General features: G+C 41.4%; 1 protein-coding gene across 1 annotated transcript; it reads right to left on the bottom strand.

Annotated features, from left to right (window-relative positions):
• Positions 1-163,000: 163,000 nt before the first annotated feature.
• LOC136874865 (15-hydroxyprostaglandin dehydrogenase [NAD(+)]) lies at positions 163,001-254,569 on the bottom strand. Its single transcript, XM_067148553.2, has 6 exons — positions 254,456-254,569; positions 244,782-244,908; positions 238,159-238,265; positions 216,749-216,940; positions 181,001-181,155; positions 163,001-163,150 (listed from the first exon to the last, which is right to left on the bottom strand). Exons 1-6 carry the CDS (start codon positions 254,546-254,548, stop codon positions 163,006-163,008), a joined length of 819 nt encoding a protein of 272 aa, XP_067004654.1. The 5' UTR covers positions 254,549-254,569; the 3' UTR covers positions 163,001-163,005.
• Positions 254,570-267,307: the final 12,738 nt, after the last annotated feature.

Here is a 267,307-nt window from a genome sequence, read left to right as displayed (position 1 = left end):
ATTTTTAGAGCACGGCTGTTCTCCATAAACATCAATTTCAGTATCAACATGTCCATACAGACTATCAAAATCTTCATCTCTCATAGACTGGATATTTAAAAAGAGCTCCTCAACCTTCTTGCCACAGTACTGAATATCCAGACTTCTTGTTTGTAAAATATTGAACACAGTATCGGAGAAGGAAAAAAATCTTGGAGAACACTGCCAGCAGAAATCTAGTATTGAACTTAAGTAAGAAGTACAAAAATCCTTGTACTTTCAATGTAGTGTCTTCATCCCAGTCGTCTGAAGTATCTTGTACATGTTGCACGAATTTCACCAGCGTATCATAATATACCTTCACAGTATTAATAAGACGTGAAGCAAAATTCCATCTCGTTGGTGCTACTGTTGGCAACTTCTTCTGAACAAAATCTCGAAGAGCAGCTGTTCTCTTTGTAGACTTTGAAAAAAAAGCAGCAAGTTCTGACATTGTTTGGAAGAAAATTGTACATTCTTTGATTTTTGAAGCAGACTGCTGTAGTGTTAAATTCAATAGGTGGCTATAACAATGCACAAATGTCGCATATGGATACTGGTCTTGAAGTATTTATTAAACCTATTCACATGGCCGGCTAAGACAGCAGCACCGTCATATGTTTGAGGCACAATCTTTTCCTCACAGCTGAACTCTTTTAAAATAGAACGAACATGATTTAAGAGGGCTCCAGCAGTGCGATCTTTACTAACGTCAGCAAAACCAAGAAACCTCTCTTGAATTTCACCACTTTCATCCACAAAACGGAGTAAAGTAGAGAGTTGTGACTTATTAATAATATCGGACGTTTCGTCCAACATTATTGCCACAAAAGTTGCTTGTTTAAGCTCCTACTTTATTCTTCTCACAATTACTGAACTTATTTCTGCTATTAAATCATTTTTGATTGCAGACGACGTCCCTCTAAAAATGGTGGTCTTTCAGATGAGCTGCCAGAAGAGGATCATATTCACTTATAATTTGTAGAAGTTCGATGTAATTCCCTCTGTTTACGGAAGTTGCAGACTCATCATATCCGCGAAATGGTAGTTCCTGTTTTGCTAAAAAAAAAAAAAAAAAAACACTGCATCGATCAGTCGTTTAAGTATGTCACGATTTTTCTTTACATTTTCGTTATGAAGTTGCTCACTGATGCATTTCTGTTCATCCAGCTGGTGGTCGATCCTTGTACGCCCAAAGCTATTTAATTGCAAGAAACACTTCATATGGTTTGCAGATTTCTCATGTCTTTTAATGGACAGTGTCAAGGTGTTCAAACTGTCAAAGCCTCTTTTACACCATACACCGTTATCAGCAGAAAATAGTAAACACGGCCAGCAAAACAGTCTATTCAGTTTCTTGGACCCTGTCAACCATGTCTGTTTTCTCTTGGATAGTCCTCCGAGAAAATGGATTTGATAATAAGCTGTCAATAATGCACGGTTCGGAACCCATTGCAGCACGTCAAATCGTTCAAAATAGATGATCAGGAACTTACAGTACACTACTCACTGACACAACACACTAGATCTGTAGCTCTCAGACCAGAGCTTCCAACTACACATTACAAACGTGACAGCTTGCAACCGGCCTTGGAGAGAAGAAACCTGCGCGCGCATACATTTCTCGCTGCGTCGACAGCTCCGCTGAAGCTCTTAAGACACGAGCAAGCCTCGCTGGACTCGCCAAGATATATGCAACATGCGATTTGTATAATGCAGATCTATTACAGATACGGTAGGCCTACATATTGTAATTTTTTTAACTCGTCGCCTGCTTTAGAAAAATATTGCGCTTGCGCAGCAAGCGTAGCATGCTCGGAGAAATCGCCCCTGGTGGGATCCCTCGCTGAGTCCGAGGGAAAAATCAACCCTGGAGGGTAAGATGATTAAGAAAGAAAGAAAGAAAGAAAGAAACAGAAAAACATAACTTGATTCATAAATAAATATTTTGAAGGAATGTTTTATGTACAAAGCTATAAAAAAGTAATCACAAGTAAAATAATTAGAACTTTCTTCATAAATACATTTTTGTTATTACTTGTCCTGTTACTGTATATTAAGCAATTGCATGATATGAAATGTGAAAAATTCTACCACCTGAACAGTCTCCATTGGGAAATGTTCTCTGAAGGAAAGCCCGCTTTCTAATCTCATTTCGGGATATAAAACCATCTACAACCTTTTCAATCAATCAATCAATCAATCAATCAATCAATCAATCAATCAATCAATCAATCAATCAATCAATCAATCAATCAATCAATCAATCAATCAATCAATCAATCAATCAATCAATCAATCACTACTGATCTGCATTTAGGGCAGTCGCACAGGTGGCAGATTCCCTATCTGTTGTTTTCCTAGCCTTTTCCTAAATGATTTCAAAGAAATTGGAAATTTATTGAACATCTCCCTCGGTAAGATATTCCAATCCTTAACTCCCCTTCCTATAAATGAATATTTGTCCCAGTTTGTCATCTTGAATTCCAAATTTATCTTCATATTGTGATCTTTCCTACTTTTATAAACGCCACTCAAACTTATTCGTCTACTAATGTCATTCCACGCCATCTCTCCGCCGATAGCTCGGAACATACCACTTAGTCGAGCAGCTCGTCTTCTTTCTCCTAATTCTTCCCAGCCCAAACTTTGCAACATTTTTGTAACGCTACTCTTTTGTCGGAAATCACCCAGAACAAATCCAGCTGCTTTTCTTTGGATTTTTTCCAGTTCTTGAATCAGGTAATCCTGGTGAGGGTCCCATACACTGGAACCATACTCTAGTTGGGGTCTTACCAGAGACTTATATACCCTCTCCTTTACATCCTTACTACAACCCCTAAACACCCTCATAACCATGTGCAGATATCTGTACCCTTTATTTACAATCCCATTTATGTGATTACCCCAATGAAGATCTTTCCTTATATTAACACCTAGATACTTACAATGATCCCCAAAAGGAACTTTCACTCCATCAACGCAGTAATTAACAGTGGCGGTGGGCTCTCAGGAGCACATGAGCACGTGAACACCCAGTTTTAATACATCTTTACGCATTCATGGATAATTTAAAACTTTCCTTTCTTTCGAGCTGATTTCAACAATCGATCGAAAGCATTCGACTTATATCAACGCTCGGTTACACCGACATTTGTTTGTTTTGACCGACAGTGCAGCGAACCATCGCCCTCTACTATGACTGCGCTAATACGCCTTCCCAATACAGCAAAATGAGCGATATGGCCCTAGTTCCCATTTCTACCACTGAGCGCTGCTTCGCTGGCATTGAAGAACGATTGTTCATAACAGCACACGTTAAGTATTTTGTATATTTCTGTTCAAATATAAAACCAATCCTCAATAAACATATTTGAATCGCACCTTACACCTTAATAAAGAAATTCAGTGTAGAACGTATCCCTCCGCAGCGGAAAAACCGTACAAAATAATGTTAACGGCAGGTAGCAAATACTGTAGAAAATAAATATATTCACACACTTTTCTGTTTAAGTGTTTCCCGTTCTCGCGTTCAAATCTTTCAAAGATCTCTGTTATTGATGTGGCTATGTTATTTAAGAATACAGGAATAGCACACTCGCAAATAACTTCACTCAACTATGAATGTCCGATTTCAGGAAAACTGAAGTGAGGAAAATCACGCAACACAGGCAACTAAAGTCACTCACAGACGCAACAGGATTTTTATGCACAAATGGTTCTGCTTTCAATACAAAATCATGAATAACTTTCAAAATCTACGGTGGCAAATCAGATGTGTACTGCAGCCTGCTGTTTTAATCTCTTTTATACGAGTAAATCAAGTCCATTAGCACTGTTGAATACCGTGGTCTTGTTATGACATGTTATGAGTCTCATTATGATAGCCGTACTGGAGCACAGAATGTAAAAGTTTCAAACACATTTATTAAAAAAACACCATCCAATACTTTACATTGCCTTGTAATCCTGTGTCCAATGATATGATACTATCGGTTCAAAAAATTCTGATCACGCTTGACTCAAGCCTAGTTTTATCTTGTTATTTAAAGATAACTTTGATCAACCTCCAGTGGCTTTAGAGACGATGAAAAGAGTATTACAACCACTGTATTGAAATGGTGGTTTTTTTAATAAATTTGTTTGAGTGTTACAACCACTGTATTGGAATGGTGGTTTTTTAATACATTTGTTTGAGTGTTACAACCACTGTATTGGAATGGTGGTTTTTTAATAAATTTGTTTGAGTGTTACAACCACTGTATTGGAATGGTGGTTTTTTAATAAATTTGTTTGAAACTTTTACCTTGGTCTTGTCAAAAGAATCAAGCATCTTGTCCGGCTGCAATGTTGTTACATTTGTGCTACTGACACGTACGTCGAATCAGTTTTTATCGATAACTTGTATTTGACAGTGGTTCCTGCATTAAAAAATTGTGTATGTCTGTATACGAATGGTCTTTCAAATATGATAGGGCTGTTATTACTTCAGTCACAAAAATATCTTTCGCGCGCAGCACATTCATTTTCTTAAACTTAGACGGCTCGATGTTTTTGCACGTAAATGAACCGATTTCACAGTTTCATTTGAATGCATCTGATGCAGTTTCTTGATAAAATCACCATTTAAATCCTGGGAACCATCAAACATAGATTTTTTGAGTAAAGAATTTTTTGTTTTTCAGAATGTGCCATTTGTCGAGAGCAAGGAGAGGCATTTCACTATCAACAGGATGACAAATCATAAGTTTAATGTGTTTTGAAGAAGAAATTCTTTTTATCCTGCTAACATTAGTCTTATGATTGTCACTCAAAATGCGCAACACGAAAAAACCGCAAGCTTCGACTTCCGTTATTGTTTTGAGTGTTAAAGTATGCAGTTCTTTGTATCTAAAAGCCTCTTAAAGAAGAAAAATGCGGCTGTAACCTTTATTTTATGGTTACAGCAGAAATTGTAAAACAGAAAAGGTTATTGAATAGGGTAATTCGATTTCTACTTTCGCTTGGATGACGGTCATCTTGAGTAGTTTTTATTCGCTCAACATGGAATGAAGCGTCTTTCTGTTGAAAGAAGGTGTCGAGTTTCTTGTCATACAACATCCGCTGTTCGATGGACTTCTAACAATCACAATGTTTCTGCTTCATTTAGGCACTGACTTTTGCTAAGAGATACTCCTTTACTTAGAGTGTTACCATTCCAGTCTCGCAGTTTATATCTCCTACGTAGCGTGAAAGTGTTGATTTATTCGGCGTGGCAAACATATCGTTTCGATGATCTTGAATTGAAATTCGGCTAGAAGTCCTTTCTTGAAATAACATTTAGCCATTTATGACGTTGTTGCTCGTTGATAAGAAATTTATGAAACGAAATCCCATTTTGCAATCTGCTGTTCATCTTACATTAAGGCACACAACAGTAAACAATATTATTACATAAACATTAAAACGGTTCACGACCAAAGAAATAACCAAATAAGGTAAACGCAGGCTCAAATTACACCAGCACTCTTAGCAATGGGAGGCCAAAGATTCACCGCCATCTAGCACCACGCGTGACGTCACGCAAAGCCGAACATAGCCGACTCCGCTCCGACAAGAAATACTATCTTACTCCAGCACCAGCACCCGATAGAGGCCAGAAGTTGCGCGCGCAATGGGACTTGTATTAATGTCATAATTTACGAAAATACTGACATGTGCACTTTCACTATAGTACGCATTTTACAAATGATGAAATGAGATCATCCCCAGTAGTAATAAATAATTATTGAAAATGGTTGAAAATGACTGGAAGTATATTTTAAAATTCGAAGTTTTTTCTTCAGAAATAAATATAAAGTACGCCTACGCAATATTTTGATATTACTGTAAATATCACTTTGTCAGAAACATAATGCTCAACTTCAGCGGGATAGGAATACGCCATAAAATAATTGTATTGAGAACTGTTCTGTTAGTTTTGTGTCTTCAGTCAGAATCCTTGAAAAAATCTCTGTAAATAAAGAATATGCAAACAATATGTTTAAAATTCTGTGTAACTTTATTGTTAAAATAAAACGAATATTCGGTTAGATATCAGTTCTCAGTAAATAATAAAATTGTACAAATAAAATTTACACAGTTTATATTCGTGAATAGCTAGTTATCTCCCTAGAAATTATGTCTTTAATTAATCTCGGTTTCAACCCAAACTTCGTAATTATCTCTATTTCTGTTTATATCTCCACGGCAGTGAGAAGGTGGTGGTGATCATTGCTTTAAGAGAAAATACAACTGGGCAACCATCAACGCCTAACAAACTGATCACAGGAAGAGGTCCGACACTTCAACAAATGAAGGAATCGGTCAAAGAAAGACAAGGGTCACAAAGGGCGTGAAAATGAAATACTCCGTAGCATTTGCAGATGTAATACCGCCGGGGTCGGAAATGAACCAGAGTTGATCAAGAGAGGTTGGACGGGACTGATGAAAGTGTGGAGTCTGGTAAACTAAGTGGAAGCAATGCCAGGACTCAGCTAAGGGCCTCGTGGTCGCCAACCCACTCTTCAAAGATGAAAGCCCCAGGGACCCCTTTTAGCCGCCTCTTACGACAAGCAGGGGATACCGTGGATATTATATTCTACAGACCCCAAAATCTCAGAGGACTCCATGAAAGCTGTTACATATTACCAACAATAAGCATATACAGTACTTCAGTGAAACTTTAATATTAATGATTTCTAGATTGGATACTAATTCTGAATTTGACCGATGACCTAGCTGTTAGGCCCCTTTAAACAACAAAGAAACAAACAAACATTTCTGAATTTTTTAAAATAATGTGCATAGCTATAACAGATGCAATAGAAAACTAATAGTGCCATGGAATTTTTCTATTCTTCTTCCGTTTTACCCACATCTTGTGAAGTCGGGTGCCAACTGTGCAACACATGTGGACTGGAGCTGCTTTACGACCGGATGCACTTCCTAACGCCAAATATATGTGGAGGGATGTATTCAATATTACGAGTACCGAGTTAGTTGGCCATGCGGTTAGGTTCGCGCAGCTGTTAGCTTGCATGCGGCGGATGGTGGGTTTGAAGCCCACTGTCGACAACCCTGAAAGTGCGTTAATAAGACGTTAAACCACTAGCAAAATAATCCACCCAGTCCCCGAATTAAATTAACTAGACGCAGTTAAAAAGCGACCCGGCCGGGAATCGAACCTATGACGTTCTGATATGGAGGTCTTGACGCTGACCATTAAGCTACGGAGCTAATAACAGCGTAGAATAATACGTGTTAAATAAACATTTTTATGTGTTATAGCTATGCACATTATTTTTCAAAATTGAAAATTATATATCCAATATAGAAATCTTTAATATTAAATTTTCACTGAAGTACTGTATAGGCTTATTGTTGGTAATATATAACGTTTTCACGAAGCCCTCTGCAAAAATAAATACACATGAAAATTCTCATGCACACAAAAACGCGAGTATTGAATTGTCTATAATTTCCAAGAGGAGAATAATTAACATGTGATACAGTAGAACCCTGATTAACCGAGATAATGTGGAGACTATTGGGGTCGTTTCGGAAACAATTATTTTAAAAAATCGACCGGTAAATGCGGTGTGCATTATTTCTATGATTTTCGCCATACCCAGGTGAACTTCGTGCTATTTAAAAACCAAGAAGAGTGCTCGCATCCTTCAATGTTCGCAGTGCAGTAAAGTTATTATGAATTTTACTTTTGTTCTACACTAACAGATTAGTCTAGTATAAAATTTATCCTCGGTTACAGGGGTTCTACCATATTATTTGTGAAAAAAGAACCATACAAGGAGCTTTTAGTGAAGTGATTCATGTACCTATGTTATTTTTTTTGATGATTTGAGACATGAACAAAAATGTTATGAACCCCCTAAAATTGTGTCACGAGCCGCCACTGGTAATTAAAACTGAGAGAAATTTTACTATTTGTGAAACTCACAACTTGACTTTTAACCCCGTTTATCAACATACCATTGCCTGCTGTTCTTCTCACAACATTATCGAGGTCACGTTGTAGTTGCTCACAATCTTGTAACTTATTTATCACTCTATAGAGAATAACATCATCCGCAAAAAGCCTTACCTCTGATTCCACTCCTTTACTCATATCATTTATATTTATAAGAAAGCATAAAGGTCCAATAATACTGCCTTGAGGAATTCCCCTCTTAATTATTACAGGGTCAGATAAAGCTTCGCCTACTCTAATTCTCTGAGATCTATTTTCTGGAAATATAGCAACCCATTCAGTCACTCTTTTGTCTAGTCTAATTGCACTCATTTTTGCCAGTAGTCTCTCATGATCCACCCTTTCAAATGCTTTAGACAGGTCAATCGCAATACAGTCCATTTGACCTCCTGAATCCAAGAGATCTGCTATATCTTGCTGGAATCCTACAAGTTGAGCTTCAGTGGAATAACCTTCCCTAAAACCGAACTGCCTTCTATCGAACCAGTTATTAATTTCGCAAACATATCGAATATAATCAGAAAGAATGCCTTCCCAAAGCTTATATACAGTGCACGTCAAACTGGCCTGTAATTTTCAGCTTTATGTCTATCACCCTTTCCTTTATACACATGGGCTACTATAGCAACTCTCCATTCATCTGGTATAGCTCCTTCGACCGAACAATAATCAAATAAGTACTTCAGATATGGTACTATATCCCAACCCATTGTCTTTAGTATATCCCCAGAAATCTTATCAATTCCAGCTGCTTTTATAGTTTTCAAACTTTTGTATCTTATCGTAAATGTCATTGTTATCATATGCAAATTTTAATACTTCTTTAGCATTAGTCTCCTTTTCTATCTGGACATTATCCTTGTAACCAACAATCTTTACATACTGCTGACTGAATACTTCTGCCTTTTGAAGATCCTTACATACACACTCCCCTTGTTCATTAATTATTCCTGGAATGTCCTTCTTGGAACCTGTTTCTGCCTTAAAATACCTATACATACCCTTTCATTTTCCACTAAAATTTGTATGACTGCCAATTATGCTAGCCATCAGGTTATCCTTAGCTGCCTTCTTTGCTGGATTGAATTTTCTAGTAAGTTCCTTCAATTTCTCCTTACTTCCACATCCATTTCTAACTCTATTTCTTTCCAGTCTGCACCTCCTTCTTAGTCTCTATTTCTCTATTATAACAAGGTGGGTCTTTACCATTCCTTACCTCCCTTAAAGGTACAAACCTGTTTTCGCATTCCTCACCAATTTCTTTAAACCCATCCCAGAGTCTATTTACATTTTTATTTACCGTTTTCCATAGTTACTTTTTGGAAACTGCCTCATGCCTGATTTATCAGCCATATGGTACTGCCTAATAGTCCTACTTTTAAGACCTTCCTTTCTATCACCTTTATTTTTAACTACGACAAAAACAGTTTCATGATGACTAAAACCATCTATTACTTCGGTTTCTCTATAGAGCTCATTTGGTTTTACTAGCACCACATCCAGGATATTTTTCCCCTCTCGTTGGTTCCATCAATTTCTGAATCAGCTGTCCTTCCCATATTAACTTATTTGCCATTTGTTGGTCATGCTTCCTGTCGTTCTCATTTCCTTCCCAATTTACATCTGGTAAATTCAGATCTCCCGCTACAATCACATTCCTTTTCATGTCGTTTCCCACAAGTCTGATTCCTTAGCAGCCTCCGAAGACTACCAAAGTCCACGTTTTAAGGGGACTTAACATCTAGGAGAATCATTTTTGAGATGGGGGGGGGGTTAAATGACATTCTGCTCCCCTAAGATAATTTTTGGGGGCAGAAAACGCCTTGCCCACTCAAAGTCTGCGCCACTGACACAGTCTCATTTGCTTCATTTTGTTGTACATGTCAAACAGAGCCAATAGTAAATATAGGATTGTCTTCAGGAAGGTCATCCGACCTTTAAAAGGACCAACCGAGCGAGTGACTACCCGGTTTGGTTCACGTATCTGTTAGCTTGGATTCGGGAGATAGTGGGCTCGAACCTCATTTTCGGCAGCTCTGAACATGGTTTTGAGGGGTTTGCTATTTTCGCACCCGGCAAATACTGAGGCTGAATTCTTCATTAAGTGCACAGTCACTTCCTTCCCACTCCTAGCCCTTTCCTGTCACATCGTCGCCATCAGACCTACGATGTCGGTGCGTCGTAAAACAAATTGTTGTGCTGCCTTTCCTATCCGACCTCATTTGATCAACTCCTGCTCTCTTCCGATCCCGATGGTGTTAAATTCACGAAATCTAAAGAGGTTTCTCATTTCCACGCCTTCGTGACCCTTCACCTTATTTTGGCGAATCCTCCATTCTTCGAAGAGTCAGAACTTGTTAGCGTTAATAGAGGATGACCGCGCGTGTTGAAGTGCTACGGCTATGGATCCTAGCTCTGAATTCGGGAGGTGGGTTGGTTCGACCCCCACCATTGTCGGTGGAAACACGGAGTTCTTTTCAGTGTCGCGCTTGTAACACCAGAGATGGATTCTTCATGCGTTATGTCTGTTAAAAATTTGAAAATAATTATAGCCTATACGAATGAAGGGGGTGGGCTGGGTTAATCACCCTCTACCTAGATCACTGTCTTGTCTTACTCTGTAATATACATTTGTCAAACACCCACTTAGCATTTTTTATTTTTTTTTATACCATTTGCTTTACGTCCCACCAACACAGATAGGTCTTATATCGACGACGGGATAGGAAAGGGCTAGGAGTGGGAAGAAAGTGGCAGTGGCCTTAATTTATGATACAGCCCCAGCATTTTCTGGTGTATAAATGGAAAACCACGGAAATCCATATTCAAGGCTGCCGACAGTGGGCTCGAACCCACCATCTCCCGAGTGCAAGTTGACAGCTACGTGACTCAAACCACGCAGCCACTCACTCGGTAAAATAACATTTGCTTAGTTCTCTTCGTTCGTTCGTTCGTTCGTTCGTAATCTGTTTACCCCCCTGGTTCGGCTTTTCCCTCGGACTCAGCGAGGGATCCCACCTCTACCGCCTCAAGGGTAGTGTCCTGGAGCTTCAGACTCTGGGTCTGGGGATACAACTGGGGAGGATGACCAGTACCTCGCCCAGGCGGCCTCACCTGCTATGCTGAACAGGGGCCTTGTGGAGGGATGGGAAGATTGGAAGGGATAGACAAGGAAGTGGGAAGGAAGCGGCCGTGACCTTAAGTTAGGTACCATCCCGGCATTTGCCTGGAGGAGAAGTGGGAAACCACGGGAAACCACGGAAAACCACTTTCAGGATGGCTGAGGTGGGAATCGAACCCACCTCTACTCATTTGACCTCCCGAGGCTGAGTGGACCCCGTTCAAGCCCTCGTACCACTTGTTAAATTTCGTGGCAGAGCCGGAAATCGAACCCGGACCTCCAGGGGTGGCAGCTAATCACACTAACCACTACACCACAGACTTAGTTCTCTTACGTTAGAAAAGTGCACGCAGTGCTTAGGGCAGTTCGTAGCGAAGACTGTCATTTAATCCCTTTTACTGGGCAAATGCAAATAAACTTCCATGTATTAACAAGCCCAGAGATCTATATTCCTTTCCGTCATGCTTGCACTCGGGGACGTATATTTTTCTTGAGTCTTCTGTCAGCATGGACTTAAATCTATGATGTGAAACTCAACAACACATTGTTCCTTCACTTCTTGGACGACTGCACTCTCTGGTCAGAGAATCCCACGAGAGAACAATATAGGAAATCCAGTATTGCACATCCATAGTAACATTGCTGATGTACAATCTAGCAGGCTTAACTCAAGCTTGGTTTAACACCATTGCGCACAGTTCAGAGACTAACAGATAAATTTCCTTTCATTAATCAGTGATGAGGAGCCTCCCTGGCTCAGGTGCCTGTGCGCCGGCCTCTCACCGCTGGGTTCCGTGGTTCAAATCCCGGTCACTCCATGTGAGATTTGTGCTGGACAAATTGAACGTGGGGCGGGTTTCTTCCGGGTACTCTGGTTTACCTTTTCATTCCAGCAGTACTCTCCAATATAATTTTATTTTATTTGTCAATCATTAATCATTGATACAATTCCTATCCTCGCCACAAAATGGGGGCTTCATTCTTTTCATTTCTGATTATGTCGAATGGCTGGAAACAGGCTGTGAACTTTCATTTTTGATCAGTGACCACTCGATTCGAACTCGATCGCTGCTCCAGAATTTCGCGTTATACTAGTATCTTCTATCGCGGCGAATCGATTCTGTATTCGATGTACTGAGAAGGCAGTGGGCTAAGGCTGAAGAGAATGTGGATCGGCCAGAGGTATGCGCTGATGTCTTCCACAAGTGGAGCAACTTGCCATCTCTCGAGTGTGTTTATGCTTCTGAGACACACACTATCAAACATAGTATACGAGCATTATCATGTTACCATGGTAAGCCTGGAGATTTTGTCAACACGACACCTGACTCAATGCATTATCAAAGGAACTTGGATATTAATGTATGAATATTATAGTCTTTAGCCTAGCAAGATATCCGTGATTTGCTACTGTTTTAACCTGAAGTTCTACTTAAAAGTTGTACATTCTGGAAATCCTTCTATCATTGGAGTCTGTAGAATACACCCTCAGTTCGTACGTCAAACTATTCTGGAGGAATGAATACTTCTCTCCGGATCTAACCCTCATTTGAACCCCGTGGAATCGGAACATTTTAAAACTCTTTCTCTTTTAACATCTAGGAGATAGAAACAACCATTGTATAAATGATTCTTTCGTCTTCAGAGGTAACCACCATTTCAACCCCTTACGGATGAAATATTTAAAAACTGTAACTAGGACATAAAAGAGCAACCATCATATGAAATATCGACTTCGTACGTCATACGATTTTGGAAGAATTCATAGTTTTGTTTTCGGTCTTAGCCCTCATTTAACCCACTCTCTTTATCTCTAAGGGTATTTTTTTTTCAAATCTTGCCTTATTTAACATCTAGGACACAGAAGTGATCGTGTGAAATTTTAGCTACTTACGTAAAACGACTTCATAGCAGTGAATATCCTTAGTTTGAGAGCTACCTTCCATTCAAGCCCCCTTAGTAGTAGAATGTTTTTAAATATGTTACGTATACGACAGAAAAGGGCAATCATCATGTGAAATTTCAACTTCGAATGTAAAATCTGTTTCTCAGGTATTAATATTTTTGTTTTCGGAGCTAAGCACTATTTAAACCCCTTAGAGGTGCAACGTTTTAAAGTATTTCATATTTCGCATCTGGATTTGGGATATGAAGGTAAGGGTTATACTGCCCGAAGGCAGGTCCGAACCTCCGCAGAGGTGTTCCTGAGCCGGAGTTTACGTGCAGTAGGGTGGCGAGTTCCTTTCCGCTCCTCCATTCCCTTACCCCCAACAACAGCGCGTGGCAACCCATCCAACTCCTGACCACGCCCAATGTTGCTTAACTTCGGAGATCTCACGGGATCCGATGTTTCAACACGGCTACGGCCGTTGGCTGGGATATAAAACAGCTACATTTTTGTGAAACTTGACTTCGTACTTCAAACAGTTTTGGAGGAATGAAGATTAAAAGGGGGTTAAACCCCTTTAATCCCCTGAGGTGTTAATTTTTCAAAGATTTTCCTATTTGACATCTAGCACATAGAAGCGACAATCATGAAATTTTAAATTCGTACGTTAATTGGTTTCGGTAAAATTAATATTTTTTTGTTATCGGTTCTAACCCCCAATCAAACCCCTTTGAAGTGGAATATTTCGGACCAATTTTTATTCAATGTCTAAGATAGACACCTCAACCTCGTATGTCAGATTCTTTCGAAGGAATTAATATTTAAAACTGTTAGGGCGGAATATTTTAAAATATTTTTAAATAACTTCAAAGACATACATGAGCAACCATCATGTGATATTTTAAGTTCGTGAGTCAAATGGTTTGCGAGGAATGAATATTTCTGTTTTCGAGTCTTAAGTCCATTTAATTTCCATTTAATACACGTAAGAACAACCATTGTGAAAAATTTAAACTTTGTTCATCAGGAGGTTTCTGAGATACAGAGGTGGTTGTCAGTGAGTCAGTGGGATTTCGCTTTTATACTGTACATACAGTACATATAAGTATATATCTTTGTATTTTTTTCTATGTGCATACTGATGTGTAATTCCATTCCATACGTTTAATAATAATCTCTGATGTTTGATAAGGAATAATATATCAAAAATATTACATAACTACTGATGTTATTTACAACATTATTCTTCTCTAACTACTTGTAAGGATATAATAGGCTTATAATGCGGTTTTATTCATGTTGCCTGTCATTACACTATTGTCGTCATAGGCATTATCAAATCAAAACACGTACTTGCTCAGATTACATTGACGTGATGAAAAATTCAGCTGAAATAACAGTGCGAAGTTCGATATTACTATCTGTTTTCTTTCATTTGAACTGACCCTAAATATTTCACTCTTTAAACATAATGTTGGTTCATGAAGTGCGAGTCTCTCTCTGAGAAAATATGAGAGTAGGTTGTCTACGAGATTTATGGATGTGCGTAGTAATCCATAGAATTGGTCGTGAAAGGAAACAATCAACACCCATTGTTAACAAAATGTCTAGTGACATATACGATATCCTTGCAACGATGGGAACATGCCAAATATATATCTAATTTAATATTATATTTCATAACATGAGGTGGTTGTGACTGTTATTTTAAGTATCAAATCGAGGAGGTTATCAGGTTCACGTGACTACCTATGAGGAATTAGCCCTCTATCAGGCTAGCGGCGATGACATAATAGGACATAATAGGACCTGTATTCCATGTAAGTAACGTTGGCTCTCGTTTTGGCGTCTTCTTGAGGTCTGTGGTGTAGTCCCCGGGTACTCTGCACAAAAATGGATTATTTACTGTTCATCCACGCTTAATTTGCACACTCGCGGTGCGGAAGGTTGCGAACTAAGTCTCGACCCTATTTTATTCTCAATTGGGAAATTTAGTCCGTTTCCCTACAGACTGTAATGGTTTAGAGCTAATATAGTCACTCCTGCCAATATCACAATTATTTTAATTTACTCGGGAAGAATAGTTCCTTTCCCTAGAATTACATAGGTAACTGCTATGTTTGCTGATTTCACTTCACTTCACTTCACTTCACTGTCTCGTATTCAGATGCATTCTCTAGCAATTCCTTTGTCAACTCTACTCTGCTCGCGGCGACTTTTAAGAATCAGCTGTGAAGCTTCAGCACTCCCTTACTTAAAGGCTTCCCCTTTCGGCTGGGCCTAGTGGACTCCTCTACAAACATTAAGATCCCTTTGTGAAGCGACTCACTTCTTTCCACCGGACATTCAAAAATGCGTCATTATTTGAATATCTGCACAACTATCATAGATTATGGGTGCTATGTACTGGATACATTCCATCTCAATTTATTCCTGTTTTGGATTCGCGATACTTGGTCCAGAAATGGAAACTGAAGCCTCCTCCCAGATGATTCCAGCTCTGCACTCACTCATATTTTCTCGGTCTCTATTGGTAGCTGGGAGTTCCGAAACAAAATCCACTCTTTCTGTCCTCTTCCCCGACTGGCGTTTTCTTTCGCACACACAGTGTCCTTCCAACTGTTCTTTGTGCGCTCCATTTACGGAATTGAGGCATCGCTTGCTCTTGCCTCGTGGTTCAGAACCCGGCGTGTATCTTTCGCACATACAATGCGCCAAGAAATCGTCCTATGACCGCCGTATGATACGATTCACTATGGGCACAGGTTCGAAATGAAACTGGAACGAAAGACACCAGTGACCATTTTTATAACACTTTTATAGATTGCACTGTCTTCAATTGAAAGTTGATTATTGCTGTAACAACAGAGGGTACGTTTAAGGAAACGGCAGAGCCTCAGGGCAGATCGAGGTGGTTGCGAGAAAACCCCAACTTCAGTTTTTGACCATGTGTTTCGCAAATTTGACTCTTTCGATTTTCTTTTAAATCACTAAACAGGGTATAAATATAGATACATAATAAAAAATTAAATAAAATAATTTAATAAAGTGAGATTAATAATAGATAGAACCAGTCTAAATAAAAATGGGAATCTTAACTAAAAACAAAAAAGTTAAGAGAGTTATGAATAATTCGTCCCAGAATGTGAATGTACGTGAGTGGACTTTTAAGCCCCATCTTACAAAATATTCCGATCTGGTACATTCACGTACAGCAAAGGAAGCTCGAGTATTAAACTTACAGTTATTCAAACACAAGGAACCACGGAAGAGTTCCAGAAATTAAATACTATAATTGAGATTTTCTCCCTAGAACTGAAGAGCTAATCTCGCTCTACATAATTTTCCAAACTTGAAGAAAGAATAGGATTAGAAAAGGTCGAAAAATTGCAAAAGGGTAGTGATTCAACAAGAACCCAAAAAAGTGATACAAAACAATTACCTAATGGGACCCGATTGCCGAATTTAATCAAGGGATAAGTCCAAAGTACGCTGCGACTAGGAGGACGGAGAGCTAAAATCCTAAACGGTTAATGAGAGTATACATTTCGAAAGTACCTAGTCGGTGTAAGATAACGAGTTGAGGATATCGAGGTTAAAACACCCGCACATCACTATAAAGTTTAAAATTAGATAAAATGCTTTAATTTGGCTCCGCATGGCGAAGTAGTATCGGGCGAACGTACTGTACCGTACCCAGGGGTAAATACCCTCTAGGACGATGCCTCCATTCCTGTATGAACATCCGACTAACTCAGGGTTGGGCAGAGTGTGGGTTGGTTGTCGATTGGGTCAGGATAAAAGTCGAAGTTCTACACTAAAATAGCAATCAATAACAGGAAATGGAGGTATAACACGAATGAGAAACAAACATAGGGGGTAAGATGGATTTATTAATAAATATCCCCGATCAAATCACACGAAAATAATTGAATCAAGAAAAATAAAAATTTGTAAAAAAATAAACTCAAAGTATAGAAATAAATTGAAATCAGAAACGTTAATTGAATGATTAAACAAATTTGACATTTAAAAGAAAAACAAGTTCAACAAAGAACATTAATATAAATCAAGACTGAATTTCTTCTTATAGTCCAATGTTTATGTTGTATGGCAACAAGTGTACGCAAACACTGCCATGTGGTATTTCCGTATGGAGTTTCACACTATCGCATCCCAACGATACGGTTTCAAATTTAAGTTACTCCCGAGAGTCGTCAACTATTTCCGTAAAATAAAAGTTACATAATAAGAAAAATTACGACGGAAAGAAAATTAATTAAGACGCACCGGACGCTATGTAAGTTACGCAAAATACTAGGGGCAAATCCTACACTATATTTACAGCAATTCAAATAATCAAACTAAACATATATATACATCGGATATCGAGTAAAGTCTTAAATGCTACACTGCTTCTAATGTGAATGCCGGTTCACAGCAAAAGATCTAGACAGAACTAGATAAACCAACGATACTTCAGCACTCGGGCTGTTCCCTTTAAAAACAACGAGACAAGGTATACAATCATAAATAATAATGTAAACACCATCCTGTAAGAGAAAAAGATATAAATAATCCTTGATATCATGAAGAAAGCAATGGGCAACATTGCCTCCTTTTGCTGCGATTGAGCGCTCAACAGCGCGGTCATCCGTCATGTACTTCCGGGTAGATTACGAGCTGTAAAGAAATATAGAACTCCACTATGCTAAAGATTGGATTTTGTCTCCCGAGGCCGCCACAAGGAAATACTGTATCTTCCACACATGCCGATAACACAGGCCAGGAATCAGCTTGCCATGAGATAACGCCCATCATCAGCTACACGGAAACTCCCGTATATTTATTCCTTCTTGGCATGCTTGGGCCATTTAACAACATCAGACTCAATAGTCTGGAATTAACACTGTCCATTCTGATCACAATATACACTCAGAAGACACTAGGCAGGCACACACATCTGCATAAAACTCTATCTTGTCAGGCTTACCATCAGCCTGCACCAATACATTATAATTCAGCATGCAATTATTATCTCATTATTCCTCATGAATCCCACTGGCCTTTCCACATAATGAGACGCAGTTCGAGTCCTTGGCAGACCATCAGGCAAACCGAATCCAACTTAACTTCAAAGATCTTAATTTAACAACGACGTTCTGCAGCTCCTTCTGGCAGCTTCTGTAAAACCATGCATCATGCAAAATAGCTATACCTGTCTCTCTGAATAACCGAAATAAAATGAATTGATACGTGTTTGACGTAATATAAAATGAACCTGTCGATCTAGCCCTTCTAGCCTGTATTTAAGGAAAACACGGAATATCCTACGCTAAGTACTATATTTACAACAATAACTGATCCTATCAATCCCTCATTTTCCCAAACATCTACTCATAAAGCAAAATGAAAATAAAAAAAACATGCATTAATCTCGTATCCGAATCTATCATAGTAACAAAGTTAAACAAACACATGCCGTCAGGCTTACTTTATATGAAAATTAAAATTCTATCTACACTGCCCTAGTACCTTAACATAACTTACATATCATGCCGTAAATAATACATGCGTCTTACTTTACATTCTACATGACTCTCGGGAAACCAGGATAGCAGCTTACATCCCCACTACTTATGGTCTACTCCATGTTAATCACAGCATTAACATGTGGGAATGCACTTCCTTCCTCTGCAGGTGTATCCATCATCTTGCTGGAAAATAATTCACTGGAACACAGAAGACTATTATTGATAACCTCTTCACTGCTTAATGCTGCGAGCCGAGATACCCTTTCTTTTACCAGATCAGCTAACACACTGATTCACATATATATATATAACACACTTCACTTAAAGGGTAAAAACACAGTTTTTAAAAGCAGCCCACGGTTCGGTACGGAAGTTCCACGCGAATACGCGCCCGTCGCGAAATAGTGAAACAATAGCACGTTTCCACTACACTAGTTACTCAGCGGTCACTAAGCACCGTCTTTATCAATAGAAAGTAAACTCTGCCAAAATTATACTATTTCATTTGCTCAAGCACAGTAAATATTGCGACTGTACAATTTGAAGTATCAATGAAACTCAGTTACTGTTACAGGAATGATACCACGTTAATCACGATAACCAGCCACAGAGTTAATACATCCGCACTGTTCAAACTTTTACCATGGAGATACAAAGTTGGTGCATCCGCACTGCTCAAATTTTAACTACGGAATGCAGAGTTAGTACAACCGTACTGCTCAAATCTTTGCTACTGAATGACGCTCTCCAGAGCTAAGGGTTACTGAGGAGGCTTCGGTGACGCCAATAATATTGGGGTTCCCGGGTGTCTGAACCAACCACCAATCAGAGAGTTCGTCATGTATGATGACATAATACTTATTGTAATATATTTACAAAACACAGCTCAAACACTAGCAAATCTCTTCCACCAATTTCTATAATACATTTCCAAATATATCTGACTTCAGAAACTGTGGAAAACCGATCTCTTACAGAAACTGACTTTATCCACAAAGCATGTTGGTCATCCTGGAATTAATATTTGGCGCGGTGTAGCCTCCAGGTTTGCCAAATCCCTAAGTACCCATTGGCTGAAATATCTTGCTTGGTCAGCATCTAATACACGTGTCGATCCTTGCCAGCGCTTGGGTACGCTATCTTTTCTCACGGTCATACGGAAATATGAAGCAATATCCAGCGAACCACTGTCTTGCTCAACATCCGGTATCAACTATCTTAGGATACGATGCTTTCACATATTAGACTGTAACTTTTCTGAATAAATTTCACATGTTTGGTCAAATAATATTCCAATTATTATTATGGGCCGGTAGGATACGGCTCAGTACACTATCATTTAAATGAGTCAGCAATTCTCTTACATGATTTCATTGGAAACCCGAAAGTCCTACTCTTACATTTTCATAATTACAATTTTTTAAGTCTAAAAAATCTACCTTAACCTGGAAGGGAGTTGTGATGTGAGAATTCTTGAGTCATATCTGCCTTCCTTCTTCAGGTCCTTAGCAATGGTGCGGTCTTTTACCGTGGTGATGTTGCTTTCACACTGCAACGTTTTTTTTTGCCGTGTGAAGCTCAGTGCATGTCTTGATGCTAGTCATACAAGAGAATCATTTTAATAATAATAGGACGATTTCCTACTATTAGTATCTTTTGGCTAAAATTAAATTGTGAAATTTTATCCTAAGAATATTTTTGTGAATCTGTATATGTAATAATATTGTATAACTGAAAATACACTTACCAAACGCATTTTTATTTGTCTTTAATTACATCAAAATCTGGTTTCACTTCTAAGTAAACTTCGCACCATGTATTTCTTGTCTCATTCCGATGTTTATAAATGCAGTAGCGCTTATAAAGATCCACTTGGTGGAGGAAACATAACATTATTACATTTTAGCCGGCTAAAACCAGGAATTATTAAAACTTGCAATTTGTACAAGCCCTCTTGTCTTATCAGGTAATACTTCCTTTTATTTTCTTTAGTTATCAACAAAACTTTAGCGGAAATACGCAAAAAAGTCGTTCTCCGCGGCAAACTGATTTGTATAGCGCCACAGCTAATAGTGGAGACTTTCCATGTGCTGTGAGGAAGGGTAGTGGGGGATATATATATATATATTTTTTACAATTTGCTTTACGTCGCACCGTCACAGATAGGTCTTATGGCGACGATGGGATACGAAAGGCGTAGGAATGGGAAGTAAGCGGCCGTGGCTTTAATTAAGGTACAACCCCAGCATTTGCCTGGTGTGGAAATGGGCAACCACGGAAAACCATCTTCAGGGCTACCGACAGTGGGCTTCGAACCCATTATCTCCCGGATGCGAGCTCACAGCTGCGCGCTCCTAACCTCACGGCCAACACGTCCGGTTATTTAAAAGTTTAGATGTACTGTATATACCTCGCCGGCGCCGCTATATCTCACAAATCCGGGCTGCTAATAGTGGGGTTCAAACCCTCTATCTCCTAAATTCAAGCTGTCAGCTACGTGACTTAAAGCCTGCAGCCACTCAATCGGTATCATGCACATGATTTTTGTGGATATTCGCTTTCAAAGGCATGGTCATTCAATGAAAGGAAAATGTCATCCCTTATATTCCGAAAAACATTAATTTCAATCTTCAAGGTAAGATCCAAAGAATCTCATTCACGCCGACAGGGGAATCAGTCACGAAGGGAGCCCAAGTACGCCAATTCACATGACAATAAGTGTCACGCAAGGTATTATTTTATACGCACGGACAGTAGCGGCGATTAGGGGGGAGCGAGGGGGTGGAGGGGTAACCCCCCCCCCCACAATTTTTGTAGGAAACATTACAGTTTTAATGTTGCTATTGATGCTTTCACGGCCCGTACTTATAGACATGATAAAGGCTTTTGGGCTTATGCCGTGTCAAGAAAATAAGGTGAAATTATTTACGTTTCGCCGAGAACTTTGCGTCTTCAGAAGAAAATATCGACTGTTCACAATGTTGTTTGAATTTAGGTGTTATATGTAAGTTTTATTGTATAGTATTAAATTAAAATGTCAAAAAAGATATTATTACCGCACTTAAGTTGGTAAGCTGTCAACATTTCTCTGTCAAAATTCGCTCAGAAATCATAAAAAATTACATTTTGTAGGGCTTTTACTTTTTTGATGTAGCCTATATATATTCCCACCCTCCACCCCCGTCCACTATATCCCACAAATCCGGGTGCTGTATGTTGTCTGCGGTTTTTTTTTTTTTTTTTTTTTTTTTTTTTTTTTTTTTTTTTTTTTTTGCGCTCGCACTTTTAATTCCCAATCGCTGCTACTGCGCACGGAGATGAACTTCAAGAAAAATACCTGTGAAATGATACGCCATTGCCCTTTATGAACCTTTCTATGCAGCCATAAGCTGCGCAGGAGACTGGCATTTTCCTTCAGAGAAATACAGTATATACGTCAATTTATCGGGAAGCTACAGTAGTGACAGTGCTAAACAATCCAGCTTTTGCCAAACAGCGCGATCGTTCAACTTCGCACGCGACTTCAGCGCCAATGCTACCTATAGTGTATTATTTACTAACTCTGCGGGTAGAGCAACCATTGTGGTACCATCATCAAGAGCTCAGAGAGAATATCCCATGTGGGGGTTCGGAATGTTTATTTATTAGGCGGTCAAGTCGTCGATTATTCAAAAAACATTCTAACTCCAGATTATAGCCCTTCCTTGACGTGTTATTCTTTTGGGATTCGGACCATTTTGTTGTGCGAATATAAGACACCACATTTTCTATCTTTAGGCAACCTAACCATTTCGTACGCCTTTTGATGCCGGAGTTAATAATCGCAAACTGAATCATATAACTCAAAATCCTCACTTTTTTTAAAGCCCCTCCCCCACGTCGCATATTTAAATGAGACTTATCGAGTGTCATAATTTCTCACATGTCCCACTCAAACGGCGCCTCATCCGGTCGGATCATATCTTTAGTTCCGGAACTATAAGTCCGAATGTAAGTAAATGGTTTCGTTACACTAAAGTTGGAACGTATGTAGCCTGATTTTGTAGATGTTGTCACGTCAAAAGAGTCAAACTACTAAACAGGCTATCTGTATAATTGACATTTTAATTCAGAGACTCTGTTATTATATTCATACAGTAAAGCCTTCTTAGACGGAGAAAGCGAAGGAAGTGCCAAGAATGAAATAATCTTGTAGAAGAAAGGCCAATGTCAACCAAGATCGTGAGTATGTACAACGTCAAGCTTGAGTAAATATAGCTCACCTTGGAATGCATCCAAAGTGCAATTCCCTTGCGCCGCGAGTTGCTGACAAACCTGTAATTTTGAAACCAAACCGCGTTGAATTGCGCGCAATACACATTTAGGGAGAAAATAACCGAACAGGTTAACTCAGTGCATTGTGGCACGTCAAGTACTTGGGAGATAGGTAGGTTCGAATCCCCCATCGGCGAACCTCGAAATGGTTTTCCGTGGTTTCCCATTTCACCTCCAGGAACATGCCGGGACTGTGCCTTTCTCAAGGCCATGTCCACTTCCTTCCCGTTCCTGTCCCTTATAATTACACCCATACCCAAGGATAACACCCAAAATCATAGCATACCCACATGAGGTGTACTGGAAGAAAAAGCAGCAGCAGAACTGGATCCTCTGACAATCCAGGTATTGAAATCCATTCGCTAAATTGAAATGTAATGGTTATCGCTATTGGCTATCGTCCTCAGAGACCTCGGCTGATATGTGGTTATAAAGGTACATGCAGTTCACATCCATCGGGGGTGATCCTGAAAAGAGCTGCACCATCTCGAAGATTACGAGAATAGAGTTCACAAAGCAGTTTATTAGCTGAGGACCTCCGATCCTCGGAACTTCGTGTTAGATACACTTTGGATTGTTGAAGTTGCACGTTGTGATCAGAATCTTTTAAGGTGACGAGTTTCGCGTAAACTGAGCGGAGTGGCCGCGCGCTTTAACGTCTTACAGTCACGGCATCAAATTCTGTACGAGGGAGACGAATGGGTTCGAACCCCACCGTCGGGTGTTCTGAGAATACTTTTCTCTGGTTTTTCAGTTTCAATTCCAGGTAAATGTCGGGACAGGTCTTATTCATAGGCCACAGCCGAGTCCTCCCACTTACCAGTTTCATTAACTATAATGCATTTCATCTTAATTAGCTCCTCGACTGAGGTTTGCGTCAGGATGGGCATCCACTCGTAAAAACATGTCATATAATTTAATCTCACCTCATCTCTGACCCCGTGTCAGGAAACGAGACAAGTTCAAACTGAGAATATTTAATACTAAAAGGGTGTGGGGTAATAAGCTTACTTGTGACAACATTCCATATAAGTTCTGGGAAAAGGAGATTGTCGTTCAGTTTCCCCATTAAATTTGAGGTTAAGACATTATACTGTTTAAATAAAACGATTAATTAATTTGATAGAACAAAATATATTCTTGAAATAATATCAATAAAAATAGTGAGATCTGCTGCGATTAAAACAGATGAGAATATTAAAATATGACATTGCAACTGAAAGGAACTAGGCATGAATTTCAATTCTTCTTGACCGGACATTAAACAATTATACACGAAATTTATCCCTCACTGGTTCACTTGACTGTACCTTCAACACTTTCAGTGTAATTAGGACGTATTCCTTTGAATTGGTATTTGCTGTAGATGTATCAAGCCTAATTTGGTGATGTATCTTTTTTGTTCCACTGACGACTAAGTATCCATGTGATGACTTCTTGGAAAGTCTATCCTTCTATGACTTCGTGGTAAGCCTTCCCGTCCGTATCTTCAACTAAGTGACCGATCAGCTGTGGCCTTACTCTCTCAATGACCAATGACTAATGACTCACTGAGTCCTCTCCTTCCCGTAGACTCCTGTTGACTTAATGACCGACTGAGGCCTCTCCATCTCGTTCACTCTCCAACCAACTGTAGCCTCTGCTTCCAATTGAATAATCACCGACGCTACAATATACAGCCATCTTATATAGACTTTGGTTGACACACCTACTCAATCTCCAGGAATAACTATGATCTACTCCCACCTCGCGACAAATGTTACACCCTATGGTGAAACCGCCGGCGGCACCCTGGGTATCTTCAAGAAAGTGAGCTCACCGCTAAATTCACACGATGACGTAGCGATGACTCTGCAGTTACTCCAGCAGCATTTCACAATATTACAATGTCAGAAGTTATTGCACACACTACATCCACATCTGATATACAGCAACTCTTACTGTACATGCTTTTAGTGTTAATCTACACACACATATATACGTAACAATTTGACAATTTGACTACAATCACGCAAGCGACTAGCATTGCATAATTGAATTGAACAACAACAACAACAATAATAATAATAATAATAATAATAATAATAATAATAATAATACAGATACCATCTTGTAACGAGATTTGAACCGTTACAAAACATCCATTACGAGTTGCGTGTTAACTGGATGAAACTACGGTCATGAACTGTGCGATGTGGTTACAAATACTGAAAATGAAAACTGAAGCAGTTTCTCCTTCACACTTACTCTAAAAAGTAAAGGTGTACTTAGAGCGTAAGAATAACAGTTTCATGTAATATAAATTTTCAAGCAACTTGTGGTTTAAGAGTTGCTATCATTTTTACATGAATAAATTTTAAAATAATCTTAAATTGAATGTATCCTTTTAAAAATGTTTGATATCATAGCAGCTCTTTATATGTATTGCATTCGGGTAACGACACATTATGCTTTAGACCTATCGATACACAGTATAAAACTCTCGGAAAACAAGACCAGAAACGAACTACGATGTAATGGCTTTAAATACGCGCAGCTCGTGCATACCCTTTGGAAATGTTTACAAGCAATTTATGTATAGAAAAACAATCAAAAGTGACCATTCGCGCAACTCGATTAGCCCGTTTGGGTTCAGTGACTTCATCCTAAACGTTTAATTTCCTTGCGTCGAGAACTGAGTGTTGTGCTGTTCCTGCAAATCATACACCACACATAATACTACCTTCCATTACGCTATATTATTATTATTATTATTATTATTATTATTATTATTATTATTATTATTATTATTATTATTATTATTATTTACTCTCCCAATGATATACTACTACAGTGGTTAAGTGAGAGAGAGGGCCAAGAGCTATAACTTTACCACCTACAAAGGCATAATAATATGGCTTCAGGTCGCACCGACACAGATAAGCCTTATGGCGACGATAGGGTAGGAAAGGGCTAGGAATGGGAAGCAAGTGGCCACGGCCTTAATGAAGGTACAGCCCCGGCATTTACCCGGTGTGAAAATGGGAAACCATGGAAAGCCATCTTCAAGGAAGCCGACAGTAGGGTTCGAGCCCATTGTCTCCCGAATGCAAGCTGAAAGTATTATTAGAGATGTCGATCGATTAAACATTTCGATCGATTAACCCTATGCCTTTAATCGGTTAATCGGCTGATTAATCAAAGTTTAATCGCGTTCTCACAGTTTAAGTTCAAGAAGAACAACTGGCATAAAATAATTTTATAATTCGATATGCAGTAAAGAAGAAGACATTTTTATAACTTATTTTTATTTGTATTGGTAGCATGCAAGTAATAATAAATTAAAAAGCAGATAATATTTTAAATATATTTCAATATTGATGATTTAATTATACAAACGTTTGATATTGTGAAGCTGATAGTTACTTACAGTCACATCTCTTTGCTCCAGGACTTCAGAGATTTCAGTACATTGACATGTTCTGAGCTAAGGGCTCCCATTCTCTTAGTAACAATATTTCCAGCATCACTGAACGCTCTCTCACAGGAAGCCCATATCGCTGGAATGCAAAGCACTTTTTTTTCTCTATGCGTGCGAAATATTGAGCTGCACTGTGATGCAAGTGTGTAATGGACTAGTATAACTTGGAAACAATTCTCAAAACCTATGGGTAAATAGTGAAAATATCGAGCTCGATTAGTAGGTGTTATTATTATTATTATTATTATTATTATTATTATTATTATTATTATTATTATTATTATTATTATTATTATTATTTACGTAGTTATGCACGGACTTTATTTGACATGTGAGGTTGTGTTACAATACGTCTGCTATATACATATTAACACGATTTTATTTAATATAAGAACACGTAATTAATACTGTAGTATATAATTTATTATTACCTGTAAATATGGTGTATAAATCCGATGTAACGTTGTGCAACACACGGTAATAGTCTAGAACAACGCATCCTTGTCACTCGAGCGTTAGAGAATGTTCTATTCATTTGTACGTATGTTATTGGAAACTCGAGAAGATACAAGAAAGCATGTTCTGTCATATTCTTCTAGAAGCCTGGCCAGGCAAGGTATGTAAAGAGACTGTCTTGGGTTGTTGAGTTGAGTTAGCGAGAGTTGTTGCTAGTGAAAGTTGATAGTAAGAGTGTAAACTCTTGTTGTGAGTTTGTTGTGTGAATAGTTAGTTAACATGGCAGTGTGGCAGTCTTATTCTTCTTCTTCTTGTGCGACTCAGTCAAGATGGAGGTTTATTAATGTGTGTGTATAATGTGCATATAATTTTTAAATAGAACAGTGTACATAATTAACAGCATCTTGTGTGTGCGTCTTTGTGAATGCGATAACTGAATGTACTGTATTTTCCACCATTGCAGAGAGTTTGCAAAGTCATATTCTAGTTCTGTCAGCAACGTTTCATCACAAGGCGGACCCGACCTCCAAACCGAAATGGCATGACCAAAATCCCGTTCGTCTTCGTCGGTTTCAAAATTCAGTTTCCTTCTTTTAGTCTCCTTGCTTCATGGTTTTATTGGAACTTGTACTCCGTCCATCTCCAAAACGATTTTCCACACATACTCCCTTTCTTCCAATACTTCCATATTTCTTCTTCGTCTTCTTCTTCTTTAGCGTTTGCCCCGCGTGGTGGCAGGATCCGCTGTCTGGATTCGTTGTCTGCATTGAATTCGGTCTCGGGCCAGGTCTGGATGTAGTCTTACAGCTTTCAGTTCGTTGTGCACTGTATCGGGGTCCATCGCTGTCTTGGTCGTCCCTTGCACTTCTTTCCAGCGACTTCCAATGTATATGCTGACTTTGCCAATGTATTGTCGTCTGCTCGCAACACATGCCCAAAGCAGCGCAGTCTGCTATCCTGCATTTTCTTTAGGATTGGTGCAACGCCAAAACGCTTCCTAACATCATAGTTTGTAATATGATTCAGTCTAATGAAGCATCTTCTTCTCCATGACGCTCAGTCGGTGTTCTACCTCCTTTGTAGCTGGCCAACACTCGTTGCCATAGAGAGCGACAGGACGGACAGTCCGGTATATCTTAGATTTAAGGTGATCCTTCATCCGACGGACGCAGGTGACTCCCGTTGTCATTCGCCACTTCAGCCAGGTTGCGTGTATCCTCACGTTGACCTCACCGGGCGAGTTGGCCGTGCGGTTAGGGGCGCGCAGCTGTGAACTTTCATCCGGGAGATAGCAGGATCGAACCCCACTGTCGACAGCCCTGAAAATGTTTTTCCGTGGTTTCCCATTTCCACACCAAGCAAATGCTGGGGCTGTGCCTTCATTAAGGCCACGGCCGCTTCCTTCCCACTCCTAGCCCTTTCCTATCCCATCGTCGCCATAAGACCTATCTGTGTCGGTGGACGTAAAGCAAGTAGTATATTGACCTCATCAGTAAGTCGGCCATCGTTTGAGATTGTTGAGCCAAGATACTTAAATTTCTCTACTCGTGGTAGATCTTCACCGTCAACGTGGATGGTTCCAACTTCTCGAGAATCTAATGTCTTCTTTTTGTCGAGGCGCAGGCCGTACTGTGCTAGTATATTGTTCCACTCTTCTGTTTGGCGTTGGAGATCAAACTTATTCTCCGCAGCCAACATGACATCATCAGCGTAGAGAAGTCTCCATGTTATTGGTTTGTGCAGGAACAGCAGTGGTGATAAGGCAGAGCCTTGGTGGACTCCTACAGTGATGCGGAAGTAATTGGACGCTCCTGCGCCAGTTTGAACATAACACCTTGGTTCTACGTACATCAGCTGTACCCACTTAACAAGGTGCTCATGAATGCCATGTTCTCGTAGCGCTAACCAGATGAGGTCATGTGGTACCCGAACAAAGGCCTTCTCAAGGTCCAGAAAAGCGAGAAGAAACGGCGTATTCTTTTCACGGTGTTTTCAACTAACAGCCGTGTGGCGTGGATTGCATCTGTTATGCCACAATTTTTTTATAAATCCAGTTTGGTTCGTTGAAAGTTTTGCTAGATCACGAATCTTTTTGTTGAGAATATGTTTGAAGAACTTCATCGCGTGGCTCTGAAGTCTGATCGGGCGGTAATTGGAACAATCGGCAGGACTTCCCTTGTTTTTGAAGATTGGTACGGTGATGGTCCGTCACTAACCGGTTGGTATTTGGCCTTGATGATCTGGTTGAAAAGCAGTGTTAGCCACACTGCCGCAACTCGCCGTTGAGAGTGTCAAACCTCTGCCGGTAGATCATCGAGGCCGGTGGATTTCCCAGGTTTCATCTCCTTCAGAACAGCCTGGACTTCGTTGACGTCAGTTTCCTTCATCGGATCATCAACAGCGAAGGTGGTTGGGACTGGTGGGTGGGGAAATTCTTCTGTTGAAAGTTTCTTAAAGTAGCTCCACCAGCGTTCCCACGTTTTCTTCCAGTCGACCAGCAGCTCACCTGTTTCGTCATTGATGTCGTCAATACGTTGGATTTCTTCCGTTTTGCGAAGCCTCAATTTGACTAGCTGGTAAATGTACCTCTCGCCTTCGCGCGTGTCAAGTTTCGCATAAAGGTCTGCATACCGGTTTGCTTTTGTTACGACAATGACATTCTTCGCTTCACTACGGGGGTGTTTTGTAGGCATTCCAATGAAATGGTGTTTTATATGAAACAAAACCTCATGGTACAGTTGTTTAATCTTACACACTGCTTCCTTAACATCGTCATTTTAATACCACGTGCCTTTGTCAATCCTTCGTTGTCCTGGTTTAGTTGTTCCAAGAATAGAGCGTGCGGCTTCATGAGCGGTGTTTTTTAGTTTAGTCCAGCAGTAACTTCCTGGTATGTCTTTTAATTACACCAATCATTTAACCTAGCCATTAAATATTCTAAAAGAGTCCTTTTATATCTAGTTATCTATCCAGGTTCGACATCGAAACAACGCCAATATAATTTCAACTGTGTTACTGCAGGCAATGCAACACTAATTGTCACATACTTGCTACCGCCAACGAGCTCTGATATTTATGAACATGGCTATGGGTCGATAGGACGATTATATACGTTCTATCCACGTTAAAAAGCTGTGTTATTCATACTGCCGCATGCCATCGTTGGGAGTAACAAAACTCTGCCGGATGATCATCGGGGCCGGTGGATTTCTCCGGTTTCATCTCCTTCAGAACACCCTGGAATTTGTGACGTCAATTTCCTTCATTAGACCTTCAACAGCGAAGATGGTTGGGATTGGTGGGTTGGGAAATCCTTCGGTTGAAAGTTTCTCAAAGTAGCTCCGCCAGCGATCCCGCGTTTTCTTCCAGTCGACCAGCAGCTCACCTGTTTTCCCCACCCATTTTAGCTTTCATAAGGCTCTCGAGTGCTATTTCATCAAGTATTTATGTCCTGTTTCAAATTACATGCAACAAGGCCGTGTTCCTTAAGATTTTTATCAAGCTGATTTTAAAGAAAAGGGTTGTTTCTTAAAGTGGCTCACTATTTTCCTTCACTTTGAAAGTAATATTACGATAGCAGCATCCTTGATAGCTTTAATTAAACTTAATTGTAGATTGTGGGTTGCACACCGAAACTTGTCGTACTTTGCTCTTTTCACTCATAGAATGGCATTGTGTTTTATTTCATATGTTTAACTTGCGATGATGAATAACGATATCAACTAATTTGTAAACCGAGCTCGATAGCTGTAGTCGCTTAAGTGCGGCCAGTATCCAGTAATCGGGAGATAGTGGATTCGAGCCCCACTGTCGGCAGCCCTGAAGATGATTTTCCGTGGTTTCCCATTTTCACACCAGGCAAATGCCGGGGCTGTACCTTAATTAAGGCCACGGCCGCTTACCTCCAATTCTTAGGCTTTTCCTATCCCAACGTCGCCATAAGATATGTCTGTGTCGGTGCGATGTAAAGCAAATAGCAAAAAAAAAAAAAAAAAAAAAAAAAACTAATTTGTAAGTAGTAGTAATTTCCAATTTGAATCAATCCAGAGAACTGTAACCCCCAAGTATATATGGTTAGATATGAAAGACCAAAAATCCCGTGAGACTAACAAATTCTGCTTAAGTTCATCTAATAATTTTGACCTTTTTAAATCATACGATTTATATTTTTGTTTTTCTTTTTGTTGTTACCGTGTCTCTGGTAGGAAGATGGTAAGTATGAGAATTGGGACCTTCCCGTCAGAGACAACGTTGATCAGCCTACTATTCCACATAATCCCCTTCACTAGTTTATTCGTAATTTCAGTTTTCTTACTAGAGGACACAGGCTTCTCTATTAGATGCTCCAGCGTTGACTCAGAAGGGAATTATCAGTAACATTAATAGACGCAAATACACTATGGAAAGGATGAAAATGTTTGGGATTATATAGAAGACTACTTGTACTTCCAATATAAGAGAAAAAATTCCGCATTTCTTCCATTTTCTGTCTGTCACCTTACCACAATCATTTATTTTAATTCCGAAACATTTACCAAGCTTTCCTCGCATCGATTCACTAGCCATATTTGTAACTGAAGTTCACAAACACTTAATGCGAATATATGCTATCTTGTGAATAACAATCACACATGAACTGAGGTTTAAAGTTGTCGCATTTTCTAATCTGTGTTTTTAGCAATTGGTATTCGCACATTACCTGGAAATTCCTTAATGATAGTCCTTTCAAGTACATTCCACACTCCCACCCACTATGACACCTGGCTGTGCTTCGTAAAGTAATGCAAATATACTACCATGGTCTGTCTGGTATTTTCTTTCCAATAGTTTGTAAAAGCAATGGTCATAACTCTCGCTTTAAAAGAAAGCAATTAAGGAGGTACCGGTATTATTGCCTTTACTTTTCTGAAAGGAAGACATGAACATCGGCTTATTTTAATGGCATGTCAATTATACTATAGGTAGAGCACTGTTCGGATATACAAAATAATATCCGCATCCGCTCTGCATCCGCACCCGCATCCACAAATCTTTATCCGGAGATATTGTAAATAATTTTAACTACAGTATATTACACCCAAGGTACTGAAACGGATAGATCTGTTAATACAATAGACCTGGCGCCAAACCCCTACAGTCACAGTTTTGTTAGGGTTCTCTTGCGACATCTACCGACGTATTGACCTTTGTTCCTTCCTTCCATTAATTGCGGACAGGAGCCAGTTAGGCTTAATTCAGATTTACGGCTTTATAGTCTCAAGGCTCTTCATATAACACTATTCTCCAATACCACTGCCAAGTGTCGCCGAACCATAAGCAAAAATAAGAGTATACTTGACTGAAAATCAATAACCGTCATTATTTAGAAATTATCACCCATACAGTTTATATCCGCCAAGACATAAACTTCATGGATATCCGCATCCGTGCAGGGCTCTAACTATAGGTGAGGCTAGAACACCAAATGGCAGATAATAATACTGTTACAAATAAAACAGCGTCTGTTTTATTACCCTAATTTATTAAAGGATGACCCAATGAATGTCCACACATACATATACACATACAAGTCTATTCAGCTATTAATGGCCACGCTTACTAACAGCTATCTATTTACAAGTCTCTCTTCCTTATGTCACAGCAGGCAGTCCGGCCTGTTTGTATTACCTGGAGACGGGTAATCCTTACTTGCACTTCCCCAAGTCTAGTCACTTCGTACAGCAGCTGTGTGTAGACCGCTGGATTTGAACACAGGGATACGGGCTATACAACACACCATGACTATTCCTTGGCTCATCTCCAGATACAGTCCAGAAATTCACACTGTCTCATGCAGTGAGCAGCTAAACATCAACAGCTCAACAGTACTCAGCAGCAGGACGATACTCACAACAGCGAATATTAACATAGGCCCGTATATCCCCCCAGACTCACGATAGCGGCTTCCCTCACTGACTCGCGGCATTCCTCAGTCCACAGAGATGCACAAACGAACAATACTCTCTGGTTGTAATACGTCTTCCGTTGCGCACGCCGTCTACAGTCCAGCCACTCGCCGGTCGCTCCGACACCTCAACAGCTCCTCGTTCAGGCCTCGCTGGGACACTAACGACAGCCAACACCTCTGTCGCCCTCAGCCCGACCACCAAACCCCAACACACTGAGTCTCACACTGACTCGACTACTTAGTCCAACAATGCTATTTGCTTTACGTCGCACCGACACCGATAGGTCTTATGGCGACAATGGGACAGGAAAGGCCTAGGAATGGGAAGAAAGCGGCCATGGCCTTAATTAAGGTACAGCCCCAGCAATTGCCTGGTGTGAAAATGGGAAACCACAAAAAACCATCTTCAGGGCTTCCGACAGTAGGGTCCGAATCCACTATCTCCCGGATGCGAGCTCACAGCTGCACGCTCCTAACCGCACGGCCAACTCGCCCGGTAGTCCAACAATTACCCCGAGTCCAACACTGACTCTGAATCCAGCAACAACTCTGACTCCACTAAGGAGTCGAGCACTGCCCAACACTAAGTGCTTGTCCGCGGCTATCCTCTCGTTTTACAACTTGGGTGATGTGAATCAGAATATTCGCGAGGTGGCTAGAGACGCAACATTCTTGTTGAATCTCCAAAAAACTCGCAAGTAAGGCAGCCGACGAGAACAATACACGGAAATGCCAGCCATGCCCTCTAGGCCGGCTGGAAGCTCCCCGATCGGCCGACACACTAGTTCCTTCCAAGAAGGACCGAAAGGGGCTATCGCAGGGCTGGCATGTCACAATACACAAATTTTGTGCCACATAAAAGAGTTATTTTGCCTTCACCACACTACAATTTCAATCGTTTCGATTAATCGGTTAGAACACATTGATTGGTTAATCGGACTTTTAGATTGATCGGTTAATGGGTTCGATTAATCGATTAACTCGACAATTATTATTATTATTATTATTATTATTATTATTATTATTATTATTATTATTATTATTATTATTATTAGGGAGTTAATGCCCATGTTTGAGCTCAGTAAACTGAATATACAGATTGGAGGGTGGCATAATATCGTCACTGACTTCTCAACAAAGTTGCCATCTCAAATCCCAACCAAATGTATGTGCAGTTATTTAAATTAAATGTCACGTCCTTGTCGTTGAGATTCCACGTGAAACTGGAGGTCTCTTGCTCACAATCACGATATTAATAGTCAAGTAATACTGCAATCTTGTAAGTTTTTGCTTTACCATCGGGTAGAACAAGTTCAGGCATTGTTTGACCTATCAGAAGCTAATTTAATCTTTTGTGTGTGAAGGAGAGCAAACACATTCCTCCCGACTCTTGCTAAGAATGTCAGAAACAAACATCGGAATTTAAAGTAAAAGTAATTTACTGTCCAGACATAAACAGATCCATTTTTTGGTGAAACCTAGTGTTTGCAATAAACTATGTCTTCTGGTATTGGCTATAATATTTCTGGTATATTCGTTGATCTGTCTCAGTCTCATCCTAGTCTTTGACACTGTGGAAGAGATTGAGGTATGAGCGATGTTAGTAACACCATCCCTTATACAGCCAGTCCCTATTGTCAGGGCCTCTCAGTGTGCATACACCGGTGCATTGCGCGGCGCAAGGTGCAAAAAACGACTTTGCTAGATTGGCCAGAGTACTGACCCCCCACTCCTGGAATTTAAGCAATAGCGCTCGCTTTCTTTCTCTCTCTTTCCATACGCCTGTCTCCCCGTTCCTCACTTGCTTTGTAGCGCTCCACCATCCGAGCAGAGTTGAACCGAGCTTAGCCGAGCTTAGCCGAGACAAAGCGCAGGTGCGAGCCAAGCCGAGTCAGGCCGATGCACGGTGCACAGAACCTCTGCGCCTCAGTTTGCACGCGTGAGAATGTGGGCGTTTGAGAGGTCCTGCTATTGTGAATGTCGTGAAAGTGTCACTTATAGGGTCGGTTGGTGCATACATTACAGGAGGCTTGTCAGACTTATGTGTACTAGCAACTTCCGACTCGGTGAGTAAAACAGCGAGTAACTACTTCACTTCTATTATACCTCTCCAGTGATGCCGAAGTTGTCTATGCCAGATGATGGTGGAGTTTTAGAGGATCCAACCAGCCTTCAGGCTGATGATTTAACACATAGAGAGAACTTGAACACTGAAGCCAAGTCCGTAAAATAATAATTTTCCTTCAGAGCCATGTAATAAATGATGCGTAAGTCTGTTTTCGACCATTGAAAAAACTATCTATAAAGTAATTGTTTAGTTCAATAACATCATCGCACACTATGGAGTCAATGGTGATGTATGTTATTTGATCATCTTTCCAGCTATTTAGAACCTATTGGTTGATTATGTTAACTTGTTTGTTTCTTGGTCAAAAAATTGTTACTTTGGAAAATATTGTACTCTCACTTGGACGAAAAGAAGAACCAAGTGAATCTCGTAGAATATATTTTGAAATCCGGTTTTATTGAATCTCGATAGTGCCACTTGGCCTATGTGCAAGAGCATGAACAACCTCACCTCGTTGAATGAGAGGCATTTTATCGAGAAAGAACCAAGCATACGAAATTCCATCTCAGCCGGAACATGTCTCTACCATAGAAACACCTACAACTAAGCTTCCAAGATCGACATTTGTTAAGTTGTCATTCCTCACCCTTGTATGTCCAACCCACACGGCATCGGATATGAAGTGAGATGAATCTTCGTAGCGAGTTTTTACGACCGGATGCCCTTCCTGGCGTCAACCTCATCAGATGAGTTAGTGAGATACGAGTAAAATGAATGACGTGAAATATGATAGTGGGAAGGAAGACGGTGAAACCCCTGCCGACACATAGCCTACTGCACTCCTGTCTAATAGCGCCAAGGTTCTGTTCAAGGCTTTACTTCTCTATCCAGCAGACGAATCACCATCAGCAGCAGCGGCATATGAGTGCTGCGAAAAGTTTTGGAACTGAATCCTGGATTTTGGCATGCAATCTAGAGATTCGGTAATGCATACCACCATCTCTCCTGCCCTTCCGGCCAACATTATCATGTTTCTTTGTTTCGATTAACGGGACTCGAACCGGTTAACCACGGTGTCTGATCATTTAGTTGCCGGGCTAAGTGGCTTAGACGGTTAAGGCGCTGGCCTTCTAACCCCAACTTGGCAGGTTCGATCCTGGCTCAGTCCGGTGGCATTTGAAGGTGCTCAAATACGACAGCCTCGTGTCGGTAGATTTACTGGTACGTAAAAGAACTCCTGCCGGACTAAATTCCGGCACCTCGGCGTCTCCGAAGACCGTAAAAGTAGTTAGTGGGACGTAAAGCAAATAACATTATTATGATCATTTAGTTTGCACGTCTAAATGATCGTCGCTGTGCTAACCGTAGAAACAGTGTGTTTCCATACCCCAGAATGGAAAAAAATAATTATTAATTGATTTCGCAGAAAGATATTATTTTCACTGAAGATTTCAAGATTAGTATGAGCGTCACCATTGCATTGTTCTTGTAACCCATATAACTTCGCTGATAGGAACGTAGTTTTCTTTTAAAGAAAGTACAAAAGTCGTGGTCGTGTGAGGTTCATTGTATTTTTCTTGTAAAGAAGACATAAGAACACTACAAAAAAGTTTGGAATTTAATCCAGGCTTTTGGCACGCTATTTAGTAATTAGAAATTGTATACCAGCACTTGTCCTACCCTGACGGCCAACATTCCAATGGTAAAAATATAAAAAAATTGACCAAGAGGACTCGCACCGGCTAACCACAGTGAACCCCTGTGAGTGGAGACGGAAGAATAACACCCACGGTATCTCCTGCCTGTCGTAAGAAGAGACTAGGGCCTTACGTACTCTTAACTTAGGAGCGTGGGCTGGCGACCACGGGGCCCTGAGCTGAGTCCTGGCATCGCTTCCACTTATGCCAGGTTCCTCACATTCATCTATCCTATCCAACCTTCCTTGGTCAACTCTTGTTCTTTTCCGACCCCGACGGTAGTAGAGCACTTTCACGCGCTTCGTGGCCCTTGTCTTTCTTTGGTCGATGCGTTCATTTCTCGAAGTGTTGGATCCTTTCCGTTTTTCCCTCGGATTCGTGTTATATAGAGGATGATTGCCTAGTTGTATACTTTCCCTTAAAACAATAATCACCACCACTAACCACAGTGTCACGCCGTAATGTACACTTCACGACTTTAACGACCATAACCACCAGACGCTGTGCTTGTTGATGGAAATAATGTGTTTTGATACCCCAGAATGAAGAAGATCATTCATTTCACTTAAAGATATCGTAGTATTTTCCGCCAAACAATTCAAGTATGATGGTCATCATTGTATTGTTCTTGTAACCCATATCTGGTACCAGTTAGAGTCCCGTTTCCTCCATATAGGCCCTACAGTATTTGTGGAAGGTAACAGAAGTCACGATGTACGTAGTTCGACCTCATGACGAGAGATAGCTGTGTACCTACATCATCATGCAGTGTAACGGTTCAAATCCCATTACAAGATGATATCTGTATTTTTATTATTGTATGATTTTATCTGTATTTTATTATTATTATTATTATTATTATTATTATTATTATTATTATTATTATTATTATTATTATTATTATTATTATTATTATTATTATTATTATTATTATTATTATTATTATTATTATTATTATTATTATTGTACCGGGCGGTACACCTCCACTCCGCTAATTTAAAATGTGCGCCAGTTGAAACTCCTCTGCTGGAGGAAGTCTGAACTTTATCTACGCTATTAATTCTCTACTTTCTCAGAAGATGTCACCACGTGGAAAATTTTGAGTTTTTGAACTGTGTCATTTTTGATGTGGTTTTGTTTCGCTTGAAGTAAGAAGTGTGAACTTTCTCTTCTAGAGGACACTACTGAAGATCAACAATAGTGCAACCTAGTGCGGAGTCAAAGAACTATTTTGTTGGAGAAATTTTTATTTCAAATGTTTGTTCTTTGCTAAATTTTTTTTCAGTCTTTGGTTAAGTTGGCAATATTAACCCCTTCTTGCCCCTTGTTTTAAATCTAGCCTATCCCGAATTTCTTGAATTAATTTTCCACCAATTATGTGTTTCTTCTTAGTATTGTGTAGGGGGTTTATTGATCTACCAATAAAATCATCGCGGGAGGGTGTTTTCATTCCCCTAACGCCTAGAACCTTCTGCGAGAGTATTTAAACTGCTGATTTTAGGGTCTCCGGGCCACTTCTGTTCCATCTTTCAGTGTATAAAGTACATAGCAGGAGGCGGGAAGCGCCTCTTTCCTCGGCAGCGGTCATCAATAAGGTAATGGCCGATTAATAAATTCTTTCTTTGCTAGCTCAGCAGTTTAACTCTCGGGGCGGGTGCGAAGCGTTCCTCCATGTAACCTTTTCCTAAAATGTAACGATCTTTTCTTCTATTCTCTTTTAAGCTGCATATTGGGATAGAGAGTGCTAACCCTCTCGAGCTCCCACTCACATTGTCTTGAGGTGAACTTATTTTCTCAACCTATTCTTCGTTAATGTAAAACAAATTGCTCTTTTCTAAAGTCACCTCGGTAGTATGGGATTAGCCCTTGCATTAGTGGCCTAGAGCCAGATTAGGTTTTTAAAAACAAGTGTATTGGGAGTGCAAGATCGCCTCCTCTCAAATTGTTATTTTAGAGGTCATGTAATTGCCCATTTTTATTTAATAGACCTCAGTAGGTTGGGTATTTTACCCCTGTGTCTATGTCCAGTGAGGACAACTTGAAGGTGGAGTTTGGTGTGGCCTGGGAGAGGCTTAAATTTTGAGAGCGAGTGGCTCTTTTGAAAATTGAGTGTTGTATGCCTCGTGGAGGCTTTTCTGTGTAATTTGGAGCAAGGGCTCCTAGGTATGAATGGGGTTTTCTGCCCCTCTGTTAAAACTCGTGTTTGGGGTAAAACTGAGCTGATTGCCCAAGCAGTGTAAAATTAGGGCGCGAAGCCCAATTCCTGTAAATATTGTAACTACCCTTTTTGATTTGCTACCTTGTACCTGCCATGCTTGTTATTTCTTTGTTTTTGAAAAGAAAATATAACCTTGTTAAATTTTAAATTAATTTTTCTTTCGTAGCTGGAGACCTATTCACACCCGCACCTTCTTTCACCTCTACCTACCACGGAAAACTCCGTAACAAGTGGTAGCAGAGCGTGGTTGAATGGGTCTCAATTTAGCCCCTTTTGACGGCTAAACATTGTTTGTTCCGAACTCTAACAATTTTCTCAGTTGCTGGAATTTTTTTTGACTTTTTCAAAATTGTTCTGTCATCATGCCCGGCCCTCGCGATGTTCTCCATCTTAACTATTTGCGCAAGGAGGAGTTGATCTACGAATTGACTATTAGAAATGTGCAATCTGGAGGCACGGTTGCAGTAGATACAAACAAACTTAGAGAGTCCCTAGATTTGCCCATTTCCATCCCCAATTTGGGAGAGAAAGAAATTGACGACTCTCTTTCCACGATCACGGAGAATATTACTGGGCTAGCTTCTGTAGTTAGTTTTTTTGATGAAAATGATCCTTCTCCTAATCAAATTAAGCGTGTGCAAGCTAGGCTATATCATTTTTCGAATAGGGTTAACGATCTGTTGTCTCTAAAGTTGAATGACGTTCAGAAGAAGGAAGCTAGTACGCTGCTTGAAAATATGTCTGAATTATCTAGCAAGGTCACTCAATTGTTAACAGGGGAGGTTCCTCCCAAAAGCGATCTACCCACCACAGTGAATGCAGGTAGTGAGGAAGCGCCTCCCAAGGGAGAAGTTAATAGGATAACCGTTGCTGCTCAAACTATCCCTGCCCCATTGGACAACGAATCTGAACGTCGGGCATCATTGAGTAACATCCGTTCTGAATTAACTTCCTTGCCATTGAAACCTTTACCTACTATGTCACCCGGGTTTAGCAGCTTGCCTCATCCATTGGCAATGTTGCTCAGAGGTATCTCTAAGTTTTCCGTTAATACCACCAGTGATGTAATTTCTTTTTTAAGATTTCTAGTTGAATTTCAGGATCATGCCCTTGTGTTTTCTCTTTCTCCATGTCAAATTTTGCAAATTATTTATCCGTATGCTATTGGTATTCTCTCAGATAAAATCGTAAGAGCCATTGCCGAGCAATCATCTATTGAGGATTTCCATGCCCATTTGCTAGCTAACTTCATCCCGGCTAGGGCCAGGTCCTCCCTTATTCAGAAGTACTATTACCGTGTACAACGCTTGGATGAAAACTTGGCTGATTTCATACAGGACATTAAGTTTTATACTAGGGTGTTTGCTCTTCATTTCCCTGAGGATCAGATTGTACAAGCTATTGTGGAAGGGATTTCACCACCCTACAGGTCATATTTGTGTTTCGCGGCGTGCCCGCAAACTTTCTCTGAACTTGAAGCATTGGCCGTCTCAGCGGAAGGAGTTAGATACGCCGATTCTTTGCGTGTCGCGAAAGAACCCCCGCCTTCCTTTAGTAATACTCGGCCTCCACCTCGCCGACCAGTCAATCCCCGTAAATGTTATGCTTGCGGGTCGCCTGACCATCTGCGCAACAAGTGTCCACTGATCAAGACAAGTGGGACAAGGAATGGAGCCGGGTCATCACAAGGCTGTTTTAAATGTGGGGCTTTCTCACATATCGCCAAGAATTGTCCCAATTCGAATAGCACCCCCTCCTGCTCAACTTCTGGTGCAAATTCCACCTATGCCAATAATAAAAAGTGACTAGTGGCTTCGGCTGAGTCGACTAATCCATCTTCCCGAGACTCAGCCCCGGGTAAACAGGTTGTAAATTCAGGGAACGAGCAATTTTCAAATTCATCTTTTGAAGGTCCCAAAGAGTGTCTTAGGATTGCGGCGGATACCCCTGCACCGGTCCCCTTTCTCAAAATTGAGTTAAATAACGAGCCTATAACAGCTCTCTTAGATTCAGGTAGTGTTTGTTCTATTATTTCGGCTGATTGGTATTCAAAATTGAAATCTGTTTGTAAGCTTCCTAACTATTGTTTGTCGGCGATCCAATACGTTTCGGCTAATTCCTCTCCATTAGAAATTCTCGGTTCCTTATATGTCAAAATTCGTATTTTTCTATTCACATGGAAAGTTAAATTGTTTGTGGCCAAGCATTTGTCTTGCCCCATTATATTGGGAGCGGACTTTATTTCTCACACTGGTCTTGTGCTCGATCTTCAGAGTAGGTCTTGCACTTTCAAATTTGCCTCTAATTGTAATATCCCTCTATTAAAGTGTAATTCTGCATCATGTTCTTCTATTTCGCCTACCCAGGATGAGATGTTGTTAGACCTTAGACATCTACCTGAGGAGCAGGCTGATAGTATTCGCAAATTGTGTCAGTCGTTTCCCGAGGTGTTCTCTGATACTCTTGGTGTTACTGACCTTATTGAATACAAAATTGAGGTCACGGATTCGATTCCTGTCCGTTTTCCACCTTATAGGCTATCTCCACCTAAAATGAAGGCTCTAAAAGAAATCATCGATCAGATGTTGAAGGACGGTATTATTAGGCCCTCTAAGTCAGCGTATTCTTCGCCTATTTTTTTAGTCCCGAAACCCCAAGGAGGCTTCAGGCCTGTCATTGATTACAGGGCTCTCAATCGGAAGGTGGTGTTACAATCTGTGCCCCTTCCCGACCTTCATTCTTGTTTTTCATGGTTTCGTAAGGCCAAGTTCTTTACTATCTTGGACTTGAATCAGGCCTATAATCAAATTCCCCTTGCCGAAGAGTCTAAACATCTTACAGCGTTTGCCACGGACTGGAATTTATACGAATACAACCGCGTGCCTTTCGGGCTCCCCACGGGAGCAGCTGTACTCACTAGGCTACTAGATAGGGTCTTCTCCGACATCAAATTTGAGTACTTATATCACTACTTGCACGATGTCGTCGTATTTTCAGAGACTTTTGAAGAACATCTAGATCATCTGCGAGAAGTTCTCGATCGCCTTCGTAAGGCTGGGTTAACTGTTAAGTTGTCCAAGGTTGCCTTTGCTAAGCCCTCTATGTCTTTCCTAGGGCATATTGTGTCACCGGATGGTGTAGCAGTCGATCATTCTAGAACACAGGCCATCCGTGATTTTAAACCTCCCAAGGACATTAGAGGTATCGCCAGGTTCATTGGTATGGTGAATTTCTTCAGGACGTTTATTCCTAACTTCGCTAATAGAGCGGCGCCCTTAAACCTTCTTCGTAGGAAAGGCATCAAATTCGAGTGGGGACCTTCTCAACAAGCCGCTTTTGAAGACCTTAAATTAGCTCTTTGTAATGCCCCTGTACTTGCTATGCCTGATTTCTCGAAGAAATTCATTGTCCAAACGGACGCGTCGTCGTCGGCGGTAGCTGCAGTCCTTCTTCAAGAGACTGAACTAGGGAGGCGACCCATCGCCTATGCATCTAGGACCTTGTCGGCTCAAGAAGCCAAGTACTCCATATATGAGCTCGAAGGTTTGGCAGTCTTATTCGCCTTAGAGAAGTTCCGTCTCTATCTGGAACATGTCAAATTCGACCTGGAGACAGATAATCAAGCCTTAAGCTGGGTCTTAGGTAGGCCACGTCGTACTGGTCGTATAGCCCGCTGGGCCATTCGTATTTCTGCCTTCCAGTTTGATGTTAGACATATCAGAGGTACCGAAAATGTTGTTGCTGATGGACTCAGCCGTATGTTTTCTAACGACGTCGAGACCCACGAACCGGTCGACAGTTCATCACCTTCCGAGTCCATACTATCTAAGGTTAATGCCATCCTAACAGATGCTCCCATGCTCTTTAGGGATATCGAAAAATACCAACGTGAAGATCCGACGCTGGCTCCGATAATGGAAACCCTTTCTTCTGGGGAACATGTTGTCCCTTATGTTCTGAGGAATGGTGTTCTATGTTGCCCTTCGAGGCATGATAAGATGATGAAAGTTGTTGTTCCAGCGGTTCTTGTACCTATGATCTTCAAGTATTATCATGAGACCCCATTAGGAGGGCATCTTGGTATCTTTAAAACTCGTGAAAAGATTCGTGAAATGTTCATCTGGAAAGGTATGGACGGTGAAATCCGTGAACTAGTAAAGGCTTGTAAATCCTGTTTGCTTAGTAAACCGACCATGTCCACCAAGGTAGGCCTCTTGTCTTCTCAGCAAGCGTCGCGCCCCATGGAACGCCTGTATATTGATTATGTAGGACCATTCCCCCAGTCAAAGGGTAATGCCAACAAGTTCATCCTTGTGTGTGTAGATGGTTTTACCAGATTTTCTTGGTTATTTCCGACTAAGCTGGCTACCGCTCAGTCTACCATTACTTGCTTAAATTCTATTTTTGCTTCTTTTGGTCCGTGCCAATATATTGTATCTGATAATGCTAAGGCTTTTACATCTAATTTATTTCGTAAATTCTGTTTTGACTTATCCATCTCTCATGTAACTACTTCTGCTTATTACCCTCAACCATCTCTGGCTGAACGGGTTAATCGTAATCTCAGGTCCGCACTTATTGCCTATCATCATGAAGATCATTCCAGGTGGGACACGTCCCTGCATTGGTTAGCTTTTGCTTTGAATTCGGCGGTTCATGAATCTCATAAGTTCACTCCAGCTTCCTTGATGTTCAAGTTTGTTCCCAACACGCCGCTCTCTAACCTTTGGTCTCTGAGTGACATTCTACCCGAGACAATAGATCCGGATAATATTAAAGATCTTTGGAAGAAGGCTAAAGCCAATCTTAAGGTATCTCATGAAAAGGTTAGGGAAAAGTATGATCGTGGACGGAGACCCACCACTTTGAAGGTAGGTGACCAGGTGATGGTCAAGAATTTTGTTCCCGCGGGCAAGCTTGCCCCCAGATTTCATGGGCCATGCATCATTCTCGATTTTCTTACGCCGGTTACCTTATTGTTAAGTAATCCAGCCACCGAGAGGATATTTAGGGTTCACCTGTCCCAGGTGAAACCGGTGTAAATTTTGTGTCAACTTGCTTCATATAATTCGATAGGAATATGAAGGTTATATTTTTTTTTTTGAGTTCCACTCTTAAGGCATTCTGCTCCTTCTATTTTATTTTATATGTAAGCATTTCTGTGAAACCTCCCCCGATTTGTTAAACTGCCATCCTGTCCTTGCCACGGCCATTACCACGCTCCCGTCTCCTGCTCCACTACACACAGTGGCTGGCTTAGATGAAATGCCATGGATATCTGCACGCCGCTGGCCCCTCAATCTCTCTACATGCCTGTGCCCTCAAAAGAAACATGATGGTCCAACACAATTCTGCCGCCTAGCTTTAATGTTTCAGTGCCCCCGCAGCCGCGCGGCGCCGTGCCGCAACTGGGTTTGAGGAAGGGCCCCCTCGGCCCCAGCGAGGACGACAATGTGCACGGCGAGCCGGTGCTCTCCTCCCGGCCTAGGCTGATGTGCGGCGCACGACTTGCTACTTGCCCGCAGCCTGTATATGTTCACCGCGGGCGCGGCGTGTTTCAACACCTCTGCTCCCCTCATAGTGCGGGCGAGCGGTATCTCAGGGTACTTGAGGGGTCCGAGCGGCCTCCTTTGGACGCAAGCTGCAACGGCCGGTCTGGCCATCCAACTTCATCAACCTCAACTACATGGACAGTTACGATAAGCAATGACTACATTCGGGAATTCAACAGCAATATTTGGTGAACATTGCAAAATTTTTCATCACTTTTAAGTATTAAAAGTTTACCCTCAGAATTCTACTTCTACAAACTTAAAAACTATTCTTCATCTGCAACAACAAAATTTTGAAACTAAATCAAACCAAATTAAGAAAATCTTATACATTTTTTTTGGCAATTAATCTCCATATCTACATCAAAACTTGGACCTTGTTTTCAAACAATTTCATGTGTCACCCCGGGAGGAACTTTTGGGGGGGGAGGTCTGTACCGGGCGGTACACCTCCACTCCGCTAATTTAAAATGTGCGCCAGTTGAAACTCCTCTGCTGGAGGAAGTCTGAACTTTATCTACGCTATTAATTCTCTACTTTCTCAGAAGATGTCACCACGTGGAAAATTTTGAGTTTTTGAACTGTGTCATTTTTGATGTGGTTTTGTTTCGCTTGAAGTAAGAAGTGTGAACTTTCTCTTCTAGAGGACACTACTGAAGATCAACAATAGTGCAACCTAGTGCGGAGTCAAAGAACTATTTTGTTGGAGAAATTTTTATTTCAAATGTTTGTTCTTTGCTAAATTTTTTTTCAGTCTTTGGTTAAGTTGGCAATATTAACCCCTTCTTGCCCCTTGTTTTAAATCTAGCCTATCCCGAATTTCTTGAATTAATTTTCCACCAATTATGTGTTTCTTCTTAGTATTGTGTAGGGGGTTTATTGATCTACCAATAAAATCATCGCGGGAGGGTGTTTTCATTCCCCTAACGCCTAGAACCTTCTGCGAGAGTATTTAAACTGCTGATTTTAGGGTCTCCGGGCCACTTCTGTTCCATCTTTCAGTGTATAAAGTACATAGCAGGAGGCGGGAAGCGCCTCTTTCCTCGGCAGCGGTCATCAATAAGGTAATGGCCGATTAATAAATTCTTTCTTTGCTAGCTCAGCAGTTTAACTCTCGGGGCGGGTGCGAAGCGTTCCTCCATGTAACCTTTTCCTAAAATGTAACGATCTTTTCTTCTATTCTCTTTTAAGCTGCATATTGGGATAGAGAGTGCTAACCCTCTCGAGCTCCCACTCACATTGTCTTGAGGTGAACTTATTTTCTCAACCTATTCTTCGTTAATGTAAAACAAATTGCTCTTTTCTAAAGTCACCTCGGTAGTATGGGATTAGCCCTTGCATTAGTGGCCTAGAGCCAGATTAGGTTTTTAAAAACAAGTGTATTGGGAGTGCAAGATCGCCTCCTCTCAAATTGTTATTTTAGAGGTCATGTAATTGCCCATTTTTATTTAATAGACCTCAGTAGGTTGGGTATTTTACCCCTGTGTCTATGTCCAGTGAGGACAACTTGAAGGTGGAGTTTGGTGTGGCCTGGGAGAGGCTTAAATTTTGAGAGCGAGTGGCTCTTTTGAAAATTGAGTGTTGTATGCCTCGTGGAGGCTTTTCTGTGTAATTTGGAGCAAGGGCTCCTAGGTATGAATGGGGTTTTCTGCCCCTCTGTTAAAACTCGTGTTTGGGGTAAAACTGAGCTGATTGCCCAAGCAGTGTAAAATTAGGGCGCGAAGCCCAATTCCTGTAAATATTGTAACTACCCTTTTTGATTTGCTACCTTGTACCTGCCATGCTTGTTATTTCTTTGTTTTTGAAAAGAAAATATAACCTTGTTAAATTTTAAATTAATTTTTCTTTCGTAGCTGGAGACCTATTCACACCCGCACCTTCTTTCACCTCTACCTACCACGGAAAACTCCGTAACAATTATTATTATTATTATTATTATTATTATTATTATTATTATTATTATTATTATTATTATTATTATTATTATTATTATTATTATGTCAGTATTATTATTATGTTATCTGCGATATTGTTACTATTATTGTAATTATCAGTTTTATTCAATTCAATTTTGCTATGCCTGTTGCTTGCAAGATTGTACTTAGATGTATGCATATATACGTATGTGTAGAATAACACTCAATACCTGTACAGTGAGAATTGTTGTATATATCAGAGATTGGATTTGACGTTGGTACATTGTGCAAGATTGGTGGCGATTCTGCCAAGTCATTGCCAAGTTATGGCTACGTCATTGTATTTATTTAGAATATGCGCTCAGAAAGTCGGCCGCCCCGGGCTATTTCACCACTGTGTGTAATATCCGTCGCGTAGGTGGGAGTATGTCATTGTTATTTCTGGAGATTACGTAGCTGTGTCAACCAACGTCTATAAAAGGTGGGTGCATATTGTAGCGTCAGTCATTAGTTATACGGATGCAGTACAGTGAAGAAGTCTACTAGATCAAGGGGCCTTAGTTGGTCAGTCAACGAGTGTGAACGAGAGATGGTGAAGACTCAGTGAGCCATTAATTATTGGTCATTGAGAGAGTGAGACCAAAAGGTTGGTCCGTCACTTAGTTGAAGACACGGACGCAAGGGCTTACCATGAAGTCAGAGAGGGCAACCCTGGACCTGCCAAGAGGTAATACCATATTGACTTACAAAGAAGTCAGATGATATGGGGAAGAAGCAGTCACAAGGATGTATCACCAAGTTAGGCGTGACACATCTACAGTAAACACCAGATCAATGGATTACGTCGTAATTACACTCAAAGTGTTGAAGGTACAGTCAAGTGAATCAGTGAGGGAAATATTTCGTATAAATTGTTAAATATCCGGTCAAGAAGAATTCAAATTCATGCCTAGTTTCTTTCAGTTGCAATGTCATAATTTCATATTTTCATCTGTTTTATCGCAACAAGACTCACTATTATTTAATATATTATTTAAAGAATATATATTGTTCTATCAAACGAATTCATAGTTTCATTTCATTGACAGTAAAATATCTTAACCTCAAAATTAATGGGGAAACCGAACGCCAATCTCCTTTTCCCAGAACTTATATGGTATGTTGTCAAAAGTAAGCTTATTACCCCACACCCTAGAGATAGTCAAGAGTCTCATTCTATAATTGCTGCACTGAGTGGCAGCTGGCGCCCTTCAAATAACGTATGTGTAAGTAAGCAGGTAACAAGTAAGCGTGAGTACAAGGTCCGACGAGTGTGTATTTTATTTAATGAATGTTAATTTTCATAATTTTCATATTAAATGCAGATTTATATAATATGTTTATAAATTTAGTCAGCGACTCAGGAACATGTTTACAGCAGAATGAGACAATAACTTCGCTGAAAAAAAAAAGCATTTTTCTTCTAAAACGTAGAAAGGTCGTGGTCGTGAGAGGTTCATTTCTTGTAGACAACAACACTCTATAACTGGTACCAATTTCAGCTGTTAAAACCTTCCCGTTTTCTCAATATCGCTGTGAATGACAGACATAATTAGGCATTTGAAATGAAATGGAATGGCGTATGGCTTTTAGTGCCGGGAGATCCCAGAACGGGCTCGGCTCGCCAGGTGCAGATCATTTGATTTGACGCCGGTAGGCGACCTGCGCGTCGTGATGAGGATGAAATGAGGATGAAGACAACACATACACCCAGCCCCCGTGCCAGGGAAATAAACCAATGATGGCTAAAATTCCCGACCCTGCCGGGAATCAAACCCGGGACCTCTGTGACCAAAGGACAGCACGCTAACCATTTAGCCATGGAGCCGGACATTAGGCATTATATATATATATATATATATATAGAGAGAGAGAGAGAGAGAGAGATATCATTTCTGAACTATCAGAACGGGGTATTGTAAATTAAAGTTTAATATGAAACTGCATATAATTATTTAAAACAATGCATACCTGAGTTTCCAGTAGTTAATAATGGAGTCTCGAAGTGGATGGTCAATAAGTCCGAGAGAATATGAAGCAGAAAATGTTATGCTTTCATATTTTCGCCTCTGATTATAGATGCTCCAGTTAAGAAAAGTGTTGTATATTCCTTACCTAAGTGTGGTTATTCTCGAACTGAATATCATATAACTTAATCGAAGGGGCCTACGACAAATGCATTGATAAGGATAGAACGTAAAAGAATGCGTATACATGTACGTGTAAATAAACAAATCGTTGATGCATCCTGACTACAAATGTACTTTAACCATGTTATTTGGCACTTTCTTCGACTTTTAAAATAAAGGTCTACGGCTTCATTTTAAATAGTGGTGTTCGCGTTCGTAATATACAGTATATCAAACACACCTAGTCAGGGAAGGTAGTGAGTTTCTCAAATAATATAAAAACACGAGTGGCAACATTTCATCTAAACAACCAACCGTATGGGATAAAATAAAAGAGATGAACAGATCTGTTTATGAAAAAGCTTAAAATCCAAACACAATCAGCTAGTTGGTCCTCTGAAAGAGTGGCGGAGATTAGCTTCTGGGGAACATTATACGTTACTGTGCATCCAACTAGTCCTTGCATTCTGATGTTTATTTTTGTATTAAACTGTGAATCTTCTTAAGCATCCATAGGTCATCGCTTATTTGCTGAATGGCTCCTTGAATTTTGTGCAGTGACATCCTAAGTACGTTAATAGCATAAGAGCACACTATGCATGTTTTTTTATTATTCCATTTCAAAATTCGCAAAAATTAAATAAAAATAAAAACAAAATAAAAATTTATTCAATTAAGTTAAAAATTAAATCTGGTGATTTTGGAGGCCACCTTACAGTCTAACGACATACCGAATCTCATCTGAAGATAAATAATAAGTTTTGCTCTATCATATAGCCAACACTAGGGAAAATAGATTCAATAAGGCCCTTGATCATCCTGAGGATATATGGCCCATGCTTGCTGCACCGCAAGGGTGAGTTCGTCTTAACCGGAGGCTCCGGATTCAATTCCCGGCCAGGTCAAGAATTTTTACCTGGATCTAAGGGTTGGATCGAAGTCCACTCAGCATACGTGATTACAATTGAGGAGCTATCTGACGGTGAGATGACAGCCCCGGTCTAAGAAGCCATGAATAACGGTCGAGGGGATTCATCGTGATGACCACATGACACTTTATAATCTGCAGGCCTTCAGGCTGAGCAGCGGTCGCTTGATATGTCATATACCGTCGGGGCTGTTGTGCCATGGAGTTTGGTTCGGTTTATGACTTATTTCACTGCTTGCTGTATTGTTAACTAGGGAACTCTTTGAATCGGACAGCACACTGTAGATTGCAATGAAACTTGGTAGATGATCAGTTACGATATCATAAAGTTAATACGTCTGTCGCCATTTGCCAGAGCAAACTGTAGACAGACAGACCACGCGTCTCAACGGATGTGTGGGCGGAGCCCAGATCCTTTGAGCGAATTTAGCCCATCGACCTTTCGGTCTTGAATGCTGCTTTCGACAATTAGAATACGGACAGGATGGTTGAATGGGGTGGTGGTACCTTGAGAGAAAATCGAACCGATCAGAATGTGACCTGCACCCCAGAGGGGTAGGAAAAGTGGCCCTGGGTCTCTGGTGGCAGAGTCCAAGAGGATCATTGTTGCCCAATGTTGGGGATGGGTTTGGTTGTTCATGACTGCACAAGGCTTGTGTGATGGAAATAAAGACGTTGGTCACCAATCCAATTGGTGACCAAGACCAATGTTGCTTAACTAGCGGTGGAGATATGGAGCTGTAAAGCTTTCAGAAGAGAAGGGAGGTGAAGAGAGTTGTCGAGGCAATGTATTAGGCCGGGAATGACAGGGCAAATGCCGGGATGGTGGATTTCTTGGCGGTTTCTTTCTTGGGGGGATTGGTGGATAATGAGCTGTTTATCTGGCATGGCAGGAGGTAAAAGAATGACTTGGGGGATAGTAGGGTTAGTATTAGTCTGAGAAGTGAGGAGGAGTCCAGACTGAGTTGTTGGGGAGGGGGAGTGGAAGGAAAACTGCTGTTGAGGGGTGGGATGCTGAGGTTTGAGAGTGGGAAAGGTTGGTAGTGGGAGTAGAGGTGCTTGGCTTGCTTGTATTGTGCTCTGATTGCCTGTTTAATGAATGGGCAGCCGGGAAACGAAGCGGCGTGGCTACCGTCGCAGTTGGCGCACTTTGCCTGGTCCGTAGGTACCGTTCAGTCGGAGTGGCGGTGAGCATCACCACACCTGTTGCAGCGGGTGACATCCTTGCAGGTGGCAGCGGTGTGGTTCAATTTTAGGCAATTGTAGCATTGGATTACAAGTGAGGGGTGTGGGTGGATGTGAGATCACAGAGTCTCTGTCTTATTTATGGCTGTGGCAGTGGAAAACTGCTTCACTCCTCGTCACGTCGTTAAAAGTGACGTCATAATATCGAATTCCTTCTCTTTCTTTAATAGTACTAATCTTAACATTTTTTGGAATATAGAGAACTCCGTCTACGAGCTTCCCCTTCCCAATTCATATGCCCACACATTTGTTGGCATTTATCTGTAAACCGATTTTCTGGAACAACGTGATAGCAATGCGTGTCAACTCAAGAGCTGCTTCCTTATCTTTGCCAACGATGACTGTCATCGGCGAAACCCATATTACTAAGAGGGAGAAATTCTTCAGAAAATTGTTTGCCATATGTTTGTAGTAGGTTTTCTTCTGTAATCTCATCAAAAATGAAATCTGTAACCACGTTATACAATAATGGCGATAATGGTGCTCCCTGTATAAGGTCTCTTAACAAGTGAATTAGTTTCGTTTTACCCTTAATAGTTTCGATCTTTGTTGTATTGTCCGTCTTTAGATTGATGCTTAGTTCCTTCAGTTTGGATTGAAGTGGCTCAACAGCTAGTGTTAGATATAGGTGCCGATGTCCGATGTTGTCGAAGGCTTTTGATATGTCTACAAAAATGTTACGGTATCATATTTCTTATCTGTCTTTGCTGTCTAGAGGCGTCTTATGAGAATGGAAGTATTTATAAGGCACCCTGCCTAGTCGGTTAAGGCCTCTTTGGTGTTCGCTTAAAGTTACAAAGGCGCGCAAATGCTGATCTAATACCCTTTCAATAACACGTCTAATTACCGAACAGATCGTTACCGGTCTCCAGTTTGACAGACGTTCAACATCGCCTTTCTTATGTATCAACATGTTTATTGGACTCTTTAGACACTGGAGTATTTTGCCTGTTGAAAGCATTCGAGCCGCAATGATTGCTATGATTTCGCAAACCCTGTCGTCCCTAATGACTCGAACTAAGACACGGTCAGGACCAGGAGCGGTATCTACTGCAATTCGACGTGTTGCTACGAAAATTTCTTCTTTCATGATTCTGGGACTGTACGTTTCATCTAGCTCCACACGGTCTACGTCACTGATTTTGGAGCAGTAAGCATGCCTTATATTGGAATTTCCAATGGAAAATAAATTAGAGTAAGTAGCAAATATTTTGGAAATATTGACATTGCAAGATTAAGATTTTGGATTCAGTACCCTATGCACGGCTTTTCTTCGTCGATTGTAGAACTGAAACTGAGTGAGCTGATATCATATTTACATTTTATTTCTTGGTGTTCTCAGTTGGTCGCATGTATTTGATTCGAGGACTTAATGTCCGAGACGTTGGTTTCTCCTAGCTTCGTAATATTGTGTAGCAGGGTGTTTTGGACCAGGTAAGACATGGATAGAGTTAGTCAGAAATTCTGACAACTCTCACACGAGTGTGTCGAACTGAGAATCGTTTTCACTGGAGAACTGAGTAAATTTGTTCTTCCATTCCTTTAAATCTGACTGGAAAGTAGTCTCCTGTTGAACAGGATATTGATGCTCAATGGGAATAATATCATTTTCTGACCGAGATACGCGTTGACTGAAGTTGGTTAACAAGGTAGTTCGGTCTATTTGTGGATGAGAGCGACTAATGTGTATGTTTACGCCTCTTGCTCCTTGAAAATATCCACCTCAGTAAGGGGATTGGGTTCTTCGTGATCTTCCGACCTGTTCACAGTCACCTCGTTCTGTTCATCCTGTACATCTTCACTTTCTGTCTCAGAGTCCAAATATTTATATTGTGGTTTAAAATTTCCGCCAAACGAAGACAATATTCCCGTGGAGCCTGTGGACGTAGTAGATCGTTCCGTGAGGGCGTAGTACTTATTCTCTTTTTGGCTCAACCTATCTTTATGCTTCTTCCCCACATGGACAAGCAAGCCTTCCTGAGAAAAGGTTATATCACAGTTAAGGCATTTATTTCTTGTCACTAAATCGGTCTCCATTCTGAATAAGGACGGTGGTTAAGAGGAGTGCCAAAGTTTAATGATATGACAATTCATGGCAGAGTACCATAGCGACCCAATAACAGCTAACATCTAGCGCCTAGCGATTACGGCGGAAGTATTACCAACTAACGGAGAGGTCAGACTGCACTCTTGCAAAGAGTGTGTTGACTAAGTACCATATTCTCGCGGCCCCTTTCATCAGCCTCTATTGGTAGTTACTTTAGTTAAACCATTGCCCTCTACTATCAATGCAGCAATATGAAGATGTGGGCCTAGTTCCCATTTTTATCACTGAGCGCTGTTTCGCTGGCATTATAACACGATTATTCATTACAACACGCGTTAAGTGTTTTGTATATTTCTGTTCAAATATATAGCCAATCACTCAAGCAACATATTCGAATCCCTCCATACACCTTAATAAAGAAATTCAGTGAAGAACCTTACCTCTCCGCGGCGGAAAAACCGTACAAAATAATGTTAACGGTAGGTAAGTAAATGCTGTAGAAAACAAATAATTTTACACACGTTTCTGTTTTAAGTGTTTCGCGTTCTCGCGTTCAAATTTTTCAAAGATCTCTGTTATTTATGTGGCTATGTTAATTGAAAATACCGGAATAGCATACTCGCAAATAACATCACTCAATAACTATGAATGTCCGATTTCAGGACAACTGATGTGAGGAAAATCACGCAACACAGGCATTAAATAGTCACTCATAGACGCAATAGGATTTCTATGAACAAATAGTTGTGCTTTCGATACAAAATCGTTAATAACTTTCAATATCCACAGTGGAAAATCAGATGGGTACTGCAGCTTGTTGTTTTAATCTCTTTTATAAATCAAGTCCGTTAGCACTGTTGAACACCTTGGTCTTGTCAAAAGAATCAAGCATCTTGTCCGGCTGCAATGTTGCTACATTTGTGCTACTGACACGTATGTCGAATCATTTTTTATCGATAACTTGTATTTGACAGTGGTACCTGCATTAAAAAATCGTGCATATCTATATACGAATGGTCTTTTAAATATTCTACGGCTGTTATTACTTCAGGCGCGAAATTATATGTCGCGGGCCGCACATTCATTTTCTTAAACTTAGACGGCTCGATGTTTTTGCATGTAAGAAAAATGAACCGGTTTCACAGTTTCATTTGATTGCATCTGATACAGTTTCTTGATAAAATCACCATTTATATCCTGGGAACCATCAGACATAGACTTTTTTGTAAAGAATTTCTGACTTTTCAGAATGTGCCATTTGTCGAAAGCAAGAAGAGGCACTTCACCGTCAACAGGACGACAGATATTCGGATTAATGTGTTTTGAAGGAGACATTCTTCTTATCCTGCTAACATTAGTCTTATGATTGTTACTCACAATGCGCAACACGAAAAAACCGCAAGCTTCGAGTTCCTTCAATGTTTTGAGTGTTAAAATAGGTAGCTCTGTACCTAAAAGCCTCTTAACACATTGCTGTCCGGCCCATCTGACGTATAACTGGCCCCTGTGGCCGGAAGGTTTTGGCAGAGACATGCAGTTATTGCAGGGTATCATAATTTAATAATATTGGGTTCATTCACAGTTATATCTGTCCACTTTAAAGTTTTTGGTGAGATTTTATATTTCGGTTCATTCTGGTATTGATATCTGTTTGATTCCTCCACCATATACGCCAACAAATCATTACAAATGAACAACTTGATATCACAACCTATATTTTCAGGTTCAGTCGGCGAAATTTTAACGCCAGACGTCCACGAGAAAGACTCCAAAAACAGTATAATATCCTGTTAGGCCACTCACTGCCAGAAATAGGGAGAATATTTTCAACCGTACTTACATCTAGACCATCTTTGCTATCTGAAGCATCAGGTCATTGCTCACATGGTGCAATAAACGTGTCATTCAACGCATCACTTCCACATAAATGCATGACACTAGCACTAGAATTATCATTAGACAATTCATCTTCACTCTCCTCACAATCACGGGAAACATACGGCAAATTATCAGCGTATAATTCATGTATAATATCACCAGGAGTCAGTCCCCTGTTTTTGTTTACCGGGGCTGCCATTTTTGTTTACTAGCATTGATGGATACACGGAAGATATTCGAAGGCAAAAACAAATGCAACTGACGCACTAAAACGGGAAAAACTAGTACTAAAAGAAGCGTAATTTTTCTACCATTTAGGCACATCAACGATAATCTCCAAATAGTTCCTCAATAACCGTTAGATGGCATCAGAAGACAGACATGCCCCGTGCTTGGAAACACGTATTGATACGTGAGCGGACAGCATTGTGTTAAAGAAGAAAAATGCTGCTGTAACCTTTATTTTGCAGTCACAGCAGAAATTGTAAAACAGAAAAGGTTATTGACTAGGATAATATTCCATTTCTACTTTCGCTTGCATGGCAGTCATCTTGAGTAGTTTTTATTCGCTTTCTGTTGAAAGAAGGTGTCGAGTTTCTTGTCATGTAACATCTGCTGTTCGATGGACTACCAACAATCACAATCTCTCTGCTTCATTTAGGCACTGACTTCCTGCTAAGAGGCGCTCCTTTACTAAGAGTGTTATTCCAGTCTCGCAGTTTACATCTCCTACGTAGCGTGAAAGTGTGGATTTATTCGGTGTGGCAAACATATCGTTTCGATGACCTTGAATTGAAATTCAGCTAGAAGTCCTTTCTTGAAATAATATTTAGCCATCTATGACGTTGTTGCTCGTTGAGAGGAAATTCATGAAACGAAATCTACTTCCCGATCTGTTTTTCATCTTACATTAAGGCACACAGCAGTAAACAATAGTATGCACATAAACATTAAACGGTTCACGACCAAAGAAACAAGCCAAATAAGGTAAACACAGGCTCAAACTACACCAGCACTCTTACCAATGATCGCTGAGCGTGTCTCGTCAAGCAGACTAATGCCAGCTTCTCAGTGCTCCAAGCGCCTGAACTGGTAACTACGCCGTGTTCGACATAATATGTGACCGGGCGAATGAGAAGGCGTATTAGCGTAGTCATAGTGGAGGGCGATGGTTAAACGTAGTATAATGCTTGCGCTATTTTCAGTGGATGGTTTGGTTCGTAATATTAAAGTCTTTGGTTTGCTTGGTGACACGCAATCTATGACTGACAAAACAAGATCGATTAAAATATCTACTACCAGGCGAGTTGGCCGTGCGCGTAGAGGCGCGCGGCTGTGAGCTTGCATCCGGGAGATAGTAGGTTCGAATCCCACTATCGGCAGCCCTGAAGATGGTTTTCCGTGGTTTCCCATTTTCACACCAGGAAAATGCTGGGGCTGTACCTTAATTAAGGCCACGGCCGCTTCCTTCCAACTCCTAGACCTTTCCTATCCCATCGTCGCCATAAGACCTATCTGTGTCGGTGCGACGTAAAGCCCCTAGCAAAAAAAAATTCTACCATCGTTGGTACCAAATCTATTACAACCAAGTACAATAACACAAAAAGAGCCACAATTCCGTCGGATAACATCAGTGCACTATTAAAACGCACGAATAAAAAGCACAAATTAACAACGACGCCTTAGAAACCGACCTGGCACTTATTTCTTACAGCGCAATATCAGAGCACATCATCCGCAGAGCCATCTCGCGCATTAAACACATTTAATACTATTATACAAAAAGTTTACGGCATTGGTTTGCCTTCTTTTGGGTCCTTATTTATTTCAATCTTTTGCTGTGGTCTTATTTTCTCTCTTTGGTGCAAGCTGCTTCTGTCGTTTTCCACGGTTTGCCCTCTTGGCCAATTTCCCCTTTGTAAATTTTGGATCTAAAGATCTTCTTGCGTGACTCCTACCACTTGAAGGTCTATTTTTGATTTCGGCGATTCATATTTAAAAGAAAAGAAAAGGCAGAAGCGAAGTCATATCCGCACAGGCCATGGCGGTCCTTGGAGAGGTATAGGGTAACCTTGGTACGAGGTGGGGTCGAGTGGTTAGCTCTACGCCCGGCCGCCTTTGCCCCAGGAATTAACCTAGTTCTCATTTTTAGTGTAAGCTGAATAAACCTAAGGATCATGTGCTACTCCAGAAGTGGAAATCTCGTTTCTTAATTTTTCGACTTCCTGACGGCGAATTGAACCCACGCCCTTTCGGGTGAATCTTTTGATATGTAGGCCTACATAAAATTTTAACCTGCGTGTTTTAATGTTACTGAGAATGTCTACTTATTGTTTAATATCCTGTTTGTTCCTGAGGCTGTATTGTAGACCTTGAGTTTTCCTTATGGTTTTTCGTTCCTTTCCCTCTAAGTTATTATTATTATTATTATTATTATTATTATTATTGTTGTTGTTGTTGTTGTATCGGGAGGTACACCTCTATGCCGCACATTTAAATCTTGCTCCTAAAAGAACTCCTCTTCTGGGGGAACCGTGAACTTGAAACTAGACCTACTTAAACCTTTACTCAGAAGATGTCACTACAGAAATCTGAAGAAATTTTGTTATCGTGAAGTTTCCTGTACTGTGTGAATTTCAATTTTTTTTCTTGCCCTTCATCAAGAAGTTTGGACTTTCTTCAATAGATGTCACTGCTAAAAGCTTTGATCATGCACCTTGGTGCGAAGTGAAAGAAGTTTTGTATTCATAATATTTTTTTACTAAATGATGTTCATTTATTTTTGGGTTGGCAATATTTATCTTTCCTTTCCGCCAGTTTTGAATCTAGCCAATCCCAAATTTCTGTAATTAATTTTCCTCCTATCACAGGCTTCTTCTCCGATTCTGTGTGTCAATTTTGAACTCAACCAATAAAATTCTGTGGGTGTGTCTTGATTATCCATGAAAGGTCTCGAACTTTCCCCGAGGGTTTATAAACTGCAGATTTTCTCGTCTCTTGGCCATTTTGATCGTCATCTAACTGTGTGCGTCAAGCAGGAGGCGGCAGGCGCCTCTTTCATCAGGCAGCAGTTCTTCAGCAAGGTAATGGCCATCTAACATCTTTCTTTTTTGCTAGCTCCCCAGTTTAACCCTAGGGAAAGGTCCGAATCATTAACTATGTAACCTTCTTTCCAAAAAATGTAATTCTCTGCCGGCTTATGTAATTAATTCATAAAATCTTTAACTGTACATCGGGGATAGAGAGTGATGTACCCTCTCGAGCTCCCCTTCATCTTTGTTTGAGGTGACTACGTTTAATAATGTTATTTGTTTTACGTCCCACTAACTACTTTTACGGTCTTCGGAAGTGACTACGTTTATTGCTATTTTTCATTCTGTAACGTGGTAAATTACTTTATTATACGAGTCACCTCCATAGTTTGGGAATAGCCCCTGTTTCATCGGCCTAGTGCCCCTTAGGTTTTAAGAATGAATATCTAGGAGTGCAAGTACACGCCTCCATTCAATTTGTGTTTCGGGCCATTTACTTAACCTGTTTCTTTCCGCAACGGCTCAATAGTTTGGGTACAAGATACCCCTGTTTCAGATTGGTAAATAGTGCCGTGTAAGGCCTATGATTAGTAGATTTTCATGTAATGTTGCCTTGAGTATGCTTGGGGGAACTGAGAGCACGTTACCTCTTTTCAAGTGTTGTAATAGTGCCTCTGGAAGGCTTGATATTGTGTGTTGGGAGCAAGCGCTCCACGTACGGAGGGATTTCTGCCCTTGTGTAAATTTTGTTTTGGTAAATTTGAGCTAGGAGCTCGAAAAATTGTAAAACTAGGGGCTTGTATCCCAAGAGAGTTAATGTGATGTAATCTTGGATTTTTCTATTTTTGTCATTGTTATCTCACTAAGTGAGAATTTGTTAACTTGTTTCCTTTAAAAAATATAACCTTCCATTTCAGTTTTAAATTCTTTCTTGACATTGTAGTTAGACCCATTCACCCCGGCACCTTCTTTCACCTCTGCGTTCCACGGGTAACCTCGGAACAATTATTATTATTATTATTATTATTATTATTATTATTATTATTATTATTATTATTATTATTATTATTATTATTGAAGTATGTATTAGGTTGAAAAACTGCAATTTTCAAATTTTGTAAACATGCTCATTTCACACCTTCCGACTCAATTTCAACCATACGGGAGTGTCATAGCCGAGTGTTATCGTAACTGGCTTCTCGCTAACACGACCGCAGTTTGAATCCTGGCCAATATATGTAGGAGTTTTGAAATGAAAAGTCAGATTCCACGTAAAACAGGAGATTCCATGACTATGATTACAATATCAACAGTCACGTAAAACTAGAAGCTTGCTTTATGTAATGCCTCTTCCTGTGAGAATCGCGTCGATTTATTGATACTGTCAGTCGTTTCATTCATTCTATGATGTGACATTTACAATTACAATAATTTCACTGTAAAATATAATTAATTACCATTTGCCCACATCATTGATGGAAATTTAAAATATCACATAACATATACCAACAAAAAGTTGTTTTCAACAGTAATATGATATTCAATTTGATAAATAAATCACTGACAATTATTTTTGTCTTTTCAGGAAAATGCCCCAGTCGTCGACGATGAAATTTAATTTTTTCGCTTCTCCACTGTTTCAAGAAGATTGAATCTATATTGACATAAGTTGCTGATCAAATTAATGACTCATACGCGTATGGCGAATCTATATTGACATAAGTTGCGGATCAAATTAATGACTCATACGCGTATGGCGAAGAAGAGTGCGAATATCTGCTGCGATGGAAGACAATGCCTCATTAGTTGAACGCCAGACATGCTGAAGCAGACCATCTGTTAACTGAAGAGTCTGAAATGAGGAACAATATCAAACAAACCCCGTCTATCTAATAAGAACTGGAATCAATAATAGTCGATACTAATCTTTTCCAGTCAAATCCGATATTATTTTATTACTGGAATAGGTGACTGACATTCTAGCAATCACAGAGAATGTTTTAAATTGAAGGTCTGATTCTCGTGCCACTTCAATAATAATCAGAAGTAAGGAATGCGTTATCTTGAAAGCTATTTGCTTAAGGGCGTACAAATAATGATATCATATGAAGTGCGGATCATATCCATCTGCCTTATGAAAACGTAAATTGGAAAATGCAGTACTGAATGTTATTGAACATTACTTCATTACAGCTCCTAGCGGAAGTTAATTGACCTTACAGGAAGTAAGTAAGTAAACCTGTTTACATTAGAGCCGGTCGTTGGCATCCTGTTCTAAGTATTTTGTCCATTTTCATGGTATAGTGCTATCTTTGTTGACTTCCGCGCATCAGTTCGATTCGACCCGAATATTTTACATGGAATGATTGTCTGGGACTCGTGACGGAAATTACACAAATCTCTTCTCATATTAAACTCCACTATCGTCACCATCATCTTAAACAATCGAATGGGGCAAAATACACTGTGGTTGGGGGACGTAGAGGAAGAATACACCCACGATATCCCCTGCCTGTCGTAAGAGACGACTGAAAGGGGCGACCAAGGGATGATCCAGTTACTACCACGAGACTACTTGTAATTAGTACCATCACGCAGGGAACACCGTGGGTCTCAGTTACTTGCGCGTAGTACCACTATGTTAGGTACCCAATAGGTTTGTGATTAGTAGCGACAGTGTGTGAATCAGGAGGTGGGTCCTACAGTACCTGCGATTCGTACGCCTATATCAGCGACACCATGGGATTAGCGACACCATGGTCTGCCTTACCTATGCTCAGTTCCCACTGTGTGAGGAATTCCACAGGATAGTACGGGTCCCTGTGGTTAGTCCACTTCTGTGAGGAACGCCATAGGATTGTGTTGCCTTTATAGGCTTGCGTTGCCTGTAAATAGCGCCGCAATATGCGAAACACCATAGGTCTGTGTTACATGTGCGCATTACACTACCTGTACCATAATGTGTGGAATACCGCGAGTCTACGCTACTTTTGATTAGTACCGCAACATTACACATAGCATGGTTCTACTTTCCTAGCGATAAATACCATTATGAGGGGCCGATGACCTGGATTTTGGACCCGTTTCGACTCTAAGCATACAGTAATCGATTCCGCATCGTGCTATAGAAGTAGTCCCTTGGTCAGTAATACTATTGTTTTGTGCCCGCTTCTGTGCATGTGAGGCACTGTGGGTCGGATCCACTGATCGTTTTAAATTCATATCCGTCCATCCAATCATTCTTCGTCCTCACGCTTTGAATTCTGGTCAGTGGAGGATTTTGGACTTTTTAAGTTGTCATTTCATTTTGTCTCATTTCGTACCATTACGGGCCGATGACCTCGATGTTAGGCCCCTTTAAACAACAGACATTAATCAATAAATTTCTGATATTTTTCATTTCTATTACTGATTATACATCTCAAACTGTTACTGAACCTTCGCACTTCGACGAATATTATGATTTCTAAGTGACCCTGATAAAGCACTGAATATGTCATATTCGTAACTTTGTGTAGCTATTTCAACTCCACTATTCACTTTTGATCTGTGACAAAGTAAATAATACTGCATGTTTATATATTTGCCATAGATGTTGACGATTTTAAAGTGGTGGTGGTGGCGATTATTGTTTTAAGAGGAAGTACATCTGGGCAACCATCCTCTATATAACACTAAACAGAGAGAAAATATGGAAGGGGTCCGACACTTCGAAAAATGAAGGTATCAGCCAGAGGAAGATAAGGGCCACGATGAGCATGATAATGAAGGATTCCCTAGCCCTCGCAAACCTAATAGCGTCGGGGTTGGAAAAGAACAAGAGTTCACCAAGAGAGGTCGGATAGGATAGGTGAAAGTGAGGAGCCTGGCACAAGTAAGTGGAAACAATGCCAGGACTCAGCTAAAGGCCCCGTGGTCGCCAACCCACGCTCCAAAATTCAGAGCCCCTGGGGCCCCTTTTAGTCGCCTCTTACGACAGGCAGGGGATACCGTCGGTGTTATTCTACCGCCCCACCCACAGGGGGATTACGGTTATAAAGGTCTTGCTGAAAATTTATCAATATGTAACATTCGATATTTTGTTATAAATAAGGTAGTTAACCACCTGGCGATCCTCAGTGAAAACTAGCGAACGTGTCATTGAATTTCTAGGAAATTGTACCTGTCAATGAGTCTTGTTTCCGAAATCTCTACGTTGAGTATTTAGGGAATTGTTTTTTGCAAGTACTCTAAGAAATCATATATCTAGCATCACAGGCAAGTTTTGGACAATATTCGGCTCACGAGTACTGCTTGGCATACAGCTGCACGTCCATTCTGCCACATAACCCTAGACTCTTGCACTCATGTATATCTTCGTGCTGCACTCCAGCGACCCTACACCGGACCCCACGAAGTGCTGCGACGTTGCATCAAAACGTTCGACATTGTCATTAGTGGTAGAAGATCGACAGTCTCTCGCAATCTCCTGCAACCTGCTTTCGTGGTCGAACAGCGTACATCAACTGCCACCACGCAATCACTAGCTCAAGGCTAGGGGCATCAGCCCAAGTACAGACGTGCACATTAATGGTGTCCCAACATAAACAATCAACACTGCCCCACTCCAGTACTGAAAAGAAGGGGTGATAGTGGAGGGGTAGTGTTGAAGGCCAATCCAGTACAAAACATGGGCGAAGGGAGTGAAGGGGTAGTGTTGAAGGCACAATGACTCACCTTCTCGCTTAACGCATTGCTGCATGGACTGCATGCAGACAGCCCGCTACAAGACTTCGTTGTGATCGAAATGGGCACAGTGGCGGATGTATTGGGAAGTACAGGATTAGGTTACCTACTCGTCCGGCCCCGCGGTGTACGGTGCAACGCGTCCGGCTGCCCCGGGTTCGATTCCCGGCCGGGTCAGGGGGTTTTAATTGTAAATGATTATATCCCTGGCCTGCGGACGGCGTGTTTGTGTCGTCCTTAACGTTTCTCACATTCAACATTCAACACTTGCGCAATTCCAATTACATGCAGGTTCATATATTGTGCAAGTAGGGGCAAAAGAACTCTATAGGTCGACGCCCTGAAGAAATAGCATTTTAACATAAAAATTGAAAAGTATTACAGTATTAAGAGGTAAAGGATGTTTTAAACCGAAAAGTATTTTATACTAGTTAGGAATATTTTTTAGCTGCGTTATATCGGGTCTACCAATCCTTTTTCACCTCGTTCTTGCCATATTTCTATACATCTCCAAACTGTCTTAAGACTGCATGGTATTGCTTGTGCTATTGCTTGGGGGACCATGTGAGCCTCCCACATGCCAATAATACGTCCTCGATTCACCTGTGATAGGATAGGAGCCATCTTATTACAATGTTACAGTATAACGCCGGAATACACACACTGTGTATTCAGCACTACCTGTTCACTCCCTTCCCCTCCTTTCAGTACTGGAGTGGCCTTGAACACTATCCCCTTACTCTCTCCCCTCCTTTTCAGTACTGGAGTGGGGCAGTGCTGATTGTTTATGTCGGGACACCATTAATGTGCGTGTGTGTACCTTCGTCATCCTTAGTTCCAGAAAATAAACCACACGAAAACGCCATTAAACGTAGTGGGCATCAAGTCAATTTCTTTAAAGTCTTTGATGACTTTGTTTCAAGATAACGGGAGGAGTAATGTAGTGACCAGTAGCGGAGACTGGGGGGGGGGGGAGCGACTTCCTCCACTTTGTGCAGAAAACCTTACATTTTTATTCCTTTTTAGCCAGCTGAAAGTAGGAATTAAAAAATAGCAATTTCTACAAGCCGTGCTGTCTTTTCAGATAAATCTTTCGTTTAATTTCTTTAATTATTAACAAAATTATTACTGAAAATACGCACAAATTATCGTTCGTCGCGGCTAATCGATCTGCATAGCACCACAGTCTAATACATATTAGACTGTGATAGCAGCACAGCAAGTAGCAGAGACTCGCGCAGCAGCGTGCGTGCAGTATGCGCTGTGGCGAAGCGTTTTGCCAAGGTCATAGACACTGAGGTATGATTCACCCGCTTGCCGCGCGCATTCGTCAGTCTGGCAGTCTCTTTAGTGTCTGTTAGTTTCTTAGTGTGTAGTCAAATGCTAAATTATTATTAATTGTGTAATCACGCCGTAAGTATATTTAATAGTGATATATGTGTAATATTGTTCCTTTGGTGAAAGTTTTCTTATATAGTATTGAATCAAAATCTCAAGAAACTGTGATTATCGCACTTAAGTTGATAAACTATCAACCATAACCTCTCTGTCGAAATTCGCTCGGAGAGCATCGGAAACTTAAAATTTTCTAGCCTTTTTTTGTTTTTTTAAATTTCAGTTTTGATGTATATACCCCCTCCCCCTCCCGTAAAACCCGGTTGATTTTTGTTGTCTGTAAACTTTTGCCCCCCCCCCCCGACTTCTAATACCCAATCGGCACTACTGCCCAGACCTACAGTTTTTAGTGTCGGTAAGAGCTCGAACATCTGGTCGGCGGATGCAGGGTGAGTCTTGGTCCACATGTGGTCCGACAGCTCTGCACTCCGACCGGCCAACTGAGCAGAAGAGGGATGACCTCTGTATATGGGAGACGGAGAGGGGCTGGTCCCCCACCTTCGTCTGTCCTGAGAATGGCTTTCCATGGTTTTCCATTCTCCTGCACTAAGGCGAATGCTGAGACAGTTCCTAGTATAGGCCACGAACGCCAACTCCCTCACTTTCTCCGAGCATCTCCTTCACCGTAACACATCTCCTGACCTGACAGACGGCGTCACCGTCTAAGAGGTCCACCTCCTCCTTCAAGGAAGGTATGAAAACATGTTAGTAGTAGTCGAACATCTTGGAACGCGACATCATGACCTGTTGAGAGGGCGTGCTCAACTATTGCTGATTTGTCTGGCTGGTTGAGACGGATATTATGTTGGTCTTCCTTAATACGAATACGAATGGAACCGGCATGTTTGGCCAATATATACCTTGCTGTAAGTACAGGAAATTTTATATACCCCAGGGTGTATTTTGTATGGCTTATTACTGAGAGTGTTGCAGCCTTTGTAAGGTAGACCCTTCAGCGATAACGGACACCATCTCTTATAAGTACAACGAACCTTCAAAAATAAGGAAACAAGATCTTGCACGGAGAAACTTTATTTTACAGGTAAATAAAATAATACATAGCTGTAGAACACTGATACACATAACTGTTCAACATACTCACTCTTCTTATCCAAGCACTTCTTCCTCTACACCAAGACATCGATGGTGGCAAGAAAGAAATCTGCTTCCAGTCTCTGAAGCCACGCCATTGCTTACCATCCTGCCGCTTCATCAACGATCCGAAGAGATGGAAATCACTGGAGGCCTGGTCGGATGGTCATCGCTCAGCCCAGCTCGACAAAGTTTGCCTCTTTCTAGGTGAGATAAAGAGAATAGAGCTGTGTTAGTATGTGTCTCCGCCCCGCCTCACAGCCCGTGGTGACCTACCTGTTTGGACAAATGACCGACAAGCGAGTACTAACGCAGGAACATAGCCTAGTAAAAGAGTACAGAATAACTTGAGGTGCAAAGGCTAGTCTTCTACCAGCTACTACCACCCCTCCGTAAGGGAGAAGTTAAGAGAAACCTCCCTAAACCCACCAGGCAATCCCATATCTCCTTTCTGCACTAGTTACCCTGTCGCGGTCGTACCAAAACATCCACAGTGCTAGACCACCGCCGCTCAAGAGCCACTGTCACCCCCGGTCCATGGCCGCCTGCAAGGCTTTCAAGGTAGAAAATGGAGAAGTTATTAATAAAATAAAACAGAAATTTTGACGCGCGGCCGAAAGAGAATAAATAAATAAAAAGAAGTCTTGCAAACGACCATGCGGATGGCCAGTAATGCGAAAGGTCTTCCCAAAGGAGCTACTTCGCATACCCCCTTCAAATTAGGAAATTATTGGAGCCACCACTTATAAGATTAGGGCCTAAGGACGGACTGCATAGAGAATGTGGTGTCGCACAATTGTTGTTGTGGTGGTGAATATTGTTTTAAGAGGACGTACAACTGGGCAATCAGCCACTGATAACACTAATCAGAGGAGGGGAAATAGAACGGATCCATTAATGAGAAAAATGAAGGTATCGACCAAAGAAAGACAAGAGCCACAACGGACGTGAACATGAAAGACCCGCTAGACCTCGTGACCTAATACCGTCATGGTCTGAAATGAGCAAGAGCTGATCAAATGAGGTCGGTTAGGACAGATGAAAGTGAGGAGCCTGGCACAAGCAATGCCAGGGCTCAACTAAAGGCCCGGTGATCGCCAACCCACGCTCAAAGTGAAGACTCCCTGGAGCCCCTTTTAGTCGCCTCTTACGACCGGCAGAAGATATGGTGGGTGTAATTCTACTGTCCCCACTCACAAGGCAAATTAAAGCATTAACGTAATGACCAGGGGTGTCTACAGTATATTAAAGCTCCCATAGCCTTTACGTCTGGTAGAGGAGAAATAACTGATATGGCGAGCTTCACATCACGACAAGCATTCAGCTCTGGTCTTCTGGAGGTAATTCCCCATGATATTATCGTTGTTACTATTGGTTGTTTGACTAGAAACTAACGAAGGGTTCAGGGCAAAGTATATTGGGGTAATCATATTAAACGACGTTGTTAAGAAAGGTTACAGATCACTTCACATGGTTATGAGAGTATTTAGAGGTTGTAGTAAGATTGTAAAAGAGAGGGCGTGTAAGTCTCTGGTAAGACCCCAGTGTATGGGATCCTCACCAGGACTCTTTGATACGAGAACTGGAAATAATTCAAAGTAAAGCAGCACGATTTGTTCTGGGTGCTTTCCGACAAAGGAATAGTGTTACGAAAATGTTGCAAACTTTGGGCTGGAAAGACTTGGAAGTAAGGAGACGAGATGCTCGACTATGTGGTATGTTTCGAGCTGTCAGTGGAGAGTTCGCATGGAATGATATAAGTAGACGAACACGCTTGAGTGGTGTTTTTAAAAGTAGGAAAAACGTATGGAGATAAACTTTGAATTGAAGAGGAAAACTTGGGTCAAATATTCGTTTATAGGAAGAGGAGTTAGGGATTGGAATAATTTATCAAGGGAGATGACCAATACATTTCCAATTTTTTTGCAATTAATTAAGAAAAACTAGATAAACAACATATAGGGAATGTGTCACCTGAACGACTACTCTAAATGCAGGTGATTGATTGATTGATTGATTGATTGATTGATTGGTTGATTGATTGATTTATTGATTGATTGATTGATTGATTGATTGATTGATTGATTGATTGATTGATTGATTGATTGATTGATTGATTGATTGATTGATTGATTGATTGATTGATTGATTCACTCCTATTTGCTATTATCGCCACTCGCATTTCGAACACCTACGTATATTTTCTCGCTCCAGGGAAAAGCGTAGATTTGTTAATATGAACTCTCTATCTCGTCTTTAAAGCAGAGGAAAATCTACGAGTGCGATTTTTTTCCTACCGTGCTCTCTGCGTGCCTTTCTTTTTTCTTTGCTTTATGTCGCACCGACACAGATAGGGCTAGGAGGAGGAAGGAAGCGGCTGTGGCCTTAAGAAAAGTACAACCCTAGCATTTTCCTGGTGTATACAATAATAATTTCGTGTGGCTATTTCTAGCCGAGTGCAGCCCTTGTAAGGCAGACCCTCCGATGAGGGTGGGCGGCATCTGCCATGTGTAGGTAACTGCGTGTTATTGTGGTGGAGGATAGTGTTATGTGTGGTGTGTGAGTTGCAGGAATGTTGGAGACAGCACAAACACCCAGCCCCCGGGCCATTGGAATTAACCAATTAAGGTTAAAATCCCCGACCCGGCCGGGAATCGAACCCGGGACCCTCTGAACCGAAGGCCAGTACGCTGACCATTCAGCCAACGAGTCGGACTTTCCTGGTGTGAAAGTGGGAAACCACCTTCAGGGCTGCCGACAAGGAGATTCGAACCCAACCCACTCTATCCCGAGTGCAAGTTCATAGCTGCTCTACCCTAACCGCACAGCCAACTCACTTGGTTTTCTTGTAATTGTGTCGTGTATTGACAGCTTCGATATCGTCGTAGCATTATTGAGTGTTATTATGTTAATTGTTTATTTATTTTGACTTGCTCCAATTGGAGATTGCCCCTGAGGACAAAGTGTACAAAAAGACAAAATGAATATTAAAATTAATTGTGAGTTGGTCAGCACATTTGACATACTGTACGTTGTTGCATTAAAACGGGCTACCTGGCCGAGGAGGTAAAGGCGTGGGTTCGAATCCAAGTCAGGAAGTCGTAAAATTTAAGAAACGAGATTTCCACTTCCGGAGGTGCATATGGCCCTGAGGTTCACTCAGCCTACACCAAAAATGAGTACCAGGTTAATTCCTGGGGGCAAAGGCGGCCTGGCGTAGAGTTAACCACCGCATCACGCGCCGCGGTTAACAATGTTGGAAGCCTTTACCTTCCACTCCTCCAAGGGCCTTCATGCCCTGTACGGAGGTGTCTTTGTCTTTTGTCTTTGTTGCATTAAAAAATTTGGGAGATATGATTCTTCAGGATTTGGATGGAATATTTCAAGGCAGTCACTGCAATTTCTTTTATTAATGTCTGATTGAGGCTAAATGATTTGAATAACTGGACGAAGAAGAGAGGAATGGTTCCTCTAGCGCCAACCATTAATCCTGTGACTTCGATATCATCCAGCTGGTATTGTTGTTGATAGATTGGGATGGTTGTTTCAGATGTTGTTTCCTTTTCCTCATGTACCTCATTAGGTTGTATTTCGGTTGTCTCGAATCTGATCGTAGCACCTAATACAAAGCCCTTTCGGTGGTCTTTGAAGGCTATCATGTCAATTCGACGGGTGGCACCCGAGTCCCTTAACGTTTGAGCAATTCGTATTATCTGCGTGTAAATTTCTTTACGTTAATTTTATAAGTGCGGGATAATACATTGCTTTTCTCGCTAACCCCAGCGCTTTCTTTTCGTGTTTCATAAATATAGTAATATCCCTTAAAGTAATGTAAGGGCTTGTATGTAACAAGGGGCGTAATATTAGGGCCTGCAATTCAGGCGGGCCCGTGCCTTTAAGGAGCCCCGCAGACTTCTCACAAATAGATAAAAATAACATATTAATATCACTCGGCATAGAAATGATCAGGGTGGTTATGCAGAAGCAGTTGAATTTTTAAACATTTGTACGTTGAGGAATTACCACTTGGTTACACCTAACAGCAGTTTGTTGTACCGAGTGTAACACAGCACAGATGTAAACAATACTTGCTTGCCTTTACTACCTCTCGCAACACCGCGATAAGCTCCTCACAAAAGATCTGCACCGTATTATTGAAAAATAATTACAGCGATGAAAATTGAGACCAAAATATCATATTTGACTTATCCTATTATGCAGAAATTTTGCTGAACATTTATTGGACAGCAATATAATAATTTAATTTCGTGTGGCTATGTTTAGCCGGGTGCAGCGCTTGTAAGGCAGACCCTCCGATGAGGGAGGGCAGCACCTGCGATGTGTAGGTAACGTGTGGTGGAGGATAGTTTTATGTGTGGCGTGTAAGTTTCAGGGATGTTGGGGACTGCACAAACGCCCAGCCCCCGAGCCATCATACATATTATTTCAGTAGTATAAGTCCCTTTTGCGGCGTTCACAAGTAACCGATCGTGACAAATGAGCATTCAAAAGCAAGAGAATAGACATTAGCAGTGACGAATTTCACTTTCATTTCATAAATATTGATAATTTCCCTTTTAAAAAAAGAGTTTAAGAATCGTACGAAGAGTGCGATTTACAAGTACTGTTGCTGTACGCGCCATCCTTGCTGTCCACTTCACATTTTGACCGCTGGCATATCTGTTTCATGTCATTATAATACGCTATAATTATCAGTTAAGAATAAAATGATAGTAAAACCAAAAATTACTTCCGGAACATTCGTCAGTATAATAATGCACGTGCATTTTCTTCCGTTCAAGTGGATACCATAAATGTTAAAAAATCGAAGATTACATCAAGTAAGCCTGTCTAATATTGTACAGATTTTTGTATTCCTTAGTTCACCAGAGGGCTACTCCACAACTTTATGAACATGCGCAATTTCTCGCATAAGACCCTTAGTTGGAAATAACCAATGAAGGGTAAAATCCCCGACCCGGCCGGGAATCGAACCCGGGATATTCTGAACCGAAGGCCAGTACGCTGACCATTCAGACAACGAGTCGAACATTCGACAGCAATGTACAATGCCAATAAGAAGTTGGTCAATGCCAACTCAGTATTGAACGAGCTCTAGGCTTATCAATTGTGCGCTTTGATATTTTACAAACATTATATGAACAGCTCTTATTTAATTTTGTTCTGTTTTTGTAGTCGAATAAAGTATTATAACCGAGACTTCAGTATCAGTTACAAAGTATAGTTATGTAGTTACTGAAAACTGAAACATCTAAGTGGCTCATGGTTGGCAGTTCGAAGGCAATGAAATAAAACCCACTAAACATTTTTCAAATAATCTTAATATAACGAATAATCCCTTTGTTCATACAACTTGACAATATATTGTATTTCTTCCACTTAAACCTACATAGCAGCAGTTTATTGTACCGTATGTAAGACAGCACAGTTTGCCCTTGCTATCTGTTTACATTCGTTATTCATAGGTTTTTACATTTTATTTGAGGGGGTCCGAATTGTATTTTGGCAGGCGCTCCCGTAACGCATTAACTACGTCCCTGGATTTAATTATTTATGGTAGTGCTCTGCTCGAGATCTTTAATCTTCCACGTGAACTTTGCACTCGCGAGTGATCCATACAGGTGATGTGGCTGTCATTTGTTGATATTGCGCGAAAAGAAAGTTGATCGTCATTTGTTTTAAACGTCAAGTAAAGAAACTCCCTCACTCGTACTTTTTTTCGTTAACGGATTATGGGGGCACTCCCCCCACCCTCCCACATTCTGGAGAAAATCATTTTTATTCCATTTTAGGCGGCTGAAGTTAGCAATTATTTTTAAAAGTGATCTCTACAAATCCTGTAGTCTTATCAGCTAATTCTTTATTTTTTAAATTATTAACAAAATTATTAGCGGAAACACGCACAAAATACCGTTCGTACCAGCTAACCGATTTCTATAGTGCCACAGCAAGTAGTGGAGACTTTGCATATGCTGTAATGAAGGATATCAGGGGTATTTCCCGGACTCAGCGAGAGATCCCACCTCTACGGCCTCAAGGGCAGTGTTCTAGAGCTTCAAACTCTGGGTAAGGGGATACAACTGGGAAGCATGACCAGTACATCGCCCAGGCGGCCTCACCTACTATGCTGAACAGGGTCCATGTAGGGGGATGGGAAGATGAGAAGGGATGGACAAGGAAGATGGAAGGAAGCGGCCGTAGCCGTAAGTTAGGTACCATCCCGGTATTTGCCTGGAGGAGAAGTGGGAAACCACAGAAAACCACTTCCAGGATGGCTGAGGTGGTATTCGAACCCACCCATACTCAGTTGACCTCCCGAGGCTGAGTGGACCTCATTCCAGCCCTCGTACCACTTTTCAAATTTCGTGGCAGAGACGAGAATCGAACCTGGGCCTCCGGGGGTGGCAGCTAATCACACTAACCACTACACCACAGAGGCGGACTTATTATATAGTATTGAATCAAAATATCAAAAAACTATTATTGTCGCACTTAAATGGTTAAAATGTCAACCTTTACCTCTCTGTCGAAATTCACTCAGAGAGCATCAAAGAGCTTGCACGCGGCTGTGAGCTTGCATCCGGGAGATAGTGGGTTCGAATCCCACTGTCGGCAGCCCTGAAGATAGTTTTCCGTGGTTTCCCATTTTCACACCAGGCTGTACCTTAATTAAGGCCACGGTCGCCTCCTTCCAACTCCTAGGCCTTTCGTATCCCATCGTCGCCATAAGACCTTTCTGTGTCGGAGCGACGTAAAGCAACTAGTAAAAAGTAAGCTTTCCTTTTTCAGTTTTGATTTATATACCCCACCCCCGGTCCGCTATATCCCACAAACCGGAACCATGATTTTGCACTTCCTCAAAATATGCACATCCGAAATTAATCGAAATCTACAATCCTTAATGGAAATCCATTTCTAAAACTTTTTTTCTCATGTGAATTTTTCGACAGGAGGATTAATAAGTGAGATATCATGAACGGTTGGTTTTGCAGGTCAAGTCCAGCGGACGTAGCCAAAATGTGTTGTATGTGGAGCAGATTCCTTATCTATCTATATAAATAAAATCGTAGCGACTGTGTGTGCCTGTACATTGTCTATTCTGGTGAAATTTTCGTACAGATACCCGTTTGAGGGGTAATAATGATCGTCTGCACATTCTTTGGTTTAATTTCCTGAAAGTCATAATTTTTACCCCCTCACCCAAATTCCAGATTGCAGCATAATCTGCCAGACAAGCAAGAAAATTGAAATTTGGCAAAATTATACGTTTCAGCCTGTAACGAACGGAAAACTTCACAGATCTTTAATTTTTTCATTTTTTATCCCCGAAGAATATCGAAATATGGAAGCAATTTTAATGATGGTGCAGACCTTCGTTTCGAGGTATTTCGTGAGATAAACGGGAAGTCCTATCACATAACGGATGGCACAATCTTCGTTGAATTAGGAGTGATCTTCAACCTTGGTCTTATGATTTTTTGTCGTATCTGTATCGCTTATACGTTAGATCCGTCTCTATTTCTCGATTTTAAGAAAATTTGGATTCTTTACCTATATAATTCATACTTTCAATCACTTACAGGAAAGATAGTATGATCAAACTCTACACGAACATTGGCCCACCCAGTACCCATATGTGAGCCAAATGCTGTCACATAATTATCCGAAAAGTAATGCAATGTAAGATAATCTTACACAAATGTCAACCTATTCAACGTTTCTGACTCAATCTGACCCATGAATAGATGATATGCGAGAAAATATCATAGGACCAGCCATTTAGATCGCTAAATACTGCGCCTTACGGTATAATCATTTGTCAATATGACGTACCGTTTAGTAGCAGTTAACCTGTAGATTAAGGTCTGCAATATTGTAAACATGCATATACTTTCGTATGTCCATCTATATATATTCATTGATGTCGATTTGTAGCGATCGAGAAAGGGTGTGTCTGCTATTGTAATCAGTACTCCCTACACCGACTTTGACTGCTGGCAGTAGGAATGGGGTCCTTCTCCAACTCCTGTGTAACTGGCATTAACAAGGAGGACCTACCATTTTAATGAATAATTCGCTTCTCGATTTGTCTTGCAGAAGGCAAGGGATCATGCAGTTTTGTTCGAAAGTCCCCTACCCTATTGTGTTTGGCTCTAGGCCAGGCTGCCCGCCAGTATAAACAAATGTTCCAATCTAAAATTTGACTAGCATTAGGCATAGTGCCTGCTATTTTCATGGAAACTCACTAATTTTGTGTGACTGGAAGTAAGCTGGCTGGCAGCAGTAAAAAGGGCCTGTCATTATAATGAAAACTGCACAACTCAATTTTGACTGGTGGTAGGGAAGTTGCCTGCTATTATAATAAAAACTCCTCAACTGTAATCTGTCTGAAAGTAGGAAATGGGTCTGCCATTGTAATTTAAAACTCCCCAAATCAATTGTGACCGCGCAGTAGGCAATGGGGCCTGCAATTATAATATAAACTTGCCAACTCGATTGTGAATGACAGTAGGCAAGTGAGCCTGCCGTTATCATCACAACTCTGCAACCCTCACTTTACATTGGAAACAACGTATGGGGACCTCCCCATGCTATTTCTCGGATAAGGCTAAGGGACATGCAATTTTAAACAATCTCATTTACTGCACGCACAGTCTTTACGTCGATATCTGTATACAATGTAGAATACCGTAGCGAAGCACGGGTACATTTGCTAGTAAATATATAAATAAATAATGTTTATGGGAATAAGTGTCTAGAACTCGTATTCCCATTCTTTCTTTCTGCCCTCTCTCACTCCAACCTCTGGGGCTCTTGACTTGAGAGTGTGGATTGGCGACCATGGGGCCCTTAGCTGATTCCTGGCATTGCTTCTACTTATTTGTATCAGACTCCTTGCTTTCATCTGTCTTATCCGACCTCCCTTGGTCAATTCTTGTTCTTTTCCGACCCTGACGATATCAGGTTTCCGAGCCGCATGTAGTCGTTCATTTTCACGCCCTCCGTGGCCCTTGTCTTTCTTTGGCCGTTACGTCCATTTCTTGAAATGTCGGACAGCTTCCACTTTTCCCTCTGATTAACGTTAACAGAGAACGGTTCCCCAATTGTACTTCCTCTTAAAGCAATAATCACCACAACGACCATCTCTCGCTCCTATCTACAGCAGGCAATAACTACAGTGAGTAAGGAAAGATGAGTAATGCTCGTTTCCAAGTCTCGTGACTATAATCATGGTTTACCGCTGCTTACCTGTAGAGTTAAAGGGAGAATAACATGACCAAATCACACAATTTAAAATTTAGGGAGCGAAAATAGCATATTCACGAGTTCGCCACTTCATCTTTGATAGCTAATTGGAAAATGTGTACGTGGAGTAAAGTATATACTAGGTGTCTGACGTCACACACACTGCGTCAGCGCGCCGGCTGGAAATACCACGTACATTCCCGAAGACTATAAGCGTGAGCGGGTTGCATGCCTCCAGGCGAAGGACACTGCAACAGGCATGTGGACGTGAGAGACCACTGAAAACATTGCAGGAACCTCGGTCACATGGTCGACGTGTCCGGAGTTCACTGCTGGGACTGTGGGGGACGGCGGATTGGTACTATCTTTTCACCCCGGAATCCCGATCGAAGACTGTAAACTTGCTGCTTTAGTCAGTGTGTTAGTAATCGCGTAAGCAACAGGGAGTGCGGTGTGTAATATTTACAAATCCAGCAATTAAATCTTTATATTTCGTAATTCCTTCTTAAGTATTAAAACAGTCCAAATGATGTTGTTCTCTTTAATTCAGTGTTCACTATTTACTATACAATATATTCAGTGTATTCAGTTGACTATTTACTATACAACGTACTCTGTTCTGTGCATTGCAATTCACTTTTCTGTGTATTCATAACACTGTTGTGAAGTTAAATGATCCAAAGGATGATGATAATGATGATGGTGATAATAATAATCATAATATCAGGCTGAGTACTTCAGACCGTAGAGTGCTGGCCTTCTGAGCTCAAGCTGGCAGGTTCGAACCCGGCTCAGTCCGGTAATATTTGAAGGTGCTGAAATACGTCAGCCTCCTGTCTATAAATTAACTGGCGCGTAACAAACTCCTGCAGGACAAACATCCTGTCTATAAATTAACTGGCGCGTAACAAACTCCTGCATGACAAACATCCTGTCTATAAATTAACTGGCGCGTAACAAACTCCTGCAGGACAAACATCCTGTCTATAAATTAACTGGCGCATAACAAACTCCTGCAGGACAAACATCCTGTCTATAAATTAACTGGCGCGTAACAAACTCCTGCAGGACAAACATCCTGTCTATAAATTAACTGGCGCGTAACAAACTCCTGCAGGACAAACATCCTGTCTATAAATTAACTGGCGCGTAACAAACTCCTGCAGGACAAACATCCTGTCTATAAATTAACTGGCGCGTAACAAACTCCTGCAGGACAAACATCCTGTCTATAAATTAACTGGCGCGTAACAAACTCCTGCAGGACAAACATCCTGTCTATAAATTAACTGGCGCGTAACAAACTCCTGCAGGACAAACATCCTGTCTATAAATTAACTGGCGCGTAACAAACTCCTGCAGGACAAACATCCTGTCTATAAATTAACTGGCGCGTAACAAACTCCTGCAGGACAAACATCCGATATTTTCGCGTCTTCTAAAACTTTAAGTGTTCAGTGGCGCCTCGTGTGGTACGAATTTATTAATGTATTTAGTTTAGTTCTGCTCTTGTCTGTGTGACCCCCTCAATTCATACCTCATGAGTCGCCACCGTTGAAACTGTTTTTATATAGAATGCTTCTTCCGTTTCGTTCGTGTACTGTCTCTCGCGTAGAATTTCGAGCGTCACGCGGGAGTGTAAAGTAAGTTCGTCTTCATTACTTTGCTAGTATAAATGGCATCTATATGATTAATATACGATCATCTAATTGATGGTGGTTGATGATGGTTTATTTAAAAATAAATTACTTTCAATAATCGGTGACGTCATGGTGAGCCATTTTGTGTCGACATTGAGATTGTCGCGACTCTGTGGTAGCAGTGCGTTGCAGGTTGTATCGTTACATTTGCCTCGTAGAACTCTAATATACTACTATACTTGTATAATTTCCTGACTAGGTCAGTTCCAAAATTGGAGAATGTTGCTAAATATACAAAATGTCTAAATTTATTTGGTCTAGAGTATGGTTCCAGGGTATGGGACCCTAACCAGGATTAATGGATTCAAGAACTAGAAAAAATAGAGAGAAAAGCAGCTGGAATTCTTCTGGGTGATTTCCGACAAAAGAGTAGCGTTACAATAATTTTGCAAAGTTTGGGTTGGGAAGACTTCGGAGAAAGGAGACGAGCTGCTTGTCTAAATGGTATGTTCCGAAGTATCAGTGGACAGATGGCGTGGAATGATATTAGTAGACGAATACGTTTGAGTGATGATTTTAAAAGTAGGAAAGATCACAATAAGAAGATAAAGTTGGAATTCAAGAGGACAAATTGGAGCAAACTATTCATTTATAGGAAGGAGAGTTAGGGACTGAAATACACTGACTTATCAAATGTCATGGGCTGATGGAGCACTGATGCGCAGGTGTGTTGTCTGCGCACCACACGCCCCCTGTGCCAGCGGCAATAGTATAGGAGACCTTGTGAGCAGTGGCTGTGCATCTGACAGGTGTAACATGGAACGTCGTCATGAGGTGACACCGTTCGAACGGGGTATGTTGGTCGGTGCCCGACGGATGGGAAGTGCGATTTCGGAAGTGGTGCGGGAATTCGGCTTCACACGGTCCACCGTGTCCAGGGTGTATCGTGAATGGTTGAATGCGGGTATCACCGTCTACAACAGACGAACGACCGGCCGTCCAGCCACCCTCGATGACCGTGACCGGCGACATCTGAGACGGATTGTCAATAGTGACAGACGGGCAACCGTGCAACAACTCACCGCTCAATTCAACACAGGCCGTGCTAGACACGTCTCCCAGTGGACAATCCGTAGGAACATGGGTTCTATGGGGTATGGGAGCCGGCGCCGCACACGGGTGCCACTGTTAACCCAACGTCATTGGGCACAACGACGCGCATTTGTCCCCATTCACCAGGGATGGACACTGGAACAATGGCGTAACGTGATATGGTCAGACGAATCACGATTTAACTGCACCATGCCGATGGGAGGCACTGTGTATGGCGCAGACTACATGAAGCGATGGATCCCGCCTGCCTCAAAGGTGTGGTCCATGGCGCTGGTGTCTCTGTTATGGCCTGGGGTGCACTTTCCTGGTATGGAATGGGCCCCCTAGTTGTTCTGGAAGAGACTTTGAATGGTACGCGGTATGTTGAGCTGCTCGGAGACCATCTCCACCCATTTTTGGCCTTCCAGCGCCCAGACGGTTCTGCGGTGTATCAAGATGATAACGCGCCTCCACATCGCTCCCACGTCGCCCGGGAATGGTTCTATGAACATGCAGCGGAGGTCCAACGAGTGCCATGGCTACCCAGGAACCCAATATGAACCCTATCGAGCATATCTGGAATGTCCTGGAACGCAGGCTCCGTGCCATAGATCCTGCACCCACGAACAGACCAGCATTGGCGGCCGCTCTGCAAACGATTTGGAGTCAGCTGCGTCCGGACTTGTCGACTCACTTCCACGGCGTCTCACTGTAGTTCGCAGGGACAGAGGAGGCTGCACAATCTATTAGGTGACTATCCCATGACATTTGCTAAGTCAGTGTAATTTACCAAGGGAGATGATCAGTAAATTTCCTATTTCTAGGAAAACAACAGATAGGAAATCTATCACGTGGGCGACTACCCTATGTGCAGATCAGTAGTGATTGATTGAGTATGGAGATGAAACGTAAAAAACACGGATAACTGCTCCTAAGATGACAGAGAGATTCATTTTGATCCACTTCTCATCGTCAGTTCTAAGGTGGAACTGTTCATGGATTATGGAAAACGGGAGATATTAATACTCTTCTTCTGACACTTTTCCCACATCCTCGTCTGGTCTCCAATGTGAAATGTGTCACATATGAGGACTTAGTTCTGCTTTGCACTCCCGATGCCCTTCCTAACGCCAAACCTATGTGGAAGGATGCATCGTGTTGCTATTGGTGTTTCGGTAGTGGTTTGTAGTGTCATGTATTACTTGCATATAAACAGGTGTGTATGGAGACAAACACACATACCCAGTCTCCGAGTCATAGGAATTAACCTGATGCGGCTAGAATCCCCAATCAAGCCGAGAATCGAAGCCGAGATCCTCTGAGCTAGAGGCCGTGACGTTGAACATCCAGCCAAGGAGCTAGACTAATATGTCAGTATTAATCAAGAAGGAAACTGAGCCATTAGAATAAAACTAATTCAACTTCACCTGCCTCCTGACTTCATTTTTCGAAGTGTCCGATCCCTTCCACTTTTTCCACTCAGATTAATGTTATATAGAGGGTGGTTGCCTAGTTGTACTTTCTCTTAAAACAGTAATAACCACCACTACAGACACCACCACCATCGGTCAGCACTCATTCGAACTACAGAAGTTCGTTCGGGATCTCTGGTGATGAGTTTGAAGGCCGCTGGTGGAGCTTATATCAACTTGAGCACGTCAGAAGGGGGAGCGATGATTTATGTCAATATTCAGAACGTGTATGTAGAGTTTCGTGACATTAGCTGCTACGATGCCGAAGCGGATTGACCCTTAATGGGAGGGCTACATAACAGCTCTTTTCGATGCTAAATGTAACTACAATGCAATCCAAGGAATGTGCAAGTAGCGTGATGTCTTGATACCAAAGAACGGGATCAGTGCTATATTTAAAAGGGCAACTGGGCTTAATTCCAGAGGGGAAAAACAGTCAAATCCATGACTAGCTACCAGCCGTACACGAGAAGTGGTGAGGAAAGTGAAGACCCTTGTCTCAGTTGGTAACCCTGCCCCCAAAACGGCATCGCATGTAAATTGGGGGTGTCTATTTCAACAAATAACACTATAGTCAACAAGGACCTAAAATTAGTAAAGCGGAATAAGTACCACGTTCACATGCCGTTGCCTCATCACATTTCGGAACGTCGCACTATCTGAAGAAAACTGCATGGGGGCTATCTGGTAGAGGATAGATGGTAAAATGTGGTGACATTAGGTGAAGCATAGGTGACTGTAATAACTATTACCACCCTAGAGACAATTTTTAAAAATTATTGTATGAAGAATGTCAGGAAGATTTTCCAAGGGGTTTCATGATCATCGATGGATACTGCTACTATGGCATGTTAACCATTCGCCGTGTCGCTAATAATGTGGAGGTGAACTCTACATACTATCAGCAAGAGGTTTTAATACCCATTTACAATACAGATATCCCAGCACTGTATGGTAGGGCGAAAAATCCGGTATGGGTACTGTACCCGGATGAGATGGGCCCTAGATATCATGATTTGATATTATAATATAAATGCAGACATATGGGAATATTAAATTATGAACAGCGTCAGTTTGGTGTGGAAAGAAGAATTTCGACATAGCCAGACGTGGTCGCGACAATCCGTCGCCACAATTAAGCCTGTCATTATGGGGAGAATATTTCCTGGTCAGAAAGTTAAGAGGATTAAAAGCGAGCGCTCACAATAACAGAAATAATTGCAACAAGGAAGTGAGAGAGCATTTGTTTCTGAACAAGGTGCAGCCGATGTGTCACAAAATACGAAGAATATGACGTACTAGGGTTTCCAACGCCTCGAGGCATTTTGTCGTCAGGTTGCAAGGAAGCGATATTTGAAATAACCGCTGCGATGGTAGCCAGTGACTAAATTTATCAGAGGCTCGCAGATGCGCCAACATAAGCGAAACCAAGGTGAACTCCAGTTTGCTTCCCAGATAAAAGTAATTAAATTATTCCAACCACAAAATTGAACGGAGGGGATTTTTGTGATACCATCCCAATGTTGATTAATTGTAATCGTAATAAATTAAAGTAAAGAATTCTTGGAAATGACCTACGCTAGCTCGCCATTGGTCAAGACGATCCGCCATAAGGGACGCCGACTTAGCGCGCGAAATGTGGAGGACAGAAATCAAGTGATATCTCCGTGATCGCCGAACGATATGAGATCAGAGTACGACACGTGAATGTGCATCGCCAGTTTATTAAGTGGGATAAATTATGAGATCCAAATCCACCTGCAAATACCGATTTAGGACAACCAACCGCCTCCCTCTGATGTGACCACGAATGACCCACGCGAGAAACCAGGTAGACCATACATACTAGGGAGTCGAGCTTCACATCAACCAGTCGTTTGAAATAATTTGATACTCTGACACGGTGACTCTGTAACTCAGTACCAGAAAACGCTTTATAGATTCTGTTAGAGTTGAAAGTATGTTAGTAGTCATGAAGGTGAAGACAAACAGTGATAATTTTTCAGTATATCGAGTGTATATTATCAGTATCACTGTATGTGAAATTAATACATTTCTCAACATTTCATGTGTTGGAATTTAAAGGATCGACAGGAACACCGATAATACTTTTTGAAGGCAGTGTTCAGAGCCTGAAATAAATATTTCATGATAAACGGTGTAACAATTATTGTAGCAGGGAACTGTAGGAGCGAGGCGATCACAAGACGGCATCGTATACTTCAGGAAGTGCGCATTGAAGAACGCGATACGCGCCGGTTCGAATGAAACGACACTTCGTCGTAATGTGTCACAACGTGTGATTCGGGCTCAAGGAAGGATATTTGTGCAAATGTAATGGGTCTAGAGGCACCTATAAGTTTTTTATTATTGTATAAATTAGTGTAAATTCTCTAGTAAGGTATTAATCATGGGTAGTCGCCCAGAAGTGTTTTATTGTGTTAAATTTATAAAGTGCGATATGAAGTACGAGTAAAATTACCATGGGGCCATGAGGCTTCTCATCCACTACGAGACAATGGAATTCTACATAGGAATGAGTACACCAATTTAATATTTGGAGATGTTATCGCGACAAAACGGGGTCCAGTGTAGATTAATTATGGTTACTTAACATGGTTCGCCTCCCGAATTCATGATTTTTTTTGATAGACGGACGAACTAATGTATATCAACGTAATAATGGGTTAGATTAATTAATTGAGTATTTGTTTGTTGTATATAATGTAAATATGGAATATTTCTTTCAATTATTGCATGATGTTTTTGGATACTTTGATTTAAGTTCATTTCAAGTGTTAGATTTCTTTTTGTGCTAACCCATTTATTTAATTTTCAATCACTGCGGTGATTATTTGTACGTTAATATGAATATTTGTTACCAGACAGCCAGATTATGAAAGTGCCAGAGAGTAAATTTTGTGTTGCGTACGGAAGGTCATAATAATAATAATGTTTGTGAGTTGGCAAAGGAAGGTAAACTAATAATAATAATAATAATAAGATTTTGTGCGTTTGCAAGTTAAAGTACAATACTAATGACAGTGCTTCGTGAATTGGCTAGTGCTAATAATAATCAATGTGGAGATGACATGTAGCGTTAAAGAATTTAATTCGGGCAGTAAGTTTGATTCTACGTAAATTGTTGATTTCACGTTTTGGACTTTATCTTAACCATAAAAATTTGTTTAAAAGCGATAGAGGCACGTGAATTAGAATGGTCACGATATGTTGAAAGCCCAGAGTGGTTTGAGCCCATAATTAGAGTTGGAAGTCATGAGGGACGAAAATCCGGCATGAAATAAAATTGAGCCGTACTGTTTGTAATGATGAAATTGAATCTCAAGGCCTAAGATGATATAAAATGCCGATTCCGGTCTTATGAGTGGTAGAATCCACGCACCGAGGATTAATTTACGAATTAAATGTTTGAAGAGTTCCAATGGAAAAAAGATGGACTTCTAATGAATTGGAAGGAATAGATTAGCAATCGGCGGCATTAGAGGTATTTGCTCAGCCGCAATGTGCCATAGGTTGTGAGATGTGTCTTGGGAGGACATGTGTCCCCATAAAATTAACGGCAGTACGAAACTGGAGGTGCGATCCTCAATACCGTGTTGTCCCGACCGATATAAAGCAGATCTTGGTGGTTCATAACGGGATTTAACATATGTGACTGAATTCTAAAGAGTGGAAATTAAAATATAAAACTTCCCATTTTAATAATAATAATAATAATAATAATAATAATAATAATAATAATAATAATAATAATAATCCAAGTGAATCTTGTCTTAAATCAATTGCTTAGTGCCAAAGTAGACCGAAATTGTAAAAGCTTATGCAGTAACCATAAATATCGCTAACGGTAGTGTAACACGTGAAATTAAGTTACCATAATAATAATAATAATAATAATAATAATAATAATAGGAAAAGGAATAATAGGAAGAATTTATTCGATTAATTTGAGAATAATTATGGTGGGATCTATGTAAACTATTAAATCTATGATGAGTAAGTGATACAATAATGATAATCTCCACTAATAATAACATGTTATTAGGAAACTGATCATTAAATTGTGCGGATAAATTACGAGGAAGAACGACCCTTCGTTTGAAACGTCGGCAAGGGTTAGCATATAATCATCCCGGATGACAAATGATAATAATCAAATATAGGATTATAATTGAAATTAATGATAATAATAAAATAATTGATGGTAATCAAAGAGTATGATAATGATCAGATAAAGAATGATAATGATATTATTTAATAATCATAGGAAGATATGATCGGGACAGTCGTCATGTGTCAAACTGGCCCGAACCAGATGTTGGGTTTCCACGTGGGAGATTGTTAGCGGTAGATGCGAAATAACCCATGGACGGCACATGTCTTCATTGTCAGAGCATAGTAATAAACCTTTCCGTACGTCTTCTCGTATTGACAGCATTAAATATTGAGTTAAGGTTTGAGTTAATGGGCTATACCTGGCATGTTTGTGAATCTGGAAATAATAGGCTAGAGTTTGTCCGTACTATAAATTCCCATTTTAAATACGATAAGATTTCCACGGTGGGAGTCCGGCTCACCAGAATGTACATACCGGTAGTGTCTCATGTCTAAACGGAACGAGGAGATGACAGTAAATAGTACTCTCATGTCTTCGTCTCCGAAAGAAGATATTCAGCGGTGAAACGTCCACTCATACGGATGTGGATTTGACCCCCAAAAACCAATGGGGTGAATTCACCAAATATGTTACACTACCAGAGTAGTGAGGTGAATCCAAATATTATGTCATTTATTTTTCAAGATGGAAATGTGCCAGTGTAATAATTGTCATCACGTACAGTTTGCAAAATAAGTCAATAAATTGCTCCTCATTGCAATTTCAATAGGAAACAGTTTCCGTATCTTTTTATTGTAGTTAGTCCAGTATGCCCATGAAATTTAAGTTGTCGATTTCCAGTCCTATTGCGGAGTCTATAATTTATATCCATGAATGAGCCGTCCCCCGTTACCTTAATTTGCATGCCCCGTTCATCCCTGTGTTCATTTAGTGCGCCGATATATATTTTGATTTTTTATTAATTTTTTTTATCTTTTACGAGCTGATCACCCCTGAGATTAAGGCTAGTCTGGGACTCAGGAGGTGAGCAGGTGCAGTACATGAAGATAAAGCATCCAGACACACTTCTCGTTCGACTCGTCTGTTTTTAGGGAGAGTGGAGATGGAAACTGGAATCCGTAAAACAATATTACTTTTATTGACTTCCCGTTGAATGCACTCACTGGGTCACCCATGGACTTCCTTGCATTTTGACTCCTAAAATAGGCCTTAGAAGATAGACGTCCACACACTATCAATGGCCACTGGAAAGCCTGTCAGGAGAAGTGGGAGTCTGCTGCAATAGCAGTTACGTTGTCGGGCTATTGCTAGGAATGCTGGCTTTCCAATTGAGCATGATCGTTAGTGGAGATATGGCTTTTCATAAGCTAATGATCCTTCAAACCTCGTCCCCAGAGATCGCGAACGACCTTCTGCACGTTGTCCTCTGACAAGAAACGAGGTAGGACATTGCATCGAATGGTGTTTCGACGCCTTATGTAGTACTGTATGTCTAAATCATTTTCAAGAAGGAAACAACAATCGCTATACGATCAATAGTGGTACAAAGCACAGTATCCATAGTAACTGCCCTTCTGCTATAATTTTTGGCATAAATTACAACAGAAAATTGTCTGCCACACAACCATGTCACGAAGATCTTCATATGGTGGATATAAATTATACACTCCCGAAGAAATGAAGGCGTGTCATCAGAAGGGACAATGCCTCATTATAATCCACAACAATGTTTACGATATTACTAATTTTATGTCGGTTCATCCCGGAGGACCTAGAGTTATGCGTCTTGTTATAGGGAAAGATGCAACCGATTTGTTTGAGGATACTGGTCATTCTGATAATGCACGAAAAAAGATGCGTGAACTTCAGGTAGGAAGAATTACTAAAAAGGAACAAAAAAGAAACTTAATGCGATCGTGCTTTTGCGCCATTCTCTAACTCATTCACATCTAAACATGAAACTCTATCCCTTACGGCTCAACTAATAAAAAGTAGCCTTCGAACAAGCTTTCTATAAATGCGAAGGTGTCACGTGAACTATCAGATTAATATGATCATCATTTATTATTATTATTATTATTATTACCAAATCAGTTCTAGTAACTACACACGTAATTCCTGACAAAATTAAAATGGTAAGCACATTTTGTTCCTTTAGATGTAGCTGCTTGCCTAATGGAATGAATTTAGTAGACGAATATGGTGGTTGTGGTGATTATTGCTTTAGGAGGAAGCACAACTGGGCAACCATCCTCTATTAACACTTATCAGAGGGAGAACGTGGAAGGAGGTCTGACTCTTTGATAAATGAAGGAATCGAACAAAGGAAGGCAAGGGCCACAAAGGGCATGAATACGAAATAGGCTACTCCTTAGGCATGAATGCTCTAATACCGTTGGGGTCGGAAAAGAACAAGAGGTGACCAAGGGAGGTCAGATAGGAGAGATTTATTCGACGAAATCGCTCTTTCAAGTGCTGAACTCTGATTGAACCCAGAATGGTCGACCTTATCACTATTATACTGTATAAACAATTGACTGTACAGTTGTATCTAAAGATATCATAAGAGTCGTGTACCGAGCTCGATAGCTGCAGTCGCTTAAGTGCGGCCAGTATCCAGTATTCGGGAGATAGTGCGTTCGAGCCCCAATGTCGGCAGCCCTGAAGATGGTTTTCCGTGGTTTCCCATTTTCAACCAGGCAAATGCTGGGTCTGTACCTCAATTAAGTCCACGGCCGCTTCCTTCCCATTCCTAGCCATTTCCAGTCCCATCGTCGCCATAAGACCTATCTGTGTCGGTGCGACGTAAAGCAACTTGCAAAAGAAGAGTCGTTTAACTCTATTTAACCTATGTAGGGCCAGTTCGCCATAAATGGGCCGGCTCTAGATCTCAAAATTATTGACAACATACACTCGTTGAGAGTTCAGTCAAATCACTTGTGTTCTGCATTTAAGGCTGCCATCCAGGAGGCAGATTCCCTACTAATTTTGTACCCAGACTTACCTGGAATTATTTCAAAGAAGTTGGACATTTATTGAAACTGGTAAATTATTTCAGTCCCTTATTCCTCTTCCTACAAACGTATATTTGCCCCAGTTGTCCTCTTGAATTCCAACTTTATTTTCATACAATGATCTTTCATACTGTGCCATGTCATATATGCCCCAAGAGTACAATGTGTAATATTGTGTAATACTGTGGACTCATTGCTAAAAGGAAGGCTTGGTATAGCAGGAAGTTGCACAACGCAAGCTCTCGGGAGGGCATGGCATTGGAAATCAGTCGTTATTTTGCATGGTAACAGCGACAGTTTGTATATTTCACACGAATTAGTTGGGAATATTACGAGATCGCCTGAGAACGGCGTATTCGAAAGAGACCAATCACGAACTTGGAAGCGAAGTTGCGGACTGCAGGGATATACAGAACAAATGAACTCAGACCTACCCACTTCGATTTCTACAGTGCTGCACCATCATCGATTTAAGTAGGCAAACTGTTATTAATCTATACTCCACGTTTTTGATATGTAAAGGAGGTAAGTTATGTATTTAAAACTACCTGTAGACAGAAAAATTAATTTCGATCTAATAATGCAATAAACATATTTTAAATGAGTCAGCGCTTTCTACCTAGCAGGCGGCTGATTTATTTTGTTATCGTATCACTGGAGTTCCCCTGTACAAGGTCAGGAAGTGTGAAGAGCGTGTGGCTTAGAGATGCGATTCACTCTGCTCTGAATTCTTGACTCTGCTGGTCTGTAGTTATTACACCAAGCACATGTTGAACGGTGGTAACATTAACAGTGACTCTTTTCTTTAACCAAGTATACAGATTTTATAACGTGAAATGTGAGACGTTATTTAACAAACAGTATGCACTATCCATGTGCAAGTGATATTGTTTAATCACGGGAGTGTATAGTACGATTTATAAAGCAATTACCTTTGCGATATATGTATGCGTTACGTGGCAGTATGCGAGAGTGCGGGTCGACACGGGATTGTTAATAACTAAGACTGTATATGTCATCGGTATTTAAAAGCCCTTGGACTCAAGTTTGTATTCGCGTAGTGCAAAAACTATAATCGGTGCGCGTTCCGCGATCGCGAAGACTGTATGCGTATCATTATTAACCGCTCAGTTTAAATTAATGGTGTGTTTGGGAGTATCTTATTTCAAAGACGGTGATGGAAGAAGCAAGGGCCAGCAGTATATTTTGTAACGCCATGCAGTATGTTGCAATGATGGCGTAATTTACGCAGACATAGCGGTCTGGGGAGCGTTATGGAAGCTGAGAATTTCACCAGTTAAGTTTATTATAAATCATAAGCATGTTTAGATAGAAGAATTAGCCTAGTTCGATCCTTATGTAGTTTAATTGTAAATGTCTGTCATTTTGTGGCTGAGCTGTGTTTTTATTAGTATAAAGTAAAATTTAGTTTGAGTGGATGTGCATGTTCGAACCCTGAAGTTTTCTTATTATTATATTTCCTCTTTATTAGATAGAAAAGAGGGAAATTATTAGGTATAAAATGGGGTATGTGTTTGTCATGATGTTACTGTGTATTCCAATTTATGTTGTGAGATATAGACTCTTTTATTAAGGAGGCTCCACAGCCTTAAGATTGTTTGGGAACATATTTCGGTACGGAACAGGTCGTTTGTTTTCGTGTACGAAGAATGATTTATTAGTTAATTGCATCGCAGATGTATCCAGTATGAAAGTGCATCGTTGAGTTAGTGTCTTTCAGATAGGCAAAGAGGACCAGCTAATTGTGAATATGATGTGTTGTAATACAAGAGAAAGGCAAGGTTAGCCTGATAAACTAAGACAGGGCGGAGGTGTCTGCAAAGTATTATAAGTGGGAAATGTAATGGTGTTAGCTGTGTAATTAGAGAAAGGCTTGATTTGCCTAGGCTGTTCATTGATACTACTAGAGTCGAACTCTTGTACCACGAGATGTTAGGCCGGATGTGCCGTGTATCTTATAATGTAGCTGTGTTGAATTAAAATGTGTAATTAGGGCCGTAGTAAGGCGTATTGAAGAGCAGTGGGTTGAGTTCGAGGCCTATTGGTTGTATAATGAACAGAGCAGTGATTTGCGGCGTTATATGCGTCCACCGATATAGGTGTATTAGAATCTCTCACGCAATAATTAAGAATCCAATTAGCTGATGTCATTTCTTGCGAGGCATGCCGCCTTACATCTGAAGAATTAACAGTTTTATAAGATTAATGATACGGCGTGCAAGATGATCTGCCCTCGACGTGTATGTAACTGAGTCAGGGTTTCCTTGTGGCTCCTAATAAGAAGAAGTTTAGCATCTCATATAAATTGTATTTCAGATATGCGGGTACACAGTGATAGTCTCTTTATTTTTCTTTGCATGATATTTATAGGATTTGAGTGGTTTGTTGATATTTAATGGTGTCTTTTATTTTATTGATGTTTATGTGTCATTGCATTCGTTGTTAAAGAATTGTTTCTTACATATGAGCCTGTAGCTCACTTTGATGGGAAGTCGGCTATTTAAGCTGTCCACTTGTAACAGAACGGTATGTTTTTAAATTCAGTGTAGATTTAAGTTTGGAACCCCTGGAACAATGTGATTTATTTATAATTGTTGTAAATATAACTTGTTATATGGATCGGATGTAGTATAATTCTATTCTGTCGCGATATGTCTTATAAAACATTTGTTGAAATGATATCCTTCATATTTATTATGATAAATTTAACTGGGTCGACTCGAAGCGTAGTGTATTTTTCCCCAGATTTCTTTTGTAAATATTTGGTATGAATACGCGATATCACCCGTCTTTTCATGTAATGTATTAGTAATCTGTCAACAATGTGCACGGCACATACCTGTGATTTTGGAATTTGTTTGAGCCATTTTCAAGCGTTTCATTTATTTAATTTGTTTGTAATATGAATCATCTATACTGTTCTTAGATAATAAATCCATCTTACCCCCTATTTTGTATTTTATTCACGGAATTATGTCGCTGTTTCCCGTTTACATACCTATGGTATTTTCATCCTGAGATTTTTGATTTATTTTTGCCCTGATTTCATTTTAGGAACCGAACACGCAGCTCTCCGACGGCGCCGGTAGACTTTTATGGAGGGGAATGGCACAACACATGTCAAACACTCCACTCAAGCTTATTCGTCTACTTCGCAATGTGGGTGGGGCGGTAGAATAACATCCACGGTATCCCTGCCTGTCGTAAGAGACGACTGAAAGGGGCACAGGAACTCCTAACTTGGGAGTATGGGTTGGCAAACATGCGGCCATTAGGTGAGTCCTGGCACCGCTTAAACGTACTTGTGCCAGGATCCTCACTTGTATCTCTCCCATCTGATCTCCCTTAGACAACTCTTGTTATTTTCCGGCCCGACAGTATTAGAGCATTCAGGCCTAGGGAGTATTTCGTTCTCACGCCCTTCGTGGCCCTTGCCCTTCTTTGTCCGATACCTTCATTTTTAAAGAGTTGGACCTCCTTCCTATTCTCCTTCTCACTAGTGTTAATAGAGGATGGTTTCCCAATTGTACTTCCTCTTAAAACAATAATCACCACTACCATCATATTCGTCTACTAAAGTCATTCCACACCTTATCTCCAATGATGCCTTTGCTGGCGAGATGTAGTGTTTACAGTGCACTATGTCTTCTGGTATGGGCTATATCAAATTTGTTACTTTCATTGACCTGTCTCAGTCTCATCCTTGGCTTTGACAATATGAAAGTGACTGAGGTATGAGAGATGCTAGTATACCATTCCTTATGCAGCCATTCGCTGTTATGAATGGTGTGAAAATATCGCTCATAGGGTCGGTTGGTGCATGCATTTCAGTGGGCTTGCCAGACTGATATGAAATAGGAACGGCTGGCTCGGTGAGGAAAGCAACGGGAAACTACCTCATTCCTCATTTCCCTAGCACGCCTCTTCAGTGACGCCTAGGCTATTTATGACATTTGTTGGTGGAGTTGCAGAGGATCAAACCAGCCTTCGGGCTGAATACCCAACATACATACGCATCCCCAATGACAGCTCGGAACATACTGCTTAGTCGAGCAGCTCATCTTCTTCCCCTCCCAAGTCTTCAGGAATCAACAATTTAGTTGTGAGTTGATTCATGTGACTACAAAGCAACAGTGAAGGAAGTTCAGACATCTGCTGTATCCTTGTAATTTATTAATCAAGAGACTTTTCAGTGAAATGATAAATTATGTTATATCACTTTTCGATTAATTTCCATCTATTTTACCTTACTAGGTAGGCAAACAAAATAAATCACTAAACATAAAGTGGGACATCACGTAATAAGCCTCAATTTACCATATTTCCTGTCCTCTTTTGACCTGGCTAGTTCAGTGGCATCGCCCACGGACGTGCGTAATTTGATCTCCAAGAACCACCAAATAAGATCTCTTAAAGATGTAAGTAGGACAGGAATTGCATTTGCACGAGTGTATGAGGACTAAAATTTTCATGAAAACATTTTAATATGCTAAAACATAAAACATGGATAAGAAAAGTAAATTCCCTTAGATAACTCAATACAGTTTTTACTACAATCAGTGTTGTTAGCCACCAAGTGGCAAGAGAGCCAAGCCTGACTAAACAAATCAAAAATCATTAATCTTGGAATCCACAGGGTGTTACATAAACACTACGCTGTATATTTAAATAAGTTTGAACAGACTCGACTATCTGCGTCGTACTTAAACGTCCTGATACATGAGATAAGCAACAGAAAACTTAGCATATATAAGGAAACTAAGTTTAAAATTTTTCCCATTTAATTTGCGACACATAATCTAAAAATTGCTTAGATTAGGATTTTCTGATACCCTCAAACAGACACTGAAACTAATATGAGCCCGATCTCATAATCGAAGACGAGGATTGAACCTCTCATCCCCTTAAATTAATACGTGCTTCCCCTCTAGCAATATACAATAAAATGATAAACACGGATATTGGGACACAACTAAACACCAACAATAAGCAAATCAAAAATATTTCACTGGGTCTGACATGAACACACAAAATACACACTGGTCTTGCGGGATTGGTGATGTAATCGCATCTCTGGGTCGTCTTCTGGAGCGACGTTCATTCACCTTACCTTTACTGAGGGAATAGCAAGGCCGTCTGCCCTCGCTATTTCAAACAATAACACATATCTGTCTGCAGATACACATACTGTAGCTACACGGCGAAGCCTCTTTCACATCTGTTTATCGTCACATGGCTAATGGGTCCCCTCTCCGCCTGGCCTTCCAGAGCAGCTCTCATCTGAGCCAAATCTCATCCTTCACTAGGGACAGGCTGCGGGCGCATCTGACCTCTCGAAAAATATAATATCTCTCTGGTCCGGAATCATTTTCCTCAGACTCATAATTCACAGGCCTACATGCTTGACCTTGCTTCAGGCCATCCAGAATATCCGGAATATACTCCGTATATCTCTTTTCTTCATGCAACGCACCCCGGTTCGTGCCACGTGCATGGCCATGTGTTTGCTTGCCGAAATTATTTCGAAAACCATTTCTAGTGCAACGTTAGGATTTCTTCTGCATATCTTAAAAGCTCATGCACATTAACATAACTTGCAATTCCTATTCTTTATGCCACCTGGCACTCCAGTAAGAGTCTCTTCAGTGGTGATGGTGGTGGTGTTTATTGTTTTAAGAGGAAGTACAACTAGGCAACCATCCTCTATATAGCACTAATCAGAGAGAAAAATGGAATGGATCCAACACTTCGAAAAATGAAGGTATTGGCCAACGGAAGACAAGGGCCACGAAGGGCGTGAAAATGAAAGACTACCTAGCCCTCGCAAACCTAATAGCGTCGGGGTCGGAAAAGAACAAGAGTTGACCAAGAGAGGTCGGATAGAATAGATTCAAGTGAGGAGTGTGGCACAAGTAAGTGGAAGCTATGCCAGGACTCACCTATGGGCCCCGTGGTTGCCAACCCACCCTCCAAAGTTTAGAGCCCCTGGGGCCCATTTTAGTCGCCTCTTACGACAGAAGGGGATAATGGGGGTATTATTCTACACCCCCACTCACAGGAGGAAAGGGTCTCTTCATTCGATACTCATAAGGCACCTCCACCCTTTAATTTTCAATTATCCTAACTCCACAAGCTTCCATTAATTAATCCTCAATAACACCCTCGCAACCGTACGCAATTGATTCAAAGATAATAACACTGAGAACAAATGCTTTAGTACTAAACATGAAAAAATGATCGCCATTAAGGCATAATGAACGTTTATTTAAAAAGAAATATGCGAAGCTGAACTGTCCCTCTCTCATTCTAAAAGAAAAAACTGTTCAAACTTATCTGTTACATTGCGACCCCACGGCTCTTCCATGCTGGACTGTGTTATGCATTTAACCCACTATTTCGCTAGCGTCGTCTTGGGCTGCTGGTCCTCGGTTCAGTTCCATGGTATGGTCCATCGTTCTGCCGTCTGCTTCAGCGCTGGTTTGTAGGAAGGTCTCGTCCTTAATCACCTCTTGTCGTAGATTCCCGTATCGCCAATAACTGCAATTTTACGCACACAATTAAGGGAGATATTCAATAAATTTCCGATGTCTTTGCAGTCTTCTAAGAAAAGACTAGGAAAACAACAGATAGGAAATCTGTCACGTGGGCGACTACCCTACATGCAGATCAGTAGTGACTGAGTATGGAGATGAAAGGTAAAATCCACGGATAATTACTTCTAAGATGTTAGAGAGATACATTATGATCCACTTCTCATCGTCAATTGTAAGGTGGAACTGTTCATGTATTATGGAAAACGGGATATATTAATACTCTTCTTCTGCCACTTTTCCCACATCCTCGTCTGGTCTCCAATGTGAAATATGTCACATATGAGGACTTAGTTCTGTTTTACACTCCCGATGCCCTTCCTAACGCCAAACCTATGTGGAAGGATACATCGTGTTGCTATTGGTGTTCCGGTTGTGGTTTGTAGTGTCATGTATTACTTGCATATAAACAGGTGTGTATGGTATACAAACACACATACCCAATCTCCGAGTCATAGGAATTAACCTGGTGAGTCTGGAATCCACGATCAAACCGAGAATCGAAGCCGAGATCCTCTGAACTGAAGGCCGTGACGTTGGCCATTCAGTCAAGGAGCTAGAGTAATATGTCAGTATTAATCAAGTAGGAAACTGAGCCATTAGAATAAAGCTAATTCAACTTCACCTGCCTCCTGACTTCATTTTTCGAAGTGTCGGATCCCTTCCACTTTTCCCTATCTGATTAATGTTATATAGAGGATGGTTGGCTAGTTTTACTTCCTCTTAAGATTGTAATCACCACCACCACCACCACCACCACAAACACCACCTCCATCGGTCAGCGCTTAATCGAACTACAGAAGTTCGTTCGGGATCTCTGGTGATGAGTCTGAAGGCCGCTGGTGGAGCTGTTATCAACTTGAGCACGTCAGAAGGGGGAGCGATGATTTACATTAACATTGAGAACGTGTGTGTAGAGTTTCGTGACATTAGCCGCAACGATGCAGAAGCGGATGGACCCTTACTGGAAGGGCTACATAACAGCTCTTTTCGATGCTAAATGTAACTATTATGCAATCCAAGGAATGTGCTAGTTGCGTGATTTCTTGACACCAAAGAACGGGATCAGTGCTATATTTAAAAGGCCAACTGGGCTTAATTCCAGAGGGAAAAAACAGTCAAATCTATGACCAGCAACCAGCCGTACACGAGAAGTGGTGAGGAAAGTGAAGGCCCTTCTCTCAGGTGGTAACCCTGCCCCCAGAAAGGCTATCGCATGTAAGTTGAGGATGTCTACTTCAACAGATAACACCATAATCAACAAGGACCTGCAATTAGTAAAGTGGAATAAGCACAAAGTTCACAAGCCGTTGCCTCATCACAAGGTCGCAATATCTGAAGAAAGCTGCATGGGGGCTATCTGGTAGAGGACAGATGGAAAAATGTGGTGACATTAGGTGAAGAATATGTGTAACTTAGTGACTGTAATAACTACTACCACCCTAGAGACATTTTTTTTGTTTGTAAATCAAACATTGTATAAAGAATGCCAGGAAGGTTTCCTAACGGGTTTCATGATCATCGCTGGATACTGCTACAATGGCATGTTGACCATTCGCCGTGTCGGTAATAATGTGAAGGTGAAACTCTACATACTATCAGCAAGAGGTTTTAACGCCCATTTACAACACAGATCAGCACCGTATGTTTTTTTTTTTTTTTTTTTGCTATTGGCTTTACGTCACACCGACACAAGCACTGTATGGTAGGGCGAAAAATCAGGTATGTACATAAAGATAAAGAATCCAGATACACCTCTCGCTTGACTCGTCTGTTCTTAAGAGAGTGGCGATGGAAACTGGAATCCGTAAAATTAATATTACTTTTATTGACTTCCCGTTGAAGGCACCCAATGGGTCACCCATGGACTTCCTTGCATTTGGACTCCTAAAATAGGCCTTAGAAAATAGATGTCCACACACTATCAATGGCCTCTGGAAAGCCTGTCAGGAGAAGTGGGAGTGTGCTGCAATAGCAGTTACGTTGTCGGGTTGTTGATAGGAATGCTGGCTTTCCAATTGGGCATGATTGTTAGTGGAGATATGGCTTTTCATAAGCTAATTACTAGGGCCCGGATTCACATGCACTAAAAACTCCGAAATTATGCATGCACATATACACTAAAAATGTTGTAAATATGCACAAAAATATGCACTAAAATAAAACAAAATACACTCACCAGAAGCATTATTTAATTTTAACGCACTGCAGTAGGTTTCAACAGTTTTTCAACGTTTTCAGGAGTCAATCACTTTCTGTTGCCGGCCAGAATTAATTTATACGCTGAAAATGATCGTTCTACGTCGACGGACGTAACTGGGCAATGTTTTTACACTGGCACTGAATGCTCGGAATATTTTTCTGGCAAAGACTTTAGGCATTTTCACAGCTTATCTGGTGAAACACTGCAATAGACGAAGGGCAAGTTAACAGATGGATGCACCCTTTTAGGCAAACCTTGGGAAGCTACTGTAAGGAGGAGGAAGGAATGTCAGAAAGAAGGAAATAGCTGCTGTCGACATGCTTGTATTGCGACACTGAAACATTTTTCCTTGATCAGGGAATGCTTCTTATGTTGCCAATGTATATACAACATACAGAGTTCATTAGATTTTTCATTTCGTTCAGAAATCTTAGATAATTGATCACACATAAGAGAAAAATATGTCTGTATATGCACTAACGCTCAAAACATGCACTAACGTTCACAATATGCGTTTGTATATGCGCATATGCATTTAAATCATTCCGGGCCCTACTAATTACCCTTCAAACCTCGTCCCCAGAGATTACGAACGACCTTCTACACATTGTCCTCTGACAAGAAACGAGGTAGGACATTGCATCGAACGGTGTTTCGACGCCTTAAATAGTATTGTATGTCTAAATCATTTTCAAGAAAGAAACAACAATCGCTATACGATCAATAGTGGTACAAAGCACAGTATCCATAGTAACTTCCCTTTTGCTCTAATTTTTGGCATAAATTGCAAGTGAAAATTATCTGCCACACAACCATGTCACGAAGAACTGTATATGGCGGACATAAATTATACAGTCCCGAAGAAATAAAAGCGTGTGATGAGAAGGGACAATGCCTCATTATAATCCACAACAATGTTTACGATATTACTAATTTTATGTCGGTTCATCCCGGAGGACCTGCTCTTATGCGTCTTGTTATAGGGAAAGATGCAACCGATTTGTTTGAGGATGCTGGTCATTCTGATAATGCACGAAAAATGATGCGTGAACTTCAAGTAGGAAGAATTACTCCAAAGGAACAAAAAACAAACTTAATGCGATCGTGCCTTTGCGTCATTCTCTAACTCATTCATTCTAAACATGAAACTCTATCCCTTACGGCTCAACTAATAAAAAGTAGCCTTCCAATAAGCTTTCTATAAATGCGAAGGTATCACGTGAACTATCAGATTAATATGATCATCATTTATTATTATTATTATTATTATTATTATTATTATTATTATTATTATTATTATTATTATTACCAAATCGGTTCTATTAACTACACTCGTAATTGCTGACGAAAATTAAAATGGTAAGCACATTTTGTTCCTATAGTTGTAGCCACTTGCCTAATGTGACCTCAATTTGTTTCACCCAATCGTAGTGTGTTATGATTATGCACTATTTTCTTAACAGTAATAATAATAATAATTATTATTTTCTTAACAGTCACCTCAGCCTTTTGAGCTGTTACATTTAAATAAATATAATAAAAATCTCATGCCAATTTGATAACACGGACTGATGTGCTCAGTTGCGATATTAGCAGTTCAAAGTATATATGGATTATTCAGAATTTTCCAACACGTTCGCGTTTACCTCCGCATTTTTGATTGCTGCCGAATTCGCCAGTTTTTGTAATGTAATAACGCGTATTTGTATACATCGTAGGTTTCGTTCAAATAATTTCTATAGGTCTGCACTGGTTCTCATTTGGAAAACTTTTCTAAAACTTTTTTTCACAGTAATGACCAGATTTTTCTGAAAATCGGAATTTATTTCATGTACAAATATTAAAAAAACATTCAGAAAGTTTGTTTCTCTTTGTCCAAACCTTGTCCTGTTTCTCTACGGGATCGAGTATGAGGTGAAGTGAATCTGTCGTGGCGGGTTTTTACGACCGGATGCCCTTCCAGACGTAAACCTCATCAGAGGAGTTAATGAAATGAAATGAATGACGTGATATATGACAGTAGGAAGAGAGAGGGTAAAACCCGATGCTAGCACATAGCCTACTCCTATCGAATAGCACCAAGGAGTCTGCTCAAGGCTTAACGTCCCCATCCGTCGGAAGAATCATCATCAACAGCGTCATATGCCCTCACTCCATATGCACTGCGGAGATGTTTGGAATTGAATCCAGGCTTGTGGCACGCAATCTGGTGATTATAAATTCTATACCACCACCTCCCCTACCCTGCTGGCCAACATTCCAATGGTAAAAATGTTTTCGAACAACAGAACTCGAAACGGGTAACCACGCTGTCAGACCATATAGACTTCAATGCCTCAACGATCATGGCCGCCAGTTCTAGTAACTACACTCGTAATTGCAGACGAAAATTAAAATGAAAAGCACATTTTGTTCCTATAGTTGTAGCCGCTTTCCTAATGCAATTAATTTAGTAGACGAATATGGTGGTTGTGGTGATTATTGTTTTAAAAGGAAGCACAACTGGGCAACCATCCTCTATTAACACTAATCAGAGGGAGAACATGGAAGGAGGTCCGACACTTTGAAAAATGAAGGTATCGGACAAAGGAAGGCAAGGGCCACGAAGGGCGTGAAAACGAAAGACTCCCTAGGCCTGAATGCTCAAATACCGCCGCGGTCGGAAATGAACAAGAGTTGACCAAGGGAGGTCAGATAGGAGAGATTTATTCGACGAAATTGCTCTTTCAACTGCTGAACCCTGATTGAACCCGGAATGGTCGACCTTCTCACTATTGCTACTATATAAACAATTGACTGTACAGTTGTATCTAAAGATATCATAAGAGTCGTGTAACTCTATTAAACCAATGTAGGGTCAGGTCGCCATAAATGGGCCGGCTCTAGATCTCAAAATTATTGACAACATACACTCGTTGAGAATTCAGTCAAATCACTTCTGATCTGCATTTAAGGCTGCCATCCAGGAGGCAGATTCCCTGCTAATTTTGTACCCAGACTTACCTGGAATTATTTCAAAGAAGTTGGACATTTATTGAAACTGGTTAATTATTTCAGTCCCTTATTCCTCTTCCTACAAACGTATATTTGCCCCAGTTGTCCTCTTGAATTCCAACTTTATTTTCATGCAATGATCTTTCATACTGTACCATATCATATATGCCCCAAGAGTACAATGTGTAATATTGTGTAATACTGTGGACTCATTGCAAAAAGGAAGGCTTGGTGTAGTAGGAAGTTGCGCAACGCAAGCTCTTCGGAGCGCATGGCATTGGAAATCAGTCGTTATCTTGCATGGTAACAGCGACAGTTTGTATATTTCACACGAATTAGTTGGGAATATTACGAGATCGCCTGAGAACGGCGTATTCGAAAGAGACCAATCACGAACTTGGAAGCGAAGTTGCGGACTGCAGGGATATACAGAACAAATGAACTCAGACCTACCCATTTCGATTTCTACAGTGCTGCACCATCATCGATTTAAGTAGGCAAACTGTTATTAATCTATACTCCACGTTTTTGATATGTAAAGGAAGTAAGTTATGTATTTAAAACTACCTGTAGACAGAAAAATTAATTTCGATCTAATAATGCAATAAACATATTTTAAATGAGTCAGCGCTTTCTACCTAGTAGGCGGCTGATTTATTTTATCATATCACTGGAGTTCCCCTGTACAAGGTCAGGAAGTGTGAAGAGCGTGTGGCTTAGAGATGCGATTCACTCTGCTCTGAATTCTTGACTCTGCTGGTCTATACTTATTACACCAAGCACATGTTGAACGGTGGTAACATTAACAGTGACGCTTTTCTTTAACCAAGTATACAGATTTTATAACGTGAAATGTGAGACGTTATTCAACAAATGGTATGCACTATCCATGTGCAAGTGATATTATTTAATCACGGGAGTGTATAGCACGATGTATAAAGTCAATTACCTTTACTATATATATAATTATGTGTTACGTGACAGTATGCCAGTGTGCGGTTTTGGCGCGGGATTGTTAATGACTAAGACGGTATATGTCATCGGTATTACAAAGCCCGTGGACTCAAGTTCGCATTCGTGTAGTGCACGAACTATAATCGGTACGCGTTCCGCGATCGCGAAGTATGTGTGCGTATCATTATATACCTCTCGGTATAAATTAATGGTGTGTGCGGTAGTAGCATATTTCAAAGACGGCGATGGAAGAAGCAAGGGCCAGCAGTATATTTTGATTCGCCATGAAGTGTGCTGCAATGATATCGTAATTTACGCAGACATAGCGGTCTGGGGACCGTTGTGAAAGCTGAGAATGACACCAATTAAGTTTATCATAAATTATAAGCATGCTTAGATAAAAGAATTAGCCTAGTTCGATCCTTATGCAGTTTAATTGTAAATGTCAGTCGTTTTGTGGCTGAGCTGTGTTTTTATTAATGTAAAGTAATATTTAGTTTCAGGGGATGTGCATTTTCGAACCCTGCAGTTATCTTATTATTATTTTTCCTCTTTATTACATGGAAAAGAGGGAAAGCATTAGGTGTAGAAAGGTGTGTTTGTCATGATGTTACTGTGTATTCCAATTTATGTTATGAGATGTAGACTCTTTTATTAAGGAGGTTCCAGACCCTTAAGATTGCTTGGGAACTTATTTCAGTAGGGAACAGGTTGTTTGTTTTAGTGCACGGAGAATGATTTATTAGTTAATTGCATGGCAGATGTATCCAGTATGAAAGTACATCGTTGAGTTAGCGTCTTACAGAGAGGCAAAGAGGACCAGCTAATTGTGAATGTGATGTGTTATAATACGAGAGAAAGGCAAGATTAGCCTGATAAACTGAGATGTATATAGATGTGTGTTAAGACAGGACGGAGGTGCCTGCAAAGTATTATAAGCGGGAAATGTAATGGTGTTATCTGCGTAATTAGAGAAAGTTTTATTTGCTTAGACTGTTTATTGATACAACGAGAGTCGAACTCTTGTACCACGAGATGTTAGACCAGATGTGCCGCGTGTCTTATAATTTAGCTGTGTTGAATTGAAATGTGTAATTAAGGCCGTAGTAATGCGTATTGAAGAGTATTGAGTTGAGTTCGAGGCCTATTGGTTGTATGATGAACAGAGCAGTAATTTGCGGCGTTATAAGCGTCCAACGATATATTCGAATTTCTCACGCAATCCATTAAGAATCCAATTAGCTGATGTCATTTCTTGCGAGGCAGGCCAGGCCGCCTTACAGCTGGAGAATTAAAATTGTTAGAATATTTATGATACGACGTGCAAGATGATCTACCTATGACGTGTATGTAACTGAGTCAGGGTTTCCTTGTGGTTTCTAATAAGAAGAAGTTTAACATCTCATATAAATTATATTTCAGATATGCGGGTACACAGTGATATTCTCTTTATTCTTCTTTGCATGATATTTATGGGATTTGAGTTGTCTGTTGATATTTAATGGTGTCTTTTATTTTATTGATGTTTATGTGTCATTGTATTCGTTGTTAAAGAATTGTTTCTTTCATATGAGCCTGTAGCTCACTTTGACGGGAAGTCAGCGATTTAAGCTGTCCACTTGTAACAGAACGGTTTGTTTTTAAATTAAGTGTATATTTAAGTTAGGAACCCCTGGAACAATGTGATTTATTTATAATTGTTGAAAAAGTACACTGAAGAAAACGGAAATTGCAACAGCCTGAAGGAGTAGTGCTACATTGCTGCAATTGAACATGCAGGACGAGTCTTCGATCGTGCTTCGATGATTACACTTTCAGGTCCCTCTGGCTGCAAGTTTGGACAACAATCAATACAGAATGTGCCTACTACGAGCTGCAATACATTGATGAATTCGTCGAGGCATGGAGTCAATAAGGCCCTGGATCGCTTCCTGAGGAATTGCGGCCCATGCTTGCTGCACTGCACGGGTCAGTTGTTCCAGAGTTGTGGGTGGCTGGGGACGGTTGGCCAGTTATCGACCCATCATGTCCCACACATGCTCAATAGGACTGAGGTCAGGGGATCTGGCGGGCCATTCTAAGGTTGTGATGTCGTGGATAGCTTATCTGGAGATGCGTGCAGTGTGAACCCGGGCATTGTCCTGCTGAAACATCCCATTAGCAATGTTCGCCATAATAGGGACAACCACTGGATTGAGTACCCTATCAATGTACTGTCGAGCAGTCATAGTGCCCTCAACAAGCACTAATTGTGATTTCACATTAAAGCCAGTAGCTCCCCAGACCATAATGCTTGGTGTTGGCCCTGTGTGCCTCTCGACAATAAGATCTGGGCGGCCCCTCTCCCCGGTACGTCGGCGCACACGATTCCGGCGATCACTGCGGGCAAGACAGAAGCGCGATTCATCACTAAAGACGACCCTATGCCATTCGTCGACCCACGTCGATCTTTCTCGACACCAGGCCAACCTTACACATCGCTGTTGTGGGGTCAATGGAACACATTATGCAGGGTCACGGGCTCGTAAGCTAGTTGCACGCAGGCGATTACCAACTGTTTGTTGTGTAACGTGCGGTGCCACACCTGCTCGAATTTGGGCTGCTGCTGCATGGGGTTCCATCCGGGCCATCCGAATGATGCAGCGATCCTCTCTCACAGTTGTCTGTCGTGCTAGGCCTGTGCCAGTTCTACGAGTGTGGGTACCTTCATTTAACCACTGCTGCCATACACGTTGTACCGTAGATGCCTATCGGCCAACACGTGCAGCGACAGTACTTAGCGATAATCCATGCTCACACAGCCCAATTATCCGAGCCCTCTCAAACGGCGACTGTTGTTGATAGCGTGCTCTTCTCTGTCGTCGAGGCATGTTTGACGGGGAACATTTCACTGCACAGACTGCAAGTCAACTACGCTACACCAGAGTCCGTATACTGGAGTTGATTCCTCCGCGACCAATCACGTGGGGCGACCTGTAGCAACAATCCAATGGGTCTGAAACTTTGATCGTTTACATACCTACATGGCATCATTCCATATCTTGAAAATCAACATAAACGACCAATGGCTTCATGTTGTTGCAATTTCCATTTTCTTAAGTGTAACTTCTTATATGGATCAGATCTAGTATAATTCTATTCTGTTGCGGTATGTCTTATAAAACATTTGTTGAAATGATATCCTTCAGATTTATTATGATAAATTTAACTGCGTCGACTCAAAGCGTAGTGTATTTTTCTCCCAGATTTATTTTGTAAATATTTTGTATGAATACGGGATATTGCCTGTATTTTCATGTGATGTATTAGTAATCTGTTAACAATGTGCACGGCACATACCTGTGATTTTAGCATTTGTTTGAGCCATTTTCAAGCGTTTCATTTATTTAACTTGTTTGTAATATGAATCATCTATAATGTTCTTATATAATAAATCCGTCTAACCCCCTGTTTTGCATTTTATTCACGGAATTATGTCCCTGTTTCCCGTTCACATACCTATGGTATTTTCATCCTGAGATTTTTGATTTATTTTTGCCCTGATTTCATTTTATAAACCGAATACGCAGCTCTCCGACGGCGCCGGTAGATTTTTACGGACGGGAATGGTACAATACATTCAAAAAACTCCATTCAAAGTTATTCGTCTACTTCGCAATGCGGGTGGGGGCGGTAGAACAACATCCACGGTATCCCCTGCCTGTCGTAAGAGGCGACTGAAAGGGGCACAGGAACTCCTAACTTGGGAGTGTGGGTTGGCAACCATGCGGCCAGTAGCTGAGTCCTGGCACAGCTTAAACTTACTTGTGCCAGGATCCTCACTTGTATCTCTCCTATCTGATCTCCCTTGGTCAACTCTTGTTATTTTCCGACCCCGACGGTATTAGAGCATTGAGGTCTAGGGAGTCTTTCGTTCTCACTCCCTTCGTGGCCCTTGCCTTTCTTTGTCCGATACCTTCATTTTTCAAAGAGTTGGACCTCCTTCCATGTTCTCCTTCTCAGTAGTTTTAATAGAATATGGTTGCCCAGTTTTACTTCATCTTAAAACAATAATCACCACAACCATCATATTCGTCTACTAAAGTCATTCCACACCATATCTCCAATGACAGCTCGGAACATACTGCTTAGTCGTGCAGCTCATCTTCCTCCCCTCCCAAGTCTTCAGGAATCAACATTTTAGTTGTGAGTTGATTCATGTGACTACAAAGCAACAGTGAAGGAGTTAAGACATCTCCTGTATCCTTGTAATTTATTAATCAAGAGGCTTTAGAGTGAAATGATAAATTATCTTAAATCAATTTACGATTAATTCCCATCTATTTTACCTTACTGGGTCGGTAAACAAAATAAATCACTAAAAATACAGTGGGACATCACTTAATAAGCCACAATTTACCATATTACCTGTCCTCTTTTGACCTGGCTAGTTCAGCGGCATCGCCCACGGAACGTCCGTAATTTGATCTCCAAGAACCACCAAATAAGATCTCTTAAAGATGTAAGTAGGACAGGAATTGCATTTGTATGAGTGAATGAGGACTAAAATTGCATGAAAACATTTTAATATGCTAAAATGTAAAAAGATGGATAAGAAAAGTAAATTCCCTTAGATAACTAAATACAATTTTTACTACAATCAGTGTTGTGAGACACCAAGTGGCAAGAGAGCCAAGCCTGACTAAACAAGTCAAAAATCATTAATCTTGGAATCCGTAGGGTGTTACATAAATACTACGCTGTATATTTAAATAAGTTCGAACTGACTCGACTAGTTTTGTCGTACTTGTACATGATGTAAGCAACAGAAAACTTCGCATATATAAGAAAACTAAGTTTAAAATTTTTCCCATTTAATTTGGGACACATAATCCACAAAAATGCTTAGATTAGGACTTTCTGATACCCTCAAACACACACTGAAGCTAATATGAGCCCGATCTCATAATCAAAGACGAGGGTTGAACCTCTCAACCGCTATAATGCATACGTGCTTCCCCTCTGGCAATATACAATAAAATGTCAGAAAATATTATAGTAATTTACTGTGTGCTTCGAGGTGATCCGATGTACTAAGTATATTTGTCTTTCTTAGTATGATTTGAGCGGGATGAGCGTGGAAATCAAGCTTTGGTTTGCAAAAAGGAGAAGCGATTGTACCCTGGGGATCCCCCGTGTGTGGCGTCTCTGTTAAGAACATATATAAAGGAGCATTGAGAAGAGATGGCATTCTTTGGAAGACAGACGATGAGACAGGATGCGTCGTAAGCTTGCAGCAATTACATAGAGCCAGGATTAGAATATATAGTGTCAGTCAGTTATCATTCATAGCCTGGAGAAATAGCAATTACACGGAGCTAGGAAGTAATATTTTAATAAACTTTGGTCCAGAAGGTGCATCTGCATGCTACAATTCTCAATACATACTTTCTACTTATGATTAGGGGCTCTACGGGACGAACTATAAGCCCGAACGGGAGGCATGTTCTATAGTTTCTTCAGTCCTAACTAGGAGTGACGGGAGTGCGCAAACAGGCATCTTAATTGTGTGCGTAAAATTGCAGTTATTGGCGGCACGGGAATCTACGACAAGAGGTGATTAAGCACGAGATCTTCCCGTCCAAATGGTAGCTTATAGGAATAAATGAAAATGTACTTTAATTTGCGTGAGTTTTCATGCATACGCACAGACCTGGTATCAGCTGATAGACAGGCCGTCCCGTTGCGAGCAGAGAGCCGGAACTGGGTCGAGCGGTCATGGCAGTGTTGCCAACTCCTAAGTCCTAATTCCCCCCAGATCACTTCCAAAATCCCTCTAAATGAGACAAAACAAACCCAAATCATAATTATTATTTTCGTCACCATCATATTGATTAAACACAATATTTTAAAAAATCTACAGAAATACTACGGTACACAAAAGGATGATTGGAAACATACAAGAAAATTATTAGAAACCGTGCATGCTACTGTTGAAGAGAAAACTATACTCACAAGTTTATCTTTCTTGTATTCCTGCTGTGTGATCCTCAAAATTTGCTCAGATCCTCTAGCACCTCCTTTTTTTCACTCATTTCAACGTTTTTGTAATGATACATGGACTCACTGAACTTTTTAATCACTCGAGGGGATGGTTGAAAACGAGTACAACATATTTTTTCCTTATTAAATAATAACTAGATTCAAGTAGAGAATTTATTAGTTCTAACGATATCCTGTTCCTTAATTTGTTTGTTATAATAGAAAATACTGAAAATGCGCGCTCCATTGTGGCATTTGATACTGGTAACGTTAGCAGCCTAATTGTAAAGTTACCAATATTAGAGAAACGATCATTTCCAGCTGCATCTTTATCCTGAAGAACCTCATCCCACAAAGGCGTAGTACTTGATGTGTTGTGCCATTGTTTATCTTGGTAGATTGTTCCACTCTGAGACAATGTCATCTATATTCCCAGCCACTTTAGGACCACTGAAATTGGAGACTAGTTGAAGTGTTTCATGTTTCTTCTGTGATGTTGCTGTGGAAGGATGTAGTACTGCCATCGTCTGTAAAATTGCTATATTTTCTGGTAATCTTTTCTGTAGTTCCTTGCACAAGTCAATTAAGAACTTCTTGCATCTTTCATGAACGTCGTTGCGTTCATCAGGTTTCGGAATTTGCACCGAACATTCAAAATCATATCTTAAATACATACCTGAAGTATGCATCACGTACTTCTCAAAGTCAAAGTATGGGAGATCTACATCCTTCTGCTTTTCCAGCTGAGTGGGTACAACAATTTTTTCAGTACTGATTTAAAGAGTAGAAAGACATCCTTCAGTGCTTTCTCTGCGTCAACTCGCTCACTTTGAAATATCATATTAATCCTGCATATAGCTTTTAACTCAGTTTTGAGGAACACCAGAAGGGCTTTATAGGCTACGTAGAGCAGTCCATTATATTATAAAGTTGTTCAGACATGAAATATTTGTCCTCAATTCTTGCTAAGGAAAATAGCAATTTCAGATCTTGCATTGTTCCAGAGTTGTTTCAATGGTAGCATATCTCGCGAGCCACCGAGTGCCACAAAGCCCTTGAATCCTTTTGAGGTTGCGGTTGTTATTCATTGTTTTAAACAGTTGTTTGTAATGGCCTAGTCTCTTAGGACTCTAGGAAAACCACTTGCGGGTCTCCCTGATTAGAAACTCCAACTGACAAGGAAAAGTTTTAGTAGCTTTCTCGGCACAAACATGAAGAGAATGACATACTTCATGACGATAAGGTCAGGGACAGTGCATTTCAGAAGAGCTGTTACAGAATTATCGATCTCTACCATTACACTTGCACCATTCACCCCAATGCTTACTAAGTTTTCAAGTGTAATGTCATCACTTTCAAGCTATCCTTTCAGTGAATAGTAAATGGTTTTTGCATCACAAGTACCGGTAGTCAGTTACAAAATACAATAAAATGTAGAAACAATGTCTTTTCAACAACAGAAATGTACCGTAACAGAAAGCTAAGCAGCTTTTGAGTTGTAAGATCGGTACTTTCATCAATAATAATAGAGTAAGGGGAATTTTCAATTTCGAGAACCAAATTTTCTTGCAGAGAAGGGCATATAACGTTCTTAATAAGCATGGTATATTTTGTTCTATGGATCTTTACACTTTGTAAAGTAGTAGAAGTAGAACAATCTAACAGAGAAATAAGTTCCCCCAGATGATCAACAATCTTAATGGAAGAACGTTGAGCTACATAACCAGCAATTTTAAGTTCCTGCCAATTTCTACAGGTTTGATCTCTTGGCACGATTTTGCTACCCTCTCCATCTGAACTTCATCGCAATGCTTTTTCGTTTTTGCATGATCTAACAAATCCTTTTTATGAGCTTTGAGTCTAGCGTGGAAATATCTGCAGAATGCTTTGGCTAGACGCTTCGGGTGTTAACCATTCTGAAAAGTGATGAAGAGATTTGTTACTCACTAACCATCAAAGATGAAAAAGAACATATTTATAACCTAACCATAACAGCAAAACTGATCCACTGTGTCCGTGTACTGATGAGCGATTTACAAACATCTCAAGACAGCTGTTTATAATGACTTAATTTCTTAGGACTGTAGGAAAATCAGTTGTGGGTTACCAATGACACCTCATGTCTAGCTAGCAATATTGTACCGTATTTTTAAATGTACACTTTTCTGTTTGAGATGATGACAAAATAAATATCTCATGAGAGCATTTTGTAATGTGGTATTTAACATCTTTTAAGTATACTCAAATTGATTAAATTTCATATATAACTTACCTTACAATACGGGAAATGTTTCCCACGTCTTTGTATACTTCTGTACGTATTTCTTCTTCTATTTGGATGTCATTATATATTACACCGATACACATTCACAAAAAAGAATACATCACTCCACAGAATTATTAACACATCAAGCAAATAACATTACAACTGCATGAAGAGCACAGTCACAGTGAAAACTGCTTCGAGTTACGCTATCAGACTGTTACATTCACGTACTGCGGGGATTTCCTCCTACATGACATTTTTTCTACAAAACAGACCAATGAACTATGTGCGACACCCGAAGTCTCTGATTCCCCTCAACATGTACCAATAGGAATAAATGCTGCTGCGGTTATCGAGGAGAAGGAGATACAGAGAGAAAGTGAGAGATATGCATATTTGTAATGTTTTGATGTACCGTATCGGTAGTTTGTAGTTCTTATTAATTGCAAAAATCAGTAGATTTCATATAAATACACCTATCCGCTGGTAGTCAACAGAAATGTAAAGAATAAGGCGGCTGTTTGGTTCATAGAAGAGACAAGAAGAGGGAATCCCGAGGCACGTGAAGGGATCGTACGTTAAGAGCTGCTAGAAGAGAAAATAATGACGTTGCGTGATTAACTGCAGTGTCTGAGACAGGCTGGCCAACAGTGAAAAATTAAACCTCAAGATAAATTTGATACACTAGCGGACCCAAGCATACTACAGCAATGAAATAAATAAATAAATAAATAAATAAATAAATAAATAAATAAATAAATAAATAAATAAATAAATAAATAAATAAATAAATAAATAAATAAATAAATAAATAAATACAGAAATAAATAAAAAAATATGTTATTCGCACAACCCCTCAAAATTCCTCAAAAAATAATTTTCCCCCTAAAATTCCCCCCGACTCTTTTATCCCCCCAACTTGCCCTCTAGGACGATTAAATCCCCCTAAATTTAGGGGGAAAACCCCCAAGTTGGCAACACTGGGTCATGGACACCTGAGCTACGTCACAGCGGTGCTCTCGTAACGCAGCGGAAAGTTGGAGAAGGGGTGGGAGAATTCTGGAGCAATCCGTACACTTGAAAGAGAGGACGAATCACATTTAAGCATTAATTTCGACCAATAGAAATCATAACATGTAGATTACGTCACTTTTACTTGTTCGTTGGTTGAGGGATGAACATTTTACGGCAAAAAGGAGCGAATAGTAAAATTAGTGCATTGTGAGAGCGAAACCACAGTATTATTCTTGTTAGGTCAAGAACAGTCACATATTCTAGTACTTTCTGGAGAAGAAAATATCAAGGGACAAACCTTGTCTTTTGAAGGAGTATAAATAATACGAATTCGTCTGAGAAAATACACCGAAAACTTCGAGTACACTTTATCTAATCAATCAGTGGCGTGCACTGCAACCCATCTACCCCAGCGCTGCTGGGGTAAAGAACTTTATATTAACATTTAATAATTATTCCTTAGAACGCTTTTTTTATAATGGTTCATGTTGGTGGGTTACTGTAGTCACGTCCTAGTTCGTGAACCATGGGCAACGGCTGAGTGGCCTAGTAAGTGGTCCTGAGAGTCGGGATACCAGTTGCTATGGAATGGGAGTGGGCATCTCGGACATATTCTGAGTCCTGGCCCTCCTTGTGTTCAGGCGGCTAGGACTATACAATCCACCGGTGGTCCATAACCCGTTAGAGGAGAGATCCTCACTTGGACTATGTGCAAGTACGGTAGCATCCTGCTTCATGAATCGACCGAGCTCAGAACATTTTAAGCAAACCTCGGACCTATGGGAGTAACGGAGTCCCACTCCCATTTGACAGGCGAGGGACTCCTTGGAAACAACTTGGCGAACGAAATGGAATTCGATGGGGAGCTATCAATATTAATGGGGCTTATGGAAGAAAGAAAGTAGAACTGGCTGAGTCAGCAAAGAGGATGCATCTGGATGTGCTAGGAGTAAGTGATATTCGGGTAAGGGGAGATAACAAGGAAGAGTTAGGAGATTATAAAGTGTACTTGACGGGTGTTAGAAAGGGAAGGGCAGAGTCTGGGGTAGGGCTCTTTATCAGGAATACCATTGCACGGAACGTAGTTTCTGTTAGGCACGTAAATGACCGAATGATGTGGGTAGATTTGTCAGTTGGAGGAATTAGGACTAGAATTGTGTCCGTGTATTCACCATGTGAGGGTGCAGATGAGGATGAAGTTCACAAGTTTTATGAAGCATTGAGTGACATCGTGGTCAGGGTCAACAGCAAGGATAGAATAGTGCTAATGGGCGATTTCAATGCGAGAGTTGGGAATAGAACTGAAGGATACGAAAGGGTGATTGGTAAATGTGGGGAAGATATGGAAGCTAATGGGAATGGGAAGCGTTTGCTGGATTTCTGTGCTAGTATGGGTTTAGCTATTACGAATACATTCTTCAAGCATAAGGCTATTCACCGCTACACATGGGAGGCTAGGGGTACCAGATCCATAATAGACTATATCTTAACCGACTTCGAATTCAGGAAATCTGTTAAGAATGTACGAGTTTTCCGGGGATTTTTTGATGATACAGACCACTATCTGATCTGTAGTGAACTAAGTATCTCTAGGCCTAAGGTAGAGAAAGTGAAATCTGTCTGCAAACGAATAAGAGTACAAAATCTCCAGGACGAGGAAATTAGACGGAAGTACATGGATATGATTAGTGAGAAGTTTCGAACAGTAGACAGTAAGCAGGTTCAGGATATAGAAAGTGAATGGGTGGCATACAGGGATGCTGTAGTAGAAACAGCAAGGGAATGCCTAGGAACAACTGTGTGTAAAGATGGGAAAAGGCGAACATCTTGGTGGAATGATGAAGTGAGAGCAGCTTGTAAACGTAAAAAGAAGGCTTATCATAAATGGCTCCAAACAAGGGCCGAGGCAGACAGGGAGTTGTATGTAAATGAAAGAAACAGAGCGAAACAAATAGTTGTTGAATCCAAAAAGAAGTCATGGGAAGATTTTGGTAACAACCTGGAAAGGCTAGGTCAAGCAGCAGGGAAACCTTTCTGGACAGTAATAAAGAATCTTAGGAAGGGAGGGAAAAAGGAAAAGAACAGTGTTTTGAGTAATTCAGGTGAACTCATAATAGATCCCAGGGAATCACTGGAGAGGTGGAGGGAATATTTTGAACATCTTCTCAATGTAAAAGGAAATCATCCTAGTGGTGTTGTGAACAGCCAAGCTCATGGGGAGGAGGAAAATGATGGTGGTGAAATTATGCTAGAGGAAGTGGAAAGGATGGTAAATAAACTCCATTGTCATAAAGCAGCAAGAATAGATGAAATTAGACCTGAAATGGTGAAGTATAGTGGGAAAGCAGGGATGAAATGGCTTCATAGAGTAGTAAAATTAGCATGGAGTGTTGGTAAGGTACCTTCAGATTGGACAAAAGCAGTAATTGCATCTATCTATAAGCAAGGGAACAGGAAGGATTGCAAGAACTATCGAGGTATCTCAGTGATTAGTATACCAGGCAAAGTATTCACTGGCATCTTAGAAGGGAGGGTGTGATCAGTTGTTGAGAGGAAGCTGGATGAAAACCAGTGTGGTTTCAGACCACAGAGAGGCTGTCAGGATCAGATTTTCAGTATGCGCCAGGTAATTGAAAAATGCTACGAGAGGAATAGGCAGTTGTGTTTATGTTTCGTAGATCTGGAGAAAGCATATGACAGGGTACCGAGGGAAAAGTTGTTCGCCATACTGGGGGACTATGGAATTAAAGGCAGATTATTAAAAGCAATCAAAGGCATTTATGTTGACAATTGGGCTTCAGTGAGAATTGATGGTAGAATAAGTTCTTGGTTCAGAGTACTTACAGGGGTTAGACAAGGCTGTAATCTTTCACCTTTGCTGTTTGTAGTTTACATGGATCATCTGCTGAAAGGTATAAAATGGCAGGGAGGGATTCAGTTAGGTGGAAATGTAGTAAGCAGTCTGGCCTATGCTGACGACTTGGTCTTAATGGCAGATTGTGCCGAAAGCCTACAGTCTAATATCGTGGAACTTGAAAATAGGTGCAATGAGTATGGTATGAAAATTAGCCTCTCGAAGACTAAATTGATGTCAGTAGGTAAGAAATTCAACAGAATTGAATGTCAGATTGGTGATACAAAGCTAGAACAGGTCGATAATTTCAAGTATTTGGGTTGTGTGTTCTCCCAGGATGGTAATATAATAAGTGAGATTGAATCAAGGTGTCGTAAAGCTAATGCAGTGAGCTCACAGCTGCGAGCAACAGTATTCTGTAAGAAGGAAGTCAGCTCCCAGACAAAACTATCTTTACATCGGTCTGTTTTCAGACCAACTTTGCTTTACGGGAGCGAAAGCTGGGTGGATTCAGGATATCTTATTCACAAGTTAGAAGTAACAGACATGAAAGTAGCAAGAATGATTGCTGGTACAAACAGGTGGGAACAATGGCAGGAGGGTACTCGGAATGAGGAGATAAAGGCTAATTTAGGAATTAACTCTATGGATGAAGCTGTACGCATAAACCGGCTTCGGTGGTGGGGTCACGTGAGGCGAATGGAGGAGGATAGGTTACCTAGGAGAATAATGGACTCTGCTATGGAGGGTAAGAGAAGTAGAGGTAGACCAAGACGACGATGGTTAGACTCGGTTTCTAACGATTTAAAGATAAGAGGTATAGAACTAAATGAGGCCACAACACTATTTGCAAATCGAGGATTGTGGCGACGTTTAGTAAATTCACGGAGGCTTGCAGACTGAACGCTGAAAGGCATAACAGTCTATAATGATAATGTATGTATGTGTGTATGTATGTACGCTTTTTATAATGTTTAACAAATTGCGAACATCTAAGCCAAGCCAAGTACAGCTGTCTCGACAGTCCGCTCGCACTACCGCAGTTCAGCTTCTCCAGAGAGCTGGGTTTCCTTGCCGGCGCGATAGAGAGCTAGCCCCAGCGAAATTTAAGGTCGTTTGGATGACGCATGCACTTGAAGCTTCCTCGAAGCGAAGCTGTGGCCCCTCCCCCGACAGTTTTTTACGGTGACAGGCCATCTAGTTTAGGTGAGGGGTGTTAGTTTTAATACTTGACACCCGAAGTCTTCAGCACCACACACTAGAGACTGAAAGAAAAATATCAACATATTAACAGTGTAGCCACTTACACATCGCCTTGCTAATAAAATAGAGCCAGTATATGAAATCAATTGTAATATAGAAGAATATATTTTAGTCTTGGGTTTCGGCATGTATACAGCTTTTTCGAGCAATTCATTGATGGCACGTGTAGAGAATGTGTTCCGATAGCCGCAGAAAACTATTTAGGTTGCCCAGCACGAACACAGAGTTAAGCGCATATGATTGTATGTGATAGTGGTATATAGTGAATTTTTGTAGTTTTCCTCTTTGATTATAGGTGAAGGTCTCGCGAGTTCTGTGGCATTCTTCATTAATATAACGTGTGTTATACGTCGCGACAAATATTTTCCCTCGTGTGTCGTTGATGCACGTACACTCAGTATGCGAGTGGAACTATAAAACTTCAGTGACGGTAAAATACCAGTTAAATTTTGCTGATCAGTTTAGATTAGGCTTTTTAAGTAAAAAAAAAACAAATAGTTAGTCCCAGTGTATTTTTGTGAAAACCATGACGAAGCGTCACCGGATGAAACTGTAAGTATATTGTTTAAAATCTGCTGGTGGTGTCGTCACTGCCGTGAATATCAATTTGGAAGTATGTGCGAGCGTGTGGTTGAAAATATTCTTGAAATATCTTTCTCAGGTAGACCTTTCCACGAAAAATGCAGCCTTACAAAATGGTAACGTTGACTTTAGAGAGTGTAGTGGGGCTACGATTCTTTATATTTAAAAAGCTTTTTTGCAGCTGGGGTAATGAATACGTTCAACGCACGCCACTGTCCAATTTTATGGACTTGGTTTAAAAATATCTTAATGAGTTCGTATTTTGACTTTGAATTCGAGGAATAGTCCACGATCTCATGTGGACTATTTCATTCCGAAGTACACTTGGAACAATTTAAGCCGTCGAGAAGAGAACATTATTTACCGAGTGAACTTGCGAAAACGTACGACATAGACTATTACAGGGTGTGAGTCGAGTGACAACTTGAATAGTTAACAACGTGTTTAACAACTGTAGGACATCAAATACAAGGATTAATGAGAAGTGGATGTATGTTACATTATTCTATGCCACCAGAGAAATAGGTCATCAAATGCTGTACATCGTTGCATCGACTGTTAGACAAGTTTAGTATGATAGTGCACAACTTATTGAGGTAGTACAAGTGGAGCAAACCTCTAATTTAAATTTTAGTTTCAGCCTGACTACGAAAGCCAGATCGTCAGTTATGAATCAACGAGGGAGGATTTCCACGAGAACCTTAAGGAATTATCGCCGCAACTTCATATTGCCTGACTATTCCGACATCATGGACTTCTAAGCTGAAATTGTGTGAGCCAGCACAATGATCATGTACGACCCGCCGTAATCGAGAGTGGAGACCCGTTCTCATGTCTGCATATCCCAGATGATGTCTACATGAAAACCATGAGTACCCATTAAATCATATACTTTCTTCCTGTAGATTTTTCGTAAGATTTTATTGATAGATTAATTTCTCTGCTATTAGTTAAATTTGAATTTCTTTCATTATGGTGTTGGTTGAGTAGAGCATATGTGTTATTAGTTCATGGATGCTATATGTGTGTTACTTAAGATCTTCAAAAATTGTCACTGGTATATTGAGGTAATAATAATAATAATAATAATAATAATAATAATAATAATAATAATAATAATAATAATAATAATAATAATAATAACAATAGTATAATGGGAGAGTTCTGCGGCCACCACATCCTCCGGGCTCCCAGGGCTCCCTCCACCACCCGCGGGAAATTTGAATTTTGGCGGGAAATTTGAATTTTGGCGCGAGATTTGAATTTGTAAACAAAGCCACGTGCTTTTTGACAGCTGTCATCGACAACAACGCATCGCTAACCTCACTGCTGCCATCTTGACGGGCCTAAACCTCAGTAGTGCCAACTTAACCTAACTAGCGCGTGGTAAACAAAGCCACGTGTTTTTTGACAGCCACGTGCTTTTTGACAGACAACAACGCATCGCTAACCTCAGTACTGCCATCTTGACGAGCCTAAACCTCAGTAGTACCAACTTAACCTAACTAGCGCGAGGTAAACAAAGCCACGTGTTTTTGACAGCCACGTGCTTTTTGACAGACAACAACGCATCGCTAACCTCAGTACTGCCATCTTGACAGGCCTAAACCTCAGTAGTACCAACTTAACCTCACTAGCGCGAGATAAACAAAGCCACGTGCTTTTTAACAGCTGTCATCCGCCATCTTTAAACTACAGAGCACTGTGCAGCCCTCTTTATCGTAGTAGATGTAAATTCGTCACCTGTCATAGGCAGTGCTGCCATCTTGGCGGGCCTAAACCTTAGTGCTACCAACTTAACCTCACTAGCGTGAGATAAACAAATCCACGTGCAGCTGTCATCCGCCATATTTAATCCATAGAGCACAGTGCTGCCCTCTTTAGCTACTTACCTTTGAAATGTGGTACGTCACAGCTGTCATCCGCCATCTTGCATCCGAAACCTCAGTGCTGCACTCTTTAGCTAGATACCTTTGAAATGTAGTGGTGGCAAATTCTTTATGCTCTTGTTTGGAAACAAAGCCACGTGCTTTTTTGACAGCTGTCATCCGCCATCTTTAATCCAGAGAGCACCGTGCTGCCCTCTTTAGCTACTTACCTTTGAAATGTGGTACGTCACAGCAGTCATCCGCCATCTTGCATCCGAAACCTCAGTGCTGCACTCTTTAGTTTGAAATGTAGTGGCGGCAAATTCCACGTGCTCTTGTTTGGAAACAAAGCCACGAGCTTTTTTGACAGCTCTCATCCGCCATCTTTAATCCATAGAGCACCGTGCTGCCCTCTTTAGCTACTTACCTTTGAAATGTGGTACGTCACAGCTGTTGAGGTTTGAATGTACAAGCAAACGACACCTACCGGACAGACTTGTAACTAAGTGGAGTTTTACGCTTGTAGATTCCCTTTTGTTTTGTAAGTAGTAGTAAATATAGTGTTGTAAGAAAGACGTAGTTATTATTTGCACGTTACAACTCAACATATTGGTGCCGAAAACTCGCTCACGGTTCAAATTACGTATCACCGCATCACGAGACGACGTTCTTTGAACATTCTTAGACGAAGATACGAAGTGGAAAGTGAAGTGAAGTGCAGATTACATTAAATAAGACACGGGACTTCACAACACGAGACGCCAGCCGGTAATATCCGATACACACTTGATGAGTACGATATTTATTCATTCTGTGAAATATATCAAGAATCGTTTGCTTAACAGAGCATGCTAGCAAGGAATTCGCAACTACTGCATGGATTGAGTCGAAATTACTGTGAGCATGCACGCATGATTTTCTCATTGTGCACGAGTAGCCATTTTGAATAGCTATAGGTACGCCATCTGCCACCTTCTAGGTGTTTCCACGATTAAGTACGTGACTAGTGCTGCCATCTGCCAGCACCTACTGGAGTCAGAACACTGCATACTGCGCTATCTTTACGACTTCGCCGTACTACATCACATCAGAACTGACCCACCCCATCCCTCAGTCGCATACCTACCTGGAAGAGCAATAAATTACCTCCTCTCTACCTCAACGGCACTTTCCATTCACAATGACTGACAACGAACAGCAGCTTAAGAAGCTTAAACGGAAGAGAACAACTCAGCGTAATAATGCTACACGCTTCTCCACATTTTTAAAAGGCTGTAATGACTCTACAGACCTCAGTGAGATTCAACACATCCATGATCGTCTTCAAGATACATTGCAACAGTTAATAGCCTTAGATGACTCTATACATGACCTGTTACAAGATGAAGATTATGAAGCAGACACATGCACTTGTGAAGAATATATAGATACCTCAAAGCGCGCTCTTCAGAAGGCTAATAGCCTTCTCGGAAAGAAGAAAGAACAAACTAGCGTGTCTTCTACACCCTGTTCAGACGTTCATCCCACGAATATTCAAGGAGTAAAATTACCAACGATCAGGCTCGAACCGTTCTCCGGCGACATAGAGACTTGGTCTACGTTCTGGGAGCAGTTCCAGTCCTCGGTTGACAAGAACCCGTCAATATCCGACATAAACAAGCACGTGTTCCTGCGAGGGTATCTCGAAGGGGAGCCAAGGCGACTCGTAGATGGCATTGCAGTGCGCGCAGATACCTACGAACAAACGAAGACAATACTGGTAGCACGCTACGGAGACAAGAACAGAATAATCCAGGCCCACCTGGACTTCCTGGAGAATTTAAAGCCCGCATTCTCGGAGACCCCTGAAGAACTAAATATGACATACGTGGAATGCCACCGAAGAGTTCAAGCCCTCAAAGCCCTAGGGGAAGATGTAAACCTGTATGGTCGCGTGCTGGCGCCAAAAATCCTAAGAGCATTTCCAGCTGAGATCTGTAGACGTTGGTTGATCCACGCCAAACGCGAAAATATCCCAGAAGGTCATTTGATGACATTAATGGAATTCCTAAATGAAGAGGCAGAAGCAGCACTAAAATCTCAGAAGATACGAGGAGAATTTAGCACGCCACCTCCATCACCCTACACACCAACAGCGGCTACTCTTCAAGTTACTACGGGAGCAGAAAAATCTAAGACGAAAAGAAAGACGACAGTAACCCCCTTTTGTGCCTTTTGTGAAAGTAGAGGCCACTGGGCGCAAGGATGTAAAGAAATAGCTAACCTTCAGGACAGAATAGACAAGCTAAAACTTTCCAAAAGATGTTTCCTCTGCCTAAATAGGGGCCACAGCGTCCGCCAGTGCTACAAGAAAGGGAATGTTTCATGCACAAAATGTAAGCAACTTCATCACGTATCAATATGTAACGCGAACTCTCAACCCACGTCTGTCAGTAAAATAGAAGTTACCACATCAAATTTTTCCTTTCTTCAAACTGCTCGTGTTTGGATCATAGGACCGACGGGAATATCTAAACTAACAAGATGTCTGTTAGACGCCGGAAGCCAGTCCAGCTTTATAGCCAAGTCTTTGGTGGATGCTCTTCAACCACGCGTGACTGGTAGTCGAGAACTTGCAGTGACGGCCTTCGAAGCGACATCCAGCATTACCAAGCCACGCCGACTTATCCAGTTTGACATGATTGGATTTTCAACGAAGACAACCGTAACACTCACGGCCTTCGAAAGTCAGAATACCTATTCCTCTCACCCGAGTGTCCCTCAGGATTTCCGGAACCTGACACTCGCAGACCCGCAAGTTGACAACGAAGAACCACCTATTGAAATACTAATCGGCGCGGACCATTATTGGAAAATTGTAAAACTGGAACAACCGATGTCAATCACGCCTTCCCTCGTACTGCTACCTACAGTCTTCGGCTGGGTACTAACGGGAAACCGGTCTGGAGCTTCAGTAAATCAGGTTACGACGCACCACGTCTCAGTCACTAATAGTGAGATATCTGCAGAAACCATGCGAAGATTCTGGGATCTGGAAACAATTGGGATTCGCGATACACAAGACAGGACACTGAACGATACGGATGCCGCTATCCTTCACAAATTTCATGAGACACACCGGATCCTAGACGGAAGAAGAGTTGTATCACTTCCAAGAAAAAAGGACATCGTCTTGTCTGATAACCGGTCAACAGCTGAGAAAAGATTTCAGAGCCTTGAGAAACGATTGAATCAAGATGCGGACTTCCAAACTATGTACCACACGCACATGTTGGACTACATAGCGAAGGGACAAGTAGAAATAGCTCCGACGTATGAGACTCCCGGAAACGTCTTCTACCTCCCACATCACGCTGTGAAGAAGCAAAAGAGAGAGGGCATAAAATGGAGGATCGTGTTCGATGCCTCTTCTCATGAACGAGGCCAACCAGCATTAAATGATGCCCTAGAGATGGGACCAAATCTGCTGCCTGAAATTCTAGCGACGTTGCTCCGTTTTCGAATGCGTCCAAGTGCCATTGTCTGCGATGGAAGTCAAGCCTTTCTACAGCTATCCCTAGATGAAAACGACAGAGATCTCACAAGATTTCTGTGGTACCGAGTCCAAACCACCACTGATGGCACGTACCAGATCACCAGAGACGTCATAACGTATCGCTTCACTCGATTACCGTTTGGACTTACCTGCAGCCCCTTCCTTCTGTCCGCTACTCTACGAGAACTGGTTACACTGCATCAGGAGAAATATCCCACTGCAGCAGCACTCCTGGATGGTTGTACCTTTATGGACGACTTCGCAGGGAGCGTCGATAATGATAACTTGGCCGCCGTCGTCTACTATGAACTCACAGGCCTACTTCGACACATCAAACTTCCGTTGTCGAAATGGTTTACAAATTCAGAGCCACTGAGAGCCATCTGGAGAGCAGAAGGTCGAGAGGTGAAATCGGAAACACGAGTCCTTGGTGTTAATTGGAATACGGAATCTGACTACCTCTTCGCAACTCCAGACGATATGACCGCCGTACTACTTGACCAGCCAGCAACTAAACGCCACCTTCTGCAAGTTACTGCCAGAATTTACGACCCTCTAGGGCTGTTTTCCCCCGTCCTGATCACCGGAAAGATCCTCTTCCAAGACACTTGGTGCAAGGGACTGCAATGGGATGAAATTCTCCCAACTGTCCTAAGCCAGAGGTGGCAAGCTTGGACATCTAACCTGCCGTATTTGTCTTCCATCCGCATTCCAAGATGGATTGGTATATCTAAGTTTAACGACGATTTATCCGTGAACGTGTTTTGTGATGCTTCCGAAAGGGCATATGGTGCTGCGCTGTACGTTCGGATGACTTCCAAAAACACTTCTTCCGTCACGCTGGTTTGCAGTAAAAACCGATTATCTCCCGTGAAGAAAGTCACACTCCCCAGACTGGAATTGCTTGCAGCCTTGCTTGGATCCCGTCTTCTTCACTACTTTTGCCAAGAGACTGGAGTTGAGTCCGCTTGTGCCACCTTATGGAGTGACTCAACCGTCACATTAGGATGGATCCGCAACAATCCAAACCGCTGGAAGACCTTTGTCTGCAACCGTGTGACAGAGATTCAGACGCATACCGTGTCCAGTCAGTGGAGACACTGCCCCGGCATCGACAATCCTGCTGATTGCCTCTCCAGAGGAATTACAGCCCAAGATCTAGCTTCGAGGGATTCATGGTGGCAAGGACCTTCTTGGCTTGCCGAACATCCAAACTCCTGGCCCCGTGACGTCACTGTCCCGGACATGACTCTGCCAGAAGAAAAGAAGACGTCTCAAGTCCTAGTAGCCACAGCTCCAGAACCATTGCTCCTCGCGTCACGTTTCAGTTCGTACTGGAAGTTATTACACGTTACCGCATGGGTCCTACGTTTTGTTACGTGTATGAAGAAGAAACAACAGGGCAGCGGAAATTATTTAACTGCCGAAGACATCGAGAATGCCAGAGTGTATTGGATACGTCAGGTTCAAGAGGAATGCTTCACTGCTGAACTGGCAGCCTTGAAGAAAAACCATCAGTTGCCAAAATCATCCAAGATTTTGCGATTCAATCCCTTCTTCCAAGATGGTATTATTCGTCTTGGTGGTCGCCTCCAATTTGCAGACTTGACAAATGCTGAGAAACACCCAGTGCTTTTGGATGGATCGCACACTTTCACGCACCTGCTAATTCGGCAGACCCATATCAGACTTCATCACTTGGGCGTACGCATAATACTCACTGAACTTCGCAATGAATTTTGGATTCTACGAGCCCGCCAAATCATCAAAAAGGTGTTGCATGGATGCCTGCCGTGCAAAATATCCCACAAGAAAAGGTGTGAGGAGGTAGAAGCCCCATTGCCTTTAGATCGCGTCCGTCCTAGTCGACCATTTACTGTGACCGGAATCGACTTCGCAGGCCCACTCTATGTCAAGTCAGAGAACACGACCAAGAAGGTTTACATCGTTCTGTTCACGTGTGCAACTGTGAGAGCTATACACCTGGAACTCTCAACGGACTTAACAACCGACAGATTCTTAATGGCCTTTCAACGCTTCGTAGGGCGACGAGGTGTCCCACACACTATATATACCGACAATGCCCAAACATTCCAAGCAGCGAACAGAGAACTCCAACTCTCAGACGTGCTCAACAGTCCGAAGACTCATGAATATATGGCACATCACAATGTGACGTGGAAGTTTATAGCTCCACGGGCGGCTTGGTGGGGAGGATGGTGGGAGAGAATGATTGGCTCCACTAAGCGCTGTCTTAGAAAGGTTCTAGGTCGCTCACAGGTCGATGAAGAGGGTCTCCGCACAGTTCTGATCAGCATTGAAGCCACCCTGAATTCACGTCCCATTGTTCAAGACGAAAGTAACTCTGAAGTGTTAACACCCTCACATTTCCTCAACGGCGAGAAACTCACAACAATTCCAGTTGGACCTGAGCCAGTAAATAAGAAAGACCTTACAAGGGAATTTCGCACGAAGATGAAAATGGTTGAAGACTTTTGGCGAAGGTGGAAAAAGGAATACCTCCTTCAGCTGCGGAACTACCATGAGGTCAGGTCTCCAACTGGTAAACATCCGAGACTTCGTGTAGGAGATGTTGCCCTCTTACAAGAAGACGTCCTGCCTAGCCATATGTGGAAAAGAGCCCGAGTCGACGAAGTCCTTCAGGGAAGAGACGGCCGAGTGAGGACAGCCATCCTGCGTCTGCCAGATGGTTCAAGAATCAGCCGACCGGTGCAACTGGTGATTCCTCTCGAAATCGACCAGGGTGGGGAGGATGTTGAGGTTTGAATGTACAAGCAAACGACACCTACCGGACAGACTTGTAACTAAGTGGAGTTTTACGCTTGTAGATTCCCTTTTGTTTTGTAAGTAGTAGTAAATATAGTGTTGTAAGAAAGACGTAGTTATTATTTGCACGTTACAACTCAACAACAGCTGTCATCCGCCATCTTGCATCGCAAACCCCAGTGCTGCACTCTTTAGCTAGATACCTTTGAAATGCAGTGGCGGCAAATTCCACGTGCTCTTGTTTGGAAACAAAGCCACGTGCAGCTGTCAACCGCTATCTTTAATCCAGAGAGCACCGTGCTGCCCTCTTTAGCTACTTACCTTTGAAATGTGGTACGTCACAGCTGTCACCCGCCATCTTGCATCGCAAACCTCAGTGCTGCACTCTTTAGCTAGATACCTTTGAAATGTAGTGGCGGCAATTTGAAAAATTCTTTATGCTCCTGTTTGGAAACAAACCTATGCGCTTTTTTGTCAGCTATCATCCGCCATCTTTAATCTAGAGAGCACCGTGCTGCCCTCTATGTGGTGGTGGTAAATTCTACACGCTCTTGTTTGGAAACAAACCCATGTGCTTTTCTGACAGCTGTCAACCGCCAGAGAGCACCGTGCTGCCCTCTTTATGCCGGTGGCAAATTCTACGTGCTTTTTGACAGCTGTCATCCGCCATCTTTAATCAAGAGAGCACCGTGCTGCCATCTTTAGCTAGATACCTTTGAAATGTGGTGGCGGCAAATTCCACGTGCTCTTGTTTAGTAAACAAAGCCACGTGCTTTTTTGACAGCTATCATCCGCCATCTTTAATCAATAGAGCACTGTGCTGCTATCATGCGGGTAATTTCGTCAGCTGTCATCCACCATCTTTAATCTACAGAGCGCCGTGCTGCTCTCTGTAGTAGCGGGCAATTTGAAAAGTTCTGTTACTTGTCATCCGTCATCTTTAATCAACAAAGCTTTGTACTGCTATCTTTAGCTACATACATATAACATGTGGTGGCGGATAATTTGAAAATAAAAACCTTCCGTTAGCTATCATCCGCCATCTTTATTCAACAGAGCATCGTGCTGCTATCTCTAGCTACATACATTTAACATGTGGAGACGGCAATTTGAAATTCTATCTAGATGTCATCTTTAATCAACAGAGCACCGTGCTGCTATCCCTTTGAATTGTGGTGACGGAAAATTTGAAATTCCGTTAGCTATCATCATTAAACATTAGTGCATTCGCTAACCTAACCTCTCATCTACTATCTTGAAGGAGATTATACGACACCTCCTCTACCTCCTGCTCTTCCTCCTCCTCCTCCCCTACCACCTCCGCCTCCTCCTCCTCCTCTGTCAAGGCATAACTTTATCGAACACGCATCGCGAAGGCAAGAGTGTGCAGCGATATGCATGTTTAGACTTGCGGATTACGAAAGAAACATAACAAGACTTGAATCGAACACTGCACTCGATGTCGTTAACTTCAACATGTGATTAAAACATTGTCTGGTGTGTTCAGAACACTACATAAGTAGAATCGAACGCTGTACAACATATTAGGGGATACCTTTGTTCTAAGAAGATCAGATTGAAACATAACAAGACTAGAATCGAACACTGCACTCGATGTCGTTAACCTTAACATGTGATCAGAACATTGATTGATGTGTTCAGATCACTAAACAAGTAGAACCGAACACTGTACAACATGTTAGGGGATACCTTTGTTCTAAGAAAATTAGATTGCAAAATAACAAGTCTAGAATCGAACACTACACTCGATGTCGTTAACCTTAACATGTGATCAGAACATTGATCGATGTGTTCAGATCACTAAACAAGTAGAACCGAACACTGTACAACATGTCAGGGGATACCTTTGTTCTAAGAAAATTAGATTGAAATATAACAAGACTAGAACCGAACACTGTACAACATGTTAGGGGATACCTTTGTTCTAAGAAGATCAGATTGAAACATAACAAGACTAGAATTGAACACTGCACTCGATACAACATGTGATCAGAACATTGATTGATGTGTTCAGATCACTAAACAAGTAGAACCGAACACTGTACAACATGTTAGGGGATACCTTTGTTCTAAGAAGATCAGATTGAAACATAACAAGACTAGAATCGAACACTGCACTCGATGTCGTTAACCTTAACATGTGATCCGATACAACATGTTAGGGGATACCTTTGTTCTAAGAAAATTAGATTGAAACATAGCAAGACTAGAATCGAACACTGTAAGAACATTGTTTGATGTGTTCAGAGCAAAAGTACAACTTCAATGATTTACCTAGTGTAAAAATAAAAAACACACGCTGTGCACATATCGCATACCTATCTCGCCTATCACTTACCTAGTATGAAAATCAAAAACACACTGTGCACATATCGCATAGCTAACTCGGCAACACTTCAAATGATTTGCTTAGTACGAAAATTAAAAAATCTATACCGCGTAGCTAACTCGTTCATCACACTGCTAAGACGCTTAGTAATTGCAAATACACTGATATATGTCATACGAAAATCAAGAAAGCACACTGCGTAGCCAACTCGCTCGGGTCACTCGCTTAGTAATTGCAACACGACTAGAACACTGATACACGTTACTCTTTTTTTCTCGAAAATCACACACACACACGGATAAGAATGTTCCGAAATACTACATACCTACATGTTTTAAAAAAAAATAGGGGGATGAAAGATCATAAATTATATGTACACATGTTGTCTCCTCCAAGTTGTAAGACGAAATAGACGCAGTACTGCGAGTTTCCGCTCTAGCTGGCGAACGGAAGTAGCATGATATCTCCGCAAAAAAATACGCGTTAGCTTGCATACACGCAAGTCAAACACAATGATGGATACCGCGATACCTCTTACATCATACACTATTGTTTTCGGCCGGTTGCCCTTCCTGACGTCAAAGAACTCGGATTAAAAATCTGTTTTACAACTAGATGCTCTTTTTAACACGAGAATCGGGGATCTACAGCTAGATGCTCGCCGGATGCCCTTCCTGACGGCATAAGTTGCCAGGATTTGAATCTCGGTATCCATCATTGTGTCTGACTTGCGTGTATGCAAGCTCAAGCGTATTTTTTTTTGGTGAGATATCATGCTACTTCCGTTCGCCAGCTAGGGCGGAAACTCACAGTACTGCCCGTCAAGATGGCAGCAGTGAGGTTAGCGATGCGTTGTTGTCGATGACAGCTGTCAAAAAGCACGTGGCTTTGTTTACAAATTCAAATCTCGCGCCAAAATTCAAATTTCCCGCCAAAATTTAAATTTCCCGCGGGTGGTGGAGGGAGCCCTGGGAGCCCGGAGGAGGAGGTGGCCGCAGAACTCTCCCATTATACTAATAATAATAATAATAATAATAATAATAATAATAACCTGTTCAGTAGTCGACCTTAAAGCGATGATCAAAACCAGAGCATTTATAGATTGAAATGTATTCTGATTATTTAAATCTGATCATAAAATGTATTTCATTCACTTGGCACCCACGAGATTTATTTCTCCGGAATATTTTATGAGATCGAGAATAATAATCATGGAAATAAAAGTAAAGATTAGGACGGAGGAATAATAAATGTTGTTGAGATATAAAATTTTGTTGGAAGTATAGCTGTACTGCCGAAGACGTCCAATTCGACTGTGATGATGATATCATTGAATCTATCCGACGCATATGGTGCATGATGTCTTATTGAAATGAGGAGTATAATAACCACGTGGTGACTATTAGGGTATACAGATCTACGTGAGTGTACGGCAATGAAATATTAGTGGTCTTACTGAGCCGTATCCTGCCGGCCCATAATAATAATTAGAGTATTATTTGACCCAATATGTAAAATGTATTCATACAAGTTACAGCCTAATATATTAAAGTATCGTATTCCAAGATAGTTGATACCGGATGTTGAGCAAGACAGTGAGTCGCTGGGTATTGCTTCATATTTCCGTATGACCGTGAGAAAGGGTGGCGTAACCAAGCGTTGGCAAGGATCGACACGTGTATGAGATGCTGACCAAGCAAGGTATTTCAGCCAATGGGAACTTAAGGATTTGGCAAACATGGAGGCCACACCGCGCCAAATCTTAATTCCAGAATGACCAACGTGCTCAGTTGCTAAAAGTCAGTTTCTGTCGGTAAACGGTTTTCCACAGTTTCAGAAGTCAGATATATTTGGAAATGTAATATAAAAATTGGTGGAAGTGATTTGCTAGTGTTTGAGCTGTGTTTTGTAAATATATCACAATAAATATTGTGTCATCATATACGACGAATTTTCTGATTGGTGGTTGGTTCAGACACCCGGGAACCCCAGTATTGAAATGGCGTCACCGAAGCCTCCTCAGTAACCCAAGCTCTGGAGAGCGTCACTCTGTGTTAAATGCTTGGATAGTGCGGAAGCACAAACTCTGAATTGGTGATCGTGATTAACGTAGTGTTATTTCGGTAACAGTAACTGGTTCTAAATGATATTTTAAATTGTGCAGTTGGAAGATTTTACTGTTCTTGAGTAAATGGAAGAGTATATTTTAGCAGAGAGTATTTTCAATATATAAAGACGGTGTTTAGTGACCGCTGAGTAGCAAGTGTTGAAGAGACGTGCTATTGTTTCACTACTTCGCGACGGGCGCGTTTCGCGAGGAACTTTCGTAGCGAACCGTGTGCTGCTTTTCAAACTGTATTCTCACCCTTTAAGTGAAGTGTGTATTATAAATGTATCAGTGTGTTTAGCTGATCTTGTAAAGAAAAAGGGTATTTCGGCTCGTAGCATTAAGCAGCGAAGATATTGTCAACCAAAGTCTTCTTTGTTCCAGTGAATTGTTTTCCAGCAAGATGATGGCTATGCATGCAGAAGAAGGAAGTGCATTCCCACATGTTAATGCTGTGATTAACATGGTGTAAATCCCTTAATCAGCGGGGATGTAAGCTGCTATCCTGGTATCTCGAGAGTCGTCGGATGAAATTCAGTTAAGACGCATGTGTTATTTATGGCATGATATGTAAATTATGTTAAGGTACTGGGGCAGTGTAGATAGGTTTTTAATTTATGTAAAGTAAGCCTGACGGCATGTGTTTGTTTAATTTTGTTACTGTGATAGATTCGGATACGAGAATAATGCATGTTTATTTTATTTTCATTTAGCTTTATGATTAGATGATTGGGAAAATGAGGGATTGATAGGATTAGTTGTTGTTTATTTATGCATGTTACTTAGTGTAGGATATTCCGAGTTTTCCTTATATATATATATATATATATATATATATATATATATATGCTAGAAGGTCTAGATTGACAGTTTCATCTTTATACAACGTTAAATACGTATTATTTCATTTTATTTCGGTTATTCAGAGAGACAGGTATAGCTATTCTGCATGATGCATGATTTTACGGAAGCTGACTGAAGGAGCTGCAGAACGTCGTTGTTAGAATAAGATCTTTGAAGTTAAGTTGGATTCTGTTTTGCCTGATGGTCTGCAAAGGACACGAACTGCGTCTCATATTGTGGAAGGCCAATGGGATTTATGAGAAATAAGAGATAAAGATTGCATGCTGAATTATAATGTATTGGTGCAGGCTGATTGTATGCCTGACAAGAGAAAGAATATTGTGCAGATGTGTGTGCCTGCCAAGTGTCTTCTGAGTGTATATTGTGATCAGAATGGACAGTATTAATTCCAGACTATTGAGTCTGATGTTGTTAAATGGCACAAGCATGCTAAGAAGGAATGAATATACGTGAGTTCCCGTGTAGCCGGCGAAAGACGTTATCTGATGGCAAGCTGATTTCTGGCCTGTGTTTATCTGTAGGCGTGAATGAGACGATATTTCCTTGTGACAGCCTCGGGAGACAGAATCCGAACTTTAGCATAGTGTTGAGTTCAACATTTCTTTTCAGCTCGTAATCTACCCGGAAGTACATGACGGATGACCGCGCTGTTGAGCGCTCAAATGCAGCAGAAGGAGGCAATGCGGCCCATTGTTTTTTTTTTCATGATATCAAGGGTTATTTGTATGTTTTTCCCTTACAGGATGATGTTTCACATTGTTATTTTTGGTTGTATACCTTGTCTCGTTGTTTTAAAAGGGAACAGCCCGAGTGCTGAAGTATTGGTGGTTTATCTAGTTCTGTCTAGATCTTTTGCAATGAACCGGGATTCACATTAGAATCTGTGTAGCATTTAAGATTTTACTCGATATCCGGTGTATATATATGTGTTTAGTTTGATTATTTGAATTGTTGTAAATATAGTATAGGATATGCCCATAGTATTTTGCATAACTTACTTAGCGTCCATTGCGTCTTAATTATTTTTATTTTCGTCGTAACTTTTCTTTATAATGTAACTTTTATTTAACGGTAACATTTCGGCGACTCTCAGAATTAACTTTGGAAACCGTATCGTGGTGATGCGATAGTGTGTAACTCCATACGGAAATACCACATGTCAGTGTTTGCGTACACTTGTTGCTATACAATATAAACATTGGACTATAAGAAGAAGCTCAGTCTTGATGTATATTAGATGTTCTTTGTTGAACTTGATTTTTGATTTCGAATTTGGTATTATCATTCAAGTAACGTTTTAACTTCCATTTATTTTCTATATTTTTGAGTTCATTTTGACATATTATTATTATTCCTTGATTTAATTGTTTTCTCGTAATATGATCGGGGATATTTATCAATAAATCCATCTTACCCCCTATGATTGTTTCTCATTCGTGTTATACCTCCATTTCCTGTCATTGACTGATATTTTGAGTAGAAGTTCGACTTTTATCCTAACCCAACCGACAACCAACCCACACTCTGTCCAACCCTGAGTTAGTCGGATGTTCATACAGAAATGGAGGCATCGTCCTAGAGGGTATTTACCCTTGGGTACGGTACATTACGATGTCTTGTTCGTAAGTTAGAAGTATCAGATACGAATGATCAGAATGATTGCTGATACAAATAGGCGGGAACACTGACAGGAGGATATTCGAAACGAGGAGATACACACTACGTTAGGAATAAACTCAATGGATAATGCTGTTGGCATAAACCGTCTTCGGAGGTAGTAATATGTGAGGTGAATGGAGGAGTATAGGTAATCTAGGATAATAGTTTACTCGAGGGTAAGTGAAGTAGAGTGAGAACAAGGCAAGCCTCAGTTTTTAATACTTTAGTGATAAGAGGTGTGAAAGTAAATGAGACCAAAGAGATAGGTGCAAATTGAGTATTGTGCAGGCCCTCAGTTAATTCACAGAAGCTTGCAGACTGAACACCGAAAAGCATGTCTATGTATGTATTGCACCCAATATGCGAAAAACAAGAATTTTATGATCCCATGTCGAAATATACCTAGACTACAAGCCACAATCTGTTGGTTATTCAAAAACTAAAGCATTTCCAACGAGTTGCGAAAACTGGAACCAGCACCTCGAAAGACCGATCGTGACAGTTCACGCTCTATTCGCACGCCTGATAGAAGCAGGTATTATGATATGTGGTGAATTATCCCGAAAAAGTTTCTTTTGTTTTTAAGTACGACGTACAGCGGTGGCGGTGTTGCTCGCTGTCAATATTGTACAGCTGGGCTACCCTCAACACTAATCAGTAGAGAAATAGAAAGAAAGGAGAAGTCCACGAAGGATGTGAAAATTAAAGTCTCCATGTACTTTGTATACTTAATACCGTCGGGGTCGAAATGGAACAAGAGTTGGCTAAGGGAGGTCAGATAGGAAACGTACCAAGAGCCAGAAGCCTGGAACAATGAAGTGGCAGTAATCCCAGACTAAGCTAGGGTTCTTGGTTCTTGGGTCCCATGGCCTTTGGGGATTTACCCCTTCTATTACTTGGCAGGAGACACCATGAATATTCTCTACGATCACCACCTACAGATGAAGCAGCCTATTTTCTTCGCTATGCAGCAGAAGATCCAGCACCAACATTTTACGAGGGATGGATGTTGGCCTTCTCATTCTCCTAGCTTTAATCCCTAACATTTTTGTTATGGAGAAGCTTAGGAACCTTGGTATTGTACCGGTTACGACCTGTACATGCATAGTTTTTGAGAGTTAATTGTATTTAATCATCACGCGTATTACTCCGTGCAAGCCTGGTTTGTTTACATTCAGCGGGACGAGCGAGCAAGCTGTATATGTGACGTAGCTGCAGGGCCTAGTTAGATCACCCGCCTGTCATGCCACGTGCCGCTGGCCTGAACTCGTATGTTCTAGATTCAAGTGTCACACCTCCCCGAACATTCGACGGAAAAAAAAATTAAAACTCCTATAATAATTATGGTAGCGACTTGATCAATATGTCATTTTAATGGGAATTACATAAACGTCGCAATGCTTGAATTTCAAGAAAATCCATCGAGGGATTCAGGAGACAACCAGCTTCACGGCATATGTGACGTAGATGTCCCCAAACCAAATATAAGGAGGGCTCAATACAGCCTGATTTATCAGTCTCATTCAGTCAGTCACAGTCGAGTAGTCAACGTGGCTCTACTTGCTGCCATAATCGTCGGAAGCTATCTTCGTGTGGTCATAGTCTCACTGAGGAACTCCGAATTCTTCTAAGTCTTTATAAATGGGACTTGTAATATTTACGAGTGTTGAGGAACTCTGAATTCTTCTAAGTTTTTATAAATGGAACTTGTAATATTTACGAGTTTTGAGGAACTCTGAATTCTTCAAAGTCATTATAAATGGGACTTGTCATATTTACCAGTGATGGACTCTAAATTTTCTCCAGTGATTTTTCAAAGACTTGTAATATTTACCAGTGGTGGACTCTAAAATTTCACCAGTGATTTTTCAAAGACTTGTGATATTTACGAGTGATAAACTCTAACATTATTCAAAATTTTCATGAGCATAGACTTGTAATTTTTATAAGACTTGTAATATTTACCAGTGATGGACTTTAAATTTTCGCCAGTAATTATTCAAAGACTTGTAATATTTACCAGTGATGGACTTTAAATTTTCGCCAGTGATTTTTCAAAGACTTGTAATATTTACCAGTGATAGACTCTAACTTATCGCCAGTGATTATTCAAAGACTTGTAATATTCACGAGTGATGAACTCCAAATTTATTCGAATTTTCCATGAGCATAGACTTGTGATTTTTGCCAGTGATTACTTAAAGACTGGTAACTTTTGCCATTGATGAACTATAACATTATTGAAAGTCTTCATTAACATGGACTTGTCATTTCCATGAGTGTTAAAGAGTGAATTCTTGAAAGTCTTGACTAGTGATTTTACTAGTGGTGAGAAAACTAATTATTCAAGGTTTTCATGAACTTTGACTCATAAGTCTGCGAGTGACGAAGAACACATTTTGGAGTTTGTGGGCATTGATTCCATCAACCTCATTGTACTTGGGTAATGTGATTACCTGCACCATCGTCAGGAACCAGCGGAGGTCATCACGAGCATCGGGAATTTGTGGCTTATTCTATGCAACCAACCTGGATGGTCCGTCCGCATTTTGACGGAGTACTTTGGCATCTTCTGGAACGTGTTCCAGCCGTTGCGGCCTGGTGAGCTGGAGACCCGGGCCATTTAAAGGTCAATGTGGAAGACAACCCCTATCTACCACGAGGTGATGTGCAATTTAATATGCATTACATGAATAAACTCTTATCAAATCAGATTCAAACTTTTCTTGTAGATAGAACCCTGACTCCTGTACCAAGCCCTAGCTAATATTCATCCAGTTTAGCCCTGAGAACTATTCCATGCTTTCGTTGAAAATAAATCTTAAAGCCGGGCTCTTTTACTGGTACAGTATATCCAAACTTCATCAATGATATACTAATACAAAAGGAGAGAGTGTTCAATGCCTGTTGGCACATACGCGAAATAGCAGGCCTGTTGCAACAATACAGCATTCTTTCTGATATAAGGCAGTGAAATGAATAGACATCATATAACACACACCCTATAGAGACGCTGAACAAATACATAATATCTCTAAACATTGATTTGTGTGTTTTAGGACCCGTAATTTAGAAGTATCTTTCTTCCGATGGGCTTCACTTCCTCTCCGAAAGCTAGGAACTTTTCAACCTGCGTGTATATTAACATTTGCATGGTTTTCTTATATCCAGTAAAGTGGTTTCTTATATGGCCAAATAATCGGGAAATGTTCTCTTCTGGTGTAAGATCGATGGAAGATGCGGAGAATAAGAATCGAGATCCAGATTTCCTTTACCTGTAATCTAAGAGATGAACCAAACATAATCCGCACTGTACCTCCATTTGTCTTCACTCCAGAGCAAATACTTTCAAAACTCATTTGGGAATTTTGCTGACTTGATTATTAACCACCTATAAAGTATACGGTAATTCTAATATCCCTTCCACTACGAGAAGTTAGGTAGCTAACATTTTACCTGTTGACCAACTATGGCTCTGGACACTGACATATACAAATAATCCTGTTCCGAGGTTTAATTCAAACCAGTTCGAACATTTATGCACTGGTATGAATATTCACAGTTGCTAGGAATATAAGTGTTCCTTCTCTTGTATATCTCAGTTGCAAAATTTCAGCAGTCGCGGTCATAGCGACGAATGAAATCTTTGTGGCCACCCATCCCAAGCCATAAAACACTAAACAAATAAAACAAAAAGGATTATGCATACATCGCAAACAGCTCATTAACGCCCCGAGAATAAGACTAACCGCCACAAAGGACAGGTTGGTCATTAAACTGCCTCAGCAGCTGCCTCGTCGCCTACGCACCAGACTTGTACAGAACGGTCAGAAGTTACAATAACTGCGTAGTTTGAGCAATAGATTGAAGACGGGTCTAAACATTTAATTTCACTTTTCCGACTTGTGCAACCTCATTGTTGTGCAACCTAACTTGAAGGACATCACAATATATTGCACAGCCATGACGTCAGACGAGTTAATTGCGCAATACTACTATTAAACTGTTTTCATTCCTCCACTGAAAGGGCCGGCCTCTTAAACGGTGACGCCGTGTGTCAGGCCAGGAGATTTTTGTGGCTGATGGCGATGTGTGAAGAAGGTGTGGGGGCTGGCGGTTGTGGCCTATCCTAGGAACTGCCCACGCATTCGCCTTAGTGCAGGAGAATGGAAAACCACTGGACAAACCATACTCACAACAGCCGGTGGTGGGAACCGGTCCCTCTCCGTCTCCCGAATGCAGAGGCGTAGAGCCAGGACAGAGCCTTAGTCACCCGTCCTCTGCTCAGTTGGTCGGTTGGAGTGCAGAGCTGTCGGATCATGGACCAGCTGTGGCCACTTGTAGGCCGCAGTCTACTCTGCAACCCCCGACGTTGCACAACCTACTTGAACTGTTCATGTAGATCCCTCGCGTGCGGGTAAGGAGGCGTAGTAAAAAGGAAGGGTTGCCCTTCATACTAGCATAGTGTAGAAAGCAAGGAGTGGGGAAAGGTAACCCATTTCTCTCCCCAAGGATGCACATCCTCGCATTTCTCTCAGCTATCCACTCGAGGAACTGTTATATGTGTCTCTTCCGTCAGCTACGCTCATCCTGACAAGCGTCACACCCTGTTCGCATGGAGCGCCAGAACATCCCGGCCCCGTGGTGTAGGGGTAGCGTGTCTGCGTGCCCGGGTTCGATTCCCGGCCAGGTCAGGGATTTTACCTGGACCTCAGGGCTGGTTCGAAGTCCATTCAGCCTATGTGATTAGAATTGAGAAGCTATCTGACGGTGAGATAGCGGCCCCCGTGTAGAAAGCCAAGAATAACGGCCGAGAGGATTCGTCGTGCTGACCACACGACACCTCGTAATATGCAGGCCTTCGGGCTGAGCAGCGGTCGCTTGGTAGGTCAAGCCCTTGAAGGGCTGTAGTGCCGTGGGGTTAGTTAGCTAGAGCACCTACCCCACTGGCGCAACAGCCTCGAAAGGTTATGGCCTACCAAGAGACCGCTGCTCAGCTCCAAATCCTGTAGATTATAAATAAACACTATCATTGTTCCGTGGGAAACAAGGCAGGAGCTATTTATCAACCAATCATCAATGATCTGCATTTACGTCTGTCGCCCAGATGGCACATCCGTTATCATATGTTTACCAAGCTTTTATTTTAACGAAGAATTTGCAAATTTATCGAACATTTACGTTCATAAATTGTTTCAGTCCCTTACTCCTCGTCCTATAAACGAATATTTTCCCCAATTTGCCTTCTTGAATTACAACTTTAACTTCATATTATGATATTTCCTAGATTTAAAAGTTCCATTCCAGCTTATATGTCTTCTAATCTCATTCGGAACATACCAATTAGTCGAGCATCTCGTCTCCTTGCTCCCAAGTTTTCTCAGCCCGAAGTTTGCAACATTTTCGTAACACTAACCCATTTTCCTCTGGATTGTTTCCAGTTCTGGAATCAAGTAATCCTGTTGCGGGCTCCATACACTAGAACCATACTCTAATTGGGGTCTTCCCAGAGACGCATACGCCCTCTCCTTTACATCCTAAATTACCTCATAGCCATGTAAAGAGATCTTTAACCTTTCTTAACAACCTCGTAAATATGATTATCCCAATGAAGATCATTCCTTAGCACCTACCAGGTGTATGCATACATTTTTGCCGGTTTTGTGGTATGGAAAACACGCATTTTTTCAAGGGAAATTCAATTTATGTTCATTAAAAATATTGGCCAACGGCTTCTACACACTTCGCTCATCTTTGATGTACCTATGTTATGAATACCATGCCAGAAAAACTGCTTAACTCTTGCGCTAAACAATTCGTCGAGCCATTTTCCAACTTTCTCGAAATTGCTGAAGTGCTGCTCTGCGAGCTCGTGCCTTATTGATGCGAAGTGGTGATAGCGCCAGGTCGGGGCAGTGCGGCGGGTGCGGAAGAATGTCCCATCCAAGCGATTTCAAGGTGTCTTTCACTGGTTTTGCTGTGTGAGACAGCGCATTGTCGTGTAACAAAATCACTTTGCCATGTCTTCTGGCCCATTTTGGTCATCTTTCGATCAATGCGTTATTTAAATTAATCGTTTATTGGCGATAGCGTTGTGCATTAACGGTTTCGCCGGGCTTCAAGAGTTCATAATACACAATACCGCTCTGGTTCCACCAGACACAAAGTCTGGTCTTCTTGCCGAAGCGATTTGTCGAAGCCATATCTCACATGTTCTAATCAATGGAGCGTGTTCACCATATGAATCTACCAGCAAACGATGACTTTCCACTACCTTTTTCTTTTAATTAAATAAGAAAAGCAATGCGTGCCGCAAATATTCTTTTCCAGGCAAAAACGTCGACATGGTCACTTGAACGATACAACACAGACGCTAGTGTTTGGCTGACTCAACTTGCCTATGTTGGTAGGTTAATGTCAGACGAACAAACTGACGTATACAGTATGTACATATTCTATTCGTACGGGCTGTTTGTCGTAGTACCTCAATGCACTGCCAGAAAAAAAAAACTGAAAATGATTTTATTCACTGAACATATATTCAACAAAAAGTAAAGCAAAGCAAAGTCACCTCTGTACAGGCCATGAGGGCCCTTGGAGGAGTGGAAGGTAAAGGTTTCCACCATTGTTAACTGTTGTATGTCCGGCGCTCCCTTCTCGCTCCGCCAGCCAGCTGCACGCGCGACTGTGTATCATTCTGCTAGCTTCGACGCGCAGCTCTCATTGCGCGTGCCTGACCATCGAGTGTACTATAAATAGGAGCTCCCTGCCTGCTCACTTGCCCACTTGCCCCCGGTGTCCAGCTCCAGAATACACCCTACGTCGAGCACGGAGGCTACTCCTCTTGAAAATGTGCTTCGACCAGGTGGACTGAATTTCTGGCAGTACGAGGTTTCACCTCTGGTCACCGCTCCCTTACCTGTTTCCGCTGCCTATGTTCCGTAATTCTTTTACAAGCCATTTTCATTCCCTAAGTTATGCAAGCTCCCTTAGTTTCGCTAGGTGGAATTTCTTCAATCAATTGAACTTGCTTTTTAGGAATTCAGGCACTTCAACAAACAAGGACTCTCAAAGACATTTATGTTAGTGTGCCAGATAGTTCTCGACTATCAACGTGTCAATTCACAAAGACTATCTTTTCAAGATAGAAGTGTATATAAAGACTGTAAACCTGTACATATTGTATAAAGACAGACTTTTCTCAAGATTCAATATTCCTTTTTGCTTCAAAATAAATTTCAGTTATTTGTGTAAATATCATAAAGTGAAGCAATAAAAGTTGTGTTCTGTAAACTTCAACCTTGGTTACAACACAACTCTATGGCGACGAGGTAAAAACGCAACAACCTACAATTCTTCGACCACAGTTGCCAACTCTATGGCGACGAGGTAAAAAGCCACAAACTACACGTCATCAGCCCCAATCGCCAACTCTATAGCAACGAGGTAAACACGACACTACACTTCAACAGGCCCAGTTGTCAACTCTACGGCGACGTGCTCCACAACAACGACACTCCAACTAGTTCTGACACACAGCTTACCTTACTCTTTCTTGCACGCATCTCGCAATGGCTACTGCGGAACAACTCGCTACGGTCTTCCAAGCCTTACAGCAGCAACAACAACAGTTTATGCAACAACAACAGGCAGCATTAATTCAGGCTATTCAAGCTATTTCTGTCTCTACACAGCCATCAGCTATTCCTCCGTTCTCTGCTTTTGATCCGGCTACGGAAGAATGGTCAGTTTATTTAGCCCGTTTACAACAGCATTTCATCTGCCATTCTGTCCCAGATGATCAACGCCGCCGCGCACTATTTCTTAGTTCGGTTGGCAATGCTACGTGTGAATTACTACGTAAATTAAGTCCGGAAGAACACTTATCTGAGGTACCATTCACGCAGCTCTTGGCCCGTCTCACGGAACACTATGCCAAAGCTCCTCACATAGTGGCTGCTCGCTATAAATTTTTTCAGAGCAGAAAGCAACCCCATCAGACACATACTGAATGGATAACTGAATTGCGTGGTCTAGCTAAACCCTGCCAGTTCATCTGCTCCAAGGACGGTTGTGGTTCATCATACACTGATTCTCTCATTCGGGACATGCTAATTTTACATACTCCTGAAGACAAAATACGTTTTGACGCTGTCAAGCAGAGTAACCCTTCTTTAGAAGACGTCCAGCGTATTGCTACGGTTTATGAGCTCACTACCAAGACTGCCGCCGCCATAGCTTCTCCACACGAAGTTGCACAAGTCTTGCCTCAGGCCCGCAAGTCCTCTGCTACAGTGAACCGTACGGATAAGGCGCTCTCCACCAAGCATTCTCGTCAGGTTCCCTCTCGTAATGCTACACGGAAGCCCAATTCTAAAAGCACCTCGAAACTCCTGCCTTCCTGCCGAGGCTGTTTCAAGCATCATGAACGTCGTGACTGTCGTTTTTTCAAAGCTACTTGTGAACGATGTAATAAACTTGGACACATTAAGACTGTCTGTCAAAGTTCGCTCCGCACTGCTAAGACTACTGCAGCACGCCGGAAGCATATACAGCCCCGCCAAGACATGGAAGTTGATCAGATCAATCTTATTCTTCCCACAAAGGATTCTCACAAAATCATCATTCCTCTCTCATTCTCTGATCGATCTGTCGATTTTCAATTAGACACTGGATCACCTGTCTCTATTATTAACCTGACTACCTACCACGACTTAGGTTCACCTTCATGCTCTCCAGCTGACATCCAGCTCGTGACATTTAACAAGAAGAAAATTGACATCAAAGGTCAAATCAAGCTTCAGGCTAGTTATAAAGGAATTCAGAAGGCCATTCCTCTTCTCGTAGTTAACAACTACACTGCATCAAACATTATGGGCATGGATCTATTTAACTTATTTGGTTTCCAGATACATGACAACATTAACGTCGTATCTACATTGCATCCTACTTCTGACGTTACCGCTCTCCTAGCGCAGTTTCCTGAAGTCTTCGACTCTCAGCTCGGAACAGCCAAAGACTATACAGCTCACATACAGCTGAAATCCGGAGCTAAGCCTCGCTTCTTCAAAGCACGTCCAGTACCCCTAGCACTTCAAGACCAGGTCACGAAAGAATTAGAAAGATGGATACAAACTGGAATTGTTGTACCGGTTACTTCTAGTCAATGGGCTACTCCACTCGTGGTAATCAAGAAACCTGATGGTAATGTTCGACTTTGTGGCGATTTTCGATCTACAGTCAACGCACAACTCGACACAGATATCTTTCCTATTCCACGTCCAGAAGACTTATTCCGTCGTCTCTCTGGTGGACAATTTTTCTCTCGAGTTGATCTTAAAGAAGCATATCTCCAGCTACTTTTAGACGAAGAATCTAAGAAATTTCTCACACTCAACACTCCTCTCGGACTGCTCCAGCTCCAGCGGCTCCCATTCGGTGTTTCATCCTCAGCGGCTATTTTTCAGCGCTATTTGGCTCAACTCACCGCCTCCATTCCCGGTTGTGCTAACTACCTGGATGATATTATTGTTACTGGAAAAGATCATCAGGAACATCTAACCAATCTACGCCTCCTTCTCCAGAAATTGAAAGACAATGGCTTACGAGCGAATCTCGCTAAATGTACCTTCTTTCAGCCTCAAGTTCACTACCTAGGACATATACTTGATCAGAATGGAATTCGTCCTAGTACACAGAATGTCTCAGCAATAGTAAACATGCCACCACCTCAGAACCTAAAGCAGCTTCAGTCCTTCATAGGCAAAGCGAACTATTATAATAAGTTCATTCCACGCTTCGCTACAGTGGCAGCTCCATTAAACGCTCTACGTAAAAAAGGTGTTAAGTTTCAGTGGACTCCGCAATGCCAACAGGCATGGAAAACAATCAACAACGCCTTAATTCAAGCTATACAACTCACTCATTTTCAGCCCGACAAGATCATCACGCTAGCTACTGACGCTTCAGACTACGGTGTCGGTGCCGTTCTCTCCCAGAAGGATAGTCATGGACAAGAACGCCCCATCGCCTTCGCTTCGAAAACACTTAATGACCATCAACGTCGATACTCACAGATTGAGAAAGAAGCTTTAGCCATCATCTTTGGTATTCGCCGTTTCAATGAATATCTCTATGGCAACCATTTCCTGATCATTACCGATCATAAGCCTCTCGTACACTTATTCCATCCTGGTAATAAGATCCCAGAGAATTCCCTCAGAAAGCTTCAAAGATGGTCCATGTTCCTTTCTGATTATTCCTATCAGATTGTATATCGAGCCACATCCCAGCATTGTAATGCTGATGCCCTCTCCCGCTTACCCGTTGGTCCTGATACTGCCTTCGATTCTCAAGAATCTGAATGTCTTCAGTTGGACATAGAACTTGAAGATACTGTATCCAGTTTTCCTATTGATGCTACCTGCATAGCTAAAGCTACGGATAAGGACAGTACACTTGCTACGGTACGTACTTACATCCGCAACGGTTGGCCTCTTCAGAGCACACTTCCTGCCCACCTGGCACCTTATCATCGTATGCAGCATCGTCTCACGACTCGTGCCGGAGTTGTATTACTAGAAGCAGGCACCATCTTCCGAGTGGTTATCCCACTTAGCCTACAGAAACAAGTTCTCGAATTATTACACCAAAGCCATTGGGGTATCTCCAGAACAAAGCAACTCGCCCGTCAACACTGCTACTGGCCCGGTATTGATGCCGCCATCGAAAAGCTAATACGTCATTGTGAGCAATGTCAAACGAATCAGAACGCCCCGTCTTCTGATCTTGCTTCATGGCCTCCTGCTACTACTCCATGGGAACGAGTTCACATCGATTTCGCAGGTCCTTTCCTCAATTCCATGTGGTTAATAGTCATCGATTCACTGTCAAACTTTCCATATGTCGTGGATATGCATTCGACTACTACAACCGAAGCTACCATTCGTGCTCTCCAGAAAATCTTTACTACAGAAGGTTTACCGCAAGTACTCATTTCGGACAACGGACCTCAATTTACAGCTACTGCTTTTCAGAACTTTTGTATACATAATGGCATTCGTCATATCCTAGCACCACCTTTTCACCCTCAATCTAATGGTGAAGCTGAACGCTTCGTACAAACATTTAAAAGAAGTATGAAGAAAGCTGTCTCTTCAGGCTTAACCAAAGACCAAGCCTTGCTCCAACTCTTAAACAACTACAGAACTCTACCCGGCGCTGATAATATCACTCCTGCACAGAAGCTCCATGGACGACCTCACAGAACTTTACTTTCTCTGTTACAGCCTCTTCCGGCCCAGCATAAGACATCACCAACGAAGTTCTCCCTCAACGACAAGGTCTACACCAGGACATTCAAATCCAACCCACTCTGGATACCTGGAGTCATCTGCAGATCTTTGGGTCATCGTCTATACGAGATACAGACTACGGAGAAACGTATCTGCCGCCATCAAGATCAGATACGTCTGCGCTACCGCCCCTGTCCAGCTATTGATGCTATTGCTAAACCAGATAAATCTATTGCTGAACGAGCCTTAGATCATTTAATAACAATGGGTTCCTTTCAGGACGAGACAGCGCCACTCCGCCCAGTTCCAGCTCCGGACAATACAACAGAGAAATCAGCAGCTCCGCCCCAGCATCGCAGTCGCCGCCAGCGCCGCCGCCGTTTCACGCCGTACCGGCGTATTTAGGAGGGGAGGGTGTTGTATGTCCGGCGCTCCCTTCTCGCTCCGCCAGCCAGCTGCACGCGCGACTGTGTATCATTCTGCTAGCTTCGACGCGCAGCTCTCATTGCGCGTGCCTGACCATCGAGTGTACTATAAATAGGAGCTCCCTGCCTGCTCACTTGCCCACTTGCCCCCGGTGTCCAGCTCCAGAATACACCCTACGTCGAGCACGGAGGCTACTCCTCTTGAAAATGTGCTTCGACCAGGTGGACTGAATTTCTGGCAGTACGAGGTTTCACCTCTGGTCACCGCTCCCTTACCTGTTTCCGCTGCCTATGTTCCGTAATTCTTTTACAAGCCATTTTCATTCCCTAAGTTATGCAAGCTCCCTTAGTTTCGCTAGGTGGAATTTCTTCAATCAATTGAACTTGCTTTTTAGGAATTCAGGCACTTCAACAAACAAGGACTCTCAAAGACATTTATGTTAGTGTGCCAGATAGTTCTCGACTATCAACGTGTCAATTCACAAAGACTATCTTTTCAAGATAGAAGTGTATATAAAGACTGTAAACCTGTACATATTGTATAAAGACAGACTTTTCTCAAGATTCAATATTCCTTTTTGCTTCAAAATAAATTTCAGTTATTTGTGTAAATATCATAAAGTGAAGCAATAAAAGTTGTGTTCTGTAAACTTCAACCTTGGTTACAACATTAACCTCGGCACGTGATGTGGTAGAGTGGTTAGCTCTACGCCTGGCCGCCTTTGCCCCCAGGAATTAACATGATACTCATTTTTGGTGTAGGCTATAAGTGAACCTCAGGGCCATATGCACCTCCGGAAGTGGAAATATCGTTTCTTAAATTTTACGACTTCCTGACAGGGATTCGAACCTACGTCGTTCCAGGCAGACTGAGCACGCCTTTACCGCCTCGGCCAGGCAGCCCCTATACATTCAACAAAGCCTTCAGAAAACATGTATCTACTATATCTGTTTGCAGTTATGTTTACAAAACACACAGCTTCTATAAAGGAAAGCGCGTCCATAATCTTGTATCCTATTCGTACAAGCAAATTGAACACTTAAAATAAACAAAAAAATAAAGGGTTCCTGGAACATGTTAGTATCCAGTGGAATGTTCCCTAGCCTTTATAATAGCCGGACTTCGTCACCGCATAGTATACACTAATTTCTTGCATGTGTCCGGGCTGATTTTCTGCCATTCCTGAATAATCACACTTTTAAGTTCCTCTTTCGTACGCATACGTTGCCTACGGATATTCCTCTTCAACGTAGCCCAATGATGTTCGATGGGATTTAAAACCGGAGACTGGGGAGATGTTCGAAGCTGATTAGGAATGTTCCAGATCAACCATGCTTTATTAATGTCTGTGTTTTGGGCCATTATGATGTTGGAACATATAAACAGGTGGCATACCCATTTTTTCGGCACTCTGCTTCACATTTGCCCTCAGGATTACATTATAGCCTTACTTGTTCATTATTCCGTCAATGAAATGTATTATCTGCGCACTTTTTAGCGATAAATTTACACCCTAGCGCAGAAGCGGTCGACCTCGGCAATCTTCGAGATTCGTACTGGCAACCTTTGAAACACAAACTATGAATCGCTTATGCATCAGTGTGCGACATCTGGCGTGCACTTTACGTACTAGTACTGTTGTTATTTACACAGCAAAGCTAAACTATAGAATTCACTCTAGGAATAAGATTCGCATCGAGAAATGTTATATGAAAATGAAAACCTACAACCTGTTTTCCAGTCATTGACCGGGTCAGGGATGTAATGAATGAAGCATATATAGGCTGTTACTACAATGGGGTCGCCACTCCGAAGGTGATTTATTAATGAGTGATAAATGCTATGAAATGAGAATGGAGAGTGTTGCTGGAATGAAAGATGACAGGGAAAACCGGAGTACCCGGAGAAAAACCTGCCCCGCCTCCGCTTTGTCCAGCGCAAATCTCACTTGGAGTGACCGGGATTTGAACCACGGTATCCAGCGGTGAGAGGCCGACGCGCTGCCGCGAGAAATTTTATATAATATTATATAACGTGTGTGTGACACAGTTGTTGGCTTAAGATGACAAAGGTTTAGAAAATTCATATCGATCAATCATATTATCGATTCAATTCAGATTACATTTCCATTCAGTTGGCAGTACTAACGGAACCGGGAGAGCTCCCTCCTTACTCCTCAAACCCGTACACAAATCTATCGTTAAAAAGTGCGCAGATAATATGTTACACAAACCCCTGACTGACATACAGCCCCAAAACATTACAGACCCACCACCGTATTTTACGGTTGGGAGTGTATATGCCACATCATTGGCCGTACCAATTGTTCTCCATATTCTGTGGATACCATCTGACCCGAAAAGGTTTTCTTCTCTCATTGGACCAGATAACATAATTCCCGAATTCGTTCTCCTTATTTATACGCTCCTTAGCGAATGTCAGTCTAAGTCGTCTGTTTTTTCTACTTACGTAGGATTCTTACGAGGGATTCTTCCATAGTACCCGTGCCGATACAGGATCCGACGGATGGGGGAGTTGCTGATCTTCTTTCCAGTTCGTTCCTCCGTGAGTTGCCTCAAAACTGATGCACTTAATTTGAAATCTGATTTTATCAGCCGAACAACAAACCGTTCTTCCCTTTCAGTTAACTACTTTTTCCTTGGTTTCCTTGGCGTGTTCTTAATAGTGCCTTTGTATTTAAATTTATCAACCACATATTGCATCATACAATGTGTTCTAATGACCAGCTGCTCAATCCTTCGTAATGAAAATCTTCTAAGTGCCTGTTTAAATATAGTGTTCTTATGCTCCGTACATAACTCTGTACTCCTACCCATGTCCACCACAGGTACACTAGGAAGGAGAGTAATGCACTTGACCAGTCGTATGCCGTCACTGAGACTTCTCCATGCATCACAAACAAACGGTGCACATCATCCTGTCCATGTGTAGGAATACAACTTGTACACCCGTTTGTCGATGCCGGCACATTCATATCAAATCTTCCTGCCCGTATGTAAATAAGTCTGATTTTGACTAACGAATTATCACTCAAAAATCATGTTAATACCCGTAATGTACGTTTTATTTCAGTTTTTCAATCGTTAACGTGTATATACGAGACTTGATAAGAAATTAAAGCCTGTACGAATAACAGAGCCACATACTGTATGTCGAATTCATACGCTACGTACTGTTTGTTTGAGCCATCTCTTAGCGAAACCGGAAAAGACTTATGCATACAGCTGGTAAGTACTTACAGTGATCCCTATGAGATTCTCTCACCTCATCAACACAGTAATTAAAACTGAGAGGACTTTTCCTCTTCGTGAAACTTACAACCTGACTTTTCTCCCCGTTTACCATCATATCATTGTCCGCTGTCCATATAAAATTGATAATATTTAATAGCTACCTAGGCTGTGTTCTCGCCACCGTCGTTCCTATCATTTCGCATCTAAGTACGTTATATCGTGTTTCTCAATTTGGAAGGTCATTATTTAGTTGCAGGTGCTCTTGCATTTGTAGGTCGTTCTTTATCAATGTTATCTGCTGTTCGTTGTGACAACGCTGATTACGGTTATTTTGTTACCAGATTCCGTTTATTCATATTATTAGAGTACCCGTCCAGTTCATCATCATCATCATCTGTTTACCCTCCAGGTTCGGTTTTTCCCTAGGACTGAGCGAGGGATCCCACCTCTACCGCCTCAAGGGCAGTGTCCTGGAGCTTCATACTCTTGGTCGGGGGATACAACTGGGGAGTATGACCAGTACCTCGCCCAGGCGGCCTCACCTGCTATGCTGAACAGGGGCCTTGTGGAGGGATGGGAAGATTGGAAGGGATAGGCAAGGAAGAGGGAAGGAATCGGCCGTGGCCTTAAGTTAGGTACCATCCCGGCATTCGCCTGGAGGAGAAGTGGGAAACCACGGAAAACCACTTCGAGGATGGCTGAGGTGGGAATCGAACCCACCTCTACTCAGTTGACCACCCGAGGCTGAGTGGACCCCGTTCCAGCCCTCGTACCACTTTTCAAATTTCGTGGCAGAGCCGGGAATCGAACCCGGGCCTCCGGGGGTGGCAGCTAATCACGCTAACCACTACACCACAGAACCTGTCCAGTTACTAACTTTTATTTCATTCCGTTGTAAACTTCTGCAAAACACAATGTCTGTAGTCAGTCTCTCTTTGGCCCATGTGACCCAATGAACCGATTTTGATCGTGTTTTCTTCAACCCTAGAACTGGCAACTGTCTAATTTTCGACACTTCGGTCCCTGCTGTAGGTGGTGGTGGTGATTATTTTTTTTTTTGTTTTTTTTTGCTAGTTGTTTTACGTCGCACCGACACAGATAGGTCTTATGGCGACGATGGGACTGGAAAGAACTGGGAGTTGGAAGGAAGCGGCCGTGGCCTTAATTAAGGTACAGCCCCAGCATTTGCCTGGTGTGAAAATGGAAAACCATTTTCAGGGCTGCCGACAGTGGGGTTCGAACCTACTATCTCCCGAATACTGGATACTGGCCGCACTTAAGCGACTGCAGCTATCGAGCTCGGTGATTATTGTTTTGAGAGGAAGTACAACTAGGTAACCATCCTCTATATAACACTCATCAGAAAGGAAAAATGGAAGGGGTCCGACACTTCGAAAAATGAAGGTATCGGCCAAATGAAGCCAAGGGCCACGAAGGGCGTGAAAATGAAAGACTCCCTAGCCCTCGCAAACCTAATAGCGTCGGGGTCGGAAAAGAACAAGAGTTGACCAAGAGAGGTCGGATAGGAAAGATGAAAGTGAGGAGCCTGGTACAAGTAAGTGGAAGCAATGCCAGGACTCGGCTGAGGGCACCATGGTCTCCAGCCCACGCTCCAAAATTCATAGCCCCTGGGGCCCCTTTTAGTCGCCTCTTACGACAAGCAGGGGATACCGTGACTGTTATTCTACCGCCCCCACCCACAGGGTATTCCTGCTGTAGTGTCACTGCCGAATATTCGATATGTTCGTATTATGTTCGTATTTTTTTCTAGTAATTTCCCCATTTCTTCAACTAATGTCATAACAGTCTACTTCTTGTCGTTCTCCATGTCCACAGCAGCCATGAGTTCCGTTTCATCATACAGTATTTACAACCTCTTTGGGCGCAATTTCACGGAAATACATGAGCGCAGTTTTCCGACGATCTTTTTGAGCGCAATTTCTGTAGTGTTTGTAAACAAACCTTCACAAGCTCTGCTTTGCTATTCTATTTCATTTTATTTCGTAGTTTTCGGTTCAGTGCGAGTTACTTCTGTGTTTTCATTATTATTCCATTGATTATACGCATGCTTAGTACAGTGTGTGTCTAAATATAGCATCTTCACCTCATTACGAAAAATTATAAATGAAGTGATGCGAAATTTGTAGGAAGATGAAAGTTACGAATCTCACTTTGAGGTTGGTGAGAATGAACCGACAGATTCTGATTTGGAACGTTAATCAGCTATCTTTTCGCATCAAATATCAGAAAATGAGGTACATTTTTTCTAACCCTCACCAGCGCAGAATCGCTGTTTAATGTTCATTTGTCATTGGAGATGTAAGTCAGTTCTTGGCGACTGGTACCAGCTGATGTGACGTAATTAGTTCCTGGTACCAATTTCACTTAGCTCCTAGTACCAACTTTGGTCGGGATGTTTGATTTATTCGTGGTTAGTTGCTACGGTCATAAATACATTCATCGTTGCTCTGGTAATCAACAAGGTATTGTTAAACATGAATGTTGTTCCAACATCGACTCCAATCCTCAGACCGTAATATAAAAAACATGGCGACCGAAGTGGCCGAAAATATCACGTACATATTATATAAACGGCGGTAAATTAACATTATAAATGTAACATCATAGGGAAAATCACTTTTACACGTATGAAAACGCTTCGCCAACAAAATCACACATGTATTCTACTAGAAAGATACCAACAAGCTGATTATTTAGAAATTTCAATTAATCAAATAACGCTTTTTCTTAGATTTCACTTCGCTGGATAGATGAAAACACATGATAAAACTGTTAAAATTATACTTCTAACATAATTTTGAATGTTTTAAAATAAATTAAGGTACGAAATTCCTCGATTTATTCCCTCTCATGAGAACTCTGAAACACCATTTGTTGCCTTAGTTTTGAAGTGGTGGACAATTTCTTAAAGTCAGCACCCAACGAATAGGAGGTACACCGGAAATAATAATGTTATTGGCTTTACGCCCCACTAACTACATTTGTTACGGTTTTCGGAGACGTCGAAGTGACGAAACTTAGTCCTGCAGTAGTTCTTTTACATGCCAGTAAATCTACCGACACGAGGCTGACGTTTTTGAGCACATTCAAATACCACCAGACTGAGCCAGGATCGAATCTGCCAACTTAGGGTCGGTCAGAAGGCCAGCGCCTTAACCGTCAGTCACTCAACCCAAGTACAACCGAAATGATTATGTTAACCCAATGAACGGCCCTGATAATGTCAACATAATGTTGACATATGGCATAACAGCACTTCACGCAATGATAGTAACCTTAGTAATGAAACGTTCAGACACTAAAGATATAATAGGTTTTTACCCATTAAAGAACATGAGTGCAAAAACTCTATTGACTAAACATTGATATTTAACCACATGCACGAGCTTCAGTTCGGCGCAGTCTGCTTGATAACAGATAACCACAGCATGAATCGGAAGGTGTTGGTAGTGTAAAATCATACGTTACAAACCCAGCTAATCCCTCTAAGTCACTATTTCTTCTGTGTAACAGTACACAGATTGTTACAACTGTCGCACTTATAAGTTCTAATATACTCCAAGATCCAGCCAAACATTTCCGCAGGCAAAGCACAGATTATTGTAAAATAAACTTTCATTTAAACCACTCGACACTTTGAAGCACATAGACACTGACGGAATAACACAATATCAATTATATTCTATCTAAATTAATATTTTTTGAGGAACACGAATAGTTTGGAAGTAGAGAAATAGCTTCCCTAACCTCAGACTTATTCTCAAAATGATGTATGCAGTTTTGTCATGAACTTCAAAATAATCATGATGTATATTCCTAATCCGTTTCTATCTTAAGGTTCTATTCCGTAGGAAACTTAAGAATAGTTGTATGAGAGGCATTGCCATAGATAGACTAAAACCTGGTCTACCTAGTGCACTCATATTCTTTAATGGGCAAAGACATGATCAAAACAAGCATATTCTCACATTACTGCGTATAATTACAGATCGTATGTGTCCACTGACTCATATAAATACACTCGCACGCTTATATTCTACAAGGAAACTAACATTTATGATCAAATTTCATAAAATTACACAGACTACATACGATAACAACAAAACAAAACAGACCCAGATTTCCAACAATTCCGCCTACTTGATTCGCCATCTTTGAACGATCGATAGTAACATTAAGGTCTGAGGACGTGGGTTCGAACCCCACTGTCGGCAGCCCTGAAGATGTTTTCCGTGGTCTCCCATTTTCACACCAGGCAAATGCTGGGGCTGTACCTTAATTAAGACCACGGCCGCTTCCTTCCCACTCCTAGCCCTCCCCTGTCCCATCGTCGCCGTAAGACCTATCTGTGTCGGTGCGACGTAAAGCAAATAACAAAAAACAAAAAACAAAAAAAAAAAAAAAGGTCTGAGGATTGGAGTCGGTCTTGGTTGTTCCGTACGGAGGTTGCTATGTCAGAAGTACTGATTTTCGAGGGTCCGGCTAGTAAGAAAACCATTGGTCTGTATATGTTAGGTCCGGCTAGTGACCAAACCATTGGTCTGGATATGTTAGGTCCGGCTAGTGACAAAACCATTGGTCTGGATATGTTAGGTCCGGCTAGTGCAGACCATTGGTCTGTCATCAAGCAAATGGGGTATGGGGGCGTAAGCCCCCACGTTAGGGCCACCAAGCGGCTTTAAGCCTCTCTATCTTATTCATATTAAATCATAAGTGGCGCAATGTATGCTTTGCCGTGTTGAGATCCGTAATTATTGCATCGCTACCTCTCAACTATTTAATCATGTTGTTATTTGTCTTTGGTATTCATATTTAATCCTGGCTGGCGGCGGCACGAATGGACTCTGCCATTAGTTGAAGAATTTTTTTGCTAGTTGCTTTACGTCGCACCGACGCAGATAGGTCTTATGGCGACAATGGGACAGGAAAGGCCTACGAATGGAAAGGAAGCGGCCATGGCCTTAATGAAGGTACAGCCCCAGCATTTTCCTGATGTGAAATGGGAAACCACGGAAAACCATCTTCAGGGCTGCCGACAGTGGGGTTCGAATCTACTATCTCCCGGATGCGAGCTCACAGCTGCGCGCTCCTAACCGTACGGCCAACTCGCCCGGTAGATTGAAGATTTGCCCTCTGAAACGTCACTCCCATACTTCAAGACAGCGAGATGTTATTATTCTTATTAATGTTATATGCTTATTCTTTCCATTCTTCCTCCGGACTACAACGATGATTACTTTGTCGGTTACAGTGCCTCATCGTTTTAGGTCTTTTTATATCGACTAAGTTGGTCATAACTTCTCGCTATCTTGGAATTATGGGAGCGACGTTTCATTGACATAATCTTCAACCAATGCCAGAATCCATTTCCGCCACCGTCAGCCATGATTATTATGTTAATTATCCTGGTGAGGGTTATAAAAAGTTTTACCGAAAATGACAGTCATGACGAACCTACCATAACAACGTCGTCTAAGGTCACGCCTCCAAATGATTGCTTGTCAATACATTTTCCCTAACATTTTCAAGAATATACCTCTCAGAGTTATGAAAAGTTTGCTAGTTCATTACAGATACAATATTGACAATCTGTATATCTCAGTTTGTTTGTGACATATTCCAATTTTGTGTACACGAGATCGAAGGTTGTATTACTATTTTGAATTTAGGAATTTGCACTTTATGAACAGACTGTACATTTTTCTAGTCAAAACATTACGCAATTTCATGTCACCACGGCATTCCTCAGTGTATTAGCTTTACATCTATATATATAAAATAAGAGTTTTGTCTGTACATTGCTCAGAATTTGAAAATAATGGTATTTCTGTATCAGTCATGTCCATAGTAACAAGAAAATGCACTTTTTACTTTTCCGTAATTTCTGTCTGTCTGTCTATCTGTATGTATGTATGTACACGCATCACGAGAAAACGGTTGAAGAGAATTTAATAAAAATCGGTATGTGAAGTCGGGGGATGAGCCTCTACAATCTAGGCTATAAATCATTTTACTCACGCTGAGTGAAATGGTAGTTTAGGGGAAGGCCTAAAATTTAATTCTCAACTATTCATGTTATTAGTGGTCTAATGAAAATCGGTATGTGAAGTCGGGGGATGAGCCTCTACAATCTATGCTATAAATCATTTCACTCACACTGAGTGAAATGGTAGTTTAGGGGAAGGCCTAAAATTGAATTCTCAAATATTTATGTTATTATTGGTCGTATTTTAAAGAAAATGGGTATGCAAAGTTGGCGAATAAATTGATACAATCTAGGCTGTCAATAATTGTATTCACACTGAGAAAAATGGTAGTTTAGGGGAAGGCCTGAAATTTAATTCTCAAATATTGTTGTTATTAGTAGTTCTATCTTGATGAAAATCGGTATGCAAAGTCAGGAAATAAGTCACTATAGTCTAGGCTGTAAATTATTTTATTCACGCTGAATGAAATGGTAGTTTAGGGGAAGGCGTAAAATGTAATTCTCAAATATTTCTTATTAGAGGTGTAATCGATGAATGCTACATAACTAAGGTTATATAGTATTAAATTTCCTATTATTCATGTCTTATACTTTGTTACCGTACTGGCTATGATCAAAAAGATATTCATAAATTTGGATTTTTGTTACTGAGTCCATATCAGCGCCGAGTAGCGAGAAAATGGGTAAACAGTATTTAATGAAAATCGGTATGTAAAGTCGGAGAATAAGAAACTACAGTTTACGGTATAAAATATTTTACAAATCACAGAGTCGAAAGAAAACTAAATGTGTAAGCCTACAATAAAGAAAGCTCATAACATTGATCAACAATAACATTACATTGACCATTGTTTGTCGTGATGTGCTTTGTGTCTTCTGTTGCCCCTCATCTCCGGTAGATAGGATTACTGCTGCGTACAGAGTATTTTTTTATTTGATTTATGTCGCACCGACATAGATAGGTTTTATGGCGACGATGGGATAGGAAAGGGCTAAGAGTGCCTTAGGCCTTAATTAAGGTACAGGCCCAGCATTTGACTGGTGTGAAAGTGGGAAACCACGGAATACCATCTTCAGCGCTGCCGACAATGGGGGTTCGAATCCACTATCTCTTGGATGCAAGCTCACAGCTGCGCACCGTTAACCACATGGTCAACTCGCCCAGTCGTACAGAGTGTAACAGCCTGACTGAATATTGATGGGAAGTAGCTGGGGAGTTAGATAACTTTCTTCTTTAGCATGTCATTCCCCTGGTTTATAAATTTTCTGATACTACTGGTACGTAACACACTGGATCATCATAGCATTCGGGCTATTCAATCCCTACTCTGAGGCACTGATTGGAATGAACAGTGTGCATATTTAGCGGAATAATGGCAGATGAGTGTTCATGGCAATCTGCGGCCTGGTCATCCTAGCTCTGGAACTGTGGACTATTGGATTGGCACCGCAATCTAACCGCAGCACTGTTCGTTAAAAGTGATGAAACGTGCGACTTTCCATTTGAGCGAGTATTTTATATGATAGCATTGCTTTTAATCGCTACATTCATACTTACGTTTTAGTAATGACCTATGTTGATTTCAGTAAGGAAAACCACAAAGTCAGTCTTTCTGAGAATCCCGTAGCAAAGCACGGGTACATCAGCTAGTAGATAAATACAACTTTGTAGATTTATTTCGTATCTTGCAGATATTTTGTATTTTATTTAGACACGTAAAAGTTGCTAAATATGGCTGCCACCACAAGATTTAACATTGCCAGTTCTAGGGTTAAGTATAGTTTGGTTCTTTCCATTGGCCGTAGGCTGTTCACTATCACGTTGACTCCCAAGGGAGGCATGCTGTGTAATATGCGGAGCAAGTCGGAAGGAAATGTATGCTTGGGAGTTTTCACCTTCATCACCATTATCTGTTGATTGTTCCAGCTAACCGTGTGCGGTTCTACACGAGCCTCTATCACCATTCTCAGTTTGTTCTGTCCATCCACAGTTGTTTATCCATTATATTATAACAATCGCACAACGCTTTTCAATGTATTTGAAAATGCATTTCTCTCAAACATTACGAGGTCTACCTTCCTGTAAGTCTGTTCAATGTACAATTACGTGTTCATGGAATTGTCATCCCGCTGGAAGTTCCCTTCGATAGTACCTGAAAGGAAAGAGTAAGCTATTTGCTTTACGTCGCACCGACACAGATAGGTCTTATAGCGACGATGGGATAGGAAAGGTCTAGGAAGTGGAAGGAACTGGCCGTGGCATTAATTAAAGTACAGCCCCGGCATTTGCCTTGTATAAAAACGGGAAACCACGGAAAACCATCTTCAGGGCTGCCGACAGTGGGGCTCGAACACTCTGTCTCCCGATTACTGGATACTGGCCGCACTTAAGCGACTGCAGCTATCGAGCTCGGTGGAAAGAGTAAGACCGGAGTCGTCCCGGCCTAACTGAAGGCAGGTGATGCCCTATCCCTGTGTTGTGTTCTTCGTCTGGTGTCTCAGTGGATTTTCGGAAAGGCGAAACTTGGACGTTCTTATTCTGAAAGCACCCCGACGACACTAGAACTTCATCAGTAGGTATACAAAAGCAGGCTCTCCGATGAATGTTGAGAGTGTTGTCGTGGTGTGGAGTTTAGAGTAGCGTTGGAACTGAGAGAGTGTTGCTCTTATGTAGAGTTTGGCGTAGAGTTGTGTTTATAGTTGTCTTGTCGAGTGATATGAATTGAGTATTTCAGTGGGTTGACCAGTCACGTGAGTTGATTTTGCAAGTTGTCAGTCTTCTCTGGAGTCGAACCAAGTGAACAGCAGCTACGAGCTCAGCTACAGGGTATTACTGGGTGGAGTGACTGGTGCGTTCGAAACGAAGTAAAAAGTTTGACCTGTCAATAACAATTACGGAGGGATCGCGCATTTAAGATAAATACCAACAAACCAGAGAGCGCTGTGAGAACAGGAGACTTTGGTAAATAGTCACTATTTGGTAAAGTATTGTCGTTCACTGTTAAGTGCACTCATGAGCAATTGAAGAGATACCTGGCTAGTGGCTTGTAGTACCCCTATCGCCTTGTTGACAGCGGCGTTGCGGGCTGGCATGCACTCCACAAGACACCGAAAGCGTCGAGGACCATACTGAACCATGGTCGCTGCTCAGTCTCCCATAATCCACGAAGATTGGTTGGAGCAGGTCTAGGGAACACTTACCACATTGGACAGCATTCCAGATGAGCTCCTCGGGGTCAAGGCGAGGCAAGCATTTTCGTACCCGTGGAGTGCTTATCGAACCAGTCAACCGCAATTCGGGAGCAATGGCCTGGAGCATTACCTTGCTGCAGGTACAGGCCACCTGCAGGGTGCTAAAGGCGAACAAAGGGATGAAGATAATTTGCCAGCACGTTCCAATAACGTACACGTCTTGGTACACGATACGGTGGCCTTTGAAAAGCCCAGTCCCTTCAGAGATGGAGTTACCCATACATCTGGCGCCGACAATCTGGCCGCTATCAAATGCAGTGATGTCTTATTTTTTTTACCCATTCTGGAGTCAACTGTTACTCGGTAACTGTTAATCAGTGTTACAAGGTCTGACGTCCCCGCTGTTACATGTCACTGTCCTATTACATTCGCTGCGCCAAGCACAGTGTAATTTCCTTACGGCAGCTGTCTCTAATTAAGCAGCTCATGAGCGTATAATTGTGTGTTTGCGCATGAGTGGGTACTAATTGGGTCATCCTAGATTAAATAGTCCAATAAAACAGTCAATGTTTTATTAGTAACAGCATGCTTTTCCTGTAAGCAGCCACAGCCATTCTCTTCATATGACCGTGCCACTGCAATCTCTTCAGTTCTAGTGTTTCATTCAGGCCCAGTCCGACTCGTTGGCTGAACGGTCAGCGTACTGGCCTTCGGTTCAGAGGGTCCCGGGTTCGATTCCCGGCCGGGTCGAGGATTTTAACCTTAATTGGTTAATTCCAATGGCACGGGGGCTGGGTGTATGTGTTGTCTTCATCATCATTTCATCCCCATCACGACGCGCAGGTCACCTACGGGTGTCAAATAGAAAGACCTGCACCTGGCGAGCCGAACCCGTCCTGGGATATCCCGGCACTAAAAGCCATACGACATTTCATTTCATTCAGGCCCCTTTCCAATTTAACTTGCTGTCTTATATTTTCATTTATTTCATTCATTTTGTGTTTTTCCTACACAAGAACAGAGGAACTTGATTTCGGTTCCCAAGAGTCGAAGTTTGGTTGGTCCGGTCAATGTTGCTTCTCCCAATCTGGAAGTGAAGATTAATACAAGATATGTTTTGTACAGGGTGATCTTGAAGGCTGTGTTAATGTTTCATCCCAAAGCGTTCGACAAACGGAGTGGTAAAATTGGGAAGTTGCTTCTGTTTTGTTGTCGATTTCCTGTTATGATATTTTCTGAGAAAACGAAGCTAAATAAATACCGTATTTAAAGTTGTTGATGGTATCTATTTCATCACTTTGGACTCTCAAATGGATTGTTTCAGAATTCCTAGTCATAACCAAGCCAACTCTCCACGTTCGGCTGATGATCAGTGCCATTATTTTAAATATATCTTGGCTTGTGACTTTCTTCCGTTTCTCCCTATATTTTTACACCGCCGGTAAACATCAAGGCATTTGTTGTTTGGTCTTTCCTTGAAACTGCTTCAATTACTTCATACATTATAAAAATGAAGAGAAATGGAAACAGACTACTTCCTTGTTTTGTTTCAAAACAATCAGATCGTCTTCCCTGGATTTTTACACACTTCTTGGTTTCTCGATATACTTGTATTATTAGAGATATAATGTCTCCTGACAATTTCTTATGTCTTCAACATTTCCACATACTTCTGCGTGGTACATGATATTTTGCCTTTACGCTGCTGTCCCGAAATACGGTTATAATTACTTTCTCTCCCAATACTTTCCAAAGAGCATTCATGTAGAAAAATGAGATTTATGGTTGATCTACTTGGTCCATACCCATGTTGCTTTTTTTTTCTGAAATTTAGGTGCAATTTTTTCTTCAAGTGCTATGCTGGGTCCCCCGAACGTTGGTTGTCACTATGGCGAAGGTGTTTCTGTCCTCCGCTAACCTGAACAATTCTCCAACAGAGTGAATTCCTAACCCCTCTTTTATGTTCTGAAGCTAAGACATTTGTATTCTGCCACGTACTCGTCTGCCTCCTATACTGAGTTTCAGTATTAGTAGAAGCGGCTGATATTTTTGACCTCTAAGCACACGTCCCGGTCGGCAGATTTTCTGTATTTAATGGCAGACAAGAACTGAAGATCACATTTGCTCTTCTTAGGACACCTTCTTGCGTTACTTTACCAGTCCAGAGTGTTTTCAACATTCTTCGATGTATTCACATTTCGAATTATTCTAGTTCGTTCATGTTACTAACCTGTATTAAGCTATATGGATGGACACTGAAGATATCATTTATTACCAGTAGATGAGAAAGAAATTGATAACTCACTTCTCTGTACTTTCCGCTCATTTCAACATTTCTACAAAGTTGACATGTAAAAACTGTGAACAACTAGTGGTTGGAGAAAATATGACTGATTCGTACATAGATGATATTGATAGCAGAGGGTTAATGGTTCCAAGTGACATGCTAATAAGTGTCGCAAACATTGCGTTCAGTATCATGAACAAAATTGTTTTCAACTCCTACGAAACATATATTACCGAGCTCGATAGCTGCAGTCGCTTAAGTGCGGCCAGTGTCCAGTATTCGGGAGATAGTAGGTTCGAACCCCACTGTCGGCAGTCCTGAAAATGGTTTTCCGTGGTTTCCCATTTTCACACCAGGCAAATGCTGGGGCTGTACCTTAATTAAGGCCACGGCCGCTTCCTTCCCACTCCTAGTCGTTTCCTGTCCCATCGTCGCCATAAGACCTATCTGTGTCGGTGCGACGTAAAGCAACTAGAAAAAAAAAAAACATATATTCTTATAGATTGTGTGAATCAGTACAAAGAGTTAAACAGACTAATAGTGCATATAATTACAAGCTTTGAACTCAGTGAAACATATTAGAGGACCTGTATATGTGGAAGTAATATTGCTCAAGGAACATAATAGTTAGTGTTTTCTGAAACAGTTTGCCTTCAAATTGTGGGAAGAGACGCAACTATATATTTCTTATCTCTCTAGAAAGGAGTAACTTCTACAAGAATATTTTTTTTTTTTTTTTTTTTTTTTTTTGCTATTTGCTTTACGTCGCACCGACACAGATAGGTCTTATGGAGAAGATGCGACAGGAAAGGCCTAGGAATGGGAAGGAAGTGGCCGTGGCCTTGATTAAGGTACAGCCCCAGCATTTTCCTGGTGTGACCAAGAAAACTGAAAATGCTTCGATAAACATACAGAGGTATGCAAATTTACATTAATTTTAACAACCGATATTATTTAACTCGTACGATAATTGCGGGTCCGTTCATTGTTATGCATTTGATCTAGATGGTTAAATCCCGATTCACTTAAATTACAACCAGAATACAAAGGGATACGTAATGGGTATTTTTCCAAACATTTGCCATTTTTACATTATTTTTATTTCTTAATATTTCAAGTTTCTTTATTACGGTGCATTTATTAATTATGATCATATATCGTAATTACAAGCGAGTTGAAATATATATATATTGTATATTACCTCATTTCCTCTTCTTTGCCTGGTTTTGTCAGCCGGTAGAGGGTGGTCTGTTCGGAACATGGATCTAACTAAATATCTAAATTTAAGGTAGGGCAGGAAACTAACTACGAATTCGTGAATGAGAATCAAGAGTGTTGGGTGGAAAAGCTTTAATATTGAAAACATGAAATTAAGATAAAAATCCCCAATAAACCAATTATAATACCAATGATGTACACATTTATACAACCACATCCATGATGTTGCGGATCTCTGCCCGTGAAAATTAAGGCTCCATTAAATTTTGAAACGTGAAAAAATATTAAACATGGTGCGAGATTGTTTAAGAAATAAGTTTGAACACAGTAGATGTAGCTGTCGTCATTTAAAACATTCAACTACATGAGATTAGGAATGCAAGATTCGCTTATTATTTACTCTTATAATATTATCCATGGATAGGGAGACAAAAATAAGAAAACACACTATGGCATCGGACCGTTCTACTACCCTCAAAAGATCACTAAATTAACTGTGGGTGCGGCACCATTATGTAAAACCATGAGGATTGAAACCCCGTCAACCTCTGAAAATCTCGAGCTTTACGACAAATGAAAATACAGAACAAGACAACACAAAACACACAATAACCAAACAAGACACTTACATAATATGCTTTCCATGGTACCTGGGATTAAGACACTTGTCCCGTATTAGTAAAAACCGATTTGAAATCTCCGCCAACTGATTGCTGTGGGATCATTGACCTGCTGTCCAGCTCCATGGCTAAATGGTTAGCGTGCTGGCCTTTGGTCACGGGGGTTCCGGGTTCGATTCCCGGCAGGGTCGGGAATTTTAACCATCATTGGTTAATTTCGATGGCACTGGGGCTGGATCATCATTTCATCCTCATCACGATGCGCAGATGGCCTACGGGAGTCAAATCAAAAGACCTGCACCTGGCGAGCCGAACATGTCCTCCGACACTCCCGGCACTAAAAGCCATACGCCATTTCATTTCATTGACCTGCTGTTGAGACGGCGGTCAGGAAGGCCGTCTGTCTCCCTCACTACAACACAACATTCCTCGCTGCAGATTTTAACCTGGTCGGGTAAGTCCCCTCATAGCTGTCATTCGACACATGGTTAAAAAGGGTTTGCTCACCTCTCAATTGGGGCACAAATTTATCTCCATTGTCTGGGGGAGGGGGGAATTCACTTCATTATGAACTCTCTTGTCTCGCTTTTTATTACATAATCACAAATTTGTCTGATACAAATTCCCTCAGACATCATAATATATAACTGCCTATATTCTCTTCGGTCCAGGCTATCTGAAACTATTACTTCATTAATCTCATTTCGCAGCCCGACGTCCACAGCTCGATTCACGTGCATTGCCATGCGTTACCTTCCGAAAATGTTCCCAGAAGAAACTTTCTGACTCAACGGTGAGAATGAGACTTTCACAGCGCAATCTGCATAACTGAAAATTCATGCCTTCTATATATGACAGGTTCCCTATTTTTAGGTTGGCTATTCCTCATGTTAATGATCTCCAAGTTCGATACTACATCAGGCACTGTGACCCTTAATTTCTGCATGACCCTATTACCTTTAGATTCTTTCTAACAAGATGAACAGAAATGACTTTAGCTAACATTACCGTGGATCAACAACTCATCAATTATTACCCTAAACTCCCCAATATCTAATATCTAATATACATTTAATATCCCCATTCTAAAGCATGCATGTTCCTTAGCCCTATTACACTTACAAAGCAATGAAATTTCCCTTAAGGCATTAACATTTACAGAAAACGCGAATTCCAACTTTCCCTAACCCATGCTAGAAATATGTTCAAACTTATATGATATGGTGAGAAATTCACTCATCTTTCCGGGCCATGCAGCGTAACTTAGCACATGATCAGACTAGCGACGTCCGAGGTTGCAGGTTTTCGTCTCGACTCCAGGCTGGGTTCCATGATTGATGTCATCTGCTTGTAGGACGCTCTGTTGTCGTCAGAAGATCAACTTGAATAGGAAAATCTATTCGTTGTGAAGTCTCGTTACTGAGTACTGTAATGAGAGCGGGTTATTTCTTCATTTCTTCCAATACTGCAACTATGTGTTGGAACCGTTCTAATATACCGTTCCAATAAGTTAGGCATTCTAATTGAAGCTCAGTCCATCTTTACAAGCACTTAGTCAACGCACCTTTATTTGATTCACGAGTCACTAGACTTTACAGCCCCCTGTTCAGTCCCGCGCACTTACACTTTCTTCATCATTGTTCATATTTCTATGATTAACTGAAATATACCAGTGTGCCATACAGTTTTACTTAATAATTTTACTCTATTGTCTCCAACGGCACAACCCCAATACTGTCTTTGTCCAAAGCTAGATTTCGGCTACATGCACAGCACCACGTTCACTCGCACCAACAGCGAGAGCGTCTCATGGACCCCTTCTAGCAGAAGGAACGCTCCGTGAGTGAGTCTCCAGAAAACAGACGCTACCTTCCTTGTGTAGAGCAAGCTTCGGTTCCCATGGTTCGTTAAAATGTGAATATAAATTAGCTACAGCATAACTATGAGATATTATCACCTAGAGGCTCTCATAAAATTAAATACCGGGCGAGTTGGCCGTCCGCATAGAGGCGCGCGGCTGTGAGCTTGCATCCGGGAGATAGTGGGTTCGAATCTCACTATCGGCAGCCCTGAAGATGGTTTTCCGTGGTTTCCCATTTTTTCACACCAGGTAAATGCTGGGGCTGTACCTTAATTAAGGCCACGGCCGCTTCCTTCCAACTCCTAGGCCTTTCCTATCCCATCGTCGCCATAAGACCTATCTGTGTCGGTGCGACGTAAAGCCCCTAGCAAAAAGAACAATTATTCTCTGTTTTACATTCGCAGAATGTCCGACTCGCTGGCTGAGCGGTCAGCGTACTGGCCTTCGGTTCAGAGGGTCCCGGGTTTGATTCCCGGCCGGGTCAGGGATTTTAACCTTAATTGGTTAATTCCAATGGCACGGGGGCTGGGTGTATGTGTTGTCTTCATCATCATTTCATCCTCATCACGAGGCGCAGGTCGCCTACAGGTGTCAAATAGAAAGACCTGCACCTGGCGAGCCGAACCCGCCCTAGGATATCTCGGCACTAAAAGCCATACGACATTTCATTTCATTCGCAGAATACGGCTAACTGGCGTAATATGCAACTGACCTTCATGCCATACCTCTCCTGTTATCTCGCGTGTTCCCTCTCGCAGGATGGCGATAGGTAATCCCGCGACTTCTGTCTCATTCACAAGGTTCTCCCTCGTGTCGAACCATGCCCATGAGTTTTGCTGCTACAGTGAGCGTTCGCGTGCCTTTTCTCTTCTTCATACCTCGGTGACTGAGAATAATGCCAATCAAGCGTTAAATGATGACCCTAGTACTTGATACAGTCATCATCATCATTGTTGACCAACTCCAGTTCCCCAGGGTGGTATAAGAGCCCCTTCTATTCTGTTCGGTCCATGATCCATTATTCATTCACAATCCGCTCCCAAACCTGACTTTTCTCCTCTACATCCTTATTCACTTAGTCTGTCCATTTCTCTCTAGGTCTGCCCACTGGTCTCTTTCCCCTTATTTCTCTTTCATACTCCATTTTTGCAGACCTATTGGCACTCATTCTTTTCACATGACCAAACCACTTCAGTCTTGTCTGTTGGATATTCTGGAGTAAGGGGTCTTCTAGTTCTACGTCTTCTGTGTTTTTTTCATTCCTGATTTTATACCTCCTGGTCTTCTGAATCATTTTGCTTAGGAACTTCATTTCTGCTGCTTGGAGTTTCGAGTTGTCCTTTCTTGTTAATGTAGCGGTTTTCAGGCTGTATGTGAGGATAGGGGTGTAGTATGATTGATACAGTGTCATCTTGTTGTTTTTTTTTCTTTTTGCTATTTGCTTTACGTCGCACCGACACAGATAGGTCTTATGGCGACGATGGGACAGGAAAGGCCTAGGAATTGGAAGGAAGCGGCCATGGCCTTAATTAAGGTACAGCCCCGGCATTTGCCTGGTGTGAAAATTGGAAACCACGGTAAACCATTTTCAGAGCTGCCGACAGTGGGGCTCGAACCCACTATCTCCCGATTACTGAAACATCTTGGTTTTGAGTGGTACTTGTTTATCCATAGTAGCTACCTTACTTGGAGGTAAAACTGTATTACTTTGCTTATTCGACCGTTTACTTCATATTTAGCGTCCGGCTCCGTGGCTAAATGTTTAGCGTGCCGGCCTTTGTTCACTGAGGTCCCGGATTCGATTCCCGGCAGGGTCGGAAATTGTAACCGTCATTTGTTAATTTCGCTGCACGGGGGCTGGGTGTATGTGTCGTCTTCATTATCATTTCATCCTCATTATGACACGCAGGTCGCCTACGGGAGTCAAATCAAAGGACCTGCACCTGGCGAACCGAACCTGTCCTCGGACACTCCAGGCACTAAAAGCCATACGCCATTTCGTTTCATATTTAGCTTATCCTTGGACATTATACTACCTAAGTACTTAAATTCTTTGACATTGTCCAGCTTAGTGCCATTTAGCATGATTTCTGGCTGCTTGTCACCCTTCTGTACCTTCAACACCACCGTTTTAGCCTTGTTGATGTTCAATTCATATCTCTCAAACTCCTGACTCCACCCCTGCAGCCTCTCTTCCACATCTTTCTCTGAGTTACCCCAAATTACTACATCATCTGCAAATGCTTTAAAGCCTTGTTTCCCCTTCTATTTTAGCGCCTTTCATATGGTATCCATTACAATGATAAGTAATAGGGGTGACAAAGCACTACCTTGTTGTACTCCCCTTTTTGTCTCAAATCAGTCTGAAAGTCCAGAACCGACTTGTACACAGCTTCTGGTTTTCTCGTAAAGCACCTTAACTTTTGAAATTAGACTGTCTCGAACTTTGAGCTTTCTCAGACACTCCCAAATAAGCTCCCTTGGTATGCTGTCATAGGCCTTTTCAATGGCAAGGAACAGTAGTATATATAAAGGCTTCTCTTTTCCCAATGTTTATCCATTAGCATCCCGACAGCAAATATAAGATCTTTCCAGGCCTAAAGCCATGTTATTCCTCTTCTAAAAGTGGTTCTACAATTTCTCGTAATCTATCCTCTATATTTTTTCCAGAATTTTTAGTCCATGAGAGAATAGAGTGATACAGAATTGGTACATTTCCGTCTGCTGCCTTTCTTGAATATAGATTATAATGATGATGATGATGAGTCAGTCAGTCAGTCAGGACATGTTATTTTATACATATAGATGATGCGTGCTGTGAGTAGTCTTGACGTTCTATTCAGTGGTACAATCCTAGGGGATGGTGACTCGACGGCCTTCAAACTGGTTCAGGATTCCAAACATTATGTAAATATAACCAAATTGGAATGTGTTGGTCACGTTCATAAACGTATGGGGACAAGATTGAGAATACTAAAATCAACCATGAATGGAAATAAACTTAGTGACGGTAGAACATTAAAGGAGAAGAACAGATTGACTGATTCAGTCATTGACACTCTCCAGAATACTGTGGTCTGGTAGACAGGCAAGATACTGATAATGTGGAAGCAATGAGAAATCCTATACATGGCTTGTGTCCTTCAGGGGTAGACAGCTCGTGCAAATATAAAAGGAGTAAAGTAATAGGGGAGAAATATAATCATCCCCATACTTTGTCACCAGCCATTATGGACGAAACCAAGCTAATATTCAGGGATCATTCGACAAAAATCTCCTGAAAATACGCCTGCACAGTAGGACACAAAACCCAAACGAATATGTCAATCGTGTCATTTGGAACTCCCTAATCAAAACAGTGTTTATGGGTATCAACAAATTTCAGTTTGCTGTACATGGTAATGTTTCAAGTTTTAACCAGGGAAACATCACAAATTGCAAAGTTCTGCAAATGTTAGGGTTGATTGCTGGGTGTCGAACAGGGTGCGTAGTGGCCTGATAAGAATAAGATCTGCTTAAAATGCCATCAAAAAATTAGTTCTTCAGGACAGAATGGAAAGTAGAGGTGCCAAGAAGGAACTACAAGAGGAATTTGAAGAAAATCCAGAGAATCCAACCTACGGCCCTGGGATACATTGATGTGCTACATTTGAAGTCTGTTTCCCTTAAGTTTACTTTTTCGATACCAATGGTGCAGTTTCTCAGCCAAGTTTGAATTTTGGGAGCTTTAAATGTGTGCGACATACTTATAAATACTTAAAACAAAAGTGTTTAATTTGTCTGTATATTAGCAATTTTATTACCGACTTATTTTGAACATTATAAACATCATGCCCACGATATTCCACTATAAAATGTAAAAATTTGAAGTGTCTACCTTCAGTGGCTTCAGAATAAAAGTACAATACAAACAGCAGATATTATCATTAAAGCATATGGCATTCCCTATCCCCTCAAGATATCGGTATACCGATTTATTATAAGGTTAACGAACCCCATAATATCTCATGTTCAAAAGCAGTTTTTCTTGTAATTTACAATCGCTTTCATAATATTTAACTTGAATGCGCCCAGACTACATGTATTGACCAAAACAGTCATTTAATCAACGGAAAACATATCACTTATTTTTTATTGTATCTGGTGTTATGGCTATGATCTCAGCGAACTAGCGAGGAAGGGGAGAAGCATTCCTACCTCTAACAGAGTACCGGTACGCCGTGGGTAGTCCAATATTTTCAGTGAAAGCGGCACAAAGCGTTCAGTCGGCCGAGTACTGTTAACGTTCATGATCAGGGGCGTAACGTTAGGGCCTGCAGGGCCTGCAAAGCAGGCGGGCCCGGGCCTTTAAGGAACCCCGCAGACTCTTACAAAAAATAATAATTATATTAATAATTCTTGTGAATTTCAATTTATGGCCAAGTCAAATCTTAATAAATTATTTCAGTCAAGTAAACACTGGAATTGCGCTTCGCTTAATCGTATGGGCGCGTGATGTAATATATTAATCTATGCATTTTCTAAGTAATAGCATTTGAGTGTATGACTCATTCACACGTGCGGAGCATGAGTTAATATTATTTTTGGAAGGTTTATCAGAGATCGTCCCACGCACACGCGTCCTGTAAGCCCTTCACTAAATGGAGATAGGTAATTTTAATTTAATTTCCCTGTGATGTTATTGATGAGTTGATGACAACATTTGGATGTTCCGACCAGGACGACATCAACTCCAAGCTCGCATGCAGTTATAAGATCCATTAAATATTTTCTTTGACATTTTACAACAATGAATAATCCCTTTGTTTACATACATTGAAAGTATATTCCATTACTTCTTCCTGTTGTGATTGTATTAGTTATTCATAGGTTTGCGGTCGCTTGATACAGTAGCGGCGATTGAGAATTAAAAGTGCGGGGGCAAAACATGTACAGACAACAACCAGTACCCGGGTTTGTTAGATATACTAGACAGGGCAAGGGAGTGTGAATATAACGACATTTCGTGCGAATTTCCGCAAATAATTTTGTTAACAATTAAATAAATAAAGGAAAGAGCGGATAAGACAACAGGGTTTACATATCATTGCTTTTTTAACATTCCTTGTTTTAGGTGAGTAAAATGGAATGAAAATGTAATTTTCCTCCACAAAGTGGGGAGAGACTGACCCCTCACCCCCCTTTATCGCCGCTACTGGCTTGATAGGCCGTGGACCTGCGGGGCTGTTGCGCCATGAAGTTTAGTTTTATTCATAGATTTTACATTTTATTTCAGGGGGTCCGAAGTTTAATTTTTTGCAGGCGGGCCCGTATACCATTCGTTACGCCCCTGTCGATGATTACAAGTTCAATAAAAGTATCATTATCACTGAACAAAACCTATTCGTACAATCCATCATGTAATAAATACTTATATCAACTTCGTATATTATAAACATACAGTACACTTTAACATATTTCATGAGTTGTTCTCAAAAAGAGTTAAAAATATCCACGTAACGTCAATATACATGATTACGTATAACTTACACAAGCAATGAAAATACATAAATAATTGTAAAGGCATATTGTCTGCATTGTGATATTACTTGAAGGACACAACAAAGCTGCTGACATTTTTTCGATCTGGTATGTCTGCAACAAAGAGGTCGGAATCTTCGATGATCCATACGGATGCGCTTGCGGCGTAGCGGATTAAATACAATACCGCCCTTCCTATGATTTCCGTCCTGAAATCAAACATGAGATAAATATAAGGTGCATTTATGCCTAGTCTTACGAAGCTAAAGAAGACTATGTTCATATCCTGCAGTAAATTCTCAAAAATGTTGCTGTTATGTAAATAAAGCATACTCGTCTTCACACAGCCCATGAAGTCCTTAATAATAATAATAATAATAATAATAATAATAATAATAATAATAATAATAATAATTTTTATGACCTCAATTGCCGTGTGGAAACATTCGGTTTTGACACCGTGTAGGCTGCCTGCACGATAATTTCGACGTTCTATTTTAATCTACCAGATGGCAGAGTAAATAGTATCTCTGTTGAGCGATCTGTGGCTGAATTTTAATGAATTTTGTCAGGTGAACACAAAATGTGACACCAGAGATCTTTTACATGCCGATATCGTACGGCATGGAGTGTTGAAAATAAATTTTTCTGCGCTTTAAACCTCCGACTACCTCTGATGTGTTTGAATCTTTGATCTTGGGATCCGGATGCTGACAGTGCACCAGTGATCCACAAAGGAAGCTGCGAAGGCCCTTGGCACTAACTGGAATAGGACGGTTAGCTTGTAGGTCTGGCCGCCTGGTAATCGGTTTTGGTGTAGACTAAGTGAACTCCAGGACCACGTGCTTCTCCAGAAGTGTAAATTCAGTTTCCAAAGTTTTCGACTTCCTGACGGGGAATCCAAATCAAGACCTTCCAGCGCACGCCTTTACCACCTCTGCTAGGTTGTGTTTTCACACAACACGGCTGAAATAGATATAAATTTAGAACATGACATGTAGATGCTGAAGTGGGGAAATTAGTACTGCTACCGTTTTGAACATCGTTTGTCTTTCATATATGGCGAGTGCCATCTCTGAGACCTCCATGACTCATGTACAAAATGACTTTTACCAAAACTGGAAAATTCTGTCTCATTCCCTTTTTCTGAACATTCGGCCTAGTAGCCTTATTAATGTTGGCAGTGAGTAAATTATCCTTCAGCCGAGTAGATACCAAAAGCAGATCCTGGAAAATCAAGCATATTTTTCTCCTCCTTCTTTTTCTGTTTACCCTCCAAGGTCGGTTTTTAACCTCGGACTCAGCGAGGGATCCCACCTCTACAGCCTCAAGGGCAATGTCCTGGAGCTTCAGACTCTGGGTCTGGATACAACTGGGGAGGATGACCAGTACCTGGCCCAGGCGGCCTCACCTGCTATGCTGAACAGGGGCCTTGCGGGGGGATGGGAAGATTGGTAGGGGTAGACAAGAAAGAGGGAAGAAAGCGGCCGTGGCCTTAAGTTAGGTACCATCCCGGCATTTTCCTCGAGGAGAAGTGGGGAAACCACAGAAAAGCACTTCCAGGATGGCTGAGGTGGGAATCGAACCCACCTCTACTCAGTTGACCTCCCGAGGCTGAGTGGACCCCGTTCCAGCCCTCGTACCACTTTTGAGATTTCGTGTCAGAGCCGGGAATCAAACCCGGGCCATGAGGATGGCAGCTAATCACACTAACCACTACACCACAGAGCGGACCGTATATTGATTTACCTACGTAAAAATTAAGAAAGCTATTATTAATGTTAAAAATAATGATCAAAAATGTTTCTATATACAATAAAATCAGCTTTATATCAACCAAAAGAATTGTACGTCTCAGGTGTTGAAACTAACACAGCACATAGAAGATGGTTTCGAAAGGAAAGAGATTATAAGAGCTGTATTTATAGATATAACAGCGGCTAATGATACTATAAATCCACGACTATTTCTTATGAAACTTTATAATGCTACCAAAGATTATTAACTAACATGCTTCATAAGGAATATCCTTGAAATTAGAAGATTCTTTGTTGAATTTCAAGGACAGAGAAACAGATGGAGATCGCAGAGGAACGGATTACCCCAGGGTAGTGAGGTTGCTCCAGCGCTGCTCAACGTTTATACTAACTATCAACCATTACCTGAGGGAAGGCAGAGTATCTATGCAGATGATTGTGCCATACTTGCCAGAGCTCATTATTTTGAAAATGTTGAACAGATACTTACTAAGGCATTGACAGGATTGTCTGACTCATATAGGGGGATCCACCTGAGACCAAATCCCAATAAAACTCAGATTTGCGCTTTCCACCTTAAAAACAGACAGGCAGCAGGAACCCCCAATGTTACTTGGGAAGGAATTACACTAGAACACTGCACAACTCCAAAATATCTAGGAATCAGCCTCGATCGTACTATAACTTACAGGAGGCATTGCCTGAATACCAAACAAAAAGTGGCAGCCAGAAACAACATTATAAGGAAGTTAACAGGCACAACATGGGGAGCTAACCCTACCACTGTAGGAACATCTTCCCTTGCACTCTGTTACTCTGCCGGGGAATATGCAAGCCCAGTGTGGTTTCGATCTAGTCGTGCCAAATTAGTAGATATTGTTGTTACGATACTGTCCGATTATCACCGGGTGCTTAAAGCCCACTCTGCTTGACAAAATTTATTGCCTCGCTGAAATTGCACCTCCTGACATCCGTAGAGAGGTGGCGGAAAAACGTGATATGTACAAGGTGCAAACTTCTCAAGCTCATCCTTTACATGGATATCAACCAGAAACCCCACGAGTAAAATCAAGGAACAGCTTCCTCAAAACAACAGAGAATCTTGTCGAGAAACCACAACATTCCCGAACTGATCTCTGGCGTGCAAAGGATGGCTCACACCCTGTGAAAAACATCCCGCTGGATACACAGAGAAATGGACCACATGGAAATCGTTCAATAGATTACGGTCAGGTGTTACAAAATGCAAGAATAACTTAATGAAATGGGGTTTCCGTACAGAGTAGCCGCTATGTGAATGTGGCGAAGTGCAGACGTCCTCCCACCTGCTCCAATGTAGTCAGTGTCCAACATCATGTACTCTGGAAGACCTGATTTGTGCTACACCAGATGCAATCTGTGCGGCAAAAGTGTAAACGAACTGTCAATTCAGTGTTATATTGCTCATGTATCATGTAAGTATTATGCATTATTACCATATCAACTTCAATCATTGTGAGTGCTTCTGACACTAATAAAACATATTATTATTAGCATTATCGTGTTATATACTGACTGACAGAGCAAATGCAACACCAAGAAGGAGTGGTCAGAACTTTATGCCAATTGCAGGGTAGACTGACGTCACTGAGGTATGCTCATGATGTGAAATGCGCCGCTGTGCTGCGCACGTAGCGAACGATAAATGGGACACGGCGTTGGCGAATGGCCCACTTCGTACCGTGATTTCTCAGCCGACAGTCATTGTAGAACGTGTTGTCTTGTGCCACAGGACACGTGTATAGCTAAGAATGCCAGGTCGCCGTCAACGGAGGCATTTCCAGCAGACAGACGACTTTACGAGGGGTATGGTGATCGGGCTGAGAAGGGCAGGTTGGTCGCTTCGTCAAATCGCAGCCGATACCCATAGGGATGTGTCCACGGTGCAGCGCCTGTGGCGAAGATGGTTGGCGCAGGGACATGTGACACGTGCGAGGGGTCCAGGCGCAGCCCGAGTGACGTCAGCACGCGAGGATCGGCGCATCCGCCGCCAAGCGGTGGCAGCCCCGCACGCCACGTCAACCGCCATTCTTCAGCATGTGCAAGACACCCTGGCTGTTCCAATATCGACCAGAACAATTTCCCGTCGATTGGTTGAAGGAGGCCTGCACTCCCGGCGTCCGCTCAGAAGACTACCATTGACTCCACAGCATAGACGTGCACGCCTGGCATGGTGCCGGGCTACAGCGACTTGGATGAGGGAATGGCGGAACGTCGTGTTCTCCGATGAGTCACGCTTCTGTTCTGTCAGTGATAGTCACCGCAGACGAGTGTGGCGTCGGCGTGGAGAAAGGTCAAATCCGGCAGTAACTGTGGAGCGCCCTACCGCTAGACAACGCGGCATCATGGTTTGGGGCGCTATTGCGTATGATTCCACGTCACCTCTAGTGCGTATTCAAGGCACGTTAAATGCCCACCGCTACGTGCAGCATGTGCTGCGGCCGGTGGCACTCCCGTACCTTCAGGGGCTGCCCAGTGCTCTGTTTCAGCAGGATAATGCCCGCCCACACACTGCTCGCATCTCCCAACAGGCTCTACGAGGTGTACAGATGCTTCCGTTGCCAGCGTACTCTCCGGATCTCTCACCAATCGAACACGTGTGGGATCTCATTGGACGCCGTTTGCAAACTCTGCCCCAGCCTCGTACGGACGACCAACTGTGGCAAATGGTTGACAGAGAATGGATAACCATCCCTCAGGACACCATCCGCACTCTTATTGACTCTGTACCTCGACGTGTTTCTGCGTGCATCGCCGCTCGCGGTGGTCCTACATCGTACTGAGTCGATGCCGTGCGCATTGTGTAACCTGCATATCGGTTTGAAATAAACATCAATTATTCGTCCGTGCCGTCTCTGTTTTTTCCCCAACTTTCATCCCTTTCAAACCACTCCTTCTTGGTGTTGCATTTGCTCTGTCAGTCAGTGTATTTACGAGGTCTAGAATGTCTTTAATTTTCTCACAATTATTTTGTTGATACACTTATTTCTCTTTCGATTTATCAGAACTTTGTATCTCCCCTGTGGGTGGAGTCATGACGTAAGAGGCTACTATGAGACGAACAACTGAAGATTCTGTAGGCCTACTCACTCTCTCACCTTCCAGGCCTGAAAACATATCCTTCTATGTCTTTCCGTATAACGGAGAAATTTTAAAACTGCGAAACTTTTTTTCACCTGATTAAAGACGAAAAAATTGAAAAATGTTCTGTCCACCTCCCCTCATCCAGTTACATCTTTTGGTTCCATCTTGGAGTTATTATCAGATATCAGACTTATTGAGTGGTTATGACTCTTGGTAAACCTGCTACTGATCCCCAGCTGATGCCTTTTCTCTATTAGATCCGTCGTCAAAGCGCACATACGACCTTTGCGACGTGCTACAGCAAGTGAGGTGCAGACTATAGGCACCGCGCAGGTTGATCGAAATACTACTACTAGTGCTACATAGTGGCCCGTTCTGAAACAAGACGTGAGGCGCAGTGCGAGAGTCTCAGTACAACGTGTGTAACATTCGACCAAGTTGCGGGTTTAAAGCGATTCAATTAGGGGATCTAAGTGAATCATCATGCAATAAAGGAAAAAAACCTTGTTGTCTGTGGCCACGTGAACGGCGTTAAAGACTTAATTTCGAATGGTTTCGGATACATCACAGGAAAAGTCACCCGACAAACGTCTGGCAATTTGCCGCCTTATATCGTGAAACTTGAGGTAGGCAAGGTGTAGTTAGGAAAAAATTTACATAGTTTATTTAGTAAGGATTAATTGATGCATGTTTGCTAAGTTGTACGTATTTTTACTTTGTCTTCAGGTTGACCAGAATCGTAATGTCTCTAGTCTCTACCAGCGAATGTTCCTGTCCTGCCGGCGCCAGAAGAACTTACAAACGTGTAGCTGCGTTAGTGTATTACATAAATAATGAAAGTGTTGTCTCCAAAAGCCGGCCCCGTGGTGTAGGGGTAGCGTGCCTGCCTCTTACCCGGAATTGAGGAGCTATCTGACGGTGAGATAGCGGCCCCGGTCTAGAAAACCAAGAATAACGGCCGAGAGGATTCATCGTGCTGACCACACGACACCTCGTAATCTGCAGGCCTTCGGGCTGAGCAGCGGTCGCTTGGCAGGCTAAGGCCCTTCAAGGGCTGTAGTGCCATGGGGTTTGGTTTGGTTTTGTCTCCAAAACAACCGTCCGCAACAGTGGGGAAAACCGAGTCCGATAACAATGTCAACAGAAAAATATAGAAAAGGCAAACGCGTAGGAGAACTGTTCGGTAAAAAGACTTTGAGATCATTTCTACCCCCCTTCGAATTAACTGAGGATATTTTGAAACACATCCCTTGCAGTCTTCGTAGAAAGCATCGAGCAGAAGCAAGTACTGAAATCGAACAATCGTGCAGGGCCGTAGTCACCTTATTGATAGACAGGGTAGTGAATGATGTGAGAGAGAAGAATGTGAGGAAATTGTGACACAGCTATTACATTTATAAGTCTCTAACGACGTGCGCATGCCAGACAAATACACCTTTCGCATTGTGAGTGACGAAATGTTTTTTTACCATCAAAGTGCAGGTTGATACAGATCATATAATTAAAATCTCCCTGGACACTCTATCTCAATCAGGAAGCCCTCGATGGTTTTAAGAAAAGCAGATAAGAATATCTGCTAGCACGAAAGCAAATCGGATTAAAACTAGGCGACATAACTTTGATACTTTAGCTCTCGCATTCGTAAATGAATCTCCAATTGGAGGAGCTGCTTTGAACATTCTTACGGAAGTGAAATGGAAAGTGAAGCAATAGAATGCTATGGAAGTTCATTTGTTGTTCGTGTTATTCGATGCGGTTGCAAATTCGTTAACACGCAACACATAGACGATGTCATCCACGTGTGGAAAAAGTTCTCTTGGAAATTTCTGTAATATATTGTATATTTTGATTCTTTGAATACACCTTTCTACGCGAATTCTAACACTCGCAATATTGTAAATACTCTCAACTTCCTCAGCTGTTAATCTCCCGTCATGTAAGAACGGTGGTGTCACGATTGTGATACCGCGGCCAGATAAGTTAGTTCTGATGCCTAACTCCTTTATCAGCTATGACCTCACCTCCAGGTTAAAGGAAAGTAAAACACTGACGGTTGTTATGAATCAGTCGCTAGCTCTTCCACCGTAACATTTAGATTTAAAGCGATCATACCATTAGGCGTGATTGCAATTAAAACTTTTGCAGTGTAGCAACCCTTGTATTGAGACTAGAAATACAATATTTTGGTCTACCTGTGGAGGCTGTTCAACCCTAAATTCCGTGCAGTCAATAATGACTCGACAATTACCGTAATTTCTTTTAAATGCTGGAGAAATTGTTTCTTGAACTTTCCTTACTAGACCAGAATATTAAATGTTTCGTACGCAGTGCCAGTTGCATAAGCACGGTCGTAAAAATACTTGAAATTGTTGTCCTGTGAACACTCTCAAAGCAGAATAGGACAGTCCGATTTTCATTTTCATTAGGAAAATGAATAATCTGGTTTCTTTACATAATTTCGAAACGTTACAGTTTGATAACGCAAGGCAAAGACGTTGAAGTTCACACCTGTTAAATCACGCATTTGTGTATTGTTCCTTATGGAACTGTAGCCTTGGAAACCTGGACCCTTGATGTCTGCATGATCGTCTTCCGTTCCACACATTTTATCGTGTTTCGTAATGTCCCCTTCCAGTTCGAAATTAAGTGGAATACATGCTTGTGTATTTACGTAGTTTTCATTTATTGAACATGAAAACATGAAGTCTGAACTATGAAATTCAGATGCATCTGTTCGCACGGATGCATCCTTGGTTATGTTACTTGGGCAAACTGTACTTGAAAATTTTCCGTTTGATTTTTAATCGCTTGAGTTGTCGGTGAAAGCGCTGTAAGCTGGATCCCGGCGACACATTCCTCTTCTTTGATTCATCCGGAAATATTGTCGGAACATAGGCTGGACTTAGTGGGTGTCCAGATATTTTGTTTCCGATGAAATGTGCACTACATATTCTTGAGTAAGTCGTAGGTTGCCAAAGTGATCCATCAGTGCTAAAATTAAATTAAATCGGATCAACTGAACTTATTGCAAACATGTGCAGTACATATGTGTAGGCCTACTTACTTCGTTCGGTTAAGTCCTTGTATTATCAATCGCCTCCTTCGGTCCACATCTATCGCTAGTTTTGGAAAACAATATATTTGTACTTCACTTCCCGTATTTGCGTAAGTATTGGAACATCTGACAACACAACAATTGCGTTTACTTGATCTCCTTTTCTCTGCCATTATCATCTGAGTGACTACACGCTCAGTCATAACAGAACAGCTACTGCGAGTCTGGAGTCTGCCTCACGTGTTGTTCTCCGCCCGGCCGCTAGAGCGAAGCGCACGGTGCCTATAGTCTGTATCTGACGTTGGAAAATGATATGCTATAAAACAGGGTGTACATGCAGTATTTGCCTTGCACTTCGTACAGTACACATCAAAACAAAAACGATCGGCTGTGTAGAATAGTGGACTAGGCTCAAGGCTGTGGGAACGAATCCTAGCGAGGTCGATTGGCAATTGTATTCTTAGATGTATGTCGATTGTAGTTTCAACAGTTTCAAAATAAGTGTCACTGAAGGGAGTCGGCAATTGCACAATAGGTTTCGGCCTACAGGTGGTCACGGTTGGTCCGTGATCTGACAGCTCTGCACTCCGATCGACCAATCGAGCAGAGGACGGTTGTCCACGGCTCTACCACGGTTCTACACCTCTGCATTCGGGAGACAGAGAAGGGCTGGTCCCTACCGTCGGCTGTCCTGTGAATGATCTTCCATTGCCTTGCACTAAGGCGAATGCCGGAACAGTTCCTAGTGAAGGCCACGGCAGCCAACTCCCTCACGTTTTCAAATCTCGTGGCCTGAGAGACGGCGTCACCGTCTAAGAAGGACGCCTTCCCCTTCAGGGGAGAAAAGAAAACGATTTAGTAGTAGTGGTAGTAATAGTAGTTGAAGGTACCGAAAGAAAGGAGCGCGAGCATTGACAAAAGACCATGAAACAGGATGAGTTCGTACCTAAGTGTCCGTCAGATATTACTACAATATTGAAGATGAGGGTATATCCAGCTACAAACAGCGTTTATTGCGTTAATTTTATCTGGTGGTGGTGATGGTGGTGGCTGGTGGTATCTCAAGCTGGATGTTGCACCAAAATTTTCAATGTTGCATTTTTAAATGAGAAGCTTACAGAAATAACAAGAAACCCTAGTATCCTTAAGTAATGAACTGCATTCCTATTAAAAGTGAAATATATCTGCAATTAAAACACAGAAAATAACAGGCTAATTATACAATACAACTACAGTTATTCTTATCTCACTTGAATTGAAGATTTGTCCTCCTGTTTTTCATTGATGCAAACTTGTCAGTCACCCGTTGATTAATGTCTGCGATTTCCATCACCAGATCTCCTTCTATAGAAAGCATTGCCAAGGCCGACAATCTTTCCTGGGTCATAGAGTTCCTTAAGAATGTTTTTATTCTCTTCAATGTAGAAACATGACTTTCTGCTTCGACAGACGTCATAGGGATTTTAAGAATTAACTTCAACAGTTTCAAGCACTCAGCGATCGTCCTTTCTAGGTTGTTGGTTATTATAAACTCTGCTAGACTAACAGCACCCGACAATGATCTGAATTCTTGTGCTAAATAGATGAAAGATAGTTCTTGGCGTAGTTTCAATTTGTCCAAAAACGTATACACTAAACACACCGTCTGTAAGATACCTTCAAGGAACTTAGAACAGTACAAGGGGAACCTCTCAGGAAGAAACAATGATAAAGATACAAGATTTCCTGAGAAGCTAAAACGATCTTTACCCTTGGAAATGATCACATCGCACACTTCCTTTGCTTATCTTTTCCATTCAATCTCGTCCAATTTCTTTTTCTTCAATAAGCAAACGGTAGGTTCGTTACCACTCGTCGGATCAATTTCTTTCCGAATCTTGGCGATATTTACTTCAAATGTTGAAACGGCCTTATGTGCAGAACCCGCATCAGTGTCTCCTTGCTGTAGCTGACTGAAGAGAACTTCGACTAGTGGCATAACTTTACAGAAGAATTTCATCCAATAATTGAAACTACAACTGGAAAGAACTTTTTTATGGCAAGAGCCTGATAAATTGTAGTTTCACTCATTACAGAGTCACCTTCCAATATCTGGCTCATACAGTCAATAATGTCTTCCTTGCAGTCATAAACTGTGTTTATGCATCGTGATTGAAAATTCCACCTAGTAGGAAAAGCCCGTGGCAAACGTTTCCTCATCAAGTATCGCAGTCCACTGTGGGCTGTTGGAGAAGAATGAACAAATTCCGTGAAAGCTTGAAAAAAATATTTTCATATTGCGGTTGATTGATGCCGCCTTGTTCATTACAAGATTAACTTGATGGGCATAGCAATGCACATATTCTGCGTTGGGATAATTTTTTTTTACAATGGCTTGTACCCCACCAGAGGAACCAGCCATAACGGATGCCCCGTCATGTGTTCGTGCAATTAAATTTTGCGAAGGTTCATTTAGTCTGTGCTTCTTAAATTCTTCCAATAAACACGCAACTAACGTTTGTGCGTCATGCTGTGAAAGAGACAGGAAACTCCAGAACTTTTTTTTGTTGGTTTGCCTCTTACTATGTAACGGTACACAACAGCCATTTGGGGGCCCTATATCCGGACGACTCAGATGTTTTTTGATATAGCACATAGCAGTGGATATTTTTACCACTGAAATATATACAGTTTAATATTATATACCTTAATTATACTAGTGGGACTATTAATATTTAGATAATATTACATACTTACATGAAATCAATATTTTAAAAAATGATTGAAAATATCCGATAATAGGAACAGATGCTATTAAATCCGGACATCACTGAAACATAGTGTACCATTTGTCGGACATCATATTTTTGCCAGTTACGAAGGTTTCGTTCCCCCTATTCAGCTTAACACATGCACGGTACATTACTATTTTTATTTCATATTCTTTTACAACACATTTGCCACACACAAAATCACGCTTTCATGCTGTTCTACCACTTACTTCGTGAAGCCATATATGGTACAGACCGCACTGAATACATGATCCCATTCGTGCAGAAACGTCACTGAAATAGTCAATACCACAAAAGCTCAAAAATATGTATTGTCCTTATCATTTTTTTAATTTTTCAGGACGGGGTTAAGGTAGAGCCTCATTTCCCTTCGCTTTTGGACACCCCTTTATAACGGAAGCTGGTGAGCCCTGAGGATCATATCAAGTCTGTCCCGTTAATAGTGCTAAATTGCCTGGTAAGGGTTCAGTCGTCATGAACGCAATACACAATGGGCTTAGAGAAATAGCTTTTGAGGGTGCGTTTTCTCCGTAACTGTATCTTCCTCATTCCATCTAGTATTCGAATAAGAAGCAAGTGAGAGAAGGTCGTGTGGTTGCTGGGTAAGGGGTGCGAGAGGTAACCATTGCTGCTACGCATGTGCCTATCTCAGGTCTCAGGACCTGTTCCGTCCGTGGTGATTCTTGCGAATTGAGGTCTTGTTGTGAAGTTACAACGTGGTAGAACAATTGTGCCTTAGTTACACATAAGTACCACATAATGAACAGATTAATAATGAACATGGACCTGATTTTTCTGTCGCGACTAATGTTTGTGATGAGTACAGTATCTGTTACTCCTGCCGTACCTACAAGCTGCCGCGACTTCCCGTCAGACGCAGATAGTATCTTGCGTTTACTGTGTAATTTCCTCATCTCAGAATGTATCCAGAGCACACTGAACTGATATGTGAAGAAAAAGTCAGACCCCTTTATCTTGGGCATTCCCCTAAGTTGAGGTGATAGTTTGAGAACCAAAGTTTTCAAACGTAAAAGAGCAATTATACACTGACTGACAGAGCAAATGCAACACCAAGAAGGAGTGGTCAGAACTTTATGCCAATTGCAGGGTAGACTGACGTCACTGAGGTATGCTCATGATGTGAAATGCGCCGCTGTGCTGCGCACGTAGCGAACGACAACTGGGACACGGCGTTGGCGAATGGCCCACTCCGTACCGTGATTTCTCAGCCGACAGTCATTGTAGAACGTGTTGTCGTGTGCCACAGGACACGTGTATAGCTAAGAATGCCAGGCCGCCGTCAACGGAGGCATTTCCAGCAGACAGACGACTTTACGAGGGGTATGGTGATCGGGCTGAGAAGGGCAGGTTGGTCGCTTCGTCAAATCGCAGCCGATACCCATAGGGATGTGTCCACGGTGCAGCGCCTGTGGCGAAGATGGTTGGCGCAGGGACATGTGGCACGTGCGAGGGGTCCAGGCGCAGCCCGAGTGACGTCAGCACGCGAGGATCGGCGCATCCGCCGCCAAACGGTGGCAGCCCCGCTCGCCACGTCAACCACCATTCTTCAGCATGTGCAAGACACCCTGGCTGTTCCAATATCGACCAGAACAATTTCCCGTCGATTGGTTGAAGGAGGCCTGCACTCCCGGCGTCCGCTCAGAAGACTACCATTGACTCCACAGCATAGACGTGCACGCCTGGCATGGTGCCGGGCTACAGCGACTTGGATGAGGGAATGGCGGAACGTCGTGTTCTCCGATGAGTCACGCTTCTGTTCTGTCAGTGATAGTCACCGCAGACGCGTGTGGTGTCGGCGTGGAGAAAGGTCAAATCCGGCCGTAACTGTGGAGCCCCCTACCGCTAGACAACGCGGCATCATGGTTTGGGGCGCTATTGCGTATGATTCCACGTCACCTCTAGTGCGTATTCAAGGCACGTTAAATGCCCACCGCTACGTGCAGCATGTGCTGCGGCCGGTGGCACTCCCGTACCTTCAGGGGCTGCCCAATGCTCTGTTTCAGCAGGATAATGCCCGCCCACACACTGCTCGCATCTCCCAACAGGCTCTACGAGGTGTACAGACGCTTCCGTGGCCAGCGTACTCTCCGGATCTCTCACCAATCGAACACGTGTGGGATCTCATTGGACGCCGTTTGCAAACTCTGCCCCAGCCTCGTACGGACGACCAACTGTGGCAAATGGTTGACAGAGAATGGAGAACCATCCCTCAGGACACCATCCGCACTCTTATTGACTCTGTACCTCGACGTGTTTCTGCGTGCATCGCCGCTCGCGGTGGTCCTACATCGTACTGAGTCGATGCCGTGCGCATTGTGTAACCTGCATATCGGTTTGAAATAAACATCAATTATTCGTCCGTGCCGTCTGTGTTTTTTCCCCAACTTTCATCCCTTTCGAACCACTCCTCCTTGGTGTTGCATTTGCTCTGTCAGTCAGTGTATTTAATAATGATGTCTTTATAAATATCGGTGGTCTTTTTAACCTGTACAATAACCAGCTTTGAATATATCGTGGGTATGTATTGGTGTCTGGAATTGGGAACAATCGAGCTTCCATAAATAGGAGCGTCTGTCCATCATTGAAATTTCGCACCATGATCACACATGCCTGGTTAAACCTTTCATCTTCAATACTACAGATTCTATTACTCCCAGGCTGTACATTTTCTCAATGTAAGTGAAATGAAAGATTAGAATAAATATACAGTCAAGGAAAAGTCTTTTGATATTGTCTGGAGCAAGAACCGCGCGAGTCCTGATATTCACTACTGTTTCACTCTACTGCAAGAGGGTGCTGTCATCTAGTAAACTGTTTAGAAAACACATCTGACGTTTATTTCAAGTGTAAACCACATAGACGTTACGAGTGTCCGGAAATAGGAGCTGTCCGGGTATTGACCCCCCCCCCCTCCCTATTCGAAATGTCACTGGTTTCATCTGCTATAATAGCTGAAAATTCTGATTCCATTATTTGTTTTGATATTTCTTCTTGGCATACCTCCAACATAATTTTCAAAAGTTCATTTTGAATTGTTTTGTATGTTCCTTTGAAAACAGTTGCCTTTTCCAAATGACCTTTTAGCACGGCATCCAATCAGCGCTAAAATTAATTAGTCCTGTGAAAATACCTGGGTTTGATGATGATTCTTTTTCATCGTGTCCCCATAAGGCCAGTTCAAAAGAACTGCAGAAACGATTACAGTTTATTATTATTATTATTATTATTATTATTATTATTATTATTATTATTATCGTATGGCATTTACAAGCATAATCTGTAAAAATATACAATTAACATACAAATTAAAATATAGAGGTAGTTAAACTAGAATGTCCAACTTCGACAACCAGTCCACTGCACTTGGTGTCAATTCATGCAGAGTCCGTAAACCGTCCTTAAATGCTGACAGTGGACAGCTCTCAACAACATGAAGCAATGTCTGCTTCTCAGCACCACACTCACACGCAGCACTTTCACAATATCCCCACTTTTTCATCATATATCGGCACCTGCCGTGGCCTGTTCTGAAACGGTTGAGTTTTGACCACTCATGTCGAGGAAGATCGAAACCTGGCACTTTCTTCGTTGGGTCTTTAATCAGAAAGGCGTTGGTGGGTGGACATTGTTCCCATCGCTGTCTCCATTCTGCTGTAACACTGAATTTTTCATAGGAGTGTAGATCAGTCCAGAGTGGATTCCTGGATTTTAACCTCATCACAGGTGGATCTCGTAAGGCATTGAACAAAAGTGAGTTCCTGTGTGCAAAGGTCTTCTTGAGCAACTGTACTTTTGCTGCTTTTCTCCTCAGATCTGGAGGAGCAATGTTTGCTAAAACAGGCAGCCAATGAGTAGGAGTGGACCTCACTGTACCAGTAACAACTCTCATGGTTTCATTGAGCTGTACGTCAATCTTGCTCGAATGTACGCTGTTTTCTCACACAGGAGCGCAGTACTTACCAGCCCAGTATTTAACACATACCTGTTATGCCCAACTTCTTCGTTGTATGTTTAGTCTTCAGCCCTCAGGCTGGTTGGATCTTTAACAGCTCTGCCATCAGCTGTCACATATGGTCTAGGCATCACTGAAGAGGCGTACTAGGGAAATGAGGAGAGGTAGTTTCCCATTGCTTTCCTAACCAAGCCAGAAGTTGCTATTACATATCAGTCTGCCAAGCCCGCTGAAATGCATGCACCAAGCAACCCTATGAGCAACATTTTTACACCATTCGTAGTAGGGACTGACTGCAGAAGGAATGGCATTACCAGCATCGCTCATACCTCAGTCACTTTCATATTGTCAAAGCCAAGTATAAGACAGAGACAGATCAATGAAAGTAACAAAACTGCTCTAGCCCGTACCAGAAGACATAGTGCACTGTAGAAACTAGATCATTCCAGCAAAGGCATAACATCTTCGTTATACACCGCAATTTTCGTTCTATACGCACTATCAAGTTGTGCAGCTACGTTTACAATTCCAAAAAGTGTCAGTCTTAAACAATTTTTAAATGTGAACTGCTGAAGATTCATGTTTCTTTATTTTGGTACTTAAGTGGTTTATGTCCGTAACTCCTACTTTGGTCCATGCGTTTTCCTCACCAAACAAGCGCGGGAAGCAGGATAAGACATTTTTAACTTCTCAACCACATAATCAATCACTATTTGTATAAATATCCCTTTTAAATACCCTCCTAAACTTTCAATTTCCAGTATTAATATTTTGCACAAAGTTTAAGTCCGGTAATGGTCTTCCGAGTGTCTTTACGGTTTCTCCTCATCAGGAAGCTGGAAGAACTCTCTAACTTGTAAATTATTTACAGTATTCATTTTCACTCACACTCCACTACACATGAGTTTACGCCTTGAATATTTCAAACTACACATTCAGTAACAACAAAATATTAATACACCCACAGGTGATAGGTTTGAGCACTAAAGCCGTGAAATGACTCCAACAAATAGTCAAACTAAACTATACAAACACCGGCAGCTTTGCGACGAACTCATACTCACAATCCAGAATCCATCAGTTATAATAACACACATAAAAACTATCTAGAACCAAAAAAAATCAATCACCTCAAAACACACCAAGAACTACACGTGATAAATGCACTGCCTGCTCGATACGCACCCGATGGCTGCTCATACTACCTGCTCATTCCATACTCAAACGTGTAACACGACTTGCGAAGAATCCGCCGCTAGATGACAGCACCAAATGGCCCTAGTTATCGCGGAGTACAGGTAAATAAGCACATAAGCGAAGTTGAAACTCTGAAAATAAAGTAGGAAAAGGAAACAGTTTTACTTATAAAGTAGTGCTCTAGAGATTTATATCCTCAGCACTTCTCGAAAATGAGACTTCGACGGAAACAAAACTTGGAAACTTCGTCTGTATTATACTTCCCTGCGTTATTAAGGGAGGATTCCATAGTTTTGGCCACCACAGTTTATGACGCAAGTTCCTGGTGATTATTGTTCCTAACACACTTTAAATTACTCGAAGAGTTCTTGCAGTACGGTAGACCAACCTCAACAAATTCATATAGCCCCATAATTAGGCCAGAAAATAGCGACTGGAGATATCACAGGCGTGTCCGAGAGACTGATCAAGTTCATCAATAGGGATGGATTAACTGAGGTGTAAACACTATTCAAACACGTACTGCATTAAATTTCTTCTTGGATTACATGCACCAAATAACCACACACACTAATGCCTGCAAAGCTGTTACCAAAGTGGCATGCTCTATGATTCAGGGGGCTCACGAACAACTTCCAACAAATCAAATACCATTGATTCTGTTTAGTCAAGTCTGGAAGAAGATATTGAGGCAGAAAGTTGTGAATTTTGCTTGTGAATTTTGCTAGTACCATCGGTGAACATAAAAATCCCGGATCTCAGAATTCTCTTTACAGAATCCTGAGCAGCCCGGGAATCAGTCATGCCATTGCTCTCTCTCTCTTCCATTTTATAGCCCTAAACATGGCTTCAAATGGATCTCCTGATAGGTCTGTGTCAGCACATAAAAGAAATCATTCTGTAGCAGATGAACAATGAAAGCGGAAGTAGATAATCTTTTTCCACCGCTTTTCCCACAGCTGTGGGTTGCAAACTGTGCCATCCATGTGTGGATTTTCTTCTGTTTTACGGTCGGATGCCATTCCTGACGCCAAGCCTATATGGAGGCATGTAATTACTATTGTGTGTTTCTATGGTGGATGGTAGTCTGGTGTTTTGTGTGCATTTGAAGAGAAGAGTGTCGGGAGAGGTACAAAGACCCAGTCCCCGAGCCATAAGCGAATATCGTTATTACGGGGGTTTGATATTCTTTTCCTAAAAATATGGTCTTGGGTTTGATCTGAGAAAATAGAAACACTACAGGTCGCGGAATGTCACTGTCATAATGGGTGCCTATAATAGTGGGCTCGATACCCACTAGACATGATTTGCTGCTGTGCCTGATAGCACTCTGGATCATAATGCCTTGCATTGGAGTGTTGTATCTTGTGAGAGTACAATCCTGATAGTGCTGTTCATCCGGTCGTCTGACAAGGATGCGTTCATCATGTTTACCTGAACATTAGGAAACGCAATATTCTGCCCTTCCTCATCCCAGACGCATCATTCAGCGCACCATTGCAACCTGGTGGTCTTGCGATGGTTCATCGGCTGTGGAACATATCGCTTAGCGATTTACCCGTACGACTCGTACGTACGGCAGTGGAATATTAAATATATTCTCCACAAAGGCTCACAACCACTTTGAGCATTAGTGACAAATTTGTTTTTAAAGACTTTCATCTGGAGCGTGGCATTGTATGGAAGTGAAACATGGACGATAACTAGCTCAGAAAGAAAGAGAATAGAAGATTTTGAAATGTGGTGTTACAGAATAATGTTGAAGGTGAGGTGGATCGATCGAATCACGAATGAAGAAACACTGAATAGAATTGGTGAGAGGAGATCGTTGTGGCTAAATTTGACGAGAAGAAGAGACATAATGATAGGACACATCTTACAGTAAGACACCCAGGCCTTGCCACATGTTTTTTGAAGGAAATGTAGGGGGTAAGAACGGTAGGGGTAGACCAAGGTATGAATATGACAAGCAGATTAGAGCAGATGTAGGATACAGCAGTTATGTAGAAATGAAAAGGTTAGCACAGAATAGGGTGGCGTGGAGGCTGTATCAAACCAGTCTGTGGACTGACGACTCAGACAACGACATCATTTATAAAACATGAATTACAGTAATGTAGACGTACAGTCGAGTAAAAGATGTTAGTTTGAAATGCTCTTAACTTTGGAATGTGGGATCTTACCTCTGACTCGGCAACTGAGACAGAGCATCGAGAGTAGCCTTGCCGAACTCTGGGGTAAGCTGCTTGTCGGCGGCATAATTTACCAGATTCGTCTGTGTTACACCGGGGCACAATCCCACCACTCGTATACCAGTCCGCTGAGAGTGATAGGAATCCTAAAACATGTTATTTAACTTAATTATTTAAATTCTAGAAGTACCATCTTAAATTAACGTAGTAGTTCTACATTTCGAACTATTAATGACACTCGTCAGTCACAATACATTCGAACATACAACAAATTCTTTAACATATCTGCACAGACAAAACAAATCTCATGACTGGCCACATGAAACAAGCTGCGACAGTTGGCGTTCCTCTTCGCACCTTAAAAACAGTTACATGAAAATTACATAGTTCTAGAGAATTTAGCCGATTACTTTATATGTATAGAGGATGTTCAACAATAGTTGCCCAAAAAATTAGGACGATAGTAAGATCCTAAACGAATTAATACAATAGATCACACGGTACTGCGCATTTTCCTATGATCTACAGATCTTCCACGTGGTGCATTGTAATTACTTCGCTGGGCAACCACACTGCTGTGTTCACCAGATAGCATTTTATTAATATTATTAATTGTATTATTATATTATTAATTAATTAATTATTAATTTTATTTCCCATTCTTTAATAACTTCATTACATAAGTTTGTCTGATCTTGAACTTCCTCTTCAATTTCATTCAACAGCGGAATGCCAGAAGCAAATAATTATTTTAATAGTTCTGCTCCATTGCTCTGTTTGATTTCTTTCTACAACGATTACAAGGATAGTCCAGTAAATTCCCTTGACCGACAACTTCGAGAAACGGGAGCATTCCGGGTAGGATATACGAATATAATACAGTAGGGTTACTCTGTCTTCTTATCATAATACCGCATCTTAAAATACTTTAATTACTGTATTTCTTATTTAGTCTTGTCTTGTCTCTACCAGCATACTACTTACGCATTTCGTCTCACTTGCCTGGATTTTACCCTCATCTACTTTGGTCGTTTACCAAGTTTTAGTTCTATACGTCAAAATTGGTAGAAAGCAGTTCTTGTAAATGCTTTGTTTGTATCGTATTGGCACTTTCTTACTTCATAACAGTTCTCTTAGACTCTGGTAAAACTTTCCAGCTGACTGCATTCTTCCCCTTATCTCCTGTTTCATCCTTCTGTCTTCCGATATCACACTTCCAAGGTACTGGAATACTCTTCCTACCTCTAGTGGTTCCCCCTCTTCCATTCCTTGTTCCAGGTATAAGAACGACAGTTTTATTCTTTTTCTTGTTAAATTTTATTTCCCATTTTTTAATAACTTCATTCCATATGTTTGCCTGTTCTTCAACTTCCACTTCAATTTCATCCAACAGCAGAATGCCAGAAGCAAATAATTATTTTAATAGTTATGCTCCATTTGTCTGTTTGATTTCTTTGAGTATGTCACCCACAATGATAATGAATGGGTGTGGTGATATCACACTCCCTTATTTCAGTCCTGTTCTTACTTCGAATTCTTCTACCTCCCCTACTTTGGTTCGAACATTACATGTGCATTTATTGTACGTACCTCTTATCATCTGGATTATTTTTACATGGAACCTCTTTTCTTCTCTAGGCCTAACCAAGTCTCATCTCTGGGAATACAATCACATACTTTCTTAATTCGATGAAGGTCGGAATTTGATCTTTGTTTAATTCCCAGTATTTTTCACAATATGTCGCATTGCAAATATGAGGTCCACTGTTGATGTTCTACTCCTAAATCCATGTTGTTCCTCGTTCAGTTGGGGTTTCACCAGTGGCCTTAATCGTTCCTTCTAGAACATTTTCATAGCATGCAGAGTCAGGATAATACCTCTGTAGTTTCCTTTCTGGTTTCCTTTCAATAATTCCCTTTTTCCACACTTCTGAGATTGTCCTCTGCCTTCAGGCTGCTTTAAACATCCTGCTTAACCAATATAATTACAAATTCTCAGCAGTTCGAATTATTCCTATACTTATTTCATCTACTCCTGGATATTTCTCATATTCTTTAGTGCTGCTTCTACTTCCGACAGAATTACATCATTAAGTAAATCATCCATGAGTATCACAGAGTCATTTGTTTCTTGTCGGCCCCATTTCACGTTCATGTGGTGGTGGTGGTGGTGGTGAATTTTTGTTTTAAGAGGAAGTACAACGAGGTAATCAGCCTCTCTGAACATATTAGTCGAAAATAAATTTTAAATAACTACAAAATTATTTATTCAAGAAAGGAATTTGGAAACGCAGTACAAAGTAAAACAAAAAGTAACTTATTTAGGCCGAAAAATTACTTACGAATCAAAAGGGAACGTGCGTTCCCTGAGTAATAGTACACTTATCATTTATATACACTTGACTAGTCCACTGTCGCACATAAAGCGGATGACGAGATCAGCAGTAGTCGCGTCATCGGCTAGTATGCATTCGAGCTTTCCTGCAGGCCGAGGCTACGTCTTAGGCCAGAGAGATCAGTGCACTCTGTGAGGATGTGGCCCACGGTGAAGTCGGCACCACAAGAACACACTGGGGGGTCTTCCCTCTTTAGGAGATAACAGTGGGTAGATCGTAAATGACCTATCCTCAGCCTACACAATACTACGGCCTCTCTACGTGAAGGCTGGAAAGAGGACCGCCACACGGTAGCTGTCTTAATTGCTCTCAGCTTGTTGGGAGTTCGGATAGCTAGCAACTCCGATTCCCGGAACGCCAAGGTAGTTCGACGTAGCTGAGAACAAATATCTTTAGCAGGTACATTGACTGGTCTTGAAGGTAAAAGTACCGCTTCCTTTGCAGCTTCATCCGCACGTTCGTTTCCCGCAAACCCAATGTGGCTTGGAAGCCACGCAAAAGTGATTCTGGTGCCAGCATCACTTAACCTGGCTAGAAGGTCATGAATCTGCTGCACCAGTGGGTGCTGTGTTGCGAGAAACAGGTTTCAATAGACTGCAGAGAGCGTAACGACTCGGTACACATAAGAAAGTGGCTTCTTTCATCACGTAGTACAAACTGCAGAGCCTCTAAGATGGCGTAAAAAGCTCCGCAGTGTACATACCACATACACTAGGAAGCGAGATCTTCCTGCTCATTTCATCGGTGACGAAAGAGCAACCAACATTATTTCCAAATTTAGAACCATCCGTGAAGATATGCTTCACGGCCGGATATTGGTGAACGAAATCTCGGAAATACCTTCGATAAACGGAGGAATCCGTGTTCACCTTGAGTCCACGGAGTAGATCTAGACGTATATCCGGTCGCCGAACCAGCCACGGAGGTACCTCGCTGAAAGTTTGTTCAAGACAACCACCGATATCGATATTCAGATCACGACACAAGCTATCAATTCGAAACCCAACCAGCCGTGTGGCTTTCGGCCGTTTTTGGTACCTCTGGTGGTATTGGGTACTAAAGATTGATAGCCTGGATGTGGCGGCATTTCACGAATTTTGGCAGCGTACATGAGCAGTAACTGCTACCTCCTTATCCGTAAATGTGGAACTCCCGCATCAGCGAGTAAGCTGGAATGGGGCTAGTACGGAAAGCCTCCGTTGCCAGCCTAACTCCACTATGGTGAATACTGTCTAAAAGGCTCAACGTAGATTTTGATGCTGAACCATAAGCCGCACTACCATAGTGAATTCGGGAGAGGACCGTTGTTGTGTAAAATCGTAGCAGCACCGCACGGTCAACCCCCCCCCCCACGAAGTGCCGCTGAGAAATTTAAGTATGTTAAGTCTTTTCATGCAAGCAACCTTCAACTGACGGATGTGGGGCTGCCGTGTTAGTCTCTTATCAAAATGGAGAGCCAGGAATCTGCAGGTGTCTACCACTGGTAAGACATTGTTTCGCAAGCGGAGCTCTGGTTCAGGATGTACAATCTGACGTCGACAGAAGTGTACAACTGAGGTTTTCGCCGCTGAAAATCGAAAACCATGTTGCAGAGCCCATCTGTCGACTCGGTTAATAGCTTGCTGTAGCTGCCTCTCAGGAAACGCCCCCCTTCCGGAGCTGTAATGTACAGCTAAGTAGTCTACATACAGCGATGGAACGACTGCGGGCCCAGCAGCGGCAACTATGCCGTTGATGGCGATTGCGAACAGCTTGACACTCAGTACAGATCCCTGAGGTACTCCATTTTCCTGAACGTAATATTGAGAAAATGCATTTCCTACTCGGGCTCGAGCGAGCCGGAGGGACATGAAGTTCTCAGTAAAAGTTGGCAAATTTCCCCGGAATCCCCACTGGTGTAGAGTGGAGAGAATTCCATATCGCCAGATAGTATCGTAAGCTTTCTCCAGGTCAAAAACACGGCGAGTATGTGTTCCTTTCGGAGAAAGGCCTCCTGAATGGAGCTCTCCAGTCTGACCAGATGATCAGTGGCAGACTGATGAGAGAGAAGCCCACACTCGTAGTTAGACAAGAGATCTTCCTTTTCTATGGCCCACACAAGACGCCGGTTAACCATCCTGTCAAATAGCTTACAAATGCCATTTGTAAGGCATATTGGCCTAAAACTATCCAGAAGTTTTGGATCTTTACCAGGCTTAGGAATTGGTATCACAATTCCCTCGCGCCATTGAGATGGAAACACTCCCTCACTCCATGTTCTGTTGAATAGGGTGAGGATATCCTTTAGACATCTGTCACTCAAATGCTTAAGCATTTGGTTACGGATTTTGTCCGGTCCAGGAGCCGTATCTCTGCATAGCGCGAGTGCACTCCGCAACTCCCACTCCGTGAAGGGCACGTTGTAGGGGTGCGAAGCACTAGAGGCAAAAGAGAGATGATGTGCCTGTGCTTCGCGCTTAATTGGAAGAAATGCAAGGTCGTATCTCCTAGAGCTGGACGTATGTGCGAAATATGACGCGATGTGGTCGGCAATGACTGAAGGAATCGTAACTATATCTGCATTAATGGAGATGCCGGGTACTGAGGGCACATTCTGTACTCCGACAATACGACGGAGTTTCGTCCACAGTTGTGATGACGGAGTATGTGCCGTGATGGATGACACATACTTTTCCCACGTAGCTTTCTTACTTTCTCGAATCAAAAAACTGGCCTTCGCGCACAGACGCTAAAATGTGATATGATTGGCCATCGTAGAATTCCGACGATAATGCTTAAAGGCCCGTCGGCGATCACGTATGGTTGCTGCAATTTCGTCCGTCCTCCATGGGACCTGTTTCCGGTGACGAATACCGGACGAGGAAGGAATTGTTTCCTCTGCAGCAGCCAAAATGCCAGTAGTAATGGAAGAAACGTGGTCGTCAACAGACTCCAGCATATCATCAGCCATCAGTGCGCGTTTCGTAAATTCTGGCCAATTTGCCCGCCGAAGTAACCAGCGCTTGGGTACTTCGGACTGTCTTTGATTCAAGAGAGATGGAATTATCGGGAAGTGGTCACTATCACAGAGGTCATCGTGTACTTGCCACCGTAGGAGGAGAACTAGCACACGGCTGCACAAAGTGACATCCAGGTGTGAGAATGTGCCATGTGCGCTGCTGAAATGTGTCGGTTCCCCTCTAAGCACGTAAAGATCAAACACGTTTATCATTCGCTCGAGCATCCTCCCCCTAGCAAAGGAAGACGGAGAACCCCATAGTATGTTACGGGCGTTCACGTGTCCCAGCATGCGGAAAGGAAGAGGTAACTGAGTGATCAAATCTTGTAGTGCACGCATATCAAGGTTATAGTCCCGTGGAAAGTACACGTTGCAAACCGTTGTCATTACTGGCAACGGAGTGCGAACTGCAACTGCATCTAGCTGAGTGCGGAGCGGTACTTCTTCGCTGAAGACGTCGGAGCGAGCTAGGGTACAAACGCCCCCCGTTGCCACGCCATCAACAGTTACTCTGTCTTTGGAATAAAGATGATGTCCTCTCACAGTCGTGTCGTGTCCAGGTCTCAAACGAGATTCCTGTAGACATACTATGGAGGCCGCATAGACGGATATCAATTGACGTAACTCAGCTAGGTGACAGTGGTATGGCGTGGATAGGTAAAGCTTCGAATTCAGAGCAATTTCTTGCCCTTCGTTCGGTCCATTACCTGCCAGGTTCCGCCGTCTTTGCCGGTATCGTTTTTGTCACAATCACCATCCACGACAATGAGTGGTTCAGTCTCCATTGTCTCCTCAGAAGAAGGAGGCGCGGTGACTGGACCCTCCGCGGACGGTGATCTTATTGATCGGGAACAGTGGGCCTTCTTCCTGGGAGAACTAGGTTCTCCAGAAAGTGATCGAACAAGAGGGCGTCGGGGCCTCTCGCTCTTACCCACCGTTTCTCTCTTTTTTGGAGGAGAACCGGCAGATGGCTTGCCGGATTTCTTCGGGGATCCTGTGACCCCCGATTGAGTTGAAGAAGGCTTCTTCTCAAATTTCTTAAGGGAGCTCTGTGGCTTCACCTTCTCCTCCTTTATGGTCTGAGCATTCGAAGGAGGGCTGGACTTTCCAGCCCTATTTGGGGAATTCTTCCCCCCCCCTCGCCCTGTTGGGGGAGGACTTCCCAGTCGAACGTTCCTGGGAAGCACTCTTCCTAGCCAACGTCGGCAATAACGCACTTTTCGATCCTTGTGCTGTTAGAACTCCAGTTTCTTTAGCGACTATCTTTTGTTTCTGGCTTGGACTTATCGATGCATTTTCAGTACTGGTGTTCTGTAAAAAAACTCTGTGGAGTGATCCGCACATTTGCGACCTTTTCAGCGAAGGAGATGGAGAACTCCGGAGCAGCCATGGACTTGAACTTCCTCCGGGCGTCTGAATAAGATAGCTTATCCAGCATTTTTATCTCCTGGATCTTCTTATCCTGCTTGAATGTGAGGCACTCCTTGGAGATTGGAGCATGCGCACCGGGCAGTTGACGCACACAGGTGGTGGTGTGCAGTCAACCCCAGCATGCTCGCACTTCCCACACATTTTGGAGGTCGTCATACCTGTACATCGCAGTGACGTGTGGCCAAATGTTTGACAGTTTTAACACCTCATTGGTACTGGTACGAACGAACAGTCAGACGATACATTGTAACCTTTATTCGCTCAGGTACGGTCTCAGCGTCGAAGGTAAGGATGAAAGCACCCGTAACGAGTAGCTTATCACCCACACGCCTCTTCAACCTCTTCACGTCGGTTACACTAGGTGCCGGATCATAGTATCATCGGAAGACTTAACCAAATCCCTGTGGATTATAACTCCCTTGCAGGAGTTAAGGGTTTGGTGCTTCTCGATCTTCACCTCTACCATTCCGAATAACTTGGCTTTAAGTAGCCGTCTGGACTGTTCAGCCGTAGATTCTTGATAAGTAAGGATCCATCGCGGAGCTTGCGCATGTCGTCGCCTTCACCAGCAACAATTTATTCGATTGAATTGCTTATCATAAAAGGACATTCGTAAAGAAAACTTTTACCATCGACCCTGGTAGCAACTAGGAATCGAGGAAGACGTTCGTCACTTACATGGACTACTGGAACTGGAGTATACCGCTTACGTTTCTAACCCATTTTGACGTTGTTTTTTGAAGGGTGCCACCCTTTGAAAAAGAAGGAAGAGAAATAGGTTCCGGTCTTTGGTCCCACGAGTACTCCGGAAATATGAAGTCGACCTTCGGCAGAGCCAAGGAGATTTACCGAAGGCAAGGCTATATACTCCAGAGGCCACCCGGTATCTGGAGGGGGTCGCTTGGAACAACTCTCCTAGTAGCCATGTATCACCTCGCCACGACCCGAAACGTGTGATTGGGGAGGATAAAACCTCCGTACTAACCTATTCTACCCGAGGCAGAGAGGGTGGCCAGACAGGAAGAGGAATGAAATTTAAGAAGGTGAGAATAGAAGGGTAAAAATAGTGATGAAGAATAAAGAGCACAGACACCTCTCAGGTGACTCGGGGGACACCTTGTTAGTCTGGCCCTATACCGAGGCCAATACAGCATTGATGACCCTTAGCTGGCACAGCCTCTGGATCACCAAGCACACAAGACCCCACACCGACGTCAAGGTCATGGTGTCTCTACGGGGGTTCCACGTTCAGTAGGTTCTGAAAGTACATTTTCCATCTTGTTGTTGAGGTTCCTTTGTTCTTCCACTAGACTTAGAATCATTTCGTTTCATAGGACGATTGCTCGTTCTTTAGGAATCCATACAGTTTCTTCTTGCTCTGAACTGACTCCTCTTCCAGTGTCCACTATTTCTGGTGGTCTTCTTTCATTACCTTCTTAGTCATCCTTTTGGCTTCACAGTTCTTGTTCTTCCTTTCTTCACTTCTACCTTTATTCCACACCTTCCAAAAATGTTTCTTTTTGTCTCACTGCATATCTTGCTTTTTCATTCCACCACGTAATTTATTTTCCTTTCTTCTTGTTGCTAAACCTTGCACAGATCTCTTCAGCTGTTTCTGCATATGCCTCTTTAAAATCTTTCCTTTATTTTTCCACATCTCTTGTTTCTGATTTTGGGATATTGGCTTTTCCAAATGTCTTCATTCTCCTCCTCTGTCAGTTTCCATAACTAAATTCTTGTTTCTCTAATCTCCATCACAAAGCCATTTTGTCACTCTTTAACTTTGCAACCACCAGATGGTGGTGGTGATTATTGTTTTAAGAGGAAGTACAACTGAGCAACCGTCCTCTATTAACGCGAATCAGAGGGGAAAATGGAAGGGATCTGACACTTCGTAAAAAGAAGGTATCGGCCAAAGAAAGACAAGGGCACGCCTCGAATGCTCCAATGTCGTCGGGGTCGGAGAAGAGCAATAATTGATAAAGGGAGGTCAGATAGGGTAGGTGAAAGTGAGGAGCATGGCACAAGTAAGTGAAATCAATGCCAGGACTTAGCTAAGGACCCGGGCCCCACCCTGTAGAAAATATAAAATGTCTCTCCTGGCGTTATGGTGACATCTAGTAGCTCTTTCCTTTATCTTTGCTCTCTCACGAAGTGACTTCATTCTTCTTTCTCCCCAATTATATTAGCTATTTTTCTTGAGTTACTTTTCCTGAACCACATGTTTCTAACTGTTGTTTCATTTCTCTCGCTAAAGTCCAATAATTTCTCACCTTCTCTGCTTCCACATCCGTAAATATAAGGCCCAACAAGTTTTTCTACTCCACCGTGATGTATGTCTTCTTCCTGGTAACCAGTCTGTGTATTATCTCTCGTTCTTCACACCCTGCTTTGATCTGTATCTTGATTATTATTTCGACCGAACGAGCGAGTTAACCATGTGATTAGAGTCGCGTAGCTGTAAGCTTGCACTCGGGAGACGGTGGGTTCCAATCCCACCTGAAGATGGTTTTCCGTGGTTTCTCGTTTTCAAACCCGACAAATACTGGGGCTGTGTCTTAATTAAGACCAAAGCCGCTACCACTTCAGTCCCATCAGTTTCCATTCCTTGCGTCGCAGAAAACTTTCTATGGGTTAGTGCAACGTTAAACCACTGGGAAATATTATATTTATATATCATTTCGCTCACATTTGACTCATCCACTTTGCTGTATTTTAAATTATTCTTAATCATAATTCCTACTTTATTCGTGGACTCTTTGCCTCCAGTCGCAAACAACTTTATACTATTTGTCATTTTTTCACACCACTTCCTTTCCATTTCACTTCTGAATGACCAGGAATATCTAAATCCTTCCTTCCCATTATATCTACTCATTGTTGTGTTTTGCCGGCCATGGTGGTGATGTTAATAGTAGAAAATACTCCTTCGTCTTTCTTCCTCTTCTTGATATTCTCCCCATATCAGTCATTTCTCATAGTACTCCCACGGATGGGATCACTACGCATCACGAGTGGGGAACGACCTAGCCTTATCTGGATCACCAGCGTTTTATGCAATTAGTACTATGAGATCGCCATTCTCAAAGACATATTAGAGAACTGCCAGTAAATGATCAGGCTGCTCCTAAAATGGAGCACAGATTCCTCTCGCAGCCACCCCTAATCTGGGAACAGATGCTTCTTTGGGGTGCCAGTATTATTTTGTCATTTGCTGCACTGAGCGAAAAATCATCTTACCTAAAGGAATTCATCCGCCCGAAGCCGTCGGTCCCTTTAGGATGTTGGGTTATTAACCACCGCCCAACACTCGACGTTGAGACGCTGGTTGTACGGCATACCATTACCGTAGCGGGGTAAGAAGTCCCCGGCTAGGTGTATCGGCGAGGGGGAGAGAGCAGAACGATCGAGACTGAGATGGCGTGGGCATTTGAAAGGAGTGGGGGAATGAGGACCCCGAAGTCGATGCTTGAACTGGGGGTTAGAGGGAAAAGACCTTGAGAGAACAAGTTGAACGAGACCTAAGGAAGAGAGAGACAAATTTCACGACGTATTTGACGAAGAATGATAGAAAGACAGGCAGAAATGGAGATCAAATAAAAACGGAACAGGGGATAGAGAATGAAAAATCAAGAAGTGCAATTTCAAACGTAATCTCCAAGGTTATAGAAGCACTTGTTCACTGTTTCACCAACCGTTGAATACGTTGCTCGTAGAACTCATTTGAATGAGAGTGGAACCAGTTGTGAACGTTCTCAATGTTTTCATTGTCTAAGTAGAAGCGCCGATATTTAAGCGCCTCTTTCAATGGACCAGACAAATAGAAGTCACACGGCGATAGGTCAAGGCTACACGGTGGGTGCTTCAACACTGTCCACCCAAACGTCGCCACCATATTCCTTGTAACAGCTGTTACATTTGGTCACATGTTGTCATGCAGTAAAATCACTCCAGATGGTAACAGGTCGGCAGTTTGGACTTGAATGCTGCGCGCAAATGACGGAGATTACTGAAGTGCCGAGAGCGTTGATAGTTTTACCATGGTCCAGGATCTCAAAGATAAGGGGTCCTTCATGATCGAAGAAGCATGTCAGCATCAGTGTGTCGCTTCTCTGCACTATCTTGGTGGAGTGCTTGGATGTCTTCGGTATTGTCTTTGTCGTTTGCCTTCGACACGCATTCAGGACATCTTGTATTTGAATGCGATGTCCTCGCTGGCACATCAACATGGCGACAACTACTCGATGGGATGTGACACGTAAGATTATTACCATAACTTTCCCTACAAAGTTGGAAAGTCTGTAATTCATAAGCGGTTAGTCGTAGGATATATATTCATAGGGAGAGTTTTTGTGTTGTATGGGGTGTAATATCCACCTACTCTCACCCATTTACTTCCCTCATGTTTAGGAACACCCAGTATATGACTGAAGAAGATGATTCAACTAGCACACGAGCCACTGTGGGAGAACTAAGTAATTCTATAAATTCAACTGTTTGGGAGGTTTTCCATGAATAACAATACCATTCGTAAGCAAAGTGTGTAGGCTATGGGGTCTGATGGCTATCCTGCTCAAGAAACGTTTCGCTCAGCGGATCTTGCAGCGCACGTGAGATGAGCATGATTTTAATCAGTTCTTTTATTTACTGACGAAGATACGCTTACTCTGAAAGGACTTAAAATCCACATACTACTATTGAATATGGCAGTGAGTACGAAAAATTTCTCAATGTTGCTGGAAACTAATTAACCGGACCTTACCAACTACCCAGGTTCTTGAGGGGTAGATTGTACATCATATTTCTTCAGGAAGTACTCCCTGAACTACTATAAGATATTCCTCTCACGAAGTCAACGAATGTGTTTTCAGGTCGATGCGACCCCAGCTCAGTACTCTTTACAGGTGATTCTGTACTACAATACTACATTCCAGAACAGGATCTATTACCTGGCCACCCCGATCTCCAGAAGTAGAAGGGTAAATATGTTCTAAAACAATGGGTTCTGTGTCAGCATTTCCCCACGCTTTTTGAGTAGTAAAGCTATGTAAATTCTAGGTCATTGAACTAGTAGTGTACCTATGTGGGTGCTTAGCCAGGTTAAGTGACCTCTCGGTGAGGTTAAGACATAGAATTACATCTTAACCTTATGAACGAGAGCAATCCTAACATCACAGGGTCCATTGGAGAGGCCAAATCGGTCAGGGAATGACCTGGGGTGATTTTGCCCCTAGGTGAGGTTATGACGTCATATCCTTATGTACGAGGCCAATGCTAACATCACGGACCGCTTTGGAGGAGCCAAATTGGACGGACCTCCTTGGAGGAGCCGAGTCGGTCATGTCACGGACCCCCTTGGAAGAGCCGAATTGGTCGGGCACCTTGGAGGAGCCAAATCGTTTAGGTGACCTGCAGATGAGGCTAAGACGTCACTATGACGTGTTAACCTAACCTTTGCGCATCTATGCTAACCTAACTTCACACAGGCTCTTTATCGGCTCTCTCCCCTTGGAGGAGTCCAATCGGTTGGGTGTCTTGTAGTTGCGGTTATGACGTCACGATGACGTGTTAACCTAACCTCGCTACGAGGAACGCTAACCTAACCTCAGACAGGCCCTGTAAAGGCTCCCCTTGAAGGAGCCGAACTGGTGAGGTGACTCGTAGGTATGGTTAACACGCGTGTTAACCTAACTATGGGCACGAACGGTAACCTAACCTCAAACAGGCTCTTTGCCGTCTCTCCTTGGAGGAGTGACGGAGCTGTGACGTCACAACGTGGGCTATTTAAATGCAGACTGTTGACTAAGAGTGCATGCTTATCTTCACATAACGTCATAACCTAACCCACAAGCCTTCTCCTGACACAGCTGTGACGTCACAGCGCGGGCGATTTGAAATGCAGACTGTTGGCTAAGAATGCATAACGTTATAACCTAACATGTGCAGGTGTAACCTTACAGGCTCTGTGCTCGATCCCTTCCCCAGGCTTAACTTACAATGCGTTAACCTTACAGACCTCAAGTTTGATATCCAAGTGTAGAAGCTTAATCTAAAAGGCTTAACCTAACCAAACAAGATGGCGACTATTCAGGAGGTACTTCAAGGTCTCGGATCCGAGCGACTGCGGAGTTAAATACGCTAGCGTTTGAGCTGATGCGTAACGATCCGTCTTTTAGTGTCTGGACCACTCAATTTTATATTTTAACTTTAGAGCTTATAGATATGAACTCGAGAGACTTATATAGGCCTACAGTATTCTTTACATCACTCAGAGACCAAATCCTTGTGTTCAGAACACACTAGAAACTTTAATTTACTAGGACAGCTATGTCTAACGCGTGGAACAAGATAGCTGTCCAGTCAATCTCTGGAAAATTTCTGTCGCTTGTACTCCTTCACGAGCAAGAAATTTTATAATTATGCGTTGCACAGTGGAGGGGTGCACCTGTTGCTCCGACATCGTGTCACTGACGAAGCGGCTGGAAGCACTTAACGTAGCGGGACTCACAGCTCACGCTGTTTTGACATTTGACGTTACGCCGTCCTCAAACCTGTATTACGGACGAAAACATTTGTGTGGTTCGAGAGATTCTTGAAGACGATCGACGGGCGAGAGTATCAGAATTGCAAAATAGGTCGGAATAAGTTATTGGACGTGATATATGACAGTAGGAAGGGAGAGGATGAAACTCGGTGGCGCCACATAGCCTACTCCTGTCGAATAGCACCAAAGGGTTGCACAAGGTTTTACGTACCCAACCGACTGACGAATCACCATCAACAAAGCTATATGCCCTCATTCTATATGAGCACTGCGGAGAGGTTTAGAATTTAATCTAGGCTTCTGGCACGCAATCTAGTGATTAGAAATTGTATACACCGGGCGAGTTGGCCGTGCGCGTAGAGGCGCGCGGCTGTGAGCTTGCATCCGGGAGATAGTAGGTTCGAATCCCACTATCGGCAGCCCTGAAAATGGTTTTCCGTGGTTTCCCATTTTCACACCAGGCAAATGCTGGGGCTGTACCTTAATTAAGGCCACGGCCGCTTCCTTCCAACTCCTAGGCCTTCCCTATCCCATCGTCGCCATAAGACCTATCTGTGTCGGTGCGACGTAAAGCCCCTAGCAAAAAAAAAAAAAAAAAAAAACAAATTGTATACCACCACCTCTCCTACCCTGCCGGCCAACATTCTGATGGTGAATTATTTCGATCAACGGGACTCGATCCGGCAAACTACGGTATCAGAGCATATATACTTCACACCTTAACGACCATGGCTACCTGGTGGGCAAACGGTAGCTTCTCAATTGTAATCACAAAGGCTAGATGACCTCAAACCAACCTTCAGATCCACGTGAAAATCCCTCACCTGGACGGGAATCGAACCCGGGGCTTATGGATAAAAGACAGGAACGCTACTGCCACACCGCGGCCCAGCTATTAGGGCGTATACCATTGAAATGGACTGTGTCAAGATTCTGTTTAATTCGTCATGAGAATAATTCAAAAATGAATATACAGTATGTTCTATGAATATTTCAGTAATCTGATATCAGAATATTATCAGTATAATTACGGTTTACAGTCTGCCGTCTTAATAATGATGTATCCAGCCCATAATCTTCTATATTCAAAAGAACCTTCGCGCGGAGGAGTAAAGCCGGTGAGCGGGACAGAGTGCATCAGTTTTATGCAGGGCAAGCCTTCCGCGCAAAGTTAGATCCACTTCCTTGCCTGCTTCTCTTGACGGCGAGTAACTTGAACTTCGAATGAGAATGGAAAGTTTCGGAAAACTTCGAAAATTGTTAGTGAAATTAGAATTCATGGAATTGTTTGGTAAAGTTCGCTTCACAGGAAGAAATAAGTAGTTATGCCCTGAGAAGAGTTCCGTCAGTCCATTGGAAACAGTACGTGCCAGGGTCATATCTACAAAAATCGCGGGGAAATTAGCACAGAGTTTAATTAATAATTATGACCGCTAGAGGTCCAGGAAAATTCGGTAAACACCAGCATTGTAACTGAAAATACATGCGGAATCTCTGGTGTGAATTTTGGAGAAATTGGTCCAGCGGTCTGGAAGGTGATATGTTGTGCAAGAGGTGAAGCGTTGCTTAGCGTCATGGGGTCTCTAATAAATAACCCCCTCCCTCGGGAGAACTCTTTCTCAAATCGCCAGTTCAAGAAGGCGAAGCTACGAACGTCGACATCCCAGGAAGAAGATTTTTAAGTTCCATTAGTGAATGTGACAGACATGGATATCTCAACAGCCAGTAGGCAAGAGCGGTGGTGAAATTAGTAAAGTGTTCAGGAGGAATAACTTTAACATTAGAAGGCGACAGTCATCGTCGTAGTAGAGGGGAACATTGCAGTAGATAGTGGAAATAATTCATGAACTTCTGCGAGGAAGTCATTACGGTCTGAGATAGTTGCCTGAGCGGGGAAACATTCGGTTCGTTGGGAGAGAGTTACTGCTGGTGGACACCTGGCATGAGGGCAGGAGTCTTTACGATATCCATCAGTCGACAGGTCAAGCGGTCCAGCAGTGCAGCTCGTATTTATATTCATAGTAAATATATAATTACCTATGTTAGTTTAGCGCCAAGGAAATTAATCTACTACTACTACAACTAAAATATTTTCATTCCTCCCTTGAAGGGGGAGGCGGGCCTCTTAGACGTGACACCGTCTCTCAGGCCGGGTCTTGTAATATTTTCTTTCCATATATTTGCTTGCTGTACTCTTGTTGCTTGCTTGTTTGTTTGTTTGTTTGTTTGTTTGTTGTTGTTGTTGGGTAATTATGTTAATTTTATTATTAAATTACTGTAAGTGACCATTGCCACCGGGATATTTCCCATTTGCAATGTATTTGTTAATAATAATTATTATTATTATTATTTATTTTCTTGAATGAAATGAAATGGCGTATTATGGCTTTTAGTGACGGGAGTGTCCGAGGACATGTTCGGCTCGCCAGGTGCAGGTTTTTCGAATTGACTTCCGTAGGCGACCTGCGCGTCAAGGTGAGGATGAAATGATGATGAAGACGACACATACACACAGCCCCCGTTCCAGAGAAATTAACCAATGTTGGTTAAAATTCCCGACCCTGCCGGGAATCGAACCCGGGACCCCTGTGACCAAAGGTCATTTAGCTATAGAGCCTGACATTTTCTTTAATTATTAACGAAATTACTAGCGGAAATACGCACAAAAGAATATCGTTCGCCGTTGCTTGCCACAGCAAGTAGTGGAGACTTTGCATGTGCTGTGAGGAAGGGTAGCAGGGGTAGCCTATATTTTCGCCAAGATCATGGGCGTCTGGCAGCCTGTAGTTTCTTAGTGTGTAGTCAAGTACGAACTGATTTTTAATTGTATAATTACACCGCACTTGTTTTTCATTGTGATACATGTGAAATATTGCTCCTTTGGTGAAAGTTTTATTGTATAGTATTGTCCAGGTCCATGGCTAAATGGTTAGCGTGCTGGCCTTTGCTCACAGGGGTCCCGGGTTCGATTCTCGGCAGGGTCTGGAATTTTAAACGCAATTGGTTAATTTCGCTGGCATGGGGGCTGGGTGTATGTGTCGTCCTCATCATCATTTCATCCTCATCACGACGCGCAAGTCGCCTACAGGAGTCAAATCAAAAGACCTGCATCTGGCGAGCCGAACCCGTCCTGGGATCTCCCGGCACTAAAAACCATACGCCACTGTATAGTATTGAATCAAAATCTCAGACAAAACTATTATTACCGCACTTACTAAACTGTCAGCCTTTACCTCTCTGTCGACTGACGAAATTCACTCAGAGAGCACAAAAAATACAACTTTGTAGCTTTTTTTCTTCAATTTTGATGTATATACACCGTCCACCCGCTATATCCCAATAAGCCGGATACTTTTTGTTGTCTGTACAACCCCCACCCCCAATTTCTTAATTCCCAATCGCCGCTACTGACCACTACTGCGGCTAAACGAAAGGATATCTAACAATATCCTAGGAGTGGGAGGAGCAGGACGCACCCACCAGATGTAGACAGTGACCTTGACAACAGTCCAAGTGCACCACACGTCACTCCTCTGCGTAGTTCAATCAGTTTAATTCCCTTAGTTATCACCCTGCCATATGTTGACCTTGTGCTTGTTTGCGATAGATGATACGAACAGCAGTTAGAACGCAGATGATTCTGTTGACAGTAAGGCTACAGGATGCACCTTTTCTGAGTGCATCATCGATAGAGGGGGATTTTTAACTATCTGAATGAATGATTCTGTGCTCAGCTATGGAATTAAAAACTGGACGAAGGAAATGGAACAGAAGTAGACTAAATACAAACTCTGAGATATTCTAGAATTGGTTTAGTTTTATTATTATTATTATTATTATTATTATTATTATTATTATTATTATTATTATTATTATTATTATTATTATTATACAAGTTGCTTTACGTCGCACTGGCACAGATACTGTAGGTATTATGGCGACGATGGAACAGAAAGGGGCTAGGAGTGGGAAAGAAGCGACCGTGGACTTAATTAAGGTATAGTCCCAGCATTTGCCTGGTATGAAAATAGGAAAGCACGGAAAACCACCTTCAGGGCTGCCGACAGTGGGATTTCAACCTACTATCTCCCGAATAGTGGATACTAGCCGCATTTAAGCGACTGCAGCTATCGAGCTCGGTGGTTTAGTTTTATATGGAGTTCCGACTTCAGTATGATGTACACTTTCTGTTATCGGTTGGAAATTGTATGAATGAAATGAAAAACATATTTTAAAGGCACATTATGCGAAACCATACTAGAAATGTTAACCGAGAAGAAAGTTCCTTATAACTCGTCGTAGAAATACAACAGAAGAGAGTTTCTAGAATTTGTGTGTATTCGTTTCCTGATACAAAAAGTGTTGTCCCCAAGCAACGTACGAAATTAAGGAATGAGCACAATATTACAAAAATGTCTCGGCTAGGTAACCCACAGAGGTTTATCTGCATTTATAAAATTAGAAGGGTGTACTTCTAGGCTTTTAAATGATAACATTCGCAACAAATTGTCCTAAAATATGCTTCACTGTTTTTCTTCTTATATGTTTAATTTTTCTTCACGTCGCACAAACACAGACAGGTTTTATCGCGACGATGGGATAGGAAGGGGCTAGGTGTGGGAAGGAAACGTCCATGGCCTTATTTAAGCTACAGCCCCCAGCAATTGCCTAGTGCGAATGTGGAAAACGACCGAAAACCATTTTCAGCATTGCCCCCAATGAGGTTCGAACCCATTATCTCCAGAATTCAAGCAGGGGAGTAACGAATATTATACGAGCCCGTCTGCCAAAATAAAAAGGCGAGTCACTTCAAATAAAATGTTAAACCTATGAATAACTCAATATAAGTGTATGAAATCATCAAATCAGTCATCAATGATCTGCAATTAAGGCAGTCGCCCAGATGACAGATTCCCTATCAATTGTTTACCTAGCTTTTCCTTAAATATTTTCTATGAACTTAGAAATTTATCGAACATTTCCTTGCATATAACCATGATGACGCCTATTCTTATAAAGTAAGAGTAAATGGTGTTGAAGAAGAAGTGTGTCACAGTGCAATGACTGCTCTACGTGGAATAACCATAGAATAAGAAGAATCCAGCATTCCTTAAAGGTAGCGGGCGTTTCACCCAAAGATATGAGAGGTAAGCACAATTCAAGATCACACAAAGCTCTTGATACAGTTCTTCTACATATTAGAGGCCACATAAAGTAATTCAGGGCCACATAGTCCCACTATTCCCGACGTGATAACCCAAACAGAGTATATTTACCAGAATGTTTGAACGTGAGCCTTATACACAAAATGTTCCTTGATGAAGTAAGACTGAAAAAGCCGTACAAGCTTTATTATTGTGTTTTCAGTTAATTTAACATTAACTTCGGTATTCCTACAACAGATACTCGTTGCACATCTGATGCATTACAATTACAAATACAGAGTGCTTCAGACCACAGGGAAAAGAACATACTTGCATCCGGGAGATCGTGGGTTCGAATCCCACTGTCGGCAGCCCTGAAGATGGTTTTCCGTGGTTTCCCATTTTCACACCAGGCAAATGCTGGGGCTGTACCTTAATTAAGGCCACGGCCGCTTCCTTCCAACTCCTAGGCCCTTCCTATCCCATCGTCGCCATAAGACCTATCTGTGTCGGTGCGACGTAAAGCCCGTAGCAAAAAAAAAAAAAAAAAAAAAAAAAAAACATACTAATGCAGAAGAAGGAATTGGATCAGAGGAGGGCTGATATAGTTTTTCAAATGAAGATAGCATAAAAACAAGCTGCCAGAGAAGGTACTTGCATATTAATTTCCTTCGAATTCATGCAGAACGTGCCATTACCCCATATACGTACCAGGGATGTTTTCTTCTGCAGGCAACTCTGGTGTTATGTGTTTGGTGTACACGATTTGGCAGATGACATTGCTACCATGTATGTTTGCACAGAAACAGTAGGAAGGAAGGAAGGAAGCAAATGAAGTCACGTCTATTTTGTTGCATTACTCTAATAGCAAAGCCATCACTGCCGATCATTTAGTCCTGCTGAGTGATGGATGCTCTGGACAGAATAAAAATCACACAGTGGTTTATTTCCATTACCTACTAATTCACTGCCTCCATCTCTTAAAGAAAATAAATCATATTTTCCCGATGAGGGGCCATTCCTTCCTTCCCAATGACCGAGACTTTGCACTCATTGAGAAGAAAAAGGAAACTACTTCACCAGAAGTACCAAATGACTGGAATGAAATAATGAGCAGTTACCGCAATAAACCATCTCCATTTGACGTCATTGTTGTGACCCAGGAAATGATTTATGATTTAAAACTTGAAGTACCTCATCACTTCTTAAAAAGTCCAATACCACCCCTGACTCTCAGAAATCTTCGCCTGATGGAAATCTCAGATGACTGCCCCTATGTTCTGAAACGGGATACGTACTGTGGCCACTGGGACAAGTGTAACGTTCGCAGCAAAGTCGTATTTTCTCACAGTGTAGAACTAACCCCATTGTATGGAGGTCCCATTCCCCTTCCACCAGAAAAATTGCAGGACTTAAAACGACTGCGAGCATTCCTTCAGAAGCCAGAAAATAGGCTGTTCTACACACAGCTGTAAGAGAGCCCAGAACGCATTGCTGATGGTGATATTGATGTAGATGAAGATGACAACAGTGATGGATGTACCGAGTGAAACGTGCTAGTGAACCACACTATATTATCTTCGTAATCCATCTTCAGTAGAACGTAATGTAAAGGAAATAAGTCAGAAAAACTATAAAAAATCTGTAAAAAAAAACAGAATATCATCATGTTTTGTTGAACAAACTGTCATCATCATAGGTCGTTCTACCATCCGGTAGGTCCAGTCATGGCTGTGACCTCCATATCTATCTATCTTCTGACCTTTTCTTCACTTTTGCATAACCCTCCTTTCTTTTTCTAATGCTGTCTAATAACTGATATCGTCTCCTTCCTCTTCCTCGTTTCCCTTTTATCATCCCTTCAATAGGGAGCATGCATAATTTTCAAAATATATATATTTTTTAAAGTACACCAATGAAATAGTACGTAAACGTATTACATTGTGGTAAGTTGCCTTGTTTTCTACCATTAAAAAAATATTTAATAGTGCCTTTCCGCAAGGCAAGTGAAACGGCCTCTGACGTAAGCGGCGCGCTGTGACGTCACGATCCAGTACCGCATGCAGCTCTACCAGCCACTATGCATCAGCTGTTACTAAAAGCTGATTGTTTATTATTCGTGATCGCGAATAACTTCAAAATGACAGAAGAAATGTTCAAAACAGCACAGTCAGACAATCTACCATGTGTAGATGTCATCATTCTTGAAAAATAGCTACTTTTGTGGCCGCAGAAATTCGCGGATAAAAAGCAAGTTTGTAAGTGGCGTCTTTTATATTCGTGCAATGTACTGTAACTCATAGTATAGGATAACAACGAACCTGGATAGAAATCGCATCACTTTCAACATTTCCTTCTAGACTGATTCCCATATTAAAGAATAACATTACATTTTCGGGCTTTCAGCATTAGTAAAGTAAGAAATCGGATTTCAGCACTAACGTAAACATATAGGTAGCATTATAATACTAGTCGGCCTCTGTGGTGTAGTGGTTAATGTGATTAACTGCCACCCCCGGAGGCCCGGTTTCGATTCCCGGCTCTGCCATGAAAGTTGAAAACTAATAGTACGAGGGCTGGAACGGGGTCTACTCAGCCTCGGGAAGTCAACTGAGTATAGGGGTTTCGAATTCCACCTCAGCCATCCTCGAAGTGGTTTTTCGTATTTTCCCACTTCTCCTCCAGGCACCTAAGGCCAAGGCCGTTTCCTTCCCTCTTCCTTGTCTATCCCTTCCGATCTTTCCATCCTCCAACAAGGCCCCTATTGAGCATAGCAGGTGAGGCCGCCTGGGCGAGGTAATGGCCCTCCTCACCAGTTGTATCACCATACCCAAAGTCTCACGTTCCAGGACACTGCCCTTGAAGCGGTAGAGGTGAAATCCCTCGCTGAGTCCGAGGGAAAACCAACCCTGAAGGATAAGCTGATTAAGAAAGAAAGAAAGAAAGAAGGATCATAGTACTATAGGGCTATAGTCTATCATTCCCGAAAAAATATATATTTATGGTTGGGACAACTGGCCTACTCACTTCTGGGACCCATGAAAGAGAAACATTAAATATCTTGGTGGAGGGAAAAGTTAAACATGATAAAGAAAAATATGACTTCATCTAGTTTTCACAAGTCGGGCTGAGTGGTTCAGACGGTTGAGGTGCTGGCCTTCTGACCCCAACTTGACAGGTTCGATCCTGGTTCAGTTCGGTGGTAGTTGAAGGTGCTCAAATACGTCAGCCTCATGTCGGTAGATTTACTGGCACGTAAAAGAACTCCTGCAGGACTAAATTCCTGCACATCGGCGTCTCCGAAAACCGTAGAAGTAGTTAGCGGGGCGTAAAGCCAATAACATTAATTACATTTGGCTTTTAACAAGCTGAGCATATCAGGCAAGAAAAGTGTCCTGGTGACATTTTAGTCGTTCAATAGAGGAATGTCTTTGGGTACTGTGACTTTTTACTCTTTTTTTTTTGTTATTTGCTTTACGTCACACCGTCACAGATAGGTCTTATGGTGACGATGGGACAGGGAAGGACTAGGAATGGGAAGGAAGCGGCCGTGGCCTTAGGTACAGCCCAAGCATTTGCCTGGTGTGAAAATGGGAAACCACGGAAAACCATCTTCAGGGCTGCCGACACTGGGGTTTGAAACCACTATCTCCCGGATGCGAGCTCAGAGCTGCGCGCTCCTAACCGCGCGGCCAACTCGCCCGGTATTTTTACCCTTCGGTTTATTGACTTGGCTTGTATAACCTGAAACTTAGGCTAAGTTGGATAATATTTTAAACACCAACATCACTATTTTCACCTGTGTGCAATTATGTTATTTATTTCATTAATATTATGATAATTATTATAATTGAGCATTGTTAACTTATAAAACCCCAACAGACAAGCATTGGTTTTGTGTAGAGTTATGCATTTGTTAATTTCACGTTGTTTTCTTTCATGATGTACACGCCTATTTTTGGTTATATTATAGAGTATGTAGCTATAGCCTAAATTTCTTTACAAATGTAAGCTCTTCAATAAAGACAAAATAACTGTCGCATGCCAAAATAAGTTGGTAGAATTAGAGCTGTCAATATAGTTCATAACCCTTTTGATTTATTACCTTGACACGGATCACCCAAAACATAGGTTAGGTTTGGAGAATAATTTTAATAATCAGCATTAATTAATACCGAGCTCGATAGCTGCAGTCGCTTAAGTGCGGCCAGTATACAGTATTCGGGAGATAGTAGGTTCGAACCCCACTGTCGGCAGCCCTGAAAATAGTTTTCCGTGGTTTCCCATTTTCACACCAGGAAAATGCTGGGGCTGTACCTTAATTGAGGCCACGGCCGCTTCCTTCCCACTCCTAGCCCTTCCCTGTCCCATCGTCGCCATAAGACCTATTGGTGTCTGTGCGACGTAAAGCAAGTACACTAATTATTGCACTGTTTATTACTTTCATATTCTAAGATGTAACTGAAGTATGTAATTAAAGCATTATACATTAAAATTTAAAGTTTTACCACTAGAACAGCTGACATGGAAAAGTGATTGAAAATTCAAACAAATTCACCTTACGTGTAATCTTCAATAAAATAAACTAGACTTTTCCGATAAATCACCAGCATTTCCGGCTCGCCAATATCCATTTCTCCCTAGTTTTAGGGTCTTTGGAACATTTATAAACAATTTGTTTGGGATGGTATGCGATGTGCTATTGCACGTCGGAACTCTACACCATTTATAAGTTTTCTGCCTCACTGTCTGGGCAGGATTCATTTTAAGTCTAAAATATACCACTCAGATTATTATCCAATGTGTAGACCTCGAATTTAACTATACCAGACACTAACATAAAGTAGAAATACGTGAAGTGTATCCTGCTTCTCACAGCACACTATGTGTTATTTCGTCTGCTAATTCAGTCAACCTGTACGATGACGTCAGACCAATGAGATCGCGTACTTGCGTCACGTGATATTTTCGTAGTTTAATTTCGATTTTTATCATGTTTGGAGTTATTATTTGTACATTCTGATCACATTTTTGAATTCTGCATGAAATTTTGAATCAGATTAGCATATTTTTAATTGAAACCCCGGATCATGCATGTTCCCTATTGCTACTCGTAGTAAAGTGTTGTGTCTTACATTATGCCCTATCCAATATGTCTTCCTGTTGTGGATTACGGTCAGCATGCTCCTCACTACTCCCACTCTCTTCAGAACTTTCTCATTTGATATTTTATCTTCCCACTTTACTCTTTCAATTCTTCGCCAAATCCACACCTTAAATGCCTCTATTCTTCTCTGTTCTTCCTCCCTTAATGTCCATGTTTCAGCGCCATACAGAGCTATACTCCATACGTAACACCTTGCAAGTCTCTTCCTCAGATCTAGAGGGCCACACAACAGTTTTTTCTTATTGTTGAAGCTTTTCTTGGCTAAGGCAATTCGAGCTTTTATGTCTGTTGTAGAGTGAAGATCTTCAGTCACAATACTTCCAAGATACTTAAACTTATTCACCTGTTCAATCATTTCTCCCCCTATCTTGATTTTCGCTTTTTCACCTTTACCTCCAAGTATCATGAATTTGGTTTTCTTTTGGTTTATGCTCATTCCATACTCTTCACACTTGTTGTTTCTCTCCTTCACATTTTCAGCTATTACTGCCTATAAACTGTGATAATATTTATAAATATTAAATAAATAAATATTAAATATTAAATATACACATGTAAAGACAAATTCTGCTGCATTGAAAGATGAAAGTAAGGAATATTATGATTTTTCGTGATAATTTCAGGCAAAAACAACCAATCAATCAATATTCTAAAGGCCAATGCCTTGTCGGTGCAAACACTCTCTTCTTTCATTGGCTATTCGTTTCAATTCCATGTAATTGTCACGACATAACCTCTTCTTGATGTCGTCCAGATAGTTCATCCTAGGTCTTCCTTTCCCTTTCTTTCCCAGCACTTTCCCTTAAAGAATGTTAGTGATGAATTTATTGTGTCTGATGACATGTCCAATAAACTTTCATTTCCTGTTTTCCATTCCCTTTAAAAGTCTTCTGGTATACCACGGTTAATGTCGTTCCAGGATACCAAATAGCGTGTAGGCTAATTGGTTACGTCGCGCATTCCTATCTACGAAATGTCACTGTAAAATTTGTCACAAATGGAACATAATAATTGCTTTTACACAGTTGAAATCTAAAATCTGCGGTATATTAAGAAATATTTTATTTTTGGGAAATATTATGTATACCTACTTTACAAGCACTTTTGGTACTACGCTCACAGTAACACACGTATGTCTTTTGTTTGTCTGACACTTTCAACAATTTCGTGTGTGATGTCTGTGTTCACTGAACTTCTTCGCTTTCGTTTCTTTGCTTCAGTTGTCAATTACATCATTTTCTGAATTGTATCGCGGTATGCAAGATTTAATTGGTGACAAAAAAATATGGGCAGTGTACATAAGAAGAATTCTGTGGACTAGTGATTTATTGATCCAGGGATCATGCTATTTTCGTTCAAACAAAAATAAAAAATATTTATTGGTCCAGGAATCATGCTATTTTTCTTTCAACAAAAATCATTTTGTGGTACTAACGATATTTCTCTGTAATGTGCAGCACCAAATTGTTGAAAGCGTCCTTAGTTGTTTTTCCGTAGAGTTCCAGCCACATCACTATAACATGGTCATTTGCCTCATTGAAGAACGAAATAGCATCGTGAACGCTGTTGACCTCCATTTTGCTGTTTGAACTGGCCGCTCTAGCCATATGGACAAAGAGAATGAGAATCCACAGACATAGCACTCCCATTCCAGGGTGCTAGCCCTGGACCTCAAGAAATTAACAAAAGACGGCACCAGCAGCGGAATAGGACATAAACGATTCCTGTCTACAGGCCTTAAGTATGTATTCATATTTCTCTAATAACGACGGCATTTATTAATTTACCGCACAGATTTTTCACTTCATTTAAGTAAAAGCAATTATTATGTTCCATTTGTGACGAATTTTGCAATGACATTTTGTAGATAGGAATGCGCGATATAACCCGTTAAGTTTACACCTACAAAATATAGTTGTGAAATGGAATTTTAATCATTTGCGGTTTAACGTGAATCCTGTGAATAAAGGACATCATTGGATAAATCCGGCTATAATTGCAAACACTGCTCCCATAGATAAGACATAGTGGAAGTGAACAACAACATAATACGTGTCATGTAAGATAATGTCATTTGAGGAATTATCGAATACAACTAGTGTTAATCCACCAATGGTGAAAAGAAAAACAAACCATAATACCCAAAGTTAAGCTGGATGATATGTTGGTAATTTACGCCAAAGGTGAGCTTTCTCATGTTGCAGTATGTACTTATAATAGTGACAATCCACATCGATTTGAAAGCCATTCAGTGTTTGTATTTTTAAAAATTACAGTAGTTTAAAAGTGCAACATGATTTTTTTAATTTTTTTTACGTTGCACAAGTATGACAACCACAACTAAAGCTAAGCTTAATCTCAGATTCCAAGGCATTGTTGTGTTCCTTCGTGCTCCAGCAACTATGATTCTAATCAAGAAGGACACATTTCAGTGTTCAGATTTCCTAAGGCTAATGTCTTTCAGTACACACTTTCAGGGCTCTCATACAAACAACAAGTGCCACGATTGACTTGATAAGCTTTTGTTTAGATCTACCTCAAGTCGAGTATATGTTGCCAGGAAAGTTTCTAACCAATTAACTTCAGAAGAGATTTAGTTCTTATAGACAGTTGTGTGGTGCCAATTATAATGTATCTGTTTTATAATATTTTGAAGCTGAAAAGAATATACTAGAGCAGTGTTTGCTAGGACTAAGGTCTGCAAAATATAAAGAAATACAAGCAAGGACTAGTTCCAGTTAGATTCCGATTCATTGAACATAATTGACGAAATATATGCAGTGAATTTTTCAGTGCGGTACTTAAAGTAAATAAAATAGAAGTAGACTTCGATAACATGTTTCGTGTCATTTACATTTCAGTTTATGTACTAGTAGCTTTTAAGCTAGACAGTAAACTTAATTGCAGAGACTGTATCTCGAACATATCAAATGAAACAGTGGAAAATGACATGTTTAATAGATTAAACAGAGCTGGGTTATCGGTCCCATCAGAATTGCTCTTAAACGTGTGTACAAGTGTATATAAGATCGTGCAGTTTTTATTTAATCTCTGAGGAATATGAAGTAGCATTCCTTCGGAGTAAGAATCAGAAGTGTGTACTGATTCAGCTTGCAAGGCAAAGTGTAAGTGATACAAGGAAACGCTGTTCATATTGCGAAATAAACTTCTCTGCCAATCTTTGCCCTTTTTGTAAATATTTTAATCAACAACTACTCTACACAAAACATGTTGATAACGCTGATGCTGTGGTTAAGAGTTCTGGCAAGAAAAGAAAACTGATGACCCTGGAGTGATTGTGTTGTAAGTTGATTCCCAATGTTAGAATTGTATTTTGATGGACATAGGATTGTGTTTTGTTTTTTCTAGTTGTAGCCATATGTTTGTTTATTCCCATATTTACACTAACGTACTTATTTTAATTTTCACTTTGTTTTACATGTTTCCAATGAAAACTGCTCTTCCAACAACGTTTTATTTGAGAAAATATAATTGAATGTTAACTTCCGATATCTTACATTAAAACTCCAAGGAGTAGCAATACAGTGTTGCCAAGTTTCAGTGTCACGGCCTTAGTGTAGTCTGGCCATGGTTACTACCCCAGCTGTTCCTCCTATCATTGCGTTGGCCCCATCTGTACAACATCAATATGCTCTCCCAGCTGATTTGATGTTCAGTCATATAAGTATCAATGGAATTAGACATCTCTTCAAAAGATTTTACGAGTAGCAGATTTTAATCGATTTTGATTTTGAAAACGTACCAGCCATATCTGTTGATTCGTCAAGTTTCAAAGAGAAAGCAAAGGTAGAATTAAGACGGGATGCAAACTTTCTATCTATATCAGTTGAGAGGTCCTTAATACGATATTTGACAGTGTTGTTAGATAACTGGATCGCTTCTGATTCATTTTTATGTTGCCCATCCAAAAAGCACGTCGTCGTGTCAATTGCACGTGTCTTAATTATGGTTTCTGCAATAGTATCAGCTTTCTATGATCGTGCTAAGCGTTAACTCCCGTTATGATACTAATATAGTCGCGTGCATTTAATGTAACTTTATGTTCTCCAGTCTATCAAACACTAAATATAACAAATACAACCCTGCATCACACTTTTAAAAAACAAAGAATAAAACACACTATTAAAAAAGGAATATACGCAGAGTGACCAAAAGTCATGGAAAGACACTGAATGTGACGTTAATAGCGAGTTGCTCCTCCGCGAGCCCTCAAAACGGTAGCAATATGGCGAGGCATCGACTCTACAAGGTGTTGGAATCGTTCTGGAAGGATCATGACCCACGCATCTTGCACTGTTACCCACAATTGTTCTTGTGTAGTTGGTGTGGGGTTCATGGAGCGTACACCAGCATCGGCAGCATCCCATAAATGCTCGATTGGATTAAGATCGGGAGATCTGGAGGGCCAATCCATGGTCGTAACTTCACAGGAGTGCTCCTCCAACCGCCTACGTGCCACCACAGAGTGGTGACATGGTGCATTGTCCTGTTGAAACATGGCATCTCCGTCAGGGTACTCTAGGGCCAGAAAGGGATGCAGATGGTCTGAAAGAATGTCCACATAACGTGCACCTGTCAGCGCTCCCTGCAGCCGGACAATGGGGCCTAATTGCGACCATGAGAACGCCGCCCAGACCAGAACTGACCCACCTCCCTCCCAGACACAACCTTGTTGGCACGCAGGATCCATAGCTTTATGGGGCATAGGCCACACTCGCACGCGCCCATCAGCTCGACACAACTGGAACCGGGATTTACAGGACGCCCATACACGTCGTTGAGCTCTGTGTCGAGATGTCAGCAAAGGGATACGAGTTGGTCGTTGGCTGGTGAAGCCTATGCGCTACAGTTGCGGTTATCTGACTCACAGTTGCCCGTCGAGCGTCCAGTATGGTTCTACGGAGGTGACGTGATGTCCGTTCGTTAAACACCAGTGGTCTTCCCGTGCGGCGGTTTAAGCGGGTAGTAACATTCTCTCTGCGATATTGAAGATCCACCCTCGACACTGTTGATCTCGGAAACGCGAATTCGCGTGTAATCTCCTCAATGCTATGACCTATGCGCCGTGCGCCAGTATTCATCGCACGATCAAAGTCGGTTAACTTGCGACGTGTTGCCATCTTCACGGCACTGGTGTGTACGACAGACTGCTCAGCTACGCCGCAGCTAGCCGCAACGCTCAGGGGTCATATACGGCACATTTTCTAACGGGACCCCTCTTCCAGTGACATTTGGCCACTCAGTGTAATTTATTGAACATTAGTATTTACCCGCGGATTATCTGATAACTGTTAAAAGATTTCTGCGGAACCAATGCTCTATGCAAGAGCGAAAACCCACATAAGAATCCGTTCATTGGTCCTCGATTTATAACCGAACACCAGTACATAAGTGAGACAGACGGACAAACAGACACGTTGAACTTAGAGACTAGCATGCTTTATGCCAGTTTCAAATTGTATCTTGAGTCATGAAGATCGGGGGGTTTCACTCAAGATATAAAAGGTAATATTGAGATGGATTGAAAAAACTTTCTGAAAATATAAAAGAGGTGAATTTATAGAAAATTACGGATACGTTGTATGTTGGACCAGTGTCACTGCATCGAAATGAGACCTGTACGCTGAAACCTACACTAACCAAAAGAAAAAAGAAAGAAAAAGATGCATATGAGATTGTCACCTACTGAAAGATTTTTGTTAAAGATGAAGCCATACTTACCAGTGTTGACTCAGTTAATGTAACTTTAAGTTCTCCAGTCTGTCATGCACTAAATATAACAACTACAACCCTGCATCATAGCTGTAGAAAATAAAGAATACATACAGTAACACACTATTAAACAAAGAGACAGGTTTCGTTCTTGAAGGAACATCATCAGATTCTATCAAATCACACTTTTTCCTAATTAATTGTTATGAATTGATGATAATAGGTCATACATGTAGAAACATTTATGTTGAGTTTATACCCTTTAATATTTGAACATTATAACTTAGTGAAGTCCTCAATAGTATGTCATCTCTCCTTGTCGGCTTAACAAGGAGAAAGAGAACGTATTACTGATCACTTCACTAAGATAAGTTATACCGTCAACTTTGAAATATTAAAGGGTATAAACAGAATTTAAACAATAATTTGCCTACATTAATTAGAAAAATAATTGGAATAACTAGAAATGGTTGATTTGATGGAATATGATGATGTTCTTTCAAGAACAAAATACGTCATGTTTTGTTTAATAGTGTGTTATGTATTCCTTATTTAATAATGTGTTTTTACAGGTGTGTTATTGGATTGTAGTAGTTATATTTAGTCTCCGACAGATTGGAGAACTTAAAGTTATATGAACTATTGAAAGTTCATTGGACTGATCAAGTGCAGACGGATACATCTTTAAAAGTATAAGGAAAAGGAAATAATTAACCCAATCTAGCTGTATTACCCGGCGCTGCCCGGGCACATTATTGATTGTTTACTTTTAGATATTTTATTACCTTTTAATTATATGTGAAGAGAATTTTTCTTGATTTCTTTTTTGTGACGTTGACTGATATTTCAAGAAATGTTTTATACTTTAAGAATTATTTTTATGTGTTTAAATTCAAGTTTTATTCATAGATTATTTTTTGTCTCGTTAATTAAACTAATCTCGAACAGTTTTTACATTTCCTTTATCACCAAGTATTTTTTTTTTTTTTTTTTTTTTTTTTGCTAGTTGCTTTACGTCGCACCGACACAGATAGGTCTTATTGCGACGATGGGACAGGAAAGGGCTAGGAGTGGGAAGGAAGTGGCCGTGGCCTTAATTAATGTACAGCCCCAGCATTTGCCTGGTGTGACAATGGGAAACCACGGAAAACCATTTTCAGGGCTGCCGACAGTGGGGTTCGAACCTACTATCTCCCGAATACTGGATACTGGTCGCACTTAAACGACCGCAGCTATCGAGCTCGGTCACCAAGTATTGTCACCATGCCTATTCTGCTGAACTGATACTTAAACGGAAGCCAGAGTGTCACAATGCAATTCAGCGGCCGCGTAAGTATGACATCTACGCTGATATTGGTCACTTTCGGTTATTGTCTCGCCTAGGATTACTAGGGGTGTCTTAACCCTTCAGTATCTTTTTGAGATAGTAATTCGTATTTGTATGAAGTTTGGTTGAGAGATATTCTGGAAGATACTTACACACATACATCTACAATTTCTGTCATTTTGATCATTTTCTCTTTCACACCTTTGACTTTTAGGATTTGTATTGCACGTTTGAAGTAATATTTTTTGTTTTTTAAATTGTGAAATTGATTGATAATTTACGAACCCTTTTGTAGATTTAGAAATATTGTTACGTGTATAATTTTACGATTTTGTTTGAGATTATTTAGTTTCGCATTAAAGTATTTCCCACCCGGCGGCCCCAAGTTCGATTCCCAGCCGGGTCAGGGGTTTTTAATTGTAAATAGGTGTTTGTGTCATTCTTAACGTTCCTTTCCTCATATTCAACACTCTACACTTCCACAATTCCTATTACACGCAGGTTCATATCATATGGTCCAAGTAGGGGCACAAGATCTCCATAGGTCGACGCCCCAAACAAATAGTATTTATAAAGAAAAGGTATTTCCAGATTGTCTGGGAAGTAGTTGATCCTTTCGAACAAATAATAAAAATTTATAACGTAATGTATTTACGCGTCGCATTATATATATAATTTACACGATTCCAACGGTCACTGAGACTGTCACCGATCAGCCGAGGGACCCCGAAAACTGTGTAATCAACACTAATTTTGTCCGATTTGGACATATTTTCACCCTTTCTGAATCACCATGCCGATGAGTGATAAACTTGGACTTAAAACGACATCCGGATTGTCACTATTCATCTCAGTGACCCTGAAAACTAGGACCTTAAACTTAAATGCATCCGGAGTGTCATTATTCATCTAAACGACCCTAAAAACTATAGATTCGACAGTAATAATCGTCGTTTTCGATTATTTGTAATTCCATCCCCTCCGCTAGGGGTGTGTTACCCCCACATAATTTTTTTCCAGATAGTACAGTAAGTCATGTGTTCAGTAAGTTTAGTTGACAGCTATGCTTGAATATAACACATACATCCATAATCTCGACTTTCTGGACAGTCTTTATCATCCTTTCTCAACCTGTATTCCTACTGGACCTGAACTATGACTTAAACGGCATCCAGAGTGTCACTGTGATAGGGGAGTTCTGCCCCCAATAATTTTTTCAGATAGTATACCGTACGTGCACTATGTTTGGTTGAGAGCTATGCTGGGACATAAACAACATCCGTAATCCCGTTTATTTCGGTTATTTTCATTTTCACTTCTCACCCCCGCGCCGATGCGGCTGAACTTGATCTTAAACGACATCTGGAATGTCACTATTCATCTCAGCGATCCCGAAAACTATGGATAATACTTAAATATTGGTCGTTTTCTATTACTTTTACATCCGTGATCTCGGTTACTTTAGATATTTTCTTTTTTCACCCCTTCTCATCCCACACGCGGAAGGGGGCTGAACTTGGACTTAAACGACACCGCGGATTGGCATTGTTCATTTCAGTGACCCAGAAACCTACGGATTCGACACTATTTTCGATTATTTTTATATGCCACCCCCTCCACACCTTCAGTGCTAGGGTTGGCTTACCCCCACAGTGCTTTTTTTTTTTTTTTTTTTAGACAGTCGTGTGCGTAGCAGAATCTCTCCTTGATCTAGCGTATATTTATGCACGTGCCTACTTTGAACACTAGGCGTGTATTCTACTGCAGAATCCGTAAGCTGACGGTGCCATGGTTACGGATAGTCATTTCTCCATCCGATTCTTATATCTCCACAAAGGTTGGTTTTAGGCTCTTAAAACCGCGTTCTGTTCTTCGCGTCGCGAAACTTAAAATTACCTTTGTCTCGTTCTTGCACGACACATTCGATACTTCCCCTATATTAATGGGCTAAAGAGCCTAAATCTAGGGAATTATGAGTGCTCTTAAAACTTCTTGCAAATATGGTTACCCGCAGGATCTAAAAGTTAACCCGCCATGGCGCAAGAGCCGCGAAGGATCGTGGCCTACCAAGCGACCGCTGCTCAGCCCGAAGGCCTGCAGGTTACGAGGTGTCGTGTGGTCGACACGACGATTCCTCTCAGCCCCGTTATACTTGGCTTTCTGGACCGGGGCCGCCATCTCAGATAGCTCCTCAATTGTAATCACGTAGGCTGAGTGGACCTCGAACCAGCCCTCAGATCCAGGTACAAATCTCTGAACTGGTCGGGAATCAAATCCAGGGCCTCCGGTAAAGAGTCAGGCATGCTACCCCTACACCGCGGGGCCGGCTTCCTAAAAAGTAAGTATACAAAATTTGGTTCAGATTGGTGAAATGGTATGGATTTGTATGGGGAACAGACAGACACGCAGACGAGCGGACAGACATTCCGTTTGATATATACAGGTATAGATAGATAGATAGATAGATAGATAGATAGATAGATAGATAGATAGATAGATAGATAGATAGATAGATAGATAGATAGATAGATAGATAGATGAATAATGAAACACAGAAGACACCTTATTTGATCCACATAATGAGAAACCCCAAATACGACAATCACAAACTAAGTCTTCAGAGCAAGTTAGTTGTCAAAGGAAGTACAGGAAGAAATATGGCATAGCACAAGAACATCAAGAACTCACAAGATTGGACATCAATGAGAACTCATGGTGAGCTCTTCCATGCAGCCTCTGACCAAGTGGAATTCCGACATGTGATCGCCAACATCTAGTAGTGGATAGGCAGTAGAAGAATAAGCATAAGAAGATAATGATGAAGGTGATTCGCGTTTTATCCGAACGTATGCCAAATTATTTTCTTCTCTTATGTTGGCAACTTTCTTGGATGGGACATAGGCTTCCACATAAGAATGTGTTGATGGAAACATTGGAAAGTAAAACACCAGGAAAACGTCCTCCTGGAAGACCATGACATTTCTTGTGAACTCAGGATGAAGGAGCTATGCAGATGCAAAACGTACTGCACAGGATAGACACAGTTGGAGAAGACTCATCGTAGGGGCAAACCATTCATTAGACTAGATTACTCTGAGAAGAAGAAGATTATTTTGGCATTACGAGACTGCCTAGTTGAGGCGATAGAGAAGTGCTCCATTCAATGGATTTGATTTCCCATCAGGAGTCGAGAAATGGTTCCACTGCTGGAGAGGCTCATTGTCCGGTGGTTCACTCAGTCTGCGAAAGAAAAGAATACCAAGTTAATTCCTGGATACAAAGAAGATCATGTATATGGTTAGTTACCTCACTAGCGCCAAAGTCACGGATAGTTGTCGCGTTTCCCTTCCACTTCTCCTGGAGTTTTCATGAGCTTTACGGAGACAGCTTCGGAAAATATTCGTTTAACAAGCCTAGAATGAAAGAATACTGGGCTAAGAGGAAGAAAAGAGCTCACCAGAGTTAAGAACCACGTGGTCCATCGTAGGCCTAAACGAAGAAGAAGAAGAAGAAAACGCTTTTGAAAAAGTTTATAATACTAGTAAAGTTTATAACTCTAGTAATACATTACTCTCTCTGGGTATGAATATTAGATTTATACTTTTTCTCCAAGAATGTGTTTAAACTTTAAGACGACAAAAAGCACAACAAATACCAGCAGAGTTCTTCAACATGGAAGTAGCCTAAGTACAAATAACTCCACATATACACGCTCTTTGGCATCCATGGGTTCCATGGAAAGATATGTCTGACGAATGGATTTCACACCCTCAGGGATAACTGTTTTTTGCTAGTTGCTTTTACGTCGCACCGACACAGATAGGTCTTATGGCGACGATGGGACAGGGAAGGGCTAGGAGTTGGAAGGAAGCGGCCGTGGCCTTAATTAAGGTACAGCCCCAGCATTTGCCTGCTGTGAAAATGGGAAACCACGGAAAACCATTTTCAGGGCTGCCGACAGTGGGGTTCGAACCTACTATCTCCCGAATACTGGATACTGGCCGCACTTAAGCGACTGCAGCTATCGAGCTCGGTAGGGATAACTGTGGCTGCCGACTTTGTGACATGCCCTGTTCTCGTTATTACTTAATGACCTGGTCCAACAGAACGCAATCTCTCAGTGCATTTGCTAAAGACTGGTGAAAGAATTGTGAATGATGAACATGATCCGCTATATATCTATGGAGTATGTAATGTTTGTGTAGATTTCACATTGTATTATATGCACATTGTGCTTAATAAATACTTTTGAAAATGTTTAAACTTTCCTAAAACTTTCTAAATCCATACATCAAAGTTCATACTCAAATCCAATGCATTTCAAAATTCTCATAACATATCTCGTTTCAATAAATTCTGCACTGAGTGAGGTGGCTGCGCGTTACTGGCCGTAAAGAAGTTCATTGAGAAGATGATGGGTTTGAGCCCTACCGTCGGTGATTTCTCATAGGCAAATCCTGAGGCTGCAGCTAAATTAAGGCCTCGGCCACTTCCTTCCCACTCCTAGTCCTCCTATATCACTTCGTAGCCGAAAACATATATCCATCAAATATATATATATGTGTGTGTGGGTGTGGGTGTGTGTGTGTGTGTGTGTGTGTGTGTGTGTGTGTGTGTGTGAATATTGAATTCAAAGAGCATTCTCAATCCAGAAAAATGTAGAAACACTGAAAGGTTTAGTAGAGTTACCGAGCCGGTAATGAAAATGTTGACAAAATAAAACAGACAATTTCTTCCTTCAGATTAGATACAAGTGATACAAGTATATTTGTTTCCACAACGGTTGTAAAATGTGAACTGTAGTAATCTTGTTTGAACTTGTATTTAAAGAACAATTCTCCACATCAGTCCTCTATAAACTTTTCAGTGTTGAAGATAAGGTCTGCACATTGAAGTAAGAATTTCCAGTACAATGATAATGAAAGGTATTGTTTCTCTGGTAAAAATTGAATGTTTGTCCCTCTATATACTGAGACGTTCTCTCCTGTTTCGTACTTACCCCGAAGTTCTTGACAGCACCAATGACAGCATGTTTCGTTGTACTGTAGATGGGTGCTCCGGGAATCGCCTGCAAACCTAAGACATCAGCGTTATTGATCACGATTCCTCCGGGTCCTCCACTTGGATGTCCACACTTAGAGTCCTTGCCCATATACTTGAATGCCAGCAGTATGCCACGAACCACCCCACCCTGAAAGCAGAAATAAATAACACACGGGATTTTTACTATCGATCCAGAGATTATTCTCTTGCGCCATAAAACAATACTTCATAACCTCAAAGACCATTAGCAGTTTAAAATGATGTTAAATGTATTTTATCCCAGTAGCAGTAGTTGTGATATTTTCAGATAGGGACAAGGAAATTGGAGTGGGTCATTTTAAGATAAAGTAATTAGAAAATATATCCTCTTAACATGACTGTATAGTATTACAAGTGATAAGCTTTAACAGCTTCATTTCAAGTAATACTAATCCCGTATTGACTACAATCAATCAATGAATGACTGTATAGGACAGAAATTGAATCAGGATGTAGTAAATCTAACTCAGCGATCTCACTTCTGCCATCAGAAGTATTTTACAAGGAGAAAGATAGTTTTCGGGCAAAATTATCCTTACAACACTTATTACTATTATTACTATTAGTATTATTACCTTCATGGGAGTAAAACTGTATATACTAACACTTATATTTCACATCTGGTCAGCACTTGTGAAATTCTAAGTAAGGTAGTGTGTTTCCGTGAAAGTATATTAGTTTTACATAGGAGTGCAAGAGCTTTTTTGCGTGGCTTACTTTAGTGAGAATCCGAGGATATCAAGAATTGTTCAAAAATAAGATGTTGCTGTCGTCATATGAACTTCCGATCTTAGATGCACCTCGGCAGACTACTCGTTGTACTGTAGATGGGCGCTCCAGGAATCGTCTGCAACATCGGCGTTATTGATCACGATTATTCACATCCCCATCATAAGGAAGCGGCAGCCAGCCTAGGCTGTGCATAAGTGTTCAGAGGTATAGGGCAAATATGTTTCTAGAAAACTGTTGAAATCAATGGAAGTTGTGGCATACACTTTCCATCCCTGTTACTCCAGCTTTCTTACGCATGCACTATCCTCCTCTCTCCAAACCTGCTTGAAACTAGCAGAACGACAGAAGTTGTTTTGTTAACACTTGAAAGTGGTTCTAAGGCATGGGAAACTACAAACAAAAATTAGGGCTATTTAACTATACAAACGAGTGACTGAATGGGAGGCTACATTTATATAAAACTGTGGCAGTATAAAGACAGCAGTAGGAATTGATTTAAAATGTATCATTTTATTGCATTAAATATTATATAAATATTAAATTAAATATATATTAAATATTATTAAATGTTATTCTGTTTGGACTGAAATTTTGGACTTGGAAGAAATTTTTCGATCTCATAAACCTAGACGTATCCAGATCATGTTAAATTGACTGTTTTAAAAACACTTATTTATGGGTTGTATAAAAAATTATAATTTAACCTGTGGATTTCAATATTTTAGCTTTTGGTCAACAATTTTGAAGCATACTATACCTACACGCGCAGTTCTGGAAGCGCGTTTCTAGTGCGTAAATGAAGACTTTTCTCGAACATTTATTATGACTGTGTCAGCAAGAAAGAAGAGACTTTTGATTGGAGAAAATAAAAGTAAATATAATGGGTGAATGTGAAAGTCGAAGGTGAATTCTGCATTCTGATTGGTTTTCCTTGGTGGTTGCACCATTTCCTGTTTCTTGATCTTATCCCACTTCTTCGGTGGGAGCGAGGTAGCTCGTCCTTTGGTCCCGTCGCGGAAAATCCGGTCTCAGAATAAGCACTGTTTCTTCCTTTATTTCGGTTTTTAGCTCCATTCAAATCTGATAATTTACCCTTTTTCTTACGCAGGAGTTTGCCCTCGAATTTCACGTTCACCGCTAATTTTGTCAAAATGACTTAGCTTCTCAGCCAAGATCATATACTATTTGTTTTGAGGCAATACCCTTTTTCTTAACCTTTGCATTATGTTGTAATTAACCCTCGGTCTTGCCTCCCGCTATTTCTGTCACCTTTCGTACGGAAAATCTATTCACATTATCTGAAGTGTTTTAGATAATGATGCAAATTTACTGTACCTCTGTGTTTGGTTTAATTTCTGTATTTGTTTGTGTAGAACTGGACTAGCCCTCATTTTAGTCGACATGTGTAGTCGGATTTGGGTTTCTATAGTCTTGAATTTAGTGACAAAAATTTATTTTACGGCACTGCACATGTCTCCAGATATATCTTATAACACGTAATTTGCCTTTTACAGTGTGTGTGTGTGTGTGTGTGTGTGTGTGTGTGTGTGTGTGTGTGTGTGTGTGTGTGTGTGTGTGTGTGTGTGTGTGTGTGTGTGTGTGTGTGTGTGTGTGTGTGTGTGTGTGTGTGTGTGTGTGTGTGTGTGTGTAAAGGTCTTTCAACTTTAGAGTTTCTGATTTCGTAATTTTTTAAATAAATGTTTTAATCCAAGGGTAATTACCCTCCCCGTTTTCTTTCAAAGCAAAAGGCTACGTTCGATTATCTCTTAGGGTACCCCGCTTCCCGCATCCGTTCCGTAGTTGTCATGTTTCCTAACCTGTTTGTTTATATTTTTTACTGCGATGCTTTTGTTGAATCTAAGTTTTTTATTAAGGTTAAGACTTCATGCTTTAGTGTTATTATTATTATTATTATTATTATTATTATTATTATTATTATTATTATTATTATTATTATTATTTGTGTGATCAGCCAAAACGCGGTTACAGAAATAGAACTCAGAAAATTAGAGTAGGTGACACAGAATTTTATTTTGCAGTTATAAAGAGGAAAGTTCTTCATTAATGACATTAACGAGGTTGCAAACGGAGGTTACAGAGCTCTTCCCACAGTTATGAGGGTATTTAGGGGTTGTAGTAAGAATGAAAAGGAGATGACGTTCAAGTCTCCGGTAAGACTCCAATTAGAGGATGGTGTATGCGATCTACACCAGGTTTACTCGATACGAGAACTGGAAGAGATCAGAAGGTAAGCAGCACCATTTGCTCTGGGTGATTTCCAACAAAAGAGTAGTACTACGAAAATGTTGTCAACTTCGGACTGGGAAGACTTCGGAGTAAGGAGACGAGTTGCTCGACTAAGCGATATGTTCGAGCTTCCAGTAATGATAATGTGGGGAATGTCATTAGTAGACGAATAAGCTTGAATGGGGTTTTTAAAGTGGGAAATATGTGTCTGCCTGACTGTTAGGTCTTCAGCCCAGAGCTTGGTTGGATCCTCAAATAGCTCCACCAAACGTTATGCGGTTATAAGGAAACCGCAAAAACCAATGGCAGCACCAAAATGAGGCGTACTAGGCAAGACGAGGAGTGAGGTAGTTTTCCATTGCTTTCCTCACTGGGTCAGAAAGTGCTATTGCAGCACGACTGACCCTATGAGCAACACCTTTCATAACACTCAGATGCACTAGTCGTGCTCTGAATGTCATTACTCAGCACCACCCATACCCCAGCAGCTTCCATATTGTCACAGCCATGGATGAGACTGGGACTTCGATGAAAGCTACACTCTACTCTGGCCTGTGCCAAGAGATGGATACAAAAGTACTGTATCCATCAGGAAATGGCAGCAGGCAACGGAAATATGTATATGAAGATAAAGTTGAAAATGATAAAGAACAAACTGGGACAGATATTCGCTTATGGGAAGAGTAATTAGAGAATGGAATCATTTACTACCGGGCGAGTTGGCCGTGCGGTTAGGGGAGTGGAAGCTGTGAGTTGCATCTGGGAGATAGTGGGTTCGAATCTCACCGTCGGCAGCCATGAAGATGGTTTTCCGTGGTTACCCATTTTCACACCAGGTAAATACTGGGGTAATACCGTAAATAAGGCCACGGCCGCTTTCTTCCCACACCTAGGCCTTTCGTCGCCATAAGACCTGCCTGTGTCGATGCGACGTAAAGAAAAAGAAAATGAGTGCGGTAATTTACCGAGAGAGTTGTTCGATTAACTTTCAACTTCCTTGAAATAATTTAAGAAAAGACCAGGTCAACACGTGATATGGAATCTCCCACACAGGCGACTGTCCTAAATGCAATCGGTCGGTCGGTCGGTCGGTCGGTCGGTTGGTTGGTTGGTTGGTTTGGTTTGGTTTGGTTGGTTGGTTGGTCGGTCGGTCGGTCGGTCGGTCGGTCGGTCGGTCGGTCGGTCGGTCGGTCGGTCGGTCGGTCGGTCGGTCGGTCGGTCGGTCGGTCGGTCGGTCGGTCGGTCGGTCGGTCGGTTGGGAGACTTACTATTCATCCCCATCATAAGGAAGCTCCAGCCAGCCTAGCCGGTGTATAAGTGTTAACAGGTATAGGGCAAATATGTTTCTAGAAAATTGCTGAAGTTGCCAGTTGAAGTTCTGGTACATACATTTCCCATCCCTGACACTGTGGCTTTCTCACACTCGCACGAGCCTCCCCTGGCGATAGCTCTCTGACCACCAGTTGGCGGGTTCGATCCTGGCTCATCATCATCATAATCATCATCATCTGGATAAGTTTCCAACCACAGACTGGGTTTGCTTGGAACGTAAGCCTTTCTCTCATTTTCTGTCCACCCAACACTTCTCTTCTGTCAATATTGTCTTAAGCATAAAAACCAGGTGGTCATCGGTCCATATCGGCAAGGAAAATTGTGAAGATGATTACAAAAATGAGAGAAAATCGTAAAGGAACGATCGCTTGAAGAATAAGAGAAGAGGGAGTTGTGAAAGAACAGTCGGAAGAAAACCATATCTGGAGGCATACAATATCCAAAGCTCATAAAACTGATCGGGATTAACAATCCACTGGCCATTGTTGTGATATGATTTGTCTCTTCTGCTGCCGCTCATCTCCGATAGATGGGATTACTGCGGCGTTCCAAGTAAAACAGCATGCCTGAATATTGGTGGAAAGTAGGTGGTGGGGAGTTAACTTGGCACATGCTATATGATTGTCCCGTTTACGACGGACACTGCAGGTAATATATATACAGGGAGTATAATTTAAGACTTCGTAGCGAAGTATCGAGGCATAGGAGCGCAGAGAAGCGGTGACAGCGAGCGCAGTGCCCGCAATGGCGAGCGGACGTAGTCGTCTCAAAAAAGCGACAGATTATGGTTTAGAAACTTAACAAAACTGAACTCACCAGCTATACGCATGCTCAGGATAAATAAATAAATAAATCCATTATATAAAAACGAAACTACGTGTGTTTGTCTCGCATTGGTCTCCAAAACTACTGTACCGATTTTGCTGAAATTTTCACAGTTTGTTCTTATTACTCCTCAGCCGGTTTAGGAACTTGTTTGAACGAAATCAGATGGGCAGTTTTTTATGATAAGTAATTCTATATAATTAATTTAATTGCAAAGCCGCACCATGATTGGATCGACTTGATGGACAGATTGTCGCTAGGCGACAGCCAACTTACGCTATACCATCATGACAGTCCGGAGAGAAATACTGCGTAGAGGAGGATGGAAACACGCCGCTACTTTTTATTTATAAAGTACCTTTCTTGCTTGGAGGTTCATGACCGTGCCTGTTATTTGGAAATAGCAATCAAACATGCCGTGATCGACATGTACTTTCATGTCACAGGACCATCTTTGACGGGTCTGCCAAGTTTGAAGAATGTAGCTGTGCATTAGATGTGAAGAAATATTTTTGCTAGTTGCTTTGAGTCGCACCGACACAGATAGGTCTTATGGCGAGGATGGGACACGAAAGGCCTAGGAATGGGAAGAAAGCGGCCGTGGCCTTAGTTAAGGTACAGGCCCAGCATTTGCCTGGTGTGAAAATGGGAGACCACGGAAAAACATATTCAGGGTTGCCGACAGTGGGGTTCGAACCCACTATCTCCCGAATGCGAGCTCACAGCTGCGCTCTCCTAACCGCACGGCCAACTCGCCCGGTGAAGAAATATTTAAGAAACTGTGAAAAATGTATAATATCAACAATCGAATGGCACGAGAGTAGTTATAATTGGTTGGTCCGGCGGCCACCGCCACCACACACTCCTGGATGAGGCCTGACCCGGTGGGTGACGTCACAGAGCGGTCGGCTGCTGGCTAAGAGGGCGCCCTTAACTTCACATGACGTAATTCTGGCTACCTGTCAAATAAACTAGAAAATGAAACTGAACTCACCACTGAATGAGTCCGGTAAGGTCGTCAATGTAATCATTTTCTTGCATTACGTGTTGACGTATGCGAAATACCAGTTTCCTGAACTATGTACGCTCCGGAGTGACGTATGCAGACTGACTTGCAGTCTTGCCTGTATATCTTCTAACTTCTCATAATTGAGAAGTGTTCTCCTTCGCTGTTTTTTCTTATTAGTTATGAAACCAGTACTACACCACCTGTAAACGAGATGTTGCACATACTGTTTCTACTGTACAACTGGAAAACTGAAAGCACGATTTAACTTTTTTCATGTGGAAATAACATTCGATCAAAAATATTCTCAGTACTATAGTGTACTTAACCATTATGAAAATAACCTAACAACACACCTTGAAAGCCCAATATTTATTAGCGAACTGCTATTCCAGCTGTCACGACTTCTTATCACGCCAAGCTTGACACAAGCCACATGGCGCTCGTTTGGGGATTCCTGAGGCCTGTGAGCAGAGAAATGAAGTCTTAAATTATATTTATACACACGCCGTAGCTTACTGTCACTCTGCACGGGAATGGTCTGGGAGGGTTTGTAGAATCAGTCTGAATAGTTGGGATTTTTACCATTTGTACGTAGAGGTATTGCCACTTAGTTGAGTCTAGCAGCAGTTTATTGTGTTGAGTATAACATAACACAATACATTGTAAAAAATACTTGGCCTTGACGTCTCTCGCATGATCGCGACACGTTCTTCAGAAAAGGTCTGCACCAAATTGTTTAAAAATAATTACAACAGTGAATTATGGTACCAAAATATCATATTTACGTTGGGAGATTATACTTTCGTAATGTGTAGAGCACCCGAAATAGTAGTATTATGCACGAATTTTTCAGAAAATTTAACTTTTGTCTCACATTTATTCGACAACAGTGTATAATTCGAATAAGAAGTTGTAGTAACAACCTGTCGACTTTCGAACGAGCTCTCTTTGCACGAAGTAAATAATAAGATTATCAGTAGTGCGATTTGGTTTTTAAAAAACTTTATTTGAACAGCTTTTTATTTAATTTTGTTCGTACATTTTCCTGTGTTGCAGTGGAATACATTATTGTAACCGAGACTTCGATATCGATTACAGAGAATAGTTACTGAAAAAGGAAACCAACATGTAAGTGGTTCATGGCTGGCAGTTCAGCAGCTCAGCCATTAAACCACAGAAGCATCAAAATAAAACTTACTAAACATTATTTTTAATAATCTTACATAAATGAATAATCCCCTTGCTCATATAATTTGACAATATATCGCATTATCTGTTGTAATTAAGTTATTCATAGGTTTTATATATTGTATTTGAGGGGGCCCGAAATTTTATCTTGGCAGACGGGTCCGTATTACATTCGTTAAACCCCTGAATGCAAGCATATAAGCGTGCATGCATTGTGTGGTACAGCTTTGTACATCCTCTTAAAACAATAATTACCACCACTACCACCACCTGTCATACAGGTGACATATGTCATTTTGTGGGATGGAGTTCCACACCTGTTGCACTCGGTCATTCAAATCAACACCGGTTAATGCAGCTATTTGATAACTCTGGATTTGTCGTCCAATAATGTCCCATGCGTGCTCAATGGTTGAAGGTCTGTTGACCTCGAAGGCCAAGGCAACTGGTCAACACTCTGTAGAGCATGTTGAGTGACAGCAGTGGGGTTATACTGTTGGAAAACACCCCGTTGAATACTGAGAATGAATGGCAGCACAACTGGTTCAGTCACAAGACTGGCGTACAAATCACCTGTCAAGGCTTTTGGGATGATGACGAGAGTGCTCGTGCTGCCAAAGGAAATCGCTCCCCAGACCATAACTCCTGGTATAGGTCCAGTATGTCGACGCCACAAACAGCTTGGTTCCAAGCGCTCACCTGGCCACCTTCTTATCAACCTACGGCCATTACTGGCACCAAGACATAAATGGTTCTCATCTTAAAACACAGCACATCTCCACTCTACTCTCCTATGAGCTCTAGCCTGGCACCACTGAAGTTGCAGATGGCAGTGATTCGAAGTTACTTGCATGAACGCAACAGAACGTCTGACTCAGACCTGTCTCTCAAGTAACACCGGTCTACAAAAAAAGAGATATTTCACAAAAAACAAAAAGACTGTTTCTGGAAGATAATTTGTCCCTGAATACAGATCAAATCGATCTTATTTTTCATATGATAATAAAACCAAAAACCAAACCAAACCCCATAACACTACAGCCCTTGAAGGGCCTTGGCCTACCAAGCGACCGCTGCTCAGCCCGAAGGCGTACAGATTACGAGGTGTCGTTTGGTCAGCACGACGAATCCTCTCGGCCCTTATTCTTGGCGTTCTAGACCGGGGCCGCTATCTCACCGTCAGATAGCTCCTCAATTCTAATCACGTAGGCTGAATGGACCTCGAACCAGCCCTCAGGTCCAGGTAAAAATCCCTGACCTGGCCGGGAATCGAATCCGGGACCTGCGGGTAAGAGGCAGTCACGCTACCCCTACACCACGGGGCCAGCTCATATGATAATAGATTTCGTAAATGCTTACGTCAGCCTGTTTATTAATGTGTCTGGCAAAATCGCACGCTCTTGCAACAAGAGTTCCAAAATAACGTAGACTGGAAAAAATCTGTGTCAGTACACAAAAATCAAAGAAGCAACACATGAGTAAAAAGAGTGTAGAGGCATACTTAAAACGTTTCTTAACAGATTTCCTGCGATACTTTACCTCAGGAACATTTCTTCGTAAGGTCCACCAGTAATCCGACAACATTGCGGCACTCCAATTGCCTTGATAACGTTTAGCCATTTGAGAAATAACCTGGTTGAACCGTTCACTAACAGTATCAAGATAATCCGCGAAAAAAATCCAAATTATTGTTCAAAATATGTAGCTTGAGTGACATATTACATCCCATATGATGGTAAAATCTCAGTAATTCCTGTACAATATCGCGATAGCTTTCGGCCTTGTGGATGCGTAAAAGGTTATTTCAGACACTTGTGCATGACAACCACGTCATTTCTTCAATACCACTCAACAAATCAGGGAAATGTTCACCTGTCATCACTTCCCTAATTTGCGGTCCCACAAGTATACCTTCCTTTATTTTTGCTTCACTGATTATAGGGAACTTCTCTTGCAAGTACTTGAATGCAAGTGATGTTTTGTCCATAGCTTTGATAAAGCTTTGTTGAGATCCAATTTAATGTGCAGCGGAGGTAGACAAACATGTTGGGGTCAACAAGACGGGTTTTCACTACATTTCTCTGTCCAGACAGTAAGTAGTTCATAGCGAACAAGCCGTTTTCCCCCCACAATAGTGGTTTTGTCTGTCTCTGGTGTCCCACTCGCATAGAAAGCAGCAGTAGGGAGGTATATTCAGGGAAACGGGATGGCTTAGGGAGCGGTGATAAGGGAACAGGGATCTGGAAATCAAGTAGGGATGACATAAAATTGTTAGTGTTGAACTGTAGAAATATTGTAAGGAAAGGAATAGAATTAAGTAATTTAATATATGTATATTTACCAGATATTGTAATAGGAGTTGAATCATGGATGAGAAATGATATAATGGATGCAGAAATTTTCTCACGGCACTGGAGTGTGAATCGTAGAGATAGGATAGGAAGGGTGGGAGGGGGAGTGTTCATTCTGGTGAAAGAAGAATTTGTAAGCTACGAAAAGGTTAAAGATGAGACACATGAAATTCTAGGTGTAAGGCTCATTTCTAAAGATAATACGCAACTTGATATATTTGGAGTGTACAGATCGGGAAAGGGTAGAACTGACGCGGATTCGGAATTATTTGATAGGATAGTCAGCTATGTGGGAAACGACATAGAAAGAAATGTGATTGTAGCGGGAGATCTGAATTTGCCAGATGTCCAATTGGGAAGGAAATGCGAACGACAGGAAGCATGACCAACAAATGGCAAATAGGTAAATATGGGAAGGACAGCTGATTCAGAAAGTGATGGAACCAACCAGAGGGAAAAATATCCCGGATGTCGTGCTGATAAAACCAGATGAGCTCTATAGGGAAACTGAAGTAATAGATGGTATTAGTGATCATGAAGCTGTTTTTGTGGTAGTTAAAAATAAATGTGATAGAAAGGAAGGTCTTAAAAGTAGGACTGTTAGTACCATATGGCTGATAAAGCAGGTATGAGGCAGTTTCTAAAAAGTAACTATGATCGGTGGAAAACAGTAAATAAAAATGTAAACAGACTCTGGGATGGGTTTAAAGAAATTGTTAAGGAATGTGAAAACAGATTTGTACCATTAACGGTGGTAAGGAATGGTAAAAACCCACCTTATTATAATAGAGAAATAAAGAGACTGAGAAGGAGGTGCAGACTGGAAAGAAATAGAGTTAGAAATGGCTGTGGAAGTAAGGAGAAATTGAAGGAACTTACTAGAAAATTGAATCTAGCAAAGAAGGCAGCTAAGGATAACATGATGGCAAGCATAACTGGCAGTCATACGAATTTTAGTGAAAAATGGAAGGGTATGTATAGGTATTTTAAGGCAGAAACAGGTTCCAAGAAGGACATTCCAGGAATAATTAATGAACAAGGGGAATGTGTATGTGAGGATCTTCAAAAGGCAGAAGTATTCAGTCAGCAGTATGTAAAGATTGTTGGTTACAAAGATAATGTCGAGATAGAGGAGGAGACTAAGGCCAAAGAAGTAAAAAAAATTTACATATGATAACAATGACATTTACAATAAGATACAAAAGTTGAAAACTAGAAAAGCGGCTGGAATTGATCAGATTTCTGGGGATATACTAAAGACTTGGACTCTGAACGAATTCACAAAAGGGAAACTTCGGACCGCGCAGAGAGCCATGGAAAGGTCAATGCTAGGCTATACAAAGAAAGATAGGAAAAGAGCTGATGACATCCGGTCTGTTACAAAGGTTAAAGACATCTTAGAGAGAGTACGCTCCTTAAAATGGCAGTGGGCTGGCCATGTTGCACGAAGAAATGATGATAGATGGACAAAACTAGTGCTGGAGTGGAGTCCGAGAGAACATCGAAGGCCTAGAGGAAGACCACCGGACAGATGGGACAAAGATATCAAGAAGATCGCTGGTACCACTTGGATGAGATCTGCCCAAGACCGTTCCACTTGGAGAAGACTGTTGAAGGCCTACCTATACCCATGACTTAAAGAGGCCACATCATTTTAATGATTGAAATGGCTGATTGTATTGTATTGTATTGGGTTGGGATATAGTACGGTGGGCGGCATCTGCCATGTGTAGTTAACTGCGTGTTATTGTGGTGGAGGATAGTGTTATGTGGGGTGTGTGAGTTGCAGGGATGTTGGGGACAGCACAAACACCCAGCCCCGAGCCACTGGAATTAACAAATGAAGGTTAAAATCCCCGACTCGGCCGGGAATCGAACCCGGGACCCTCTGAACTGAAGGTCAGTACGCTGACCATTCAGCCAACGAGTCGAACGTATTCATACTGGACAAGTGTGAGTAAAAGTTTAAATTTCTCATATGCCTCCTTCAAATCGACTGCATGAGCAATCGGAACAGAAGGAAATTTGTTCCCATTGTGGAGAAGTACTGCTTTAAGAATACAGTGACAGAATCACTGTATTTAAGACTAACTTTGCTAGAATCTATGAATAAGCGCCACTCATTTACACTGAAATCATGGCCTGGAATCTACATAAGAGTCGATATCATTAAAAAAGACATGTCGCCGTCCTTGGAGACAAATCCAGAAAAAGCAGAATGGCGGTCACGGAAAATACTCGCTTTCGTACCATGAGAAAGAAGATTGCATCCTTTTAATCGCAATGCAGCCCGACTCGTGCGTGCGCGCGCGCTCGCGCGCGTGAGTGTGTGTGTGGAGGCGGGGGGCATTTATTGTCCTTAGCAACAACAATATGCCTGAAATAAAATTCGTAGCACTGTTTTACAACACGAGTAAGGTTTCGTTTTTGCGACTTCAGAGTTAACCTTCCACAAATATAACAACAATAATGTGCGCCATATACACAGGTATGAGGCATTGCTTCTTCTTAATTGGCACAAATCACAAACCTTCACGGACTTAGAACAACAAGCAGTTACATACAGGTCACGTTTCACGCTGTCAGAACTCTCTATGCAGTGACGCAACTAGAAAAAAACCCACGATTCTACCTGTTCGATCGTGAATCATTGATATGTTGCCAACCGACTTGTTTTTCAACAATTACATTTGCAGAATAATAAAATTAAGCCAAAACAGATTAACCAATATACAGCGTTTTCAAAGATATTGATAGATAGAGGTTGGCATGTCACAATAACACTGAGACCGATAGGCAAAATCTGATTTCATTTTTGAACGCACGACTTAACTGAGAACGCCATTCACATTATTTGTGACAAAAATGCTGTTGAGTAGTGAGTCGATTTGTTAGGCTAGCCATCAATCAATACTCATCAATCAATACTGATCTGCATTTAGGGCAGTCGCCCAGGTGGCAGATTACCTATCTGTTGTTTTCCTGGCCTTTTCCTAAATGATTTCAAAGAAATTGAAAATTTCCTGAACACCCCCCTTGGTAAGTTGTTCCAATCCCTAACTCCCCTTCCTATAAATGAATATTTGCCCCAATTTGTCCTCTTGAATTCCAACTTTATCTTCATATTGTGATCTTTCCTAATTTTAAAACCGCCACTCAAACTTATTCGTCTACTATTGTCATTCCACGCCATCTCTCCGCTGACACCCCGGAACATACCACTTAGTCGAGCAACTCGTCTTCTTCCTGCCAATTCTTCCCAGGCCAAACTTTGCAACATTTTTGTAACACTACTCTTTTGTCGGAAATCACCCAGAACAAATCGAGCTGCTTTACTTTGGATTTTTTCCAGTTCTTGAATCAGATAATCCTGGTGAGGGTCCCATACACTGGAACCATACTCTAGTAGGGGTTTTACCAGAGACTTATATGCCTTCTCCTTTCCATCCTTACTACAACCCCTAAACACCCTCATAACCATGTGCAGAGATCTGTACCCTTTATTTACAATCCCATTTATGTGATTACCCCAATAAAGATCTTTCCTTATATTAACACCTAGATACTTACAATGATCCCCAAAAGGAACTTTCACCCCATCAACGCAGTAATTAAAACTCAGAGGACTTTTCTTATTTGTGAAACTCACAACGTGACTTTTAACCCCGTTTATCAACATACCATTGCCTGCTGTCCATCTCACAACATTATCAAGATCACGTTGCAGTTGCTCACAATCTTGTAACTTATTTATTACTCTATACATAATAATATCGTCCGCAAGAAGCCTTACCTCTGATTCCACTCCTTTACTCATATCATTTATATATATAAGAAAACATAAAGGTCCGATAATACTGCCTTGAGGAATTCCCCTCTTAATTATTACAGGGTCAGATAAAGCTTCATCTACTCTAATTCTCTGAGATCTATTTTCCAGAAATATAGCAACCCATTGTCATTCTTTTGTCCAGTCCAATTGCACTCATTTTTGCCAGTAGTCTCCGATGATCCACCTTATCAAATGCTTTAGACAGGTCAATCGCGATACAGTCCATTTGACTTCCTGAATCCAAGATATCTGCTATATCTTGCTTGAATCCCACAAGTTGAGCTTCAGTGGAATAAACTTTCCTAAAACCGAACTGCCTTCTATGGAACCAGTTATTAATTTCGCAATCGTGTCTAATATAATCAGAAAGAATGCCTTCCCAAAGCTTGCAAGCAATGCACGTCAAACTTACTGGCCTGTAATTTTCAGCTTTATGTCTATCACCTTTTCCTTTATACACAGGGGCTACTATAGCAACTCTCCATTCATCTGGTATAGCTCCTTCGACCAAACAATAATCAAGCACGTACTTCAGATATGGTACTATATCCCAACCCATTGTCTGCCTTAAAATACCTATACATACCCTTCCATTTTTCACATAAATTTGTATGACTGCCAATTATGCTTGCCATCATGTTATCCTTAGCTGCCTTCTTTGATAGATACACGTACAGGAAATCCTCAAGGACAAAGCCTCCGGTATTTCCTTAGGGATTTCCTCAACCGAACACTCGCCCACACACGGAAAGGATTTCCTTGAAGAAATCCTCAAGGAAAAGGCCTTGGGGATTTCCTCAAGTTTCAACTCCAGGTCAACACAACAATTCTGTTGACTGGTGGTGGTTGGTTGTTCACATGGTGTTCAAATAGTTTTCATCATGGCATCAACGGATGCTAATATTTTAGCGGCTGTCGGCTGTGTGATTGCATGGGACTGCGTTCGCAAGAAAAGGCGCAAAAGAGGTGTATGGTGCAAGGAGTGGCTTTTGAAGAGAAGTGTGTATTCCCACAAGAATCTATTTACTGAACTGGAAGTCTTCCCGAAAGATTTCTACAATTACTTGAGGAGGGACCACGATACATATTTACATCTTGTTTCATTGGTCACCCCTTTTATCTCTAAATAAGGTACGGTTATGAGGCAAGCTATCTTCCCCCATGAAAGACTCATTGCAACCCTGAGGTTTCTCGCTACTGGAAGGAGTTACGAAGACCTCAAGTATTCAACAATAACTTCTCCCCAGGCCCTTGGTCGCATTATACCCGAAACCTGTGAAGCTATTTATAAAGTCCTACGTAAGGATTATTTGAAGGTGAGTTGAATACAATGATTACAGAAATCTATGGATTTCATTTGACATTATTTCAACTTAAATTTTACATTTTCGTGGATTAACGTGAACATATTCGCATTACACACTTCCACTAATGCGTGATAAATAAGACGGAGCTGTATCATTGCCTTGTGCTACAAAACAGTACTGTACATTTGGATTAGAATTCTCATTGGGTCCAAGCACTTCTTGAGGTACGTGACCCTCTTGGTTTTCAGTAGTAGCAGGGTTGGGGCAGGACAATGAAGTGTAACTAATCGCAGAGGAACCTTGGTGGGACACTGGAGAAAAGCACCTCGATGAAGGGTTTGGGTGTAGTTCACCAACCACTCTGTGTGACATGGTTAATGAATGCATTTCAGCTTGAAACAAGATATCGGTCATTAGTTTTTCAGCTGAAAGCATTTGATCTTTGGAAAGGCCGCGCAACTTAATAGCAAAACCTTTGCCGATCACATCGAAACGGTCTTCTTCATTTCGGGGTTTCTTGAAATAATCATGCACCTGTACCAACACATCTTTCGCCATCCCTTCCGTACCATCTTTTTTATCGCCTCTCTTGCGAGGTTGCCTTCGAGGAGCTGATGGTGCAGAAGTAGTGGCGCTTGCGACTGAATGACTTGAAATTCCTAAATAATTTTGAGTGGATTCATCCTGTTCCATTATTTCTTGCGTATTTGGCATCTGCAAAAAGAAAATGTATGGTTGAAATATTAGATTAGAATTTTCCACAGTGTATAACGAACATGTATGTATGCATGTATCTAGTATTTTTATATTAGCCATTTATTATATATTATATATCTTTTCTATTTTCTTTTATATGCTTGTAGTTTCCTAAAACCGAAGAACATTGGAAGGAAATATCGAAAGGTTTCGAAATGAATTGGAACTTCCCTCATTGCCTTGGAGCTTTGGACGGAAAACATATCACCATTGTACCTCCAGCAGATAGTGGATCGGAGTACTTCAATTACAAAGGTATACACAGCATGGTCTTACTTGCCGATGCAAACTATAGATTTATAATGTGCAACTTCGGTACAAGCGGTAGTGTTTCAGATGGTGGTGTTCTGAAGAACACATTTTTTTTGAAAACTTAACAATGGTCTCCTCAATATTCCTACAGCGGATAACATCAGAAATGCTAGTTCATGCATGCCCTACGTATTTGTGGCGGACGATGCTTTCCCTTTGAGAGATGCTCTGATGAAACCATTCAGGCAAGCTGACATTACCTCACAAAACCGGAGAATATACAACTATCGCCTTTCAAGAGCAAGACGTATTATAGAAAATGTCTTTGGTATTCTAGTTTCACGATTCAGAGTATTCAGCACGGCTATAAACTTGAAACCACATAACGTTGAATCCGTAGTTATGGCCTGCTGTGTACTGTACAATTTTTTAATGAAAAAGGTTCCTAGTGTTTACGCTCCTTCAGAATGCTTTGACCACGAAAATACAGGCGGAGGTACAATATTTGAAAGATACGGTGCTGATACCGATCACGTTTACGGCTTACGCCGAAGCAATAGAGGAAACACAACCGTCCCGGCAAAACAAATAAGTGATGAGTTTGTCAACTACTTCTCCAATGAGGGACAGATTCCTTGGCAAATGAACTTCATATGAAATGCTTACAGTAAATGCATTCTTTTTTGTGCATACGTTGATCCTATAATTTGTATCTAACAAGTTTCAGTAGTAAGTTCACTAAACGTTAATACTAATTACGTAATTACTAATGTCTGTGACAAGGTTGTTATGTTACCAAATAATATGTACCGTAATAAATATTACATCTGTCTCAAACGTTTATTCTTCTTCATCTACACCTTTGTCATCACTGTCCACGTTCGAACGAGACGTTCGAGGAATGTCTTGATCAGACAGAAAACTAAAAAGAAATACAACATACACTGAAACGTTAATAAATAATAGTAAATATTTATACTAAAAATAATTGAACGTCTTAAATTAATAAATTAATGCGTTTAAATTAATAAACCCTTACCTCAACAATGAGAAGTACCACAACCTAGGCTTGTACACAGAATCAGCAGATGCTCCTGACTTCAGCGATTCCGTAATTTTTTCTTTTCTTTTCGGAAAGCACTTCCCATATTGTTAATTTTAGTAACGTGTTATTTTGTTGCCATTACATCCACTTCTTTCACTTTTTCTAACAGCTTGGCGTACGCGGCCTCCTTTCTATTTCTATCATGGTAATTTTTGAACTCACTTGCCACAAGCAAGGTTCATTCTGATATATTTGTATAAATTTTGTTAAAAGTTCTCGAGACATGACGGAATAGGACACTCCCGACAATCACTTCACTTCACAAATCCTCAAGGCCTACTGCCGTCAACACATACACGCAGCAAGAGACTGGGAAAATCCGGCCTGCTTGGCCTCAAGGCGAAAAAGAAATTAATTTTGTTCGGAATTTTTGGATTTCTCGCACCCAGCGAGGCCTGAAGGGCGCCGCCACACACGTTGGGGAATTTCTCAAGGATTGGACTGTTCAGGCCGAACCTTGAGGAAGTCCCGCTCGTGTATGGCCGTCTTTATAGTCATTCTGATGCCAACTGAAGCTCTGACGGCCGTTGCAGGTGCAGTACGATCCGCCACAGTCATGCGACGAATGCGGCGGAAAATCCGTGTGCGACCAGATCCCGCTCTTCTTGAGACAGTGCCTTCCCGTGATCATTGTAACCAACACCAAGGCACTGTGGAAATATCCCTTCCAAGTCTGTCGGCAATATCGCGAAAATAACATCCACCTTCTCGTAGCTCTATTACACGTCCTCGTTCGAAATAGGCTGCTGATTCTGCCTCCCTCGTCTCCTGAAGTGCACGTTTGACTTACACCTAATCTCTCAACTTCAACACCGCGCGATTACTAACGCTCACGAAGTGTACAGCACGTATTTAAAGCGAAGGTACTTTGCAAGGTCATGGTGGCGCTGTTAGCACCACTCTTTCTGATTCAGAAAGTGATGGAACCAACTAGAGGGAAAAATATCCTGGATGTGGTGCTGGTAAAACCAGATGAGCTCTATAGAGAAACCGAAGTAATAGATGGCATTAGTGATCATGAAGCTGCTTTTTGTTGTGGTTAAAAATAAATGTGATAGAAAGGAAGGTCTTAAAAGTAGGATGATTAAGCTGGCATGGGCAGTTTCTAAAAAGTAACTATGACCGGTGGAAAACGGTAAATAAAACTGTAAACAGACTCTGGGATGGGTTTAAAGGAATTGTTGAAAAATGTGAAAACAGGTTTGTACCTTTAAAGCTGGTAAGGAATGGTAAAGACTCACCTTATTATAATAGAGAAATCAAGAGACTAAGAAGGAGGTGCCGATTGGAAAGAAATAGAGTTAGAAATGGCTGTGGAAGTAAGAAGAAATTGAAGGAACTTACTAAGAAATTGAATCTAGCAAAAAAGGAAGCTAAGGATATCATGATGGCAAGCATAATTGGCAGTCATACTAATATTAGTGAAAAATGGAAGGGTATGTATACGTATGTTAAGGCGGAAACAGGTTCCAAGAAGGACATTCCAGGAATGATTAATGAACAAGGGGAGTGTATATGCGAGGATCTTCAGAAGGCAGAAATAGTCAGTCAGCAGTATGCAAAGATTGTTGATACACAAGGATATTTTCCAGCTAGAGGAGGAGATTAAGGTTAAAGAAGTATTAACATTTACATATGAGAACAATGACATTTACAATAAGATACAAATTTGAAAACACGAAAACCAGCTGGAAATGATAAGATTTCTGGGGATATACTAAAGACAGTGGGTTGGGATGTAGTACCATATGTGAAGTACTTATCTGATTATTGTTTGGTTGAAGGAGCTATACCAAATTAATGGAGAGTTGCTATAGTAGCCCCTGTTTATAAAGGAAAGGGTGATAGACATAAAGCCGAAGATTACAGGCCAGTAAGTTTGACATGCGTTGCATATAAGCTTTTTGAAGGCATTCTTTCTTATTATATTAGACATGTTTGCGAAATTAATAACTGCTTCGATAGAAGGCAGTTCGGTTTTAGGAAAGGTTATTCCACTGAAGCTCAACTTGTAGGATTCCAGCAAGATATAGCAGATATCTTGGATTCTGGAGGTCAAATGGACTGTATCGCGACTGACCTACCTTAAGCATTTGATACGTTGGATCATGGGAGACTACTGGAAAAAATGAGTGCAATTGGAGTGGACAAAAGAATGACTTAATGGGCTGCTATATTTCTAGATAATAGATCTCAGGGAATTACAGTAGGCGAAGCTTTATCTCACCCTGTAATAATTAAGAAGGGTCGTCGCCATAAAACCTATCTGTGTTGGTGCGACGTAAAGCAACTAGCAACAACAACAATTAAGAAGGGAATTCCTCAAGGCAGTATTATGGGACCTTTATGTTTTCTTATATATAAAAACCAAACCAAACCCCATGGCACTGCAGCCCTTGAAGGGCCTTGGCCTACCAAGCGACCGCTGCTCAGCCCGAAGGCCTGCAGATTACGAGGTGTCGTGTGGTCAGCACGACGAATCCTCTCAGCCGTTATTCCTGGCTTTCTAGACCGGGGCCGCTATCTCACCGTCAGATAGCTCCTCAATTCTAATCACGTAGGCTGAGTGGACCTCGAACCAGCCCTCAGGTCCAGGTAAAAATCCCTGACCTGGCCTGGAATCGAACCCGGGGCCTCCGGGTAAGAGGCAGGCTCGCTACCCCTACACCACGGGGCAGGCTTTCTTATATATAAATGATATGAGTAAACAAGTGGAATCAGAGGACGATGTTATTCTGTATAGAGTAATAAATACGTTACAAGATTGTGAGCAACTGCAACGTTACCTCGATAATATTGCAATATGGGCAGCAGGCAATGGTATGTTGACAAACGGTGTTAAAAGTCAGGTTGTGAGTTTCATAAATAGGAGAAGTCCTCTCAGTTTTAATTACTGCGTTGATGGGGGGAAAGTTCCTTTTCAGGATCATTGTAAGTACTTAGGTCTTAATATAAAGAAAGATCTTCATTGGGGTAATCACATAAATAGGATTGTAAATAAAGGATACAGATCTCTGCACATGGTTATGAGGGTGTTTAGGGGTTGTAGTAAGGATGGAAAGGAGAAGGAGTATAAGTCTCCGGTAAGATCACAACTAGAGTATGGTTCCAGTGTATGGGACCCTCACCAGAATTACTTGATTCAATAACAGGAAAAAATCCAAAGATAAGCAGCTCGATTTATTCTGGGTGATTTCCGACAAAAGAGTAGCGTTACAAAAATGTTGCAAAGTTTGGGCTGGGAAGAACTGAGAGAAAGAAGACGAGCTGCTCGACTAAGTGGTATGTTCCGAGCTGTCAGCAGAGAGATGGCGTGGAATGACATTAGTAGACGAATAAGTTTGAGTGGTGTCTTTAAAAGTAAGAAAGATCACAATATGAAGATAAAGTTGGAAAATAAGAGGACAAATTGGGGCAAATATTAATTTATGAGAAGGGGAGTTAGGGATTGGAGTAACTTATCAAGAGAGATGTTCAATTAATTTCCAATTTCTTTGAAATCATTTAAGAAAAAGCTAGGAAAACAACAGAGAGAGAATCTGCCATCTGGGCGACTGCCCTAAATGGAGATCATTATTGATTGATTGACTCTTCATCGACTAGCTTGCAAATTTGAAAAGGTGTAATCTTTCAGGTGTACAAACACGCCTCCCGATTTCGTTTATCTATTACAACTCCTTCTTGGTGTTATAACACTTATACGAATGTGACTTATTCTCTTCTTGATTTTAAATCAAAAAGGATGGTGTACTTTAATTGTCATGAATGTTGTTACAATGAACAGCTGTACTTAGGTGCACATTAAGCTTTGAATGTGTAGAGATCCCTTCAAGCGATGTCCTTCAGTTTGCACACGAACCTGAAAACACGCCAGTAAAGTTCATAACTGACACCATCCCGCAGCCAGCGTTCCTTACACCTCTAACCGCATCTAAGCAGTATTCTAGTGTCCAAATTTCGTCCCCTTAGTGATCACATAAAGAAATTGCATAACAATAAAAGTGACTAAATTTAATTCAGAGATTTTGAAATCTATAAGGAGATTTAACACCGATACCATGACTTACAACAGAAGAAAGAAAATTAGGGCACCGGATAAGGAAGGGTACAAATGTGAAAGGAAAGACTATTAAATACACCCAAGGACTTATAAAGTTAATACTGTCTGGCCCAGAAAGAAAATATTGGTTTGAACAGTTAAGTAGACACTAGTGTCTTGGAAATCATCTGGGATCTCAAACTCGTTAAACACATCTCACAAGTTACGAACATTTGGAGGTAGTCAGATATTTTGGAAATAAATTAGGTAATCGCTACCGTCAAGGAGAGAAGTCAGTGAACAGCGGGGGAGGTGTGTGAAAGAAGGCAATATACATTATTGAATAACTTACAACATTTAGGTCAACTTCACGCTCCCAGTGTCTATCGTCCATTATTCCGGCATTGTTGAACAGAATGTCCACTCTCTTGAAGTATTGAATTGTCTCTTTGAAGACATCTGCAAAGAAGAAAATATGATAGTCTACTTGTTTATGAAATTCCACGGGACACACAACTTTCCTTTCTCTTGCTAACTTCTGACCTCAATCAGAATCCTAAAATTTGTCAGATGGGAGTCATATGTGGTAGTAAGTTTTATTTACAAGTGAATGAGGTTCGCGCTGTACTGTACCGGTAATCACCGAAATAAGTAATGATGTAATATTTATGTATATTGCCAGTCTGTATAGAGTTATCCTCCATTTAAAACAGATATACAGTATGAATGAACTGAATAAATTAATGAATTAATGAATTGAATGAGTAATTAGTTAATGGTTGTATTCTAACGGCAAACGGCAAAAGATTATATACATGTCAAGCCTGGGTTGAAGCAGCGTATTTTGTCACCCAACTCTAGACTCGCACGCCACGACCTAGAACAATGCATCACCCCACCTTGAATCATATTTCACTGATTCCCGACAAGGCTGCATGTTCCCTGTCCTGATCTGCCTCACTGTCATGCGCAGATCTTTGTCGTTTATCTAAGACCGTTTTCTGATTCAACCCACTTCCTTCCCGTATGCTTGCTGAGCCTCAGTGCTCTATATATGTCATTTCATCTTACTTTATTTACCTGGAACCCAAAATATCGAACAACAACACAAAATATTTAACAACAACACAAAACAAAACATATCAGACCCTTACACACACTACCATTAAAGATAATTTCATCATTGCACTAATACAACTGCGGTACTCACACACGATAACTCCCCTCTGTGTCCAAGTGTCTCTTGCGCATTGATCACAAGTCCACTTCCTTTATTTTATTTATACATAATTTCCTCACTGCACTTAAATACGAACTTAAATTCCACTCTTTTACCAGCCATCCAATAATTTTCTGTTCATTACCAGGCTGTTATAACAATTACCGCTGACTCTCACTCAATATCTTCCCTCTCACATTTTGCTTGATAAAAATGCAGATCTTCCCTCACTTCACAACACAGTATACGTAAGGTATCGTCCTTTCTTCGGATCCAGCCCTTGTTCTTGTATAAGCCCAACATCCACCATAATAAACCTCTTCTTGCAGCCCTATCTGCATTACTAATACCTATCCTCGTTACTTGGCTTATCCTATTAAACATACTTAGGGTCGCTCTCGTCCATTATTCCTCCATCTGACTTTGCATTTGGATATCCTTTACCCTCTTCATAATAATTCTTATCTTATTATAAATAAAAATATATGTATTTATTCATTCATTTATTTATTTATTTATTTATTTATTTATTTATTTATTTATTTATTTATTTATTTATTTATTTATTTATTTATCGTATCAGAAGTACAAAGTAAAAGAGACGTGATGATAAACGCGGTTAAAAATCAGGTTGTGACTTTCACAAATAGGAAAAGTCTACTCAGTTTAAATTACTGCGTTGATGGGGTGAAAGTTCCTTTTGGGGATCACTGTAAGTACCTAGGTGCTAATATAAGGAAAGATCTTCATTGGGCTAATCACATAAATGGGATTGTAAATAAAGGGTACAGATCTCTGCCCATGGTTTTGAGGTTATTCAGGGGTTGTAGTAAGAATGTAAAGGAAAGGGCATATACGTCTCTGGTAATACCCCAACTAGAGTATCGTTCCAGTGTATGAGACCCTCACCAGGATTACTTGATTCAAGAACTGAAAAACATCCAAAGAAAAGCAGCTCGATTTGTTCTGGGTGATTTCCGGCAAAAGAGTAGCGTTACAAAAATGTTGCAAAGTTTGGGTTGGGAGGAATTGAGAGAAAGAAGAAGAGCTGCTCGAATAAGTGGTATGTTCCGGACTGTCAGTGAAGAGATGGCGTAGAATGACATTAGTAGACGAATAAGTTTGAGTGGTGTCTTCAAAAGTATAAAGATCACAATATGAAGTTGAATTCAAGAGGACAGATTTGGGCGAATATTCGTTTATAGGAAGGGAACTTATCATGAGGGATGTTCAGTAATTTTCCAAATTCTTTGCGATCGTTTAAGAAGAGACTAGGAAAACAATAGATAGGGAATTTTTCCACCTGGGCGACTGTCCTAAATGCATATGAGTATTGATTGATTGATTGATTGATTGATTGATTGATTGATTGATTGATTGATTGATTGATTGATTGATTGATTGATTGATTGATTGATTGATTGATTGATTGATTGATTGATTGATTGATTGATTGATTGATTGATTGATTGTCTAGGAGTGGGAAGGAAGCGACAGTAGCCTTAATTTAGGTACAGCCCCAGCATTTGCCTGGTGTGAAAATTTGAAACTACATGAAACCATCTTCAGTGCTGCCAACAGTTGTGTTCAAGCCTGCTATTTCCCGAATTCAAGCTGTCAGCTAACGCACAGCCACTTTGTCGGTCCAACAAGAAATACGTTGGAAGGAATCTACAGAGCAGCTATGTGATAATAGCCATTCAGATCAACCCAAAGAGGACGAGCAACTGGGGTTAAAATCCGACTTCTAGGGAAGAAGTCACATGAGTACTGTAACAACTAACTGGTCACAAAGCCCCTATAGATGGACGGAATTCCAACAGAACAGGCTGTTGAAGCCACTGCCAACAGCAGCACTGACATCATTATGGCTGTGAACCTGGAGGACCTGTGAGTAACCAAAGGAATGAAACCAATCAGTTTTTAATCCCTTCTTATCGGACGGACACGGCAAGTTGTGGCGCTATGTGAAGGAAATGAGAACATCAGGACACCCGGTCAAACAAATCAGATCGCTCTACACCAATCAAGAGACAACCATTCGACCCCCAATAAGGAGATGCAGATTTGTTCCACATCCAGAAAGAGACTCGTCAAGATATACTCTATCAACAGCTGCCAACAGCAGCATTGACAACATTATGCATGTGAATCTGGAGAACCTGTGAATAGCCAAAGGAATGAAAGCAATCAGTATTCATCCCTATTTCAAAGAATGGCTCTTTAGTGTCCGTTAGTTTCTTAGTGTGTATTCAAATACTAAATGATTTTTAATTGCAAAATCATGCCGTACTTCTATTTGTGTGTACTAGGCGAGCTGGCCATGGGGTTAGGGGCGCGCAGATGTGAGCTTGCACCCGGGAGATAGCGGTTTCGAATCCCACTGTCGTTAGCCCTGAAGATGGTTTTCCGTGGTTCCCCATATTCACACCAGGCAAGTGCTGAGACTATACCTTAATTAAGACCAAGGCCGCTGCCTTTCCACGCGTACCCATTTCCTGTCTCATCGTCGGCGTAAGTCCTACCTGTGTCGGTGTGCCGTAAAGCCAATTGTAAATAAAAAAAATGCAATTGCAATTGTAATATCAATGAGAGATAATTCCAACGTTCCTTTCAATGGGTTACATTATTTCTTTTTTTTAATGTTATTTATTAAGCAAATGTATTTAACCTGCCTCGTGGTTTGTTTGTGAGACATGTTGAAAATTTGAATATACAGCACTGAATCAAAATCTCAAAAAACTATTATTGCATATAAACCACGGCGCAGCTTAATTACGTTTAGATAATAAATAACATAACACAAACGAAAGAATTTATTCGGGTGAAAGTAAAGTTGGTATTACAGTATATCCCGTTGAAATTACAATTACCGGTACAATTATTTTTTTCAATTGGCCTTACGTCGCACCGACACAGATAGGACTTACGGTGACGATGGGAGAGGGTAGGGATAGGCGTGGGAAGGAAGCGGCCGTGGTCTTAATTAAGGTACAGCTCCAGCATTTGCCTGGTATGAATATGAAAACCACGGAAAACCATGTTCAGGACTGCCGACAGTGGGATTTGAAACCACTATCTACTGGGTGCAAGCTCATAGCAGCGCACCCCTAACCCCACGGCCAACTCGCCCAGTACAAATAAATAGAAGTACGGCATGATTATGCAATTAAAAATCATTTAGTATTTGAATACACACTAAGAAACTTACAGACACTAAAGAGACTGCCAGACTGACGAATGCGCGGGGCAAGCGGGTGAATTATAACTCAGTGTCCACGACCTTGGCTAGAATTTATGTGCCCCTACTACCCTTCCTCACAGCACATGCAAAGTCTCCACTACTTGCATAGCGCTATAAAAATCGGTTAGCCGCGACGAACGGCATTTTATGCGTATTTCCGCCAATAATTATGGGAATAATTAAAGGAAATAAAGGAAAGAATTAGCAGATAATAAACAAGGCTTGTAAAAATAGCTTATTTTAAAAAATAATCCCTAGTTCCAGGAGACTAAAGTGGAATCAAAATGTAATGTTTACTCCACAAAGCGGGGGAAGGTGACTGCCTGCTCGCTCCACCCCCTCATCGTCGCTACTGTTTGTAAACACGCCAAAGATGCAGAAAAGGAAATTTAATAACTTATTAATTTATATACGTGTAGACATTCCACTCGATAAAATAGTTGCTTGTATGAAACAAAAACTAATACTTTTCGACGAAATACGTGTGTAGAAGGCATACGTCTGTTTGGAGCTTCGGCTGCATTCCGACCAGGTTGTCCAGATTAAAATGATGTCTGTGTATTCATCGCTGCTGAACACAGTAGCCATTGCCGATATTCAGACAGCAAATATAGTGCGGCTGTACCATACACCAGCCTAGAACTATGCGGTGGAAAACGAGGTTTACTAATACAAGGGGTGCATTAGACCGGTAGCGCTGAGTAACATGCTGCGAGCGACAGTGCGGCTCTTTTCATTATCTGACGTAACCTGCCCGGTGGCAATAGTGCCCCAGTGAAAATCAGTTGGTAGATATCCCATCCATCATTTTTGTACGCGGGACATTTATAAGTAGAAAGTACGGCGTTCGCGAGCCACCTGGTATATTATTGTTTTGATGATAAATATGTTGTCTGAAGTTCTCATTCCTTTCCTGAACCCAGACAGATATACGGATAGCACAGAGTAATCCTCCGCCCAATTTAACATTTTGCTGATTTCCCAGTATAGATCTTGTTGAGTGTGTCGAATAGAGTAATACCTCTATAATTATTTGTATTGGATCTCTTTCCCTTGCTTTTGTATATGGGGCAAATTATTCTTTCTTGCCCAAATCTCGGGATTTTTCTTCCAACAAAAATTATGTTAAATATTTTTCTTATAGTTCCCAGCATATAGATGTCTTTCCAAACTTCGTAAGTTATTCCACTTATATATAGCACCTGCTTTTCCCCTCTTCCATTTTTGTTAAATCTAATACTTCCTCCATTGTTACTGGATCATCTAATAAGGCTATTGCGTTCTCCATAGTTCTAAGTATGACAATCTCATTTTCCCTCGGTTTCCATTTATCCTGACCCCCTAATAATCCCTAGAATCGTGTGATTCCTCATTTCTGTACTTTTCTAGGGCCCTGATCACTTGAGATTTCTTTGTTTTACATTCATCGTTATACCAAGAATTCTGATTCGTTTCTCCTTCTCTTTCTTAAAACTATTTTGCTACCAGCTATTGCTTATGCTCTTTCCACCATTTTTATCGCTTCATCAGTGTCATGTTTTAACATATTTTCAATACATATCTTCAAGTTTCCGGACGTTTCCGCGCTGAAATAATCCTTAAATTCGTCTCTATATTCATCTCCACTTAAACCTTACCAACCGTTTCTGTACATTTGTAAGCTGCTGCTTCTCCTTTGTTTTGAAACGAAAATAAAAGACTCCCTAGGCCTCCATACGTAATGCTGTTGGGGTCCGAAAAGAACAAGAATTGACCAAGGGAGGTCGGATAGGATGGATTAAAGCGAGGAGTCTGACACAAGTAAGTTGAAGCAATGCCGGGAGTCAGCTAAGGGCCTCATGGTCACCAATCCACGTTCGCAAGTCGAGAGCCGCTGGGTCCTTTCTTGTAGTCCGTTACGACAGGCAGGGGATACCGTGTTTGTTATTCTACCACCCCAACCCACGGTGGTTTGCATATGAGGGCACTATACATTTTCCAGAGTTCTCTCGTTTTCTGTTGTCATCGTAATTCTGGTGGAGCGATGTTAGACACCACGTGGAGTCAGGGAACTGCTGTTAACTTTAGCGTTTCAGTCATTATTCCCCTTGTTTCATTGAATTTGATGTCTCTCCTATTAGTGCGGCGGTTATTCTGCCAAACTGGTTGCACACTGTCCTGCTACTGAGTACAATAGAGCCAGTGCTGCAATACTCAGGGTAGTAACTTGTGCCTCCCCATGTTGTTTCAGAAGTATAATCGAGTTTAGGATTTGATGCCTTTGAACTTTAAATCAGAGAATAGTGTCGTAAATTCGAAAGAGAAAAATACTAAGAAAACCGCACTGAGGATATCTAAAGTTCCGGGTTCAGGACCTCAGATCTCCAGACGGTACATCATTCCGTTCAAACTGTGGGGATAACTTCATTAATCTATGAACGGGGCCAAAAAGCAATATTCTATTTAAAGAAAGAAAAAAATACCAGTACATTAGGCTACTTCAAATTGGAATAAATTTGATGGAGCAACTCACCTTCAAACTGGTCCATTTTGGTAACATCAGCCTCCATGAAGATAGCCTTATTCTTTCCGAACTCGCGGTTGAGGTCGCGCGCGGCTTCCGTTCCATCTCGTACAATGTTGCCAACGAGCACCACTTTCTGGAAGAAAGTACTAGGTCAGAAATTCCACTATTTCTTACTCAAATTGAATTTTAGATAGATTCCGTGGACTCTAGAATAAACTGGCAGGTTAATCCCTTCATACATACCAACTAAACCTTCTCTACACACAGCCACTTCCATAAAAATGTAATTAAATATCATTTGCGATCCCATATATTTCACAAATATGGTACGCAGAAATGGTCACTGATAGGGCTAATCCACACCAAAGTTAATAAATAATGTTAATAAAACAAAGTTAATAAATAATGTTAATTAAAACATTTCTCAACATAGTTATTAAACTTTTGTTAACGAACTACTTCAACATTACGTCCAAACCAGAAAAGCTGTTTGTGATGTTACGATGCATAGGGTCAGGAAGAAGAAAATAGACGCTAAATGCGGCAAATAAAAATATTGGAAGAGCGTTTAGAATTAAGTTTGGAGAGAACACTTATGTCAGAACTTTTAATTCATCATGCGGTAAGCTTTCAAACTTTTATTGAGAATTTAGTCCTTGTTGACAGAAACTGAGCCCGGATTTGCAAGAAATTATACAGATTATCGAAAAGCTGGCTCCAATAATGACAGGCTATTTTTTATATAACTTTAAGATTCCTAGCAACTGGTGACTCGGAAATTTCACTTAAATATTTGTCTAGACTCTAGAGTATGAATCAGTCATTACTGATCTGCATTTAGCCCTTTCAGACCGAGTACGCACAATTGTGCGGGTTCGTATTTTAGTTATCCCTGACCGTATTTGATGTTTTTTCGGCGCTACACCGGACTGCAGTGATTGTGCAAGACACGTGGCGTGTATTTCAATTGATTTTAGTATGCGCTTGACCGCCAGGGCGAAGGAAGGAGAGTTTAAAAAGCACAGTTGATCGGCGAGATGGCAGGAAGCAGTAATGCCGAAAGTAAGTATTTATTTACTGCGTTTATATTAATCTAGAAGCTTTACTGAATACCGGAATATATTCAATGAAGTGTGTACATTGGTTAGTGAACGTAAATTTTGAAGCTACACCATCGTACGTGATACAACGAGGTTTTGAATTTTGATACGCACAATTGTGTGAGTCCTGTTTTTCGGATGTTAGTTTTTATTTTGTAAAATAAACTATTAATATGTGTATTGAGGAGCAATTTAGTCAGTTCTTGACGTACAAACAAAAATTCACACCTCCAGTTTTCTTTCAGGTCTGAAAGGGTTAGGGCAGTCGCCCAGGTGGCAGACTCCCTATCTGTTGTTTTCCTAGCCTTTTCCTTAAATCATTGGAAAGAAATTGGAAATTTATTGAAATCTCACTTAGTAAGTTAATCCAATCCCTAACTCCCCTTCCTGCAAATGAATATTTGCCCCATTTTGTCCTCTTGATTTTCAACTTTATCTTGATATTGTGATCCTTCCTACTTTTAAATACAGCACTTAAACTTATTCGTCTACTAAAGTCATTCCACGCTATCTCTCCACCGACAGCTCGGAACATACCACTTAGTCGATCAGCTCGTCTCCTTCTCCCAAGACTTCCCAGTCCAAACATTGCAAAATTTTTGTTACGCTATACTTTTGTCGGAAATCACCCAGAACAAATCGAGCTGCTTTCCTTTGGTATTTTTTCCAGTTCTTGAATAAAGTAATCTTGGTGAGGGTCCAATACACTGCAACCATACTCTAGTTTGGGTCTTACCAGAGACTGATATACCCTCTACTTTACATCCTTACTACAACCCCCAAATATCCTCATAATCATGTGCAAAGATCTGTACACTTTATTTTCAATCCCATTATGTGATTACCCAAATCATTTCAATCAAAGAGTCACTACTGATCTGCATTTAGGGCAGTCGCCCAGATGGCAGATTCCCTATATCTTATATTCCTAGCCTTTCTGAAATGATTGCAAAGAAATTGGAAATTCATTGACATCTCCCTAGGTAAGTTATTTCAATCCCTAACTCCCCTTCCTATAAACGCGTAGACCAGGGCCTCTCAGGGTGCATGCGCGCGGTGCATGCACTGTGCACGGTGCAAAAGACGACTTGGCTTGGTTGACCAGAGTGCAGACCCCCCACTCCTCGATTTGGTGCAATAGCGCTTACTCTCTCTTTCCTCACGCCTGTCTCGCTCGCTCCGCCTGTCTCCCTCTGCCCCACTTGCGCCGTAGCGCTCCAAATCCGGGCTGACTTGAACCGAGTATAGGCGAGTTGAGCCGAGCTTAGCCGAGTAGCCCAGAGACGAAGCGTTGATCCGAGCCATGCCGAGCGGCAGCGATGCGCAGTGCACGGAGCTCTTGCGCCTCTATCTGCACGCGTGAGATTTTGGGCGTTTGAGAGGCCCTGGCGTAGACAGATTAATATTAGTACTACTTTATCCTACTATGATGTAATAGTAATGAAACATGCCGTATGGTTAAATACTAAAGTATCGAAAGGGTTACCATACACAAAGATACACATGAATATAACAGGCAAGATATTAACTAATATACCGTATCTACACTATAATTCTCTACTGAAATGTGGTTATGTGATTATTACAGATGGTGGATTACTATTATTTTCCCTGCTCCGCGGGACAGAGAATAAAAATGTCCTTAAATGCTGAAAAATATGAGGTTGTTTACAATAATTTCTCAAACATACTTCTGTCAAAACTACGCCAGGGACTTGAATTGAAAGTATTGGGATACAGGAACTTGATTATTATTAGCTAACTGCTCATAAATACTGAAAGATCTAGGGTGTGAAATATAAATTACGGATACTTTAACTGCCTACTCAGAACTACAACTGTTCGGAATACGAGAATCAGCTGACTTTTATTTATATTTTCTTGGTGCATTACAGCCTTTATTCACGACTGTAGCCAACAATGCAACATTTGAATACGAAGAGCGACAATAATCAATAATGAAGATCTTTCCTTATATTAAACCACGTGGGTACATTCACATAATGATCCCCAAAAGGAACTTTCACCCCATCAACGCAGTTATTAAAACGGAAAGGACTTTTTCAATATGTGAAATTCACGACCTGACTTTTAACCGCGTTTATCATCATACCATTGCCTACTGTCCATCTCACAACATTACCGAGGTCATTTTGCAGTTTCTCGCAATCTTGTAACTTATGTATTACTCTATACAGAATAGCATCATCTGCAAAGTGTCTTATCTCTGATTCCAGTTCTTTACTCATACCCCTTATATACCGTATTTTATCGCGTAATTCCCTTCTTTCTCGAAATATTTTCTTGAAAACACTAGGGAGGGATTTATGCGAGTGGTGCTTCTAGGCATTCAGAAAGGAAGGGAAACGATGTATTAGGTAAAAGTTATATTTACGGTAATACCGATATGTGAAAAAAGTGGTACCTACCGGTATTTATTTTCAATTAACACAAAAGAATACCACGGTTTCATTAGGCTACAATGAAGAGCATCAATGCATTGTTTCATTGTTTCTTTTCTCTCACTACTCTGCGGCCTCACTTTCGTCACTATCATCACTATTTCCAGGCTCAGGTAACACATCATCTTCATTTTCACTATTCCACAACATGTCGTCCTCGGAACCGTCAATGGCACAAGAAATTCCAGTTTTTTTTAAACTCTTCTTAACAACATCGACACTAATTTTCTCCCACGCCCGGATTATCCACTCGCACACCGTCGGTATTGATGGCTTCCTTATCTTGCCTCCTGGAGTCAGCTGATGAGATCCCGCCGCCATCCATTCTGAATACAGGTGTCGAAGATGTTCTTTGAAAGGTTTGTTGACGCTGACATCTAAAGGTTGAAGAATGGACGTTAAACCTCCAGGGATGATGACAGGATGGGACTTCATCAGTTTCATTTTCTCTTTTACAGCTTCCACAAGGTGACAAGGACAAGGAGGGACTTCTTTTGTAATAATGGCCCTGGTCGTCTTCCCCAGACTTTCTCCAACCAATCCACCATCAAATCTGCTGTCATCCAGCCCTTTTCTTGAACTCGTACGTGAATTCCATGTGGCGTAGTCTCCTTTGGTAATGTCTTCCTTTCAAAGATGACATACGGTGGAAGTTTATTGCCGTCTGCTGTAATGCACAACATCACTGTGCATCTTAGACTCTCTGCTCCAGTCGTCTTCACAAGGACACTTTTTGAGCCAGTTGGAGCAACGGTGGCGTTGTGCGGCATATCAAAAAACACTGGCGTCTGGTCAGCGTTACCAACCTGAGAGAGTAAATAGTCATATTACTGTCGCACTTTGATTACGTAACGATGGAACTCGATTACCTTATCTGTGTAGTCTCGAGGTAAACGCTGGCACAAAGATGTTCTCCTCCGTAAACTGAGATTTTGCCGTCTCATAAAACGAATCACCCAACCAATGCTTGCTTTAAAATCCTTTCTGTCAATGTTGAGCGTGGCAGCTATCTCGCGAGCTTTGTTCTGAATCATTTCGTAAGAAACAGCACAACCATCATTCTGAAGTTCATTAACATAAGCAATTACACCATTATGAATTTCGGGATTATTTCCCTGTTTTAGGCCCACGGAAAGATTTTTAGCTTGCCTTTGCAGTCATAAGTTTATCTTTCTGTCTCCGCCAATACCGTATTGAATTAGGATCAACGGAGAAATGTCTTCCTGCAGCTTTCACTCCATTTGTATCGGCGTAAGATAACACATTTAATTTAAATTTTGCCGTGTAGTTTGAATATTTCGACATTATGACGACTTGTAACATACTGACCTAGAAACACGTCTGCAACTTCGCTGTTCAAATTTATAGTATGTTGTGACAAAGGAAACATTTTTATGTCAAGTACCGCTGTGTTCATTGTTGTCCATTATCAAGTCATTCGAAGGCCGCTCCAATAAGAACAAACCGCGAGAGGGAATTATGCGCGATATTTAATAAAATAATTTTAATGATGAAAAATCGTAGGGGGAGGGAAATATGCGAAGGGGGAGCTTATGCGATAAAATACGGTATATAAGAAAACATAAAGGTCCAATAATACTGCCCTGAGGAATTCCTCTCTTAATTATTACAGGGTCAGATAAAACTTTGCCTAGTCTAATTCTCTGAGATCTATTTTCTAGAAATATAGCCACCCATTCAGTCACTCTTTTGTCTAGTCCAGCTGCACTAACTTTTCCCAGTAGTTTCCCATGATCTGCCCTGTCAAATGTCTTAGACAGGTCAATCGCGATACAGTCTATTTGACCTCCTGAATCAAAATACCTGGCTGGAATCCTACAATTTAAGCTTCAATGGAATAACCTTCCCTAAACCCGAACTGGCTTCTATAGAACCAGTTATTAATTTTGCAAACATGCCTAATAATACAATCAGAAAGATTGTTCTTCCAACGCTTACATGCAAGGCATGTCAAACTTACTGGCCTGTAATTATCAGCTTTATGTATATCACCCTGTCCTTCATGCACAGGGACTACTATAGCAACTCTCCATTCATTTGGTATAGCTCCTTCATGCAAACAATAATCAAATAAGTACTTCAGATATGGTACTATATCCCAACCTATTGTCTTTAGTACATCCCACGAAATCTTATCAATTCCAGCTTATTTTCTAGTTCTCAACATTTGTATCTTATTGTAAATTTCGTTGTTATCATAGGTAATCTTTAAACTTCTTTAGTGTTTGTCACCTCCCCTATCTGGACATTATCCTTGTAACCAACAATCTTTACACACAGCTGACTGAATATTTCAGACTTTTGAAGATCGTCGCATACACACTCCCCTTGTTCATTAATGACTCCGAGAATGTCTTTCTTGGAAAAACATGTTTCTGCCTTAAAGTACCTATACAGACTCTTCCGTTTTGCACTACAATTTGTATGATTGCAAATTATGCTTGATGTCGTGTTATCCTTAGCTGACTTCTTTGCTTTCTTTGCCTATTTTACACGTTAGTGCCTATTTACATGCCTATTTTGGCTCATTTAAGAGCCTATATACTTGCCTATTTTAACAGTGCCTATAATTCTCATCTCCAGTGATCACCATAACACGGCATGCGCTACACGTAGGAAGGCGGCGGTGTGCGCCAACTGCGCGAGGGGCCACCCTGCCTCTCATCGCAGTTTTCCTGTATACCACGCCATGGCCCGGCAGAGAGGAAGGAGGCCTAGTGCCATGACACGTATCCATACAGCAGGTCCCCGTCTTGGTGGGCTTGACCTAATTCTCCGGGATCGGAGACTGGGTACGGGGTACCCCAACGGGGTCGAGTGGTGTGACAGGCCCTAGTGCCTATTACCGCATGGCTCGACAACTGGTAAGGCCCGCGCTAGTCACAGCAGTGCCCTGAAGGACTGGTTCCCTGAATAACTGGAGGAATAGGCTAATGTCTTGTGCATGATACCTGTTCCCAACTAAAGCAATTACCTAGACCTTTCCAGAACCACATCCTTGCACGCGCTATTTACTGTCAGGTTTTACATGTGGCATCTTTCTATTTCTGCCTGTGTGGTTTTGTCCTGACCCTTATTACCCGATTACGCCGCTATTGATACCCATCACCACATCTGGACTGGTAACATGCTGAGCATGGAGACAAGAAAATACACCTGTAGTATCACACTCCCAATCCTCCATGCTATATGTTTCTTCTTGGAACTAATAGCATGTCAGAGGCGATGTAGATTAGAGTCGATCGCCACACGGGGGAGCGGAGTTTAAGGGGCCCCCCGAAAGAAAAAAGTACTCTGCACCACTCTTCCGCGCTGAAGAGTGATCTGTCTAGGTTTCCTGCCTCCCAAATGAAGCCAGAAATATTTTGGGTCGGCGGCCAGGAGGTGACCTTCCCTATTTTTGGTCGGGGTAGGGAAGTGACTTCAGGGGGAGGAGAGGGCCCTCACCCAGTCGCAATAAAAACCTTGGTCGCTAAATTGTTCGATACTTTTCCTCCAGTGTGAGGGTAAGTTAGCGTCCGTAGTGGGTAAGGTTAGTTTAAGACGCCATTATGATGTCATAATCTCACCTATGGGGAACCTGTGAGGTTAGGGTTGCCCACGTAGGTAAAGTTTGACATCATTATGACGTCAAAAAGGTGTAATGACCTCATGTCAATGATCTTGCCTACATCAATAAATGCTGACTCGGCAAAAAGCGTGGGAAAATACTGACTCAGTACCCATTGTTTCAGAACTTTCTTTGCTCTTTCTACTGACTTGGTAATACAAATCTTAAGCCAGACTCAGCGGAACAAATTACAGAACGTTTCTTGTAAAACATTTAGATGATTTGTTAGGAGGCATTCTGTTGATGGTTAGACAGATCATGTGGTTCATGTACGATAATGTTCTAGCTTATTACAGACGTGAAATCTTGAATGGTACATGCAATAATAGTTGCATAGACAGAGGTGGTGGCGTGGTGGTGGTGTTTATATTAAGAGGAAGTACAACTGGGAAATCTTTCTCTCTAATCTGAAAGAAAAATGAAAAGGGTCCAGTCTTTCGAAAAATGAAGGTATCAGCAAGAAAGTGATGGTCCACGAAGGGTTGGAAAGAGTCCCTAGGCCTCGCAAACAATACCGTCAGTGCCGGAAGAAAACAAGAGTTGACGAAGTGAGGTAAGATAGGAAGGATGAAAGCCAGGAGCCTGGAACAGGTAAGTGGCTTTCTACGTTCACCTTACCTAAACTGAATGAAGTACTATCTCTGGTGGTACCTAAGTGATTTACTCCAGTCCTGTGGAGAATGTGCAATATCTTCAGCAGCGCGTTATTGATGCATTGCGACAATTTGCCATAGGCCTGCTGTTTTCGAGCGGGTATGACAGTCAGCGATGCGACGTCCTGCTGCCTGTATTGGAGTCCATGGGGGCTCTAGACATGTCTCAACGTTCGGTATACCGCAGACTCTGTGTTATAACATTACGATCTCGCGTCTCAAACAAATAGCGCTATAGGTGTTTGTAGTCATTCTCAGGGGGGGGGGGGGGTGAGCGTGTAAGTTAGAATGTTGCTGATCAGGGATTCGAAAAGTGTGCAAATCGATTTGATGATTATTAAGTCACGTCCATGTGGTTCAGATTCCGCTTCAAAATTAAGACCTTTCGGAGTATGACAAATAGATTTGAGATTATGTAAAGTTGCCAGCTTCGTTGTTTTTCCAATTTCTTACCAGAAATGCAAGATATACTTTGAGTTTGATGCTGCTCTATTTCCTTCCTCCTAAAAGGCTGAAATAGAACGAAATTACGCGGAAGGAAATAAGCTAGAACTGCGTTACATGTAAAACTATAGTACCTAGTGGAGAATATTGAACACGAGAGCGATTTTTAATCACTTTTATATGTCTAAAACTTTACGGTAACATTTTTCATTATGTGAACGAGAAAGAGAAAATTCCCGCAAAAATTGCACTGTGGGGATGTTTTAGTGGGTTGAATAACGAAAAAAATATGACAGAAGAGGTGGTGGTAGTGGTGGTGGTGGTGGTGGTGGTGGTGGTGGTGGTGGTGGTGATGATTGTTATTATTGTTTTAAGGGGAAGTGCAACTAGGCAACGATTCTCTATTAACACTAATCGAAGGGAAAACGTGGAAGGGACCTGACACTTCGAAAAAGGAAGATATCGGCCAAAGAAAGATAAGGGCCACGAGGGGCGCGAAAATGAATGACTCCCTAGGATTCGAAACCTAATATCGTCAGGATCGAAAAGAGCAAGAGTTGACCAAGGGAGGTCGGATATGACTCATCTAAGGGCCTCGTGGTCGCCAAACAACTCTCTTTCTCCCCCCCCCACTTCCCCAGTTCAAAGCCCTTGTAGCTGACAGAAGAGGCCTGATAGTTACTGGGCTCAATAGAAACAAAAAATCAACTCGCACATCTCACAAATTGTGATTACTGATGATCCGTAAATATATGGCGTACGCTGGCCAGTTCCTCTCAAATCCTCCACACATTCAAACAGTTTTTCATTTCATTTCACAGGCAAGGGCAACATCGTATCAGAAAAATTAAGACATTTAAATTCCTCATTGAATAGGATTGGAACTAATAACTGTCATTTAACCACTAAACCAGGAAAATGGTCATGCTAACAGAAAAGTAAAGAATACACTGTATTTAAGCAACAACTAAGGAAATGGGAAGGATGATTTATTTTTGCTACCAGTTTAACGTCGCATTATCGTTGATAGGTTTCCGGCGATGCTGAGATGGGAAAGGGTATGGTATGAAATTGCTGTAGCCTTACATAAGTTATATTCCCAACATTTGCTAATGTGAAAATGGAAAAATATGGAAAGCCATCTTAAGGACTGCCGACAGAGCGATCTGAACCCGCCATCTCCCAAATCGAAGCATATAGCCACATGACTGCTACCACGTCCCTCAGTGGAAGAAGCACGAAAGACAGAACTTAAGGCCATGAACAAAAAGGAGGTAAAAGCCTCGATAATTACTAAAAGAGAAATCCTGGGAAGGAGTAGGTTTAGGATGAACTGGAAATTGAATGCACAAGACTGTAATTAGTACATTTTAATTTCTCACTTACTCACATGCGCCCCTTGTTGCAGTATCTCCGTGGCGGCAGCCAGCCCGATGCCCGTGGCTCCACCGGTAATGATAGCGACTTTTCCTTGGGGATTCATGAACTGTGCCTTTTTGCCGCCTCCACTGTGTAACATGACCAGATAGAATTAGCACAGCAAATATATCCTCGCTATAAACTAGTGATACAACTTTTAATTCACTATTTTTACATACTCGTGGGCTACCAAGGAAGCAATTCACCAAATTCTATTTCGGCGGTTGCTGGGTCTGGAAGTAATTTAACACTGAATTCATTAACTAACGTCGCTAGAGACAGCGCACCGCATCAAGCATTTCTGAGAAAATTACGATTCTCCATGCGAGATTCTCCTTGCCAGAGAAGGTAGCATCAATACTTTTCAGATCTGCATTTGTCTATTGCTCTCTGTGAGAAAGAGAGAAAGCATGATTTCCATCTCTTTGGATGGATGGGATCAAACCAAGACGTAATTTTTCATGGCAGGGATGTGATCGTGGTCTAGACCAGGGCCTCTCAAACGCCCAGAATGTCACGCATGCAGGCAGCGGCGCAGAGTTTCTGTGCACAGTGCATCGGTTCCACTCGGCTCGGACCAACGCTTCGTCTCTGTGCTACTCGGCTAAGCTCGGCTCAACTCGGCTCAACTCAGCTCGGATTTGGAGCGCTACGGAGCAAGTGAGGAAGAGGGAGACAGGGGTAGCGAGCGAGACAGGCGTGGGGAAAGAGAGAGACAGCGCTGTTGCTCCAAATCGAGGAGTGGGGGTCTGCACTCTGGTCAACCAAGCGAAGTCGTCTTTTGCACCGTGCACAGTGCATGCACCAGGCGCATGCAACCTGAGAGGCCCTGGTCTAGACAAAAAAAAAATGACTGAATGAGTATCTATATGTTCAGAAAATAGAACTCAGAGAATTAGAGAAGATGAAGCATTATCTGATTCCGTAATCATTAAGAGGGGAATTTCTGAAGGCAGTATAATTGGACCTTTATATTTTCTTATATATTGTACCCATCCAAATGGTATTTTATTGGACGTAGAGAAGTTGGTTCAATTCTCGTAATGTAACACGGGTCTACGCGCGAGCGAGCATCCCCTGATTACCAGGCCGTTCCGCTGCGGACGAGAGGAAACTGTGTCAGGCGGTCAAGGACATCATGTACGTCATAAGGTTTACGTCACATAGCAAGTGCCCGAGACGAAGGGGAGTGTGATTCCAGAAAGATCTGCTCCAAATTGAGAAAAACGAATCACGTCGAGGAATAGCTGTCGACCAATGAGAATTAGCGAAGCTGTTCTATAGTCAGAGAATCATTCTGGAAAGAAGACGAACAGTGTGATTTTAGTAAGGCTGAGAGACAGATGGAATACGATAGTCACTGCTAAAGCTGTTGAAGGAACTACTATCTGCGCACTTTTTAGCAATAGATTTGTGTACGGGTTTGAGGAGCAAGGAGGGATCATTTCCGGTTCCGTTAGTACTGCCAACTGAATGGAAATGAAATCTGAATCGATAATATGATCGATCGATATGAATATTCTAAACCTTTGTTATCTTAAGCCAACAACTGCGTCACACACACCATTATATAACATTATATAACATTTCTCGATGCGAATCTTATTCCTATAGTTTAGCTTTGCTGTGTAAATAACAACAGTACTAGTACGTAAAGTGTACGCCAGATATCGCACAGCGATGCATAAGCGATTCATAGTTTGTATTTCAAAAGTTGCCAGTACGAATTTCGAAGATTGCCGAGGTCGACCAACTCAGCACTAGGGTGTAAATCTATCGCTAAAAGGTGCGCAGATAATAGTTGACTACGAGATAGTACTGCATGACGATTATAGTATTCTAGTGTGCCAATTTAATTTTTTGTTCAGACGGATCGGCCTAGTGCGATATCTCATTGCCGCACATTTGCCTGGGTGGAAGTTTCCAAACCACGGACAGTCAATACAAGACGTCACGTCGAGTTTTGTCGCAGAAACTTATGGAATGTTCTATTAGGGATTACGAGGGAAGATTATCATTGAAATTGAATCTTCGAGAGTAAACCTGGCCGAGGAATATCGTTTTCAACAGTAATATAGTGGACTATTCGAGATTCCGACAACTCAACGAAGTGCTGTAAACTGATAAATGAGGTCAAGATTTGAAGCTTTCTGCAGGGTTGAACCACATTGTACACTGACTGACAGAGCAAATGCAACACCAAGAAGGAGTGGTCAGAACGTTATGCCAATTGCAGGGTAGACTGACGTCACTGAGGTATGCTCATGATGTGAAATGCGCCGCTGTGCTGCGCACGTAGCGAACGATAAATGGGACACGGCGTTGGCGAATGGCCCACTTCGTACCGTGATTTCTCAGCCGACAGTCATTGTAGAACGTGTTGTCGTGTGCCACAGGACACGTGTATAGCTAAGAATGCCAGGCCGCCGTCAACGGAGGCATTTCCAGCAGACAGACGACTTTACGAGGGGCATGGTGATCGGGCTGAGAAGGGCAGGTTGGTCGCTTCGTCAAATCGCAGCCGATACCCATAGGGATGTGTCCACGGTGCAGCGCCTGTGGCGAAGATGGTTGGCGCAGCGACATGTGGCACGTGCGAGGGGTCCAGGCGCAGCCCGAGTGACGTCAGCACGCGAGGATCGGCGCATCCGCCGCCAAGCGGTGGCAGCCCCGCACGCCACGTCAACCGCCATTCTTCAGCATGTGCAAGACACCCTGGCTGTTCCAATATCGACCAGAACAATTTCCCGTCGATTGGTTGAAGGAGGCCTGCACTCCCGGCGTCCGCTCAGAAGACTACCATTGACTCCACAGCATAGACGTGCACGCCTGGCATGGTGCCGGGCTAGAGCGACTTGGATGAGGGAATGGCGGAACGTCGTGTTCTCCGATGAGTCACGCTTCTGTTCTGTCAGTGATAGTCACCGCAGACGAGTGTGGCGTCGGCGTGGAGAAAGGTCAAATCCGGCAGTAACTGTGGAGCGCCCTACCGCTAGACAACGCGGCATCATGGTTTGGGGCGCTATTGCGTATGATTCCACGTCACCTCTAGTGCGTATTCAAGGCACCTTAAATGCCCACCGCTACGTGCAGCATGTGCTGCGGCCGGTGGCACTCCCGTACCTTCAGGGGCTGCTCAATGCTCTGTTTCAGCAGGATAATGCCCGCCCACACACTGCTCGCATCTCCCAACAGGCTCTACGAGGTGTACAGATGCTTCCGTGGCCAGCGTACTCTCCGGATCTCTCACCAATCGAACACGTGTGGGATCTCATTGGACGCCGTTTGCAAACTCTGCCCCAGCCTCGTACGGACGACCAACTGTGGCAAATGGTTGACAGAGAATGGAGAACCATCCCTCAGGACACCATCCGCACTCTTATTGACTCTGTACCTCGACGTGTTTCTGCGTGCATCGCCGCTCGCGGTGGTCCTACATCCTACTGAGTCGATGCCGTGCGCATTGTGTAACCTGCATATCGGTTTGAAATAAACATCAATTATTCATCCGTGCCGTCTCTATTTTTTCCCCAACTTTCATCCCTTTCGAACCACTCCTCCTTGGTGTTGCATTGTCACTGTCAGTCAGTGTACATCATTGCGCCAGTTAAGTATTGTAAGGCAAACTGTTAGTCTACAATGAGTGTGGATCAAATTTTAATAACAAATTTTAGTTTCAGCATCATCAAACGAAGGCCAGTCGTCATCATGGACCGACCAAGAAGGAAATTCTGGGGAACTCTAAAACACCGCTGGAGTGATTCTACACTATTTGACTGCACAGGAATCCTGATGTGTTAAGCTGACGTGTGTGAGCCAGCACGATGAATTTTTTCATCTACAACCCGTCATAATCCGGAGAAGGAACCTACATCTACACCTATATTCAAGACGCCGGAGATTTACATCGGAATAATAAGTACCCTTGTCACATTTTCTTCTCTTTCGGTAGATTGCTAGTTGGATTGTATTCTCATATAATGAAACGTAGATTAGAGATGTAGTATTTAAGTGTGGTGATGGTAGAGTAGTCATTGATTCATTGATTTCATTTTGTACATTTCTTGGAATATTGCTGTGTTGATCCTGTGATTGATAACCACAGTTGTTAGTGAATTTCACGAGGTTACGTGTAATTAAGGTCTTCGAAATGGATTACGGGGAATGAAATATTATTATTATAATAATAATAATAATAATAATAATAATAATAATAATAATAATAATAATAACAAGGAAGATGTATGACTTCATTAAAATCATGAATATAATAAGAAATTATCGGATTATGTTAAAGCAACAATTAAATCGAAGCTTTGGTAAAGAAATGACTTGTGGAGTAAGTCAGACCTTAGAAGGGAAGGTGATAGCTGTGCACAGTAGGCAGCTCATCGAGATGATGCGTTTAGGAATAATAATCAGGGATATAATAATAATGAGTCGGAACAATTTAAACTTGTTGTTGAGAGTTAAATGTGAGCGACGATTGCGATGATAAACTTTTTATGATAAAAATGGACAACATGATGACCGCTAGGGTACATGTTAGTCGTAATGATATTATGATTTATGGTGATATGACTCAATAATTTGTTTTTTCCTTTCCCTGAGGTTATGAGTGCATTCTTCGATGTATCCCTAACTGATGGTGGTGATGATTGTTTCTTTTCTTTCCTTGTTCATTATATTTTGGTCATTCATCACAGGTCATGGTGATTCATTACTATTATCTGAAAATAATGCGAGGGTCTTCAACCAAATTCTGAAGAGAAACACATAATAATAATAATAATAATAATAATAATAATAATAATAATAATAATAATAATAATAATAATAATAATAATAATAATAGTAATAGTAATAATAATAACCTTGATACTATGATATAATCCGCTGATAAATAATTGGGGGAGATTGTGTAATTGTGTGACAGCTTATCCATGTGTTTCAACAAGTGTTAATTCTTTTGGTGATTTTTCATGTGGTTTATTGTCATGTGGAGTTTTGTTTCCGTTTGTTGCGCGTTTCGCTACGTGATACTCTGTTATCTATCCATAGTAAATTAATAAGTGAATAATCGTTTAAAATTGTCAATAAAAGAATACAGTCGAACGTAATCTGAGGAGAGTAAACTTGCCAAAGAATTTCCAAATTAAATGTTAAATGAATTTTCCAAGTAAATGTTAAAAGGATTTTCTTACGATAATGTTCAAAGATTTTTCCAAGTATTTTGTAAGCGAATTTTCTAAGTATTGTGAAAGAATTTTTGAAATGGAAATATAGCAGAATTCTCCAAAAAAATTGTAAAGGAAATTTCCAGAAAATTGAATGAAATGATTTTCCAAAGTGTCATGGTGAATTAGAGAGAGAAATTGATGGCGATTTGCCCAGAACTTACATGAAGGAGCAGTAAAATTGGTAAAGAATTTATAATTCAAGGGAATTTTTTATAATTTTATGATCTAATGTAGCACTATTGGCCACAACGACATTGTCACTAACATTATGATTGGTCCAATGTTACAGTTCCGTAAATCGAGGATTTCACCTGATGCATGGTGTCGGATGGTGTTTAAATGAAGACGGGTTGAATCAAATGGAACCTATAAGCATGCAGTGTACATATGTTCACGTTACAGATCAGAAGCAATCAATTTGAGCTGTATTGGTGTAAATAGGTTTTTTTTCCTTTTCTCATCTGCATGTCCAGACTGTTGTTTATTTAATAAATGTTATTGTTATTTTTGTTCCTTTTTTTTTCATGCTGTGTCACCTATCCGGTCACCTATATCCCTGCAAATAAAAAAATTCAGGAGGTCTGTCCCGAAACAGTAAAGTTGGCCCTGCGAACGTTCCACCCTTTGAGACTCTCACTCCGTCGACTGAGCGACCCCGGAAAAGGGGACAGTATATATATAAAAGTGATATTAGTAAAGAATAGTAAATATTTTTGCGAATGATGTTATACTGTATAGAGTAATAAATAAGTTACAAGATTTTGAGCAGCTGCGAAAAGACCACGACAATGTTGTAAGACGGACAGCAGGCAATGGTATGATGATAAACGGGGTTAAAAGTCGGGTTGTGAGTTTCACTAATAGGAAAAGTCCTCTCGGTTTAAATTACTGCATTGATGGAATGAAAGTTCCTTATGGGAATCACTGTAGGTATCTAGGTATTAATATAAGGAAATATCCAGTGGGGGCTCGTGACAGCATTTTCAGGGGGTTCACAGCAACAGTTTTGTTCACGTCTCAAATGTACCAAAGTAGAATGAAAATCAGCACAAAACAACTTACTTCAATCATTTCACTCGAAGTTCCTTGTGCGGTTCCTTCTCCACTCATAATATGGTAGAACCCCTGAGCCACTCAGCCCGGTTAATGATTTATTCACAAGAGGTATGGAATCAAGAGGCCTCAGAGGTTCAAACTGAGGATTGTGAAGACAATTCACACAGACTGAACTCTGTAATAACCAAGGTTGAACTTTTCTGAAACTAATCAGTGAATGTACAACAAAACAAAAATTATGACTGTTGGGCTGAGTGACTCAGACGGTTGAAGCACTGGCCTTCTGACCCCAGCTTCGCAGGTTCAATACTGGCTCAGTGCGGTGGTATTTGAAGATGCTCAAATACGTCAGCCTTGTTTGGTAAATTGGCACTGCGGGACTCAATTCCGACACCTCGGCGTCTCCGAAAACCGTAAAAGTAGTTAGTGGGATCTAAAAACGATATTATTATATGTTTATTATTATTATTATTATTATTATTATTATTATTATTATTATTATTACATTATAATACGGTGATTAAACCTGAAGTCCTGTATGCAAGTGAAATTTTGGTACTTAATAATAAAGATGATCTGGAAAACATCTTGAAGAAGGAAAGGAAGATCTTGAGGAAAATTCTTGGCCCGGAGAAAAAAGAAGGGTATAGGCTCAAATCACGCATAGCTACGGAAAGACTGTCCAACATTGCCGCAGACGTCAGGAAACGAAGACTGAAATTCTATGGACACGTTCACAGACTATTGTCTTCAAGGCTAACCCACAAGATTTGGACATGTACTGAAAAACTGAAGAACGTGCCATGGATACAAGATGTTAAAAATGATCTAAAAGGCCCAGAGAGAACCATCAAAAATACTGAACAGAAACATTTACCGTCACACGATAAATAGTTGGGTAGTAAAGCCAGAGAATGAAGTCTTTTGATCGGGGACTAAGTGGGCAGAAGAAAGGAAACAGGCACACAGTGAAAGAATGAAAGCAATATGGTCTGTTAGAAAGGCGAATCATAAATGCAATGCGTGATCCAACAGGGTCCATGATATTATAATGTATAGAGTAATAAATAAGTTGCAAGATTTTGAGCAGCTGCAAAAAGACCACGACAATGTTGTAAGATGGACAGCAGGTGATGGTATGATGATAAACGGGGTTAAAAGTGGGGTCAAGATTTTGAGCAGCTGCAAAAAGACCACGACAATATTGTAAGATGGACAGCAGGCGATGGTATGATGATAAACGGGGTTAAAAGTGGGGTTGTGAGTGTCACTAATAGGAAAAGTCCTCTCGGTTTAAATTACTGCGTTGATGGAGTGAAAGTTCCTTATGGGAATCACTGTATGTATCTAGGTATTAATATAAGGAAATATCCAGTGTGGGCTTGTGACATTTTCAGGAGGTTCACAGCAACATTTTTGTTCACGTCTCAAATGTACCAAAGTAGAATGCAAATCAGTACAAAATATTATTATTATTATTATTATTATTATTATTATTATTATTATTATTATTATTATTATTATTATTATTATTATTATTATTATTATTATTATTATTAAAATTCCGTACCCTGATGGTGGGCCTCCTACAGGGCGACGTCATAGAGGAGATGTGCTGCTGTGATTTGAGGTGAGAAGAACGTGAGAGAGGAGCGGTTGTGGCCTATAAAAGGAACTGTTGATGTATTTCATCATTCGCTTTTGAGAGGAGAATGGAAAACTATGGAAAACCATCCTCAGGACAGCGAACAGGGTACCAACCCCACCGCCTCCCGAATGCCGATCTGAAAAAACACAGTAAAGCCGTGGCCATTGTCAGCCGAAGCTACTCATCTCGGTGAAAGTAAAATTCACAGAAAATTAGCTACAATGCTGTATTGTAGCGAATATTTAAAAATGCGAACACTATTCTTGGTTTCAGATAACACGAAGTTCACCTAGGTACGACAAGCATAAAAATAGAGTACCGGTGCCACAAAATGCGCACTGTGGCGCTATCTCTGATGAGAGACTGAAACTACTAGCGCCGAGTGGCTTGGTACCGAAATTTATCATCGATTTTCATCTCTATTCTATCATATCCTCTTTGATTCTGCACAATATAAAGCAAACTTCATCCCGCGATTACTAACCTGTTCAGAAGTACCCACTGGCGAAATCTTCCGGCGGCAATGTAATGCAATAGTAACTTCTGGAGGCTGTGGCCGGCAGTAACAGGGGAGAGGCGGACCCTTGTGGTCAACTGTAATACTATCTCTGGTTTGAGGATGTTTGCAGACGGAGAGGCACATACGGTACCTTACTGTGCTCCTCATTCGTGGGGGTTATCTGTGCATAAACCATAACGTCATGTACATGCACGTGCGTATAGTCTTCAGGCTTATAGCACAACCTACAGTGTGCTTCCCGCATTGTCAGTCGAAACGAACAACTGTCAGTGTAACGAAACTTCGATGTAAGTCGAATGCTTGTGATCGATTGATGAAATCAGGTCGAAACAAAGGAAACAATTTTGAATTATCCATGAATAAGAAAATATGCATTAGAATTAGGCGTTCACGTGCTCGTGTGCTCCTGAGAACCCACCGCCACTGGAAATATCTTAACTGGAGTAATCACATAAATGGGATTGTAAATAAAGGGTACAGCAACAGAGAAGTGGTACAAGGTACTTAACACAAAACATCCTCATTTCCCGAAAGATATACCAATGAATGTATGGGAGATATTGAAGATCCGAATGCATACAGGGGCATAGCATTAGAATGTACAGCCTTCAAAATCCTAACGAGTCTCTTGAATAACCGCCTATACAAAATGATAGAGGAATTCATCCCTGAAGAGCAGTTCGGTTTCACCAAGGGAAAATCGACTTTACACGCTGTGAAATGTCTTATGGACGAAATTGAGGAAGCCTTGAGGGATCCGAGAGGAAAGCTCCATGTGACTTTTGTGGACTATACCAAGGCATTTGCCCTCATAAGCAGATCCATAATAATAGGAAAGCTGGTAGGGTACATAGGGGAAAATTACATCACAAGAATTATTAGGAATATTCTTGGGGATAACCTGGTACAGATAGACAACAGTGTTGACAGATCCAGACCGCTAGAACAGAAAAATGGCGTGCTACAAGGAGATCCACTTAGCCCATTATTGTTCAATATAGCCACATCAAATATCACCAAATACATCAAAGCGGACGTCAAAATACTGATCTATGCTGACGATATGGCTCTTATGTCACCCGAGATAACAAAACTTCAAGAAGCCTTCGACCAACTGGAAAAGTGGGCCACCAGAAATGAACTGCAACTTAACGAAAAGAAAACGGTGACAATGACGTTCAGGAATGGAGGCAGACCAGCAGCCAATGACAAGATCACATACAAGAACGAGCCACTATCAATCGTCTCTTACTTTAAATACCTAGGGATCACCTTTCAGACATATGGTATTGTTTTCACGATACATGTCCAAGAAAGAATAACAGCTGCAACCTTAGCCATGACTGATATAAAAAACCTTCCAAAGATCTCGCTGGCAACCGCAATGGAAATATTCAAATTGAAAATTACCCCCGTAATAACATATGGTATGGCATTAATTTGGAAGTATCTTACCAAAAGCAATCTAGCAGATATAGAAAAAGTGAAAGCCAAATTCTTAAAAAAAGCTTTATGTGTATCAAAGTACACCCGATCGCGCCTGGTATATGTGCTGGCAAGAGAAACTTTTTTCACAGAAGATCTCCGCCTACAACTGCAACTACCCTCTACACCGGCATGCGAAAATTTGCTTATTGACCTTCAGAGAAAAAGGGAAGAAATATGGCTGGATTTCTACTCTACAGACGCTATGTTAAACAGCGAATGGAAAAAGCCCGGTTATCAGCTTAGACATGTAATGACCCGATTTGCTGTTCATGGATTTCACCACCGGTTATGCAGCAGAACCAACTACCATGAACCAAACGATTCACAGTGCTTCTGCAAATGTGTGGCAAGGGCTGTGAAAGGTATCAAGCAATGTCATGCAGGAAAAGATTGGTGTCACTGACTAAATTCTGCCTCGATGAAAATGAGAACTAAAATTATTTTCTTTGCACATTGTGCGAATCTTTACTATTAAATAAAATAAAGGGTACATATCTCTGCACGTGGTTATGAGGGTATTTAGGGGCTTCAGTAAGGATGTAAAGGAGAGGGCATATAAGTATCTGGTAAGACCCCTACTAGAGTGTAGTTACTGTGTATGTGACCCTCACCAGGATTACTTGATTTAATAACTGGAAACAAATCCAAAGAAAAGCAGCTCGGTTTGTTCTGGGAGATTTCTGCCAAAATAGTAGCGTTACGAAAATGTTGCAAAGTTTGGGCTGGAAAAACTTGGGAGAAGGGAGACGAGCCGCTCGACTAAGTGGTATGTCCTGGGATGTCAGTGGAGAGATGGCGTAGGATGACATTAGTAGACGAATAAATCTAGTGGTGTTTTTAAAAGTAGGAAAGGTCACAATATGAAGATAAAGTTGGAATTTAAGAGGACAAATTGGGGCAAATATTAATTTATAGGAAGGGGAGTTAGGGAGATGTTCAATAAATTTCCACATTCTTTGCAATTATTGAAGAAAAGACTCGGTAAATAACAGATAGGGATTCCGCCACCTGGTCGACTGCCCTAAATGCCGATCAGTGGTGATTGATTGATTGATTGATTGATTGATTGATTGATTGATTGATTGATTGATTGATTGATTGATTGATTGATTGATTGATTGATTGATTGATTGATTGATTGATTGATTGATTGATTGATTGATTGATTGATTGATTGATTGATTGATTGATTGATTGATTGATTGATTGATTGATTGATTGATTGAACTGTAGATGGTTCATGGTTTTACACTGGTCGGTAAATATTTTACGGAAAACGAAGGAATTATGGCATATTTAGAGCCACAGTTAGAAAGCCAGCATATCTAGATGAAATTAACATCTTCCAGTATAAAATCCTACCTAAGTTACAAGTCTGAGAGAAGTACATGTGAATGTGTGCACTTGTCCAGGTTATCAACCCAAGTTTCTTTTAGTGACGCTTTCTGGAGAGTGGTGAGTGCGTACGTAAGACGCTTAAAGAAATACACCTACAACATTGCTGCATTTTCAGGTTTTTAGAAAGTATGGCAAAATCATCTGCAAATGCTAGACAGTTTATTTCAACACCTTTGTTCTTTCTTCCCAGTGTTGTTGGTGAACATTCGTTATTATTATTATTATTATTATTATTATTATTATTATTATTATTATTATTATTATTATTATTATTATTATTATTATTATTATTATTATTATTATTATTAAACATTTGGAACGATCACTGACAATACACTAGAGACAAGATATAACTTCTTGGACATAGTTAAGTTCAGTCGACAACTGCACTGCAAGATATACACTACTCCTGAATGTCCGCATGTATTTTATTTACAAGAAGAAATCTACTTATTTGAACTACCTAAATGTGGCGTCAAAAGCCATTTTTTTTTTTTTTGCTAGTTGCTTTACGTCGCACCGACACAGATAGGTCTTATGGCGACGATGGGACAGGGAAGGGCTAGGAGTGGGAAGGAAGCGGCCGTGGCCTTAATTAAGGTACAGCCCCAGCATTTGCCTGGTGTGAAAATGGGAAACCACGGAAAACCATTTTCAGGGCTGCCGACAGTGGGGTTCGAACCTACTATCTCCCGAATACTGGATACTGGCCGCACTTAAGCGACTGCAGCTATCGAGCTCGGTGCGTCAAAAGCCATGACCGTCGCAACGAACTCTCATTCTAATTATAACCGTCGCAGTGAAGCGAAAAATTCGACGCCCGACTGGAGCTTCTCACATGTTTTTTTTTTTTTTTTTTTTTTTTTGCAAGCTGCTTTACGTCGCACCGACACAGATAGGTCTTATGGCGACGATGGGATTGGTAAGGGATAGGAGTGGGAAGGAAGCGGCCGTGGCCTTAATTAAGGTATAGCCTGGTGTGAAAATGGGAAACGCGAATTTCAGGGCTGCCGATAGTGGGGTTCTAACCTACAGTCTCCCGTTTGCAAGCTCACAGCTGCGCGCCCCTAACCGCATGACCAACTCTCCCGGTCTTCTCACATTTTGTCAAGCAGTTGCTTATGAAAGTGTGCTCGCTTCCATGACTCAAATATAAAGTTATTAAACCAACAGATGTCAAATGTTGTTAGTCACTTGTGAGAAAGTACATACCGGGCGAGTTGGCCGTGCGGTTAGGGGCATGAGGCTGTGAGCTCGCATCTGGAAGATAGTGGGTTCGAACCCCACTGTCGGCAGCCCTGAAGATGGTTTTTCGTGGTTTCCCATTTTCACACCAGGCAAATGCTGGGGCTGTACCTTGATTAAGGCCACGGCCGCTTCCTTTCCATTCCTAGGCCTTTCCTGTCCCATCGTCGCCGTAAGACCTATCTGTGTCGGTGCGACGTAAAGCAACTTGCAAAAAAAAAAAAAAAA

This window comes from Anabrus simplex, chromosome 5, assembly GCF_040414725.1.
Source record: "Anabrus simplex isolate iqAnaSimp1 chromosome 5, ASM4041472v1, whole genome shotgun sequence".
Taxonomy (NCBI): domain Eukaryota; kingdom Metazoa; phylum Arthropoda; class Insecta; order Orthoptera; family Tettigoniidae; genus Anabrus; species Anabrus simplex.
Note: the sequence above shows the minus strand (reverse complement) of the source record. Positions and strands in the feature narration are given on the sequence as shown.

Coding starts and splice junctions, on each gene's coding strand:
- LOC136874865 (XM_067148553.2), bottom strand. CDS start 254,548: ATGAATCCCCAAGGAAAAGTCGCTATCATTACCGGTGGAGCCACGGGC. Junction 244,909..254,455: donor TACTGCAACAAGGGGCGCAT/GTGAGTAAGTGA, acceptor ACTTTCTTCCAG/AAAGTGGTGCTCGTTGGCAA. Junction 238,266..244,781: donor CAAAATGGACCAGTTTGAAG/GTGAGTTGCTCC, acceptor TCTTCTTTGCAG/ATGTCTTCAAAGAGACAATT.